The sequence below is a fragment of the Meleagris gallopavo genome, chromosome 6 (genome assembly GCF_905368555.1).
Source record: "Meleagris gallopavo chromosome 6, MGAL_WU_HG_1.1, whole genome shotgun sequence".
NCBI lineage: Eukaryota > Metazoa > Chordata > Aves > Galliformes > Phasianidae > Meleagris > Meleagris gallopavo.
This window is the reverse complement of record NC_139409.1, coordinates 4,819,900-5,108,257: the sequence shown is the minus strand read 5'-3', so window position 1 is coordinate 5,108,257 and position 288,358 is coordinate 4,819,900. Positions and strand designations below refer to the sequence as shown.

General features: G+C 44.7%; 5 protein-coding genes, 1 long non-coding RNA gene and 1 pseudogene across 10 annotated transcripts; 2 read left to right on the top strand and 5 right to left on the bottom strand.

Moving 5' to 3' along the window:
* The first annotated feature begins 104,718 nt into the window (after positions 1-104,718).
* Positions 104,719-126,136, top strand: XIRP1 (xin actin binding repeat containing 1). Of its 3 annotated transcripts, none has more exons than XM_085226957.1 (4): positions 104,719-104,877; positions 114,090-114,250; positions 115,698-115,751; positions 117,503-126,136. In XM_085226957.1, exon 4 carries the CDS (start codon positions 117,503-117,505, stop codon positions 125,174-125,176), a length of 7,674 nt encoding a protein of 2,557 aa, XP_085083083.1. In that variant the 5' UTR covers positions 104,719-104,877; positions 114,090-114,250; positions 115,698-115,751; the 3' UTR covers positions 125,177-126,136. The 3 variants fall into 3 exon arrangements, with proteins under 3 accessions (XP_085083083.1, XP_085083084.1, XP_019471775.2); XM_019616230.3 differs by lacking the exon at positions 104,719-104,877 and adding an exon at positions 110,200-110,329; XM_085226958.1 differs by lacking the exon at positions 114,090-114,250 and having other exon boundaries at positions 104,722-104,877.
* An 11,709-nt stretch (positions 126,137-137,845) lies between these two features.
* Positions 137,846-147,204, top strand: LOC100543156 (solute carrier family 22 member 13-like). Its single transcript, XM_085226960.1, has 11 exons — positions 137,846-138,319; positions 139,210-139,313; positions 140,083-140,237; positions 140,661-140,829; positions 140,979-141,099; positions 141,772-141,866; positions 142,571-142,785; positions 143,792-143,900; positions 144,111-144,320; positions 144,451-146,622; positions 146,711-147,204. Exons 1-10 carry the CDS (start codon positions 137,912-137,914, stop codon positions 144,518-144,520), a joined length of 1,656 nt encoding a protein of 551 aa, XP_085083086.1. The 5' UTR covers positions 137,846-137,911; the 3' UTR covers positions 144,521-146,622; positions 146,711-147,204.
* A 133-nt stretch (positions 147,205-147,337) lies between these two features.
* LOC100543002 (solute carrier family 22 member 13-like) lies at positions 147,338-153,961 on the bottom strand. 3 transcript variants are annotated; one of them, XM_019616229.3, is made up of 11 exons: positions 153,533-153,961; positions 152,892-152,995; positions 152,064-152,218; positions 151,539-151,707; positions 151,122-151,242; positions 150,355-150,449; positions 150,128-150,232; positions 149,830-150,044; positions 149,213-149,321; positions 148,698-148,908; positions 147,338-148,179 (listed from the first exon to the last, which is right to left on the bottom strand). In XM_019616229.3, exons 1-11 carry the CDS (start codon positions 153,902-153,904, stop codon positions 148,084-148,086), a joined length of 1,752 nt encoding a protein of 583 aa, XP_019471774.2. In that variant the 5' UTR covers positions 153,905-153,961; the 3' UTR covers positions 147,338-148,083. The 3 variants fall into 3 exon arrangements, with proteins under 3 accessions (XP_019471774.2, XP_085083085.1, XP_010710633.2); XM_085226959.1 differs by having other exon boundaries at positions 150,170-150,232; XM_010712331.4 differs by lacking the exon at positions 150,128-150,232 and having other exon boundaries at positions 153,533-153,959.
* A 934-nt stretch (positions 153,962-154,895) lies between these two features.
* OXSR1 (oxidative stress responsive kinase 1) lies at positions 154,896-243,949 on the bottom strand. Its single transcript, XM_085226954.1, has 18 exons — positions 243,567-243,949; positions 223,177-223,289; positions 213,119-213,227; positions 200,565-200,706; positions 187,428-187,483; positions 179,105-179,214; positions 175,648-175,749; positions 172,658-172,791; positions 170,686-170,734; positions 168,924-168,989; positions 168,593-168,715; positions 165,130-165,165; positions 163,967-164,122; positions 161,387-161,460; positions 160,401-160,453; positions 159,339-159,407; positions 158,401-158,465; positions 154,896-157,590 (listed from the first exon to the last, which is right to left on the bottom strand). The coding sequence occupies exons 1-18, from the start codon at positions 243,634-243,636 to the stop codon at positions 157,516-157,518; spliced, it is 1,602 nt and encodes a 533-aa protein (XP_085083080.1). The 5' UTR covers positions 243,637-243,949; the 3' UTR covers positions 154,896-157,515.
* On the bottom strand, positions 225,797-240,888 carry LOC116216731 (uncharacterized). The gene is made up of 3 exons (XR_014884103.1): positions 228,241-240,888; positions 227,328-227,487; positions 225,797-226,924 (listed from the first exon to the last, which is right to left on the bottom strand). It is a non-coding gene; the product is annotated as an uncharacterized LOC116216731 (long non-coding RNA).
* Positions 243,950-254,265: 10,316 nt separating the features above from the next.
* On the bottom strand, positions 254,266-267,223 carry MYD88 (MYD88 innate immune signal transduction adaptor). The gene is made up of 5 exons (XM_019616228.2): positions 266,793-267,223; positions 263,054-263,185; positions 261,219-261,399; positions 260,312-260,403; positions 254,266-257,777 (listed from the first exon to the last, which is right to left on the bottom strand). The coding sequence occupies exons 1-5, from the start codon at positions 267,130-267,132 to the stop codon at positions 257,623-257,625; spliced, it is 900 nt and encodes a 299-aa protein (XP_019471773.1). The 5' UTR covers positions 267,133-267,223; the 3' UTR covers positions 254,266-257,622.
* Positions 267,224-268,694: 1,471 nt separating this feature from the next.
* LOC146544061 (cryptochrome DASH-like) lies at positions 268,695-284,268 on the bottom strand (annotated as a pseudogene).
* Positions 284,269-288,358: the final 4,090 nt, after the last annotated feature.

Here is a 288,358-nt window from a genome sequence, read left to right as displayed (position 1 = left end):
GATCCTGTGCAGGGGCCTCCAGCTGTTACTGTGCTACAGTCATAAAACCTGCTTCGTGCACCTGCTTGTATAATCTTGTTCCACAGGGGAAACAGCCTTCCTGACCATCCCCAGAGATCACTTTTGCCCTGACAAATGAAGCTTGCAAGTCCTTGTAATTTTAGCTAATATGGTTAGCATTGGCTGCCTGCTCCTGTAGGTTTGTTAGTATGATTCCTGTACTGAAAGTATAAGTTTTGAGCATTGGAAGCCCTGCAGTGAACATGGACATCTACAGCACAATCAGGTTGTTCAGAGCCCCACTCAACCTTTCAGTGTCTCCAAGGATGGGGAGACTGAACGTAAGGACCTTCCTCTTCCTCTCACTGTCCTCTGGGCATGGTGATGATGGGTGGATGGTTGGACTGGATGATCTTAGTGGTCTTTTCCAACCTTAATGGTTCTATGTGCTCTAGGAACAGACCAGGAGAAACAACACCATTTGCAAAAGCAATAGTGACCTTTCAAGAAAACTTCAGGAAGAACAGTTCTGTAGATGCAAGTGAAGGTCCCTATGAGAGCTGTGATGTCCACAAACATACTGCAGCTCCTCTCAGTGACATTCCTCATCAGAACAAAACCTGATCCCTTGTGAACCACAGCAGATTCAGAATCAGAGGTAGATTTCTGTCCTGCTCTCACCTTTTTATTATTCTTTTCCCCTGAAATCCACTGGAAAGTTTCCACAATGCAGCAGCATAAAAGGGAACATGATACAGTAATTTCCTGTGGAGAGGAAGCTGTAAGTCAATTACCAGCTACCTTTAAGCCAGGAAAAAGTCTCAGAATTTAAGAGGAGAGACACCAATAAAATCCTATAGGGACAGACTAAAAATAAAAGAATGAATATTTTTGCACCGTTTCTTTTGAAACCATAGAAGAGCAGCGCTGGGCAGGAACAGAGTGATTCACTGAAGGCTTCCACAGCTCCAGAGGAGATGTATCCTCCTCTGATAAGTGACAAAGGACCATCTCCCCACTCTTCTCAGTGGCTGCAGCAAAGTCAAAGCAGATGCTGAGACTGCCAGCAAACGAGGGCTGGACCTCGCTGCAGCAACACAGCATGTGGCCAAGGCCTGGCTGCTCCACATCGCATCCCTTCCCATGGCTGTAGGAAGGCTGCTCCTCAGCAGAGCTTTCAGCTGGTCTGTCTGCTACAGGTTCTTTCCCTGCCCCCTCTGCCTGCAGAGGGCTGCCCTAAGTAAAATAATGAGCAACTGCTGTCTGTAGTTGGTTTCTTTTCATCCCCTCCGCAGGCAGAGAGCAGCCTGGCAGGAAGAGCAGCTCCCTTGTGTTGTTCTGCACGACCCTAGGGCAAAAAGGTGCCCCGAGTCACACTCAGCAGTTCCTTTAAGCAGCAAACTGCAAATATTTGGGAAAAAAAGCTTTCTGGATCTCAAACAGGGCCTTTGGGGGTGCAGAGAGACCTGCTGCAGCAAGAGCTTCACTTAACTGTGCATCTTGGCCCCTTCCTAAACCTCCATTAAATAGAGGGATGGGACCTTGCACCAAAGTCCATCCAGGAATGTTCAGTGAATCAGATCGGGTGCAGAGTCCCACAATATCCAAATGTGCAAGCATTATTAACACCTTGTTAATACCTGATGCCATATACTGCTTCATTTTCCTGCCTGTGATGCCAAGTCAAATCCTCACACAAATGAAGAATGACAAAATCTGAAGGTTTTGCAGGAAGAGAAAGACCCTGTGCCTCCCTGTCCCCAAGTGAAACCAAAACAGGCAAAAATATATTGTCCCTTACTGAGAAGAAGACCTGGAGCCTGCTCCGTACCAGAGACAGGTGGACTATCATGCTGTTGTGTTGTATAACAGGACCCGACCTCCTATATCTAGTCTTAGAACCTCAGAATCTATCATTCCTATCAAAATGAGTTAGGAGAGCAGATCCATGTTCATGTAGCCCCCCAATTCAACAGCTAGCTGCAAGCCTCCCAAAGAACATGAGTTATAACTTCTGGTGGACTTGTAGATCTGGTACACTGTACCTTGCCTGGCCTTTGTCTTATTTGTTCCCCTATCCCAGTAGCTTCAAAAGACACCCCTGTAAGTGTTGGCAATGCAGTGAAATGCAGTAAGAGTGCTCCTTGCAATGCAATTCATTTCATTGTTACTGGTGCAAAGAGCATCACTGACTGAAAGAGCTTCAGACTAGCTTAATGATCAAGTAAAGCAGCTGCAATGGATATTAGTACCTGCATCAGTCAGACATATTAAAAGCAAAAGGCATGGCAAAGCACAACAGCACCAGTTTCCAGCTGTGCTGAAGAGAGTAAAACAAATGGGGAACTTTTCCCCCTTGTTTTATTCAATCTCTGTCACAGCTTCATAGAACTAAAGAGTAATTTGGGTTGGCAGGGACTTCTGGAGGTCTGCAGCTCAGTGTTCTGATCAAAGCAAGTCAAGGATCAGGGTTAGTTCTAGTTGCTCAGATCCTTACTCCATTGAGTATTTATTGTCTCCAAGGACTGAAACTTCACCCTCTAGGATCCTCTTGTTGTGCTTCAGCAGTCTCATGAGGGAGAACTTTTTCTTTACATCCAAAAGGTTGGGCCAACTGCCTCCTCTTTTGTTGCACAACTCTTCCCTATAACCCTTATTTGGGTAAATATATCATAAAATGCCTCCCCCTTTTATCTTCTCCAGATGCCCTAAACAACCCCTTTGACCCAGAGTGAAACACTTTGCTTTGTCTTCTACTAAGAAGAGCATGAATGATGAATGCTGAATTTTGGCTTTAGAGGTTGGCGTCACCTCCCCTTCCAACCTCTCCCCACACTACATTTTCCAGCTTAAGCTTTTCGGTAATTTGAGGTTGGATGTGTAAATGTTCTCCTGGGCAACCAAATGTCACATCAAACTGAATATTCGCTAGAAAAATGCACACAGGGAAAAGCACTGGAAATTGGGTGCCTTTGAAAAATCTCACCCGTTCTCAGCATCCTTCCCCTCCACTCTCCTGGGTTTTAAATATTAAAACAAGGAGCTGTTGGCTTTGATACAGAAGTAGCCTAATTCTCTGCCCAAGGTATTTCCCTTCCTGGCTCTCTTCCCTTTCAACTCAGTGATTTTAGTTTTTTTTTAATATATATTTTTTAATTCTGCAGTATTTGCCTATTCCCAGCACCTCCCCCACGTGGCACGATGTCAAATCAGCAGCAAGCAGGCCAGCAGAAAAGCATATTCCCATTACTCTCAGTGCTACAGTGAAAGATTTTAAGACATAGCCAGTAAATCGAGTCTTCTGCAGTGTAGCTGCTAAGCAGAAGTCCTTCTTGCAAGAATATCACCATGTGCTGCGCACAACAAGGAGCCAGCAGGCTACTGCTGTTAGTGCAGATGGTTGGAGGGTCAGTCTCATGGTGCCCAGGCTTCTGGATGGTTTTCCTAGAAAGCAAAGCTACATGTTTGGGGAGAAAATGCAAGACCACAACTAAGGTCTGAGAGCCCCATGATGCACTGTTGAGTGGATTTGCCTCCAACAGGCTCAGTAACTAATCATGAACAGGCACTAATTGTCATGATTCGTCATCCATGTATGTTCCTGTGGGAGTAAGGTCCACAGGCAAGTGTGAAATTTCCCCTTAGAATCTGTTTTTCCTTCACTAATTCCCTCCTGCTAATATTTTTGTCTCATATCAAAGTCTAAAAGGACTTGTCTATTTGAGAAAAGAGATAGAGGTGCACACGAAGCATATGATCCAAGAACCATTTTCCATTCTATTAGCCCACTAAGACACAAACAAATTACTAAGAAAACACTGTAGTTTCCTTTTTCTCCAAAGCAAACTAAATGCTCACCCTGCATGGGCAATCACACAGTCAAATGTGATTGAATTATCACAAGGTGGCCATGGCCAAACTCAAGGAACTGGATAAAATGGTATTTTGGGATATCCACAGATGGTACTTTGGGACACAACTGCTCTTTAAAGATTTGAATTTTAGCTGGTTTCAAGAAGATAAGTACATCTAGGTCTGTGCTTTGCTCCAAGCCCTAGGATTTCATCTTTTCCTGTCTTTACTGACCCAAAAATGAAGGTCTTTCTGTACAGCTCTTAGCACATCAGCACAACAGTTATACTCAGTGAAGAACAATATACATCTTTTTGCTTCAAAACGTTCAAATGCCATATTGATTTTGGGAAAGAAACTGAATATGTGAATATGGCCATGGAAGCCAAGCTCCAGAAAGAAGTATGAGCCCAGGCTTTTGCTGTGGATATCTGGTGCCCTACAACACTTTCACTACTGCTATGAAGTTCTATTTATTTCATCACAGACCATTGCTCTCTCCCTATTCTAGCTGTTGTTAATTAGCAATGTCTGTCTCAGTTGCCACTATCATATTAATCTGGTTTCATGTAGTTTATAGCAGACTGAAATGTTTCCATCTTTATTACTTTTCTCCTGCTCCTTCTGCAAGAAACAAAGATAAATACTGATAAGTCTTACAGATAAATCAAACCCAACTTAGCTGGATTATTTTCATTAAGTAAAATTTATAATGCATTCATTACATATTCCTTATTCTTCGAGAACAAAGTAGCTTTCTTAGATCATAATAAGAAAGTGTATTGCTTGCTAGGACAAACATGAAGCATATTTCTTGCTATAAGGAGTACTGTGGCCTCTGCAAAGCAAAAGTTTATGCCTTTAAAAATCCCTGATGCCGCACATTTTGTAACAAAAACTGACTATACAACCCTGCAGTGCATATTAACCTGTATTTTATTTAAGTCAACTTCACCAGCTTCTAGTTGGTCTGCGATCTTGACCCTTCCTTGCAATCTGATTGAAAGTCAAGCACGTCAAGTCAAGCACCTTTAGAAAAGATGAATATCCCAACTCACCTGGGGATGTCTCATTCCTCAATGCCATCAATAACTCTGTCCACAGTTTGAAAACAAGACTTTTGCATGGAGGTGTCTGAACGTCTGTGTCTACATGTAAGCTAAGTGTCTAGGCTGCCATAATATCAGCAGAGATAAGTGTGGCTCTTCGTGAGGTATCAATCTGACCAATTGATCGCTCAAGATAGCCAAAATATCTGTACATCTCTAGTATGGCAGATGGCAGATGTAATCAAAGACCTTTGGGAGACTCTTCTGTGGCCACAGCTGGAGCTCATACAGGGGAACTTTGGGACATCTCAAAGACACAAAGCACTATGGTGGGAAGGGAGTCTGTAACATACCCAATACAGTCCAATGACTGCAGGGAACAGTTCACACCATCACCTGAAGCGGGTCTACATTAGAGAAAGATGAATTTCTTTGCAGGCTCCACAGGCTGTATTGGCTGAATTTCTACTGTGATGGGAACTCGGATGCCTTAATTCCATTTGAACACCCAACGTTAAATGCCAAAATTTTGTCAGTCTGAACAACCTCTCATATGTACTGAATCAGGTCACATCGCCCTCAAGTGGAGAAAGGCACTATCACAATGAGCTGAGCAAGCCAGTGAGCACCAGGATAGTGTTTTATTTTGAGAATGCTAAAAAAAAAACCCACCAACCATATCTATTCAGTCCTCCAGGACTATGTGTGCCATGAAAAAGCTCAATTGTAAGAACACAAAGGTTGCGAAGCACAGCCCAGAAAAGATACAGTGGAGAAAGCCGTAACTCATACTGCCAAGACACCATCATAATTCAGCCACCTCCAACACTTCCATTATGATAGTATCTCACCCAACTCAACATCAAACAAAAGGCAGCCGCAAAGCCAAGAATACAATTTACCTCTCCATGCTGTGCTGTGCCTTAATCACAAGAGAAAGTATTTTCTTTATGGTCCATTGCATTTTTCCCTAACCAGCATACTGGATGAGGTTAAGGCCCTCTGCTGAAATAGGCAGAATCTTGTAAAAAGAAATCAAAATAGGAGATCAAACTGAACTCATGTGAACGGTCTGATTTCTGGCAGCTTCTAGCACCGGGTGCTTAACTTTGCAACCTTTGGAGTCTTACTATTGTTCTTCATTGGACTTTCTCCAGGTTTGGGGAAAAAAAAAAAAAAAAAGTAATGTGAGAACAAAAGCTCTTTTGCATGGAAATGTACTGACTAGGCTCACCCGGGTCTAGAGAAAAATGCAATCTGTAGTTTAAAAGGCAGATCTTTACAATTTGAGGGAATAACCAATGATAGTAGCAGGGGATTACCCCCCTCTGGAGGCACCACCTGAGGACAGTACATTGTGTGCTCTGTTTACATGCTAGATATGAAAGTTTCTGAATCCTTCACCTGGCTCTGGGAAGGAGTAAAGACAACTAACCATATCCAGGAAACTCAAACCTGGTGTGTCTCCAGATCACCTACCAGGAAGAGACATAACTTGCTCACACGCTGTCCTCTTCCAGCTCTGTTTCTTGCCCCCATAGCAGAAGAGAAAATCCCCTGCAAAAATGATCCTATTGCTTGGATTCTCTCTGTCTTCTCTTTCTCCACACGTGCTCTCCTATTAGATCCCCTTATTTATTCTAGAAAGTTGATGTTTGGGATGTTGGAAAGGTTGAGCACACTACTGAAGAGAAAGGGAATAGGTGAGATATTCCAGGTTTACAACAAACATTTCTGACTGCCTTAGATACATCAGGCAAATGGCTGAGATCAAGAGAAGGGAGTTTCTGGGACAAATCTCATCCTCCCAGATTTACAGCATTTCCACTCCAGGATAGCCTGTGCCCATTCTATTCCCAGACTTCCCTTGTAATCTCATCATGGAGCAACATGTGTGCAGCCCATTTTACAGCACAAGGGCCTAATTACATTTTCCAGCTGTGCAGCAGACTCCCACTAAGCAAAATAAAGCCTACAAATGTACATTTCTTAGCTACCACACGTGGACCTCTCGGAAGAAGTCCATGACCCCAAAGCTGATAAATGATCTGAAGGATGTCTGCACCCTCCCCACTTCCACTTGGAGGGCGTTTTATCTTTTCATGTATCAAATCTTCCCTTTGCAACCAAGTTCACTTCACGTTTCCTCAGATGCCCAACTGCCCCCAGGAAAGCAGCAAAAACCAAAACCATGCTCTATTGCACCAGATTGTCTTTGGCAGCAGCTGATGGTTATTTCCCTCTCCACTGCAAGAAGCCCGACAAGGAGCTTCATGTCTCTGGCAGGTGTGAAGTTACTGCTACCTGCCAATGTGGAGGATCTTGAGGGAAACCCAATTCAGTCTGAACACCAAACCGCCAAACTCAGAACACGAACCCCACCAACATGTCACTGCGACAGCCAAGAAATGATGTGGTGAAGAAGTAAAGGAGGGATTTAAGTAGGAGAGAAAAGAATCGCTCTCCAATAATCTCTTATTCATTAAACAAAACAAAAAAAAAAAAAAAGAAAAAAAAAAAGAAAAACCACAATCTTGATGAGAAATGCAGGCCCCAGGCAGCCACAGGGAGTCTATTAAAAGGAGGCTCGTATTCTATCTTCTACAAAGTTTCATGGAGTACTTCATGGAGCATTAAGGAATTACCTAACTTCATCTCTTCTATCAATAGGCTGTGATCCAGTCCTTTTTCAAGCCTGTTAATATAGATTTGGAAATAGCTCTCCTCTGGAAACAAGGCAACAGTGCTGTGGCTCACAGTAGGAGGCACTGGGGTCCCATAACCTAGGGGTACATCTTGACTACAGATACTGGGATGAATGCTCCCTTGAACAAAACGGTCTCTGGGATGGGGCTATACTTCCAGTTAATCTTGGATCTTTAGGTCAGATCTACAGTCTGACCACTTGGTCAGGAGAAATTAGGTGAAAGTAGACTGGAGCTCCAGGGCAGTCTGAATACAAGCAAGCACAACTATGCTGGGTATCACAGAACTGGCCACACTTTGCATAGCGAACAGAATGGACTGAGAACAAGTTGGACCAGACGTGATCAGCCCAATCTACATGAGAGCTTTGGATACCTCCATTTAAGCCTAAATCTTTTAACACGCCTTGCTATAGCACTTGGCACAATATCATCTAACAAACAGTCCATGATAACCATTGGTGATAATGCAGGATATGAGTTGTTTGATTAGCATATCTGAACTGCTGTGGACAGCCTTAGGAAGCCAAGATGAGTTTGGCTGAGCAGTAGCTAAAGGACCTGAAGCAGAAGCGTTTGTTTTTTTTCTGGGCAAAAGGCTATTAGAAACAGCTTGAATGTCATGGAGCCAATAGACAATTTTTTCTTTATCTGGACTGAGATGAAATGGTGTGACTGTAGCCATCTGCTTCAGCTAGATGAATATATTTTATCTTATTTCTATACAAAATAGAAGAGGGACCTGCACCCCCAATTGCATTCCCGAGCGCAAGTTGGCATCCATAGGATGTCCACTTGCAGATGCCCCAACTTTGCATGAAATTTAGTAACCACATTTATGCCAAATTTCTGGCTTAGAAGACAATTTTAGTATTATCTTTAAACAGCAACAACAGCGGGAAAAACAAAAAAAAAAAAAACAAAAAAACAAAACAACCTTCTATTTGATTGCCAGTATCTGTTTCCTCATTTTATGTGTGGGTTTATTTATATTCTACACCATATTTGCATACCATTGCTATCTGTGTTATATATAACTTTCCCGTTCTATTCTCTCCCTTGTTATATTCTTTGTTTGCCCACTGTATTGACTGATTATAATGTCAAGCAAAATTTTCCTTTATCTGTCACCATGAAAACCTAATCACTTTGGAGAAGGTCCCTTGAACTCTTGTGAACCGTGATCTCATGTCTGGGAACGAACAGTCCACCGTGAGTAGAGGATACTTCTGAGCGTTCAGAGGGTGCTGAGACCATACTGACTCAGGATGTAGTTGGGATGTGGCTGAGTTAGTGTCAATGACACAAGAAAATGCACGGTATATGGACTCACAAGACGAAACTTGCTTTCTGTTACAACAAGGCACATCACCTATGCGTATTTCCTTCTGTTTTTGCAGCCTGCTGTGCCCACCCACAGCCAGGTGCTAACACCTCCTTGGCTTCCAGTGACTGAGGTTTGGGCTTTTGCCATGGGAAGGCTTAGGCTTGAATTCTGCATCTGATCACAGTGGCCACCTTTTCGTTACACAATCCCTCTGCCAGTGACAACAAGAATATCAGTCAAGGCCTTTCCTCCTTTAATTTCCAGTAATCTCCTGAATGAGCCTTCAGGGCCACCCATGCAGTGCTCCCTGGGTTTCTGCAGAAGACACTGAGTTGTGCTTCCACTCACTGTAGGTGTGAGTTCAAAAGCAAATCAGCCTTGCTGACTCACAGGCCCCATTATGGCTCTTTGCCATACTTTGCTGTGCTCCAGATGAGTCACCCCATGGGTGAGTAATACGTTGCATCTGCAGTGCATATTTATGGCAGTTTTGCATTGACCAAGTCAGCAGGGAAATTGTTTGTGTAGAGTAACCAGGGAGAGAAAGGAAACATTGAGGAGGACCTAGAGATTAGGGATGAGGAAAAACCAAGAGGGAAAAACGTATTCCACCCCCACAGCCTCAAAGTGCTCTACCTATGTGGACACTGTGCTTAAAAAGGAAATATTTGTTTATGGCTTTTTTCCCATCTTTTCCATGTTGTCTTCCAACTGGGGAAAGATGAAACACTATGTGAAGAAATAGACTTGTGGTGGTGTCAACTAAGTCTGGAACCCCATAAATCTTACAGGGAAGCATGTTTGCACAGTAGACACAGCTCTACAAGGTTTTTCCCACCTACATTAGCTGACATATGGAAGGTATCAGGTGGGTTTCCCTCACCAGGCCTTTCACCTCACCTCACCTCGTCTCACTGCTTCATCTCATAAATCATGACTAAGTTGCTGCTGAGGGTAGACCCCAAAATCTTGCTGCCTCCCTCTCTATTAAGCTTTTTGAGGGCACAAGAGAAGCAGGCAGTGAAAGAAAGGCTGTGTCATTTGGGTCCTACCGGTCTGTACTTGTAGAACGTTCATGTGTATCTTTTTCTCCCCTCCATCACTGCACTTTGTACCATCCAGACTGACTTTGAAAGGAAAAAGGCAAAAAAATTTCCATCTTACACTTTAATGAGAGGTAAGGTATGTCTTTTTCCAGGAACAGTTCACACGACAGTTGTTTTAATAGCTAGTAAAGGACTACAAAGTTATTGCATGTTTTCATAAATGGGTAATAAGTCAATAGATAGAGCCACCTATAAATGTTCCCACTGATCCAGTTTTAACCGTCTGTTAGAGTTCATACTTGTGTCTACATCACTCTTCTCTGTATCAACATAATGAATTAATCATGAGTATGGTCAGTTCTTCTCTTCTCCTGTATTTCTCCAAGCCAGAAGCATCTTTACACAATGAGTTTTACAGGGCAGCAAGTCTGGCTCACATCTAAATATTATTAATTTTTCTACCAGCCTGGTAGAAACAATGTCTCCCTCTGCACAAGAGGAATGGGGGACCGTGCAATTCTGTAATTGTGTTCACTGTAACACAAACTACATAGTTCTTGGCTTGAGATGAAGCAGAAAATATCCCTGTCCTGTGCAAAGTAGGTTGCACTGCGAATGCTAACAAAAAGTAGAATCAAAGACCCTTCTTTTTTTCACTGCAATACAGACTTCAGCTTCTCATGTCATTTACAGCAAAATTCAGCTGAATACACTCTTTTGACAAAATATTGTATTAGATATATTTTTAAAAATCATTTTGAGTCAAGAGAGCAGCAAAACCAAGTGAACTGATTTGCACGGCAGAAAAAGTTGTACTTTGTACCACTGAGAACTGATATGCATACAATGGTAAATATACAATGAGAACCAGTGAGTTTAATTTACTTTCCAAACAAACTAGACAAGGAAAAGATTATCTCCTCCTTGGAGCTTGCTTTGAGAAATTTGCTGTGGACTTACAATGGCACAACCTTCCCTCCATGGTGTGATTATCTTAGATTACACATAAAAATTAGATACGCTGAGGTAAAAATAGCTATGCTTTATATCAATCTGAAGATAAGGCTATTCTTCTTTGCATTTCTTTTCTGCAAATATATCAGTGCTTTTCAAAGTTCCCTATGCTGGGACCAGTTTCCAGCCAGCCCATCCAGCAGCAGGTTGGTCCCTCCAGCCAGGGAGTGAGATGTGCTGGTGTTCACTGATTGCAGAGGTAAAGCACGCACCCATAGCTGGCAATTCAAGGCAGTCAGCAGCTCCCCAGCTGGGGTGAGTTCTGGTAACCAGCAGGTTCTTTTCATTTCCCATGCAGGAAGAATGATGTTGCTGCTGACTAATGCTGTTTCTTGTCCACAGCTACCTACTGGATGTGCTTAGCAAAGTCTCTATATGGTCAAAACCCACAGGTTAGCAAAAGCTGCCCTGGACAACACTTTTCAGCCTATCATAGAATAACAGAATCATCAAAGTTGGAAAAGATCACAAAGGTCACAACTCAAGGCCACTCCTCCTCCTATCCTGTCAAGGGAGTTGCTCAAATTTGCTTTCATAGGACAAGCACTCTGACACTAGTGGCCAGCAGTTAACTCAAGATACAGAAAAGCCAGCAGAAGCTTCTTCTAAGATCCACAGACAGGAGCATGCTCTGACTGATGAGCACTAAGAAATACAATGATAAACTCATTTTTTTGGCAGAACTGAGTTTAAGCTTGTCTATATGAGGTTGTTATTTCAAACAAACAGAGGATGGGAATTAAAGGCATCATGGCTGTTCCAGAATAGCTCTGTATGGGCACTCATTTTTCTTTTCAAAATCCCTGCTTCCTTCCAGGAGCAATTGGGACAGGATAGCTGTGCCAGGCAGACTGCTGGTGTCAGCAAAGCCTCTGGGACTCACATGTCAAGCACAGGCAATGGCTGACCCTGAACCCTGGGAACATTGCTGGCAGAGGCAAAGTATGACAAAGTTGAGGGCCAAAGGTTGATGGGGAGAGCCAAAACCCATTTTAACACTGGGCCGTGGTTGCCCAGGGTGACTGTCCTGGCTCCAGGAGGAGCTGGGATGTTTTGCCAACATGATGTGAAAGTTAGAACATGGAAATTAACTGATTGTGCACTGGTGTTATTTTTACACTGGGAAAATATAAGTAGTTTTCTCTCTCTCTCTTTTTTTTTTTTTTTTTTTTTGGCCTCTACTTAAGCCTAAACTGAGCTGGAATGCAACAAGATCAAGTGCTGGGTCCTGCACTTTGGCCACAACAACCCCATGCATCGCTGAAGGCTTGGGGAAGAGTGGTTGGAAGGCTGTGCAGAGGCAAAGGACCTCGGGGTGTTAGCTGACAGCCAATTGGACATGAGCCAGCAGTGTGCCCAGGTGGCCAAGAAGACCAGCAGCATCCCAGCTTGTGTTAGAGATAGTGCAAACAGCAGGAGCAGGAGGTGATCGTCTCTCTGTACTGGCACACCTCAAGTCAGGCAGCACCTCGAGTGCTGTGTTCAGCATTGGACCCCTCATTATAAGAAGACACTGAGGCCCTGAGCAGGTCCAGAGATGGGCAACAGAGCTGTGAGGGGTCTGGAGCACAAATGTGATGGGAGCAGCTGAGGGAGCTGGGGTTGTTCAGTGTGGAGAAGAGGCTCAGGGAGACCTCAGTGCTGTTTACAACTGCCTGAGAGGAAACTGTGGTGAGGTGGGGGTCAGCCTCTACTCCCAGGTAACAGCAATAGGACAAGAGGTGATGGCCTTAAGTTGTGTCAGGGGAGGTTCTAGGTGGATATTAGGAAGAATTTCTTTTCAGAAAGAGTAGTTGGGCACTGGCACAGGCTGCCTGAGGAGTGGTGGAGTCACCATAACTGCAGGTATTCCAGAAGTGTGGAGATGTGGTACTCAGGAACATGGTTATATAGAGAGCAATATTGGTGGTACGTAGATGGTTGGACTAGATTATCTTAGTGGACTTTTCTGATCTTAATGACTCCATGATTCTCTGTAGAAATGATAAGACATCTGAGATGCTGCGTGGAGGCACAGCTTCCAGGCCTTTCCCAGGAAGAATCTCAGGTCTCCATCATCCACCTTGTCCAGGGTGAGTTCCTGTTGCTCCAGTATTGGGTGGTCCTTTCATATGTAGCTGTGCATTCTGTTTCCAGCACCAATGCAAGGGATTTTTGGACCAAATGTGGGTGTCTTACTTAAAGAAAGTAACCTTTGGCTCCTCTTAAACGTGGGATCCTGGGGTGCTTTATTCCATCAAAATTAAACATCTATAATAGGACAGAGGAATCCTTACTGCAAGGATGGATTGATTCACACCATCCCACTTCTAAGGCTGAAAGAGTACAGGTTTTCCACCCTCCAGATGGCTAAGAGCAGAGAAAATGAACCTCAGCAAAAGGAGTTTGAGAGATCAGCAGATTCCTGAAAAACAACTATCAAGGCAGAGCTTTCGGCACATTAACTGTGATCGAGATCTATGATATAAATGTCTGTGTTGTGTATTTCAAGTCCAGTTCCAGCTATAAATGTCTGTGTTGTGTATTTCAAGTCCAGTTCCAGCTATCAGCTTCTGAAAATCAGACGGACTGAGGACTGAAAAAGCGGATTTAGGTCAGGACCTGAATTCCTTCATGTGAGTAGTATGTCTTGCCCTGGACTTAATTTCCCATTTCCCTAAAAGTGGATACTGCTGGAGAATAAGAAACACACAAAATCTAGTGAAAGTTTTCTTTGAAGACAAATGCTATTGAGATCTAGCAGGAGAATAAAAGGCAAGTTTTATTTTGTCAACTGTGCACAAACATAGTCATTCTATAAACAAGGAATTGATTCAATTGTTTCCAGAGGTATGAGAGTGAGTGAGCATGCTGAGATTTAGCTATTAAAGACAATCTCAGGAGAGGGAGGGAATTATTCTCCAGTTGAGCCAAATATTTCCCTCTCAAAAAAATAAATGAATCAAAGTCATGCTCAGTCAACCAAATTATCCAGGCAGATGCCAGCACCCCTGGTTTCTGGGCTGTGTGTAATTTCAGGAGAGGGATGCAGAAAGGGGGCATCATGAAGGGGATAGGGACTGTGGTGCTCCCAGGCTGTAGATTTTTAAACAAGGTGAAGCTGGTGCATTTTGGAGCAGCTCCATGCCCCAGAGGAATGGTTTTGATTCACTTGCTGCCAAGCCCTGCTGGGAACTGATTTGTGCCTGCATAGCAACCTGTGCAGGTCTCTTGTTCCTAAAGCTGCTACAGAAGCAGGCTCCCTGCTCTACCTGGTAGCAGCTCTTCATTTGCTATTAGTGGATCTCACCCCTTAGTCTTCACCTTCCACTGATATGCTCTATCCTACTTGCACAAATCAGGCGCAGATGTGCTTAATTATCTCCGGAAAGGGTGTCCCACACATGGTTAGCTAGCCCTTTCCCTATTACCTAACTGCCCCTTGGGTAAGGGCACTGATAGGACTTTGCTCCAAGACTTCAACTCCCAGCTTCACTGAGGGCCTCCAGCTGGTCTCATTCTGAGCCAAGAGCCAAGAGCTGCTTTTCACAGTCATGTTCAGGGAAATGTATAAGCCAGACCCAAGTCACAAGTGGCGTTCCCCAGGGGTCAGTATTGGAGTCCATCCTGTTTAATATCTGTATTGATAGTCTGGATGAGGGAATTGAGTGCAGCCTCAGTAAGTTTGCAGGTGACACCAAGCTGGGGGGAAGTGTTCATCTACCCGAGGGTAGTAAGGCCCTACAGAGGGTTCTGGACCGGCTGGACTGAGGCCAGTTGTATGAGCTTCAGCAAGACAAAGTGTCAAGTCCTATGCTTCAGGACAACCCCATGCATTGGCTGCACACTTGGGGCAGAGTGGCTGGAAGGCTGCACAGAGGCAAAGGAAAGAGTGGTCAGGCACTGAAACAGACTGCTTAAGGAGGTGGTGGTGTCACTGTCTCTGGAGGTGTTAAGGAAACGTGTGTGGCAGTACTCATCGGTGATGTTTAGGGGAACATTACCACACATACCAACCACTTCCATGCATGAGGAAGGCTCTGGCTGCAAACCTCCCCTGGAGCTGCCTCTAGCTGCTCCCTGACTCATGGCCCTAACGCAGTAGTGGGCAGAGAGCTGAGGAGGAGTTGCCTTGAACTCACAAATCACTTTGAGGAGGAATTCCAGCCACACGGGCTCTTCCATTTTAGCAGCCAGAACCCCCCCGTCCTCCTACTACGGGCAAAGCATGCAGTGACTTATCCCAAAGTTTCAGCTCTAGAAACATTTCTATGTGTCCCAGGCAAGGTATGTACCTGCTGCAGGTCAGGTTCTGGTGCGACCATCTGGATCCAGGTCCATGCCTTGATCAGTGTGCAGAAGGCCTGGGTTTGAATTGCAAAGTGAAGAAAGGGGTTTAAAGGGAGGACAACAAAAAAGCAATTTTGTAAAAGGTTGAGGGTATGCTGGAATCCTACTAAAGTTCAAAAGGATAAGATGATCAAACCCAAGGGAGAGAGTTTATGCCAAGACCAATCTTGATCTTGGGTAACAGGGACATGTACTGAAGACCTGAAAATTGGCATGAGACACACACATGTGGACTGACAAATGAAGAAGCTTATAAGCCATGTCATATAAATAGAGCTCTCACAGCTGTCTCAGTGTAGATCTAGCATATGGCCTTGCCACCTGCAAGATCAGGGCTGCAATGAGCCAAGAAGTTTTCTTCTAGCCTGGTGGCTCTTCACCATGGCAAATGGTGCTGCTCAGTCCTTCAGCTGTTTGCAATCAGCCCACTCCATTTGGAAAGCTGGTCCAGAGCTTTTACTGAGAAACCACAATCCTGACACTGACTCTTTGAGAAGTGTTCATGGGCAAAGGGTAGAATTTATTCATCTCATTCCAGGAATGCTGTAAAATGGGAAAAACAGAAAGCCAAACTGAATTTTCTCCTCCCTCTGCTCAGTGCACTGAACATCCCATTTCTGGGCTGTCGACCCAGGAAGCCATGAATCTTGGGCCAAACACAAATAAATAGTTCTGTTAGAGCGGTCCTTGGGTCAAGCAGCACTCTTACAGCTGTGACCACAAGCAGGTGCTTCAGAGGAAAGTGGGAGGATCTATCACAGCCTTTCCCTTCACACTCTCTCTCACATCTGCTCACTGTGTTAATTGCTGTCTCTCAAAATGCATGTGATTTCTCTGCTTTTGGTTCATGTGGTTGATTGAACATAGCCATGTCTCCTGTGTGGGGCTCCTGGGTCAGCTACAGCACTAATGTTGGTGATGCCCACCTAGGGAATAACTTGCCCCCAGCAATCTAAATCCTGTGTAGGAGGCAGAGCAATGAAGAACCATTGCCCATCCATCTCCTCCCAGTCTTGGGATCCTCCAGATGCTCAGCTGCAGAAAATACAGTTGGCTGCAGCTAGCCAACTTATCACCAACAGCCATGACCTGGAGAGCTTTCTTTAGAGCCACCTGTTCTCCCTGCAAAGCTTGCAAACCTCCTTCTATCACGCTGTATCTGACAGCAACTCATAAATCAGCCTACAGTTGCTGGCATCCCCTTTGAGGATAGTAGTCTGCAGCTTTTGTTTGGGAGTAAAGTATGAGCGCAGGTGAGGAGGGCCCTGGGGGAAGCAGCCTGCTACGGATACAGCTGTGGTCTCTGGTAGTAATGACAGGTCCCACGCTCACATACAGAGCTTAAGGCAGACTGGCAGTCACAGAGCAGTGGTTTCACAGTGGTCAGATTCAGGCAGGACCTGGGCACATTGCTGCTCTGCCAACCTTTTCCCGCATTACCCACAGCTGCAGCCACACCAGAGAACATTGCAATTGCTTGTGCCCTCCTTCTTCACAAGGATGGCTTTACCTGATCACCTCAACTATTTTCTCTGGCCTGCATCTTTCCCAACAGACTCACCTCTTTTTTTTAGCAGAGATCCAGTCTGCAATGTTCAGAGATTATTCCTGAAATCAAGATCAGTGCTGCAAAGTAGAGCTCACCACCAATCTGCCCTTCCCAAGTCTGTGTTTGGTAATACAGTTTGATCCAAATCTCTGGATGTTCATATTGTGGGCAGAGACTGTAGTTTAAACTGTCCTGGACAAGATTTTATTTCTTTCCCTGAACAAATTGAAAAGGTTTCCTTCAGAGCCAAAATGACATAAAATAAAATATAGCAGTTAAAAATAAAACTCTGAATCTCACCAATAACAGAGCCCAGCAAGTATTTCCATCTAATAGTAATGCATTACATACGGACTCTGGGCAGTACTCTCCCTTTGAAGATCATGGGAATTTTGCCATTTATTTCTGCATAAAAAATAAAATGCTGAATGCTCAGTATGAGTCTGGTTGGCTGCTGACTGAAACACTTTGTGAAGTGAAATAATTCTAGCTTTCTACCCCACAACAGTCACCTTCACTGAGTCTTACACCAGTAACATGGGTTTGGAAAAGTCCAGTGTGTTGGGAGATGGATGGTTTGAATGCAAGCTGATGGATTTGTTGCATCAACCATGCTGCTGGTGGCATACGTGGCACATTCGTGATGTCAGTAGGGCCATCAGGTGATTTTGTTCCATGTCCCCATTAGATGTGAAAGTGGCTTGAAGCACTGCCTTCTTACTGTGTGTGGGGGAACTGGAGCCAGGAGTGTTAAATGGCAGCTGAAAGAGCCTATGGGAGACAGCAAAACAACATCTGGGTCTACAGATTTCCTAGGTTGAAGTCATCTTGCCCTGGATCCAAGCTGGGTGGGGCTCTGGGCAGCCTAATTTTGTGGTTGGAAACCCTGGGTGCAGGACGGGCGTTGGAACTTGGTGATCTTTAGGTGCCTTCAACCTAAGACATTTTATGGATCAAACTGATTAACCCTCCAAACCCTGAGTGATGATCACCTTCAGATACTAAGGCACAGAGTATGCAACCAGAATTCAAGACATCAAAGAGAAATTGAGACTTCCATAATCCTGGGGCCAGATCCCCATGTTCCCCACCCAGCCAATGGAGAAAAGCAGTTACTGTTGAATAGTGAATTAGAAGACCTCTAAAAGGTGCATACCTCCCTCCTCTGTTTGACGTAAGGGTGCATGCACTAGCAAGCAGTTGAATTGCTCTTTTGAACTGCAGAGCCACTGAAAATATTTTAAATACAGCCTTTAACCTGATATTCTGCCGTATCTTATCTGACCAATAATTTTAACACATAAAGTTTTGCTAAAACCTGAACACATTCCTCTTTCCCTCCAGCTGTCTACAGCTAATGATTAACGTGGATAGAAGCTGTTCTTAATGAGCAAAAAGTCTGTTGCAAAACACATCTCCAGCTCTGAGAATGCCAGTGGTTTTGTTTGAGAATTGCACCAACTTCACTGTCTTTACTCTCTGTGAACACCAAGTCCTTGTGCCAAGGACCAAGAAGTCTGCTTGAAACTTCCCAAAATCAAGTTGTGTTCTTCTGTGTTCAGAAATGATCTATCCTTGATAATCAGTTTGAGTCCAGATTGTGCCATTTAGTCACGTATGTTGATACACAGGGAAAGAAAAGTAACAGTAAATAGCAGATTTCCCATTCCTTCTTTCCTCCCTTTGTAATTTAAGCTGAAACTGAAAATCTTTCAACTTCTTGTTGTCCTTCTCCAAAACAAGAAGGAAAACCGTGTTTTTAAACAGCTCATTTGCAGAAGAGTGTTAAACAGGATGACACGCAATCCTTACTGGAACAGTGGCCAAAAATGTCACATATGCTGTGAAAAAAAGCTTCCATTTCATCGCTCAGCCCTCTTTTGTTGAAGGAACAGTTGGATCAGTTGTTGAATCACTTGAAGACGTAGCTCAAAACTGGCCTTGAGTGACCCTAAGGGATTAGCTCCAGCATACCACCTTTCTGTAAACACCTTTATCTTACACAAGTAAGCTCTGAGTTTAGCTTTAGTAAGTCCATCTTGCTTTGTATCTTGTTTTATGCATTCCTACAGGCTTGAAATTATTCTTCCCTTCAAAAATTCTCTAGAGGCTGCCTGAATAACTCCCTTATTATCATAGACACTTCATTCTCACCAATAGACTAGTCTGGTGTTCCTCGTATTGGCTTAGCTGTCCCTGGAGACATTGAGCTTATATTCCCTGACTGAAAACAAGCAGTGGAAAAAAGTAGGAGGCAATTTAATCTGAGGATTTGGAAGTTCAGAGGAATGAAAAAATTCAATGAGAATGGCTGAATAAAGAGAAATCAGGAAATAGATGGTCCTTAAGGTAGCGTATTTCAATGGCTTATTCGACAAAAAAGGGCAAGAGTTGGAGCAAATGTAGAAGTTAAAATAATAAGAACAACAACAAACCAGTGGCTTGCAAGAAAAGAGAAAGAGGGATCGAATGAGACTGCAGAGGTGAAAAAGACATGAGCAGTAGGTTCTTCAGGGAAGGAAGCAAGCTGGAAAATCACACTGAATTCAGAAAGTGTTGTTTTGAGATAAACTCTCGTATAGGTAGATCACAGCACCACATTCCAATGGCCCACAGACTTTGTGCATATGGGGATGCACAATGGGCAGAAGGGATGCCTGAATCTCATGGGACACTGTGGGAAAGGGGAAAATAGTGAAATCTGAGCAGGAACTGGAACCAAGTGTGATTTTTAGCTTAAATTCTTAAGCTCTGACAGATCCAGCGCATTAGTAACTCACAATATCTTCACCAACACCTCTGTTTATTTGTATATAATTTTGGTTACAAGAAGGGGAGAAAAATAACTCTCCATGAAATAATGAAAGGAAACTACACTGGGACCATCTTTATGGGCTGTAAGATCCATGGAAGTCACAAGCAATTAATCTGCCACAAAAAAATCACCATTAGACAATTTTTTTTTACTCATTCTAGAGAAAAAACACAGCAGGAACTCCACTTTTCATGAAGTTTTCTATGTCAGTCTGAGGGAACCCATTTTCTTCTTTATTGTCCTTATGTTCAGTTTTTAATTATTACCTTTTTCTCCTTGTAAATTTAAATCTGTTCCCATTACACTTAGAGAACAATAATGAAACTCTCCTGTAGCTAATTTAACACCTTTAAATTCCCATGGAAGTTAGCCAAAAATTCTGATGGATAGTGAAATGCCTACTTTATTTAAGGGGAGTAAAGTTCAAATCCTACTCAAGCTATATTTATGAAAATAAGATGTTGGTTAACTCTGTTTTGTTGTCCAACAAGATGATTAAAGAATAATCTTTCTTCATTATGCTAAAATGGCAGTCAAATAGGTATCAACTTGTCCAAAGTATTTCACATCCCCTAAAGATAAGCTAGGAATACCCATAAAGACACAACATCTTCAGACAGACTTGTAGGAGTTACCTGTGCAATCATCAAATTACACAAGAGGAAAAAAAGAAGGTCAGGAGATTGAGCAGGCTAAAGTATCACACTGAAAAAAGTGAAGTTTTTGAAGTCCACTGGAAGGCAGTGGTAAATTTATTGCTGGCTGCACTGGAGGCAGAACAATACGGATTTCCAAAGCAATCTCAGCTTCCTCTCAAAAAGTGATACAAAACCAATAACTACTAGGTGATGAGGAGACATTCAGCAAATACGTCACTCTGTATATCCATGGCCAACCTAGATACATTCTCTTCTCCCATGTCTGCTTGGCTCTGATCTCAAGAGCATTACGCACCCAGCAAAGATAGGGTGGGAGATGCAACACCTGTGGCACATTACAAGTGTCCTGTAATGTAGTTACAAGCATATCTTTGAAGAGATGTTGTTAGCACATCATTAACTATCTAGTTCTGTCACAGAATCACAGAATCATAGAATCAAGAATCACAGAATGGCCAGGGATGGAAGGGACCTCAAGGATCATGAATCTCCAACCCCCAGCCACATGCAGGGCCATCAACCTCCCCATTTAATATCAGACCAAGCTGCCCAGGGCCCCATCCAATCTGGCTTTGAAAACCTCCAGGGACATCCTTCACTGTCATTGTTTTTCCCCTAATTAAAGACATTTAAACCACCTTTACTCCCTGTTCCAATGATGGTTTAGCCTACATGGTCCACAAGAACCCCAAGTCTCATATCCTTCCCAGATCCATAAGCCTGCTCACATTTGCCTTGGATGCACCATGAATTCAGTCCTTAGCCTGATTAAATAGCCCAAAGCATACATTTACACCTGTACAATATTCTATCTCTCCCTGAAGAACTTTGAGAGGAAAATTACCAAGTGCCTCTGCTGCAACTGTTTATACAAAAATAGTTCATATAAGTCCAGGGAAAACCCTGGGTTTTCTGCTTCTTTTTACATCCATCACTAATTATTCTACTCATTTTTTTGGGAGCACAATTAAAAGTAAAGAAGGAATCAGTTGAATAGCCAGAATACAAATGAAAATGGTATCTTTTTAATAAATGGAAAATTTCATGGAGTATATGTATTAATCTGCTTTTATTAAATGAGTTCAAGTAACATAGTATGCAGATGAAAAATGATCAAAGTATCTGTAACTCAAATACTTTTGCTAGAGGCACCAACTGAGGAGGGAATCATCAACAGCAGGCACATAAAGTCCTTGACTTGCTCATCAGTGCCACTCAACTTAGAGATGTGGAAACAATGTTCACATGCCCACTGCACTCCTGCAAGGGAACTTAGCAGAGATATCTTAAACACAGGGATTGAGGTAGTTCAGGAACAGATCCATCCACATTAAACTGTGCATTGCAGTTCCTGAGCTGAGTCCAGGACCCAGGACCACGCTCAAGGGACTCGACTTCTGGGAGTCTCTCAGGTAGCACTGCCAACTTGGACACAGTAGGCTAACTCCTTAAGTTGAGCTCTTGAAGGGCTGTTGATGAGACATTTTCCACATCTAAGGGTTCTGGTCCAGTTTTATGTTTACTTTTTCTTCATCACAGTTGATATATTGAGACGGAAATGAGTTAAAAAATAGTAACACGATGGTTCTGTGTATATCCTGGCAAGTTTTGCAAATGAAGATGGCTTTAGTTTAGGTGTCAATATGTGAACGAGATATCCACATCATGGAGATCTAAAATTCAGTTCAGTGAACTATGGATTTTCAAGGCAAAGAAAACAGGTCCTGCTGCAAGCAGGACAAGGAAGACACCTTGGAGGGGATAACAGTGCAAGGAAAAAAGTAAAATACACATCGAGCAGTCCTTGCGTGACTTTTTTTTTATTTTAAAATTTTCTCTTGGTCAGAAGACATCAGCCCCTAACACACATTCTGTACACGTGAAAAAAAAACAGCTATGAATAACTAAAATCACAGCTGCCTCTGGGCCAGAACAGGCTAGTTGTTTAATACGTCACAAACCACTTCACATAAATGAAAATAACTTCATTTTCATTTAATGTTCATGTGTACCTTTGAGTTGTATGGGTTGTCATTGGGTTGTGGAAAGTGTTTCATGTATATATGTTTCTCAAGAATCACATACTTACGGAGTAAATAAGTTAATCAATGACTTTTTTTTCCTGCTTCTTTCTCAGTTTCTCTTTCATTCTAAGGATTTTGCATATTTAGTTTCTAGGAAAACAAACAAATAGAAATCCTCTACCAAACCATGGGTAACTGCTAGACAAAGATACCTAATACCATTTCACTATTTGGTCATTTACCAGGACCATTCAGTATGAATATTGCCTTTCTTAAGCACTTGTCATTTGTTCGTACTTAGGTGATCATGTGGAAACCTACTTGGATAAATTCCTTTACGAGTTACATCTCTATCTGGGGGGATATATATATATATATATATTATATATAATTATATAGTATAATATATATATATATAATTATGTATTTATAGCATAGACAAATATATTTAAAGCATGGACAAATGAGTGGTGCGTTTACTGAAGATGCAGACAGGGAAGCTGCATGCAGTGGCAAGTGACCACATCTGCATGCAAGATCCCTTATTAGCCCAATCAGCAATGCTGGATGGAACAAAGGAGCTGCTTCACCAACTCTTCTCAGAGTCTGAAAAAGGATTTGCATGCCTGAAAGCTCAGTTGGTGGATTTTTCTAACTATTTTGGTCTAACAAACAATTTTGGCCTCATCAAAACCAACATCTCGCCCTACAAAACTTGCCTCACTTCTTTCCCCCACCACTGGTGGTCCAAAATCACTAATTGAGAAGTGCCAGCTTTCCAGAAGGCAGGTGTAGCTCTGAGTTTTGGGAAGCACTCAATTTGCCAAATTTAGACTGGCTGCAATATGAGGTTTTACCCTACAGATATTACCCCTCATCCTTTGTTCAGATTACCATCATTTCTGATTACTTTTGGTAAGAAATTTTCCATGAATTTGTGTATACGTAAAGCTTAGTGGAAAATCCTTACCAGAAATTGATCTGAAATGAACACTTACAAGAATCCAGGTGATGAGAAGGTGGCTGACAGTGACTTTTATTTGATCGCAACTACAGTGTGTGACTCTTTTCATGACCTTGCACAAATTGTGGTAACGTGCAGATACAACACCAGCTCAATTGCCCATTGCCACGATTTCTGAGACAACGTAAAGAATGAATATAGTGAAAAAGAAAAGAGAAGAAAAATCAGTAGCTTTGCATATGAAAGGGAAAATAGGAGGAGGAGGGTAAAATCACCAGGGTGAAGTACAACATGTTCAGTAGACTCCAGTCCCTTGGCTGCCTGCCCAATGACTTTCCTGAGCAGAGCTCTCCTAGCAACCAGTCCCCAGCCATTTGAATTTTCATGTATCGCTATGTCGGCAATGATGTCATGGTTTCCATAGCTACTATCAGCTGGAGGAACTATGACACTTACGCTGCTAAGTAACTGAGAAAAATTGACCCAACTGAAATATTTCAGGCAACTCTGGGAGACGCGTGCTGTTGAGCTCACAGCTGGGCGCCATGCGGTGCATGCAGCCGTGCCTTTTGCTGATGGAGCCGTTCTTCCCGAGCACCGAGCTGCTTTCAGCTCACTACTGGAGGCAGATATTCATCCAGCTCTAAGTGATTCATTGTAGAAATTAAACACTGTTATTAATTGAACTCCCTATCCCACAGGCTGCCCAGCTCTGGCTTGTTGGAGAACACTTGTGAGAAGAGAACAGGCAATCCATTTGTCAAGAGATGGCAACTTCTGGCATGGGGAATGAAATGTTTCAATAAGAGAAGGCTTTGATCCTTTTCATAACAGAGTATTTAAATAATTGCTAACCAGGCAGAGACTTCGGGCAATATCCCAGGGAGTGTTTATTTATTGCAAAAGGTTAAACTGGGCCTTTGGTGCACAAGCAAAAAAATAGTAGGGCTCAAGAAATTTGGTTAAGGGATTTAGTGTGACAGTTCTGTCACAGTTCTGCTGATTTGAAATAGACTAGAGGACAGGAGATGGTCTGGACACCTTGTCCACTTAAGAATGAGCACAGGACAAACACGTGGCCCAGAGCAAACAGGATAAGCACTTGCAATCTCACAGCTGACTGCTCAGATTGCAACAACTAGGCTTAAGAGCCTCTGAAAATAATTTGAATTTTGCAAGAGAAGCACAAAATGCTGAATATACACTACTGAGACTATATTGCCCTCCACAACATTACCAAGCCATGCTCGCCAGCCAAGGGTTTGTCACACATTTCGTGCTTGGAGGAAGAAATCTTGCTGCTCCAAACATTAATAGCAAAGCTTTGAAAGGCAATCTTTTCTCTCAGCCAAACCGCATCTTCCCCTTTAGGTTCTTCTTAGCACAGTTTACCACGAAGTCCTCAAGAAATAATCCTGAAGTAAACAACTGGAGAATAAATAAACATATGAAATAAAATTTTGGGTAGTGTTGGACACTGCACGTTTTTGTTTTTTTTTTTTTTTTCCATGAGGTTTCATAGAATTATAGTATCATTAAGATTGGAAAAGACTCCTTCATCTAGTCCAATTGCAGATATTGCCCACTAACCCATGTTCCCCAGTGCCACATCTCCATGGTTCTGGAACACCTCCAGAGACAGTGACCCCACCACCTTCCTGGGCAGCCTGTGCCACTGCATTGCCACTCTTTTGGAGAAGAATTTTTTCCTAATGTCCAACCTGAAGGGTGCAAAGACCAGAATGGAGTCTGGGTGTGGAGAACTTATCCTGATCCTGGCTAGGTCTATGATGTCCCTACCAGAGTCCCTATGAAATTATCCATACAGTGCACCTGGAGCTGCCAGCACCAAATATAGCCCTTGAGAGATCCCCTGTGCCCAATTCCTTGTTTGGTATCCACTGGAAAATTTCCCACCCTCCAGAATTTCAGCTTTCAGGCATGCAAATCTATTTCAGACTCTGAGAAGAGTTGGTGAAGCAGCTCCTTTGTTCCATCCAGCATTGCTGATTGGGCTAATAAGGGATCTTGCATACAATTTTTCCCAACATCCAACCTCAACCTCCCCTGACTAAACCTATTTTGAAAGGGGGAAGCAAGTTAAGAACCTTGTCTTTGGTAGTTCGTAACATTTTTGGGGACCTGTCTGCAAGGGTGGGGTGAACTGTTCAGCACATATTGTCCATTTGCCCCAGTGTTAAAATCCATTCCCTCAGGTATTGACCTCCCTTCTTGCAGATATCTTAGAATCATAGAAAGGCTTGGGTTAGAAGGAACTTCAAGGATCATCAAGTTCCAACTCTCTTCCCTTCATGCAGATGTTATAAATTCTGAGCTGATTTCCACTCATGTCATGTGTGATGCTTGACCAGATTCAGTGACCCATGTATGAACAGGCAGTGTCTCTGCACTCCGTTTTCCAAAACATCACAGGTCTGTTGTAAATCCCCACTCCTCTCCTCACCCCCTGGGATTTTCCCTGGGATGATACCATACCCCAAATCTTTCAAAATGGCACAAAGTATTTATTTTTAGGCAACTTCTTTTCACCATTTACTGTAAAACTGCCAAGCTTACATTCCACCTTGCTGATAAATTCAAAGAGCCCACAGTGTGCTGGAATACGTGCTATATAGCTCACATTCACCTCACATTCATTTTAGCAGTGGCCTATGTCCAGCCAGTCTCCTTTCAGCTTCCTTAGAGCTGATCTGCACATAAACTCAGCTGAAATGGGAACTCATGCAAATCTTTGCTTTTTTGCATACATTTATTATACAATGACACATCAGAGTACAAATATCCATAGGTTGAGTAATCATTCACAGGTCATGTTCTCTACTCTGACAGGTACATCTGAACATGAAGGACTGGGTTCACTCACCTAAATGCCACCTCCTGCTGCCTGGCCTGGGGACATAACGATCACCTGATGTTCCTGCTTGAGCCAACAGCCATCCCCAGAAGGTAATGCAAATTTTAGCTGGCCTGATTCTCATTCTGGAAGCTCTGCCTGGCATGCAATTAACCACCGAACTTCTCAAGCACAGTCATGTGCTCAGGTTCACCAGCTGCACTTCCATCTCCAGACACATCCTTGGGGCACCATGTAGTTGTAGTAAGGTCAGTGTATCATAGAACTATAAAATTGTTTGACTTGGAACAGACCCCTAAAAGCCGTCTGGTCCAAATCCCCTGCAATGAACAGGGACACCTACAGCTCCATCAGGTGATCAGGGCTCCATACAGCCTGATCTTGAATGTCTCCAGGAACAGGGCACCCACCACCTCTCTGAGGAAATGTAGGAGCATCCAGGTTCAGAACAGATCAAATTTGGGTCTTCCTGCAGTGGGCATTTGCAGTACTTTGCCACAGGAAGGATTTGATGCTAAAAACAGACATAAGAATCCAGTTCAATCCAACAGACATCAGACAAATTCATGGAAGAGAAATTTCATGGAGGTAAATAAACATGAAGAAATCACAGTCTTCTCAGAGAAATGGATGGCTTTGAAGATCTCTCAGAGAAATACATGTGTTTATCTTGTTTTATACTCTTCTCTAGGCAAACCCCTCGCAGCCACAGTGGGGGAGAGGATATGGGGCATTATCTGACTCAGCATGGATGTTCTTATGTTCTTATTATCAAAAAGCAATATTTTTATCATGTTATTTTTGTGTGCCAGTGAGAATCCCCCGCTGTTGAGCCTTGAGTGAAAGCTCTCACAAGCAGTGATACCGATAAGGCAGCCCAGATATATGGTGTAATGTCTCTTCATCCCTGTTAGTAAGCTGCTGGGCTCTCCCTGACTGTTTCTTGCTCTTACAGCAGATTTTAAAGCAGAAATTGTTCTCTGGGCTTGCACAGAAAGTAAAAAGACTTTTTTTTTGCTGACTCAAGCCTCCTTTCTCTTGGTTGTATTGACCAGCAGAAAGGCTGGATTGCAACATTCACCCAGCCCTTCCCTTTACAGATCTCAGAGAACTTTCAAGAATAGAGACCAAGTCTTTGGTCTTCTATGCAATACTTCCCACCTAGACTTTGCTGTGCCATCTTAATGAAACTCTGGAAGGGTGGTGGATGCACTGTCCCTGGAGACACTCAAGATCAGGCTGGGTGGATCTCTGAGCACCTGATGGAGCCGTGAGTGTCCCTGTTCATTGCAGGGGGGTTGGACCAGATGGACTTCAAGGGTCCCTTCCAACTCAAACGATTCTATGATTCTATGATCCAAGCACCCTCAGATATAAGCTGCTCCAGCCATGTAGCTGACCCAGTTGGGCATCCTTGGGAGATCCCAAATGCCACCCTGCAACCAGCAGAGCTGGGTACCTGGCCTTCCTCTGCCATCTCTATGACAGACAGCTCCAGAGGCAACTCAGAGGAGAAGGAAGATGCAGATTTCACCTGTCAATAATAGCAAAGGTGTTGAAACAACCAGAATCAGCCAGGTGACTGGTATTAGATGAAGACAAACCTAGCCTGGAGTCATTTCATGCTCATAGCACTGTTCCTCTCAAGCAGTGAGCTGGGAAATCAAGAAATGAATTCTTACTGTGTTGCCCTTGCATGCTTTATTTGAGATCCCTTGCAGCCTAAGCCAGCGTTAAGTGGGTGATCTTCACATGATCAGACAACTGAACACTTGGCAAGGGCACTGTGATTTCATGACCTACAGAAATCACAAATCCATGTATTATTCCCCTCGATGCTGGGACAATGCCTACATTCACCCCTGAGCCTTTCACACAGGCTCTGGTGTTTTATTTTCCAGGAGATAATTAGATCTGCTAGAGACCGTGTGTCTGCTTCCAAGTAACGCTGGATGTGCTATTTTCAGGCTTAATTCAGAGTAACCTACAGCAGCAGCTCAGGGTGTTTTTTTGGCAAGTGTTTTGCAACAGCGCTGCGAAGTTTTTAATGTGCCATCGTTTCATTTCAGTTGTTAACACAGATGTCTGTTGAAAGATAATGTTGCACATTAGGATCTCTCAGGCACCAGCACTTTCTCAGAGATGCATGTCCCTGGTAGAATCAGTCCCTGAAAACACACCCTCCAAAAATGTGTGGGAGCATTTCTCCCAGGTCTGAATCCTGCCTCAAAAAGACCAGCCTTGTTATAAGTGTGAGCTCACACATCTGTGCATACACAGGCGATTTGCTCAAAGAATCTCTGTAACTGCACACTTCACACCATTATCTGCACATGGGAACGACTCGTTACATATTCACTTTGGTCATTTGCAGACATCCTTATGAGGAACATATGTAGAACAGTGATTGCTTTTGTGATCTAGGTACGTGACCAGCAAATGCAATCACCAGATAGTCCAATATCTATTCAGGAGGAATTAACCATTGATGGAGAATGTGAATGAAAAAACTCTCTGTGAGTATATGCATCGTCATGCTCTAGTGCATGCAGTTCAGCCTGGATAACAGGGGCAGATGAAAGCCTTCTTCGGGTCTGGTTCTCTGTAGAGGGACCTAATTTGTCTTCTGTCCCTTCTTCTGAAGCCTCTGATATTTTTTTTTTTCCCCAAACACCAGCTCTCTCCACCATGCTGGGTGCAGGAAGAGCAACAGAAAGGGCTGTGAACATCAGAAATATCTGCAGGAAACTCATCTTGAAGGTGATGAGGGCATCAGAGAAGTCACCAAAATTGACTGCAAATGTACTCATGCCCCTGTTGTGGTCTGTCTGCAGATGTCTACCCCACTGGTGATGGCACAGCATATCTGTGAGGCTTCATGCTCAGCTCCCCACCACTGCCCACCCTGTATCTCCATCGCCCTTCACCACAGCTACATTACACTCATGATGTGTGGCTGTTTCCCTGCTCCTGGTCCTCAGTTTCCTCTACCAGCACACAGTGGGTGATCATAACCATTGCTCCTGGATGTACAAAGACTTCTGTTGTGAGTGGTTTTCCCTCCAGGAGAGCACTGCCCCATCACTCAACCCACAGTGAGAGCACCTCTTGGAAAGTAGGACATTTGTTCTAGTGGAGCAGCTGGCCAGGGCCTCTTACCAGCTCTCTCCTGTTGCTCTGGACTGTCCAACCACCTGACCACGTGTTGAGACACAGACTTCCCTTGAGGCCTCCCGAGAGCTTTGGCCTCTGACATCGTGCATATGGGTGCTGGAGCATGCCCATGGGGAGCTGGTACCAGTAGGGCTGCATTGAGTATTTTGGAGCAATTCAGTCCTTCCCTGAATGAAATGCTGTTCATTGCCAGGCTCTGGCTCCTATTGTCACCCAGTGATGAATGGGGCATCAGCGCGCTGTAATACTCTATTTGTTTTAGAGGTCAGTGTCAGACTGAAGGGTATTCTTCATAAACCAAATCAGGGAGTTTGTGCTTACGTGACCAGATTGGTAAGAGTATGTGAAACCCCCAGTAACTCCCATTGTCCTGAATGGGAACAGAGCTCTTTTGAAGATCTTACCCATAAATTATCTGCCAGTTCCCCACTCGTGCTCTAATTCAAATACAAACTTGTGCTGCCTCCAAAGAATTTTTGCTATCTGGGCCCGTGGTTTGGTTCTGCAGGAATCACGCTGTCCAAAACCGACCCCCACTCCTTGCACAAGGACATCACAAGCTGGCTGGTGAAATTCTTTGTTTTCCTTTTCATCCCTTCCTGCTTTTGAGCATCATCTACTCTGATGTGACAGCCCGCAGGGGGATGTGCAGCAGAGGGGGCAGGGAGCAGTGGCTGGGAAGTCAGCGTCAGTCAGAATGGGAGAATATTTCTTCTTGCTTTAAAAATAAGGCTGTTCAGACAGTTCCTTTTTCATTTCTTTTCCTGATGAGTTTGGGACTAATAAAACATACACCCTAGAAGAACATGCATTAGGTCAGTGTTGCCAGCTAGGACACACGGAGCATTCTGCTTAAACCCTCAGCCCTCTTCCTCCATGGGCATAGGGAGCAATGTTGAAGCAATGTCATCAGTCAAAGCACAAGAGTCTGGGTCATTTACCCAATTGGTGTTCGTGGATGAAACAGAGCATCTGGCTGCTCATATCCCCCTTTCTGGCTTGTCTGCAGTCTTGCATATTTTACAAGAATGAGTTGGCCACTGTTTGTTGAGAGTAGCTACATGCCCTCAGCGTTTGCAACTCTTTGCTGGCACCACTGCTACCTGGGGGAAAATGCACTGAATACATGAAACCCTCTTGTCCAGGGTTAGTGTTAAGTTCCAACACAAACCCATGTGAAATCTAAAATCTGCATCAGATCTGCAGCCCAGCAGTGCTCCCTTGAGTCCCTGTGTGACAGACACTCAACACACATGCACATCAGTGTGGATGCATGTCTTTCTGAAGAGGAATATTTTAAACAGTGCAAAGCCACTTCACTCCTTGCTTTCCCAGCAAAGAATGAATTACATTTCACCAATTGAAACACAGCATTTTTTACAATTAAAAAATAAATAATTACAGAGCTCAATACCATTAAGCTTGAGATGCAATGAAATTACATATATTATACATACATACACAAAGAGCAGAACATATTTCAAAACAAATTTCCAGAATTGAATTAAAATTGTCTACTCACCAGAATAAAAATATCCTCAGATAATTTTTCTCCTATCTAATCACATAATGACAAAATACTTGTTTTCCTTCCAATTTAGAAAGACAATGTTTCATAACATCAAAGTACTAAAGAATCTGAGTCCACTGTATCTTGGCTTGGTACTGATCTCCAGCTCAGATGTTACTGCCACTTGAACACAAGGGGATGAAGCCTGTAAATCCTTTATCATTACAGAAGAGTGTCAAAGAGCCTTCAACAGTAAATGCTCTTAAAAAGTACCAGGCATTAAAGAGGATGCTTTACAAGAGATCCTAAGGCCCAATTCTGATCTCATTACTAACTATCCATAAAAGAAGAAAATATTCAGGGCAGGGAGAGCACTTTCATAGAACAGAATCACAGAATCATTAAGGTTGCAAGAGACCTCTAAGATCACCAAGTCCAACCTCAACCCACCGTGTCCACTGACCACATCCCTCAGTGCCATGTGTCCATGGTTCTTGAATACCTCCAGGGACCCCACCACCTCCCTGGGCAGCCTATGCCAAAGCCTCACCATTCTTTCTGAGAAGAATTTTTTTCTTACTACCTAACATGAACATCCTGGCACAACTTATGGCCATTATCTCTTGTCCTGTTCTTCGTGCATTGGAACTGGGTTCTTAGCATACAGGCAGCTTTTCCACAACAGCCTCTGGTTGGTATGGGCACAGCTCCAGCAGATCACACATAACATTTAGAATCCTCCTTGCTTTCCAGGGATGCTGAGAAGAAAAGGATGCTGAGTGGTCCATGGTTGTCCTGCAAATTCCTCACCACCAAAATAAACCAACTCTCAAAAGATATCTAGGCCTGCTCCAAAAGGCAAAGTGGTCAGCATGAAACTCTCTAAAGATTTTTTTTTTCCCTAGATATTTGTGGGTCTTTCCTACATCATGTCCAGATTATTCCCTTTCTCACTAACACCTAATGCTAATGCATCTCTACAGATTGGGTTGCTGTTAACTAGGCCTACATATCCGTCACCTTCTGCCTGACCAGTCCTTAAAGAAATGCTGCTGAAGTGCTCATCCCATGCTCACTTTTCATCTGTATCTGGCTGTTAGAGAAGATACAGAGGATCTCAGAAAGTAGAGGGGACAATATTTTAGAAACAGACCCCACTCTTCTCTCAGCTAGGCCTTCATGTAACAAACCAGCCACACAAAATGGAGGCAGACGTTAATATTTAGTACATTTCTGAGAATGGAGCTAAGGAAAAGAGTTTTGCAGTTGCCAGTGCTGCATTTCTGCTTTTATTTTAGTGTGCTCTCATGTCAACTCTGTTTACAAATGCCCACAATGGCTGGACAGGAATGACTACAGAAGGAGGAGACTCCGTCAGGCCTAAATCAAATTGCAGAATCTATTCCTCTGCACTGACCATACCAGGTACTTGAGATGGCTCTGGAGCATTGAAAGTCACAAGCCCTTGCGGATATCCAGATTGGAGCAGATGGATTTTTCCATGACCCATCCTTGGAAAGAAGACAGCTTTTGTTGCCTCTGGGACATCCATAGTCCTCATTGCGGCCTCCCATTTGAGCAGTATGTTTCTCAGCTTCAGTTGCACGGTAACATTTGTGGCTGTGTTTCTTATTAAGAAGGCAAGAATACGTGACCTTTTGCTGTGCAGAGATCTGGAGATTACTTACCAAAATAAAGAAGTTTATAATCTCCACAACTGTTGCCTGTGCATCGCTGATAGAGGGGAACAGCAGACACCTCTCAGTGGAAACAGTCCAGCCTGATAAGATCTGTGGTTGAGTGTGTGTGTATTGCACAGCAGATTCTCACTACCATCAGAAGAATTTTTTTCTTTTCACTGCATGTCTCTTACCACTTGCTTCACAAGATTCTTTCTGTGAAAACAACCTGGCCCGGTGGAAATGAGATTAGACATTAGGCCCTTTATGAGGCACATGTTTTCACAGGGGGAACAGGTTGTGGGGGGGAAAGGTTTAAATTATTTTTTGCTGGTCACCTCTCTGAGGCTCCCAAGACTAGCAGAAGATGTGGACATATCAAATTCACTAACAATCAAGCCCCTTCTCCTCAGTCTGGCTTTCAGACCTTGTGCAGAAGCAATGCACTGTTTTGAAAGGGGTAAAACTAGTAGAAACTGATCATGGGTTGTTTTTTTTTTCCAATCCAAAAATTAGAGGGTATCAAAAAGAAGATGGAGGCAGGCTCAGAACATGCAGGAGGAAGTTCATACTGTGCAGATCCCCTTGCCACAGGACACTGTGGATGACAGACATTTTACAGGGGAGCAAAGAGGGTGGGCAAGTAAATTTAGAAATTACAAATTCTTAATAGTTGTCACTATGAACCTAGAAACCAGTCCAGCTCAGGAAGGGCTGCATTGGGGGGTTCCTGCGAATCACTCCAGAGAATTGTCAGAGAGGTGTTGGATGCCCCATCCTTGAAGACACTCAAGGTCAGGCTGGATGGGGCTCTGAGCACCTGATGGAGCTGTGGGTGTCCCTGTTCATTGCAGGGGAGTTAGGCTAGATGCCTTTAGGGATCGTTTCCAACTCAAACAATGTTATGATTCTACGATAATCTCTCTATTTTTACCTTCTTTCTTAGAATTGTACCTCTGGCCACCATCAGAGAAATATGGGATGGCATGGATCTGAATGTGCTGACTGTCATTCATGTTTACTTTCAGGCTTTGAAAATACATCATGAATTTATACATCGAACTTTTTTTTTTTTTTCTGCCCAGTGAAAAGTGCAACTGAACCAGAGACATCCACTGCTGTCAGATGAATATTTACCTTCCCTAGCCACACTCAGTCCTGCACTCAATGAACTACCCTGCAGCATCCTGTGACATAAGACTCCCTTGGCTTATGCACTTTGCTGTACAGGGTTCATACAGTACTTCAACTCCAAGGGTTGTGCAAAACAAATGGTATGAAGGAGTCTAGCAAATCTTAGCCTTCCGATATGTCTGTATGTCACCAACCTGACACTGGCCCCTAGCAACACCATGGAAGCAGCAGTGTTCAGAGCACCCAAGGAGGAGGTAAAGATGGCAACACAAATGGCATCAAGGTGTGGGATTAAGAAACATAGATTTATAGAATCATAGAGTTGTTTGAGTTGGAAGAGATCCTTAAAGGTCATCTAGTCCAACTGTCCTGCAATGAACAGGCTGAATCCTGAAATCACGAAGCTGGAAGGCGTAAGTAGCTGTTGATGTAAAATGCTCAGATTCCAGGAGATGAATGGTTTAGTTGCATTTGATAGCAAGCAAGTTCATGCAATCATCATAGTAAACTAGGGAGCTAGATAGTATGATATGTCACAAGAATCTATTTGAATTGGGGAACTGTTACCCCTTGGGTGTACTTCCAGAAAACAGGGCTTGTCCTTTGGTCTATGCTGTTGGTGACCTTTAGCAAGAATGCAAGAAAAAATACTTAAAATCAAATCATTTCCTGTATCATGTGTTGACAACATTAAGTAAATATATGAAAAAGCATAGGGTTACAGAGAGTTATACAGAGCAATGAAGACTGAGCGGCAGACAGTGGTTTACATGATCAATCCAGCTCAGTGCAAGATTGGTATGTGCTACACCAACATATTGGGGATTTTTTTCTGGAAGGGATGTAGGTGATCTCAGCTTCCCCAAATAATGTGCAGGTAGTAAGAACTGCCAGTGCGGTGCAATGCTCAGAAGGCAAGCAGTAACTCTGAGTGTGAAAAAAAGGTGGAAAGAAGCAGTAGGTTGTAGGATAGCGAGCATTGCCCTACCTGCACACTAGCAGGATGGGTCTGGGGATCTCTTCTTTACGGAGGTTTTTTAAATTGGCAAGAGCTCAGAGAAAAGCCACAGTGTTGACAGACTTAGCAAGTTCAGTACCTTAAATTTATTCAAGGCAGTAAAATGTGACCTAATTCTGGGCTGCTGCTTCTATGTGGGGCAGAAACTTCTGATGGCAGTCAATAGAGAAAGAGCTAACAGCAGGAAGCAAGTAGATTGGAGTTAAATGTGTCAAGCAGCATTCATCTAAGTGCAGACAACTGCACCTTGGTTTAGATACTCCAGGCTCCTCTACTGCCAACAGATATCCAGCCAACAGTGAATGGACTGTAAGGTCTAATTCCTCTCATCCTAAGGCAGACAGCTGAAACAAGGCAGGTGGACTCTACCACAAAGTGCCTTTTTCTCTCCTTTGAATCTGAAGGGACTGTCAGGCAATTAAGCTCCTAAATTTAGGTAAGATGAATCCAACCAATTCAGCCTGTAAATGATGTACACATCTTCTGATGGCAAAGGTAATGAACCGCTGCAACAACATATCTATATATACAGTGGATTCTCCATCACCCAAGGGCTTTAAATGAAGACTGAGCATGTTCTGACACAAGAGGCTGTAGTTCAAACAGATGTTACACAGCTGACACAAAGGTTCCTGGGCCAGAGACCTCTGCTCTGTGTTGTATTGGGGTCTGGTAATAACTATCTTTTCCAGCTTTAACAAGATTTTGGATTGATATCCCAAAGGACCATTAAATGTTATGTCAGTTTAAAATCTCTATGATATCATGTTTGGTATTCCAATATCTCTTGCACGAGACCACTCAGAAATTTGTACTTTCAGCCTCTCACAAACCCCTTTTCCTTTTCTAAACCAGAAATAAATATAACTGAAGGCAAGTAAGAGTGATTATTCTGTTAACTATGCATGGGTTTTTACTATAGGTGCAGGTTTTTGTGTCTTGTTGTCAGAGGTGCAGCAAAGAGAGAAGCAGTGCTCTTGGAAGAATCCCCATGAAAATAGCATTTGTTTTTGCCAATGTTTTCCTGTTGTGCTCTGTTTTCAAAGTCATCCCATTTGAAAGAGGGAAGCTGTTTGGCCACAAAACACATCTGTCACCTATCACAGTCTGAAGAATTAGAGCTAAGTATGTCAGTGGGAAGAGGGGAGGAGGAAGGAGAGTATAGTCTTGTAGCAAACAGCCTTCTCTTGAAAAATAAGCTATTTAAACTCTCCTTCAAAACCACAAGGGAATGCGGTGGCCATGTCAACTGAAAACATCTCCATCACACCAGGCAGCATTGTGAATTAGCTACAAACTCTTTATATTTGAAAATAAATTGCAACTCAGTCTTTCAAGGAAGACAAAACAAATGTGTCCCCTGTCTCCGCATAGCTTGTCCTACAGGTGGTCCTTCAGGATCTCCTATTGCATCTGGTGGCTCTAGTGGCTCAGTGCCCACTAGAGACAAAACTGGGATCTGCTACATGCTGTGAGGGAAGAGGAAGAGAATCGGTTATTCTCAGTCCAGTTTTGATAACAAAACTTGTCCTTTCCTCTCAAGTGTATTTGTATTTTTCTGAGGACAAAAAAACCCAGCATGCTCAGACAAAATGAACTCCTAGGACCCTTTACTGTAGCATCAAATCCGGGCTCATGGATGACACGATGAGATGTAAGAAACGTACTTGGCTCACCACATTTGTTGTTGCAAACATAACAACATGATGGTAAGAAGTGACCACAGTGAGATCCAAAGCAGTTATACTGCAGTGTATAGTCCTGGATACAGTTATCTTTTGAGTCACCCTTCCTGTCAATATTTATAGAGAAATAAAAGGCTCTGGCTGGAAGTGAAGAAAGTTATTTTACTGGAACGCTAGGCACATTTTGGCTGCTAAAATCATCCACAAAGCATTTAAAAAAAGGTCACATGCTGTGAATCTATCATTAGATAGGGAGAGGTAGAAACAAGTCCTTAACAGCCTGAAACATTGGAAGATGGACTGAAGGGTTTTTTCCACATTACTGAGTCTTTTTCCCACAGCTCACTCAAGAGAAACAAGTTCTCACTCAGTTTCTTGTCCCATCACTGTTTGTTTGCCCAAGGCACTGGCACAAATTGCCCAGAGGAGCTGTGAATGCCCCATTCCTGGAGGTTCTCAAGGCCCGGGCAACCTGAGCTGGTGGGGGACAACCCTGCCTGTGGCAGATCCAGCACTCAGTGACCTTTAAGTTCAATTCTGACCTAAGCCATTCTGTGATTCTGTTATATCCTTCCACGGGACAGGAATGAAGGTGCCAGAAAGGCTAATGTATCATAGCCTGGAAGCTGTTTAAAAACTTGAATATACTCCTTTCCTTTTCACTCATCTCAAGAGATTCAAGTAGCACCAAAAAAGAAGTGCAAGAAATCAAGGTACCTGGCTGTGACCTTGCATTTTAATCTGTGTTGATTAGCACTTTTGTTGACAAGTTCTTCTAAGGTAAGCTCTCAAAGTCTTCTATTGGGAATATTCCTTTTTGTCTATCTACGTAGACAATTTGTATTCGGGAGCTATACCTGGAACCAAGGATATAAGAAAATGAATATTTTACCACATCACGTGAGAGACACTAAAGAAGTGAACCGGAACATGAATAGCTCCTCCACAGATCCGAAATGGAGGACATGCCTCTCATATTTCCTCTCTCAAGGAAATATAGGGCTCTTGCTATTTCTGGCTACATCTGTGCTAGTGAATTAAGCAGTGTCAGGAGATGTTTCCTGCTAGCAGAGCTCGATGAGCCTTACTTTCAGATCATTAACACGGTCTCTGACTGGTTTAGGTTCATGCCAACAAGCACTATCCCAAACAATTCCTAGAAAAGATCCATTCACAACATGTAGTTCACAACTCCCTTGCTTTTAACAGTGACAGATGTTTTAAAAAGTGAACATGGGCTGTTGCATACTAGTTGACTTCACTAGATACGTTAGTTGTAGTACTATAGATGGCTGCTTGGATCTTTTGGTTTCTTGCCTAAATCCATCCTCTTGTGTCTTGTGGCAGTGAGGGAAACTAAAGATCCCAGTGTTTTGGAGCCTTAAGCACAAAGCATGTACTTCCCATCTCTGGAAAGTATGCCTGCATTATGTCCCCAGCACTATGTAAGAGTAAGGAAGGAATAAAGCAGGACAGAGGATGAGGCACTGGCACAGGTTGCCCACAGAGGTGCTGGATGCCACATCCCTACAGACACTCAAGGTCAGGCTGGATGGGGCTCTGAGCACCTGACAGAGCTGTGGGTGTCCCTGTTCATTGCAGGGGAGTTGGACTAGATGGCCATTCAAGATTTCTTCCAAGTCAAACGAATAAAACCTGGAAGTCATTCAGCCCACCAAACCTGGACCCTTATGGGCTCAATGCAATTGCCCACAAGTAGACATGTAGGGGTACAGCCACCCTAGTGGCTCCAGAGGTGCATGGGGAAGGTCAGTGCAGACTGCCAACAGAGCCAACGCACTGGAAGGCTTTTAGTACTCATCTGTTTGGGAAGATGTATCTGCAAAGGGCAGAGTATGATTTTAGAATCTTCCAGATACTTCAGATACCAACTTAATTCCTCTACTTGTCTCCTCTCACAGGGACTGGGTAAAGCCCATCGTGTTTCTGCACACTGAGAGTGGAATTGGCTGCATCCAGCAATTCTTGAAGCCACCCAAAAGCTTCCCACTATTGCACTGAGCTTTGATATGGTTTTTAAATGAAGAACAAAGCTCTCCACAGAGCAGCAGCAGCTGCAGCTGCAAGCCACCACTGTCTTATCCCTCCTGCTCATTTTTCAGCTGTAGTATGTTTCTTGGCAAAATCAATTCAGCAAATGTCCAGATTTATGGAGTTCAGCCACATGGCAACCTTTTTCAGGGCCACACGAACAGCTATTATTTAAAACCTTTTACTGTGAATGTAGAGAGGAACAAAGTGCACTTTCCCATTAAAGATTTAAAGCCTTTTTTGTGGCAAAGCACATGTCACCCAGAAGGACATCTTGGGTCTTGCATATAGATGCATCTTGTGCAGCTTCTACTGTGGGATCAATGGGCTGATCCTACAGTTTGGTTGCAGGATACAATCTTTCCCATGGGACCATGAAATGCCTCCCACATGGACATCCAAAGACATTTTATTCTATGCAGTGAAAAGCTGAGCAAAAACACTAGAAATATCTCGGGGACAAGAAACACCCATATTAATGCAGTGCTCTTCTCAAGGACTTGAATCTCAGAAGCAAGGTAGATCAAGCAGAGTTACATATTTTGGTGCTCATGTAGCTGGGAGGCAATAAAGTGCTGTTGGCTATAACCCCTGCTGATGGGCACTGAGACCTGGACTGCATCATGTGTGCATCTCTAACAGCATCTCCTGTGTTGGGTGACCACTGCCTGAGTTCATCCCTGCCCAGGAAGGGAGGACAGCTGACTGAGCTCCTCCTGTTTGTTCTGTTGGGTCTAGAACCAGAGCTGTGACAAGTGGAGAAGGGGCAGAAGGTGTTTTGGGGGTCTTATTCCTTGGAAGCAGCTTGATCTCTGGTTAGCCCTGGCCTTTACAGAACAAAGCACTGATGATGTGCTTTGCACAGGCGCTTATTTCCAGCTCTGCTGGGAGAGCACAGTGAGGCAACAGGAGGAGGAAGACAGCAGCATTCTTCTCCAAATCCAGAGCTGGAATGGGAGGCAAAGGGGGGGTTCTCTGGATGCGGACTCCCCACCAGGAAAATGGGCTGCCACCAAAAGAGGCCAATAGGGGGTCTTCAGTGATTTGAATGATGCATGCAGCAAGAGAACAGCTTGATTAATTCATATGAATGGTAACTATGAAGGGCTCCATTCATCTGGAATGATCTGTGCCCTGTCTGTGGCAGAAGTTACAAAAGGTCCCCGGATGGGGCTGCAGGTGATGTATTAATCATCCCCCTCCCCAAGTCAGCCCAGGGCTGAGAGCCACTTTGTTGCTGCATCTGTGTCAGAGCAACGGGGAACAAGGTAAGGACGGGAATCTGAAGCCCCATCGGGTGTCTCCTGAAGGGATGTAGGCTGAGTTAGGTCAGTCTTGGGGCAGGAAGCAGCTGACTCCATCCAGGTTGTTGGGGCTTGGGGGAACACTGCTGTCTTTATTTGAAAAAAAAACAGCCAGTGGCACGTACATAACATCTGAGGATATCTGGGTGAGGCTGAACATCAGGGACTGCTGCTGCTTTGTCATGATGTGGCTTAGGGGGTCACTGGGTTTGTTCTCATTGCACCTGCACCTAATGGTCACACACTCACAGATGCAGGAGGGGACAGTCTGATGATGGATCTGGGGTCACACCTGGGCTGTTTGTCCACAGACCACGTGGCCATTTAGTTAAGTGGAAGGACAGGATGATACAAAGATGATACGGAGATGGGAGGAGTGGTTGACACAACAGAAAGCTGTCCTGCCATTCAGCAAGATCTAGACAGGCTGGAGAGCTGGGTGGAAAGGAACCTGATGAGGTTCAACAAGGGAAAGCGTTCTACACCTGGGATGTAACTATATGCATCAGTACAGATTAGGGTCTGACTTGCTGGAAAGGAGCTCTGTTGAGAAGGACTTGGGTGTCCTGGTGGACAACAGGTTGACCATGAGTCAACAGTGTGCTCTTATGGCCAAGAAAGCCAGTGGGATCCTGGGCTGCGTTACAAAGAACATGGCCAGCAGGTCAAGGGAGGTGATTCTCTCCCTCTACTCTGCCCTGGTGAGGGCACATCTGCAGTACTGCATCTAGTTCTGGGCTCCCCAGTTCAAGAACAATGGGGAACTTCTAGAGAGACCATCAGAGAACTCGTTAAACATGTCTCCAGGCTTGTGAGAGCAGGGCTCAGCTGTCCCACACCGGGCCCATTGCCAGATTGGTGTCACTCACAACCCGTCCCACAGAGAACAATGGTGGCACTGCAGGACATTGGATCGCACTGCCACCATGTGGGCTCTGCAGGCTCCAGAATTGAGGGGAGAGGCACATGGAGTGCCCTGATCTGCATCCTTCCAGTTGGTTCCTGATGGACCCATTGACTCAGGCAAGTCCTGGATGCAAAGCAAACATCTGCTTTCCTGGAAGGATCTTTTTGAGCATCCTTAGGACAGGACATTCAGCAAAGTCTCCCCGCAGGCTGTCAACCCCTGCACAAAAGGGGATGAATCCAAGATGAGGAACCCTTGAATGTCTCTGGAGGGAAAGACGACAGAGGGACGGTTTTAAAAGGCTGCTGAGTCCTGGGCATTTAAATGCCTCTTGGACATATAAGCCAGCAGTGTGGTACTTAAGATAGGACTTTGCCTAATTCACAGCACCTAGAGAGTCAGCTGTAGTGTCTCAGTCATTACAGCAGATATCCAGGAGGAGAAAGAGCTCATCACGACACATCTACCTTCATGCCATGCCCATGGTGGCCTATGAAACATAAGCTGGGCTGCACGGGAGACCCATCTCTCAGTGTTAGATGTCTATATGTCAGCTCTCACTGCTGAGCCCGTCACTCTTTACTCACTTTACAGTCAGTGGAGATGAAGCTCCCACTTGAGAGGATGTGACTCAGCTGCTGCTTTTCAGACGTGTGTTAGGATGAATGAGCCGTGCTCATCGTGGAATGTGCCCCTTTGTAATCAGTGTCACTGACATTTAGCAGTGTTATCTAGCTCCTAGCCCAGCTCTTCTATCACTACTAAAGCTGTGTAAAATCCATGCATGTTCTCAGGTAAAATATAATGCAGCTACTTATAAAAAATTGCTGAAGGTTCTCAAAGAGAAAAAAGAGACTCCACACTGCATACAGTCTGTTGCTTCTCTTATCAGTGGTGATAGTCTGCTGCTTCCCCTATCAATGGCGATAGTTACACTGGGAGAGCATTTTCTGGGCAGGGAAAACTTGTTTGAGGCAGAATGCATCTCTGGCACTCAGGACACTGATCCAGTAAAGAGTAAACTGTAAAGTGCTTTGGAGTTTCCCAGAGTAGGACCAGAGGGTAGAAAAAAGAATGCAACATTCAGAGTCTATAGGAGTGACTATGGGAGGAAACTGAGGCTTGCTGTGGTGTGATCAACTTTGTCATATATTTCCAAATTGCACTGAAGGGTACTCATCTACAGGATTCCTCTTTCATGTCAGTGTAGGCATTCACAGCATGGTAGGTAAAATATGTATCTTCAGAAAAAAATGGTAACAGTGGAAGTGAAACAGGGCAGAAGGAGAATGTTTATTCAGGGATGCCCATAAAGCTGGTTCTGATTGCTTTCAGACTACTGCATCACTCTAAAGAGGAGAAACTGTCCAAAGAGCTCTGGAAGGCACAGATGTCCAACCTGCCCCAGATCTTTCATCCAGGCTCAAATACTACAGGTCCCTTCTTCCAGCAGCCTGTGCAAAAGGGATGGTCACACTGCAAGGAAAACTGTAGAAACACAGTCATAGTATCATTAAGATTGGAAAAAACCTTTAAGATCACCAAGTCCAATTCCAACTCCTCCCCACATGTCCCCAGTGCCACATCTCCATGGTTCTGGAACACCTCCAGGGATGGTGACCCCACCACCTCCCTGGGCAGCTGTGCCACTGCATTACCACTATTTCTGAGAAGAAATTTTTCCTTATTTCCAGCCTGAAGAGTGGAAGGACCAGATGCTGAATGGAGAACTTATACTAATGCTGGCTGGATCGGTGATGTCCAGACCAGAGTCCCTATAAAACTATCCACACAGTGCACCTGGAGCTGCCAGCACCACATATAACACTCAGGGGAGCTCTCCTGTGCCCAATTCCTTGTGGTTTGGCATCCACTGGAAAATTTCCCACCAGGGAACACAGTAGGGTTTTTTTTAAAGCATGAAATAGTATACTGTGATTTCAACAGTCATGCCTTAAGACCTCAGCTCTTTCCCTGTGGGCCCAGTGGCAAGCTGCCCTCATGTCTGCCTCTCTGCCTGCAGAGCTTGGTCGTATTAAGTGAGCTATCCTGAGCAGAGGTGTCCTTGATGCTCTTGCAGCCAATCTAAATGCAGCAGTTGCCAAAGCCCTTGGCATGCACTGCTGGACCCTCTGCTGATGAGCCTGCTCTCCAGCAAGCCCAGCACACTGTCCTGGAAAGCAGCATGAGCAGCCAAAGTGAAGGATGTAGCAGAATCACAGAATCATTAAGATTGGAAAAGACCCCTATGATCAGCAAGTCCAGCCCCAACCCATCCCCACCATGCCCATAGAGTCGCATCCCCAAGTGCAACATCTCCACGTTTCTTGAAGAACCAGCACAGAAGCAAACTGCACCAATCTGTTGGAAATGAGAGGGGACTACTGTTTTATGATACAGTTCTTATTGCACTGATGAGGTCTGCTAATAAAACACTGCAGCTCCAGCACTGTCTGTTCCCTCCTCCCTGATCACAGCATGGGATATTGGGTACCTCTCCCTCTCTGGATGACAGCAGCAAATCCCACAACACCTTCTGCACACTTCCTAGCAATACCTAACAAGTTGTCACTTAACCCTGACAACTTCCACCGTTCTCACTAATTAGCTCTTAGTAATTAGCCACCAGTTTCCACACTGAGCCAAAGATTCCAGCTCCCTGCTTGTCCTGCCTATTTTTCTACTTTGCACCCATCTTACATATTACAGCCAGGAGAATTCACCGCTAGAGGCTTCACATGCTTCTTCTGCAAGAAGAATTCTGCAATTCTTTCCAAGCTACTGCCTTGGTATTGGGTTTACAGTAGAGCACAAAGAGGTTTTAAAGTTTTTTGCAAGCTTCTCCATGACTGGCTCCAGTTGGGGGTCTAATTGAAAATGTAGCTGTAGAGGAATCTTTTCCTCTGTCCTTATCTTCTGGGGGTCTGTTCAACCTCCAAAAGAGCAAGCTCATAAAATTAATAGATCTCAAGTGCTCCCAAAATCTCTGAGTAATGAATCCTTGTGGGAAGAAGATATCCCTTACATGCATTATTCACCAGAGCTGTAAGCAAAACAAGAATTATGAGTGGGTTATGTTATCTTATTCAGTTGTTTGGTAGGAGACATCACCAAAAGACCTGCAGATTTGCCTGTTTCTCCCAACTGTATCAGATGGTGAGAGAAAAATAAATATACCACTTCTATCTCTCAAGCTTGTGTACTTTATTAGGAGCAGACCACTGAGCTTCCCTTATCTTTATCCTTGTGTCATATTCTGAGAGCTAAAACCACTGAGAGATGGTACTTCACAATCCCTAAGGATGCTGCAAACCTTCAAATCCTCAGGAACTCAGCTGGAGAGGAGCAAATGTTCAGCAGCCCTCATTAAAGCTCAGGCTCAGACAGGTGCTGCTATTTGCCAAGGTGAGGAGTGATGCCATGAATAGCGGCGGTCAGGGCTGAGCAGGGTTGAGCCACCCACAGCCTGGCATCTAGACTAGCCCATGAGATATGAAGCCATGCTGCAGCCAGGGGGGTTGCTTTCCTTTAGTGGGAACATCACAAATGTGGTTGTTGCAGGCTCTGAGCTTTACTCTAGCTTTAAGTTCCTTAAAGGGTGGTTGAGGAGTGCTTCGGGTCACACATCGGAGAATTAATGTAGGCTGCTCACTAGCTTTGGCTTGAGAGAATTCTTGCACTTGATTCATATGGGAAAATGGGTATTTGTTCTTTTAATTTCCCATTCTTTTTAGAGAAATGTCCCCTCCGCTTGGTCTATGGAAAAAAAATTCCAGCCATTTAAGTGTGGACAACTCAGCATTCTGGGAACAGAAAAGACAAACAGAAAACTGGTAGAAAAATGGTAGCCAAAATACATGGAAGGAAACAGGTTTTCCTGAGAATCAACAGCAGTTCCCAGGCAGCTACCACAATGCCAAGTAGATGGACACTCATTTGTACACAGCCAGGCTAAGTTAAATGTCATCACTTGGACTTGGGTCCCCCTTCTTCACTTCTCAACCAGCACGAGGGAGCTGAGCATCTTCTGATCCTCTTCAAGGTTGGCACCATGGCCAAAGGTGCTTATGGCTTTGCCCAGAATGGGTGCCTGCTGAAACTGGGATAGATGAACAAACACAAACAGCAGTGACATCTTTCACATGCTGTAATGCAATTTAGAAGAAGACAGCTGTCCCCAGCCTCTTACTGGGCACTTGTCACTAGCACGTGCAGCTCTGGATTTATTGACTGAAATCAAGAGCTCGGTGTGCCCTTGAGAGTCCCTCCTGTGCTAGAGTAACGTTGCTGCTTACTGATAGAAGCAGGAGATTGATGCAAAGGTTAAATGCAGGGGGTGAAAAATGGAAGAACAGAAAAAAAATTACCTTATTCAGAGACATTTTAAAAAAAGTAGTTGTTATAATACAAAGCACTGTGATGGAGTTAACAGTGTAACCTTGCCCAAGCAGGCTGGGCTGCTTTTTGGAAGCCAGGCAGCAGCTGCAGTGACTTTTCTGGCTGTTCACAGCAAGGCTGGAAATCTGCAACAGGAACCATGTGGAGCTGTTGCCTACAGCCCTGATGCCACTGTGTTAGACACAGCAGGGATGGAAAACAAATGGGAAGATCATTTTTTTCTGCGACGACCTCCCAGTGTAAATGCCCAGAGACACAGCAGGGAAGAAATTCCTTGGCTGAGCTGTAACCCTGTATATAGGATCTGGCCACACAAATGCACTCCATGCAGCAGTCTTGCTTATGAAAATGATGGATGTTGCATCTTCTTCTTTACAACACACCAGAAACAGAGATTAGGTGGTTTCCTTGCAGGGAAATCTGTGCTTGCTGCCCCAGCACAGGCTGCACCTGAGCACAGATGGGTTCCCACCAACTCTCCCTGTCAGCAAGGTGAGAAGGAGTGATGTTATGGCTGAAGCGTGTTAGTGAGAGGACACTGCAGTTCATTCCTGAGGACGTCTGCCATGTTTCCATGGGCTCTTCCAGGGTGGGAGGTTATTGTTTCTTGCAGAAGGGCGTTGCACAACTCTAAGTTCCCATACGAACTATATACTTGCTCAATGAGCATCCCAATCCTATGAGGGTGCTGAGCTAGCAGAGGGCAATAGAGGACTATGCAAAATAACAGTTGGACTAGATAATCTTAGTGGTCTTTTCCAGACTCAGTGATTCTATGCTTCTGTGAAAATCCTGGCCTGGTGAGAAGCAGTCTTCATTTTCCCAAGGTAGGCACAGGAATCTTTCCCAGGTGTCCCAACACCAATGTGCACCCAAACCCAAATTTCCAGTGTCTGGGACCTCCAGAGACCTACAACCTTTGCTGTAAGATCCTGGCACTGCCAGCTTTTGTAGGAGGAAAAAGCACTTGGATTTTCACCATCTGGCTTTCAGCTTCTTTAAAACTTGATGGAAATGAGATTTCCAAAGAAGTGCTCATTCTCATATGGTATTACATATTGTTGTCAGTGCCTTTGCAGCACTACCTCTTTTTCACCTGTATTGAAGCTGGTGGTTCTTTTTCTTGTGTTTCTTCTAAATCTGCATTCTCCCACAACAATATCCCTTCACTGAAGAAAGCTGAAGTTACCAGTCAGGCATGGATGTGCATATCTAGCAATCCCCTCTTTAATAAGCATACCCCAGTGCAGCTGCTTGGATCATCACCAGTAACATGTCCCTATTAGGATCACAAGGGAACATGATCTTTCATGTAGGAGATTTACATATGGCATTTTCACTGGAGCTGCTTAACAATACCCTACCCAAAGCCTCAAAGCTTTCAGGAAGTTCAGATACAATTTTTGCAACTTGGGACTATTTTTATTTGGCTTTGTTTTTAAAACATTTTTTATTCTCCCTTTCATGTTTTCCCCTGCTGTTGCAGACAAATGAAAAGCAATCAGAAGCAATATTGCAGAGCTCAAGATTGCTCCCAAGACATTACTCCAGCTGTACACCTTGTCCACACCTGGTCCCATGCTGGGATGAGACGGGAAGCTGCAGTATGTCCTCCAGTCTAGACAACGGTGGTCTACAGCTGCCCTTACTGTGCACTGGGGACACCACAACTGCAAAGGAAAGCAAGGTCTGGAAGAAACCAACTCTGGGAGAAAGACAGGTGGAGATTCAACCCTCCGCTGGGCTTGGCCATTTTCATGTAGTCTGGAGGTTAAGAAAACAGAGTGATCCATGGAGCTGGTGTCCACAAGTATCTCTTCTCAGGTTGTTAAAAATGAGTCTTAGGGCTTTGACAACCACCTGTGAAATCTCATGGCTTCGTACCATTTACAGAATCGTTAGCATGATCACAATAACCAGGGAGGACCAATCTAGATGTCAGCCTGGGTATGTATCTGCACAGCTATAGAGAAAGTGTTGTAAATTGTCATAAATGCACCCAAAATGTGGAATCGCCTTTCCAAATGTATGCACACACACCCACAAAAGAATCCTTCCCTTAATGTTATATCTGAATATCATTAGCTTTTGTCTTACTACATGATACCTATTAACACAATTTCACTTTTAAAGTAAGTTGCCTGACCATCAGGTTTTTGAACAAAATAAAAATGCAATTTGAGGAAATGAGAGGGAGGAGACAAAGTGTTTTTCAAGTGATCACTGTGGTTGATTTTTACCAGCCTTGAAAACGGGTGCTGCTAGGGAGAAACTTTAAGAACACAAGAGAACATTAATGAAGGCTGGAATGATGTCTAGTATCCAACCCAATAATTCTCCTCCCAGTAATTTCTTTAAGCCTTATACTTGAAATTCAGTAGGTCATAAATTTTTCCTGCTCTGAAGCTAACTGGATCCACGAGATGTAAATGCATTACTCATCCACTAGTTAATTTGTATGCTCGTTGCTTTCCACTCTCTCCACAAATTGATTTTTAGATTCGTTATTTAGCCAGGAAGATATTTCTTTGCTCATCCCTCAGAAGGTCACAGAACATCATGATGCCACTGACTGCCACAGGGAAACAGAAAGTCAAGCAGAGGGCTGGAGAGAAAGTTCCCCCTTCTCAAGCTCAGTAAAAAGTCAAGCAAGATGCAAGCTGCTCTTGGCAGATGCCCTTCCAGAGCTATGCTTCAGAAAGTGAAGCAGAACGATGGAGTAAAGGACAGGGAAAGGGGAAAGCTGGGGAGATACAAGTTGGATATTAGGAAAAAGTTCTTAGAAAGAGTGGCTGGGCACTGGAACAGGCCTTCCCAGGAAAGTGGTGGGGTCACCGTCCCTGGAGGTGCTCAAGCAACATGGAGATATGGCAGAGGGACATGTCTTAGTACAATATTGGCGGCAGGTAGACAGTTGGGCTTGGTGATCTTAGTAGTCTTTTCCAACCTTAATAATTCTATGATTCTGTAAGTAGGGCGGCAAAGCATATGAGCAGCATGGGCCTAGGCTATGTGGGCATAAACTCACATCTCCAGGTGGCCTCTTTCTTCTAATGTTCATCTTTTCATATTCTATATGGATTCATCTCCTTCAACCACATAGTCTGGTGGATCTCCATCCAGTTAATAGGATTCTACTGGCTTTTTAACACATTTGAAAGATGCTGTCCAGGGCTGCCAGTGTCCTCAACAGCATCCTACTGTCTCCACAAGTCATCCAAGGCCAATGACTACTCCATGCAGTGAAAAATCTGAAGGTAATTAAGCCATCTCAATTTGAGCCTTTTGTTTGCACTTGACTCAATGTGCTGTCTGGGTGACTCAGAGCTCTCCACATCCATTAGAAAGCTGGCTTGGGATGCTGTTTGATACTGAGGTGTGATGTCTGCACATCTGTAGTTATCTCAGGCCTGGGACCATGGTGTGCCTTGCTCCCGAAGTCCCAGGGCCAGATCCAGGGCTGCCAGCTCACCCTTTTCCTGAAAAGCTTCCAGGACTTCAAACTGTGCAAGTCCACCAACTTGGGTGGTTGTAATGGGGCTGATATTGAGGCTGGAATACGGTTCCATTCCAGGTCTTCCTTCCCCACATCCTAATTGCAATTCAGAAAGATTAACCCTCACCAGCAAGGAGGAGATCTAGGCACGAAGACATCCCAGAGCATCATCAGGATATAAGCTTAGTCAGCTCTGATTTATATCAGACACAGAGCTCAATAGCAGAACCTTTAGAATACTCTCCTGTCTGTCTCTGCATGTCACATCATATGCTTCCGTTACAGAAGTTCCTCACATCCTTGAAGAGGCAATTTTTGCTTTCCCACTGGTCCTCATTATATTCCTCCCTTATCCTTCTTCAGGGTGTTACATTCATAACTGCAAGGCCACGGCTTGGTTGTTGCTCTTGCTTTTTTTCAGCTGACTACATTTTGACAGCGATTTTGCAGCCTTTATGTACTGGCTCCCACTGTTTGTATTCTAGGAAACATTTACTGCCTGTCTGACTTGCCAGCACTTGGATTGCTCACCATCCCTTGGGAACAATGAGGAATGATGTGTCAGAATTTACCCGCTTCCCAGCACTCCCTGTTTACTACAAGGACCCCTTGGGCAAGAGAACAAACAGATTACTACAATTTATATCTCTCTGGGTTATATTCTGCAGTTCTTTATCTTCCCAACTGGGATATTGTTCACTCTGTTGGGCCCCTTTCAGCTTAGGAATTGTGTCATAGTGGCATACACTGTGGTGAAAAATTGCCTGACAGCTACAGTGTTATGGGAAAATCAGGATTTTCAATTTTCCCCTCCTTCTCTAGTCACATGTGCTTATTGTAAAGTGCTGAAAATCAGAGCTAGGCAGGAAAAGGATTCTGAGTCCCATTAAAACTTTTTATGAATTCTAACAGTTCCCCATTCCTCAGTGAGACAAAGCCCAGAGTATACGGAGCTTTTTGTGTAAGATGGAAGAGAGATATCACCTCGGCCATGCAGCGGCACGGTGGCTGTGTTCCATAGGATAAGGGCTCACATCTCTGTCACTGGTGTCTCCAGGCCAAATGGTGGATGGACCGGGTGGTTTTGGCTGTCCCATTGTGCTTCTGCCTCTTAAATTCTCACCCAGAGTCGTCTCACTTTGTATTCAAATGTGCATTTCAAACAGTGACTTTGCCATGGCTTTTCCACAGCTGTAGGTACCAACTGAAACACTTACCTTTTGGGAACTATAACCTAACCAAGAGTGTGTGGGCCTGAGGTTCCTTCTGCTTTTCCCTAAAATGATTTTCAAGACTGGCTCAGTCCCATGAAGTAGTTTGGTGGGGTTTTTTGCACATCAGCACTTTCTGCTGAAAATACGTCTGAAAAAATCCCAATACTAACAATTTCATGCAGAACGGCTGCATGTACAGATTATTAGTGAAAATGTCCCCCAGAGGTTCAGTTTGGATACTAGGAAAAGCTTATTATCCAAAAAGGTGGTTATGCAGTGGCACAGGCTGCTCAGGGAGGTGGAGTCACCATCCTTGGAGGTGTTCAAGAATCATGGAGATGTGGCACTGGGGGACGTGGTCAATGGGCATGGTGGGGTGGGCTGGGGTTGGACTTGTTGATCTTAGTGGTCTTTTGCAATGTTAATGATTCTGTGATTCCGTGATCTTTTACGTACTGTCATCACTTTCCAAAATTACCTTTTAAATAAATCAACCCCATAACAATCAGTATCATGGTCCCCTTCACCATTCAAGACACCTTCAAGGCCTCTCCTCACCCAACTCACCATGTTCTTCCCTGGGCCTCCATGCTGGTGGTCACAGGTGACCTAAGGTGATCTCAGCACTTCACATCTCTGATCCCAGCAGGTTCTCTGGTCATTGCTCTAGGATAACTGGGATTTTAGTGAGGACTTTTGAATTAACACCCAGTGCTCTGCCATCTCAGTTCTCTGCACTGCCAAAGCCAGTAGTTCAAAGGAATTACCAGGAGAGAGGTGGGAGGGAACAGCAGAAACATCTGCTGTTCATCCAATCCCTGAAGTCAATACAGTAATTTTAACAGGTCACTCAGATTTTCATTAGTGCTCAGAGCGTTCTAAGTGAATAGCACCTACCAACATCTGTGTGCTCATCCCTCTCCCAGAAGAACTATCTCTGCTGGCAAGTGTATAGCTTATTCACTTTGTTCAATCAATCTTGATCCCATTCCCAGCCTTATTAGTACTGGCTGGATAAAGTGGGAAGTTTGTGGTCTGAAGATTTTCCCATAGGAACTGGGCCTAGACCACCAACTCTTTCACGCTGACCACCCAGATGGCAACAACCTTTGGCCAGCATTGGCTTCAGACCGAACACTGCATTACTGAATAGATGGGCTGAAGCCATCTGGAGGTGAGGATAGGGAAGAGCGCAGGAGACTGTAAGGAATTGTTTAAGAGAGCTCTGAGAAATATTGGGCGAGTGCTTCATTTAATTATTCACTCTGCTTAATTTGCTCTTGGACAAGATGAATCGCTCATTGACTGCAAAGTCTGGAAGCAAGTCCTTCCTGACTAAACAGACTCAGCATTAAATGGTAAAATAAATGGAGGCCAAGGAGAGAAAATTCCTCTTGTCAGATTGATCACGTCAGGGAAGGATTCTTGTATAGAAGCCAGATCTGATAGAAATATAAACACAAATTCTACTTTTTGCCAGAATAAGTTTCTACAGTTTTCCTTTTATTTCAGTCAATTAAGTGTTTGCAGAAAGTACTGTACTGACAGCACTGCCAGTGTCACTACAGATGGTACAGTTGGAGGTCTGGGCGGCTCAGTAGTACAGAAAAAGTTGGTCTAATATAGCAACTATTGCCCAGGGCATCAGGAGACACAGTGGGATGCTCTACCAGCTTCAAACATCCAGAAGTAGATTTCAGCCTTCACGCTCATCTCCCTTCACTCTCTTCCTAGTCTTGCTTTGCAGAGAAATAAACACCACTACAGCACAACTCATGTACCACATCCATCTCAGCTGCCTGCCAGGGGACAGAGGGCTCACTTTGGGCTCGCCAGCTGCAGCCACCCAGCTGCAAACATGGTCTGATTTTTGGGCGGTTCTGAGTGGAGCCAGGAGTTGGACACGATGATCCTTATGGGTCCCTTCCAACTCGGGATATTCTGTGATTCTATGAAACATCTGGACCAGATAATCCCATTTTGGGCACTGTCCATCCTCTATCAGGACAGAATCTAACTGCTTCCACTCTCTTCTGCCCTGTGCAAGTATGACATGTTTCAGGGCATTAACTAAATACCTGAAGGTATTCATGGGCTATCCAGCCCCGCAGGATCCCCATCTGCATTCAGCTTCAAAGCAATAATTATATAAACAACAGATGGGTGGATTTACACCGGAGTAAAACAGCAACATCTTCAGCTCATGTTTTTTAACCATGGGCTACCAACAAAGACTTTTAGGCAAGCTAGAATTATTCATTTAGGAACCCCAACCCTTGAACTGAATGACTGACAACTGTAACTCCAGTCTGAAATCATTCAACCCCCATTTTCAGTTTTTTAAAATAAATAAAACGGAGCTTCACACAATAAAGATGTGAAAATTCTTCCAACACAAATGTCTGAGCCTAGTGCATGCTACATTAATTTTATTTTCCTTCTTTCATCCTGATTAAACTGTCCACTAGTAATTCTTTGCCTCTGGGCAAATGCAAACACAGCTCTGCCACTAATAAGAATTGAGTACGTCTGCATAAAAATACAATTAAAGTAACAGTACACTTCACATTTCATGCCACTCAAATTCTCTAGTAGGTCTGTTATTACAGGATTTCTCATGCATTGTTAAGATTTTTTCACATTATACTCTAAGCAACTGATTTAGTTCTCTGGTCAATCACCATTAAATGTGATGCCATATATTATTTTGGTCTGAATTAATAATACAAAGATCCTGCCCCAGATGTTTGAGAAGAATTTTTTTCTTTTCTTTAGAGATGTGAAAGGTTTTCCCATTTTCAATATTTGAAGAAACCCAGAAGGAACTCTTTTGTTGCAAAATCCAGAATCATCCAGATGGTTGCAGTGCTGAGGAAACTCTCCTGATGAGTAAAGGCTGATGGCAAAGTCACTGCTCTAAGAAGACAGAGATGTTTGACCCTGGCATCTATAGATGGTGAGGAGGCTGCTTCCAGCACTGATCCATTTATTGAATGCCAGTAAGGGAAAGAGATGACAAGATTTCATCTGCTGTAAATCTTACTCTGCTCCCAAAGATTGCTGGACTCCCACATCCTTCTCCGCAGGGCTGCTCTCAACCAGTTCTTCTCCTAGTCTGTACATACATCTGAGATTGCCCTGGCCCAAGTGCAACACTTTGCACTTGGCCTTGCTGAACTTCTTTATGTTCACATGAGCCCACTTTTCAAGCCTGTCCAGATCCCTCTTGACGGCACTCCTTCCTTCTGTTGTGTCAATCACACCTCCCACCTTGGTATCATCAGCAAACTTGCTGATGGTGCACTCAATCCCACTCCGTATGTTGTTAATGAAGATGCTGAAGAACTAATAAATAAGATTCGGCCAGTTGGACTGGAAACACCCATCCACTCATATTTTGCAGCAGGTACAAGTCAATGTGTTGTGTTTTCTCCCTCTCGTGTCTTACACCAGAAGAAGCTGCATTTATTGAGGTTAGGGAAGGCCTCTTCAAAGAGTCTTTCAGATGGGACACTGAATATGGACAGAGCTGGAAAACCAAAAAGTGCTAGCTAAACTAGTGAAGCTGTATGAAACCTTTGGCTCCCATGTGTCAGGTTAAAGACCAAAACCACCACAAAGTGTACAGTCAACGCAGTGAGGGAAACAAACACTTGTGGAAAGTTGCATGTTGATCTGTACTGGCTGTATAAGAAAATCCCTAGCACAACAACTCATCTCAAGACTCACTCTAAACAACCTCTGAACCTCCTTCTATAGCCAATTAATTCAATCACTTCTTTTATATCTGTTGGAATCCAACTTGAGAAAAAAAAGCTTAGCAACCCTTTTTATCGTCTGCCAACGCTCCAGCAGTCATCAGAGAAGGTTCCAATAGGTCATAATTTAGTCAGTGTTTTACTTTGCAAAACACATGAAAACCCTTTGACATCAAAAGCAGTAGATTTACAGATGCTGGGCATTTACAGATATAGTTGTTGTGCCAAAGAAAGACGTGCTCACTAGTTCAGATTTGTCTTCTATTATTTCCTGAGAATGGAAATTGGCGCTCGTCCATCAGCTCCCCAAATTCAGTTCAATAGCTCCTACAGATTGCAACCATCTTTCCCCTCTGGCTTGCCTTTACCTGGGCTGCAATGGTCAGATACTTGCTAGATCTGTGCATTGCCCACAGCTGTATCTTGCTGATAGCAGCTTTGCAAATATAATTGTCTGTGATTCGTATGTCATAGGGTTATCTGGCAGAAGCTCTAACATTTTAATGTTTAAAAAAAAAAGAAGAAGAAGAAAGGTCTTTCTTCATTAGGGATTCTTTAATTTCTTGGCACTACTCAAGACAATAGCTGGGAAAATCTCAGGAAGGCCACAGCTGCCTGAAGGTACATGGCCATGTTTGCAAAGGAGAAAGACCTTATAGTACACATATATTTCAACTTGTGAATGAGAAAGTCACCAGTGTGCTGGGCCGCTCCAACTGGACAGGATAAACGCCACCTTTCTGCAGCCCAACATGCCTCATGAGCACCACAGAACCCTTAGGATGTCTCTCTAGAGCTTGTCACCACTCTAGCCACATGTGGACACATGGATAGGCCATGCATCTCACAGCACTGAGGCAATGGTGGGGAAGAGGCAGGGGATGAAGAAAATGGAGCTATGTGTATCACCACAACAAGAGCTAACTGTAGACATCCCTAATTCCAGCTCTAGACGTCCCTGATCACTGCAGGAGAGTTGTACTAGATGACCTTTTAACTCAAATGATTCTCTGATTCTGTGGAGGGCTTTTGCTCAGTGCATGTTTCAGAATGACCACAGATAGGGATGGAAGGCACATGGGTGGCCACTCCAGCACACCACTTCAGTTACCACTGGTTTCCATACAGGCATTCAATGGAAGAGGTTTGAATTGACTAGAGTAAAGAGTGGATATAAAGGCTTTTCATTTCCCCTTTTTCATTGATGTTTTCATCCAAGAACCAGGCAGTTTCATTGGCAGATAGGCTTTGCTAAAGATGCAACCATAAGTAAATTGCCCTGCCACAAAACAGGAATACTGGGGGTGGATTTCAATTTGCAGGGCTGCTGTCTTCTGTTTCAAAATCTTCATTAACTCCTGAGCTGACCTTTGGTGCGTCATAAGCTAAAATCCTCTTATCTCACTGAAGGAAATAGGAAGAAACTGCCAGGCTCATTAGACCCTGAAGCCATCTATTTTGCGTTCTGCCTGCAGTATTTCTCTTTCGTTTTTTATTTTTATTACTTCAAATTTAGAATCGTAGAATTATTAACATTGGAAAAGACTACTAAAGATCATCTAGTCCAACCATCAACCCAACATAGGAGAGGAAAGCTTCTGTTGTCCCTCACTCAGCCCTGTGCCTGGGCTTCATTCCTGCAAAATCCACCCTTTCCCTGTCCTTCTCCTCAGTGGTCTCACCAACTGGCTTTATTTGGCAGATGATCTCAGCTGATGCAGCACAGGCAATTGCACCACTTCTCACCCATCCTGGTGCTTAGTGTTGCTCTTTGAGCACATCATTACAGCATGGCAGCAATGCAGGTGAGACCTTCCCCAAAACACCATAAGCCCTCTCAACGTTCCCTTTGGGTACTTGCTCTTGGAACTAAAGAAGAAAGGAAAAATTTTCCCACCTACACACTCAAAAGGTAAAGAAATTCTTGCCCCACCAAACCCAGAAATGCTAAAAGCATTGGATTGGGCATCTTGCAGGTGCCATCCACAAACTCACTCTGCTGTCACAATAGCAAGAGCAGACCTTTCCAGGAACAGGCTGCACCACAGGGTAGAGATTTGCACTTGAAGAAACATTTCCCTTGGCTTTCTCTTGTGTCCAGCTGCTCGCAAAAGCGAGTGTAATAACATATACTGCTGGATTTATTCTGCTCCATGTATATTCTCAAAATCCTTTAGCATCACCAAGTAGGATATCCAGAGCTCAATATGTCTATTTTGTATGTATCATTATTGCACAAATCTCTGCCCACCCCATCCTAACCACCCTAGCCATAACCATAACCATAACCGTAACCATAATCCTAATGCACTTTAACCCTTAAGATAATCCTAGCCTTAACTCTCCATCCCTCAAAAAACTCCAGCTCCTTTAACAAGCAATTCAAAGCACAAACTCTCTTTAAAATCCTCCATGGGAAGATGTCAGGAGCTGTGGGCACAGGCAGCAGAGCAGATGTGCTGCAGAGAGCAGAAGGGGGACAGAGGGGAGGCACCAGGAGGGTGGCAGCTGCAAGACAGACGGCATCGCTGCAGCCCAGCGCAGGGAGTGGGAGCCTCTTCCAGCATGCCCACGCTGCTGCTGCACACACACATCCTCATTAATAACAGCCAGACGAGGTGATGGATAGCACTCAGGGATGAATCATGGCCAAACCGCCCGGCAAAAGCCGTGGTTAGCCAAAAACTGGGCAGGCTTTTCCTCTGTCCTGCCAGGTTTGCAAATGTGAGGGATTTCTGTTTGCTTGCTGAGATGAAGTTGCTCAGGTTGCATCAATGCGGGTTGAGGATGGGCAGCAAAGCGTGAAGCAGAAGGTGCTGCATGTGGTGTGGAGGAAGGTACAGGGAGCAGCCCCTCCCAGGTACTCACACTGCTGATGCTGAAAATGCTTTACATAAATATCGCCTAACTGGGAAAACAAAGGGATTTAAACCAAGATGATATTGCAGTTTCAAGCATCTCTGCTTTGCTTTAGCTGGCTGGGCAGAGAAAAAAACCACCCACACACACACACAAAACCAACCAAAACCACACAAACTGGAATATCATAGAGTTATAGAATCATAGGATGATTTGTGTTGGAAGGGATCTTAAAGAACATGGAGCTCCCACCCCCTGTTGTGGGCAGATGAAGGGGTAAACAGCAAATAAAACCTGTGTTAAAGCCTTAAAGGCTCACTTGGTCTCACCCAGAACTGCCATGCTGTGGCTGAGCAGCAGCCTGGGATGTGTGGTCTAAACAGGGATTTTGGAAGCTCAAAGAGTTTTGTGCAGGAACTGAATGTGACGCCAACATCAAATCAAGTTGAAAAGATCCATTGAAACGCCTTTGTTTCCCTGAAACAACTCTGAGAATACATGGAGTAATTTCTGATGTGAGATTACCCTGGGCTCAAGTAAATATGGTCATGCTGGGAATAAATAAATATATACCAGCCAGTGCATCAAAGCTCCCTTAAAATAGAAATCTGTGCAGGAAACACAACTCCATTGGTGTGAATGAGCCTCTCCTTTCTGCAGTGCTGTGCTGAGCACCTGGCTTTAATTTCATTGCTAAGATGTTTTCTACATCTGAGCAGCAGCAGAGGGGCAAGATCCCCTCCCTCTCCCCACTGGCCACATTTCTTTTGATGCAGCCCAGGATACGGACTGGACTGGATATCTGGACTACAATGGCACATTGCTAGCTCATGTCGAGCTGCCATCCACCAGTATCCCCAGGTCCTTTTCTGCAAGGCTGTGCTCCATCCTTACATCCCCCAGCTTGTGCTGACAGTGGGGGTTGCAGGTGGCCCAGGTGCAAAACCTTGCACTCGGCTTTGTTGAACCTCATGAGGTTCACCTGGGCTCACTGCTCAGCCTGTCTCATCCCTCTGGATGGCATCCCGTCCCTTAACCACACCACACAGCAGGTTCACCCACCAGAAACAGCTTATTTTTTCAAAGTTCCAGCAGTTGTCAGCCACTGCTGGGCACTGCCGTCCCTGCTGAGAGCTGGACCTTGAAGAATCACACAGGGTTCCATTTCATGGGAACGTAGGTTAAAAAACACTGAGATCCGTATTCAATTCCTCCATCTGCATCTGATTTCTGAACCTTCAGAGTCAAGTTTCCAAACTTTTCCCACAGAGAGCAAGGCAATGAATTTTCTTTAAATATACATTGCACAAAGCAAGTAAGTTGATAATCCTCCAAAACTTCAAGACTCCATGAGATGGGGATTACAAAGAAAGAAAAATGCTGCCCTCTCACCAGTGCCTGACAGATCAAACCACACCACCCCATCTGACGAAACAAGGACCCTATGCCATGCAGCTCCCATCCTACCACCCCATCTAGGGGATGGGTATGATGCTGGGCTTGAATGCTCTCCCTAAAACCAAATGCCACCTTCAGGACAGCTTTGTCCCTTTGGATCAGTCCCTTCTTCCTCCAAACTGACAATTTTGTGGACCTTCACATCTAAAGCCACCCCCTCGTTGGCAGCACCCTGCACAGAGAGATCTAAAATTAGCAGGGTGGATTGAACGTCATGCAGTTTCCCTCTGCTTTCGAGTGCTCAGCCTCCTGCTATATTTAAACCAAAGACAATCCGACAGAAATAGGCACTGCAGCTATTTTTATCCTGCAGACTACACAATGCATGTCCAAGTTACAACCGGCAGGAATAAATATATCCCAAAGAGGGTCAAAAGCCACTGTGAGCAGCGAGCAGTAATGAAACCACTCTGCTCTCTGAATGCTATCAAAGCAGCCTTATCTAGTCCTTAATTCCTCCCTTTGAGGCTCATCACACAAAAGACATATAGAAAGCAGATGAACTTGTAGGTTGTGCTTTGCAAATATCCTCCCCCCCTTCCCCAACCCTTCCCCCCTTAGGTTTTGTATTTTAGCTTAAATTAAGTAGTGCACTAGAAATATCAAGGCATCTTGAACACAGACTGAATGCATTCAGCTCTGCCCAGTGCTGCCACACGTGGATGAGATACAAGGCATGAAGCAAAGAGCTTTAACTTTCAAGTGACTTTCAGCCGAAACTCTTAGGCTGAAGAAGAGAGTGATGCTTCTAGCACGTGTAGGCTGGATATTGTGTCTTCTGCTAACCCTGGGGGTGCCTGCATCATGGGACATTGTCATCTGTTGCAGGGATGGACACAGAGACTCCATGAGAGGCTGCAGAGCACCAACTGCCTTCCTTTGCAGCCTGCCCTTTTCAGAATCCGAGCGCCTCTCCTCCCCTTTCTCAGTACTTGCAAGAAGTCAGGGTCATACCAGGATCAGTTTTAACCTCGGCTTTTAGCAGGGCTTAGTGGAGCACTGCAAGTGGGTTGGGCCAGACAGTGCCCTGGGTGGGGGTCTCAGCCAACTCCGCTGCCAATGTGAGTAACTCTTACCATCTCACATTGGTTTGCAGCAAGAGGCCAGGCAGCAAGGCAGTCATCTTCTCTGGATACCAGCTCATCTCCCCTATCACCCCAGCCCTATCCTGTAGATAAGACCAGGGTAGAGCTACTGTGGTTTCCAACCTTGCTACTTTTTTACATCAGGTTATCAGATCAGGCTTTTACCTCCCAGACTATGGAACCTCAAGCCTCCACTTCATTCCTGGGCCTTGCTGCAGGGTCTGGGGACAAACACAGGCAAGTAGGCTTGCATATCTGACCCCCAGGAGTTCAGTCAGATCTTCTCACCTTCAGTGTCTGCTGCCATAGGGATGACCAACAAAACTCACCTGGCCTCTCCTTACTTCTGTGGGTAGGTTTGGATCTGCTTGCAGATATGGTCTGTCTGGGACACCACAAATGCTCAGGGTGTCTGCATGAGGGAAGTCCTTGCTGGGCCTGGAAGCTCGGACAGCTAATACATCCCTTTGTAGACATTTATGTTTGAGTGTCTTCAACTCCAAGCTGAATTCAGGCCTAGGTAATGGGTCAGAAAACAGTGATTTTAAAAAGTTATTGCTTCCGTCTCAGTGTCAAAGAGCTCAGTCCTGCTCATCAGAGCTGCACAAGTTGTTGTCTAGGCCTTTCAACACAACTGAGGGGGAAGAAACTGCACCGGGAATCGTTTATTTTCCTGTCCTGAGAATCCAGTCGCTGGTGGTGATTATGTGAGATGGAGGTCCCAGCAGATCTGAGAGGAGACATGGAGCATAGAAACATAGATTCATTAAGGCTGGAAAAGCCACTAAGATCATCAACCCACCACCATCATACCACTAAATAATACTACGAAGTGCAATATCTACCCTTTTTCCAGGGACAGTGACTCCACCACCTCCCTCAGTGTCCTGTTCCAATGCCTCTCTACTGAGAAACACAATCCTTTGGATTCAGGTCCAGAGGAGAACATCAACTCCCATTGCAAAGCAAGCTGCCTTCACCCACAGTGACAGTTATAGGGGAGATGGCTTGATATGTCCTATAAAATAAAGCTAAAGGGACTGCTGTGGGTCCTGAAAGTTCTCCCAAGTGTAGCAGTCATTAGTTGCAAGACCTGTAGTAGCTCCACACACAGCACCTTGATGCCACACCATTATATCCAGACTGGCCAGAACTGTCCAGCATGGCTTGGACCTACCTTTGGTCTAGGGTCTGCAGAGATCTCTGCCCCTTTCTCAGCCCTGGAGACCAGCCTTGTGCCTGTGCAGACAAGGATGAGGGGACTGGCACATCTGGCAGCAGCTGAGAACAGTGACACACAGCTGGCACATGGAGCACAGCTCCAAGCTTGGGAAAGCAGAGGCCTGGCTTCAGGGAGTAGAGCCTGGCTTCTCCCTTGGCTCTCATTTATTACTTGTACAGGCACAGAGGGACTTTTTTTAATGCAGCAAATCATTAAAGAGAAGGGGGGGGAGAGGGGGAGGAAAGTGCTTTAGTAACATCTGTGAATAAAAAATGAAAGCAGGGAGAGCAGAGAAGAAGGCATGCAATGATCAGAAAGACCAGTGGAATCTGGTTACAAAGCACTGACAACACAGCTGTGAAAGGGCACTGCAGAAAGGGTGAGACATTATAAAAATGGTCTGGTGTGGGGCCAGCTCTGAGCAAGGATGTTCCACTTGCACCAGCACCAGCAATCACAGACACAGGTAAGCATGGCTGCAAGGTCTTCTTCACCCTCCCAGAGACTTAGCAAAGTCACTGCCCTGAGAAGAGCCTGCTGGGCTGGCTTTTAAAGCACCCACCTCAGGGATCAGGGTCCACAACTGCCAGCAATTGTCATTACCCTCTTTCTTCCTCCTTGTGAGCTTTATTTTATATTTTATATTCCTCTGTGTGAAAGCTTCCCTAACTAGTCATTAACCTCAGCCACAGGACACAACCATTAAACATTATTGTGGCTGTAACATGGTACATTACTTGCCTCGCAGTTGAAAGTATTTCCCCCAGCAAGGCAGAAAGAAGAGAACAGCATTAAGGTCAGGATTCTCCTGTTCATCTCTAAATCAGCATCTGGCACCACAGACCTGTTGGAAGGAGCGTGTTTGCACAGGGGGAACACATTACGTGAAGAGTACATTGTTCTTGGTTAAATATACAGGCAGAGAAACCAGAGGGAAGGCACAGAGCTGTCAGGGGAGGGGCAGCTGGGGGTGAGGGTAAGGCTGTGCCGCAAAGGGTGGTGGGCATGGAATGGGCTGCCCAGGTCAGCAGGCACAGCCGTGAGTGCTGGAGCACCGCTCTCAGATAAAGGAGTTGGATTTTGGGTGGTCCTGTGTGGAGCTGGGTGTTGGACATGATGTTCCTTTTTGGTCCTTTCCAACTCAGGATATTCTGATTCTGTCATTCACGCCACACTCTGTGCAAGCTGCTGCAGCAGTCACTTACCTGGGAGATGTGATCCTGTACTATCTGGGGAGCCTTCCTGAGAGGAAGACAAACCTCTCAAGTGCAAGAGATCATTCAGCTCATGACCTGAAATAAAATCTCTGCAGAAGTACCCCCAGGCTGACAGGGTGCTATTGCGATGGGTCATGCCTGTTTCCATCTTTCAGAAGACCTAACAAGACATGACTGATCTAAACAGAGCTGACAAAAGCTGGAGACCACTTCTCCATCTGGGGACATGCCACCAGGCGAGGGGGGAAAGGCTGCGTTTGCACACACTGGGGCCATGTCATCCAGCAGCTCCTTTGTGCCAGCACAGGGGTCCTACAGCTGCAGCACCCAGCTCATAGGCTTGGTACATCTCCCCTTCCACCTCACTGAATCCAAGAGCATGCCCTAAATTGAAAGCGGCACAACATGAATAGTTCCCCCTGAAACCAGACTGGCCTCCCACCGCAGGCTGAGCACATCCTGGCGTTCGTTGTTGTGCGTTGATGTCCGGCTGGGAAGCACAGCCCTGCGGTTGACAGGTTTTAATGAAGACCTTTGATGTTCAAAGGAAGTGATGGCTGTTTGGTAAGGTCGGTTGAGTTAGAAGAAAGGGGCAGGCTGAAGTCAGACAGTCTAAGCCTGTTATGCTAGCAAGGCCCCATCTGGAGCACTTAACTGATGTCTGGTGGGAGCCATGCAGGTGGGAGGTGGATGTCTATTGGGGTTGGTGTCACACCGAACACCCAAGTCACCATCCCCATCACTCACCTAGTGCTGAGCCATCAGCAACAGGGCAAAGCCTGAAGTCTGCACTCAGCCCTGGGGCTCATTTCACAGCATGAAATGGAAATGTTGGCATTTAGTTCATGGAGGCACTTAAATAATAAAACTATTTTGGAAGATAGATGTGAGAAATGCTCCATTCACCATTCTTTCATCCAGGCTCATTCTCATGGTGAGAGATTCACTTGCCATTATACAGCACCAAAATGTGCTTCTGACCACAGGGAAACTGAGGAACACCTCCCAGCCTAGAGGCTGTGCACCTCTGTGAGAGTGACTATGTCAGATATTTCAATCTCTTATGCAAAATGGAGCAGCATGAGAAAGTGGAGACACAACCCTGCTTTTTCCAGGAGTCAAGCAACTTTCCTGGAGATGAGAGAGTAGAGGACAAAATTCCTTAAACAAGAGTGGAGTTGGCCTTTGCTCCTATAGTGCATGGAAAGTAAATCCATTTAGATGTTTGTTGAGAGAACTGTAGAAACAATGAACTGAATAGCTATGGAATTTGTCATTTTCATGTCTACCACAGATATTTGTCAAAAACAAGAAAAGAAAGTCAACAAAATACAAAACAGTATTTTCACTCCAGCTTTGCCATTGACATATTTTAAATTTCTCTCCTGCCACAGTGTGTTTCTGCTTGCAATTGCATCCTCTTATCCCTTCTAAGAGTTGTGTTTTTTTCTTGTGATATAAAAGCAGCTGGTCAAGGCTGTGAGGATTTAAAACCAGCTCAGTTTTAATGGGAAAGCCCAACCTCCAGACACTGCACACCAGCAACAAGGGCTCTTCTCAGACGCAACAATATTTGCAAACATAAAAGATATCTCATCAAAAGCTGAAACAAGTGGTTGAGGGAGCTGGGGCTGTTCAGTGTGGAGAAGAGGAAGCTCAGGGAAGGCCTCATCGCTCTCTCCAACTGCATGAGAGGAGGTTGTGGCGAGATGCTTTCAGGTTACAGTAATAGGATGAGAGGTGATGGCCTCAAGTTGCTCCAGGGGAGGTTCAGGTTGGATATTAGGAAATATTTCTGCTTCAAAAGAGAGGTTGGGCACTGGCACAGGCCGAGGGATGTGGCGGGTTCACCATCCCTGGAGGTGTTCAAGAGCCATGGAGATATGGCACTGAGGGATGTGGTCAGTGGACATGGTGGGAATGGGTTGGGGTTGAACTTGGTGATCTTCATGGTCTTTTCCAGTATTAATGATTTTACAATTCTATATTAAGTTGTGGACATGGGTGGGCAAGGAAAGGGACAAAGCTCCATTTCTTTGCCTGCTCATTGGCCTTCAGAGAATCCTCTCAGGTTAGAGATGCAAATGCTCTGGAGAAGTTTCAGCTGGAGCTGAGACAAGTGATCCTTATTTGCTTGCTCAAGGATGGTGCATTTGGCTTGCAGCACTTTGGGTTTGAGCCCTGCAAACTGGTCCCACAGGATCTGCCCTCCTCCCTGTGCACTGCTTCACACGTGCTGATGGCCAAATGATTCATGTCATGAGAGGGGAAACGCAAGAGCAGAGAATAAATGAATCACCCTCTGCCGCAGGTCATTTAATTCATTCTCCCTTCGGGGGGCAAGCATTTTTGCACAGTCTAATTAGATAGTTCATCCTAATGGCAGCTGTATGATTTTTTTTTCCTCTTCTTCGTATCTTTCAGCAAAATAGCACAAAACCTGATGAATGCATAAAGAGAAGGACCAAAGATGCCGTGCCATAAGCTCTATGTACCACGTTGATGGGACAGAGCAGTCGTAAACCCCACAAAGCATTCACTACATGCATAGTTTGCACTGTAGTGCTCTCTCTGTCCGCTGCCTCCCCTGCCCTAGTTCCCAGACTTTGGGGTGTAATTATAGAATACCAGCAACTGAAGCTCGTTTATAAAAGATGATTTTTTTCCACGGGAAAAAAAAAAAAATCTGATTAAAATAAATAAAGCTTTTTTCTTGGCAATGTGATTTTGTTGTTTTGGGGTTGGTTTTTTTTTTTTTTTTTTGACAAACTGAGAACAGAAAATGTTCCATCTTCCCCTCTTCCTGCCCACCTGCTTTTGGAAGAAAGCAGGGAAGAAAAGGAAGGGAAAAACCCTGTGTTTTTAAGATGGTTTTCAAAAGTGATAAAACATTTCTACCCAAACTGACATTTTCTAAGGAAATTCTCACTTCACCTGTAAAAGTCCCTTTGAGTGTAAAGTCCCTTTAAGTTCAGGGAAGTACAACTACTTGTCAGAACAAAAAGAAAAGGGCTGGAAAGGTTCAGTGTTTATAGTATCAACTACAAGAATGGTGCTGGATAAAGTATCTGGGGAATCTGGGTAAGTCCAGGGTCCTCCTGGCCCCTTGCACATCAGTCTGGGAGGTCACAGAACCAACAGAGTCCATCCAGAATCAGCCATTGCAGATCTGAGTAGCAATGAGGTCTTGATACGCCTTCACAGCAGGTTCAATATAACAAAGGAGGTTGGACTCCTTGGATTCAGGCCTGTTCACTGCCCGTGGATGCAGCCATCCCACTACACACACTGCCCAAAGAAAGCCATGAGCTGCAGCGCTCGGGACTTTCCTGGAGGTCTCCACCCTTCCCTTTCCAGCTGAAGACCAAGGCCTCTCGTTGGTATCATCTTTCATGTAGGTGATCTCAGCACATTGCTGGGCTACATTTACTTTTCCACCAAATCAATGTTGCAATGAAGAATGTAGAGAACTAGAAGCTAAATCTTTTATGCATGAGCCATGCTCTTGCAGGAGAGGACAAAGTCTTCCCCCACAACTTCAGCTGAGACACAGACAACATGACTATGCCTAACCCCCATCACCACCAAACCCTTCTCCTGGGAAGCTTCATTGCCTCCATTCAAAAGCAGACTATAAAGAAAAGTGCTTTGCAGAGAAAACAAGGCTGCTTGCAAATGTTTCACCCAGCAGCTCCCACACTTAGAGCACAATCTCACTTGCAGTGGCCTCATCCATCTGCCTCAAGTCCTACCCTGCTGATGATGGATTATTTTCATTAACATTCCCTGCTGTGGCTACCACTGCGGCTGTTGTGCCAGTGATGCAGTGTGAGTACTAGCACAGGGTTGGATGACAAGTGATGGAAAATCTGTGGCCAGGCCATGTAAAAGTATGTTTGAATCACAGAATTATTAAGGTTGGGAAGACCGCTAAAATCACCTAGTCCAACCATTAACCCATTACCACCATAATGGTGGTTTGGGGCTGAACAGCACTGTCCTGTGTCCCCATTTCTTTGAGCAGGGATATGACTGCCCCAGAGCAGAAGGAAATTATAGTTGTACATCACCTCCAGCCCTGATGGATGTGCAGCCTTCAACATCTTTTCACCCAATCCTCCCAAATTACATTGTTCCTTCAGTGCCCATCTTCCCTTCCCAACAGGAGCAACCTGACAAAAGACAAAACCTCACTTTCCTTGGCTCCATGGAAATTTCTCAACGGCTGCAGTAGCTGTTGTGATTGATGGGTGGAAAACAGCCCTTCACACCACAGGGATGGGTTCGCAAATCCCCTGTGCAAGATTAAGACAGACATGCCTTGTATTTGTGATGTCTTTCATGATGTCCATGGAGTATATGCTACTGTCCATGGGTGACTTGGTGTTTTGCAGTGTTTGCATCATCATTTCATGCCAGTCCAAATTATCTTCTTAGAAAACCCATTATGTCAAAATGTTGTATCAAAATATACATTTTCCTAAAAGGACTGCCAAGGAAAGCTTGAATTTATGCAAGAAAAGTTGTTGGCTAAAACATTTGTTAGTCAAAATAATCCTAACAAGAAAACCCAAGGAAGATAGTTAAGTATTTAGCAGATGAGGCACGATTCCTGAGCCCCACCATCACATCAGAGACTGCATAACCCAAAAGCAGCCTCTTTTACAAAACTTTCTTAAATTACTCAGCACCCCTCTCTGACATTCAACACCTGATCGTCAGCCCTCCAGTTAATGGGAGGTACATGTCTCCTAAAGGACTGATTATCTCAAGTAGATATCAAAGGGCTCTGCTGAGACTGGAGCTTACACCAGACCATAGAATCATTAAGGTCATGAAAGATCTCCAGGATAACCAATTTCAACTCCAAGTCACCCCTCACTGCCACATCTCCATTGTTTATGAACATCTCCAGGCATGGTGACTCCACCACATCCCTGGGCAGCCTGTGCCAGTACTTCAGCACTCTTTCAAAGAAGAAATTTTTCCTAATCTCCAATCTGAACATTCACTTCTTGATAGCCTCAGTACAGGCTCAGCAAGCTCCTCCATGCCAGTATGGGTACATGAGGTGGAAGACACAGTCCCCACAATGATTCTCTCATGGCTTCATCTCTATCTATCCCCAGGCTCCAGAAATCCTAACACAACAGCAGGAATCCCCTAGTTTTAGCAAATCCCATACATGTAGGGGGAAGGTGTAACATCTGTGCAACATCTGTCTGAAGGTGCCTGTTGGAGCTGGATGCAAGGGCAAATATCCCCTGCTGATGCCATTGACTTTGCAGCTTCCCAACAGAGAGCAGTACCAAAACACAAAAGGTTGAAATTATTTCCTGGGAATCTTTGGGTCCCATTTTGTTTGTGAAACTTCAAAATGTGGCATCGGTTCATGTGAAAACCCAGATTTTTTCCATTTCTCTGCTGCAGTGGTGTCTTGACAGTACAGGCAAGAGCCCCTGAATCCCCCTGGAAAAGCAGAAAGGGACAGAGTGGAGCAGAGAAAAGGATAGCAGTAGGACAGGAGGGTCTGATATTTTTCCATGATCCACAAAACTCTCTTTTTCCTTACAACCTTGTTTGGAGGCTGGAAGCTGCTGTTTAGTGAACGCTGTCAGACAGCAGTGCTGGCAGGAGATGGATGAGCTGTGGTGTGGCTCTGCAGAAGGCACTTGGAGGCAGCATGATGTCAAGAGCAGCAGCATGGGAAAAGGCAGCAGAAAGCTGAGGTTGGATCAAAATGCTTCTGAGCACTAGGATGTGAGTAATGGATTGTCCAGCATGCAAGGGAGAAAGCATTGCTCTGGAGTGGCTTTAGACTGGGCTGACAGAGAATGGCTGTGAGTGGCACAGGACTTGCCTTTATTACTTTAGGAGCTTGTTTTCATCTCCTGTGAAGTGTGGATGGGCCATGACTGCAGTCCAAGTCAAACATTTGGGCTGCTCACCAGTCTGAAGAGAAGCCTAACCCCAACTCTAACCCTAATCCTAATCCAGCATTTCCCAGCATGACTCCACCACCTTGCCTGCTGCTTGAACTTTACCCAGACACCAGCACTGCCATGCTACACCCATGCAAGACAAGGATGCTGAAATGTTCACTTTTGTTGGTACATGAATCTGGTTTGCAGCATGAATTATGAACTCGCTTTGAATTTCCCCTCCCTCTTAATGTCAAGGAGCATTTCCCCCTGCACCATCACAGAGGTTGCAGTTCTGCCATGTGCTCCTATGTAAAGCACTGATTGCTTTTTTGCTGCTTATGATCACTCCTCAGAAATATGATTCTGCCACTCTCAGGTCCACAATGACTCTCTTTTCACATCCTCTGTTTCTGCAGGACATCAGTTCAGAGATAACCTAGCCCTGCCATTTTTTGAAACAGCATAGTTTCCTTGTATCTTCTTACTGGCCTCTCCTAAGAGCAGGGCTCCTACCACAGGGTTTGGGATGGTCCTGTGTGAAGCCAGGGGTTGGACTCAATGATCCCTGTGGGTCCCTTTCCAATCAGGATACTTTATTCTATGTTTCTGCGATGCAGGCCTATAAACAAAGCTCTCTCTCCTCCTCTCCAAGCCCTGGTGGCCTTAGTCATGCTGATTGCTGGGACTGGTCCCTGCCCCACACAGCCCTTAAAGAGCCCCCAGACACCATGTGGGAGAGGATAAAGCTATGCCAAGGAGCGTGATGACAACTGAACTGTAAGGACCATTGTGAATGGGTGCAGAGCTGGTGCCTGGGTTACAGTGGTATTATTAATGCAGCCTTGGCAATTTTGGACTTCCTGTTGACAGCTATCCTCTCATTTATGAAGAGGTCTTGAGGCGGGCAAAGCAGAGCCAGAACGAAACATTAAAGTCCCACCTTGTCACCAAGACTTTTCATGGTCACAGCACATGCATTTTGCTGTTGATTTCCAGCTTTTTTCTCCTGGAATTCAGGAGGGCCAGGCATACCCTGGACAGATGTTTCCAGGAAAATCCAGACGGAAGAAATCCAAACACAGACCTGTTGTGTTTTGCAACCCATTTGCATAGCTAGCAATGACACGAGCTACAGTGCAGCAAAGAATGAGGGACCTTGATGTGTCTCTTCGATCAGATGCAGACAGTAGCCTGTCTGGTTACAGTGAGCACTTTCTTTGATTAAAAGCTAATAAATATTCATCCCTCTCCTCCCCTGCCATTCCTTCCAAATCCCCAGAGACAAAACTTAGACAAGCAAAACTGGTTCATTTGTGATGTATTCCGGTGTGTTGCTTCAAAACACTTGGAAACACTCCAGGTAACAATATGGGGCTGTGAGGGTTGTGGATCATCAAGAAAAGAGACAGTACTTTGCATTCACTTAAAACAAGAGTTAGGTCATGAAGGACATGCTCATTATTAATGGTTGGTGTTGGGAAGTAAAGTATAAAGTGTACACAGATTCTTATCCCTAGCTAATTCTTCAATAAATTGGCAAAGATACATCACTGCCTGCAGAGTGGGAGACAGAGAGAAATTAGGTGTGGAGGACAGCTTAGTTTCCCAGGAATACAGATGTACCATCAGTTGATGAAAACTGCAGCAAGGGGCAAAGGAAAGCAGATATATCAGTGGTGAAAGTTGCCTCCTTTTAAGGCAAAGAAAACTAAACTCTCACCAGGAGAGAACAGATTTGAACAGATGGAGAGACCACAGCCAGTGAAACAGCATAGGGATTGCTGAGACCATCCTTGTGAAACATCACTGTCCCCTAGGAGAACATTGGAGTAGTCAAGGACATGTTCTGCAAAGAAATTGTACTGGAGGAAACCAGTCCTAGTGCCTGTGATCTTGGAGAAATATGGAAGAGATGCACTAATGTGATGTCACAACACAAGTTGAAAACTCAGCCCTACAGAGAAAGTCCCTCTGAGGGCGCTAGACCATAGATGATGAAGATCTTCCTGTTTCTGAATGGGAGCCTCTCCCGTATCTCTCTCTACAGCTACCATAACCCTGCATTTTCCCACCTTTTGGCTTTAAATCTGAGTACAATGCAATTATTTATTGCGGAAGAACTGTCTTCATTCTGAACAGGTAGTGGAATCAGAGGTGGTCTCTCCATTCCAACAGCAGCAATAGCAATGGCAATAGCAATACTAACAGTACTGATGAAAAGAATAAGAACAAGAATTAAATTAAGAACATTATGATCATAATTCAGGTTAGATATTATGAAAAAATTCTCCTTTGAAAGAGTGGTGATGCAGTGGCACAGGCTGCCTAGGGAGGTGGTGCAGTCACTGTCCCTGAAGGTGTTAAAAAACAGTGGAGATGTGGCACTGAGGGATGTAGGTAGTGATCATGATGGGGGTGGGTTGGGATTGGACTAGATGATCTCAGTGGTCTTTCCAACCTCAGTGATTGTATGATTCTAATTCAATAATAATACTACTAATAATTTCTTATTATTATTGCAGCCACACCCAAGCATGGTGCTTGGGGCTTGAGACTGGGGCTCTGCTAAGGGCCAGGAGCAGCACTGTCTTATCCATATCCCACATCCCACCACTCCATTGCCCTGTGGAGTCACCACTGACAGGATCAACAGTCCTTAGCATCCAGAGCTGAAATCTTTATCCCGTGATCTCCACTCTGTGTAAGCACAAAGGAGCTTATGTCTGCTGCCTGGCCACATAAAAACCAAGCATTTGTATCTGTCCTTGGATGTCAAAGCCTTAAGTTAGAGGCTGACAGCAGAAACAAGTAGAAGATGAAGCATTGCATTTTTTCAGCTTTTCTAAGCTTTGCAGAGGCTGTTGGGAAAACAAGGAGCAAGCAACCTCATGGCAGCATTTCAGCTGGCAGGAGCACTGTGCAGCCCATGTTGCAGGCCAGACTCTCTACTGAGCTGAGATTTGCTTGGCACGGTGGCACAGCTGGTCCCGAGAGAGCCCGCAGCTACTCTCTGATCCTCCAACAGGGTCCAAGCCAACTCCACTGAGCTGGCAGCTGTCCCATCAGGGGGTGAGCATGGCCGGACAGAGCGTTCCAGCTAAATGAATCAATCTGCCTACCCCACATAAACATACTCCATTCAGGACTCTCCTTGTTGAGGTAGAAGAAAACCTGCAAATAACTTCAAAAAAAGACCCTAAAAAGGGCTGCCAAGATGGTATAATTAAACCTTATGCCTTCATCTTTCGTCTTCAGGATCCTCCAGCCATGGCAGCTCAGCAGGAGATATTGTGGAAAATACTTGAGAAAAAGTAGAGTTTTAGATGTTATATCTTCTGACTAACATCTTCTTTTATGTAGTTTCTACATGTACATCTACAGGTGTGTATGTGTATATATATGTCATGATACATTCCAGTCTGTTGGGTAGGTCTGATTTCTTCACTGATTAATTTGCATGGCTCTCAATAACAGAAAATATTATTCTACAGCAAGGAGGAAAAAATGCAGCTTTTCATGAGGAAAGAATAATCTTGGATCTAGAGACTTTGCTGAAAAATTCCTTAATGCTCCCAGATGAATTTTTGCATTTATTTGTTGTTTTGCAAGAGCCCAGCAATGGTCCTTTTGTACTTTGTGTTCAGAAGGGGTAGGCTTCACAAATAGCATGGTTTAATGCACTGTCTTTAATTAAATTGTTCAGGATTTATACCAGATATCAGAATCCAGCCCACTGCAGCTGTATGCAAATACATTCTTAAAAATAGAGTGTGGAACATGACCTTCTTCCCCTAGTGCCCAAGTAATGAAGAAATGAGGACTTTACTACCAGAAGACCCCCTTGGAGCACAGTTTCAGAGACATTAAGTCAAGGAGTCACTCCATCACGGCCTCCAAAGGGAAGCCTGATCATTAAAAATGACATTTCTGTGCCATGTGATGAATGGTGATTGAGCTGACAGCTCTTATCAAGACTGAGGATTTATCCCACCAGAACACTGATATCGATGGAAGCAATCCCTTTTATTTAGAGTTTGGACCAGCTCTCAAACACAGGCATATAGTGCAAGTGCTTGGTTTCCAGGGAGTCCTAAGCTCTGTCACAATGCCTTCTCAAAATCCTTCCACAAAGTCACATCTTGGATTAACTCCTTTGGGACTCTTTTTACTGCTCCAGGAACAAGTATATTCCAGTCAGTCAGAAATCCCAAAACTCCAACATCATCATCACTTTTACAGCCTGGGAATCATGAATAACATTCCTTTCCACCTGAACCAATCCTCTTCTTGAAGGTGGGTACTGTGGTCAGGACGTCCTTCCCAAAATCTCTACTTGCCTCATCACAGAATCATAGAATATTCCGAGTTGGAACGGACCCATAAAAATAATCAAACTCCTGGCTCCACACAGGACCACCCAAAAAAATCAGACCATATGTGTGAGAGCATTGTCCAGATGCTTCTCAAACTCCAGCAACTCTGTAGAGATGACTGCATCTGGACATCCCGTGATGTCCCATTCTATCACTCTGTTCTATGATTCTGTGATTCTATCCCACCCCATGCCAATAGTGCAAGATCAGGTTCTGAGATCTGGAGGTGCTCGTCCTACTTTGGAAACCTATTTTGGAGCATCACACCCAACAAATTAGCTGGTTCTTCTTGTGTGTCACCATAGACAGGGCCCACCAAGCTTGATTTCATCCCATCAGTCCTTATTTGTCAGCACAGTGCCAGTCAGCATCTGGCTGAAAAACAGCACTGAGCTGCTGCTAGACACTCCAGATTCTAAATCCTCAGATGCTCTTGTCATTTGTCATACACAGAGCTGTCTCATCTACCCAAAGAGGAAAATATGTAAAAGCTTTTATAAGAGTGAAGTGGAAAGCCAGCTGTTATAAATCAGAATTGCCTGCTAAAAAGCCTGAACCTGATGCAACCAGATTATTTTAAAAACTCTTAGCAAGTTATTTGACTTCTGCTTCCTTCCCATCGTGGCCAGAGGTCCCAGATCCCATCACGTTTGATGGCATGCAGAGCAGGTCTGCACTGTCCAAGGAAGTCTCTCTGTAGTCAATAAATTGCAGACCCCCTCGGAGCCTCCTGGGGGCACTTAACTCAGAAAAAGAGAAGTGATGTATTTAAGACTTCTGCATTTTCTAAATTGCAAGGCAGCAGGGAAAAGAAATGCCTATAGCCACCAAGGCTTTTGGTTACTCTGAAAGGGAAAGCTTTCCCCCTTTGCACAATCTCTGAAGTATGGCATGTGGCCTAATTATATAATTACACAATAGATCAGAATTGCTTCAAAGGAACTGTTGTGTTCCATCAGGTACATAATAAGTTTATAGTATCAACTAATTACGCTGTTATATAAGGGCCCAGAATGACTTTTAAAACCAACAGTCAGATCTCCCAGGCTATCAAACAGATATTGTTTTGTTTGGAGATTTTTTTTAATACCTCATTAAGAAGGCAACCTGTGCTTCCCTCAGCCTTTCTAGAGGGGATATAAATGTTAATACTATCTGGATCTAATACTGAGTTGGTCTACATCGTCTCTACTAACCTCAGTGGATTATTGTAAATGTCAGCAAAATCGGAGTAGTCAGTGGCTCAGTCCACATTAACTGAGGCTGTGGGGACACAAAGACATTTGAATGGCCGTACTTTAAGCAGCCACTGCTGACAGCTGTCCACTTCAGGTCTTTCTGGTTTGAGCTCTACATTCAAACTCACTTGTGGGACAGTGCAGAAGCACGTAGTGATGGGAGGTGAGGGAGTCACCATCCTTGGAGGCATACAAGAATCATGGAGATGTGGCACTGAAGGGCATCATTAGTGGGCACGATGGGGGTGGCTTGGGATTGGACTATGTGGTATTGGGCATCTTCTCCAACCTTAGTGATTATATGATTCTATGATTGTAAGGGGACACGTAGTTCATTACAGCAGCTCTGTTATTTCCAGTTGTGCCTTTATCATCTCTATACACAAAAGATACAGAAATAGAGGTGAGTTTTGCCAAGCTGATCCCCTAACCCACAGCATGCACATGCACATGCTTTTTCTATCTATTCAGCCTTCTGATGGTGGCAAGAATTCTCCAGTTGCAATTGAAGGTCCCTGGAGCTACAACTTTGTAAACTTTAAAGGGTTCAGCCCAGCCTTTTAGGAAGACATTTTTAATTTTATCCAGGCCATTCATCCACTCTTAATTTGTAAAGAAAGAAAGAAACTGTTGCAGGGTTATTATTAACTACTGGCCAAGACAGAATGAACTCCAGGTTTTGCTGACTCTCTTCAGTGGAGTGCAAGTGCATGTTGACAGAAGATACATTGCTGTTTTGCTTCCTAACCATTTCTACTTTTCTGAGTAAGGATGTCCGATAGCCAAAGCAGCAGGAGATCCTTTAGTTCACAAGTGTAGCTGCACTTTCCAAGCTCCAGCCAAGCCAACTGTGCTCTGAGTCCTCTGGTCACCTGCCGGAATTAGCTTTGTGCCCTCTCCACCTGCTCAAAACAGCAGAATTTCTCAGTGACAAATCTTTGTTTTGCTAAAATTAATGGCAAAAGTCCTCTTGATCTCAGTCAGGCTTGGAGATGAACACAGCAAGTTGTGCTTTACCATTAAGGGTAGCTGTGGCACTCAATGACATGGTTTAGTGAGCATGCTGGTGATGTGTTAGTTGATTGTTGGACTTGATCTTTGTGGACTTTTCCAACCTTATTGATTCTACAATTCTATGATCAGCTGGTGAAGTTTGCATGTCTCCACTCCTAACACTTCATAATGATTTCTTGCAGCAGAGAGCTGTGATCAAACCATTCCATCAAGCATCTGAGATGACTGTGGGACTTGATACAAGGCCAAGAAAACAATTTGTTAGCCTGGCCCAGCACAGGTTCCCAGGACAGAGATGTGCACACTCTAAAATGGAAACCTACAGCCAGATAGAGAGGCCCTCCAGCCATTCCTTTGCACCCAGCCATGCCATGTCCATCAATCAACCTACCAATGGGGCAAAGAGGTGATTAGTGACAAGTCTTCATCTTTGAGAAGTCTTCTTAATATAACAGGTAAGCAAACAAAAGAAGAAGGAAATGGCAAGAAATATGCTTGCTTAGTGGAGCTGATAACCCAAGGATTCAAAAGACAAGTTACCATTTTGCCTGTCATTTTGCTTCATATTACTTTCCTCTGAATTTAGTTTGGGAAAAACATTGTTGTCAACCCAGCAGATACCTCATTGTTCCACCTGCTTGTGTTTGCATCAAAAGATCCATGTAACTCCAAATAGCCCTTTGTTTAAGACAAAAAAATCAGTCTGCACTCAACATCCAAGCACCTTATCCCGGAATCTCCTACCAATTCCCAGCCAAAAGGGAGGCAAACCAGGTCCCAGAAAAATATTTCCCAGACGAGTGTGTAAAGCTGCAAGGTACAGGGACTTCCATGGTAACTCTTTGTATAAACAGCACCAAACAGCTTGAAGTAGCTGCTTTCCTTGCAAGGCTGATGAACAAAGTATCTCTGTAGCTTGGCCAACACAGCAAGCTCCAGCCAAATGTAAATAGCCCGCAGGGCTTTTTGGCACTTTGCACTCTATTTTGCATACAGCTGGTAATGTTTTAAAGGCCAGACCCAGCCAAGGGTAATGCTTCCAAGAACAGAGCAGGAAACACTTTGTGTACAGAAAAGGGTCTCAGGAGAAATCAGTGAAATCTTAAGACCTTTTGTGTTTCTTTCTCCATCCCCAAGTCAGCATGCTTCATTCTTACACTAAGAATTTCCAGAGAGCCAGGTAGACTGCTGAGATGTCAGCAGTGTGTTTTGGACTCAAAGCACTCGTTAAGAAAGGTATGAACTTGGAACCTGCAAACACATAAACAATTGCTGTGTGTAGGTTAAGTCCTGCTGAGCACATCCATGACGTGTTTCAGTGGAGAATTTGCTGAAGCCATCAAACATGTGTGCAACACGTCAGAGATGACATCAAACAAGGATCACAATTGTATCAAAGCACCTAGTGATGCCGTTTGGATCTTCCACAACTCTTACACCACACAGAGAAACACTGTGATATTTCTGAATGTCAGGATATTGTTCAACCTTTGAGTAGACTTCATGAGGAAGGACATGAGTCTTGTATTGGGTTGTTTTGGGTAGGAGGGAAACAGTCTCTTATCTCAAACACTACTAAACCCAGGCTAAGAGCTTGGTCTTGCTGATGGATTTGATTCTTGATAAGAAAATGAGAGACTGGGAATCCTCTGTTTTCTTCAGTGTAGTGCCTTAGCACTGGCATTTAGGATTAAAAAAAAAAGGCAAAATTTGGCTCTCTAGCATCATCTCCCACTCTCAGCTGGTGGGATAGAAGGCTTGGGAAGGGAAGCCAACAGGCTGAGCATAGCAGAGTCAGATTGAGCACACAAGGCTGAGGCAGGCAGTCACATAGGATTAGCACTGTGGTAGAGACGTTGTTACCTTTTATTATCTTGTTTGTAAAATCACAGTGCACCAGCATGGGCATTTTGCCCACCTGGTCTGCTCCCTTCAACCTCATTGTCTGTATTTGGATGTGTTTGTACGTCAGGGCCATCGTGTCCTCGAGGGAGATTGTCCTTCTGTTATCTGTCCCACTCACTTGATTATTCAGAGCTGAAAGATGGGCTCTGGCTGAGTTAGCAGCAGCCGTTGAAGCTGGTAGGAAAGGGGAATATGTGCCAATAATTCAGAAAAGGGAAGCAAAGATGACGTGGAGAGGAGTTATCACTGCACCATCATGAAGTGAAATAGAACACTCTGCTTATCACAATTTAGTGCCCCCTACTTTGTATCTTGGAAACATCCATCCTTCTGCAAGTAATTCATGTGCAGAATGTGCAAATTCCTGCCCTTCAGACAGGGCTGCAGAGGACTGCTGGGATAGACCAGGGGCTGCACGTTGCTGTCAGATATCACAAAGGGCTGTACTTGCCTGTCTTCGTATTGTTTCTGCATATCGTGGGCCAAAAAGCAGACGTTACATGAGAGAGACGCTATCAGATACCAAGGAACAAAACTGTCTTTGGCCAAGGACATGTGATGATACAGGTTGCAACATAATTTGCTTTACAGGAATGTACTTTTTTTTTTTTTTTTTTCCAAAAAGTCAGCAGCAAGGATCTACAGATATGTATTTAATAGCCTTAAGTTGTACCACAGGAGGTTCAGGTTGGATATTACAAAAAATTTCTTCTCTGAAAGAGTGATAATGCATTGGAACACACTGCCTGGTGAGGTGGTGGAGTCACTGTCCCTCAAGTTCAAGGAAAGGGTGGATGTTGCACTGGAGGACATGTTCTAGAGCAGGCACAGGCATGGGTTGATGGCTGGACTAGATGATCTTAATGGTCCTTCCAGCATTAATTATTCAATGATTCTATGATTCTAAGAAGGGAAAGAAAGTACCTTTTTACCCTAAAAAGCAAAATATCGTTCAGTTCTAGTCCTACCAAGTGATGAGCATACATGCAATTGTATCTGCATATGTTCTTGTACAGAGTAACTCTTGAACCTGTTAGCCAGGCACAGGGGAGGATATTTTGTAGACAGTTATTTTAAGTGAACAAAAACAAAGGAGAAATCAATTTCTTGGAATCCATTTGTCCATAACAACTTTGGAAACCAAAGAAGTTTCTTCCTACAATCAAATATCGTCAGTGGGAAGCTAGAGAATATGAGAAGAAGCATGGTATGGAGAAGGTATGGTCAGGGCAAATGGAAGCTCCTAATATAGGCAATTATAAACACAAAATATAAAATTAAAGAAGAAGTCATGAGATACTAATCCACAAGAAAACCAGGGGTCCATTTTTACCTTCTTGTCATATGTAGTCCCATGTTCAAGTTGACTCAGCAGACAGTGGCATTAGGGCAGGCTTGCACACCCACTCTACGTGAAGAGTTACTCACTGCGTACAAAGCTCCTCCAGCACTGTTCCAGTCATGGCATCAAGATCTTTGTAGTCTGTTCTTTGATCAGGATGTGGCCCGAAATGCTGAGAGAGGTAGGGCTTAACCCCACCAAGAGCCTCCAGTTGGCCTGAACATGGGGGAAGCCAATGGATAGATAGGCTTGGCCCTCAGTGATGCCAAAAAGCACTTTCTTCTAGAAGTCTCCATGGAGATGGAATGAGGTCACTGCTGCCCAGCTGTGATATAAGAATCTATCCTTCCCACTCCAGGGGGAAGGATGCAGGATGGCCTTGCAAGACAAGCGAGCACAAATGGCTAACAAAGCAAGATAAATATGCGACATAAATACGTGATGGTGCAGGAGGCGGTACCATAAACTTATTTTATTGCCACTTGTCTGCAAAGGCCAGCATAACTCACTCCCTTTGCCTCGCTCTGTCATTCATGAATAATGAGATTTCCCAAGCACATGCCAATAAAATCCTCCTCATGCCCTGCATCAGGATGTGTCAGCGCTATCTCGGGTAAGAAAATAAAGAGATGGGGATTTTTAATGGCAATCGAGCTTCTGCTCTCCATACCCTGACTATCTGATGTAGTGTTTACTGATTACCAATACAATCTGATATTTCATGTTAGTTCCTCCAGAGCTGCTCTCTGATTTAGCCCCTGTCCTACACTGTGAGATGAACACAGCTGCCCACAGCTCCTGCAGGCAGAAAGGTAACCCTTACCACCCTCACACCATGCATCAGCTTCTCACGTGCCCCACAAGGCTGTGAATTTGAGTGCTTTTGTTCTCATCCCCTGCCCTGAACAACCACATTTGTGTAATTTGCTCCATCCCATGCAGTGGGTGAAACAGAGATTGTGGTAAAGAGAGCCAGAGTCTTTTGGCAGAGTTTCTTTCTGTAGTCCATGAGGGTACTTTGCTACAGACCCATGCGTAAAGCATCAGTGGGCTGTGGTTGCACACCGGGTGATGCACAGGCAGAGTTGGTCCACAGGACTGGTCCTCTTTCCTCCTGTTTCAGATTAGCACTTCTGTGTCACCGTGGTCACAGGGGAAAAGGAGAGCAGATGGTTCTTGTTGCCTTCCCATTACTGGGTGATACAGCAGTGGTTCCCCAGGTTGTGTAGCCTGTGTCAACCAATACCACTGCAGCACTGCTCCATCTGGACTGAGACCTAGAAGCCATAAATCAAGGTGTCCACTGCAAGTCATAAGGGAATAAAGCATCCGCAGTAAAATTTCTCTGACAGGTAGTCACAGCTGAGATATCACTTGATGGATGGCAGCAGAATCCCCATTGTAAGTTAGTGGTTTCTCTGTAGCTGTGAGCAGGCTGAATTCTGTTGTGATTGTCATGGCATTAGGACCTCTGCTTCTTCATCGGGTACTTGAGAGGATGTACCCAGCCCAAATCCTACACCACTCCTCAGGAGCAGGTCAGTTCACTTCCTTTTCCAGCTGCCTCCAGCTAAGGAGAGCAGACTTAGTCAGGGTCCCCAGTATAGGAAGGACAGAGACCTGTGAAGCAGGTTCAAAGGAGGCCCACAAGGATGCTCAGAGGGCTGAAGCACTTTTCCTATGAAGAAAGGCTGAGGGAGTTGGGAGAAGAGAAGGCTCTGAAGAGGCCTTATAGTGGCATTCCAGTACCTAATGGGGCCTCAGGAAAGATGGGGAGGGACAGGAAAGTTATGGAGTGCAGGGATAGGAAAAGGGGGGATGTTTTTAAATTAAAAGAGGGTGGATGTAGATCAGATACTAGGAAAAAATTCTTCACAGTGAAGGTGGTGAGATACTGGCACTGCTGCCCAGAGAGCTGTGGGTGCCCCATCTCTGGTGATGCGCAAGGCCAGGTTGGATAGGGCCATGGGCAGCCTGAGCTGATGAGAGGCATCAAACTCCCATGGCAGGGGTTGGAATTGGATTGGCTTTGATGTCTGTTCCACCCTAGCCGTTCTATGATTCCATTATTCTATAATTAAGCCACCAAGCACAGAGGCATCAACTTCAGACACTTTGGTCTTCATCAGCTTTCAGCCCACATAGGTATAAAGAGCTAGGTCATTTCCCTCATCTACCTGGGTTGATTTTTCCATGGTAAAATCCCACAGACAGTGTCAACTGAAAAGAGGCCTCAAAGCAGTTTAATCTCTGTGGATTGGTATATAACAAATTACAAGAAGTATTAAAAAGTGGTTATACAGGGATATGCATCTATAGCAGATGCCATGACACAGGGCACTCACCTCATCAGATTACACACCCTAGAACTGGAGCCAACACCAACACTGTGTCACTTCCACATCCCTCAGGACAGGCTGGTTCCCAGGGGTAAGCTCAACAGATACAGTAGAAAACCCATGCCCCAATTAAAACCAAATACTCCATAGGTTATTTTCAGGATGGTGGGAATGTCATCAATCTCCTGGGAAAATCCCCAGCCAAATCAAGATGTACAATCACCCTTTGATAAATATTCATCTCCATTTATGAGATGTTCATAAATGTTGCAGCAGGAGCTGTAACAGATAAAATAGTACCAGATATGGCTTGGGAAAAAATATTCAGGGCACGACTTCCTGAATCTCTTTCTTTTCCTGGAGGTACCAGGAATTTCCTTGAGATATTAGGTACATCTCAAGCAGATCTGGTACTCCACATATCAGTCCTAAGAATTATTAGGGCCATAAGAACTGAGATTCTCATGGGCACTTTCCCAGAACTGAAAAATTGTACCTCGTGTCTTAAACCACTTATAGTATCTCAAAAGAAAAATGTACATGCATAAATACACCAAACTGGAACAGATGCATGGCTGATTTTATTTTTATTTTCTGTTCCCGGCCTTGAAAATTTTCAAATAAAATATAAACTGTGGCTTTAATCAAAGGGAATGGTTGGGATTTTGGCAAAGATTCTTGCTTTTGAGATTCTGCTAGTTCTGTACTGAGTAGGATTTGCTGGTGGTTCCCACTGATGGTTCTCTCTGGCAGAAGGAAATACATCACAGGGACCATTGCTCAAGCCATAGTCTGCTTGGCTATCTCAGCCCACAGAGGGTGAGAAAGAGCAAAAAGTAACCCTTCAAAAACTGCCACAGCTCTGGATATTGTCAGGTTTATGCACCAACAGTGAGACTTGGTGAGTCTTAAAACATGCTTACAGCTATGGTCCATTTCTTCCTCTCCAGCTTCCTTCTCCATTGCTTCCTCTTCTGCCACACACAGCCCAATGTCCTGATCCTTAATTCTCCATCTAGGGGACAGTGGGACCTGGCACTGCCTGAACAGAAAGGTCCCACTAACAGCCTGTTCTCCACTTATGTTCAATACAATCATGTCACAAAGCTGCCCATGTTACTCTTACTGTATGAGACAGAAAAAAAAAAAAAAAAAAAAAAAGAGAAAAAAAAGGCATTTTAAAAATTCTCTAACCTCATTTCTTCTCAGAAAAAAAGTGAGGTGTCGTTTTGTGTTGGGCTTTGGATGATGTATAACTGATGCTAGAAAACCAATCTGTTCTGTACCAATGGAAAATAAATGTGCATTACTATTCAGGGCTTTCCACCCATACCTCCCTTTCTGCAGGGCCCAGCTACAGAACAGAAGAGTGGTGTGATATGCAATACAGCCACACAGCACTTAGAGCTTACACACACAGAGCTTAATGCTCCAGCATTAGACTACACATAGCAGAAGGCTATAATGAACACTACTGCAAGGCAAGCTCATCCATTTCAGTGAGACTCTTCTCATGCAAAGCAAAATAAACCCAGAGATAAGGAAAGAAATATCCAAATTAAGACAACATTTGAATCTGGTTATATTTTAGGTTCTATATTTTAGGTTTTAGCAGGAGTTCCAGGCAGCATTTAGAGTCTCCTGTATGTAGATGCATGGCTTGACACGGCACATGTCCTGAATGCATAGCCACCCAAGTGGGGATGTGTTGAAGTCTCAGCTGCCCATGCTGAAGATTTCATTGTCAGAGAAACAACCAGGTAAGGATATTTTGAAGAGCACAGAAGTGACAGTTTGAGTGCCATGAGCTAATGAGCAATACCTATAAGCCTCAGAATGCAGCAGTAAGTTACCAAGCAGCCATGATAACACCCAGCAGAGTTGAAAATATTCCCTGTTGCAGCTGACTAAGAGTTGTCTCACCAGGAACATGACAGACACTCGGCAGAGGGGACAGAGAGATGGAGCTATTAGCAAGCACCATCAAGGGGCTCCAGCCCCTTGTGTCTTCAAATAGTCCTGGTTGAACATAAGGAGAGGGATCAGCTCAAGTGTTCAGGAGGATTTCAGATGTACTTCGTAGAGGGAGATACTAAATAATTTCTTGGAGACACTGAAGGTCAGGCTGGATGGAGCTCTGAGCAACCTGATTGAGCTACAGGTGTCCTTGTTCACTGTAGAGAGTTGTCCTCTTCCAACTCAAACAGTCCTATGATTTTATGATGATCTATGATTCTATGAATGACATCCTCTTGATACGCATAGAGTTGGATCTGTAATCCAAAAGCTGTCATTGCTGCAGAAAGCTACATAGGGAAAAAAGTAGCATGGGGATTACCCTTCAGCACTTTGGCTTTATCTTCACAATTATGTGCCTTCCTTCTCATACAGATTAGATCAACACTGACAAAGTGGTACATGATGGAGTATAACAGAGTCAGGCAGACAGTGAGCTGATCTGATAATGTTGAAACAACCCAGTCTGATGTTCTGGGGATTTTGTTTTTGTTCTGGTGCAGAAGACAAGGCAAACCTAAGCAAATGGGAATAAGGGAGGTCTGGCCATTCCCAAGCATCTTTACCCATATCTATATTATCTTTTTATTTATGCGTTTCTATGTATTTACAGTCTGCAGTCAAAATGGAAAGTTCTTAAAAAGACCTATTAGCCTTCAGATCCTTACAAATGGCTTTTTTGCCTCCACCATGATCACACTGACAACCAGAGCTCTTGTGTTGGGTAAAAATTAAAATACGGTGAATAGCAAAGAGGAAAGATGGTCTTCCCTTTAAGTGCCCCAGTCTCTTCGGTGGGATCTACATTACACCAAGTCAAACCCTCTTATGAAGCTGAGCAGTTGCTGCTCTCTGTACTGACTGCAGTAACCAGTCTTGAAGACTCAGAGATGGCTGCCTCCAAAATGTCCATTCAGCAGGATTTGTCCAAGCTGGGCTTCCAAAATGCTTCCCTGCTTTCCTTGGATCTTAGTCACTACATTGAAAACCAAGGCCTGCACTACTAAACTGCACTTTCTACTACTTAGATATCTGGCTATGTTTTTAATAATTCTCTATGAAAAATATGGCCCAGATCATATACTAGATTCATTAGGAGCTGCCAGTGGAGGAAGGATTAGAACTGTTCCTGAAAATCCTTGGTTTTAGGTCTCTTTACTGTGACCGTGTCAGGTAGACTTGGTAAACTCACACAACTCATCTTCTGCCCCATCTCATTCATTAGAAAGATTACATGACTCCATCTTTCCAAGACATGTCCTCATTCAATGCTAGGCTTTATTATTGTTGATATTTTTCCTGTGTTGCTGGGTGAAGCACTAAAAGACCCCATCTTGGGGAAAGAAGGGGCAAAGCATGAGGGCCCTGTTCTGCTCGGTTTTATAACCTCTTGCATATTCAACAATATGTGTAATTGAAATAACGAAGGGGGCTGGAGGAGAATTCCAGCCTAATTACATACTACAATGGTGCTGTTCTGCATCTGGGAGAGCAGCCAGCCATCTGGAAAGAGGTTCAACTCCCAGGAGGGGAGAGCTGACAGGACAAAGGAGAGAGGGCTGGGGAGTAAATACAATCAGAGGAGGGTGGCCCAGCTTCAACCAAAACACTGCAAGATTGCCAGTACCAGCCAGCATGGACATGGCAGCCATGTGACCAGACCTGAAGGTAAATCTAAGTGCTTAGGTGCCTTGGGCTGCTCTTTAACCTTGAACCAGAGGCACATATAGCTTGGCTTCTTGCTAGCCATGGGCTATCTGCAAGACTTCTTTAGACAAAGGGTCATCCCAACACAGTGCCTACACGCTCCACTTCCCCTGGGGAACTCTGGAGGCCATTTCAAAGAGTCAACCCAACACTGTGCTTCCTTCTGCATCAATGCAACGGCAAGAACAGGACTTACCTGCAGCTTACACACTACCAAGATGCTGTTAAAATCATCTTCCATCTTCTCCCCACTGAACAGATGACTTCTCCTTCTTGCACAAATTCCAGGGACTGCAGGACCACCTTACCCACATTTTACTCACTTGCATGAGGCTTTCCTGGCTGAAAGCAGCATCTGGGAACAGCTAATAGGGATTGAACTAACATCCCTTGCAGACACGGGATGGTCTTCTCTATCTTGGCACACAAAGGCAGCAGACGAGGGTGCCCTGGCAGCTGCTGTTTGAAAACACTGCTTAAGTGACTGTGAAGAGCCAGATGGACTTCAGCCCTGAAGACTCAAGTGCCCTATTTAGCCAGGAAGCAAGGATGCAGCAGGAGACAGCAGCCTTTGCATGTGTGTTGTCTCACTGTTCTCCAGCCCTGGTTTGGAGGACTCCTTCAAGGCTGGGTCCCCAGACCCATTCAGACTTGCCAACAAACTGCCGGAATCAACTTGGGGAACTGAGCCACCAAAAGCCAATACATTTCACCAGCCTTCAGATGGTAACAATCCATTCCAGCTCATGAGCCTGCAAGCAGGGAGGGAAAAGGCTCCAGATTTCATTCTTAATCCTTCAAGTTATTCATTCTACCCCCATTCCACAGTATTAGGAAGGGTAACGTTTCCTTATATGGTCAAGAAAAAGTGGAGAGTATCTGCAATACATTCTCACATCCGTGCTCGGCTGAGCCAGGCCAGCATGTCCCTGTGAATGCAGAGGTTGTAACTGCCAAGAGCTGTGGAGTAAATGCCTCCACCCTGCTGTGAAAGGCAGGCAAGGGGGATAAACAGATACGGGTGGAAACATTGCAAAATGGATTGCATTAAGTAACGCTACTCATGGGTTTATGGGATCTGATTCGGGATGTTTTCCTGTGCAAGCTTGGAGCACAGTGGTAAATGGCAACTTGAATGCGAAAACAACAGCAAGAAAAATTTTCAAGCCCAAGACCTGGAGAAGTATCTGAAATGGGGCATGTAGACCCCCAAAGGACGCCAAAAAACACCAAAAGGACCTGAAAGATCCTGCTCACTAAGGTAATTAGTGTAGGTTCCCCTGTGAAATTCTCTGGCACCTTGATGCATGGTATTGGAGTCAAGATTGTAAATGGTAGTTCTGTGAGAAAGAAGAAGACTTCAGACAAGTTCTTTTGGGAAAAGAGGATGAAAGCACTGTAATGATCCTTCCAATAGAGAACATGAGGGCAAAGTATTCTGCATCTATGAAGAAGTGGATGTTGCCACATTTCTCTGCTCATAGAGAACTAAATGCTGTTTTGGAGTTTTAAACACCAACACCTGTTTGTGGTGTTGGGTGTATGGGTGCCCCATATGAAAGCTGCCCAGGGAGTTCTTGCCTTCTTCCTGCAATGGATCTGGACACTCCTTTAAACTGTAGCACTTTAAAAAATGCTTTAACTTGTTACTAGTGTTTGGGGAGCATCCTGTTCCAGAGCACAGCTTTGCACATTACAAAAACAATCTGATTTTCAGGCAAGACCTTTCTCCCCATATAGCAGTTTTTCCACGACAGATATCTTAAAGCATCTCAGCTCGAGAGTCTCTTTTAATAATAAGAGGTAGTAATGCGTCAAATATCATCCAGCACTCACAAAAAGAAAAAAACAACCAAGCACTCCCTACATCCTACAGACTGTACAATCCTAGGAAAACCCAAAGCCCTGCTGTTGTGATGGACGGTGCCCAGTATCCTGATTACAGTTGGACTAGATGATCTTAGAGGTCTTTTCCAACCTTAGTGGTTCTATGATTTTCTCCTGAAGGCTGTACAAAGAGATGTTGCTGGCAGCGTGTTCTATCTCTTCTTCGGGTCAATCCTGCTCTTTCAACTAATGTTTTGCTCCTTTTTGCAAGTTCTGTAGCAACAGCATCCCCGACCTCCAAACACACAAGCTTCCCTCACGTTGAAATAGAAGTGATGGGAGCAGGATGCATAAGGAAGGCTGGGCAGTGGCTAAATGAGCTCTATTAATGAACAAGTAATTAGGTGTTGCTGCAATACTTGCTCTCATAGCTACAATAAGAGACAACTATGTTGTACAGATGTCCCTTAACTCTGCTCCCCTGGGGACAGCCTCTCTGGAAACAACCTCACAGGAGGCAGAAAGAAAAGAGTAAACCAAGATCTTATGAGTGAGCCAGCACAGAGAGGAGATATCGAGGCTCCTGCATACCGCCCACCAGAGCAGGGAGTGCCAAACCTGTCCACCTCCATTTTCAGGCTCCCAGCTCTTGCTTTTAAAAGTACTTCTCCTGGATTCAGTAAAGGGAAACAAGTTCCCTTTTCTCCAGACCTTCACCCAACCTTCTCCAGCTGCTGGGGGAAAAGGCGAGAAACGGCTGCAGAGGAGCGCTCCCAAAAATAAGGTGGACGCGCCCTCTAGTGTCCTCGGAGGAGACCGGGTGTCTTTGTTCGCTGGAAATCGGTGGTGCACTCTCTTCTTCCGACCGTTTCCTACAAATCGCTAACACCATCACTACCGGAATGACATTTATCCCGTTTCAATGCAGGGGAGTTGGATAGGTGGCCTTTAAGGTTTCCTTCCTCCTCAAAGTCGATTCCGTGGTTCTATGAAAGGGTGGGAGATGGGAAATGTCCCATATTCAGTGTGAATGCAGTGGGAGATGAGTGTGGCAAGCTTATTTTTGCATGCCATATCCTTTTCACAATGGGACGCAGTTGAAGAACTGGCTTAGGGCATCTTCCAGAAGGGCTTTTACCACCAGAACAAGGCCACTAGGAAAAGTACAACATGCATGTGTGGAAAAGGGCTCTGACCGGGCTGCCCTGCCCCAGGACACACCCTGTGCAAGCAGAACTCTTGAGCTTCCATAGAAGTCTAAGGTTCTATCCCTTTTCACAGAATCACAGAATGGCCAGGGTTGGAAGGGACCTCAAGGATCATGAAGCTCCAACCCCCTGCCACATGCAGGGCCACCAACCTCCACATTTAATACCAGACCAGGCTGCCCAGGGCACCGTCCAATCTGGCTTTGAACACCTTCAGGGATAGGGCATCCACAGCCTCTCTGAGCAGCCTGTTCCAGCACTACTGTCGTAGTAAAGAATTTCTCCCTGACATCCAACCTAAATCTTTCCTACTTCAACTTAAAACCATTTCCCCTTGTCCTGCCCTTGTCTGCCCTTTCAAAGAGTTGATTCCCCTCCTGTTTGTAGGCTCCCTTTAGGCACTGAAAGGCTGCAATGAGGTCACCCCACAGCCTTCTTTTCTCCAGGCTGAACAAACCTGTTCAAGCTTTTTAGCTTTTGTTGGCCCTGAGATGTACAGACAAACTCTCGTAGTGTCAGGAGGTGTCTGTGGCCATTTCACAGCAGAGTGAAGTCACAGGAGCAGTGAGTGCTCCATCCTTCAGGATAAAGGGGCTACAACAACGCAGAGAGAGGAACCACATGTACTACGGAAATCGCATGCAAACAGCTTGACAAATATAGACATGAAGACAAGACAGAGATCGGGGCTGTAAACAAAGAAACTAAGCTCAGAAGCACAAAAGAGGTCACAAACAAAGAGAGAGGGAAACACAGCAGGGCTCTGTGCCCCTGGAGCTGAGGGTTTATTCCCACAGCAGTCCTGAGTGAAGGAAACTGAGTAGAGAGCAGCACCGAACCCCAAAAGCACCACGTGTGAGCTGTGCTCGCTGCCTGCTCTCCATCATCAGCTCCTGCTTGTAGGTCCCAATGGGAATTGCCTTGTCAGATGCACGTGAAGCTCCTGAGGGCACAGAATGCATCCCGCCTGCCGACACGCTTCCAGACATCCCCACGCTGCTGTAGACAGACAGCAGGGATGTCCCCAGAGATGTCCCCGGGGCTCCGCGCATTTGACAGCTGCCAGGGAATGCAGCAGGATCCGCAGCAACGCGGTGCTGTGGGATGCTGCAGGCAGAGTCTGAATCCTCTAATATGCTGTTTGTCATGGATGGAGGTCTGGTTGTGCATTTTGAGCAACCCAGAGAGGCTGTAGGGTCTCCTGCTTGGGGATCTCCAAAAGACACTTGGATGTGGGACCCTGCTCTGGTTGGCTCTGCTGGGTCAGACAGTTGGACCCAGTGGTCTTGCCACCCTCAGTCAGTCCAGGATTCTATGATTCTCTTTACAGGAGAAAAAGGTTATTTTTCCTTTACTTGGATATGCTTAGGAGAGTAGGCTAACGGGCCAAGGAACATCACACTCACTGGATTTTTATGGGTATTGAAAGAGATCTGCCTGTTATTTGCAGGGGGGTAAAATGCATTGGTGCAAGGACATGCCTTTCAAACTGCTTTACTCATAGACACAGAAGGGTCTTCTCTTCATTTAGAACCATAGAATCACTAAAGTTGGAAAAAACCTCTAAGATCATCAAGTCCAGCCATCAACCCACCCCCACCATGCCCACCAACCATGTCCCTCAGTGCCACATCTCCACGGTTGGTTCTTGAGTACCTCCAGGGACTCTACCACCTCCCTGAGCAGCCTGTTTTGTACCAAGTCCCCTTTCCTTTCAGCTGAAACAAGCTCTGCCAGGAGGAGATCTTCCTATTAAATGTGTAAAGGCTCTCCAGCTATTGGTGTGATGAGATGAACAAATAGACTCTGATGGAAGAGATCTTGTATTTTTCCAGACATTGTTTCTTCTCCCTTTCAAAGCCTTGCTGTAGCAATCTCCGGTTAGTAATAACAACAATAATAACCCTGAATAAATCTCACTCAGATCCCCACATCGTTATGCAAATGTTTCCTCCTTATTTGCATCTTTACAGAGGATCATGCAGATAGGAAGTCAGATCTGTTTATTTGCAAGCTGGCAATGCAAAGATTTTCAGAATAAATACCATGGGGCTGAGGAATACATGTCCTCAGTGAGGATTTGTGGGCACTGATGTGTAATAAAATGGATCTCCAGCCAATCCACCTACAGCCAATAAACCATTGCAGTCCACTGCAAAATGGCAAATATCTGCAGCTTCTAACCTACAGCTCATTCCCATGTCTGACCTTGAAAGTCAAACCAAGCTTGGTAAAACATGAATTTGGGGATAGCGAGAGTGAATCTCAATGCAAGCAAGACCAGTGCAATTCTGATGCAGTTCTGATGCACTCCCAGTTCTCCATCCCAAAACTCTGTATGATCCCTGGTCCGTGTTCCAGGAGGGAACTCAGCATGGGAACTCTCAAACAAGCTATAGAACGTATGGAAGGGTGCATTTGTCAGGGAGGAGAGGGCAGAGATGCTGATGGACTGCTGTTGCCTTTTCCCTTCTTTCAGCATACATTAGAGCAGTGCATATTCTCCACTCACAAAAGAAAAAGTGGAAAGCAGAAGCATTTGTCCCATCTGATGGCTGCACCCAGCTCTGATGTATGCCCACAGAGCACAACAGCACAGGCTTTGCTGACTGCAGTTTGCAGTCACACACACTCACAGAGCCCCACGGCAACTTAGAGGCAGCTAAGAAATATTTCCTCCTCACAAGAAATGTACTTTTGCTGGTTTTAATTTTCAGAGCTTCCCAGAGGGGAAAAGAAAAGATAGTTTTCAATGAGGAACTAAAGGCTGAGCAATCTGTGGTTTCTCGTTATGCTGGGGAGGGTGAAAAACATCCACCTCTAAAGACTTCTGTGAAACAGTCCCAGGTAATCATTCTGTTTTGTTGGGAAGAAGCCATGAATGAACCGCATGGCCAGCCCAAAGGGATTCTGCAGTTCCATATGGTGATAATAAGATGGTTTGTACACAAAATATTGAAAAAAGATGGAAAAAGAAAAAGATGAGCCTACATCCTCATCCCCAGATTGGGCATGGGGTCTACACAGCATGGACAGACACATCTCTGGTGTCAGGAGAGGCAGATTCAGTGTGGGCACCAAGTCCATTTGGGAGATGGAGCAAAGCACCATTTTGGGGAATGAGTCACATCCTAAAGCAGGGAGTGCACACACCCAGTGCTTTGAAACAGACCACAAAATAATGTGGGCATTGCAATGAGCCCACAGAGGTGCAGGCTTTGAATCACAGAATCATTAAGGTTGGAAAACACCTCACAGATCATTTAGTCCAACCATCAACCTCACCCCACCATGCCCACTAAGGCATATCTCTCAGTGCCGCATCTCCATGGCTCTGGAACACCTCCAGGGATGGTGACCACCATCTCCCATGGCAGCCTGTGCCAGTGCATCACCACTCTTTCTGAGAGTAATTTTTTCCTAATATCCAACCTTTGGCCATGATGGGGGTAATGGCAGAACATTATTTCCAGGGAGGACTGCAATGCCCAGGGGAAGCCATCACCCACATCATTGTCCAAGGTCTGCTCTGCTCCCTGGGGAGACAGGCAGTAGCTGAGTGCAATGCACACACAGGAAACACAAACCCACTGTGACTTTCTCTGCTGTGTGTCACAAGAATGGCTTGGGTTAGAAAGGACCTCAAAGATCGGCCAGTTCCAGCCCTGCTGCCATGGCCTGGTTACCACCATACAGATCAGGCTGCCCAGGACACCTTAAGCACTTCCAGGGATGAGGCATCTTCAAAATAATGTGGGACCTGAGTCCTCATTCCTCTGTCTGGTATTTACATGATGTTGATCATCTCCATAAACCTGTCAATGGAAGTTCAGGATGTTTTCCACCCATAAATCTCATCAGGCCCTACAGGCTATGCTGGTGCTACTCTCAAAATCAAACCCTAAAACCTTAAAATGATGGCCATTGGAGATCTTCTCTCTTTTGCATATGCTGGCCCCAGTGTTTCATTTTCTAACAGCTCAGGGGGTACTTTACACACCATGCAGAGGTGGATGAGCTTACCTACAGTGACAATGATGTCATAGAGGACCACATCTTCACTAAAATCCAAGATACTGATGACTCAATGCATTCATGGCAAGGCTTGAGGCCAGGGAAGAGGTGAATTTACCCTCAGATGTTCCCACACCCTGAACCCTACAGCTTTACCCATTTCACTTCTCTGCAACCCAACCTCCAGTTAAAGCTGAGACCATGGAATGTGAAAAACTTCAACTTAGGGATTTTTTTCTTTGCTTAAGGAATCCAGAGGACATCCTATCTTTTGAAGTGGAAATTACTAAGTTTTCTTCCATTATATTTCCAACCCCCTCAAAATCCAGCCATTCACTGAGCTCTCCCGAGAGAAAACAATCTCTCAGGCTTTCCAGCCTGATTCCTACATTGAATAAAAGGGAAAAGCAACCTGGTCGTATTTAGGAAGGGGTATTCGAAGGGAGCATGCAGCACTGAGTCTCAGACAAGCCACTCAGGCATTCATTTCCATCTGGGACATGGGAGGAGCCTGGGGCGAGCACACATGAGAGCTCCCACCCCAACACGTGTCAGTGCCATGGAAGATCATTAAAATGGACCAAGCGATGTGCCAGCTGTAAATGCAAAGACAGGTCTTTTCAAATAAGCCCCATTAGTTCCACATGTGCATTTGATAGATAATTTTTTGGTTACTTAACATGAAACCAATAATTATGGAAATGACTTCAAGGATCCAGATACTCTCCATAAGAAACAGATGGAGAAAGGAGAGAAAGCAATGCAGGAGACTTTGCAAGGGCTTTTTCCCTCCTCCAGTGCACCCATCCTCAGTAAACTGCTAGTGCACAGCCCTGCCCAGCAGACCAAAGGGAAGGAATCAGCTCTGCCAGCACCATCTCCCTGCACGGTGCCTTCAGAAATGGGATTAAACACTTGCATTGCAGCCACACTTACAACCCTGCTACAAACAGCTCTCTGTGCCCTCCAAAAATGGGAAGAACACAAAATTTGGCTCTTTCCTCCACTGCTTATAGCCAGTTAAGAATTCTCTGCCAGGGGATCAAGTCCAGAGAAGACACACTGCAACCAATATTCTGCAGGAAACTTTTTATGCATCAATCTGTTTATAACTAATAGCAGATTGTTATTCATAACCCACACTGATTTATTCCTTCTTATGCTCACTCACACCCTGCACCATTCCCACACCCAGGCATGTGACAAACAGGGCACAAATGTGCATGCAGCAAAGCCACACAGCTCAGCTGGAAATGGCTGGGCACATGGAGGCAAAGAAAAGAGAGCATACACGTTTGTAGTGGGAACACAGCTATCACAACAGCATTATACAACTGCAAAAAGAAAAGGAGAAAAAATAAATAGAGGTAATTAGATAAAACACAGGCCCTGTCTGGTCAGCACAAATCTTGTGTGGGCTTAGGTCAATTCATTTGACACAGCTAGAAATAATTGTCTGCGTTAACCATTAATAGTTCCCCGTTCAAAGTTCCCTGCTATCTGCCTCCATCCCCTGTCCATGCCCCCTCCACTTGCTTCTCTGCTGCCTGTCTGCTGCCTGCCCATGCCCATGCCATGCCCATGCCCACACTGTAGAGCTCAGTGGCACCAGTCCACACTTTCAGTCTACATGCCCTGCTCAGCCCCATCCAGCCAAATAGCAAACAAAATCCAAAAGAAAACCTTAGGTGTTTCGCGTTGATTTTGTTTTTTTTAGTGTGGTGCCCAGGAAATAACTTTCTAGGAACCCGATAGAGCCTCATAGTGCTCAGAGTAAAACTACAGGAGAACAAGGGGTCGGTGGCTATGGGGAGACCTTACTGCTCCGAAAAGAGGTTGCAGTGAAGTGGAAGTTGGTCTCTTCTCTCAGGTAACAGCGATAGGATAAGAGATGGTTGTCTCAAGTTATGTCAGGGGAGGTTGAGGTTGGATATTAGGGAAAATTTCTTCTCAGAAACAGTGGTAATGCATTGACACAGGCTGCCCAGGGAGGTGGTAGGGTTATTGTCCCTGGAGGGGTTCCAGAACCATGGAGATGTGACATTGAGAGACATAGGTTAGAGAGCATGTTGGGGATGACTTGGGGTTGGACTTGGTGATCTTGGTGATCTTTTCCAACCTTGATGATTCTGCAATTCTATGATTCTAAGAAGTAGAGTTGCCACCTTGCAGAGTTGCTCAAACTCATGCAAGCATTTGAAGGACTTTCTAGCTCCCTTTTCATTTTCTGTGGATAGATTTTCATTGTTTGTGGGTAAAGTGTGTGATTTAGTTCTCTGTAACAGTAAAAAGAGGAAGGGTGATGTTTCCAGGAGCTGCACTCAATGATCCTTATGAGTTCCTTCCAACTCAGGATATGCGATGATTCTTCCTACTTTCAGCTCCAGCTACTGTGAGTCTAAAAAGGAGAGAGAAATCGGCCCTTTTTTTCCTTCAAGGACAGCTGTCCTGCTTTCAGAAGCTATGGGACCCCCCTTTTACTAGCTCACAAAAGCTCCCCAGCACAAACAATTAATTCCTGCCTTCCCACAGATGCTTGCCAACAGAGCAAACCCAGTGCACAGCTAATGCTGAAGACTAAAATCAATGTGAGCAGAGCAAGGCCTTCAGCAGAGACAGTAGCAGAAGAACCAGCCTTCGGCATTGCGATCCTGGCAAAAACAATTTCAAAATACACTTTATCTAGTGAGTGTGCCTGGGAGCTACGCAGAGAATTGCTTCATGCAGCCTCTTTATGGAGAGAGGAACTGAGTAGTCTCTGAAATAACTCACGCATCTTTTAACAGCCTCTATTACTCACTATTGGATGGACAGCAATGTTCACTGTTTCACGCTGTCAGCCCAATTCTTCTACTCTAAATTAAAGCACTAAAAAGGAAGTTTCACAGCTTCAGATCCTTGCTTTGCCCATTCAACCAAAACCTTTCCCTCCTCCATCAGATCTGTCTCGTGGTAGACCAGCAGCTACTAAAGTCACTGATGTTTTCCCATCAAAGAATCATACAGCATCATTAAGGTTGGAAAAGACCTCTAAGATCACATAGTCCAACCCCAACCCACCTCACCGTGTCCACTGACCACATTGCTCAGTGCCACATCTCCATGGTTCTGGAGCACCTCCCTGGGCAGCCCGTGCCACTTCATCATCACTCTTTCTGAGAAGATTTTTTCCAATAATATCCAACCTGAAATGGTGCAAGGCATCCTGCATAATGCTCCAAGAACTAAATCTCATTCAGGAGGAATAACCAGCAGGTCAGGGAGACCCTGGGGGCACAGGAGAAGAGTGAAGGGTTCAAGCTTTGTACACATCTGAGTGTGTATAGAGCCAAGGCCATGTTCTAGGCTGGTCCTTAGGCACTATTGCACTAGTGCAGTGAACATACCTGAGAGCATAAGGAATCAGACTCACTGTACCCACAGGAGAGAAGATGAAAGTCATTCATGTTTCTCAGTTTTTTTTTTAAGTTCTGGAATAAAAGCTCAGTAAAGAGCTTTCTAGTTGTTTTGGTTAGATTTGAATTGGAACTCATGGAGAATTGCAAGTTATTACTTCATAAAGTAACGACAGGTGGTCAGTGCATATATCCAGAGCTCTGTGTTGCCCTAACTCACTCCTAGTATCAAAGGTTTCTCGCTCAGCTCAGACACTTCTGGGTAAAACATTTTCTAGTTTTGATGGCAAATGCAGCCCTTCTTGTTCATTATAAACCCACACACTATTATCTGTTCTTATTCATACACTGGCTTTGTTGCTTGGTCAATCTGCCAGCATGCACAGAACAAATCCCCATATAACTCCAACTCCATATAAAAAGCCCTCCACTGTGAGGTGCCAAAGTAGTTCTGTCTGTGGTCATGATGCTTTTTGAGACAGGTTAAATTTGCTAAATACTGACTTCAATTAGACTTACATGTTACCCTGGTTGGATTCCCTCAAATAATCCCAGTTTCTTGCCCTGATAGTGATGTGTTTCGATTAGTTTCATCCAAACTCATCCTCTCTGAAGGCCTGGCCACCTTGTTTTTGCCAGGAGGAGCAATGCACACCCAAGAGCTTTTAACAGCGTGGAGAATTGTCCTCTTTTATGACTCAGACAAAACTTCCCCAGCAAAGTCACAAGCACTGGGGACCACAAGAGAAACCTCATTGGTTTGGAGGATGAATGTATGGCCTCTGCCAGAATCATCCATTCAGAAATCCCCAAGTTCATTTCTGCTTCACCTTGGACAAGGATTCCAGTAGGTTTACCCTATTAGAACCTAGTTTTGGATGTAGACTGTTATTTGTGCCCAAGTTGGGCTCTGAACTTACTTGCTGTTTTTATAGGGATGGATGAGACTTTAATAATTGGCAATATGTTAAGTGGAGCAGGGAGAAGACTTCATCTCCTCCACCCTTAAGTGCTAGCTCTCCAATTCACACTGGCCCCAATTGCACATCATCTTTTAATATTTAATTGCAGCTTTGCCAAGGGACTTTGCCTCCTTGTCTTGTAAAGGAGGGGGAGAGGATGGAGTCAGAAGCGTGGTGCTGAAGAGCCCCAAGGAGACTATCAAATGGCAGATCTCGGCTGGAGGAAAGCACTCTAGCATGTAAGTGATTTTACACATAAACTCTCCCAGATAAGAGTAGATGGAATGAATTAATATCAGCAAATATCCTGTAAGCCCTTGGTGATTGGGGGATGCTGTGCTGATTGTGGGAACTGTTCAGGGTGGGCTGAGAAGAGTATTCTCATCTACTGTGCCTACTGTATGAAGGAAAAGAGCATTATAAAGGGGAGAATGGGGAGCACTTTCCTGCTAATGGGTTTATTCTACCACGATGTGAATCTCTCAGGGGCTCTTCACTGGGATTGTTTAACATTAGCCACAACTGCAAGAACAGGAATGATTCCCAGACTGTGGGAAAAGGGTGTCTGTGATCTAACAAAACCATCTCTTTTCTAACATTATGTGAGATGACCCGGATTTATGGACATGGCTTATTTGTGATGGTTGGGATGGGTCAAAGGTTGGAGGAGGTGGTCTCAGAGGTCTTTTGCATCCCTAATGATTTTATGATTTTGTGATTCTGTGGCCACACAGAGATGAGTGGACAAAAGCTCGAGGCACAGCCCAAATTTAAGGCCAGTGCAATAGAAATTATTTATGAAACACATTATACAAGCAACATAGCTTTTAAAGCAAATGCTTTCAAAATCTAAGAACGATTATCTCATAATCCCATAGTTTGGATGTCTGTGTCAGTAATTAAAGAGCAATTACGTATAACTAGTTGGTCCCTAGGGCTCTGTCTAAATTCGGAAAATGAGACCCAGATGACCCAGCGTACTTCCAAGTGTCAGATCAGCAATTGCAAATCCAGTGCCTGAGATTTCTGCTGTGCATTTCTGAAGCCTGGAAAATAAGAACTTTTTTTGACAGAAGAGGGCAAGAGGTTCTTAATTCTCCCGTTACTGCCTGAATTCAGAGCTGGTTCACATCTACGCAACTCTGGGAACATTTAAAAAACTATATGCATTTATGATGCACATGCATAATTTCCATCAAATTATTTTTAAATAAGTTAAAGCAAATCTTTTTCTGATTCCTTCTTCTCTGTCAGAGATACGGACAGGATGATCAAAGAGAATAAGAAAATTGGTAGGCAGTGGTGAAAAAGACCCATTCCCTGCATTAGAAGTAATTTGACTAAAAATGTATCTTCTTTAACCCTATTTTACTATCGTGTGATGAGGTTTGAAGATGTTTCAGTGAAGACAGAATTTTTTCATGGCCAGTTATTGCTGCACTGACCCTTTGAGTGGAGACGGATGCACTGAGTGTTGGCTTGTTTACCACGGGTCTTCACCTCCAGCACAATAACCTTTACACTCTTGTTCCAAAGCCAGCAGACAGAGAACATGGAAAAAGCTGAGAAGATGCGATCAGCTCAGTCCTTTCCTTTTCTGTGTCATTCTCCAAGGAGCAGCTCAGAGCACAGAGCAATTCCTCTGAGGAAGTCTGTGTCCGTCTCTGAACTGGTTGCCAGGTGGGTGCCTGATCTACTACTGCAGGTGACTGTAGACCTGTGGCTTTTCAGGGTGGGCACTCCATCCTCCATCTCCCTAACACATAATTCTCGCTCAGATAAGGAACTTCGCAAGTACAGCATCCCACAGCCTCACATCTCAAGCTAAAGGCAAGTACCTGCCACAAGAGCTATCACAGACTGCAAGGAGTGGTCCTTGAAAGCAGCCCTGCGGAGAAGGACCTGCAGGTCTTGATAGATGAAAAACTTAACATGAGCCAGCAGTGTGCCCTTGCGGCTCGGAAGGCAAATGGGATCCTGGGCTCCGTCAGAAGAGGAGTGGCCAGCAGGGACAGGGAGGTGATTGTCCCCCTCTGCTCTGCTCTTGTGAGGCCCCATCTGCAGTACTGTGTCCAGGTCTGGAGCCCCCAGTACAAAAAAGACAGAGAGCTGTTGGACAGGGTCCAGAGGAGAGCCATGACGATGATCAGGGGACTGGAGCACCTCCCCTATGAGGACAGGCTGAGGGAACTGGGCTTGTTCAGCCTGGAGAAAAGGCTGTGAGGTGACCTCATTGCAGCTTTCCAGGACCTAAAGGGAGCCTACAGAGGGAAGGGAAATCAACTCTTCGAAAGGGTTGACAACTGCAGGACAAGGGGAAATGGTTTTAAGTTGAGGGAGAGGAGATTTAGGTTGGATGTCAGGGAGAAATTCTTTACTACGACAGTGGTGAGGTGCTGGAACAGCTGCCCAGAGAGGCTGTGGATGCCCCATCCATCCCTGGAGGTGTTCAAGGCCAGACTGGATGGGGCCCTGAGCAGCCTGGTCTGGTATTAAATGGGGAGGCTGGTGGACCTGCATGTGGCAGGGGGGTTGGAGCTTCATGATCCTTGAGGTCCCTTCCAACCCTGGCCACTCTGTGATTCTGTGATTCTATTAGCTAATATATATCACTGATGCATGATTTTAGCTTGGAAACCAAGTTTTAAAACCCAGATCCGCTCAACAAAGTTGCCCAAATACAACAATATTGAAGAATTTGCCCTTGACCCCAACAATGGGAATATTACCAGGTGGATAACTGAAGCTTTTAATCTGCATAATCTCTGAGGGAGAGGGAAAACAATGGAAAACAGCAGGAAATGGAGAGAAGAGCTATTGAGGAGAAAAGAGGGGTATGGGTCTCTCATCCCCTCCTGGTTTCTCTTAACTGCTTCTAACCAAAATGCTCCAGGGAGAGTCTCATTTCAACACAAGCCCTTTCAGGGCTGATTTCTTCTGGTTACAACCCATAAATGAGATCAGATCACAGCTCTGCCAAGAATGAGATAAATAAGATTAGCAACAGTACTCACAGTGCATATCCCTCAACATACGAGTGGTAGAGCTGTTGTCAAAACCGTCTCTTGAATTCTCCCTTGAGACAGTTTAGTTCCAAATATCCTGAAGATAGATCTGTTTGGCAAAATCTTTGAAGAAAGCTGGAAGTGTACTCTCCACATGAGGAAGAGAAAGAAAGCAGTTTCTTCTTCATCATCATCTTTTGTCTGCCCTTCAGGTACCAGAGCATCCTGGACTATGAAAGCAGCATGTCCAAGCAAGAACATCCCAAGGTGAGAGACACAGGCTCAGATAAAGTAGAACAGAGCATGGTCCTGAGAAAAGTTGATCCTCATGGACCACAGAAAGCTGGTTTGAATCTCATAAAAAATTGAATTAAAAAAAAAAAACAACAAATAAACAAACAAAAAAAACTAAAAAAAGGCAGAATCTGAAAAATTTTATTTCCAGGAGTTTTCTGATAGAGAGGGAGATGGAGATAAGACAATTTATCTGACACGGAAGACAAACAGTGGTCATATGTTTGCTACTGTAAATCTTTCTTGCATTACCATGGGCACATTAGGAGAATGATCTGGAAACAGGCATGACAGAAACGTCTGTGCTTCAGAAAAAACTGGAGTATGCTTAGCTCATGTCCCTGCCCTTTACTTCAGGGAACATAGAGCAGAAAGTGGCAGAATACTCTTTCACCTCAAAAAGTTAAAAGGTCAACAAATGTGATGGTTGGAGTAGAAGAGTAGGAAGCTAAAAATTCAGTTGATCTATTATTGAAGTAAGTTATGAACCTGCCTTGATCTTTGTTTTAGCTCATGGAGAGAAGATATCCAGCACAGAGTAATGCCAATCCAGTGGGAAAGAAGCATACCTTATCTCAAAGCCATTCCAGTGATGGTGTCTGGAGCAAGTCCATGGAGGATCTTCCTATCCATAAAACCAGTACAACAAGGAATCTCAATGGACACCTGACCAACTTGGACACCCCTAAAGCCACTGCACAGAGTAAGACTTTACCTCTTGCCCCACTCAAGACATCATCTCTCCACAGCATTTTGAGGAATAGAGAGGCTGACACCAGGATCATGACAACAATCCAACCCCTCAGCAGGAACACCAAACCCCATAAAGAGCCCTCCTTCTCCTCATCTCTTCAGAGTACACAGAAGAAAGCACAGTGGAGTCCTAACATCATTACATGGAAGGATTCTGCTGCAAAGGTTTGTAGGTGCTCTTCTTTAAAAGCTCCTCTGAAATTTATTTTCTTTGGCTGACTAGAGCCATCCTTGTGAGTGGTTGGGGTTCATGGTTGTGATTCATCATCCACTGACAGCTGGCAGAACCAGCAAGAGATTCCCAAACACACCTTCCTTAAGAAGGAATATGGAATGCTAATTTTGCATAAGAACCTGTCAGAAATGGTCAGATCCATCTCACCAGAACATATCACACCGTGATTACTGCTCCACAGGAGGCACTGGTCTCTTCCCTATAGGTACAGCAAAGGGCAACACCAATCATTACTGGGCTTGAGAGCCCCATGTTGTGGGGATGAGTAAAGAAAACAGGTGAATAAACTTGACCCCCAAGGGAAAGCAACAGTGTCTTCAAAAATGAGGTTGGGTGGAGAAAACACTGCTTCTTAGCAGAGGGATGCTTTGTCCAAAGAATGGAGAACAATGCTTGGAGGCAGCAGAGTAAGGACAAGCCTGCCTAAGGCCTACAAGAAGAAACCCTATCCACACACATGGATGCAGTGTCAGGCCCACTTTTACCTCTTAAAAGCCTCTGGTGCACTCACTTTCTCTGCACATCAGTTTTGAGCAATTCCTCTCCTCTGCTGATGGGAACTTACCTCTTTACTCACTGTTGCTCCTACACAGGAAGGAAGGATCTCCCATGACAGACAGACAATCATCTCCTCAGTGATAGATACAGCCAATGACTCAGCCATGGGCAGAAGTGGTGAGTTGGATTTATTTCAGTTACCCGTCGTCATCGCTACTCTACTCCCAGCTGTAACTGGGAAGGGAACAACTTGGTCCTTGCGCTGAGTTGTATTTCCCACCCAATCCTGTGGCAGAGACCAGTAGGCTTTGCCAGAACTGGGCATGCAGGAGTACAGACAAGGACAGGGAGCATGGTGCAGAGGGCAGATGGCCCCACAAATGCAACTGTACCCCTTCCAGCCCTGAATGGTCCTATTGCACAGAGCTGGCACATCCCAGCTAGCTGGAACCTGTGCCAGCTATGAGTCCACACAGCCATCCTGACTCCAAGCATTTTAAAATAGCTGGGATTAAACACTGGGGCAGAATTATATCCATGTTTAGTTTGGAATGAGTAATATCTGCCTGCACCTCGGCCTCGAAGAAATGAAAAGAGAGAGGTCGCTTTGTACCCAAGTAAGGAGCCTCGGTCCTGGCAGCAGTGGTGTCATCTTTGGCCAGAGATAGGCTCCATAAGTGATCCCTAATTCTGTGGTATCATCAGGTCTACAACAGGTCAGGGATATTTCAAGGCAAGAGGTACAAGTGAAGAGAGAGAGAAAAAGGGTTGAGTTTTACCAAATTAGCTGCCAGGAAGGTTCTACAGGTTCGGTACAGAGAAATACAGCTGTCTTGCACTGCTTAGTAGTTGGGTTTGAGAAGAGGGGACCACCCTGACTGCTTCGGACCTGGATCAGGAAACCAGGGACCCCATCTCCCATCTACCTAGGGTCTATTCTCTTTCCTTTGCACTTTTTCTTTCACACAAGAGGAAAAGTAAATCATGCACTGCCTGGATATCAGACACTGTATTTAATTACCCAGCTGCATGGGAAAGTAAGTCTCTGATATGAACACACAGACAAACGAAGGAGCTGAACTTTCCACAGTGCTCCCAGGACAATTTTTTTAATATCAAAACATGTGAAGTCACCACACTATCCTGATAAATACAATCACAGAATTAGCTGCAGTGTGCCTTTTACAGCGTGAGGAACATCTCTTGTTCTGGTTGGTGCACGATGATTCATGGTTTATCTTAGAGACTGACACCACTCTCCAGCCTCTGACTCAGAGCCCCACAATAGCAAAGACTTCATGTCCTCTTGGCCACTGCTTCTTTGGAAAGTGTTGGCATAGGATCCTTCTGAGGAGCACTTACAGCCAGTAAAGGAGCTGGGAATATGAGAGCTACCTGTGATGTAGGCATTGGATTTGCTCAGAGACAGAGCTTTGGTTCAGAGATAGTAGTAATGCTTCCTAGCTACGTTTGAGAACCAGCTATCCCATATCTCTCCTGGGATGACTTATCCAGGACTTGGCCACTTTCACAATGGGAAAGATCAGTGTTCCACATGTGCCAGCAGGAACTTCCTCATCATCACCCATGGACAGTCTCACAGCCATTATCTTGGGACTGAGGAATGGGCACCTGACTGATGCAATGACCTGAGATGAGGAAGGCAGTGTCCAATGACTTGAAGCCACACAATGTTTATAAGGTTAAGCAAAGAGCACATTTTGGGGGTTTAGGCCATTGTGGTATGGTGAACAGCAGCTTGGTGGTGTTCAGGACAGCTCTGCTGTCTGGCATTTGGCTTATCAGCAAACTCACGTGCCTGAAACAGTTCCAAAATGAGTGATTACACATGAAGTCAAAGCACAGTTGCTGTACTTCTTCACAAATGCATTTTAGTCACCTCTGAGACACTATGGGAGACCTGAGCATTGCTCAAAGAGCAAAGCTGCCTACATCCATTAGGAAAGCCCATTCCCAAGCAGCTAAGCCAGCTGGACTTCTTCCCCAGCCACACTAATGCTATCAGATGATCAGGAGAAAGCTGCCACGAAGGTTATCACAAGACGCCGGTTAAAGGGGTCCAAAAGGCTGTAATTAGCAGTAGTGAGATTAAACTGAGCAGTGGTCAGCAGAGTCTGTTGGGCTGCAAGGCTTGCTTGCAGAGACAGCGGTGTGCCCGACCCTCGCAGCACTCACACAGCATCCTGCAAGGCGGTGCGGTGCCATCTAGTGACAACAAGACTGTTCCCCTTCGGTCCCAAATGTCCCTGCAAGGACACTGTTGCACAGAGCCTGCCAGACACCGTGTCCTCTGCGGGCTGTCATCTTCGCTGCCTCCACGAACTGGGGTCCTGCAGCCAACACCTCCTATCTGAAGGATGCCAGACAGCGCGTGGGCTTGGAGGATCTGAAAGTATGGGGGGAGAAATGCTGATTTAAGATAAAAAGTTCTGTTTGCATTAGGGATGGCTCTGAGTTCAAGGCAGCTCTAGCCTTTGCCATGATACAGATTCCTGCAGCCCAAATAATCCCTAAAAGCTCAGTCCCCTTTCACCAGCTGTTTTGCATGAGTGTGACAAGAGGGAAATGAACGTCAGTGCTCCTGCAAGCTGACAATCTGTCCAGCTTCAAGCACTTTCCAACTAAGTCAGAAAGAAAACTCGTGTTCAAGTGTGAGCCATCATCTCTCACACCTGGCACAGCTCTGCCCCAGCTCCAGCTACAACAGCAATCAAAACAGATAAAGGAATTCTCTATAGGTGGCTTTCCTGCTAACCACAACCCATGCTTACATAACAGAGACCTCTCACCTGATCTAATCTGCTCAGCCTTTTCGCTGCTGCACTACTGCTGTCCTCTTATCTCAGCTCCCAGAGGAGTCAGCCTCACTTAGAGGTCAGGGCTGCCCCCTGCTCCAAAGCTCTGCGTCCCCTGCTGCTGAGCCCTGCATGTTCCCACGCTCTCAGAAAGGCCCCGTGTCCCTTGGATTTTATTTATTTATTTTTTTCCCCAGGACTTTTCCTGCTTTCCAAACAGGAGAAGAAAAGCATTTCTCGGGCTCATGTGTGTGCACCCCACAGAGACAATAATGGGGAGACACATACAGCACTGGGTCTACCACCTCAGGTTGGGCAGGTAGACACTGAAAGCACGAGCAGCTGGCTCTGTGTGCTCACAGGCCATCAACATAAATGGCAGCGAGATGAAGAGACAGGCAAATATATGCTGTATGTACATGCACTGTGCACTTCTGCCAGGTTCACACTGAGCACAAGATGCATACAGGTGTGTACAGAGCTCCTGCACTGATATCTGCTCTGCCCTTCACCTCCTGCTTTTATATCCCTCCACCCACACAAAATAAATAAGCCTTGCTCTTCCATGCACTCTGTCCCCTGCCTGCTGCTGTATTTGCTGACACCTCTGCCGCATGCTTCATGCTACTGGCTGTGCGTGGAAGCCCCAGCTTTCTCACAGCCTAGCTGGTGATCAAGGACCTGTTACCTTCCTCATAATGTCCTAATGTCCCCTGTTTTCTGGATCAATCACTTGACTCTCCACCTCTTCAACTGCTCAGAATTGCCTCCCTCACCTGCTATGTGGTTCCTTACTCAGAATGCAGCAGTAACAAGTGTGGCTATAATTTTTTATTCCTCCCCTCCTCCCCCCGATAGTCAAATTTCATACCAATTGAGTTCTTTTCGCTGATCCTTATTTATTAAAGGAAGCTGCAAAGAAAATGGACGCTATTTTAGAGAGAAGGGTGGTGTTCACAGAAATGAGGCTTAACAGAGACAGCAGAGGACTGGTAATTTCCAGCCTTGCTGTAAGTTTAGGGTTTGGGCTATGGTAGGGAGGACCAGGGTCCATACAGGAGCCTCTGTGAAAGCCATTGGTCATATAAAGCTGGATGTGATGCGCTCTGTTGTGATATCTGACATATCTGATGTGATATAATGTGATGTGACGTTGGTGGGCAAATCTCTTCCCCTATCTACCTGCAGTCTGGCTGCCTTATAGCATTCTGCCTATGTACCTGTAGACACACATTGGAAGTAAAGGGGCAAGAGCCCCTCCAAACACTCCTGTAAACCTCCCGTAAGTTGTTGAGAGGGAGGGAACCAAAAAAACAGACTCTCAAATTGGAAAACTGGTACTGGAGATCTGCTTGACACATCAGAGCAATGAGCATGGAGTCCACTGGGGACCAAGATCATGCTCTACCAACTCAGCACAACACTGCTGAGATCATAGAATCATAGAATCATTCGGTTGGAATGACCACTAAGATCATCTAGTTCGGTCATCTACCCATCACCACCATACTGTTAAACGTTGTCACTCAATGCAACATCTACCCTTCATGTGATGTTCACGTGGCTAAAGAATGGGAGCATCACTGTGCTATATGCAGTACAAGCACACTACAGAGAGGCAGAAAGAGCTTAGAGAAGTATCCCCACCCTCCGTTCATGTTGAAACTTGGGAAAGCTAAGCCTGTTTCAATGCAGGCAGTTAAAACTGTTATGATATTTGCTCCTTCAGTGCCTGGCTCAGCACAGTTTCACCTCTGCAGCTCTCTGCCCCATCAGTGTAGCCCCATGTGGTCTGGCATTGAGTGTGTGGGGCAGGTGCATGTCCTGGGACCACTGCTCTGGGGAGCCTGTTTCTCTGGGCCAAACAAACCATGGGACCTCAGGCACTCCTCAAACATCTTGCTTTCTCAGCTCTTTGCCAACTTCATAGCCCTCATTTGGACCCCCAAACGCTGCCCAGAGCACCTCCCAGCAGTGCTGCACTACTCACCAAGGAATGATCTGGGAGAAGGGAGTATATCATCCTCCTTTGTATACATGCTTCCTCTCACCTCTCACTTTCCTTTTCATAAAATATTTTCTTTTCTTTCTCAACACTAGAATACTTGAGCCAAGGAAGAAATGAGGAACTAGAAAATGTAATACCTGTTGCCTTCCATTAAAACTCTGGCAGTGGCCCAAAGCAAAGGGGGTCAGGCAGTACAGATCACAGCCTGAGGACATGGCTGTGAATCAGGGAAATGCCTCTTCGCCATGGCACTGCAGTTTGGAAGCATCCCTTGTCCCGTACTGGATTACACCAGGGGTATTTTGAATGAACAAGTTCTGAAAATAAGCCAGGCCCCCAGACTTCCCCACCTCCCCAACTCATGATTGACTCAGCCGGGTGGAAGAGCAGCTTCATCTCCCCTAAAAATAGACCAAGTGGTTCATCCTCTCAACATAGCCCAGTGCTCAGTGATAAAATCAGCTGCCAGAGACCACTGGGAGGCAATGAACAGGACCGAGGTGTGGGGACTGGAGCAGGGCTCCTCTGGGATTCTGTAAGGGCTGCCTGGCGGTGAGTTTCACAGAGGTTTTCCACTGGAACTGTCTGCAGCTTGACACAGCTACTGGGATTACTGAGACCTTCCTGTAAGTAATTTTGGGGTAGATTTGAGAAGAGTGAGTTGTTGCGTGAATATGAAGCTTGGGTTGATAATGAAAATGTAGGGCAAATGATGATGCTCAGGATGTTGTGCTGTGGAAGGGATGGCAGCAGATATGAGATTTTGTTGGCCCAGAGCTCAGTAAATCCCACCATCTGCACCACTAGCGGTGGCTTCAGTCTGATTCTGCATTGCTGTCTTGGGTGCTTGGGTGTGTTTGAAGTGGAAGCAGAGTGTTGTACCTGCTTTTCCCTTTTCCCTAAACATGCAAGTTCCTAGTTTTGAGGCTTAAACTCATGCATCTACTTGCTACTCTTCACTCTCAGTGTCTACAACGTGCCCCCAAAATGCTGTGAGGTACTGGGACTCCATCAGCACGAGAGAGGATACATACAGGATTCTGATCAACCTGTTAGGCACTATAGGGTTGGTTAGAACATATTCCAGGTCAGAATTGTGTTCATAACTAGATGCAATAGAATAGACAGCAAATGTGGACTTCAGAGGAAAATGAGCTTCACTTCAGCTTACATTCCTGGGGAACAGGAGGTAGAAAAGGATTTGTTCAGGAGGAAATTTCTTTCCCTCTCTCTTCTGCTCTCAGCTCCAGGGAGCACTGAGGAATGTGTTTGTGACCGTGGTCCAAACAAAGGGCTTCAGGAGGGGGTCTGGTGGATTAAGAGCATTAATATGGCCTTACCACTCTTATTTGCTCTCAGGCATGGAAAATGACTCCTGCACTTCTTGGTAAGACAGAACTTGTGTGTCTGCCCCCGAGTCTCATACCTGATAAATCATTTGCTAAAGCTATTCAGCTATTGAATGTCTGTGTAGCCAGAAGGAAAAGACTTCACATCCATGTTTCAGTGCTCAGTCATTGTGTGAAGGGCCTGAACCCCACAGCCTGAGTTAAATGCGGTGTTGTTCTACACGTGCTTTTGGCTCTGGTTAGTATTTCCTTCTGGGGTACACATTCTGCTGATTGCTGCCAGAACAGAAATTCCATAGCTTCCTCTACTTCTTCCAACTCTTCAGTTTTCACCCAAATCTTCACTGGAAAATATTCAAAGTAGCTTCAGAACTTTACTAGAAAGAAAAAAAAGGTTGGAGTAAGAGAGACAGGTATCTGTCTTGGATACAGATATCACTTGGTGGGAAGAGACAAAATATGAGAGCCTGTATTCTCGTCCAGGGAAAGAACTAAGTAATCCCACTCATGGCAATAAAAGGATCCAGCATGGGTGGAAAATTGTGGAAATTTCCCATGAAGGCTGTGTTCAGTCTTTGAATAGATGCAGTATTTTGCAGGACACGCCTCTTTTCTGGGGTAAATCAGGCAAGGATGCCCCAACTCTACTGCTGGGAAGAATGGAAATCCTTCTTTACCACCAGCAAAAATCCCAGGTCTGGGTCCAAACACAGCAGCATGAAACTTTATATTCAGTACTCTACAACCTGATCTCTAACTCTTTTGAAGCCAAGCAATTCTCTCCTCCCCCTACTCTCACTGGCAGCTTGCCTCATTCAGAAACAAATGGAAATACTACAAAACTCAATATTGAGAAGTGGGTTAGGATATTCTCTTTAAAGGATACTGGTGGAGATTTTTTTATTATTATTTCTCTTATTTTTTTGCCGTGACAGTTTCTTCCAAAACTGTATTCAGATTTCTCGGCTGTCAGTGATGAAGAGTTGACAGCAGCACGGAAACTCCATGACAAGAATAGAATGCAGAGGCAGGCTCATGCTGCACAGCATCCCTGCAATGCCCCCACATCAACTCCATGGCATAGCCAAAAAAACACTTATGGATGCATGCCACAGCCCCAGTCCCAGAAGGGATGTGTGGGCAGTGATGCTTATGGCAGACATTCCCAAGGTATCGCTTTGTAGTGGCTGGAAAGGGCTTCCCTTAAAAGGGCTGGAATTTGCGGCATGCCAAGAAGCCCTATCCCCAGGCATGGGTTATTTTGGTGGGTAGCTCTGCTTTGCTTTCCATAGGGGATACCTGGGGGGGGAGGAAGCCACTATCTCATGTTGTCATCCTGCATGGAGGTCTGCAGGGAAAGAGATGCTGCTTCATGGGATGTAAAGCATGGCAGAGGGATTAGGGCTGGAAACAGTCTTGGTGTGGATAGGATGCGTGAACACTAAGAGGGGAACAGAAGCAGCTCTTCCTTTTTAGCAAGTGGTGGTGGTTATCACCATCTCATAGAATCTTAGAACCATAAAAGTTGGAAAAGATCTCTGAGATTATGTTGTCCAACCATCAACCCATAGCATCTTAGAATCATTAAGGCTGGAAAAGACCACTAAGATATCTCATCTGACCATTACCCCATGCCTGTGACCACGCTAGACCATGTCACTCAGTGTGACACCTACTCTTTTCTTGAACACCTACAGTGATGGTGATTCTACCACCTCCCTGGGCAGCCTGTGCCAATATCTGATCAAACACCCCAAAAGAGTGGGGGAGCTGAGCCGGGTGAGGTTTAAGACAAGGAACAACGAGCTCCCAGCAGCTGGCCCACTGGGCAAGGCCATGTCCCCAGGCAGCAATGCAACCTGCAGCTGTCTCTGGGCGAAGCTTCTTGGAGTCTTTCAGTGCCAGGAATAGCGTCCTGTACATTCCTGGATTTTTTGCAAGGGCCAGAATTAGCCCCGAGCTGCCTCGGGCAGACACTCAACTCCGCCTGAAGCTAAATTTTCCTGGGAGCTGTTTAGATTATCTGAGGGTTGTGAAGTGCCTCTTGCAAAGGGGATTCCAGCTGACACGGAAGAGCCACAAACGTCTGTAGAAGTGTCTAAAATCAGGGACCTTTGGTGCAGTAGTTGTTTTTTTTTCTTCCCACCTCCCACTTGCAATCACAGATTTATACATATGTACCGTATGCATTGTTTGGTTATAACTTAGTAAATTATTCCTGAAGTAAGAAATACTCCTTTGAATCTTATTTTATCTTCAGCAAAGCTATTCTTTAGTTACATTTGCTCTAGTTAAAAGAAAGAATGGATTATAGTTTTTGATGGGCTTGTTTAGTTTAAAGAAGAGAAGGCTCTGGGGAGACCTCATTGTGGCCTTCCAATACTTGAAGGGAGTGTATAAACAGGAGGGGGAAGAGGAGGGTGGATAGCGATAGGACAAGGGGGAATGGTTTTAAACTGAGACAGGGGAGGTTTAGGTTAGATATTAGAAGGAAATTCTTCACACAGAGGGTGGTGAAGCACTGGAACAGGTTGCCCAAGGAGGTTGTGGATGCCCCATCCCTGCAGGCATTCAAGGCCAGGCTGGATGTGGCTCTGGGCAGCCTGGTCTGGTGGCTGGCGACCCTGCACATAGCAGGGGGTTGAAACTAGATGGTCTTTGAGGCCCTTTCAACCCAGGCCATTCTATGATTCTATGTGCATTAGTTATTGTATTTATTAACTATACCGGACATGCCCCCCACCTCCAAATCAGGTATCTGTATCACTATATGCTGTACCCACCTATTTTAAAGAAAAAGTCAACTTGTGAAAGTTTGGAATCAGGAAAAAAAGTGTTATGAATTCATACAATTTTTGTTAGTTATCTAAATAAGATCAGTGACGTTCTTACCTCTGGTGAGTAAGGGAAAATTTCACTTCTAAAAGTCAATTGCTAGCACATGCAATTATAATATAAACAGGTGACCTGGACTAAAACAACCAAAAATCAGATGACTTTAACAAAAAAAACCACCATGTTTACAATTACTGCTCTTTCACGTAATGAGCCAATTCACAGTAAAACAAAAAGGCTTGAATTTGGAATCCTCGCCGTCCTTTGTAGAACTGAAAATGAGAAAAATCACTGTGGTCTGCAAACAGAGCAAAGCATGATCCAGGAGCCGGGGAGCACCCACGAGGGTAAATAGAACGCTTCAGAGCATCACCAGTCCTCGTTTTTTCTGGAGGCTGCCTAAAATCCCATTAATGCTGCTCACCACAGCTCTGTCCCATGATTTTTCACCTTTCTTTTGGAAAAAGACACACACGGCATTTTGGCACCTTCTGAAGCCTCATAGCAAGTTATAAATCCAATGAGAAATGGCAGTAAGTGCCCTTCTCTCTCCAAACCCTTGGCCTCCCAACATCCCCACAGCACCTGGAGCCACTCACCCATTGGCAGCCTCAAGTTGGGGCAGGGAGGCCACTCTGCTCCCCTCAGTGTGCATCTCCTCCAGCTCAGCATCCCCAGGACCAGGGCCACCAATTCACAGTCTGGGGACAGAGATATAAACACATCTCTGCTGACTGAGCACCACCAATGGGCTGCTGGGCTCCTGGATTAAACAGCAGCACTGGTTTCTCAGACAGCTTTTATGGGTGCTCACCCAGCTGTGCAAATGGCCTCACCAGGATTTAAGAGGCTCTTTTGTCACAGAATAGATTCTCTGAGAGGCAAAGATGGGAAGAGAGTGTGGTGGGTGTGATTTGGCACCTGCAGTTTCCACATGTAGGGATAGAGGTGCTTAGGAATGGGGTTCTCTCCTGCAGGAATGGGCTTCCAGATCCAGGAGGGGACAGGGAACTGCTGAGGTCTCACCAGCATGTGTGTTGGGGACAAGGTGGGAATGGGGCACACATCCAGCACACAAGTAGTGACCATCCAGCTGGGGGTTCCTTAGCAGCAAATGTCATTACCAGCAGACAGTCCATCCCAGCGAACAAGGAAGAGCTAAAACGGCCCCAAATTTGCAGGAAGCAGTCAGCTCAGAGTGCCACAAACCCAGAAGCATTTCTATGTTGGTTCACCTCCATTCTCCTGGAAAATGGAGTCCCTGCTACAGTGTAAGGAACCATTGTTTTCCTGCCCTGCTTTCACAGCACTCAGAAGCTCTGGGACATGGGTCCCTTCGCTGCCATTAACCTCTAAGAGTTGGATTTTGGGTCCTGCACCATGGGCTGCACTGCATCTCATGGTGACCAGGTAGAGGCATGGCAGGGGCATGCAGGCCATATCATGTCCCATGGCATGCAGCATGCCAAGTCTGCGGAGCATAACTAACACAAAGCTAGTTGGCAGAGGTGCAATGAGGATGGGCAAGCAACAAGGGGCCAGGACTGTGTCACAACTTGTACCATCAGCCTTTCCCTCTGCCTCCAGCTCCTTCAAGCTCCCTGCAAGCCGAGCTGAGCTCAGGTCCCATTACACAACCCCATGGGATGTCAGCAGTGGGCCTGCATGGGGTGCACCCGCCTACACAAAGGGCTTTGCTTAGCAGCTGTGTTTGCTCAGGACGGCTGATCTTGGGAGCAAAGCCGATGACATGTGGTTGGCCAGGCAGCCCAGAGGATCAGTGCTGAGTTTGCAGCTTCCTTTTTTAATAGGTGACTCAGGCACTCAGTAGCTCACTGGGGTTGGAGGTGGGAGCCAGGCTACAGGGAGTGCCAGCCGTGGCAGACACAAACAGGTGGGTAGCATGCTTTTTTCTATAGAATAAAGCAGAGTGAGCAGAGCTGCTGTGTTAACAGACAGATGGGGTTTTCTCAGGGGAAGGAGGGATGAAGCACTTTGTTAGGAGTTTGTTTTTCACTTGCTGGGAGCTGGCTGTCAGATTTAACAGAGACATTTTGAAACAAAGAGAGGTGCAATATTATCTTCTTCAGGAGACAGAGCTGTTGGTGACTTATGGGCAATAGCCAAAGAGGAAGTGATTGAATATTTAGATTAAGTTGTGAATCTTTTCCCCCATTCTCTTTCCTTTCCCTTTCTTCCTCTTGTGTCTAGGAAGGTCAGGGAGAAAAAGTGAAGACAAGGAATAGTTTTTCCCCATTGCAGGGCTGAATATCTCTGAACCCTACTGTTTAGGGCTGAATATCTCTGAACACCAGCCTGCTGCCAGGAGGGTCAGACTCTTCCTCCACGCCTTTAGCTGCGAGGAGCTCTTTTTCTCCCCAGAAACCACCTCCATCCCTCTCTGCTCACCCTTGGGCACAGCTGATGGACTAGAGGGAATACTCAAGGTGCCAGTAGAGCCCTTTTGTCCAACAAAACAGGAACCTGGAACCCCACACAGGTCTCACACTGAGTCTCCATGCCCTCGGTCTCCCACACAACAATTCAGACAGTGTCACCCTTACCCTGTTTTCACCACACCCTTTAGCATCCTTTGCTGGGAAGCTCTTGAGATGACAGCCTGGCTCTCTTGTTAGTGGGATTAAGTGTTGTTCTTCCTCTGCTATCTATAGTTAGTACTTTGGAGGGTGGCAGCAGCCTGTTTCATTGGGCAGAGCCCCCTGAAGCAGTGCAGCTAATTATATCCATCATTAAAACAGAAGTCCTGTGGCTTTTCATCCATCTAAGCCAAAGGATGAAGGAAGAAGCAGATCTGAAGCAGTTTTCCACTGTGTATGGTCAGAGTTGTACCCAGCTCCATCACCTGCTCGTGGGCTGGAAGGTACATTGCTGTGCTTTGTGCAGCATTCCCCCTCTCCTCCCCTCCCATGGGCCAACACAAATAATATCAGGTCACCATAACCCTCACAGACTGGCTTGCAGAACATTACCAGTCCAGCTCAGGATATGGATAAACTTTTGCTAAGTTCTCAGCACTAAAATGGTTAAGTATAGGGTCCCAGCCTTGCTGTGAAGAGCTCCCAACTCCTACAAGGAGCCTTTAGGAGCGTTTTCACTATGACTATGGCTTTGCTGAGGGCTCATGCTCATTTTCCCAATCGGAAAGGCTGCAAACCGTGCTTGGTTTTCTTGTTTTCTTTCTGCTTTGAAGCTAGGAAGGCTGTCTCTCACAGCTCTCCCCATTGCTCTTACTGAGAAGCTTCACCAAACCTCATCACCTTGCAAGGAAGAAAGCTTTTGGTTTCCCAGTGGATTCCTTTTGCCTTCAGTAGGAAATTCAGAACTGTGGGAGAAAACAGATTCTCTGGCATGATTTTTCACAGACATATTCATGGCAGCTAATTGCCCCATCCCTGGAGACATTCAAGGTCAGCTTGGATGGGGCTCTGAGCACCCTGATCTAGCTGTAGGCATCCCTATTAATTGCAAGGGAGTTGGATCTTAAAGGTACCTTCCAGTTCAAATGATTCTATGATTCTAATCTCTAATTCAGCACACGTTTCAGTGCTATTCTCAGAGAGCATGGCCATGGCAAGGAAAGACCATGAAATCCCAGGTACCTTTGCTTGCTATTGCTTCATTTTCGCTTTTCACAGAGGGAAATGTGTGCCTCAAATCTCCTAGTGAAGGAGAAAGTCTTCTACAGAAGGTAGAAGGGCAGGTGTTAGAGGTATCAGCACCAGCTCCTCTAAAAGTCGGTGTCACAGTAATGCCTTGACCCTCTTCTCCCCCTTTCCAGAGTGCTGAACATCTTAAAAAGTCAGAGACCCAGTTAAATTCTTGACCAGAGTGGAGAAAAACTGACATAATAAGAGACTAATTCATTTTACAGCCTCACTGCCTATCTGAAGATGCACCAGATTGGGACCAGCTGTGCCACTATCTGCACTGGCTATAGCTGAATAATTCATTTTGATTCACAGTCTGACCCACTGACAATAGAAATCAGGGAAAGAAGTCCCTTGTTGACACTGTGACTTAGTTAGAAAGAAAAAATATAAATTAAGGAAATCTCTTCTGTTTGCTCTCCTCATGCCACTGTGCCCTTTTGGCAGAACTGAGCACCTACACCTGCACTGCTTCCAGCTGCCTCCACATGGATCCAGCTTCAGCTCTGCATCAAAATGCCTTGGCATCTGCAGGAGCAGCTGGAACCAAGGACAGAAGAGACACCTGCAGGTGTCTGAGCATCTCAGTGGAGTCCTTCTGCTCTTATCTCAGTGTTTGTTCAGTGCTAAGGACTGACATGTCTGACCCATAGGAATTAGTGTCTCTTTTGAAGCGCCAACTCCCAGGATCCTGTTAGTGCACAATGTTACGTGTTGTCACCTCAAAATGAAGGCAAAGCAAATGTCCTTCAGTATTTCAGAGAAAAGCTGGAAAATCTGAACTCAAAACCTGGAAAACAAAGAAAGGAGTCATTAAGTCGGTTGTTTACAAAATCTCATGACTTGGGGACTGAGATTTGAGAGCAAAGAATGCTAGAATTGTTGCAGTGTTTTCAGTGTGCACATATTAACAAGTACATCAGCCTTTCCCTGGCTGTGCAAAAGCTGGATTTGTGGAGGGAGAGCCCATTGTTCAAACAGAAAGCATTGCAAATACCACACTAAATCCAAATGCAAGCCTGCAAATAAAGGGAGAACCTTCTGGTGTTTTTGCAGTGGTAACAGAGAAATGACAGCCCCTACTAGCCCAGAGGACTGAGGTGCAGCATATATGTACAGGGGGTAACTCCTGCTGTTTAGGGGATGAAGGCCATGGGAGGGAGTGCATTGGATGGGCTTGGGCTGAGTATCATCCAAGTATGTGTGAGCACAGCAGCAAGCTGTACCCCTGCATACCTCTCAAGTTGTCTGCCTGATAGATCACCTCTTCCCAAAATAGTCAATTCCTCCATGAAGCAGATAGAGACGTTCCCAGCTGGAGTCATCTCCATGGGAGGCATCTGAACAAAAGTAGGGGGAATGCCAGATATCTTGGATATGTCAGGAATGTCATGCTGAGCTCTAGTGGGGCTCTATGGGAGCTAGCTCAGATCGTTACCACTCTAAAATAAGCTCATTCTATGCTATGGCCATGGGGAAATCTTGTAGCCTCATCGTTTCTTGATTTCCTGAAAGGAGAAGGGGTGAAGATGAATGGGTATAGCTGCCTGCGAGGCACGCTGATGGGAGAGTGAAGTGGTCAAGGAGAAAAAAAGTAGAAGTTGATTCAAGTTTAGCATCTGTAGTTTCTTCACATCCTTCACATCACTTCTGTTTTGGTGATGGTCTTGGCTGGGGATGCAGGGATGGGTGCAGGATCTGTGCTGGGGAGCTCCAAGGCAGGACAATGGCACCAGGTTTGTGCCTGGTGGGTTGCTCTCAAGTCTCACCATCCATTTCAGCCATGAGAGGAGGGCAGATGTCCACATTTTCTCCCTAAACCAAAAACAGTATGATGTTAAAATCAGGGAGAGGGACAGTCACCTTGCTGGGGACTCCAAGAAGAAGGGGTGCAGAAATCAGAGCTCACTTAGAAATGTCCTGCCTCACACCATGCCATCACCACTGTTTCACATAGCTCACTATGCCTACCTGTCTCTGTTTCAGATGAGAGGACACGGTCATTTTTAGACATAGCAGACAGCACTAGGCGCTTACTTCAACAAGGACGAGGGAGGTCCTCTTCTCTGTCTGTGAAGGAGCTGTCAGCTCGTTATCTCTCCCAGGCAGCTGCTGCTGCTGCTTCTCAAGGCAGCACCACATCACCGGTAAGAACCATGGCATCCAAATGGTGTCCCATCCCTTCCGGAGGCTCCAGAGGGAGAACACACCTGGGTTCACAATGCTGGAGGAACAGAGCATTTCTTTTCCAAGAATAGCCATAACATAGAATATGCCATCTAAATGTCATATTAATGTACCGTATAAAAATATCACATTATCATGCTGATACTAATTGCATTGCTGATATGCACATGATATTCATGCTGCATGTACACACACACATTATATCTGATAGCTCCTGCATACAGTGTATTCATGAATAAGATATCTAATATCTGCGTGTATAAACACAATTATATCCATTCAGGAAATATTCAGCACACAGCAACATGTACATCCCTCTGCTATACTCATTCTAACATACATAAATGGGTCCCATATTCACCCCATGTAGTAGAAAAAGGAAACATCAGCAGGGGATGCAGTGATTTAATCATCCAGACCTGGCTGATCACTGGGTCATAGGATAATTCATGTTGTACGTGTTATGAGGCACTAAGCTATATTTTTCTCTCCTGCCTGGCTCTGTTGGTCATCCAGGGGTGACAGGAGATGCATTTTCTCTCCTGGACTTCTGCAGGTTCATTCATGCTCCCTTCAACTCCCAGCCATCTGCAGGGTCCTTGACTGAACTGTAGCCTCTTGAACAAGTATAAGGGCTCTGAACTGGAAGAGCCCAGACTGAAGCACTCTCACCTGAAAATAATTAAGTATAGATCATCAGAGGGGAATTACAACTGCAATGAAGCAGGTTCAGAGGTTCAGACTTCTTTAAAGGCTGTTCCATTACCTGCACCCACATTGGACCAGGTTTGTGCAAGAACCACGCATCCTGTCCAGCAGCAAGATGTGATGGTTCATGCAGCTTGATAAGAAATATTTCTTCACCAGAATCTGTACTAATTAAAATTTTCTAAGAAATCTGCATTTCAGGTTGGGAAAGAGAAAGAAAATAATCACAAAATCACACACAACCAGAGAATCCGTAGGAGTTGGGAGGGACCTCTGAGGTCTTTTAGTCCAACCTTCCAGTAATAATTTCAAAACAAATTTTCAATGAATTTTGATTCATAATGCCTTTGCAGTGTAAATTTGTTTTGTCTTAAAAATATTGGCATACCAACAGAACTGTAAGACAAATCAAGTTTTGGAGAAATCAGTGCTTGTTTTGTTTTTCCCCTGACTCTGAACAAATGTGTTTGGGTTTCTTTTGTCGACTGAGGCTTTTGGAAAAACGTCTGTTCAACCTGGGGTAAGATTGATTTTTCCCAGCTGAGAGCTATCAGTGAACCAAAAAAAAACCACAAGAACAAAATGCTATTGGTTTTCAGTTCTCTGTAGTAGACACACACACACACATATATATATATACAGCTGTCGTATGTGTCTGCCTATGCAGTTTGATGTCATTCCTCCCTATGTCTTTTCCAGAGAACTGTGAAGGACAGCTCCACTCAATCTCTCAACAGCCAGAAAACAAGCAAGGTAAGAAATGTTAGAGATAAGCACCCTTATCTAACCAAATATTTGCAGATAGTGGTAGAGTGTGATTGACATACCCATGCCAGGCAGTGAGGAGTGCTTCCACACTGAATATAGCCACCAGCTGCTCAGCCCTTCACTCTGTTTAGAAGCTTATAGATTAAAAAAAAAAAAAAAAGCACCTTATTTTTAAAAGTGCATTTGATGATTCGACATACATTGCATTGTACAAATAATTTGCAATTTACACTTGCTGCCAAATATGCTGGTTTTGGTATTTTGGTTTGTTTGGGTTTGTTTGGTTTGGTTTTTTGTTTTTTTGTTTTTTGTTTGTTTGTTTGGTTCTGTTGTTTGTTTTTTTTTCTTACTAATGTTCAGCACTTATTTTTAGCGAGAACAATCTGTGTGTTAACAGAGCAAAATAACATTGCGCGCCATTGCTTTGAGCAACAACTAATAATATTCCAGGCATAACTCTACAGACGTAACTCCAAAGGCATGCCAAGGATCAGCAGATCTGTTTACTGAAAGGAAAGCCACCAGGATTATGGTTCTTTTTAGATAATGATTATAGGCTTCAAATACATTCCCTTTGGAAAAACGCCAATCCAGTGCAGTCCACAGGTATTCAGTTCAGCTGTTTCAAAATTCCCAAGATAAGGAGAAAAATGCTGAAAGTGAAGCTCAAAGGTAGTCAGAACAACCACTGTCCAGCCTGTCATGACTGCACCTTCTCTTTTTTGCTTTTTCCAGCTGAATTCAGTTTGAGTGAATCTAAATGTAAATTGGGATAATTCATAGGCACAGGCGCCAGAACTCACAAAGAATTACCCCCAGAAGGAAGGCTCATAAGAACGTGAGTTAAAGCCATCGCACTGTGATGTGATGTAGCAGTGATATACTGGCTTCTGGCTCTGTAGCAAGTGAATTGCTCATTTTTACAGAACAACCTAAATGTGAGTGGGTTTGAGGGCTCATGAGTTAGCCTCACTCCTGTACAAGTCTTAAATTTAAAAAAGCTTTATTTAAATCTCTCACTGTGGAACTGTACACTTATTCTTATGCAAGTGATGATGTGGGTACATGTGTGAGTCCAACGGGAAATCAAATGTCCTTTCCAAAGTCCCCAGTCTTGTGCCATGGGCAGCCCATGGCAGTACGGAAAACCCATCATGCTAGCTGCCTACCCAAAATTGGGATGTCCTCACCAGCTCACTTTCACACTTTTATTTGGTTCTCTCTCACTGTTTTTACTCTCAAGATCTCCTCATAAATACCTCTCTGACTTTCTCCTGGAGTATAACCTTTGTTTGCAGACTCTTTTCAAGTTCCCTCACTGTCCCACACTTGGAATTAGGAGGCAGAAATTAAATTTTATCTTGCTACTTGATGATAAGCCTTCTTTATGTCATTCTTGTGGTCAGTCTCTCTTGTTGACAGTCCAAATCAGGCCTCTCTGTTATGCTGTAGATGGATTGACACCTGAGACTATAGACTAACCACCGCACATGCCTGGATAAGAGGCCTTGCTTTAGAGCACGTTGCTGTGGAACCAGAGCTAACACCAAGTCTGGAGTGTGTGCAGTGATATGATGCTTTGGAGTGCTGTGTGCTACTGAACTAAAGGTATGGAGCTCAGTAGGTGCATGGAGTTCCTTGTTGGGCTGTCTTTTCTTTTGGCATTCACACTACTAACAGCCAATGGGCTGGGATGTTAAGAGATGATTCTGACCTTCAAAACTGTTTCCCTAAAGATGGCAGAGCCTCAGAAATCATCTAAAGTTGCTGCCAAGAAAATGGAAGACGACTTACCTCCCCCTCCCATCCCTGGCTCTGTCCAAGTAATCGCTCCGGGGAGCCAGGATCCCAACCCACTCCCTGTGCCTCCTCCTAAGCAAGCTTTCTCCAAGTTCTACCAGCAGCGACAAGTAAATGAGCTGAAGAGGCTCTACAGACACATGCATCCTGAGCTCAGGAAAAACTTGGAAGAAGCTGTGACTGAGGACCTGGCAGAAATGCTTAATACTGAAGATCCCAATGCACAGGCATCTGTGAATCTGGATAAAGTTCTTCCCGGAGAGGTTCAGTCCATGCGCTGGATCTTTGAGAACTGGGCACTTGACTCTATTGGGGACCATCAAGCCACAAAGAAGATGATGGAAGATGAGATAATTCCTGGTGGGGATGTGAAAAGTACTTCTCTGAGGTTTGAAAACCAGTCAGTCAACGGGGACTATCTGTCAACAACAGCAAAGTTATCAGAGACAGACCTTGCCAGAGGGGATGTGCATACTGCCCGGTGGCTCTTTGAAACCCAGCCTTTGGACTCATTAAACAAACTGTACTCAGATGAAACTGAAGTGCAAGAGGCAGTTCTCAAGGAGCCGGTCCAGGGAGGTGATGTGAAAGGTGCCAAAGAACTCTTCGAAGCCCAGTCCTTGGATGCTATAGGACGCTGCTGCTCCGTGGAGGAGAAGAGCATCCTGCAGCTCAAGTCAGAAATCCAGGAGCTAAAAGGTGACGTCAAGAAGACTATCAGGCTCTTCCAAACAGAGCCCCTCTGTGCAATTAGGGACAAAACTGGAAACATCCATGAAATCAAGTCTGTTTGCCGAGAAGAAATTCAGAGCAATGCAGTCAGAACAGCTCGCTGGCTGTTTGAGACTCAGCCACTGGATACCATCAACAAGGACACTTCTAAAGTACAAATAATCCGTGGGATCTCCTTGGAAGAAATAGGAAGGCCAGATGTCAGTGGAGCAAGGTGGATATTTGAAACTCAGCCTCTGGATGCCATCAGAGAGATTACTGTTGAAGAACAGGATTTCAAAGCTTCAACAGATTTTGTCACAGGGGCAGATGTCAGTAAACAGCGATTACTCTTTGAGACCCAGGCCCTTGATTCTTTGAAAGGAGAAGCTTCAGAGAGTGTTGCAGCCAAAGAACAAGTCATTGGAGGTGATGTGAAATCTACACTCTGGCTATTTGAAACTCAACCGATGGAAACCCTGAAAGACAATTTTGAGGTGGGTCATTTGAAAAAAGTAGAGCTTTCAGCAGAGGAGAAGGGAGATGTGAAACAAAGAAAACATGTGTTTGAGACCTGTCCCCTTGGCAGTATCTCCAAGGCATTCGAGGAAGAAGTTTCTGCTGCCAGCACAGAAGAAGTGGTTAAAGGGGATGTGAAATCTTTCAAGACCCTATTTGAGACTCTGCCCCTGGATAGCATCAAGGAGGTTGATGCTGAGCCCGTCACCAAGGAAGAGGAGAAGATTCCACCTGGCAATGTCAAAGCTAATCAAATCCTATTTGAAACTACACCTCTCTATGCCATCAAGGATAGCTTTGGCAATTTTCACGAAGTCACATCTGTAAGCAGAGAGCAAGTCATTAGTGGTGACGTCAAGAAGTACAAATGGATGTTTGAAACCAGGCCACTGGACCAGTTTGATGAAAGCACCAAGAAAGTGGATATAATACGGGGGATCACAAAACAGGAGGTGGTGGCTGGTGATGTCAGAACAGCCAAGTGGCTCTTTGAAACTCAACCTATTGATGTCATTCATCACCAAGCCACGCAAGGTGAGGAATACCCCTCAGTGAAGCGGGAAATCTCCCAGCGGGGGGATGTGAAGACCTGTAGGTGGCTTTTTGAGACCCAGCCCATGAGCACCCTGTATGAGAAGGCTGAAAAGAAGCAAGAAGAGGATGTCAGTGTGCCCCAAGCTGACGTGAAATCATACACGTGGATGTTTGAGACTCAACCCCTGGACTCCCTGAAAGGTCAAGAGGAGCAGTATTTGAGAGTCAGTAAAGCATACAGTCAGGATGAATTACAGGGAGTTGATGTCAAAACTGTCCGGCATCTATTTGAGACTGAACCTTTGGGCAGCAGTGTTTTCAGTGAAGCTGACCAAAAGAAAACCCTGCGGTACTCTAGCCGTGTGGAGATACAGTCTGGAGAGGTGTCCAGAGTGAAGGAATTCTTCGAGGCTAAGCCCTTAGACACAACAACAAAACCACCAGTGGTCATCAAGGATGATGGGACGATCGAAGCTGGATCAGTGCACAAATTCACTTGGCTCTTTGAGAATTACCCCATGGACACCCTGAAGGACAGCTCTGAAGGCATCCAGGAAATCCCTCCAGAGAAGGATATCAAGGGTGGAGATGTGGGAGGCAAAAGGTTCATATTTGAGACCTACTCCCTTGACCAAATCCATGACAAAGTAGATGAGACGGAGCTCCATAAGATCCAGAAAGATACCATGAGCAAAGCAAACGTCAAGTCCTGCACAATGCTCTTTGAAAGCCAACCCTTATATGCTATCCAGGACAAAGAGGGAGGATATCATGAGGTCACTTCAGTGCAGAAAGAAGAAATCATGAAAGGTGACGTGAAAGGTGCACGATGGTTGTTTGAAACTAAGCCCCTGGATCAGATCAAAAAGGAAGAAGAAGTGTTTGTGATTAGGGCTGTTACCCAAGAGGACATCAAGAAAGGTGATGTCCAGGCTGCCCGGTGGAGATTTGAAACAGAGCCTCTTGACTCTTTCCCTGGAGGAAAGATTTCTGTGCCCAGAACAGTAGATGATGTGCAGAAGGGAGATGTTCAGACCAACAAGCAGCTTTTTGAGTCCCAGCAAGTGGGGCAGAAGAAGTATGTAAGGATGGTCAGTGTCAGTGATGTTCAGCGGGGTGATGTGAGGACATCTACATGGCTTTTTGAAAACCAGCCTGTGGACTCCCTTTATGGGGATGCAGACAGAAGCTCATCTATCAGTACGGTGCAGAGAGAGGACAGCCAGAAAGGAGATGTCAAACGCTGCACCTGGTTGTTTGAAACCCAGCCCATGGACACTCTTAAGGACCCAGAGGTGACAGTCAGTACTGGGACCCAGGAACCAATCCCTCGTGCAGATGTGAAAAGCACAACATGGCTCTTTGAGAGCACTCCTTTGGATAAATTCAGTGCTTCTGAATGCAGCAGGGAAACAGAACTGAAAGAAAGAACTATGAAGGAGACTGTAGAGACACTTTGTACTTGCCAGGCTATTCAGCACGATGGGATCCTCATTGAAGCCAATGATATGGAGAGCGTGAAGATGGTGAAATATCAGCTCAGTAGCCCAGGTGCTCCAGAAATCTTGAAAGAAGAGATTGTAAGAGGCCATTTGCAAGGGATCATGCTGCAGCTCCTGCACAGAACCAATGTGGAATCACAGAGTGTGCTGGTAGAGGAGGACAGAGAGGGCAAGATCAAAGTAAGCTCATTGCAGCTTCTGGACCAGAGTGAAGCTATTAAAGGCAAAGAGGACTTGAGTGGAAATGTAACTAAGGCTCTCCAGGGCCTCCTTAGTCAAGATGCTTCCATCAAAAAGGGGATGGTCATACAAGAGACAAAGTCAGAATCAGTGAAGATGACCCTCTACTCCCTCCTGTTCCATTCTGTCCAGCAAAAAGTTGTCAAGGGGGATGTGAAGTCAACGATAGGGAACCTGATGGCTTCTTCTCAGGAGCAGAAGGCTACAGTAACTGTTAAGCGTGAGGACAATGAGAAGGGGAATGTCCAGCTTTTTGCGAGCTGCATTGAGAAGGGAGATCTGGACTATCTGAAGAACCTTCAGCAGGAGTCAGAGATACAGTCCCTCATCTCTGCCCAAGCAGAGCAAGGGACAGCTGAAAGTGCCCTGCGGGTTTTGCAGGGGACTAATACACATGTCTTAGCAAACAACGAACAAGTAGAGAAAGTAATGGCAGAGGCAAAGCCAGGGGCTCTGGAGGGAGCAAAAAAGGTATTTGCATGTGAAAGCACAGGCAAGGAGGGTGCTTTAGAGAGAGCAGTTGTGGGTGCAGTGGGTGTGACAGGCACCACTGTGCAATGTCTTGGGAAGCCCCAGAACCTGCCCACAGGGATGGAGAAGGAAGAGATCATGTCAGGGGGCCTTAAAGTAACTACAAAGTCAATTCAAAGGGTTGCAGATGTCAGCAAGAATACAGAGAAAGAAGAGTCCACTTCTGCGCGTCTGAAGGAACACAAAGCTACGATGCAAGGCATAGCCCAGACCAAAGTGACAGCTGAGAGGAGTGAAGTGGTTGGAGAACAGCAGAGTTTGGTGACTGAGCAAGCCAGCCAGAAGCAGACAGAAGAGAAGGCCCTTGGGAATGATCTTCAGGCTGCAATGCAAAGCCTGAGGCTAGCAACAGCAGAAGCGAGAAACATTCAACACCACGTTCAGAGCAAGCTACAAAGGAACAGGGAGGAAGTCCACACGGCCTGCAGACAGCAGGTAGCTGGTAAGCAGGAGACAAAGACCCTTCATTCAACCGTACATCAACAAGAGTCTGCGTCTACCATGCGGGAGAACACCAGCACAGCCATCAGGACCACCACCACTAGAGTCCAGGAGGCATCCCAGACCCACACAAGTGTGTCTCAGAAGAGTATAGCATCACATAAAAAGGTCAGTGCTTCAGAGGAAGTACAGGGAGGACAACTATTGAGCCAGGAAAACCAAGTTGTGCCTAGTAGAGATGTTAGCATTAAGGATGGCCTTTATACTGCCACACCTGTGAAAACCTATATAAACCCTTTCGTTGAGTCTGATTACAAAGAGCAATCAGTGCAAGAAGAAAGAGATGTTGTTATCAGAGGGGATGTACAGACAGCTATCAGAGCACTGCAAAGTGCCGCCACAGAACAGCGCCTGGTAGAAAAGGAGGACGTTGTCCGTGGTAATTTAAAAGCCACACTTCAGTCGCTGGAAAAGTCTAACGTTAATGTCTCCAAAGGGGATTTTAAAGCTGCTATGATATACAGAAATGCAGGGCAGTCCTATTCTGTGTGTAAAAAGAAAAGTGAGACTCAAGTCAATAATAACCAGACAGCTATAGTGGCTTCAGGGTCACAAGCTGATAATGACTTTCCTCCTCCTCCCCCAGTTGCTGTGATGAAAGCAGAACATTGTCCACCCTCAACCAAAGCAACAAGAGAAGGTGCCCTTCCATTATTAACCAGCAAAGATGAAGCCCCGGGATGTTTTTCACCACTCCAGACCCCTCTTCCTTCCCTCCCTTCTCTGTCCTGCAAACCCAGTGACCAGAATTCTACAGAAAAGCCCAAAATTCCTCCAAAACCAGAAATTACTGCCCCACCGAGAAAAAAGCCTGTCCCCCCACCAAAACCCGAGCACCTCTTACGTGAGGCATATTCTGCTTCTACAAATAACAGCACAAACAGATCTATCCCTCCACCCGTGCCTCCAAAACCTCCAGGCTTCAGAGAGATCAGCAAGACAAAGCCTCCCCCTGCAGAGCTGAAGTTAAGTTGCACAGAAGTATGTGAACAGTCAGACCACAGGGAGAGTCAAGAAAAATACTGCACTGTGGGGTCATCCATGGACAAATCTATCACAGTTCAGGGTTCTGAGAGAAAGCCTAAATATCCTATCAAAACCCCTCTTCAGCTGGCAGAGGAAAGGTACAAGGCAAGCAAAGTAGGACAAGGCAAGTTCGAACTGGATAGAGCTAAACCTTCAAAGCCAATGAAAAATGGAGAGGTTGGTTTTGAAGCCAAGCAAGGAATGTTGAATGGGAAAGCAGCAGCTCCAATAAGCTGCTCCCATGAGGTAGTTCAGAGGCATTCTGAGATGTGTCAACAAGAAGAGAGATTCTCTTCAATATCACATCCAGCCTATCCTGGTAGAGCGCAGACACCTAAAATGCCAGGACAGACTGAGCCAAGCACCTCCTCTGTGGGCCATGCCACTCCTCCAAAGAGAGGAGATGACATTGCAAAAAATGCCTCAACCAAGATGGAAAGGGAATGTGTGTATAATGCCTATTCATCATGGGAAAGTCAGAGAGTCATGCAGCAAGTGAATGAAAGGAAACAAACGAGTCATTCAGTGTCCTTCCATCAGCAGCCAAAGAACGCTTCCAAGGAGGAACAACAGGGAAATAGTGAGCAACCAAAATGTCCTGATGAGGAGGCAGAGGCATCTGCTCAGGAGAAGCCAGCAGTTATTATGAGAGAAAAATCCAAGAAAGAAACAGAAGATGAACGTCGGAAGAGGCTTTCGGTACATAAAGAGGAGATAATGAAAGGCAACGTCAAGGAGGCTATGGAGATCTTTGAAAATCTCAGGAGACAAGAGGAGCTGCAAGAGATCTTGACTAGGGTGAAGGAGTTTGAAGAGGAAACAAGCAAAGTGGATGTGAAATCGCTGAGGAGCCTTTTTGAGAAGGTCCCTGATTGGGTGGTTCGTCAGAAGGCCCTCCAGGCCAAACAACAGGATGGGGCTGAGACACAGGCCAAGGATGACACTGACAGTGTCTCCTCAGTAGAGATGGTTTTTGAGGACCTAGAGAGAGCAAGTGCTGAGATTATCCACCTGAAGGAGCAGACACTTGCCCGACTCTTAGACATTGAGGAGGCTATCAAGAAAGCTCTTTATTCTGTCTCTAGTCTCAAGTCTGAGTCAGATATCGCTGGGCTCTCTGGTCTGTTCAAAGAATCTCTGGGGAGCACCCAGAGCTCTACAAGCAGCAGCAATATCCGCAAAATCAGTATTGTCTCAAGCAAAGCCAGGCAGGAGGAAACCATGGTGGAGACAGGGGAGGCAGCATCTGCGGAAGGTGCAAAGGTGGCAGAAAAGACTGAGGTAACCAAGTCAGAGCTGGAGGTCCCCCGTCAAGTTCATCCTCGTGTCAGCTCTCCCTCCTCACCTTCCTACATCACCATTGAGTCTGCTGCCAGGAAACCAGCAGAGTCACCCAGGACCGCACATTCCCCACGAGACATCCCTTCCCCAGATCGTCCAGACACTCCAGGAAAGAAGGATGCTTTTGCTCAGGAGAGTTCTAACTCCATTAACCATCCATCAGCTGGGTCACCTGGGCATGACACGTCTTCCTTAGAGAAGAGACCGGAGCCCACCCAAACAAATGCTGGGGAGAACTCAGTGAAACAGCACACCCCTGCTAACACCAACAGTCAGGTCAATGAGAAAGAGAGGTGCCCTCCAGATGCCTCCAAAGGCAGCTGCCAGTGTGGGGTAAAAGGAGGCTTTCCAGCCTATTGCTCCCCCAGCCCACAGAACCCCCGGAGGCAGAAAAGCATCTTGGAGCTGAAGACAGGGCCCGATGGGTCCAAGCTCTATGGAGCCACCCGGACTGTCACAGAGCAGTATGAGGAAATGGACCAGTTTGGAAATAAAATCATCACTTCATCTACCACAGTCACCAAGCAATCTGAAACACAAACATCCTCCACGTGTGGTGTGGCTTCGCATCCCCAGTATGAAGTATCTGCATCACCCGTGTTTCCAAGTTACCTGAAGAGCCCAAGTGAAAACATCCACAATGGCATTTTCCAAGAGACAGGAGTGGTCTTTGTCACCTTTGGTAACTCCAGGCTAAAGAAATAGGAGATCCTGAAGAGCAAGAGAGAACTATATAAAAAAGAAAAAGACAGTCTGCAATAAAAAAAAATTCTCCTGGTTTATCTACATTATACACAGGGAATCATCTACACCCTAAAGACTTCTCAGGGTCTTTGTCTTGGTGTTCTTGTACAGACAGGACAAATGCAGTCTGCCTCGACAACAGCCCTCACCTGAACAACCCAGCAGACTTGGTGCTGCACCACAACCCAGAGCCCTGACACTGCCAGAAGCACAAGGGAAACATCCATCTATGCGCATCTTGGGCAGTTTCTTCTCCAACAGTATGATTTGGGGCTTGGGAGGGGCTTCTCTGAACTAATCGCAAGAAAAGATAGATAGAATCAGTTCAAGAAGAGATCAATCTGGTCATTGGCAAACAAACACTTGCTATTATCTTCTGTATTTAATTTCAGTACAGATTTGCCAGGAAGGGCATTGTAAACACACAAATATGTATAAGAACACATACTGACATTGATGGGTGGGTTAGATGGTTTTTTTCTTAGATATTAAATTAAAAAATTCAAATGGCTGAGACTGTTATTGGTGGGGGCGGAATTTAGCAGAGTACATTTCCTAGGACTACTTGATGATGAAAATTGTTACATCAAACCCCACAGCTATTATCAGTGCTGTTTCTCCAAAGAAAGATTCAAAGAAAGATGCTCCAGGTGAGAAAGAATGGTTGTTGCTTTCTTTTATTTTCAGAATTGTTATTTATTATTCAATATATACAAAAAAACCTTATTTTAGATTTTCCATGCTTTCATACCTGTTTACTGTTTAAGTTCATTTTGCAACCTTGTAAAGCAATTTTCTTTGTATTATGACTTTGTTTTGTACATTCACAACTCATGATTTTAGATTTTTTTTTGTGGCTTTTTTTTTTTTTTTTTAACTTTTATTGCTGCATTCTGAAGGTAAACATTACCTCTAAAAATACTTTGGTCTGGTTGGCTTTCTTTTGTTGAGTGCTCGATTCCTTTCAAAGTCCCCTGAAATTTACTACTTAATGAGCCAGTAAGGCCATTCCAAATCACTAAACCTAAATCACAAATCTATGTCTTCTTTACAATGTGGATGGACTATCAGCTCCATGGCAGGCAGTGTCTGTATTCACATCTAAAAACTGAGTTGAGTACAATATAATACACACCACCCCATCCATGATCATAGTCATGTTGACACTGGGTACGATGTACACCCCAAGAAGTGCTTTCTCACACTGATGACTGACAACAGTTTCAGTTGTACCACTTCATATCACTCAGTTCATAGCTATGTTTTTAAGTAGCAGATATTATCTCACTCCATATCTTGCTCAGGGTGTGGTAGACAAGGTAGGTAGATTAAAGCTAAATAATACAGGGCCCCTTCAACCTTCCTGAAAATCATGGAAAATGTCGTGTGAATAAATAATACCTCTCTGTTGATGCTTTGGCATTGGGAACTGAAGGAAATAAGGAAGATCTATCATTGTTCTCATAGAGTCTGGGTCTGAGAGCAATAAACCTTGAATGGAAGTGGCTGATGACATATTCCTAACATGTTCTGGTAGTTTCGTCAGAAAATTCTTGGCCCACAGAAACATTCCTGAGAATAATAATGAAAAAAAGGTGTGATCTGTAGAATTTCTGCTTTCCTCCAAGAATGTAGGCATATACCCAGAGCACTTTGATATGCTTCTAGGACCCCAAGAGCTGGAAAGTAGCGTATGCTGAAAGAAAACTAAGAATGTGGTTTTCAGTTCCACCAAAGAATACAACAAAGCTTGAAGTAAAAGAGCAGATCAACATAAACTGAATGTATCTGGTTTCAGGGAACCAGACCAAATAACTGCTTAGACCTTCCGAATTGTTTTAGTAGGATCCCTAATAGAAATGGCAGAATCAGCAATTCAGAGGTTCTCCTGAATTTTTTCCAATACCACCTTCTTACACTTGCTTGTTTCTAGCCTTAGCTGGTCTCAGGATGCCAGTACCAGGTTTGTTTCGCCTCTTTTTAGAACACTTTTACTGAGTTGCAAACAGGTTCCTTGAGCAAAGAAAATGATTCCACAGGAACTCAAATAAACCCAAATATCCTGCACTACCAGTGCTTAAAAATAGTGATCCTATTGTTTGAACTTCGGGTTTTACATGTTTCTAAATGTCTCAATGAGCCATTTATGAGGCTAAGCTCATTTGGGATGTATTTCTTTCATGGTATTCTCGTTAGCCAGGATATCATGAGGACACAGATGCTGCATTATTTCAGTATCATGCATGGCTTCTTGAACTGCTGAAAGAGTTGGAGAAAAAAACAAATGCAGAGATTTGAAACTCAACTACAAGCTGAAGCTGCAAGCTCCATTCTTCAGGCCTTGCAATAATAAATAAGTAGAGTACATACAAACTTCCAAATCCCAAATGAGTTGTCATAGTTTTCTAGAATCTTTGGATACAAGACATGATATTATTCACCATTCTTTATCCTAGTGAATCACTGCATTTTCACACAGTGTTAGGTAGATATTTTCAAGAGCAAATTGGCTGGGAAAACTACTTGTACCAGCAGACAGGGCACAGATGATCTTGCCTTGACTGTAACTCCTTGAGTGGTCACAGGAGAAATTCAGCTGCATATCCAGTTCTCCTAAAGCAGTAACCACGAAACATGCTACGTTTGAGGTGCCTGCATCAAGTATGACCTGTCCCAAATCTATTTCAGCCACATGTCCCTGTAAAGATGCTTAATCTTAGGTATGAAAGCTTTGAACTCGCTGTCTCCTCCATCCATTGATAACACAATGCACAATACAGCATTTTCAGGCTAATCTTCCCTACCTTAAAGATTTTTATGCATCTAGAAAGTAAACAAGCAAACAGCAGATGATAAGGCATATGCCAGCTGCAACCTTTAGCACAGCAGTAATCAGCAGTGCGCTGAAGGAGCCTTCCAGCAACACTCCATAAAAATTTTCTAAGAAGTCTTAAGATAATTTCCTTGCCCATAGTGTCATTTGATGGCTGCTAATCACCTCTGTGTCTTCCAAAACATTAGCAATGCTTATTCCCGGGACTGGTAAAAATACCTATGAAGACTAAATCTATTTGTCATGCATCATCAGAGTGAGCATTTAAATACACCCTGGTGCTTCCCCTATAAAAGATTGAGCCCGCATCCCCTAGAAAAGATTACCCCACACTTGGAGCTCACTCCAGGAGTACATACATTCATTCCCCCTCAAAAAAGAGTAGAGAGATACTGTTTGTTTGCTAAACAGCTGTTTCCTTCCTCGGTCACAATTAAAAGAAATTGTTTTTCTTATGCAGCAGAATCACATCAGTGGTTTCTTTTCTGTCAAAATAAAAACTTTGTTTTGTCTGAGAGCTCATCACTGTCAAAGAAAATGCCTGCAAGAGTACCAAGAGGTACCATGATCCATACCACAAAATACATCAAAGTAAGTGAATACAAAGTCAATCTAGTGATAGAGATTTCTTAAGGCCAGGATTGGCATTTTGCTCCAGTATCACAAATGATGCTGTGTTTGTGCAGCTGCTCATCACTTTTCACCATTCTTTGCCAAAAAGCCTGCTCATTTCCTCTAGCTAGCCAACATCTATGCCAAAGATGCAGAGCTTCAGTTTTTCTTTGAGAAACACAGCAGCACGGTTCTGCTACCATTTTCCACTTGGAGGATCTAGCTCTTACCTTTGCACAAAAGTGAATCTCAGCTTCAGCTTCACCAGCGCTGCTCTCCCATTGGCATCAGTCCAGTTCTGTAGTCACATTGGTGAAATTCATCTTGCCTAACTGTCTATTCCAGCTACATGGGCCTGGTTTAGGGTAGATGTATCACCTACTTTCCCTTACCTGGACATCCACTGTATAACTGAGAGTTTAGGCAACCATTACATATATATCTACTTACAGGACTATGCTATCCTCTCTGCAGAGGACTTTGAAAAGCAGAACTGTGTTGAGATCACTGAAGACTGCAGGGAAGATGGGGCTTTTGTTTGGATACATCCATCTAGACACAGGGAAGAAAACCAAAGAACATTAAACTCTTCTCAGAAGCATTGTCATAGAGAAACAAATAGGACTTGACATTACTGATATGTTCAGCCAAAAAAAGAAAGGTAATTAAATTATTTGCACAAACACCAGGTGTCTGCTGCAAATTAAAGGTTCCAGTTTCCCTTGTCAACTCATCTTGAGACACACCATATATTTCTGATGCAGAAAGATCTTTCATGCTTCCTCTACTCAAGTCTAAAATCTGGCCATCAGCCCGCACACGTAACAGCCAAAATTAAACTTACTTGTCTATTCTTTGAGCTGACAATGCAGAAACTCAGGATGAGCACACACTGAATGAAAAGTCAAAGGGATAAGAGAACACTAGTAAAATCCTATCAAATCAAACTGTGGCAAAACAGACCCAAGAAAAAGGCAGAGGGAGCCTTGTATGAGGTAATATCTGTACCTGCAGCACTGACCTAATTAGAGTTACAATAAAATCGGAATGCATTTCTGTTTTGCACCACAGCAAAATGCAGCCCATAGAGATAACTACAGTGCTTCCAGCAGCCTCTGGCCATGCAGGAAGCCTGGAGCTATTTTTGCAGATAGGCTGATATCCATGCTTCTTTATTCCCTTTCTCCCTCCATTAATAAAATAGCTGATGTTGTCAGTGCTTTCCAGAGAGATTCCTTGGGCTCTTTACATAAAGTGGTGTTTGAACCGTCAGGTCATGGCAAAATATGTGCACAAGTCAACATACTGGAGTAAACCACATGGTTTATGGAACAGTTGGAGCTTTAACACTGAGACCTGTGATCTTTTTGGGGTCTGGACTATGTTGTTCGTGTGAGCAGCTAGATCTTGATTTCAAGAGCTACCCATCCAGAATTTTAAGTCAGAGCCTCTGACTTAATACTCTGAACAGTATTTATTAGTTCACTCAGTCTTTTAAATGACTCAGTTGAGTGAACCATTTGCTCCAGATCAAATTAATCACTTCTCTCATGAGTGTTCCAAGGACGCTTTGTATTTTTGTCCCAACTGAACTTTAATGCTGACCTATCCAAGATTACTAGTGAATTAGGTCAGCCAGAAGCCTGAACTCTCCCAACAAATCTCTAAAAAACATCAAGAAAATCCAACACAGGCAGCAGATTCTGCAAGTCAGCTTGCGCACGTATTTCCAAGTGGCCACCATTTGTAATTATTTAACTTCAGTTTCTCCTTCTTCAGCCCATGTCGAAAGAGGTGTGTGCCTTATGCCTCCAGCCTGTCTACTCTATGGAGCGTGTTTTCCCGGACAAAGTCTGTTTACACCATTCATGCTTCTGCTGCAAAATCTGTGGGAAGAAACTGAGGTGAGTTGTAGGACCCCAGATACATTTGTTTTTAAGACAGGTCCAAGTAGTTTGCCTCAGAATGGCCCAGTGGTCATTTAAACAGGATAGGCTCAAGGTAACAGGGAAGAGCAGAGGATGTCCCCAATGCAATTTGCTCTTCCATCCCTAGAGTCTGAAGACTGCTTGTAGACACCTGCGGACCAGGAATCTGTATGATGTTAACAGGGATGAGATGAAAAACATGAAATAATTTAAATTTAGAAATGCTGATAAGGATTTTAATTGTCAGAGTAAGTCTGAGTGCCTCACCTGTTCATAGAGTCGGGTAGGTTGGAAGGAAACTTGGAAGCCTTCACCCAGTCCCTTGCAGGTCCAAGGAGGAATGTTGCTCAGGGCCTCATCCAGGAGGGGTGTGTATGGTTCCAAGGTCAGAGATTCCATAGCCTTCCAGTCGGGGCCTCTCTTTCAAGATCTGATCAGCGGCAAAAATGTTCTTTTCCTATATCTAATCATGATACACATGTTTACAGCTTGTTCTTATTGCCTCTTGTTCTCCACACCTCCAAGAACAATCCAAGTCTGTCTTCTCTATAACCTCCCACAAGACAAACACACACAGCAATGAGATCCTGCCCTTAACCTTCTTGTTATAAGGCTTTTCTAAGCCAGTTCTCAGCCTCTGACCCTTCTGGGCCATGCTGTCCATACAAAGGGAAAGATGAAGTCCTGTTTTGAAGCCTGGCACATTAAAGGGATCTCACATAACCTGGCCTACAGCTCCCTGAGGTATTGCAAGGAAATGTATAATTTTTCATGTGTTTTAGATTTTGAAAGAAAAATCAAACATATCCTCAGCAAATAGACAGTGCTTTTGAAAGGTTCCTTTCTTCAGACCACCTCTTTTCCCCAGCAGTTTCCACTGAAAGACAAGTCTGCTGAAAACCTATCCATCATTGCTGTTAATCCTTCCCTCCTGCACAACCTCTAATAGCTATGCCAATGTGTGTTTTCCAGCTTGCACAATTATGCTGCCCTCCACGGGGTGTTCTACTGCCAAATCCACTACAAGCAGATGGCTGGAGCCAAAAGCAGAAGGGAGAGAGAAAAGCTGGAGCAACAACCAGGGGATGATCAGATGCAGCAAGCAGCAGTGGTAGGCAGAGGAGCACAGCCTCTGGACTGGTATAGCGGAGCTGAAAATAAGACCAAAGCAAGAAGGAAACCCACATCCTTCAATGTGCCATGCAGCTTGCAGCTGGCTGAGCAAAGGCAAGAGCTGAACAGCAGGCCTGTGTTCTTAGGGAACAAGCTCAGAAACTGCTGGCCGCCTTCAGAAACAGATGGAAAAGCTGGAAAGGCAACGTGTTCCTGGAAAAAGCCCGTGTTGAGCTGTCAAAGCCACCAGGCTGCAGGCAATGAAGTGGACAGGATGGTTCTCATGGGTCAGGAGAGAAAAACAGCCACAGAGGCAGCTGTGAAGAAGCAACGCTTCCTACCTGGTGTCACCTATCCTGAGAAAAGGGAGCAGGTGGGCTCCTGGCCTAAGCCTAGAGAGCAGAGAGATGGTAAGAAGGCACTGGCAGCTGGGGATGGGGATGTAGGCAATGGAAAGCGAGGGGGCCAGGTGTCCCAGCGAGTCGCTGCGTTCCAGCAGAGCAAGCTCCAGCTGAAGAGAGGGTCAGACTCAGCCTCCTCCCCTGTGCTCCTGGAACCTGCTAAACCTCTGCCTCGTGGTTTGCTCAGTTCCCACCAGGCCGCATCTCAGTGCGCTAAACCCACGAACTGGATGTTCCTAGGGGAAAAAAGGGGCTGTGTCCTGCCCACAGCAGAGCTCCCAGTGAGAGAAAACGAAGTCTATGGGTCCTTCTCACCCAGCACACCCAGTGAAGGAGACACAAGGCCTGCAATGACAGATGACAAACCTGAATGGACCACTGCCATTGCAGGAGACAAGCATCATCTTGGAGAGGGAGTGAACAACTCACAGCCTGCACGTGTGCCAGAAAGTCTTGAAACCAGAAACAACACAAATAACATGGAGCAAAAACACAGAGATGAGGGCATTGATCCCCCTGAACCCAAAGCTAAACACCAAGCACCCAACGTCCCTGATGTGCCAGGGACCCCCAGTGCAGCACCCAGCTCCCCAGAGCCAGGAGGGCTGAGTGCATCACCTGAGATAGCTGAGCTGGTGAGTGAGACATCAAAGATAAATGCTGATGAGCTCCCTAGGAAGCAGACAACAGTCATTCTGGAGGAGAACATGCAGCCATCCAGTGTAAGTCATTTGCCTGGGGAAGAGAGCACAGGGGCAGAATTTGAGAAGACAAACAAAACGAAAGAAGTAAATCTATCAGGATTTCTGGAAGAACCCAGTCCTGATCACACAGCTCAGGAAAACAAACCAGAAAACAACAGAATCTCTACACTTGGTTTGCCAGAGATGACAGATGACCATAATATGTCCCATCTACAAGAAACAGAACCTCAGGCCATATACGGCCAACTCGTAACTAACCCGCATAGCAGTATTTTGGTACATGATGTAAAATCACCCAGCAATGATTTTCCAGTATCAGCAGACATGTCTTTGAAAAGGACCAGTGCCACTCGGCCCTCACATGATGAAGTCAACAACTCCAAATCAAAGGATCCAAGTGAAGATCTTCATGGAAACATCTTTCCCATTTCTGAGCAACCAATCGAGAAATTAGAGTCTTCCAAATCAAGTGTATCCTCAGACAAATATGGAGGCCATCCAGTGGGCAAATTAAAAAAGGATCTGAAACACTCAGAAGGAAGTGTGGAGGATAAATTAAGACCCACTGACAAAGGCAAAGAGACCAGAAGCAGTCAAGCCAGGACAGATGTGCTGGGTAAAGGTTTCACATTTGGGAAAAAACCCTTCACCGCACTTTTTGGTGCTGAAGACAAAGGCAGCACTCACAAGAAGGAAACAACCCAAAGGAAACCCACCAAGCCCCAGTCAGCCCTTGTCACTTTGTTTGGGAACTCCTCAGAGAAGAAGCAGAGTCAACAAAAAAACCCTGCAGGATCCTCAGAACAAACTAATAATGAAGATAAGCAGGAAAAGCTTCAGGACCTCCTCAGCTCCTCCAACCAAGCAAAACAAAAAGCATCCAAGGATGACCAGCCACCACAGCCAGAGAAGACAATGGTCATCCTTGAAGATACACAGGAGAGTGCTGGAGGCTGCTCAGATACCACCGAGGGCAAGGAGACTGATGTCATGTTGTTGGCTCCTGGTACAAGCTTTTCAGGTGATGATAAACATCAGAGAACTGAACTCAATGTCCATGACCAACCAGCTTTTGGCAGGCAGGTTCAGCAGCCGCAGGACAGATGTCCGTTTCTTTTGTCAGCACAGGAAAAACAGAAAGAAGATGCGATTAGCTTTGAAAGTGGAAAAAACCCTTTTTATCCTCCTCCAGAGCTTATGTCTGCAGTTGATTACAGCAAAAAAAATCTCACTGGGGATGAAAATCCACATGTTGGTCATCCACCTGAAAGTCAGAACTTTCTGAGTTTGGATGTCCAGAACACAGTAGTAGAGGATGGGATTTTTTCTTCATCGAGTAATTTAGGGAAGTTACCCAAGAAAGCTGAGATTCAACTAGACAACATGGATTTTCAGGATGACAATAATGTTTTCATATCTGTCGAAAACAAAAGACAAGATTTTCCCAAAACAGTCAATCCAAATTTAGATTTGCAAAATCCACAGACAGAAATTCCATCTTGCTTTGATCCAAATCTCTCCAAGCTGGATCAGGAAATCCTAGCAGAAACAAATGCTCCACTGGTAGTATGGGACACCTCCAGCCTCCTGTTCCTTGCTGGACAGGATGAGATTGTTACTGGAGAAGGGATCCAGAGCTGTGCACCAATGCAGCATTTTGATCCACAGTACCAGGCTCCCAGAGATGCTGAGGGTGCATTTGGATTGGGTCCTAGTGCTGAAGGCCCAACAAACAAATATCTCCCTATGCAGGAACGCAGCATTCCCCCATGGTACCTGTTCACCAGCCATGCTTCTGACAATCAGAATCTCTTTGATCCGTTGAATGATGTTTGAGACCAAACTGGCCAGGATGCTCCTGTACAAATGGAAAGGAGCAGAGAAATATCAGAAGCTGAAGAAGTTCATGAAAATCTCTCCTCTGCAGACCCAAGTGTGTTCAATGATGGCCTTTTAAAACAGGAGTTCTTTATATAGTTGGGGGGAAAAAAAGAAGGGCTTAGAAATTTGCCACCCCTCTGGCACTAGGTGAATTCAGTTGTGCATTGGCTGATTTATTAGCAGCTTAAGGAGCTAAATTTAAGATCTCTATCCTAATCGTAGCGGATCAGTGCTCAGTTCCCAAGAAAAGAACATCATAAAGTCTGGCTTCACTGTGAGAAATCTGCAAGGAGAGGGTCATTTCTGCAGTGGGACCAGCACTTCCATCTACAGCAAGGTTTCCTATGAGGATGATTGCATGGCCATTGTCTACAGCAGTGAGCAATGAGCTCGTCAAGACCCTGAAACTCCCAAGGAAAGAAAGCTATTATCAGGAAGGAACTGAATCCTTGGCCACAAGTGCAAAAAGAAAACACAGTGGGCAAAGGCAGAGCTGAGGAGGGCAGGGTGGATATTTGGCTCCAAATCGGGTCTTTGCAATGGTAGTGCTTCCACATAAATCAGATGTCTAAGCCCTTCCGGAGTTAAAGGAGGGTTAGTAAGTACTGTCAATGTGGTTTGGAGAAAGATTCTGTTCACAATGAATAACTGTGTTCAAAAAGCTTACAGCCCTCAGAACTCCACCGAGTTTATTGATTGATCTCCTCTGATTACAATGCAACCCTAGATATCTATTTCACATAGAGACAACTATATTTAGACGTTTAGAGCTGAATAGATGCCTTATCTACACTCTTTGATAACAATGTCTCACTCCCTCATGATATTTTCCCTTTTTTAGACTGCAAAATTACTCCACGTGGGAGGTTACCATTGTTATACTCATTTTATGATGATAAGTAAAGATAAGCAAAATGACCTTGCCAAGGTCACTCAGTCTGAAGGCAGGGGAGGAGAGGGAACCCAGGTCTCTTGTGGCGTTGTGGCATTGCTGCCTCTGCCGTCCCTATGTGGTTTCATCTCAACCCCCCAGATGTCCTTTACTGCCATGGCATGAATGCTACAGGAATTAGCAATTACACTAATAATAAGCAAGTTCATCAGAAACCGTAGAAAGCAAAAGTAAGAACATACAGATTATGAAAAAGTTCTTGTACATGGTCTATTGTGGTAAGAGGCATGGGTTGACGGCTAGACTGGATGATCTTAGTGGTTTTTCCAATCTTAATGATTCAGTGATTCTGTGATTCTGTGTAGTGCATCACTTCATATTATCTGATGTGTTAATTATGTCTGTTTAAAAAAAAAAAAAGGATAAAGATGTTAAAACATTTCTATATATACTTTTATATATATATATATCCCACCACGACAGTGATGAAATATACACTGGCTCTGTCAGATCTGTTGGTGGAATAAAATTGCTTAATGACTGCATCTACTGCAAAACAGAATATCATTGCTTATGCAGAGAGGCATGAGTATGAATGCAAGGAAAAGGGAGATGTCCCTGAGAGCTGCATGATTCATTAGATGCTGAAATTGGGATGGGCAAGTGCCTTGGGACAAAGTTTGAGGGAGCTGGGAGAAGGATCTAGGAGATCTCATTGCAACTTTCCAGTACTTAAATGGAGCTTATAATCAGGAGGGAGACTGACTCTTTCCATGGTTCAGTAGTGATAGGAGAAGGGAAAATGGATTTAAACAAAAGATTTAGATGAGATTTAGGAGGAAATTTTTCACTCAGAGGGTGGTAAAGGCTGTCCAGAGAGCTGTGGGTGCCCCATTTATGGAGGTGCCCAAGCCCTGGGCAGCCTGACCTGGTGGAGAGTTACCAGCCCATGGCAGGGGATTGGAAATAGATGATCTTTAAGGTCCATCCCAAAACAAGCCTTTGTATGATATGATTCTATGACCCATTCAGCCCCACATCTCCTTGTGAGATGAAGATGGTCATAAGTACAATCTCTTTCTATGAAAAGTATCACCTTAGGGTGACAGAGTGTACAAGAGAGCACTGAAGCTTTCCCAGGTCATTAGCCAAGCCTATCTGGTGACATTATGAAGAACAGCCTCAAGAAGTCATGTCTGCATTAGCACATGAGACAGCAGCCATGTCTGAGTCACTCCCAAGGAGATTTTATAGACAAAATCTGACCTCTTTGCTACAGGGGATGCTGATGGATGAAGAGTGGAAAGGAGGAACATGACCCACTCATGGCAGGGTAAGCTCAGAGACTTCAGCTGCCCATGCAGGATGGGTTTGAAACGCCTCTGCAATGGAAGATCTCCTTGGCCAAGTCATCCCAGAGCATAGCAGTCACAGATTTTGGCTACAAGGAACCTCTGGAGCAGCCAAGAGACCTTTGCCAAATCACACACCACATTACATACTCTGAGGGCAATCCAGGTTTCCAGTTTCCAGAAATAAAGATACAAACCACTCAGAGAGACTGCCTAGAAAATAGTTGAGACACACAGCAGAAATCAGGTCAATCTCCTTTTCAAGTGACATCAGAACCTCAGGCACAGCCAGGCTGCTGTCCCCCCTTATCCCCAAATTCTGTGTGCTATGAATGACTGCGTAATGAGTCCACTGTTTTTCTTAAAGATACTCTCTCAGTCAAATCTGTTTTTGGATTATCTCCAAAATGCTGTAGTTTAGATTTAATGTTATGACTGACCAGGGTTTCTACCTGGGACCAGTGAAAACTGACAGCTTAGGACACAGCTGTCAACATCAAGCCAACATGTTGACCAGCCATATATCATCGTCCAAAGTGAAAGTACGAAGAAAGCTTTTCTGCTTCTCTTTCCTAGCACCAGGATGGGCTATCTAACCATGAAGCCATAAATGAGAGCAGCAAATTCAGTAAATGGCACAAGGTTTGAGATGGGACAGGGAGATCACTCACCAATCACCAAAACAGACTGTGCTGGGAGAATAATATGAATTATTGCTTATTGTAACTAGAGCAATGAGAATTAAAAGCAAACTAAAACCACTTTCCCCTGTGGCTCTGCTCGCCCTGCAGCCCCACCCGCTACCAAAACCTTGACACTTGAACCCAACCCAAATGGCTGGTGACAAAGTGCATCCCAGAGGACTCCAGTATATCATTTTAGTGGGGGAACATGCTGGTTGAAGTGCTTGTTTTATCACATCTGATTAGGTGTTTAGTGCTCATACAGTTTAAACATTAATATTACACTATTTAAGTGACATGCTCCACAGTAGCCTGGCCACAGAGGTAGTCACCATGGTCGAGTTTGGGGATTTGATAAGTGCTGTGGGGAAGTTCGGCCTCTATCAGAAACTGGTGGTGCTGTTGCTCTCCCTCCCACTGCTTCTTAATCCTTTCCAAATGGTTGGCCAAGTGTTCATGGTTGTGGACGTGCCTCATTACTGCAACACGGACTGGATCCGTGCTGTCGGCCCCAACCTGACTGAGGAGGAACAGCTGAACCTCACCCTGCCCCGGGATGCGGATGGGGAGTACGAGCAGTGCTCCATGTACTCGCCTGTGGACTGGGACCTCGACTCCATCATGGCATATGGCCTGAATGCCACGGAGAAGTGCAGCAATGGCTGGGTGTACCCCACAGCACAGCAGCCATCCCTGCTCACCGAGGTCTGTATCTCTATGATGCTTTGGGGACGTGGGATGAAGGGATGGGATGGGATGGGATGGGATGGGATGGGATGGGATGGGATGGGATGGGATGGGATGTGAGCATCCTGTGCTGTAGGTTGATTCAAGGAAAAGCCACAGTACTCACCACACATCTTCTTTTCAGCATCCAGGTAACTTGCAATGTATGCTGTATGGAGAGACCTTTTCAGTCTCCCTGCCAGTTTTTGCTGTCCTTCTGCCTGATTCTCCTTACATCCCCAACCCCATGAAAAACATTTACCTTCCCAGAGCTTTACTTGTAGTTGAGTTTTCTGGGGCCTCCAGAGACTTAAGGGCTTGGGCAAGATGTCCTATGGGCCATGAAGATGAGCAATGGCTCTGCCTATTGATATCCCCAACTTCTCCCTCTCTGAACCTCTGTTCACTCTTCCTCATTTCTCTCTTCCTTTTTTCTCACTCCCAGCTCCAACATTTTCTCACAAGTACCTTCCACTGAGCTCTCTGCTGCTCTCCTGTCTTCCTCCCTTCCTCCTGCCCCAGCCTGTCCTGCCCTTGCAGCCAGGGAAGCAAGGTGCTGAGATGCCTGTCCCAAGGTCCTACTTCAAGCATAACATCCCAGCCAGGAGGTTCCTTTGGAGTGTCTATGCTGGAGGGAGTTCTGCAGGTCCCAATGCTTTGGGCATCATTGAGTTCCCAATGGATCTCTTCCATATTCAACCTGTGCAGTTCACATGGAGATTCATACCTTTAGGAGTGGGATCTCTGCTCCCAGGGGCTACACAAGAGCATGGGCGCATAGTTCCCATGTCTGCCTGGGACCAGAAACACTGCCCAGCCTTAGAAACTTGGACCACTCAAAAGCAAAAGCATCTGTTTCCTTCCTCTAGTTTGACCTTGTGTGTGACAGAAAGGACCTGAGTGACATCTCCCAGTCTGTCTACATGGTGGGGCTTCTCATAGGAGCTGTGATCTTTGGACCACTCAGTGACAGGTGAGGAGATACAAATACCTACCTAGAGTTATTGCCTGGCACCCAAAAACATGCCTCACTGAAATTCATGATGCCCATGCATTCATTAATGAATGATGAATGAAGAAATACCCCCTCCACAGAACTCAATCTCTTGCCTGAGCAAGAGCATCTCAGTTATCCGTAGCTACCTGAGAGGTAACAGAAGATACAGCCTTACGGAGGTGGGGGGGTCAATCAGCAATCATGATTCCACAGAATCACAGAATTGTAGGGGTTGGAAGGGACCTCTAGAGATCATCCCAGTTGACATCTCAGTTACACAGGGATTCCACAGACCTACATTTGGGCACCTTCAGCTGCTAACCAGAGCATATGTGTTTCCTTTTTGTGGCTCTGCTCTGCTTATGGTGACTCTGGCCAAAGTCCTCAGGTCGTGGGAGCCCAAAGCCATACAGGGATTGTGGAAGGGAGAAAGGCACCGTATGTGTACAGAATATTTAGAGTTGAACCAGTAGTACAGCCTGTTTCAGTTTCAGTCTGATCCCCTTTGCACTCAGCAGAGGTGGTGTGGAAGCCTTCCAAGGGCTTGGTACTTTGGAAGTGACTTTAACCTTTGCTGGCACCACATCTGGTCAGAAGTGGCAAGGCTCCTTTTCCTCTCTGCTCCTTCCTGGGTTGGGGAGCTTTGTTCACATGGATCCCAAATCAGTGTGTGTCCCCCTGGGCTCTTCCCCATACCCATGGAGTCCCTCCAGATGCCAATTGTGCCTTCCCTCTACTTCCACAGGATCGGCCGCCGGCCAGTCCTTCTGATCTCCATTCTCGGCCAGAGTTTGTTCGGTTTAGCAATTGCCTTTTTGCCCAATTTCATTGTATACATGGTCTTCAGATGTATCATGGCAACTGCTGTGTCAGGAATTCTGATTACTACCTTGCCCTTAGGTGAGTAGGCTGCCCTTGATGTGAGGCAAATTGATGATGCCCCTCAAAGATGCAATGCAAAAAGGGACGTAAATGATAGTTCTGGACATTTTAAAGGCAACCCTCTTAAAGAAAGGCTCTGTGATAGACCTGGTCCTCCTCCCCCAGGAACATGACCTATGTGAGCCATTCTCTAGGAATGAGGCATGGGGAGGTTCATTACAGGGACTGTGCTGACAACCCAGAAGATGCTGTGAGCCCTTGACAGGGACGTGCAGTGCCTTCATTGTGTGAGGCCATTTCTAACATGTCACTGACAATGTCCTGGAGGTCTGACTGCCAGGCTCCAGACTCCTGTAGAGCTCTTCCCTGGGAGAGACACACTGCTTGAATGAGGAGAAATCATTCACAATGATGACACTGAATCTTCATTATTCTTTCCAGCTACAGAATGGGTTGGTGTATCCTATCGACCAACAGCAGTGCTTATAACTCACTGCTTTTTAGCTGCTGGACAACTGGTCTTGGCTGGCTTGAGTTACGGTATTCGTAACTGGAGGTTGCTGCAAATAGCAGGGTCTGCTCCTATGTTTGCCCTTTTCTTCTACTTCTGGTAAGTGGCAGGTGGGCACTGAGTTCCCTGAAACATGGCAGATGCTGGAGGGGCTTCACACATCATGTCCACTGCTGGTGGCAAGGGGACAAGCTATGAGGAAACTCAGCAGGTCACAGTGCTGTTTTCTGCTCTCACCTCCTTGGCAGGGTGCTACCAGAGTCAGCTCGCTGGCTGGTGACAAGAGGCAAAATAGAAGAAGCTAAGAAGTACCTTAAGAAGGCAGCATCCATCAACAAACGCACCATCCCTCCAGAACTGCTTGACCAGGTACAGCAGTGCATGCCTTGTAGACCCCAGAGACCTGCCTCTGTGCTTGCAGCCCTGGGGCAGCACGATTAAGCCAGTAAATAAAGACCTGGGAAGATGCTGGTGATTCCAATTCAGAAAAGAGTTGTCAAAGATTTTGGGTCATTGGGTAAAGAGCTTTCCATGCATGTGGGGAACCACTTAATGATGGGTGATGGATAACTCTAGCTTAAATTGACGTGAGACGTGGTCAGGGAGGAGGGGCATCTTCTGCTGAGGCTCAGCCCGCAGCATTTCCAGAGTTCACCGTGGGAGAAAGAAAGGAGGAACCAAAATCCTCCCTTTACTTTTCTGCAGTAGAAACCTCACCAGTGTTGAGGTTGAGCATGAATCCTTGCCCTGTGGTTTTCCACGCCTAAATATCCAAAGAGGGGGTTACCCACCTTTCCGATCCGTGCACCGTACACTGGCAAAATGCTTGTCCCAAAGAACCCCTCCAATTAATTCCAAACTCTTGCTCAGGACACCCAGTCCCCAGGCACAAGAGCCCAGCCCCACTGGGCTGCCGTCCTTCCCAATACAGCTTTGGTCACCTCCATGTCCTGCTGGGGTTGTCCTTTGTCTTCTGCTGGAAAAAGAGCTAGCCATGGGTTTCCTTTGTCTGCTCTGACTCTGGCTTTCTGATTGTTGAAGCTGAAGTGTGAGACCCAGACCAAGTCTGGAAGTATTCTGGATCTCCTTCGGAAGAAGCATCTCCTGAAGGTGACTTTAATCATGTCGTGTGCCTGGTAAGTCACCCCCTGGTTCCTTCTTTTCTGACTTCCATGTGAAGAGAAGAAGGCATTGAGGGTTATTCAGAAGTGTAAATTCACAATTTTGGGGGTCGTGTGATCATAGAATCAGTAAGGTAGGAAAGATCATCAAGTCCAACCATCAACCCATGCCTGTGACCACCTGTGAATCGTTATGGAACTACAGAATCGTAGAGTGGCTTATTTGGAAGAGGCCTCAAGGATCATCAGGTTCTAGCCAACCTTCCACAAGCAGGGTTGCCAGATGTTAGATTCAGTACTAGATCAGATATCCCAGAGCCCTATCACATCTATGTATTTGCTATCCTTTCTCTGCAGGCTGGACGAGATACACCTTTTCTGGGCATGGGGAAAAGATGAATATTCTAGATACTGTGGGGGTTGTGGGAAGAGCTGGAGTAATTCCAATTTTGAGGGAATCTCTGGACTTGAAGGCAGTTTTGGGTCCCTACAGAAATTTTGGTTACAGCCTGTATATTGCTGAGCATATTGGTGTCCATAGTGCATTATCTGATTTATGTGTCCTACAAAATTGTCACAGGTGTTGAGCAGAATTAGAATAGAGACTCCTGGAAATTTAAACAAATAACTGGCATGTCTTCTAACTAGCTTATATTTTTAAAGAAAAAAAAATCCATGAAAACTCAACTGATTACCTACTCTATTCCATTGAATTTCAGGTTCATGGATAGTCTAGTCTACTATGGTTTGAGCCTTAACGTGACAGGTTTTGGTCTCGACATCTATCTGACACAACTTGCTTTTGGAGTAGTGGAATTACCAGGTCGTATTTGCTGCATTTACCTGCTACAGTGGTTTGGGAGGAAAAAAGTCCAAGCTGCTCTCCTGCTGTTGGCTGGCTTGATGTGTCTCATCATTGTCAGCATCCCTGAAGGTGAACAACCTCTTCCCAACTCAAGGGAGAGCTCCAGTTCTTTTTAATTTCTTTCAGAACCTGTCCCCCCTCATCTGTTTCTAACTATAGTTTCCCTACACTATGTACCTTTGCCCCGGCTGTTATTCAGGTGATACAAGTAAGGCAGGTTTGTAACATGCCTTCAAGCTATTGAATCATAGATTCATAGAATCATACAGGTTGGAAAGACCACTAAGATCATCTGGTCCAACCATCAACCAATGCCTGTGACTGCCCTACAGCTCAGTACACCTCTACACTGCTCTACCCTCAGTGCCACGTCTCCACGTTTCTTCAACACCTCCCTGGACAGCCTGTTCCAATGCATTACTCTTTCCAAGAAGAAATTTTTCCTAATATCCATGGTGCAACTTGAAGCCATTTCCTCTTGTCTTACTGCTAATTACCATATCTATTATATGTGATATTTTCAAATGAGCATTCCCCAGTGATCTGCAGTGGCTTATTTAGGAAATGTTCAAGGCCTGAGAAGAAATATGGATTTCCTTTGCTAGTTGTCCAGAGGGTATTTTGCTGAAAAGGATACGCTAGAAGTGATATCCAATACCTTAGGTGGCAGATCTGCTTGGAAAGTCCATTAGAATCATACAGTCATAGAACTGTTTCAGTTGGAGGGACCTTTAAAAATCATGAAGTCCAATTCCTCTGTAGTGAACAGGGACAACTACTGCTTGATCAGAGCCCCATCACCTGATCTTGAATGTCTCCAAGGACAGGGCATCCACTGCCTCTTTGAGCAACCTGTGCCAGTGCCTCACTGCCATTATTGTAAAAGACTTCTTCCTTATCACCAGTCTGTATAATCTATATCTATATCTTTTAGTTTGAAAATATTTCTACATGTCCTACCACAAGAGACCCTCCTAAAGAGGGTTGTCTCCAAAAATCCAACTGCAGAGACCCAAGGTCCTGCTTGAACCTTCTCCATGGGCATCACAGCAGCCATCTCTTCTCTTCCCCTCAGACCAGGCTGTGGCAATCACCGTCCTGGCAGTCATCGGCAAGTTTGCTGCATGTGCCTCCTTCTCCACCTCCTATGTCTACTCTGCAGAGCTCTTCCCCACCATCATCAGGTGAGATTCCCCCATACCTTATGGCTTCCCATGATGGTGGGAGGACACAGGGATGCACACTCCAGCCCAGGTGCTGGTGGTGAAGGGGCAGGAAGGAGGCACCACGACATAGCCACCATGGCTGCCCCTCGCACCTCCTCATGGTGTAGTGCTGGTCTTCTGTAGGGCTGAGCCCAGCCTACATCTTTCACTTTCCCCTTCATCCCACAGGCAGAGCGGCGTGGGGCTGTGCTCCATGGCGGCACGGGTGGCAGGGATCATCGCCCCGCTGATCCGCCTCCTGGAGCAGTACCACAGGGCCATCCCCATGGCTGTCTACGGCAGTGCCACCGTGCTGGGGGGGCTGCTCTGCTTCCTGCTGCCCGAGACCCGCGGGGTTGAACTGCCAGATGACACAGTGACAGATAACCCCCAAAAGAAGTGAGTGCTTGGAGCTCTAGATTTAAAGCAAAAAAAAAAACAAACATCCAAATGTGAAAATTTTAGGACAAACAGTTGGAAGCTAGAATGCTTACTGTATGATTTCTTCCTCTCTCCTTCATGTCTCCAGAAGCAAATTGCAGACCCTGTCCAAGACAAATAGTGAAGAGAAAGAAATAAACTCAGAGAAAGATATCTAAAGATGCTCGGAAAGCAAGGGATGAACAGGCAAGCAGATACTAAAGGTCTACTCTAATAGAATATGATTTTAAAGCAGAAAAATGAGGCACTGCTGGAAACTGGTCTTGCAGATGACCAACAAACTCACCACTCACAGTCAGAGGCAGAGGAGATCTGTGTCACTGCGTTTGGAGAAGACGCGCGTGGGACTGTTCTTGAGAGCCAGTCTGTTGTGCCTGGCTGTGCGAGTCCTCCCTGACGTGTTTCCCAATCCCTTGCAAACTGGTACCCGTGGAACCATCCCTGTCGTGATTTACAGCAATAAAGAATTGCCAGCAGGGCGGCATTACTGGGCAAGCGAGCGCCGGGCTGCGTCCCTCCTGCACTGAGCGCTGGGCTCGTCAGCCTCGGCGGCGGTCCGAGCCTCCATGTCTGGTCAGGATGTCACCAAAACCCTGTCACACGTATTTAGGTTTTCTTCCTATGTGGTGTTGAATTTGAATTTCTACAGGAATAACATAAATTATACTTGGAGTTTGATAAGAGACGCTTGTAATGCAATACGTGAAGAATAAATGGTGTTGATCTCTTTTTTTTTTTTTTTTTCCTACAGTTTCACAGTTGGCCTTTGTAACTGCTGTTGGCTCTGGAGTGTTTTCTACACAGCAATTGTAAGCCTGTAATGTAACACACAGATGGAAACGTGTTTGGTTTCCCTCAGCCACCAACAATGCAGAAACAGAGTGTTGAAGCAGAATGAGTGGGTTCAATTAGAGCATTTTTTATTTCTGAGTCTCCTGATGAACAATCTATATTTATATATTTTTCTTGATGAGCAGCTGCGGAACCTTCCTGAGCTGTGCTTGTACACTGTGATTGAATGTGAGTTAAACTGAGTGGACAGATGGACACTTTACCACAGTCATGGTCAGCTGCTAATGAAGACCCCATTTGACTACTGCCAGTGGCAACTGATGTCCCACAAAGAAAGCAGAAGGGTGGCTTTCTGTCTTACTCTGCCTAGTTGCAGTCAGAGATGATCTTTAAGGTCCCTTCCAACCCAAGCCATTCTGTGAGTTCATGCCCTTTCATTAAGCTGTCTCTTCAAGCACAACACTAGCCTTGTTCCCAGGATCTTGTTGGCCACTGAGCAAAATGCATCCTAGCATTTTGTTTCTGAAGGATGAGGTGTTCCAAGTCCAGGCCAAGCATGTTTGGAGGCTCACAAGATCTCCTGAAATTGCACATTAATTGATCCTAGCACACCCTTCAGCCACTCACAGTGTCCCCTGAACAAATGTTCATCATTACCTTCAGCACCTTCCCACAGTTGGCCCTCCCATCATGGTTTCATAAACTCTTCTACCAAGGCCTTGCATCTGCTGCTCCTATTTCAAAGAATCACAGAATCATAGAATGGCCTGGGTTGAAAAGGACCACAATGCTCATCTAGTTCCAACCCCCTGCTGTGTGCAGGGTCACCAACCAGCAGACCAGGCTGCCCAGAGCCACATCCAACCTGGCCTTGAATGTCTGCAGGGATGGGGCATCCACAGCCTCCTTGGGCAACCTGTTCCAGTGTGATTTTTGTCCCTACCTCTCCTAGAGCCTTCCCACTCCCTCCACTTGGATATGGGGTCATCCTTTTTCCCTTACTTATCCCTTTAGATCACCTCAGGCACTTTTTATCTTTTGCCCAGGACCTCACTATGATGGGAGGCCATAACATTCCATTATATGGATGCAAAAGTGTGTTGCATTTACAGAAGCTATTCTAACTTGAGTTTGCTCTATCAGCTCTATTTGTTACTGTGCAGGATAAGACATAGACCAGCTAGCAATGACATTAAACACAGCAATACCATTGGACAACTTCTAAGTCCTGATGAGCTGTGCAAAACATCATCAGTCAAACTGTTCAGGTGCTCCTCAGCCAAGAATGAAACATCCAGTGGTCTTCAGTCTATCCAGGTGCAGTTGTCTGGGGAAAAGGAGACAAAATGGATCTGCAGCTTATGAGAAGGACAAATGAGATGGACACAGAAGTACATCAAGTGTGCCTGGACAGCTTTATTTATGAAGTGAACTGAAACAGACTGTCTCATAGAAGACTTCATAAAAGGTGAAGCCATGATTCACTCCATAATTGTACGCTTTACTCCAAGCTCTTCTCTCAGCTTTCACTTTCATCCCCTTATTTTTCATAACAGCCTGACGGAGGCAGCCGCCAGCCTTTACAAAGGAAAGACTGTTCTCAGTCAAAGGATGGATCACCTCCATATTCAGATCCACTGAACAAGAGCATCTCAGCCACAATTTATCAAATCCCCTGACCAGCAGTGCTGCAGAGAGGTAACACCAGAGCCAGTCTCTCCTGGTGGGTCACTGTTGCATGTCACTGATTTTATCTAGAATGTTGTCTTCAGCAAACCACACATCTGTGGGATACTTTGTTCCAAGGAAAACATGTAGGTATGAGGAGGAAGAAATAATATCTCATCTGACATTTTCTCAGCATTACCAGAAACAAATAAACCTTTCAGCTGTATGCAGTCAAAGCTGTAGCACCACCACTGTATAACTTTCTGGGCTTCATCATTTAAGTATATGTGGATATAGCAAGAGGGAAGGGAAGGGAAGGGAGGGGAAGGGAAGGGAAGGGAAGGGAAGGGAAGGGAAGGGAAGGGAAGGGAAGGGAAGGGAAGGAAGGGAAGGGAAGGGAAGGGAAGGGAAGGGAAGGGAAGGGAAGGGAAGGGAAGGGAAGGGAAGGGAAGGGAAGGGAAGGGAAGGAAGGGAAGGGAAGGGAAGGGAAGGGAAGGGAAGGGAAGGGAAGGGAAGGGAAGGGAAGGGAAGGGAAGGGAAGGGAAGGGAAGGGATCAGACAGTTCTAAGAGACCAAGCGCCACAACATCTCTCAGTTTCTCAGAACATATAAATTAATGTGGTTCCTCTGCCACAGCCCAATCCAACACATTACTACACTTCCATTCAAAATCACCAGCTGCCTTACAGACATCCTTGCTCAATGCTTGCTGTTTCTTCTATCATATCCTCTTTTTTTCCTTAGCTGATTATCTCAAATCTTAAAAAAGAATAAAACTTAAAGGAACATTTTTAAAAGAGGGTGAGAAAACCATGCTAGACAGTCAAGAGAAATCCCTCTAGCAAGCGTGAGATGGTTTTCAGTGCTGCATCTGCGCTGCCTTTCCCCTCACTGAATACAGTACTTCTTTGCTGGTCTATTCAGTGCTCTGGCAGGTGTCTCACTTTACAGTCTCATGTTCTTGGAGATGGGACAGGAAAGGGATAGGGAAAATATCGCATCTATTCTGGCTTCCGATTTCTTTCTTTTTTCCTTAAACTAAAAGCATTTTCTCCAGTGAGAGCACTGTTGAACATGAGACAGCATGCAGTGCCCGGAGAGAAGCAATAGAGGGAGATACAGGAAGGCAAAAAAGACAAAGAATGACAAGAACTGGCAGTCACTGCTTGAGTGGGAGAGGTCCCATAAATGGAGACCTTGCCTGTTCTCAGCAGTGTCAGAGCACCAGGTGGCCTTTAATTACAGCTGCTTGTAGGCCCAGCTATAAGTAAGTGTTCTTTGTGTTCTCATTGACTTGGCCAGCATCTTTTACTTTCACGTGTCCTTTGTCAGAGCTGCTGCTGGCATTTTCATGGACCTAATGGAACAGAAAAAACTTAACAGCATGGCACAGTATGATTCGATGACAGTCTTCTCCAATTAGGCAAATGACATACAGCCTTCAGCAACCTGGCTTCCCATACATCATCCACTCTATGACCACTGGTGGAACCCCTTCCCCTAACAAAAGTACTGGGCTGCAATTCCACACTGCCCAGAGGGAAATGAGGATCTGGGATTGGTTTTTCCTTGGGGAGAGCAGGGAAAGCCAAGGGAAGCACCCACCACTCCTGGAGCCCTTTCACTTCATGGACAGGAATGAAGCGATGACCACTGTGGGTCTGAAATACCCTTCTGGGTTGGGTCGTGGGCAGATCACCACCAGCATCCTACTCATCCACTGTAGTGGGGAACCCCAATTCCCTGTCTTCCAATCACTGTAAGCCCTCAAAGAAGCCATTACTCCCTGCCCACACAATGCCAAAGGGCCGTTCCGTGGTCCCACTTTCACCTTCTGACTAAGAGGAGGCAGCATGGGAGCTGCCAATCACTCACCACTGCTGTGGGCTGGCCTCCCTCTGTGCCATCCGCCAGTTCCACGCCGCGGGTCTCAGGCAGCAGGAAGCAGAGCAGCCCCCCCAGCACGGTGGTACCACCGTAGATGGCCATGGGGATGACCCGGTGGTACTGCTCCAGGAGGAGGATCAGCGGGGCGATGATCCCTGCTACCCGTGCCACCATTGAGCACAGACTCACGCCGCTCTGCCTGTGGGAGTGAGGGAAGGTGGGACGGTGAGAGATACAGGTTGGAACTTGGCTCTCTCTGTACACACTCCTGTGTTTCCTCCTCAGCCGTGTCTGCAATGCCTCAGTGAGGGTACAGAACAAGGGGACGTCCATGGCATCTCCTTTCTGCCCCAGCACAGAGGCCACTCGCGGCTGTAGGCCCAACTGGGTTCTTGTCCCACCATCACCACCATCACTACCCATGGCAGATTGCCACAGCTCGTAGTCTTGCAGTGAGGGCTGGCCCTGCTGGAGGGAAGCCATGAAACATGGTGAAGCCTCACCTGATGATGGTGGGGAAGAGCTCTGCAGTATAGATGTAGGCTGATGAAAATGACGCCGAGGCTGTAAACTTGCCAATGGTGGCCAGGACGGTGATCACCACAGGCTGACCTGAGGAGAGAGGAGAAGAAGGGGAGAAGAAGAGGAGAAAAGGGGAAAAGGGGAGATTGCTACTTCAGGATTAGTGGCTGGCACCCCTTAGGGATGACAGCCAGGGACTCATGGTGACAACCACGTAGCCTAAAGGAAGTCATCACCACTGTGTCAGAATGTGGACTGTGGAGCAGCTCTAGTCTGGGGGCCATCCTCAGCACCCTGCATCCATCTCACCTCCCCACCAATCTGCACAGAGGACAGCACTACCAGTTGAGCCCATTGGGCTCAGCTCTACTTCCTCCTATCACTGTCAGCAGGCAAACCTTTTCTGATCAGAGTGGGCCTTGGGTACATGACCAAATTCTTTGTAGCCATGGTATCGTTCAGCTCAACCCTGACAGATATGTGGAATTGCATCCAGCCTGGTTGGGACAGTGGGACCTGCACTATGAAGAGAAGGGTCAGGGCTTGGTGGCTTCCTGCATCAGAATCTATGCTCTTGAGACAAGAAAAGCTTGTTCACCTTCAGGGATGACAGTGAGTATCAGACACACAAGGCCACTCAGCAGAAGGAGACCACCCTGGGATTTCTTCCTCCCAAACCACTGTAGCATGAAGATACAACCAGCACGGGCTGGGATTTCCACTGCTCCAAATGCAAGCTGTGTCAGGTAGATGTCCAGACCAAAATTAGTCACGTTCAGACTCAAACCATAGTATACAAGGTTGTTAACAAACCTGAAAACCGAGCAGAGTAGCATTAAGCATATAGAACAGCTGTGAGTAAATATAATATTGATCTTCTCTGACAACATTTATACCATGCCCCGGGATTTTCAAGGGACATGAAACCAGACCAGTACCACAGGACTGCTGAAACAGGGCTGTTAAATCTTTTGCACATTCTACATTGCATCTTCAATAGCCTAAAAAAGAAATAACCATCAATTTCATCCCAAAGCCACATGAGGCGAATTTATGAGTAACCCTGAAGGCCTTCTTCTCTTCACATGGAAGTCAGGAAAGAAGGAACCAGGGGGTGACTTACCAGGCACACGACATGATTAAAGTCACCTTCAGGAGGTGCTTCTTCCGAAGGAGATCCAGAATACTCCCAGACTTGGTCTGGGTCTCACACTTCAGCTTCAACAATCAGAAAGCCAGAGTCAGAGCAGACAAAGGAAACCCATGGCTAGCTCTTTTTCCAACAGAAGACAAAGGACAACCCCAGCAGGACATGGAGGTGACCAAAGCTGTATTGGGAAGGACGGCAGCCCAGTGGGGCTGGGCTCTTGTGCCTGGGGACTGGGTGTCCTGAGCAAGAGTTTGGAATTAATTGGAGGGGTTCTTTGGGACAAACATTTTGCCAGTGTACGGTGCACGGATCGGAAAGGTGGGTAACCCCCTCTTTGGATATTTAGGCGTGGAAAACCACAGGGCAAGGATTCATGCTCAACCTCAACACTGGTGAGGTTTCTACTGCAGAAAAGTAAAGGGAGGATTTTGGTTCCTCCTTTCTTTCTCCCACGGTGAACTCTGGAAATGCTGCAGGCTGAGCCTCAGCAGAAGATGCCCCTCCTCCCTGACCACGTCTCACATCAATTTAAGCTAGAGTTATCCATCACCCATCATTAAGTGGTTCCCCACATGCATGGAAAGCTCTTTACCCAATGACCCAAAATCTTTGACAACTCTTTTCTGAATTGGAATCACCAGCATCTTCCCAGGTCTTTATTTACTGGCTTAATCGTGCTGCCCCAGGGCTGCAAGCACAGAGGCAGGTCTCTGGGGTCTACAAGGCATGCACTGCTGTACCTGGTCGAGCAGTTCTGGAGGGATGGTGCGTTTGTTGATGGATGCTGCCTTCTTAAGATACTTCTTAGCTTCTTCTATTTTGCCTCTTGTCACCAGCCAGCGAGCTGACTCTGGTAGCACCCTGCCAAGGAGGTGAGAGCAGAAAACAGCATTGTGACCTGCTCAGCTTCCTCATAGTCCATCTCCCTGCCACCATGTCCAGCCACGTGCATGATGTGTGCTGGAGGAGTATAAACATGGCTTCAGCTCAGGCTTCCCAGCCCTACATCTGGGGCACTGAGGCCACATCTGAGGACCCGAATGAAAGCAGCTGCTGCTCTTGGTGGTGCATGGCTCAGGGAGATGTGCTGAGCTCTGCAGAAGGCCCTCCAGCATCTGTCATGTTTGCAAGGAGCTCACTGCCCACCTGCCACTTACCAGATGAAGAGGAAAAGGATAAATATAGGAGCAGATCCTACAATTTGCAGCAACCTCCAGTTCGGGATGCCATAACTCAAGCCAGCCAAAATCATTTGTCCAGCAGCAAAACAGCAGTGGGAAAGAAGAACTGCCTGTGGTCGATAGGAGACACCAACCCATTCTGTAGCTGGAAAGAACGAAGATACAAAGCCATCAATGTGACTGATTTCCCCTGAAGAAGATCCCTTCAGAAGCTGAGAATAGACTGGCAGTCAGCGTGCTGACATCAGACATACACAAGTCAGCAGAGTTTCATGAGCTGCATCACTTCCCCTTATCCCCATGCTGTCCTGTCAGCCTTGAGGAAGAACAGGGCAAAAAAGAGCAGTCTGGGCTATTGCAAGGGGATGTTTTGAAACATAAGCCATTCATTTGGGAGGGAGTTTTTCAAGATGTGCAGTATGAGTTTTTGTTTCCTTGCAGACCTTTTCCACTGCGTGGGAGGCCACAACTATCTGCTCCAGGGAAGGGCATCCTACTCACCTAGGGCCAGCAAAGTCATCATGATCCCTGACACCGAAGCCCCCACGACACATCTGAAGGCCAAGTATACATAGAAATGAGGCACAAGGGCAATTGCTAAACCAAACAAACCCTCGAGGAGGATGGAGATCAAGAGGACTGGCCGACGGCCAAACCTGTGGAGGAAGAAGATGACAGCTGATATCTTCTCCTGGAAAAGAGAAGGCTTTGGGGAGCCCTGAGAGCAGCCCTTCAGTATCTAAAGGAGGGCTGTAAGAAAGAAGGGGACAGACTCTTTAGCAGGGTGTGTTGTGATAGGATAAGGGGAAACGGTAATAACAAAAAAGTGTTTTACAACGAGGGCAGGGAAGCACTGGCACAGGTTGTCCAGAGAGGCCATGGATGCCCCGTCTCTGCAGACATTCAGGGTCAGACTGGATGGGGCTCTGAGCACCTCTTCTAGTTGTAGTTGTCCCTGTTCATTGCAGAGGAGCTGAACTAAATGGCTTTTAAAGGTCCCTCCAACTAAGAAAATTCTGTGAATCCAGAGAGACACCATAGAGAGCCCAAAGGGATACACAGCAATGTGGGAACCATTCACACATGTCCTCTCTTGAGGGCAGTGAAGTTCAGTGTTGTCCCAGTTCCTACACATCGTGCCCTTCTTTGGACCATCCTGTTGGCCACGACTTCGTAAGATCCGAGGACTTCAGTCAGGGTCACTATAATTTTGTGACAGCTGGTGACAAAATACACAGGGTATTGTGGCCAGCCAGAACTGAAGCACTGTGCTGCCCTACATATTGCTTGTTTGGCATAGAGATTAGGCAGTTGCTTGTGTCTCCTCACCTGTCACTGAGGAGTCCAAAGATCAGGGCTCCCAGGAACATTCCTAGCATATAGATGGACTGTGAGATGTCATTCAAGTTCTTCCTGTCACACACGAGATCAAACTGCAGGAAGGAAACACAGCTGCTTTTGCAACTGGGCAGAACTTCTGATTCCAGAGAGCATGGGCTGGCTGCACAGGCTCTCACCGTAGCCCCTGGGAACAGAGATCCCAATCCTAAGGATATAGTCTCTATTATCTCAATCTATCTCACTGCTGCCCAGAGAGCTACGGATGCCCCATCCCTGGAGGTGCTCAAGGACAGATGATGGGGCCCTGGGCAGCCTGACCTGATGGGGGGGGCAACCAGCACACAGCAGGGGTTGGAAATAGATGGACTTTATGATCCCTTCCAATCCAAGCATTCTATAAGCCCACAACTCCGTGATTCTCTGCCAGTAGCCCCAGTGGCCATAAAGATCACACAACCTCACAAGGACCACAGCTGCAATCCGAGTGATGGAGCCAGGGTTCCCCAGAAAATGCCTGGTGCAAATCTCAGCCCAGCTGCACCACAGCTGGCTTCACCTTCAACCAACCTACAGCACAGGATGCTCCCATCCCTTCCCACGTCCCCAAAGCATCACAGGGAGATACAGACCTCGGTGAGCAGGGATGGCTGCTGTGCTGTGGGGTACACCCAGCCATTGCTGCACTTCTCCGTGGCATTCAGGCCATATGCCATGATGGAGTTGAGGTCCCAGTCCACAGGCGAGTACATGGAGCACTGCTCGTACTCCCCATCCGCATCCCGGGGCAGGGTGAGGTTCAGCTGCTCCTCCTCAGTCAGGTTGGGGCCGACAGCACGGATCCAGTCCGTGTTGCAGTAATGGGGCACGTCCACAACCATAAAAAGCTGGCAGAACTGGTGGAAAGCCAGGCTGAGGCACGGAGGCAAGGAGAACAGCACTAGCCGTTTCTGAAACGGCCCAAATTCACCAGCTGCTTTCAAATTTTCCCCAATGCCCGACATTGTGAGCCGAGTCTGGAAGAGGACAGTGCTGGGACAGACTTTCCCGAGGACTGGAATTAATGTTTAATCTCAAGATAAACTCTGCAGACGTAGGCAGGCACTACAAATATGTAACGTCTCTTCCAGATAGACTTGACACCCAGTGTTTTACCTGTCCTAAGTACACCATGTAATACATTAATCGTCTCTGTGCCACCCACAGACACGGGGTGTCTGTTACCAGGGAAAGCATGGAGAATCCTTGATTTGGAAGACTTGAATCACATCTCTGCCACAGCCAGGATACTGGGACTCTTGTCCACATTAATTGTAGGTGCTGCATCTGCTGACATGCTGAGCAGTTCCCATCAGTTCCATTCAGACAAAGTTCAGAGGCTGAAACACTGTCCTGCAGAGCTGACAGGAGAAAACAGAGCAATGCTAATGGATGGCAGAGCTGGAGATGAGAAAAGGTGCATGGTTGGATGCACACCTAGCTGCTGGAGCCCCATTTCCTTCTACAACTTCCTTCCCCCGTGCTACCAAGAGCAAGGCACACGTGGGACTTTGCCTTCCGGGCCACCTCACAGCCTGGTGTGAGCTGCATGCAGAGCTCTGGGGAAGGCACACATGGTTGGTAGAAATCTGACATACAGAAGTGTTGCTTTAGGCAAGTCTGTCAAACCTCAGCTCAAAATGCATTAAAATGATCACTGTAAACATGAAAGCAGCTCTGTTCGGCCTATCCCCTGAAGCAGGAGCAGCATTTGTCCTCAAGTGAGGCTCTGTGAGAGTCTCTATAGGTGCCCAAAAGCACCCAGAAGCCCAACTCAGGATATTCTAATATTTCCTTATATTTATGATGGATAAAATAATGGGAGAGCCTGGGCTGGGCACTGCATTTACAGGAGGCTGGAGGAGAACCAGACCCCTGCCCCAGAGTAATGCCCAAGGTTGTGCAGTGCCACCCAAACCCCTTCCCCAATGACACATAAACCACACAGCCAACACGTGACAATGGACAATTTGTTCTTTATTGATTAAAAATTAGAGACATGCAGTAAAATACAAAGTCCAAAAAAAGGGGAAAAAAAAGTCTGAATATTTTACATCTTTCATTATAATCTACAATACACCAAAGTCGTGAAGAGGATCCATTTTCATTAACAGAGCATTGTCCTTAAAAGTAGGAACTAACTGAAAATTACCACCTGCTTCCAGGTTCAGATCAGAAATTTCCACAAAAGAAAACAAATTCATGACACTGAAAAACAATTATGAACAGCGTTGGCACTTACTGGAACAACATCAGAAAAGACAGTTGTCTAGCACTGTAAGAGCCCAAGTGAAAATTTTGGATTGCTACCCAAAACGTCTGGAGAACTACAGAGCAAGTGACATCAGTTTCTTCCTTACCTATTTTCTCCAATAAAGAACTAAGGAGCCTCAGGTTAGTGTGAGCTCACGCTCTACATCCTGGCTTTGGGAAGGTGGGGAATAACTTAATAAATAGAGGCTGCATTGTTCCATTCGGGCAGTTCAAGTCTCAGCACCAGGATGCAAACCAACAAGCAGTCCCCCATAGCATGCAGGCAGAAAGGAAAAACAATGCTGCACCAAGACAGCCTCGTCTCCACATCCTAGTGGTTTCCTGTACATTCCTATTTCCCATGGGGTGACACAAACAATCAGAATGCCAGCCTGCTCTTCCCAAGCCAGGAAGCTCGCTGGGGGAAGCCTTTGGGAGTGCTCCATGTCAAGTAACATAAAGAAGTGTAAGAGCTGGCACATGCGTGTGCATGCAGACTTGGCCAAGCCCAGCCATCACCAGCTCCCCAACATCAGCCATCCACTTCCTCAGCTGTTGAGAGCCTCTGCTCAGCACCCCAGGGCATTCTCAACTCTCAGACCCTCCTCCTCCTCTGCATCTCCTTCTCATTCACCAGCAACAGGGCTGCAGACACTTGGCAGCACCTATGGGAACATATCCACTACCCACCTACAGACTAAAAGGGACACGGGCAGTATAAAAAGAACATGCACAACTTAGGAAGGTTCCGCAGCTGCTCATCAAGAAAAATATATAAATATAGATTGTTCATCAGGAGACTCAGAAATAAAAAATGCTCTAATTGAACCCACTCATTCTGCTTCAACACTCTGTTTCTGCATTGTTGGTGGCTGAGGGAAACCAAACACGTTTCCATCTGTGTGTTACATTACAGGCTTACAATTGCTGTGTAGAAAACACTCCAGAGCCAACAGCAGTTACAAAGGCCAACTGTGAAACTGTAGGAAAAAAAAAAAAAAAAAAGAGATCAACACCATTTATTCTTCACGTATTGCATTACAAGCGTCTCTTATCAAACTCCAAGTATAATTTATGTTATTCCTGTAGAAATTCAAATTCAACACCACATAGGAAGAAAACCTAAATACGTGTGACAGGGTTTTGGTGACATCCTGACCAGACATGGAGGCTCGGACCGCCGCCGAGGCTGACGAGCCCAGCGCTCAGTGCAGGAGGGACGCAGCCCGGCGCTCGCTTGCCCAGTAATGCCGCCCTGCTGGCAATTCTTTATTGCTGTAAATCACGACAGGGATGGTTCCACGGGTACCAGTTTGCAAGGGATTGGGAAACACGTCAGGGAGGACTCGCACAGCCAGGCACAACAGACTGGCTCTCAAGAACAGTCCCACGCGCGTCTTCTCCAAACGCAGTGACACAGATCTCCTCTGCCTCTGACTGTGAGTGGTGAGTTTGTTGGTCATCTGCAAGACCAGTTTCCAGACAGCAGAGGCTCGTTGCTCTGCTTTAAGAACAAACTACATTCTAAGGATGTAGAATGAAAGACATGTTTTGAGGAAGGACTGCTTAACGTAAATTAAGAGGTTCAGCCGTCATGCCACGCCTGGCACTCATGTGGAGAGAACCCAAATGATAAAAACTTAAAAAAAAATTAAGGCAGTTTACAAAGGGAAGCTGACTTCTAACACTCTGAAGTCGAGGAACTTCTCAAAAACACAAACACAAGGGAAGAAGGCTCTCCCTCCTGTGGGTTAAGACTTGGCTTGCCTTCTCAGGTGCAAGCATTCAAACCAGCAGTTTAAAAAGACAGCTGAAGAGAAGCAGATTTCTCAGCACTCCAGGTGACACAAGCAACATGTACACTGGTGTTTCAGATGGAAGGAGAAGCAGGTAAAGAACAACAACAACAAAAAAAGATCTGTTCGGTATTAAAACTTGTGCAAAAATAGCAAGTGAAAAAAAATGAAACCACATGTAAGCAAACATTTAGGCGAGATCATCAGAGCAGTGGAACCCCCACTTCGTACTCAGTAGTATTTTTCTTTAAAGTAAGGCAATAATAATATGAACATGCAGGCAATGACGTGTTGGATCTGCATGTTTGAGATGACATACAAAAACATGAGACTTGTTTACAAAAGGTGTAAACGCCATCGGTAATCTCAGGAAGGTTTGTGATCCTATTAAGGAGAATGTTAAAGCTTCTAGGAAGGGGGCTGTAGTTCAATTCTTTGGCAGTAGTGGTTCTTTTTTAGGCTAACAGAAGCATTACAAATATGCACATGTGGGTTCTCTGTTGGGAATCATCTCCTGGGGCCATTGTTTAGCTGATGCTGAGCTGTGCAAATCCTATAAGTTTGCCATCATCGGGGATATCTGAGCCTTCAACACCAGATGCCTGGAACACAAGGAAAAGAGATCCAAATAGCAACACACATGCTCTGCCTTATGACTCACACCATGCTTAGTATCACTATGAGGTACAACAGACATAGTTTAGGGAGGCAGCAGTTACAAGACAGTTTTGCACTGCAGCCAGCATCACCAAAAGTTAGAACTGAGCTTCGTTTTTGGGGATTTCTTGAGCTAAGAAGAGCTGTGACTGAAGTTCTGCCAGTATCTGCTCTGGCTAGGGATACATGCACAAAACAGGGAGAAAAGAACAGCTTATTCACGAGAAGGGTCAAAAGTAACATAATTGATGGCTTCACTGCCAATAAAATGGTTACACCCTTGTTTTATCACTATAGTTATCTATGCATTTCACTATCTACTGTTATCTCTCCTCCTCTAGTCTTTCTTCTCTGCTTTTGGCTTTTCCCCATCCCCCTTCACTTCTTTCTCTGACACCCCTCTACTGTCATTTTAGCCCACTTACCTGCCCTGACATATTTTTGCCATTTCCTGGCCTGTGTAACTTCCAGACCCAGAAAACACCCTTCTGTAATATTTTTGTACGCTTACAGGTCAGGGCAAGGGAAGCTCTGTGCTAGCACATCACCTGACACAGTTATTTAAGCCAGGTCCTGCTCAGAGGACAAGATGGGAGCCTGCATTGCCTAGTATTAAGACAACCAGTAGGAAGCTTTGGAAAGGAGGATTTAGAGTGCATACATTACATGCCCACAGTAGACACCACAGGCATCTATATGCAATGCTTTATCTTTGCAAGTGACAGCTTGTTCAATTAGGGAACAGGAATAAATACCAGTTTGAAAGTGACAGATCTGTTTGCTTGAGGCTCTTCCACAATTTTCTGCAAATTAGCTGCAACTGAAATCACACACAACAAGAAAAATGGGCAAATATTAGATCAGGTCAGAGAAAAACCATCCCAAACTCATAAGGTCCCTTTATATTACTCGAACTTAGAACAGTTTAAAATGATACAAAAAAATTTTGTTAAATTCAGTTTATTTAAATCTAAAGATTTTTGTTACAGTGCTTCTTTTGAAAATGTATTTTTTCCCCTCGAAGTCTGATTAGTAGTAACAAGCTTTCCAAATGTGCCTGAAAATCCATTTACTTTTGCACTAGCAGCCTTTCCAGATATTGCAGGAACAGTTTGCTTTCTGTAGTTGAAATACACGGGTACTGTTAGCAGTTAAAGTCTCACCTGCTGCATAAAGTGGGCATGTTTATTTAGGAAACTGTTCTTGGATGTAGTTATTCATATGCACTTGAGTGCAGCAGCAACACATGCTGTTGCCTTAGCCCAACTGCACTGCCCGCAATAGTGCTTCATAATTCCTTCCACAGCCTGCCTTAAAACAAAAAAGCCTGGCTGATTGCAGTCCCAGATCTCTCTTTGTGCAGAACCTATCAGCAGTACAGGCTTGTGAAGCAACTTGGCAGTGCCTATGTCAGATGAGATTGATTTAGCTAATGCATTGATTAACTTTCATTTCACATTACAGGGAACATTTGCTTTGTAATCTTTCCAACCAGACCCTATTCTTGTGAATCAAAGATTGCCTAAATATATTTAGGCACAGAACAGCCACTGGAATTACCAGCAGTTTTGTAGAGCCACTGGGGTAGAGAATCAAGGCCATGGAGAACTCTCCTAGCACCCACTCATCAGGTCATTTTAAAGATGCAGAAATGACTGAAATGGTTCGAGGAGAAGAAACGATTGATAATTACCTATTACCAGATCTCTGCCATCAACAAGCCCTGCTGAAATTAGTTCTTGAGACACACCATCAGCAGTATCTGTTGGGGAGAAACACAGGAACTGGTTACCACACAAAAGAAACTGTCCAGCTGACACAGGTACCACACAGAAATCTAGAAACTTGTACAAAAAAACCAAATAGCAAAAATGTTGTTTACATGAGACAGTGTATGCAAGCTGCAGACTTTCATTTCAAGTTTAATTTTTCTAATGCTGACCAGAAAGGGCTGTCTGTACTGAGCTGGAGAAGTTCTGTTTTCTGAGCTGGAATGACTGTGCAGTTCTAGGCTTGCTTCTTTTCCCCTATCCTTGTCAGGGCAAATCCTGAGGCTGCTCTGAACTTTGCAGAGTCCTTGGCCTTCACAACGACCTGAGATGTTCCCTTCAAAATCAGTAAAAAAAATAAGTCCACTCACCCAATTCAGGGCACACCTTAAATACACCCTATTGAAGAGGTGTTTTTCAGTGTGTAGTGAGGCAGCCTAAAGGACAACCTGCTGCAAGCCAGACATTTACATAGGCAAGTTCTAGGCTTGCATGTCTACTCCACAATAAAAGGGTGACTTGGTAGGAAGATAGATCTTTCACATGGAAGGGGAAAGCCCAGCAAACTAATATCTGCATTGCTATATTCTCAGGACAATACTTCTTCTAGCTATTCATTTTCAATATGGGATCAAAAGCCACAGAAGGGAAAGGGGAAAACCACACACTTCTATATGTCAACCAGCCTACTGCTTACAGCAGTGCAGTAAGACAGTTCTGAGCTATGCTTCCAGACTCCAAGCTAAAATGCATGGAATGGCTGTCACTCAGTCATATTTGTAACAGTTTGACACGAGAGGCCTCTTAGCTGCAGTGCTCAATTGAGCTAACAGCTCAATCGTAAGTCAAGCCTTGGAATACCTGTGGGAAGGCACTAGAGGCAGACACTCTCATGGCATCTCCATACACACAACTGAGCAATACTAAACACAAAAGGTCCCTTTAACCAAACCACCCTCACGCACCGGAATGTCACACCAGCTCACCTCTCCCTGGTGTAAATTCAAATCGGATATCATTGAGTTCTTTTTTTGAATTCCTGTGGAAAGAAGAAAATGTTGTAAGAAGAGAACATTTCATTGCATTAAGCAATGTTCAAAAGAACACTGTGCTACCACCAAAGAATTGGTCTGTGAAGAAAACTCATGTTCACTATAGTCTTCCTCCTTGAATGGCAGAAACTGTTCACTTGGCTGTGCGTCTGGAAGCCAAGCTCTCAACACTATTCCTGCCAACTTCACAGAGCATGGAATGGGCTGAAGTTTACAGTATGTGAGTGTCAGTTCTCTGGTACAAGGCCACACTGTTCCACTGTCAGTAACTCCTAGCTATGAGCAGCTTTGTCCCTGGAGCACAATGTTCAGAGGAAGCAAGCACTCTCATTCTGTGGATGCACCTGCCCAAGAACAACTCTGATACAATGCTCAGAAGAACCAACCCAGTGCCTGTCTACAACTAAGATGTCCATGGAAGTGAGATGCAGATTCCTTAAATGAGAAATGCCAACATGCATAATGATGGTAGAGTGCACTTATAACCTTTTTTCTGCCTTTTCCAGGGACATGACCCAGAACCCATGTCTTGAATTGGATAAAAGCTCCTCAATCTCAGAACTAGCTGACTGAAGTTGTGTTGTATTATCTGGCTACTGAGGCACATGGCCAGAATCCCTGGATCCCTGACCCTCTTTTGGAGAACCCAGCTTCCTTCCCAGACTATCAGAGTTTAGGGAGATGTATTCAAGTATGAAAACATTCTTCAACCTAGTTCTTGTCAAACTGAAGAAGCAAATGAGCTGAAAACTGCTTTTCTTAGTCCCAGTTTCAGAAGGTGAATAGAATCCAAGCTGACAAACAATAAATGGCCGTGGCTTTTCAACTAGAAGGGCACACAGGATGCACTACAGTGTTCTTCCAGTGTCCCTCTCTACAAAGACTCACTTTGACATAAGAGATCAGTTACGTGTCCTTACCTTAACCTTAATACAAGGCTGATGGGGACTTTTGTATCTTCCTGTACCGGAGCTGCAGCAGGGGCAGGTGGGGCCTGCAATAGGATTATGTTATTTTAAAACAGACTAATGCTTCCTTTCTCTAGCATTAAAACTAGCAATAGACTCAATCAACTATAAATAAAAATAAGCATTTAACTCACGATTGGAGTCCTGACGATACAATGAAAATCAAGACAGAATGAATTGGAAAGCTCTGTGCTTAAATAGTAAATCAGGATGTTCTCTGCAATTGTCTCTAGAAGAGGAAATACTACACAACGTTATGAAATGCCAAATTAGCAGGAAACTTCAGAGTAGATGCTAACTGTAAAGAGAGTGCTTGTTTTGCCTCAAAAAATTAAGGTTTTCAGGCACTCATCCTCATCACGTAGTGCCTGCCACTCATCAGGCACTTCAAGGCCTCCTGTGTTTTAATCTCTGCCCCAAATATCTGATTTACAAACATGATACAATTGTGAAGAGTACATAGGAAAAAAATTAATTGGTAGATTAGGATATACTCCCAATTTCTTTTTAGTGAAACTGGGGACTTTAGGAGTACCTAGCTACTTATTTTTGCTTTTAAATTAGTTCTGAGTAATTACTGGTACCTGCAGTCAAAGCATTCTATATTGCTCAGCAGCAGATTTCCAGTAGGAAAGAACCATCTTCATAGCACTTGTGATACTTCCTACTTGTGAAGGACTAATTGTTAATCAAACTCCAAAAAAAAAAAAAAAAAAGCAACCAAAAAACCCACTCTAACTTAAAAAAAAAAGTCAATTACTCTTCCTCTGTACAAATTATCTGTGCTGCACATGCTGAGCCAGGGATTTTAAATCTGCAGTAACAAGACAGACAATGCCTAGCTGAGAATTTAAGCCTAGAAATCTTGACCATGTTCTTTGTTTCATCCAGATTATTTGCTTTTTCACAAGAGAAAATGATCATCCTTTGTTTCAGAATCAGATTCTACTCCATCTGTTGGTGTTCTTCTGCCACCACTGCAGCTCAGAGCTACTGAGCACAGTCTGGGATCTGCTGAAGTTGTAAGCTTTACCAGTGAAAATAAGCAAAAGATTATAGAAAGCACAGAGGTCTGCATAAAGGGAGTGAACAAACTACAAGAACCAAAGGAAAGCTGTAAGGAAGAACACCAAAACACACAGAGGTATGAAGTTCAACTTAGGACAAGTTACCAATAAATAAGCTATTGGGCCATAGTGGCAGGGAACAGGATACTCTACTAGTGCAAATCAAAACACTTTAATTGAGGCCAACACGGCAACATCAATTTACTGAACTGATAAGTCCTGGCCTTCATTGTTGCTGGTGTTTCAACTGCTGCACAGAATTCAGGGATTAAATACTGGCCTTTTTTTTTTTCTTTCCCTAAGAGATGTGAAAGTTTGATTTAAGCATTAAAGCTATTTCTAACATAGCCAAGAATGTGACAGATCTCATCTCCACTGTTTCTGTTTAATGACTAATGCACTATCTTTAATGGTTTTGTAAACAGGAACATGAGCTGACTGCAGTGAAGCGATGTACGTATCTTTTCACTTTCTCTAAAACAAAAATAATGAAATGTTTCTAGGAAGGAGCAAGTCTAAGTTATTTTTCTGACCAACGCTGCCAAGTTTCTTCCCTCTCTATCTGCCAGTGGATGATGCTACCTTGGATCCATCCAGCAGAGACAGCTTCTGCCCATCAACAAATGTGAACATTAGTGTCTTTTATGAAGAGGTGCCATCACTCAGGAGTTTGGCACACTCTGCAGTGCTTAACCACAAGAAACATTCCAAGTATCTCTGTACTTATTTAGTTTGGCCTTTTTTCTCTTTTTAACGCAAGTTAGAGCTCCTTTCCAATTTGGTATGTCTGCCTATATGAATTAAAACCTACAATTTGTAGTGATGCAGTTAGAAATTAAACGTGGGCTTGTCAAGCTTTTAAATTCCCTATTCTCCCCTCTCAGCTTCAAATGGATGTGCTTGAAAATACCACAAAGATTTAGAGCTCCCCAAAGATAGAGTTTCTCTGCTATTTTTGACAACTATGAAGACAGTTAAAACCTAGGTCCCCTGTCCCTCCTCTGGAGAACCTACATGTTCTAGTTTCTTCCTTTCATTTTTCTCTCCACTCTTATCCCACAGACTGCAATGATGCTGGGGCAAACACAATCAGAACCTGTTTGTGGTGCACCTTAAAAGCTTGTCCTCAAACACCAGGAACAAGCAGCTGCCACTGAAACTACTCTCCTTTCTTACCTTTAACCTTACCTTAAAGCAAACACTGCACTCCCTTAACGGCATAAAAACATAAATCACTGCTCACCCACAGTGAAAGTTTCACCAGAAGAAGAACTAAAAACTTCTGAGCTCACATTAGCTGTCTTCCTTTTACAAGCTGCCAGGCCAGCTGTCACTTCTATGTAAACAGCAGCACTCATGCAACTCCAGACAAGCAACTTTCAAGGCTTTCTTTCATTTCATCATGTCTCAAACTGAATGGTGAAGTGCAAAGCTGAAAGGCAGTACAAAAGGTTACTGGTCTTACCTGAGCTGCTGCTGGGGCTGCTGGAGGAGCCTGACTAGGTGGAGGTACAGCAGCCTGAGGTTGTGCAGGTGCTGGTCCTGCAGCCTGAGGTAGTTGAGTAGGTGCCTGTGCTGGAGCACTGAGTGAAGGAGCTGAAGGCTCAGCCGATGGGAATAGCTGCAGGCAAAAAGGTGTCTGAATAAGAATAACTCAGGAGTTTGGACTTGAGCACTGCTGCTAGTGAGACTAGATGCATGCAAAACATATCCAAGCTTGGAAAGGTGCTGGATAGGATGCTCCCTCAAAATTTGATGCCTATTTGTATTTCCTACTAGCCAGACAGTCAGAATAGAGCAACTCTGCTAGTTGTAAAGCACTTTAGCATCTATCAATAATTTATCTGTTTGTAAAACAAATGTCAGAGTCAGAGCACTTAGCTATTCAAGTGAAAACTGCCTTTCTACTTAGCACCAGTTCTTCAAAGCATATGAAACAAACTCTTTCAGACTGCACTTACTAAAGATAGCCCCTTATCAAGAAAATGTATAAACAATTTAACAGTGGAGAGAGAGAGAGGAGAGCTAAAGAAGTTTAACCTTTTTGTTGTTCTTAGCTCCAGATATTTGAAACAGAGTAATTGGTTTTGGCATGATGGCCAAAGAACTTGAAACTTGATGGCACTTCTGCAGTATGCCCTCCAACTCACTCCACAATTGTAGGAAACATAACTCACCTTGCATGCTTAAAGCCTGGGAATTAGATCTTCAAACCACAATATATATTGAGGGATGTATCACGATGGAGAAATTCATCCCAAATGGATTATGGTTTCATTTTTGATTTCAGAGTTAGCTTAAAATTATAGCACAAGATCTGCAGCCTTTCTTGAGACTTCCCTTCATAATCAATTGTTGAAAGTAGAACAGGTAGGGAGAGGAAAGACAGTGCATGCTCTAGGAAATAAGCAGTCTCTATCATTGAAAGATAAGATATACTAATATTTTTAATGTAAGAAGCACAGGACACAGCTGAATGCAGATTACAAATTGCAATTAAGTTTTGTTTGCAATCAAATACTACTAGAGATTTATTTCACAGTTTTGAGCAGAGATTCCTACTCAGTGTACTTATAACAGAAATAATAAGTTACCATATTTGGGAAGACATTCACATTTAATACTTACCTCTGAATTCTGTACAGGTTCTTTCACTCTGGGAGACTGAAAAAAAAAAACAAGAAAAGGTTGGCATTGCCTTGACAGAAATTAAATGTATAAACTAGGACTTATCAGAGTTGTACTGAATGTATAAAACTTACTGGTTTTTTTAAATTACATATAGATATTAAGATGAATAATGAAATGAAAGTCACAATTTGATGGCAATCTAATCATATTATAGTACCCAGAAACACACAGTCATGTCTCAAGAGCTATAGTTGGCATACAGTGGTACACAATACATAAGCTGCTCTGTTAACCAATAACAAGATCAAGCATTCTTGAAGATAACTCAAGAGTAGCTCAAACTGCTTGTGCAAGATCCTTCTAAGCTACCCAAATCTCACAGAAAAAGATAAGCAAGAAATCTGCTTTATAAAATGCCATTAGGAAACACATCCTTTGCTGATATTTAGGGAACTTTGCAAGCTAACTTGCTGAAACCATACAAAGTCTTGAGAAAAAAAACAACAGCCTTAATTATGCTGCTTTATAGAAAAATCTCCTTCCTGTTTCTCCTTGCCCTTGGACTCTGCATGATGCTAGCTCTCCCTGAGAGAGAGCAGAAAACTGACAGCTATGCACAAGTTCAGCAGTGGAACAAAGATCAGTGTAATGGGAAGGAAAGTGCAGTCAAAGCAATGTGGTCAGTCTTTGTTTATCAGTAAACAAAGACAACAAGCATCAATTATTTCACACGGACAGAAAGGAATTGCCAAGAATTCCTGAAAAGCTCTGCAATTAAGATAGCCTGCATTTTTGGCTTCTAACAGGTCCAATTACTGTACAGAGATTAGATAGGTCCATGCTGGGATTAACAAAATCAATGTTCTTCTACACCTAGTGCCTAAAAGACAGCCTGATATCAGGACGGTCCAACAGAACAAAAGTTATCATGCCACTAAACCAGGGGCAATTTATGCAATAACCAATGCCAATGACTTAACCAGTACAGGTCAGGACAATTTGTAATGTGTGACCCAGAGGCATCTCACTAGAGAAAAAGAAATGCTCTTATTCAGAGAATAGCAATTTGCAAAAAGCCATCTGGACAGAAGGAGAAGGAACAGCTCCTTCACACTGACTGATTGCAGACAGTGTCAGGAAAAAGAAGTCATGCAGCTGGAAAGGTAAATGCTGAAATCCAACCTGGAAGGGTAAAGGCTGAAATCCATCTTGATGTGTTAAGCCTTCACTTGACAGCGACCAGGCAAAGGTGAAAAATATGGCATTGCTCCCAGAGGTAAATAGCAATGCTCCACATCTGCAGGCCACAGCTTTAGTGCTGTTCTTTCAGGCAGAAAGTTCATATCCAAGAGCACCCGGGTGCCTCAAGGAATAACTCAAAGAGAGCTTGTCCAGAAGATCAGTGTGTCAGACATTGTACAGACAAGCATGGGACACAGGCCCTGCCCTGCAGCTAACCAGCCCAGATAAAGGGCAAGCAGAGGTAAACTAAGGAAAAAACACGAACAGGCAGAATGGAAATAAGAGAAACATTAGAATACATTTACTTAAGGTACAAATAGGATGATTGGAGGGGACGTGCTTAAATATACATGCACACAGGCAGAAAACTTTTTTAGTATTAATATTTGTCTGTTTTCATATTTCAGCAACATGTTTGTAAAACACACACTGTATGTATTAAATCCACCTTGGTTTTTTCTGTACAGTGGAACCTGACAGCAAATACAAACTATTTCTGTGAAGCTTTCATAGAGGATAGTAGTAAAGTACTTCAGCAAATAAAGTCAGTCGATAAGCCATCCTTTAAGGCTGACAGCAGTAAAACTCAGGTGCAGCAGGAATAAATAAAGGCTACAGTCTAAACCTACACTACTCACCTATTCAGTTAAACTGTAAAGGGATTACAGGCAGGTGGAATTCATGTGGCATTTGAAATATGGTCAGAACACAGAATTAACACTCCATAACATCACAGTATTTGGAACAAACATTTGCAATTTAGATCCAAGTCTTAAAAGAGGATCAAATGCAACAGGTGCATAGGGGCTCCTACTGTTTTCCCTTTGGGCTGCACAGATGCTCAGGGTCCAAAAGTGAAGGCCAGGAACGTCCCAAATTAAAGAGATGAGAAAAGAATGCAGTATAAGGAAATATGCCAAAGCTCCAAGAAAAGCAAACAAAGTAACTTGAAAAGGAGCTTGTAAACATGTTTTTCTGTGTAAAAGGAATGAAACATCTAAGTACTGTTCAAAACACAGCAAGTGGGATTAGTTGATAGGATTCTGAACTTAGAGACAAGATAGAGCAGGTTCTAATTAACCTCTGAAATAGTGAGGGTCTTTTACAGTATTCCATCCTACAGATTGATTGTATCTTAGCCTATGAGAGAGATTTAGAGGATTTGAGCTTATAAAGAATTTCAGTAATACCCACCAGGTATCAAGAGATCCTCCTTAACTGCACAAAGGAGTGGATACAGTGAGCTCTTAAAAGTCACATAGCTGTTGCCACAAATTATTACATGAAATTGCTATACCAACAGCTATCTGAAAAACCTATGACTTCAAAAGATGCTAAAGGAACAAAATATGGCTTCAAATACTAAATTTCTACATAGATCACACCAACAGAAGGATGAGAAAAGTGGAAGTTGTTAAGGAATAAATGTGTTGTTTTTTTTCCATATTGAAGATCTTCCTCTAGATACCCTTTCCTATCTCAAGAACTCAGTAGAACAATTAAAATGCACTTCAAGCTGCCTACCTCACTGAGAAGGAAACACACAACACAAGAAAGCCACTACAGTAAAAATTCTGCACTGCTGGCTAGAGGGAGGAAGACTATGCATGTCTCATTTGCGTTCCTAGGGGATAGGCTGCATGTGTTGTGGGGACAGGTGTGTATTTGGGGGGGGGGATTTTCAAGTGCTAGACCAACTTCCTCCTTGCAACTTCAGGGATGCAATAGGATTTTCTACTGGGGACTAATAGATCTCAGTGCAACTGTGTGTAAAGAACTAGATTGTGTTTCAGATATCAGCCATAAGAACAGGCCACAGTGATTCCAGTTCCATCTTGGAGAGTGCAGTAGGACAAAACCTCTCCTGACACTTCCAGAAGAAAGCACTTCAAACAGACAGTAGCCTTAAAAACAATGAATATCCAAGCTCAAGTGAATTGACACGCCAAACTGGGAGCATGCTGTCTGAATTCCTGCTCTCAATTACGCTCAACATCCCTGAATTAGACCAGCTGTGCCCCAGAACGGCTACAGAAAAGAGATCAGTAAGAACTTCAACCTTCAGTCTGCTTTCTCTGGTTTGGCTGCAAATTTGAGGGGAGGGATAACAATAACTTACTGTGCATCATACTTAAAACAAATCTTGACCCATGCCAGGGATATTTAAACATACTACAGTTAGAAAACAACGCAAAGCTGCTGGAGTCTGAGGACCCACCCTGAGCTGTGAAATTGCTGCTCTGCCTTCCTCACTTTCTTCATCTAGTTCATCATCACTCCATTCCCAGCCGCCATCCTCAGTCTTATGGAGACGCCCGCTGGATCCTGGGACCCTCCTCACCTGTTCAGCACAATGACAGAGAACAGACAGGTCAAGGAGATTGCTTCTAGAATTGTTGCTTTGTTTGAAAAGGAGAAATGCATCTTCAGTCAGCGTGTTCAAATGTTTAATAGAACATCTAGTTATATCTAGAAAATATGCGCTACAAGAATGCTCATTTAAAATCTAGTACAATTGTAACAGCAAGAGCCCAGCAGCTTTGCAGTACCTTTTTGGATCTTTCAGTAATTGTTGGTGCCCTCTGTAACATCTTTTCTTGTAAAAACTCTTTATTCTGCAAAAGAAAAAAAGGAAAATAACTAAACATTCACACTGCTAGAAAATACCCTTTGATTCCTTTAGGGTATCTGATAGTTAAGCTGTTTAAAATAATTTCTAATAAAATAGTTTGTTCTATGCTTCACCCTCTTTTCCTCTCAAAGAGAGATCAACTCTAAGGACAATTTTACTGCTATCTTCCTTTGTACCACAGCATATGATGTTTTATCCTAAATACCTTATAAGTTAGTAGTTGCATTTTCCTTATGCAGACGATAAGAAACTGACAACTGAGGAGCTGAACAAAACTCTGTCTGATTTACTGGAGAACACAGCTGTACTCACTACATAGCAGCTCTAATATCCTGCTCTTTGAAGGTACTACAGCACCTGGATCTAGCCACACTGCTGTTTCTTACCCCTACATTTATGCCTGTCCTACCAAAGGCACATCTCAGAAGTCAGACAGGCAAACACATGGGAATCCCTACCCACAGGCATAACAGGGCCCAGGTAATGGGGCAGCAGCAGTTTGAGTGGCTGGAAAAGTGTGCAACATGTGATGTGTAGAGAAGCAGCAAAGGCAGCAATCACAGCATGTTAAATACTGGGAAACTGCTGTAATGATCTATGGCACTGCATTTCCTTAAGACACACACTGCCACATTCTGATACATGGCTTTCAGCATTACCAAAACATATTTTGCATTATATAAACTATCTTTACATTTGATTAAAAAGCATCTAGAAGTTGGACTTCCTCATCCTCAGGTTACAGCTGTCAGTTTGGCAGAGGCCAATGGCAGAAGGCAATTTAACACTGAGCACTAACCAGCATGCATTATTCCCTCTGGGTTTAAGCACTGCCTCATTTACAATCATGTTAATTTTCTATCACTGCATATGCAAATATGTGACTCTGTAGCAGCTTAATGAAAGCACGAAGGCAATTTTATACACAATGAAGTACAACATGAACTAAAACTGGCATCAGCCAAGTACAGAAAGGTCAGCAATGTGTAAACCATCTCCCTGTCGCTTTGGACACCAAGTGTGCTCTCAGTAAACAAGTTGCAAGCAACTCAGTTGCCTAAAATCCCATTATGATAACATAAAAACTCTACGTGGCTACTGTACACATCTTAATCTGAGAGCTGAGACTTACTATCATTAATTGCTGACACCCCAATGCTCTATCAGCTACCAGTGGATACATGCTCATGCAGTTTGCTTCATGGCTACAAATGGGAATTTCCTGTTATTTTATATCATGAGATTTTCACTTTCTATCTCTATAGCATGAGGCAACTTTCCATACAGTGGGGGCCTTATTCACTGTTTTGCATACAGACTTATGCAGACAGGTTATAGTTTACTAGAATATAAATATAAGCTCCATTTACTGGCAGACACCTTTATGTCTGGACACACAGCCAGAATGGCACCATTACAAGGGAAGGAAAAATCCTCAAACCCACTGAAAGGCATTTAAACGCTGAAGAATCTCTAAATAATTTATCCTAATAGTGGCAAACACAAGGAAGGATAGAAGAGAGATTTCATTATGTCTGTTCACAATGACCCATTCGACTCATTCAGCTATTCTGGCCTTCTGGAACAGCTCACATTCACATCAGTAAAGGTTTCACCATCCTTCTGACCAGTCCCCTCTACAACCTCTGCACAGATCAGCTTCAGAAGAGTTTCCTTACCTTTGCTTTTGTGAAAAACTTGTGTCTTAGAAGTTCTGCTGCTGTAGGTCTGTCAATAAAAACAGAAGAAATACTATAAATGCTCCATTTCGACTCAAGTCTTACAGGTTGCTGAATCTCATAAGGGTATCACCTCCTGCACAACTGCCCTAGGAGTTGGTCTGTAATCAAACATTCTTTTAAGTGTCAGCATATTCTGAGCAAAGCCTACTGTGAGCTCACCCAGCAGAAAGCCCTGTTCCTATTCTTACAGCCTAGCTGATAGAATCACAGAAGCAACTTGCAGAGAATTGAGATGAAGGATCATCACCTACTGAAGGAGTGCAGCACCTACCATGTGCTAGTGACAGACTTATTCCAGAGATGCCTCATTTTATATGTGTAATGAGCTTTTTTTTAAGTTACGCGTTAGGACAAACACTGAAAAGTAAAAAACAGCCATTCCCCCCCTGAGTTTTCCAAAAACTCAGGCCTCCATGAGAAAGCAGCAGCTCACAACACTTACCCTACTGCAAACTGCCTACATTGTGTGGTTCCTGATTTAAAAAGGGCATTCACTTCAGACTATGCCAGAGAAGTCGCTCATCTTATAGCAGGGGAGCCTTTGTTACAAGTGAGCAAAAATAATGTAAAAGCAATTCAGTAACTCCTCTTTAACAGCCTGTATGCTTGCATAAACATATCTGATTCTGCAGGTTGCTCTTCACGGGCAGACCTCCTGCTCCCACAGTAAAGATGATTACAGTGGCTGTTAGTGGTGCTTGAGAAGAGAGATGGGGGATGCCACGATTGAAAGTAATTATGTTTAATTCTAATCACACGTTCTAACCTGCAGGGATAGGACATGCTTGAAAAATGAAAAAGAAGAATATCAAGCTGAGGGGAAAAATGTATTTTGTGCATTTATCAAGCACTCTACTGGACTCCTTTAGCATTTCAAATGTAAAGACTGTTAGAAGAGAGAGAACCCCCCCCATCCATCTCATGATGTGTGAGAAGCTTTTGTTCCAGAATCCAGCACAGGAAGGAACTGGAAAATATCTCCACGATTTATATTTTATGAAGGGACATTTCCCTTTCCAGAATTAGCTTACTTAGGGAGAAAAAAGAAAATTAAGAAGTATAAATATTAAAAAAAAAAAAAAAAAATGACCTGTGGAAATACTTTTTTTTTTTTTTTTTTGCTTTGCATTTTTAAGGAATGCTATTTTTAATGCAGATCCAACACTCCTTTCACCATCTTCTGAGCTCTCCCATGTGATGGGCTGTGGGTTTTAAACAGCACAAGACAGGAAGACCTTCGTGTGGCTTCAGACAGTGCCATCACACAGTGACACAGTGCTGTCCTGGGAACCAACCACAACATATGCATCACGTCCTGCTTAGTATTTCTACCTCCACTAAGCAGTCAGGCAACAGTTGCAAAGAAGACTGAAAGTGCCATCAGCTGACTTAAGCAATGTGTATTGATGAAAACACGTTAGGTAAAATTTGCCACTGTTTTTTCCTGATATTTTCCCCCCAAAATAAACATGAGTTATAATTAATCAAGTCAAAACTACACTGAGAGCCTTCTTTGCACTGGTAAGTTTTAAGAAGTTTATTTGCAAAGCTTCACAAACAAGCACACATTGCCCAACACGTAATTTCTGGTTTATAAACACAGAGCAGTTCTGAGGAGAAACAAAACATGAACTGCAGTCACCTGTTGGAGGTGGCAAGGGGGAGAAGGGCCCTATGCTAGCAGGGATTGGGATGCACTCATTAACCCAAATGAAAGACGTGTGCCCTGGCGAGGCACAATGCCAGACATTTATCCTTAAAAATAAAGACAGCCAAAAGAATTTGCTACCACACATTGCTGCATTCACAAGGCTAGAGAAGCAGAGAGTGCACCACTTTAAAAAATGAAATAGAATGAATCTTGAGGGTTGTTTCTTCTTAAGTTTACTTTGTTGCTATCAGTTCTCACCTTTTTTCAGGGTCTTTTTGTAGGCACGATGAAATCATCTTCCTGAAAGATTTCCCATACTTCTTCAGCATCTCCTTATCTTGCACACCGGTTTCCAAAGACGGGGGATCATTTTGTAGTGTCAGCATTAAAACCTGGAAGAATTATGTCTATTGGCAATGAGATTTTTCTTGGCCTCTATATAAAGGACACAGCTTTGCATCACAGCATTTTAAACAAGCGTTTTTATCACATATCTGAGTTATCAAGGACTGATCCTTACAGGGAAGACTGAACTCAGACCAATTCTTTTCTTCTTAACAGTTTCAGCAGTGTCCTCCTATTCACCTGACAATGAGAACTTACCTCACTACCTTTTCCTCAAGGCAACTACAGGGTTTCTCCTCTTCTCTCTGCTTCCTACAGTCATTGAGATAACAGTTTACTTCCAAAGCTTTAAACCTCTGCAAATTCTGACTCTCAGCTGAGAGTTTTACAAGTCATCCATCAATACCTAGGGAGCATTACCATCCCTTTAGTTCTCAGGAAGCTAGTCTGATTTATAACCAGCAGCCCACGTCACTGTCTTCTATTGCATCTTCTGGCCCACAGTGCAGCCCATGGGTCAAGCATCCAGGCAAGTTTAGTGTGGTGAAAGGCATAAACACAGCAGAACTTAAAATCACAGCTGGCCTGGGTTGGAAGGGACCTCTAAGATCATCTAGTCCCAGTGTCCCTACTCTTAACAGCCTTCCTCATTTGAGATGAGTAGTTATACAAGACATTGGATTCACAGAATCACTAAGGTCAGAAAAGACCTCTAAGATCATCTAGTCCAACTGCCAACTCACCCGTCCCAAAGTGCCACATCTACATGTTTCATGAAAACCTCATTCAAAGACTGTTTAGATTCCCCTGCAGAATTTGTATCCAGAAATGAGATTTGTGTAAAATCCTGTAATGCTTTTATAAAAGCAGTAGGGCAATATAAAACACCAGGAGTGCTCCCTTCCATGTACCACTGCAATGACAGGTGAAGACATTTCTTACACGCCTACACATTAAGACAAATTGATCAGTTCCTTCACATCACTCATATTTTCTCAAGGAAAGGAAGAAAATGACTAATTTCCATTTCCACTTGTCACTTACATCCAGATGAATTTCTATTTTTAGAAAAGGAAGCAGCAAACAGCACGCTTAAAAAGCTTTCTTTCCACAGCTATATCGCTTAAGGCAGAGAAAGCCCATCAATCCAGCTGAAATTATACAGTCTGCAGAGAAGTCCCTGCTTTTTTCCCTTTCTTTGGAGAGTCACTTAATGCACAGGCCATTTTGCTGTGCAAGAAAATTAATCTGCAGTGAAATACAACTGCATTCCATACATGAAACAGAAATCCTCTTACAGGCAGCATGACTGGAACTCACATCCAATGTAACTGCAGATTAACAACTGCCTACTACATGACAACATGATACTAAATAGGTGATCTTTGTATTCAAACCTGCAAGCCACACACTGAAAACAATAAAGAGAAGTCTTGCAGAAGCTACTGCAAAACACTACTAAATATGAGAGCACAAAGTATCAGTGAAAACAGCTACAGCTAAATCAGCATGACATTTCCCTCAACTCCTCACTGCATTGCCACAATCACTGATACGGTATGAATTTGAATGATATTTCTAAACCACTCAGCCATTCTCACAGCCTTCGCACAGAACTGATGCAAATCTTGAAATTAATGCTGTTCAATATGAATTAAACACCAGTGTGAAGTCCTGCCTGGCATTTAAAGCTGTACATGTTTGCCCCTGCCCTAGTAAGTCAGGAGCTACTGGACTCCAAAAATGCTGGAAATGCCAAAAACATAGAAGTGCAAGAGTATGCACTAAGTTCTAAAGAGATGATGTTCACTTTGCATAGCTCTCCATCAACTCAAGGACTAAAAAGAAGAAAATTTAGTATATGATAGGCTTAAAATTGGGACCAGCCCAACCATAAACTACCTGGCTACTAAAAGGACTCTCCACCCCCTCCTGTTCAATTTGAGCAAGCATGCATACCAAGGGTAGAAACTAAGTGGCCTTCAAGAGGATGGGATCTGTAACCTACTCCAGGGAAACTACTTTAGCACTGAGGTTGGACTGGATGATCTCCAGAGGTCCCTTCCAACTCATACAATTCTGTAAAATGCAGAAAGGGCTGGAAGTTTTGTGATCAAGTGATCAAGACAAAATCCCATCGGGTCTCAGAGGGGCTAAGGATGATCTCAGAGCTCAGACAAAGGGCAAGGTGCTCCAAATATCAACTAATGGAGTCAGCTCTGGTAACTTTACAACACAAATTCCCTGAAAGAGAAGCATGTGAAAAGCTAATTCAAGAAACAGGAAACTGGAGAAAGTCACTCAAACTAAATTTAAGATGTTCAAAGAAATATTCAAGTTGCAACATTTAAGCAAGACAGTTTCCTCCATTTCAACTTCAATAAGACACTGATGTTGCCAATCCCTTCCCATTTCGTAATGATGTGAATTTCTGACACCATTCAGTGATTAACAGGATTGTTTTCATGTTAAACAACACAAGTTGTTTGGGGAACACTGGTAACATGTTTCTGAGAGGTTTCAAGAAGGATCATCAATACAAAAGGAATTAGCTTCCCATCTCAGTGACAGTGGATGCCACGTAACATATTCTGAGTCACTATTTACAGCTTTAACATCTGCTGTCTACAGAGGCTCCAGGATTGAGCCACACAGCACATTCCTCAAGAATGGTGACCCAGGAGAGTCTCAGATCTAAATGAGAACTGTGCACAGCTTTGGACAACGCTGAGTAAATGGCATATTTTTAAAAGCTGACTTCAAACAAGTCTAAGAACACCATGATCCACAGATGCAAATAAAGAGGACGAGCTCTTCAACAAAACAGTCTGGCCAAATTCTTTGGAACGCTCATAGAACATTCAGATCCTTTGTCTAACACAAGTATCCGGAGACCTGCTCACCTTCATCGGGGGGTATTTATGGTAAGGAGCTGCCCCTGTAGCCAGTTCGATAGCAGTGATCCCAAAGCTCCAGATGTCTGCCTTGAAATCGTATCCTCTGACCTGAAAGATATTAGGGAACGTTAGCATCTGTGTCTCCTGCTATTCTATATGATAGTCCCTTTCTTTAGTTATACATCCTTTCACCCTCCACCCTTTTCTTCCTTCCCCTCACTTCTCATCAGCAACTTGGAAGCGCTAATATTATAGTGCTAAACAGATGGAACAGATGGATGCTTTTCCTTTCCCTCTGAAGTCCAATACACCTCTTTGAAGGTATAAGAAGCCACAGTCTGATGGAAGTGACAATCTTGGGCTGAGCAACTGGGGCTGTTTTATCACAGGCTTCTCCACATGTGGAACATAAAGGGGCACTGCATACCCCCATCTTTGACTTCCACGCAAAAAACACAGACATTAAACAGTATCATGAAGCTCTCATAGTTAATAGATGGAGCGTTATCCCCTTGGGACATATGCCTCACTTCACTTTTAGTCAACCACTTCATCAATCTGACTACAAACATGCTCGACCCTACATTTTCAGTGCTGGAAGTATATACCAGTTCAGTTAAATTAGAAAAAAAACAAAAAAAAAAAACAAAAAAAACCTTCACTCCTGCTTGCAGATCAATATTTCCCTCCACTAATTAACAGTAGCTTCTGCACTTGACATTAAACAGAGGCTTGTTCAGGAAAATTTATAGCATTTACTTCCCCTCACACACAGGAAAAAATATTTCATATGCCAAAGCGGTTACTTCCTCATTATCATTAGGTAATATTTTGGCACTTGCTTTCTCCACTGCAGGGGAGAGACATTATGTACTAATTTCAAGAAGAGCCACAAACTCCAAAGTGTTCTGGCTGCTTAGGATGGTTTGTATGTCTTCTTGCTCCAATATGCAAAGATGAATAATGAATCAGAGCAAAGCTAATAGGCTTACTGTATTCAGCGACACTAACAAGCTTTAGAAGGAGCCCATTGTGATGGAGCCAGAACTATTCCCCAAACTACCTTTAAGATCATCTGGAATTGTGAGAATAACAAAACAAAAGATGTACCCCTCCTTCCACTAGTTTTTGTGATATGATAATTGAATTAAAGTTTATTGTAGCAGCAGCAGTTATATCGTGTACTAATTTCTTCAGCTCTGCAGGCATCATTTTCATGAGCTTTACAAACTATGAAAGGCTTCCTGAAGTGAGAGCTTATGGAAGCCATTGTTATGAATGGCTTTCAAATAATTACACTAAACAAGCACACGGATCTTACATAATTCACAGGAACAGCACAAGAGGAAATACACTGCAAGTTTTATAAATTGACATTTCTTCACATCATTTTTAGGTTTTCAGACCAATTTGACACGCTTCTTGGCTTTATCTTTCAGTTAATCTCACAGATTTACACACTGCACTATGCCCCATTTTAACTGACTGGTATTATTCATTATATTATACAACCCTGCTCCCAAATGAAAGCTATGAGGTCCAAACCTGCCTACTGCCATTCATCTTGAAGCCCATCTCATACATAACAGTTATCACCCTGCCAGTAAGTTTCTCTCATTTATTCTTCCTAACAGCTTTTTTTTTTTGTGTCATAAATCCAATAAGTGAATGTATATTAAGAGATAACACCAGGCTATCATATATTAACATGCTAAAGGATCTTACTGATGCAGAAATAAAATGGATGGAATCAAGAAAATCTACAGATCGAAGGCTATCCGACATTCACCCCTTCCTTCTGTTCCCTGCTGGATGTAACAGCTCAGAGTGACACCTGCTGGAAGGCAGCAGGATGATGTCAGTGGGCACAAGGATTTCACATCAGCACACAAAATCTTTCTTCTACCATCCCAGACTTACAACAAGTTGTGCACTTTTCACAAAAGTGCTGGGCTCCTTAAAAAATAAGAACAAAAGAACAAAAAAACAACCACCTGCCTCCTTAGAAAACATCTGCCCCATCAAAATATCCCCTTTCTCACCAAAAGCAGCCCTTTCTAGCATCCTAAGATGCTTTTTTCCCCCTCCCATTCCTAACCACAAGCAGTCTGGAGCAGCACTGACACAAAAGCAGGGACAACTTAGACCTGGTTCTGGAAACACTGCATGTGCTATTCTCATTTCCAGCTGAATTTTCCCCCACCTCTTAAAAATCAATGTACCAAGAAAGCCCAGGAATATGCAACAGCAAAGTGGTTCAGAAGTTCTCCAAGAGTGCTCCTGACTTAGGGGACACATCTTGCAGCCCAAGGCGTTCAATCTGTACACAGGGAGATTGCAGGAGCCCTGCAAAGCCACGATGGGGAGCCACTGAAAAGGCCAAGCAGTGAAGAAGCCTTTCACAAATACTGCATTTAAACCACTCCAAAATGATCTCAATTCCTCCAGAAGTTTTAGGTATAGGAAAAAATGTGTTAAAAACTCTACAGCTGTTTTCACCTCATTTCATTTTAGATTATATATATGTGGAGGTGTTATTCAAATTCTCCTAAAATCTTTTACTACAAAATAGGAAGAAAAAAAAGTACCAAGCTAGGTTTACTTTAATAAAACAGCATTGTTCCAAAACATTTTTGTTTCAAAAACTCTTGGAAAAAAAAAAAGGAAAAATACAGAGTCTACAGTATTTCTGCTTGGTGCACATCCCAAAAACGAAACCAAGTCCAGCTCTCTGTCAAACTGGTTTTAAGACTGTGATGGATAGCTCTCAGAATGTTTATGACACCGAGCATCCTTGCCACAGACACTGCACAATGCTTTGTTGGAACTGGGACATAACTCTGCTGGTCGATTTTGCTGGGAAAAAGGCAGCAGTGCTCTACATTAAACAAAGTCTTCATCAGTGGTCAAGCAGATAAAGTTTACCCCTGTAGTTTAGTCTAGCAGTAGTGAAAGACAAAAAATATGACAGCTATGGGCTATAAGGAAGAGGAGAAAGGAGGAGAGGCATTCCTCAGTAATTACATTCTGGACACTCACAAGCCAAGAGAAAGTAAAAAGCTCAATAAAGTCAACTGTGCATTATTTTATTGTGGTAACTCCCCACCTTGACACGCTGCACCTTACCTAACTATATGTGAACATTTGCCACACACGAAACTATTTATATTCTGCCTCACATTTAGGCATGAGGGAGGGGCAGGTTAATCTCCTTTATGCAATAGCTAAGCTGCCTCATACTTACCTTGGGTACAAGCTTGGAGAGAAGCAACAGGGTGAGAAGCTACTGAATTTTACATAGGAAAGCCTGGCAGCAACAGCAATATGTAAGACAATTCTCTGGTTTTAAGCCTCACAGGATGCAAAATTGTCATCTTAGGTGGGAGTAAATATGGCTGTTCCTGAACACAAAGAGTCCAGGTGCAGATCAGCTAAGAGGACAGTGCTAGGAAAAGCAATTCACCTGTTCCATAACTTCTGGTGCCATCCAGCAAGGTGTGCCTACAAATGTTTTCCTGACTTTATTTCTGGTAATGTCACCACCGGTGGCCAAAAAAGCACTGACGCCAAAGTCTGTAAAAGAAGCAAAACAAACTGCATTAAGATCAAATCCTGAGCAAACTGAAGGGCTGTCCCCATATTTCCAGCCCCTTATTAAGCAGTAGAACATACAGTTACACATGAGGAGTTTCCTAATGAACGAAGAACGATCAACAGTGAAGAATGCTGGTGCATGAATACTCTGTAGTCAACCATTCAATTACTTCAGCGTTCAGTGCTGGCCAGCAGAGAGGAAAATTCCACTTTCCATTACAGCCCAGTGGGCACATTAAGGCATGCCTTGCTGCTGTACAACCCCGCCCTGGGCACTAAGTGCTTTATTTGTGTTTGTATACGTACATAACTAATAGCTGAGCCTCAAGTGGCATCTAATATTTAAAGCAATTAAGACTTTTCTGAACAAAAGGAGTTAAGTGCATACGAAGCTAACAGTTTGCAATATTTGCCATAACTGCACAGCCTGCAGACTGGTAGCAGCCACTGACCCTGGATCTTCTACCATCAGAAAGATCTTTGTTTGGTAACCTTCCATCGCTGAGATGCTCAGAGCTTTACCAGGAGGAGACATGAAGAGACAGGAACTGGGTCTAGGTTTGCTCAGAAGGAAGCATTACAAAAGTTTTAGCAAGCAAATCATTCTTAGAGAAAATAACTCAGTCAGGTGATAAGGAAACTGTAAACCCAAACCAAGTATTTCCTTCCACTTTGCTCTAAACAACACAGCTGATGTCTTGCAGAATTATGGAGTTGCATCTGGTCATTCTCTATCACTGAATTTTATTTCTTCCCCTCCTTTTTATTGTTGTTTTCTAAAAACAGTGCAAACAATCAAAATCTTCAGTCCCATTTTTGAGATTGCTGGCAGGCTCAGAGATCCCTGACCAGGGCCAAGCTCCTCCCTGCATCACAGCAGCAGTACAGCAATGCCTTTCTCACCAACCTCTCAGTATCAAGAAACACTCAAAGCAACACACTGAAAGATTCCAACTTCTGAGATTGCAGCCTTCCAAGGACAGGAATTTAGTACTCACCACAATACTGTACACTGATTATTGAAGGTTCACATTAAAAGCAAGTTTCACTGAAACTGCAGTCAAATGCCTATCATTAGAGTCCAGCTTCTTCCAGATGTGCTATTCTGTTGTCCTCCCCCTTGCTGGAGGCATCTCATACTGCTGCTAGCCTTGAAGTTATAGCATTTAGATGGATAACTATTGCTGTCAGCACCACAATCTATATCCTGATGGAAACCCGTTAGATCTACTTTGAAACAGTGGTTTTGCTTTGAGATCTTCCATACGTGCATCCCACCCCTGCTTCTCAAAGAAAGCAAAAGAACTTCCAAAAAAGCTCAGATTAAAATTACAAGACCTAGTGATGTCAACACAAAAGCAATTAGAAATTACTTGGAATAAGGTAATACTAACAGACACCTGTCCAAGTGCCATCAGCACGCTACTGTGATGTGCTGTATTTGAGCTTATGGACATGATCTTACTTCAACTTTTCATGCAGTCATTTGGAGGGTAAAGGAAATGCCACTCAAAGCAAATCCCAGCAGTGAAAACACAAGCTCTACACAGCATTCACTGCGTTTCACATCAAACACGAGGACAAGTTTATAAACTCCAGTCTGGAATTGTGCCCCTGCATCTGCCATGTGAGGTCTGCAGAAAGTTTAAATGGAATTAAATTGTATTCCATTACACGGTTGATTTATTCAGTGTTTTCCCAATCAATTCCCCTCATTTCCAGAGGGATAAAACAGGCACAACCAGCCTGTGCTACTTTGCTGTAAGGAATGACTTTGAAACAGTTCTCAAATGTCATCTTACTGCCTTTATCCAAGTCCCAGCTATTAAGATAAGGTATTTTCCTGAGAACAAGCACATTCTGTAAAGCCATAAATTAAAATCCTGAGCACATTTAGGGTTCAGCCCTCGCTCCTGAGCCACTGATACGATCTGTGCCTCCTTGTCTCTGCCTAAGTTCCCAGATTTACTGACAACTGCCCCTGCTGAACTTCCTTCACAAAGACTACAACAGAGCTGGAACACTGCAAATGCATTTAACCCTAACAAGAGAAATCACGCAATTGGAAAGACCCAGTCTCAATAGGTTTCCAACACAAGAATGCTGTGACAGAGCAACAGGCACCAGGGCTGCTGTGTGAGTCAGGAAAACACATTCCTACTGTACCAGAAATCAGACTGTTTTATCCAAATTTAGAAGTCACACATTAAAAATTCTCTCTCCTTCGACATCTCATACTGCAACATTTCCTTCATTCTAAGCCAATGTACTTGCTGCTCTATCTAGCTACCGCTAGGGGAAAAAGAAGACTGCACTATAGGAACCAGGAGAGCAAAGCCAACTGAAATCACAAAGTTTACTGGGTTTGCATCAGACCAAAACAGCAATTCCCACAATCACAGAATGGCACAGGTTGGAAGGGACCTCAAGGATCATGAATCTCCAACCCCCTGCCACATGCAGGGCCACCAACCTCCCCATTTAATACCAGACCAGGCTGCCCAGGGTCCCATCCAACCTGGCCTTGAAAACACCTCCAGGGATGGATGGGGCATCCACAGCCTCTCTGGGCAGCTGTTCCAGCACCTCACCACTCGCTCTGTAAAGAACTTCCCCCTGACATCCAACCTAAATCTCCCCTCCCTCAGCTTAAAACCATTTCCCCTTGTCCTGCAGTTATCAACCCTTTCAAAGAGTTGATTCCCCTCCTGTTTGTAGGCTCCCTTTACGTACTGAAAGGCTGCAATGAGGTCACCTCGCAGCCTTCTCTTCTCCAGGCTGAACAAGCCCAGCTCCCTCAGCCTGTCCTCATAGGGGAGGTGCTCCAGTCCCCTGATCATCTTCATGGCCCTCCTCTGGACCCTCTCCAACAGCTCTCTGTCTTTTTTGTACTGGGGGCTCCAGACCTGGACACAGTACTGCAGATGGGGCCTCACAAGAGCAGAGCAGAGGGGGACAATCACCTCCCTGTCCCTGCTGGCCACCCCTCGTCTGATGGAGCCCAGGATCCCATTTGCTTTCCAAGCTGCAAAAGCACACTGCTGACTCACGTTAAGCTTTTCATCTATCAGAACCCCCAGGTCCTTCTCCACAGGGCTGCTCTCAAGGACCGCTCTTTCCAGTCTGTATGGATGCCTGGGATTCCTCCGGCCCAAGTGCAAAACCTCACACTTTGCTGTGTTGAACCTCATCAGGTTCATCTGGACCCACCTTTCAAGTCTGTTGAGGTCTCTCTGAAGAGACCTTCCCTCCACCGTGTCAACAATTCCCAACTTCTATAGGAGTAGAACAACAGCATGAGCAACTCAGAGTTGTTTTTAAACACAGACAGCCAAGATACTGTGCCTCTTCAAGCAAAAGTGAAATTATTTCAGAAGACAGCACTGAACATTTCTTTCACTGATCACCTTCCGTCTTGCTCAGTTGCCCACCATAAAACAACTGCAGTTGTTCTGAGTGCTTTTCTGTGAACTTTATGCTTTGAAAGCTGATGATGAATAAAGCCTGACAAGAGGAAGATGAAGGTCATGGTAAACCAGTGGTAAATGGCAAATTTCTGCTGAGAACGAAGCAGGGTGGTAAGACACCAGAGAGATCAGTGAAGAACAGGAATGTTCCCTTTAAAAGCTATATGGCCATACAGTGGTACTGAATCTGTCAGTACACCCTTACTCTCTCAAATTCTCATCTGGAAAGGTAGAACTGTACAGTCACACCTATTTCTAATAAAATTTCTCATCAGTTCACATGTGGAATGACAGCTGTATTCTTTTAAGCATCACCATAAGTTGAGCCATTCTGCAATACTGTCAGGGCACATGAAAGATGAACGAGATTTCTTTAAGTAAATGCAAAAACTGCTTCTGAAACAGAGCCCCAGATGCAAGTTCATTAAGATATGCTAATGCTAAACAAAGTAACTTCAGGGTGACGAAGCACATGCTGGTGAAGACGTTGCCCTTGGAGAAAGCTCACAAGTGGTTTCAACAACTGAGTAATGCAACATCTCTTCAGGAAATCCTACAGATGACACAAAGAAGAGGTTAACACCATGCTGCTACAGGGCAGGCACCACAACTCCCCATCAGCTCCCAGGAAAATCCTTTTTGCCCTTTTTTGACCAGGAGAAGAGACTCTGAGATGAGCGTCTGAGCCAGCCGTGCATCAGCACTCCTCTTCCCAACAGAGATTTGAGCCTTGCCCCTGCTCAGGCAATTTAATCACCCAAAGTTGCCATTTCCTAAGGCAAAGTAGGGGAATGACACTGACTGTATCATAGCTAGATGTTTATGTACAGCGCTATTTTAGTACAATGAATTAGGAGCAGTCAGGAACACAGCGAACTGGTGACAAGTTGGCATGGATTTGTGGAAAGTTACACAAATTCAGTTACACAAGTTTTGCCTGGCCTTAACTATCCCCATTTTATAAATAGATAAAGTGCAAGGGGTTAGGCAGCTTGCCCAGTATCAATTAGCGAGTCCCAAACGACTTTGTGAGATCTCCATCTACCACCAGGCAACACTGTGTGCACAGGAAATTGCAGGCACACAGTGCCAGAGGGAGGCCTCTGGGAGCAGGTGCTAATCCTGTCTTGTTTTAAAGCCTGTAGGGACAATAGCAGGGCCTCCAATAGGAAAATCCCACACGGTGAGGGATGCGGATGTTTTCCGTAAGAGCACGTCAGCTTCCTTAGACTCTTGTTTCTTCATTCAGTAATGGAGGAGGGTATGACAGAACTATTTAATATCCACTGATTGTAATCAGAAAGGAGGACTTGCTCTGCATGCAGTTGCAATGAGATGGGAACATGGTGCCTTGGCTGAAGCACGGTTCATAGTGAGCAAACCTCCTGTACTGAGCGTGCTCTCCTCTCTGTCCCTTTCCTTTCCCATCCCTCCCCATTTATCAGCAGCTTCACTTCATCTTCCAGTAATTTAATAATTGCACAGTTACATAAACTCAGGAACATCAAGCCTTGCTTGCTGTGAGAGAAAGCCTCCTGATTTCTGCTGAGTGTTAGAGCCAATGCACTTTATGTCGACAAGAAGCGTTTTTACCCATGCAAGCTTTTAGACTCCACGGAGCCAGTAAATGCCAGGGCACAGAGGTTTTATGTTCTGATTAAAAAAAAATACAGTAATTGCCATGGAGAGACTGGGACACAAAAGAACACAGCTATCTCAATTTACATTGCAACCACCACCAGCACGGCCCAGAACAATGGTATCAGGGAAAGAAAGTTCAGCTCTCCCAGAGATAGATTAATTCAGTGTGCAAGAAAATACTCCAAACTGAGAAAGCAATGCTCTCCAGATCATAACAGGCTCCAAAGACTAGGTGCCAAGCCACAAGCCCAAACCAGTGCCCTTGGGAAAAAGAGCAAAAAAAATGAAGATAGAAGCAAACAACTTCAGTTCAGGTTTTGGTGGCATCTGTTAAAGGCAATTTTTATGCCTTGGTTCAGTGGATGCATATTCTGAAAGCAAAAGGAGCACAGATAAAAATAGCCTTGAATAAAAATACCAAGTCCTGGGACCTGGGGAGGAGTTTAAGCCTGGCGTTTGTGAGGGCCATTAGAGACATTTTTAGAATGCCTACTTTCAGTGAACGCCTCTGAACTCAGATTTTTTCCTCTCCGCTGTGTTACCTGCACCAGCCTGAACTCAGTGCATCCCGCATCCCAACTGCAGCCTTCAGCTCAGAACTACGAGAGAAGCTGCACACACCTCATCAAGATGCTTCTTCTGTTCAGTCTTCACACAATTGCACAGTCTGTATTAGGGAAAAAGGTTTCTCTATTTTGAGAGGGCACTAAGGGTTGGAACCGTATAATGCTACAACATGAACTGTACACAGGGAAGGTTTCCCAGGTGCACATTAACAGTACTTGAATTCAATTCACTGATACATTGTGGAGGAATAGCCCAATTATTGGTTACCTCCACTACAGGGCAGGCATGTCTATAAAATTCCCTAAAAGAAGCTGCTTCGTTTCAAAGGATTTGCAGTGTCAGATTTACGTTCCTCAGCTTTGCATTTAAGATTTCCATTTCTTCTGAGACAAGCATGGCCAATGGTGTCAAGAAGCAGCAAGCACCCAGGAACGTGAGGCTGCAAAGGCCAAACATTCAGAGCTTCACATCCAGGGTTTTGCAGGCAGTTTTGATGTAAGGATGACAAAGGGGAAAGAATGCATTATAAAGAACTGAAGTCATCTTTTCCTGCTAAACTGTTAGCATTTTTACATACATCAATACCAGTTCCTTCAAGGGAGGGGCCCCATGTGCTCTAACCTCAGGCTTCATTCCACAGCTGGTCAATTTTTATTTCTCCTCATGGTGTAACTTTCCAGAGAAATAAATACTTTTGTTTCATGGGAACACAGTGAAGTCACCCAGCTGATAATTAAAGCAGTCGATTATCAACCAAATGATTCATAAGACACATAAATATTGTCAGAAGGCAAGCACTTTGATCTCGCTGAAACAAAATTCCCTTTATTTGAATTGATTTGCTTCCAGCAGCTTTTCGCTGCTCAAAAATTTCACAAGGAATTTTGCTATTCCATCCTGGGTCAGGAAGAAAGGAAGCTTAAGTGTCAGAAATTCCCACAGAAACAAACTCTCATGTTTTGTCCAGGCCAACCTCCTCTCTCATATTTGGTCATTCGTTTATTTTTGTTTCTTTCAAGTTATCAGCTGCTTTCACAGAAACAAAAGTATTTCCTGATGCTGTTACGAACTTGCTGCCCTTGGTTGAGTTTAGTTGCTCTACTCTATTGCAAGAAAGATTAGAGTGTTATTCCTTGTGCACCTTCAGAGCAGAAAAAAAGAAAAAAGACAACTGTTAAAGGAAACATTTTGTTGCACAGAATCATAGAATGGCCTGGGGTGAAAAGGACCACAGTGCTCATCCAGTTCCAACCCCCTGCTATGTGCAGGGTTGCCAACCAGCAGACCAGGCTGCCCAAAGCCACATCCAGCCTGGCCTTGAATGCCTGCAAGGATGGGGCATCCACAGCCTCCTTGGGCAACCTGTTCCAGTGTGTCACCACTCTCTGTGTGAAAAACCTCCTCCTAATATCTAACCTAAACCTCCCATCTCAGCTTAAAACCATTCCCCTTTGTCCTATCACGATCCACCCTTGTAAATAGTTGTGCCCCCTCCTGTTTATATGCTCCCTTTGAATATTAGAAGGCCACAATCTTGCAGTGCTGCTTTCGCAGGATGTGCAGAAATGATTTCATCATGTAAGCGTTGCACATATAAGTCCAGGGGAATATCTGCAAGTCACAAGCCAAAGAAACACTTCAAAATTCATAAAAGCTAAGAAAGGGATTTTATGAGAGCATTTAAATTGGCCTTAAAACTACCCATCATCTGTAAGTTATCCAGCAGACAAAAATACACCAACAGGCACCTTAATAAAAGCCTTAATAAAAAAGTCAAGCCTTGGCACCCTGTCGAAGAGAAACACAAGTGACTTTATCCTAGGCTGGCAGAAAAGTAGTGCACTGTCCTAATGCTACAGCTATACACAGCCTCTCCCAGAATATAACCTAACATTCTGTACAATTGCAAATCCAAAATGTCACATCTTGGCTCCATCACAGAAAAAAATAAAGGTATTTTAGTGTAAAGCATTTTGGTGGCCACACCCTGCCTTCCATCAGCTGCCACGTGGGATTAATTATTTACACTTCATTAGAAATATAACAGCAGGCATCAAGAGCATTGGGAGACTTGAAACAAAAAAACAAAGCAGCTTTGGATTTAGGCAGAAACTATGTATTTTAGGTGCAGTGTCTTTCTTTAACAGTGCTATTCTCTCCTACAGAAGGAAAGCAGCTTGTGACAGCAGTGAGCACAGACATCTCCAGACACATCTGTATTAGCTAAAGCAACCACCAAGAATTATTATCTCATTATACCAAGAATTTTTATCTCATCTGTTGATTCCAAGGGATCAAAAGATTTACGCTGATGTTCATTATTACAAAGAATAGTATTTTAAGATATCAAAACGTAACAAACTGATTTTTTATTTTTTTATTTTTTTAATTTTTAGAAAAACAAGTCTTCTTGAAGCTACCATTTCTATGCTGGTTTGTTTTCCTTGCCCATTAAAGAGTCTCTCCAGACACACAGTTATACCCAGAGCTTACTCAAAGCTGCTAGGAAAAAGTTACCTGCGATTTGCACTGAGCCATCTTCTCCAAGAAGAATGTTTCCTGCTTTCACATCCCTGCAGAAAGACAAAGCAACAGTGAGTGGAACTCATTAAAACTTCCCTTCAACCAATTAAAAGTTTGTTACTTTACATTCTGTTGCATCAGAACTTCTTGCTCCTAATCATGCAGAAACAACAGGGATTTAACACCGCCCGTAACTTCAGTAGAAAGAGGTATGTAGACTATAGCTTGCAGCATTTTGAGTGCTACGGATACAAAGAAATTGAATAATTTAACTGAAAAATACCCCTCAGCCCCATGCCTTGCTGCATCCAGCCCCGGTTCACCTGGTTGCCTAAGAAGCTCAGTATACTGGTGGAAATCCAGTCAGAAGAAAAATGTTGTTTGCTGCTGGCTCAAGAAGCTGAGCCACAGTCTGCAGGGCAGGGAGAGCAGATGTGGCACAGCAGCAAGGTGACAAAGGGAAAGCAGAGCTGCTCAGCTCTGCCAGGCAACCCCTGCACTTACGCAGAACTTTTGTTCCACACAAAGTCAAGGGGCACTCAGCACATACTATGAAAGTTCTCGTACTACCCTTTTTTTCTTCATTCGTTTCCATTCCATTCACAGCAGCATTTCTTGAACCTTTCACTCCAAACACGCTTGGAAGTTCTATAGCCTATTTCCCCAGGCTGCTCTCCATGTCACAAAAGAAGTACCTGCACACTTGACAGCTGCACAGCTGTTAACCACACTTTGGCTATAACAGCATGCAGACCCAAGCACTGCATCAAGAAGGGCTGCAAGCAAAGTGCCTGCAGGGCAATGCACGCAGCAATGAAGTAGTGTTGCATGGCGTACCTCATGTAATGGCAGCCAACTGCAGGGAAGAGAACGGATTCAACAGAAAGAACAGATTCTCCCTCCAGACACCTCTGCAAATACCCAACATCCTTTAACAGAAAAAGCCAAAAGCTTTTTTTCTCTCCCCCCTCGTGAGTTGGGAGAGCAAAACTGGTGCAATGGCCTGGCCAGAGCATCCTGCTTGGGCCCTGGAAATCTCCTTCCTGGCTTCTGAAGAGTCTGGGCTGCTGCCAGGATAATTCTGGACACATCTTCTCCAGTACTGCTATGTTCCTCCAACACCCAGTGTAAGGCATTGGCACAGTAAAGCTGCCCCCCAGCTTCAAGTAGAACAGAAGTGAATGAAAACTGTAAGACAGGGCCAGTAATGATGATTTTACCAGCAAATAGCAGACAAAGTCTTTAAAGAAGCATTTCAAGTCCTGTCAAACAAACAGCTCTTGCTAGCAGGAACCATCCCAGAGGCCTCATCCATATCTGAAGCACAAGCATAAGAACAAGCACAGGAAATGCTAAACTTGTTTTAATGATCAAGATGCAGATAGAGATGCATGGAAACACTAAATGATATTCAAAATTAGCCTCGAGAAGCTCATTTAATATGAAAATGGGATTTCAAGCACTAAGAAGATGCGACAGCGGTACTGGAATAACCACAGAAACAGAATTGCTGCTGGCCAGCTCCAGCGCTGCTCATTTCATGCTGGCCAAATACACGAGTGTGCTTTAAGGGGAAAGCCAGCTTTCCTGCCAAGGAGCATTACTCTTCTAAGAGTTGCAGCCTTCATAGACAAGCAGGCATCAGCACTGCAGCACTTAGGGAACTGTTAAGCACACAAAAGTATCTGGAGGGCTTAAATACAACATTAAAGACGCAGCTACACCATCCCTTGTAGCATCCATTGGCCAAATTCAATATAATCTTTGGAGAGTTTATTTCCATTTAATTGAGAGTTACCAACATGACTATCCTCTATACTCCCACAAAGCCATCACAGACTGTAACAGGAAATGGAAAAGATCTCTGCCAGTATCTACAAAAGATGCCTCTGGGACACACAGAAACACAGAACTGAGTTGGAAGGGACCCTTAAAGGCCATCTGGTCCAACTCCCCTGCAATGAACAGAGACACCCACAGCTCCATCAAGTGCTCAGAGGCCCATCCTCTGGCCTTGGGTGTCTCCAGGGATCGGGCTCCCACCACCTCTCTGGGCAACCTGTGCCAGTGCTTTGCTACCCTTGTCATAGAAAACTTTTTCCTACTGCAAGCCAGACAGGTCTGCAGGATAAGGAGCAGTGAATTCAGATTGAATCCAGTCAAAAGCAAAGCCAGGGCACTCTGGCCCCTTACCTCTCTCATGTGCAGAGGCCTGTTTTCTAACTTCAGATTAGATCAATTAAAATTTACATATTTCCTCGTTGGAAACAAAAGTCAGTAAATATGCTGCTTATGAGCTGATTCAAGAAATTAAAACAAGTTGTTGCTATGATAAGAAGTCTGTCAGCCACTGCCAAACATCCAAGTCATACTGAAGAATGAAACCACAGCTTGATGTGGCTTTTCTTCCAGGTGACCAGCCTCTATGAAGGCAGTTGCTTACCCCAGAGTACCAAATCAGAGTGCTGACACTGATTCAGCTTTGAGTCACTGAACCACTGGAACACCTCCCAGCTTTGCCATTCCTCATCCCACTATGAGGGCACCACGCTGCCTACAGCAGCAGGGAGCACAGTGGGCAGCATCACTGCTGGATCAACATGGATTCCCCATCTTTAGCTTCTCCTGGGGTCATAAGCAGCATCTACAAATTCAGCACTTAAAAACCATCCTTAAGACTAACGACATTTAAAAGCAGTGAGGCAGGGGGAGGGGGAATGGTAGTTTCCTGTGTTTATTCTCTTTTTATATACTGATAGACCCAACGAGGTGAATGGCAAGAAGTTTGTTACTCCAGGATATAGCTATTGCCAAGTGTAACAATTTGAAGGTACTCCTATTAACGAGGTAATGTCCATATCCTGGGCTGATACAGTCAGAATAAATGGTCTGCCTCTAATGTAATTACAATATTGAAAACAGGAAGTAGCTTTGGGCTGTAGCATAAGCAGTAATTATATCACATTTTAAATGAAGTTACAGAAGGCTGGAGTAAAAGCTTTCTTGCCAGTAGCTTAACAAATGCCACCATTGCTCTGGGCATTCCTACTTCACTGCTCTGTCCTAAAGCTTCCAAGATCCTTTCTCCAAAAATAAAGGTTCTGTTTTTATTTATCTTGCACTTCACACCAGATGTGGAAGAGGGGTTTGGACTTCCTCCAGTGCAAATCTGGATTCCCCACACCTCAGCAGGGCAGAAATGCCTCATTTGCATCTTGAACTGGTTTAGCTTCCCAGGGCTACCCAGTGCTGTGGTACCAATTGCATCACACTCATGCCTTCACGTTAGGGCTGGTCCATAGGCATTAGATGCTAGAGAAATAAAATTGATCCCTGATCCACCAAAATTAGAGTCAAGCATCCAGATTTAGGAGGCTTGAGAGCATAGGAAGGTAAATGCAGTGTTTCCATGTACCCTCCCATTTCATTTTTTAACAGACAGGGAAAAGTGACACCATGAACAGTACCTTAATGGGATTGTTCTCTCTATGAAAAGCCTAACCAAGTCCTCAAAATCCTGTTTAGTGATCAGGTCTGCCTTCAGCCCTTGGCACTGTCACAGCGTTGTCACTGCAAAGACAACACTAAGGATGTATCAAGACCCACTGCTCCATCAGGGGTGTGATATTACCAATTACCAGCTGTAGGGATACAGTCCTGGCACAAGTAATAAAACTTAAAAGAACTCTGGAATGCCCAGAGCAATGGTGGCATTTGTTAAGCTACCGGCAAGAAAGCTTTTACTCCAGCCTTCTGTAAATTCATTTAAAATGTGATTTAGCATTTGCAAAAAAAAAAAAAAAGGAACGAAGCATGTTAAGTCAATACTTTCTGAAGTATCACTACTTTTTAAAGCCTCAAAATCGTTTGGAATTTGAAAAGAATTCGCTCAGCTTGTGCTCAAAAGTCTACACCAGGAGCAACAACTAGGACATCAATTTATGGCCACTGAAATGGCAATGTCAGCAAAAGACTTGTGCAGCTAGCATCTAGGGAAAAAGAAGAGAAGCCCTGTTTATTGTGCATTCTCTTCTCATCATCTGCTTGTATGTGCCTTTAGGATGCGGTGTTGGCTGTCAGCACAGCCATGAGTCGTCTGCCATTAGATGCAATTTACATCAGCTCTAACCACACACTTCCATGGACTGAACCCTACAGTGCATAATTTGGCATGATAAAGGAGGGGCTGGTCCTGCCAAGTTATATTTACTTATTTATTTTTTAAAGGTACAAGAATTACTATTTTCTGTTAATAGTCATGAATAACTCAATATTGGTTATGAATGCTACCAACTGCTGTAGTCAACATTATTCTGAGTAATTTGCAAAACACTTTCAGGACAATCTCTCTACTTACAGTTAAATGCGAATCAATTTGTAGCATTATGCACCAAATGAGGGCCATTCTCTCCATGATCAAGCATTATTCACTCTTCAGTAATTCGCTGTTACCTGTGTTCCTTTTTTCCCTTATGAGCCAGGATATAAACAGTCAGTTATAGAAACAGCATTAGCATTTGAGACAGTGCTGCAACATGGAAACTGGGCTTGGAGTGTGCAAGCACACAGCAGTATTTTTGTGCCCCCAACACATGAGATGACATTTGAGAGCACGGTATTAGGAGTGCTGTAAGGCAGCACGCTCCCATTCTCGCTCAGAAAAGCCACGTGTACCCATTTTCATGCCAAAGGGGTGAGCCTTATGTACTGAACTTCTGAGTGAGACTTAATTACTGACAGCCACAGCGCTGTACCCAACCCTGCAGAACTGGACGCAGAAGATATCTGACAGAGCTCTTCCAACAGCAGAGCAGCTTCCATGTTCCTCCCTTCAGCCTCCCCACTGATGCTCTATTTGTTCCTGCTTACCCACAGGCATCCCAGCAAGCTCTTGTGGCCATTGGCAAGTGGGGCACACACCAGCAGCCAGGCTGCTACAGAACACAGCAGGGATCAGCCTGACAATGTGTGGCATTGCTTGGGATTGGGGAAGTGCAGTCGCTGCTCCTTTTCACTTCTCTGAACGGTGGGGAAAAAGCAGAGCCTAAAAACAGGAGCAAAACACTGGCTACACAGGGAAACTCATTATTTACTCTGAGTCTCATGCACATTAGCAGGATTTTTAAAGCCTTACAAGTGCATTGATAAGAATGTTCTGGGCTTTTTCTAACCAACTTTAATGGCTGGACGTAATGCAGTCCTAGTCATAGTGACAAGACAAATTAATCTCCTGTAGTGCTTTCCTTTAAGACAGCATAAAATACCCTTCAAAGGATCCATGATGCACTCGGTACACTTCCTCCTTATTTTCTTCTCCAATGCTGCTGTAAGTCCGAAGTTTAGGGTCCAAGAAACCATGACTCAGAAGTCTGATTCACTCCAGATTAAGTCACTATGTCAGCTCAGACAAAGGGCAGCACACAAAGCACGCTGCTGGAGATGTTACCAAAATTCCTGCTGTCATCTCAGCTAGCTGAATAGCTCCGAGGGATGGCAAGATGCTGAGGCAGTACAGAGAGCTGAGCTAACTCATGCAAGTCTGACCAAGTGAGACAGTGCGAGGTGAAGAGTGCCACATCACTCACTGCCTTACTGTGTCAGACATTCACTGTTATCATAGTGTAAGCAACTTTCCTTTATCTCAGCAAATTCTGCCCAGCTTACGCTTCTTGCTCTTCTGCCAACTTCGTTCTTTGATGGTTTTCCTTCTTGTCCCACATGTTTATGAGACTTACAATGGTTGAAACGAGGTGTGGTTCTTGCATGCTTCAGTCTTTACTTTCCATTGCCACACCTGAAGCCCAGCACCAGCACTCAAGTAAGCTTAACTGCAGCAGTTGGGATGGAACTAGATGATCTTTGAGGTCCCTCCCAGCCCAAGTCATTCTATGATCCTATGATTAGAGCTCCAGCTAGGCCTAGCCCTACCACCATGCATCGTGATGGTCAAAGGATGCAAACCTCAGAGCCCTGCTTCCTCCTCCTGTACACAAGAGGTTTAACAAGCTCTCTCAATCCACAGCACTGCTTACAGCAGTGTAATACAAGCATGAGCATGCACTCATCAGCTTATGACAAGGAGGATCAGCCAAGCAGCAAGGACTGCTGACAGGTCTCAGCCTGTCAGCTGTCCGTGGAAGAGAAGTTACATCTCCAGCATCGCACATCACTCCGTAAAGCTTCCCTTCTTCAGCCAGAAATTGTACTTTTTCCCCTCAGTTCCCCAATAGGAATGGATCCTCCCCTGCAGGCTCTAAAACTAAGTTCTCATTTCACTGTACAGCAGCTGTAATTGGTCTGGGGTTTTCTTCCATGAATTCATCTAGTCAGCCCTTCCATTTCCTGATCCTACTTCCTCTGTAAGGACTGCAACAGGGATGAGGCATAAAGCTCCTTAAACAGCTGCTGCATGAAAACCAACATTTTCTGCAGAGTCACAAGGTCTGCCTCCTTCCCCTGAAGGCCTGGATATTTTTGGGAGGCCTTGTCTTAGCCATTGGTAACAGAAAACAACACCCAATTATAACTTGGCCTTATTTGAACATTTCTTGCCCAATCATTCGACGTGCAGGTAGGCAGACACTTCCTGTGGCAACACCAATGAGACACATGTGTTCTAAACCACATTCCTAGTGTGCACAGAAACAGGAACTTCCCCAAAACTGCTGCTCACATAGTCAAAGACTGAAGAAAGCCAATGATTCATACATCTCAGGCTTTTACCACATCATGACAGAGATGCAAGTTCCTTCCAGGAAACGCAATCACCTTGGATCAAATGAAACCCAAGATTTTGATACAACACAGCTTAAATAGGTCTCTGTTCCCACAAGGCAATGGGCAGCCCTGCTCTGGGGAGGCAGCTGTGTATCTGCATACACACATGGCCCAAGCACCGTCCATATCTCCAAAGCCACCCACAGCTCGTGCTCAGTGTTTGCACTGTGATGCAGAAAGGAGACATCTGAGAGAGCCGGGGCTGCTGAGCCACTCACTGGTTTGACTTTCTTCTCCTTAACTTGGAATAAGTTGGTTTTAAGTCAAGCCAGCATGACAAGAGGAAAGCTCGCCCTATTTTATCCAGCTGTTTGTATAAAATGGAGAAAGCAGTTATAAAATTGGGTTAGTTTATATTAAAAGATATCTTTACAATGGAAACAGTCCACTTGGCACCGCCAGTCCAACTTGGTGATGCTTTCCACGCTTCCACAAAGTGATGGATTTCTCTATAGCAATTCCCTGTCTGTTGTCCTAAATGCGTGTGGACTTTGTCTCAGTTTTATTTGAAAGTGTTCTGTTTTACTTTGTAAAGCCTTCCAAGAACTCTGCAAGACAGGATATAATTTGATTTAGTTAACGTGCAGAAATAATTTCTGATGCAGCCTCATCAAATTTTAAAGCATGCTTAATGTTACCATATTCAGTAAATGACTTATTTCTCATGCTTTAGCATAAGGCATGAATGAAAACTCTGCAGTAATCTGAATAAGTGCTTAAGGCATCTCCACATGCACTGGTTTCAGGATCTGTGAAGGCCACAAGTTGCCATATTGCAGCAGGGGATGGTGGTCACAGCCACCTTCTTGAAGCGGGTTACTTACTTGATGCATCACTGCAGGAAGGATGAACACCAGCAACTTCATTAACATACTGCTGGGGAGATGTTACAAGAGCCTATTTCAGGAATCCTGCTCCTAGTAACCTACACTGGTAACAGCAGTGACCTGAGACATCACAAACAAGGATGCTGGAGTAAATGTGTATGGCTAAGTCAGACTGTGATATTCTCTCCTAAGAATGCTGCTGAGACAGAATGAGGATTGTTATCCTGCCAACACATCCAACCCAAATATTCCTGACCACCCAGAACTGCAGGACACCATGGTAGCAAGCAATGTGGGCATGGATCACTGATAGGGAACCACAGAATATGGTTGGAAAGGATCCACAAGGATCACTGCATCCAACTCTCAAACTCTCTTCACATAACTTACCTTCACAATAATAAAGGGGACCAAAAAAACCCAAAACAGCAATGCAACACATACTTCCATGCTTTCATCAGCAATGATACTTACCTAAGGAATTTTAATCGCCAGTTTTTAGGTTTTGGAGCTGCTGGTTTTCCTAGAAATAGATAACAGCAATCTCCACAGGAGCTGCTGATTCTGGGTGTCCGCAGATTTGAGATTTCTATCTGGTTCATGTTTTCTTTTTGAACCACAGGGTCACCTTTTTTACCTCTTTAAAAAAAAAAAAAAAAAAAAGGATTTCTCACTGCCACAGACTGCCCAGAAAAACCATAGATGCCCAACCCTAGAGGTGCTCACAGTCAGGCTGGATGGAGCCCTGGGCAGCCTGACCTGGTGGGGGCAGCTCTGCCCACAGCAGAGGGTTGGAACTGGATGGGCTTTAAGTCCTGTCCAATATAAGCCATTCTATAGTTCCATGAATACTGCAGTAGAAGAAGCTGGTTTGCCAACCAACCACAATATGGCCCAGCCCAATAACAGTGCACACAGACAGGAGACTCAGTGTTCTCTGTACTCTCAATATCACCCAGCAAGGTTTCTACGTGGGGGACAAAAATCTCTGGGTGTAAAGCAGAGCAGCATCTTCTCTGCCTGCCCACACCAATGTGTGAGCACACGAATAACACCACCATTGCTCAGAATACTCAAAGGTTTATAAGTTAAGGCTGTGAAATCTTCATTAACAGATGCCTCTAAAGGGTGTTTCTATACACCCTTTATTTTAAGGAATGAAAGACCTAGGCACACTCCCTTAAGTATAAAATCATCAGAAAGCACCAGTTTGGAGTTAAAATCTTCACCTCCCACCCTGGCCCGGAGGGGTGTTTGCCCAGCACTTCTCCATACCCAGGGACACAATGTTTTTCCCATACTTTGGTGCCAACTTTCTGTATCAGGATACAGTCTACCAGGCTCTGTGACTTGGGGCAATCCACTTCCCATGGCTGAGCAGTCCAATTACTCATGTACCAACTTACAAAATCCAACTGGCAATTAGAGGTGAATGGCTCCACGTCATCACGCCTCGCTCCTTCCCTACAAAATTCCACTTTGAAAATGTGCTCCCTAAAACAAGATTAAAGCCCTAGCTGGAAGGGGGCCATGAAGTTTTCCTACAGCACCGCTACAGAAACAAAGAACTACAGTATTTCAGTTGGCAAAATGCTAAGAGACATACTGAGATCCAGTTTTACCACAGTACCTGCCAGCCCAGATATCAATGCATTAATCAGCCACATGAAAATTAAACTTGAATCCTGTAGGACAGTTGAGGTCTGCCAAAACACATCCATCAGCTCCTTCATTTTATATTCAACTCAATACCAGAAGAGCATTACTGCAAAACCACACAGACAAACACATGTTGGTGATATATATGGGTATAAACTTACATGCACTTTTTGCAGAAATTGTTAATACAGTTAGAAGCAAATAGTGATGTTGTGTTGGAGCACAAGCTGATCTAACCTCGTGTATCAAATGTGCTGCTGCACCTCACTTCCAGCCTACAAGTAGAGCACTAAGCAAGTTTATAGCTGGATCACTGCCATGACAGTACTTCAAGTGTGTGCAACCCCAAAGCACTGCCTATGCTTTTTTGTTTTTACAGAAGGACAAGCAAGTATCATATTCATTGTGCTGCAACAAGAGACTCTAATTATATGCAATCGCTCCAGCAATGTATCATTTCACCTGGATTAACTGAAATATTCAGTTACACAACAGCTAATCACAAACATAAAATAAGCTCAGAGATAAAAATAGGGAGAAAGGCAGAGAGCCCTCGTAATAGTTAATCAGCATGATACAGCTGCCAGATTGCCATAAAGAGTACCACTTGAAAATGCTTGGAGCTTCCCTCCAAAAAAACAAAACAAAACAAAAGCTCATGGGTTGCTTTTGCTTTATTCCCAGGTCCTTCAAACTGCTGGGTAACTGCTAATTCCCAGATCCAGTGTGGAACTGCAGCCCAAACAGAGAGAGGTTCATCATACCCCATGTGTCGCCCTGCTGCAATCACCCGGGCGAGATCAGCCTGAGTGCAGCACAGCACACTGCTCTTGGTCCACTTCCATAAAAGCAGCTGAGCAGGATCCTGCAGGACAGCTCCACAGAAAGAGTTCCAAGTCCATCCTCCCTCAGCAGGAGACTGAGCACTGGGATTTCAGAGTGCTGCTGGGATCACCAGGTGACACAGCAAACCGCAGCGGTGACCACAGCAGCTGGCACAAGGACACGGCAACTCAGGCAGAGCTGCCAGCCCTGAGATAGGGGAGACAGTGCTGGTTTTGGAGGATGATGGGAATTATCTGCAACTGTTAACTGCTTCAAGACGACAAAAACCTATTCTGCTTCCTCCTCTGTTCTTTCCATAAGGCCTCAGCTGCTGTTCAACCCTTGCAAAAGATATAACTTTGGACAATGTGGGAAACCAAAGCATTTGCTGCTGAACAATGGCATCTATTCAAGCCTCAGCCTAGCTCTGCTTGTTAATTAGCAAAGTAAACAAAGAAAAATAGAATTTAAGCCTTCTCTAGATATTTGCCTTTCTGATCTCCTCTAGAGAATGCTGTCAAACCACTCTCCTGTCCCCTTGCTCCCTTGTGAAGCCAGCTCCCCAAACCTTAATTGGAAGCGGCATGAAGTTCAAGACAAGCTTATACACAGTAAGATTCAGCAGCAGCAGAATTACATTAAGGCGGTTTTCCACTTGTTAACTTAATTTACCCATTTAACATGATACATAATTTAGAAGCGCTGAACTCCACCATCAGATATACGTTTGCTCTGCTCTGATTACTTACAGCAGTAACAAGCTGTTCCCACTTCAGGTCAACAGTTGGGTCCACACATTTATCCTTAGGGCTTTGTCAATACCTGCTTGTCCAAGTGCAGGTGTGCTAATTGTATTTCCCCTCCCCTCCCCCACTCAGACCTTGTCCCTAATTTAATGAATTTGTCATTTTCACCAAGGTATGACACACTAAATAATAGCTCAGTTGCATTTGTAACCAGCTGAGCTCCATGCTTTGCTGGATTGCTGCTTGCCTTGGGTTTGTTGTTCAATACCTAAGGTCAGACTTTCAGTTCTGACCCTTCACAGCTGACTGTGTTCTGGTCTGAGGTTCTGCCCTTCATCACAGACACCATGCTCAGCAGCTCAGCCATCACCTGATGCTGCTTCCTCTAGAGCCAGATGCTTTAAGCTGGCCCAGGGGACCAAAGTTTAGTTATTTTAAACACTTCCTCTCAAAGCATCTTTGGCAAGACTTCCATCTGCATTCCCATCAGGCATGGCCACTGCTATGACCCCTTGTGTAAAGCAAAATGTGAAAACCATACAGACATTCACGTGTAGTGCAGATGGGACCTTTCCTCATACAACTTTAAGCTGTGTTTATCCCACACATCTGGATGAAATGCAAGCCAGTATGATGAACTCCATTAAGGAAGCACGTCTCTTCCCTCACAGGCATGTAAAGCTTGCTCCCAGCCACTAGTTACAAACCCATCCATTGCTTCACAGGTAGGAAACCTACACACAACTTCCCTTCCATACCTTAGCTTACCACTTCTCCTGGTTTCTCAGCATAGTGAGGTTTCCCAGATCACTCTGTGCCCCAAAGCATGAATCCAAACACTTCACTGTTGGAGCTGCCCCAGTACACGTATCCACGTAGCTAACGCTCCCCACCACGACTACTAGTTCTGCTGTTCCACTACAGCATGGCACATGGAGAAACATCTCTTTGTAAGAAATCCCTACCTGACATCTTCAGAAAAAAAATGAAATTTAACACACTACATTTAAATTTAATTGGACAAGACCAAAAAATCAACTGGAAGTCACAGATGAACATGGTTGGGTCAATTATTTATGGAAAGGGTGCAAAAATACCCTTGCTCAGCAAGTAAGTTGTTCTATTACATTACCTTCCTAGAGCTGCCTGAAGTCATTTCTAAAAATGAAAGTTAAGTGAACAGCTGTGAATCAGAACTGTCTTCAGCAAAAACAACTATTCTTGTTAAATAGGAATTGTAATGGAGACTGGAAACTGAAATTTGAGATTTCTTTCAGGGAAATGAACCATTCCAAAAGTTGCTTCCAACCTTTTGTTTCTTTTTAACCAGAAACAATCCCACAAAGCCACTCAGTTTGATCAAAACTATGAAATGAATGCTTCTTGGATTTTTTAATTAAAACAACATTTTGGTAGAATGAGTTACCTCTTCTCAAGCAGCAAGAGGACAAGCATTGCTGCTGCTGTGCTGGAGCAAGTTTATAATGGCATTGTACCAGAAGACAACCAAGCTCACAGAACTCCCAAAGAAGAGGACGCTGTTCCCAGCAGCAGCGTGTGGCTGGGATGACGTATATTACCCACAAGCCATATGTTCTATTTTCAGTGCATACTTAAGATTGTACATTTATTTATTTTTAAATGACAGAACGTATTGAATCAGCACCCTCTCTTTCTAAACTACAGCACACCTTGAAACACCAGGGGACAGGAAAACCATGCTTTAAAAACACACCCCAAGTGACAGAAGTCCACGTTTCAGTGATCCATCAAACCACATGCGGCCATTATTAACTAACTGGGTTTTGTCCACAGAACAGTTTTTCAGTTCTAATTTTGTTTCCATCTTTTTTAAATGAAAACACCCAAATTTAAATGTCATGATGTTCACCCTGCAGCATCCTGCCTTAAAAAGAACAAAAAACAACCAGGCTTGAAGGACTCCTTATGAAATTGTCCAACATTTCTTATGCAGTACTTATAGTGAGTGATTTGTAGCTCTGCAAGAAATGAGACCAGCTGAAGCTTTTCCAGCTCTAATAATCACTCGTTGTAGCTGGATCTTGACATTTGGAAAAAGGTTTGCTATACAAGAACTTCAGATATCTCAAGGTTTACCCAAGCTTGTCCTGGTCATATTTTCTATAGAAGCAGTTGCCACATAGAAATCTGAACTCTGAGTTTCAGTAAAGCCCCAATCTTTCCTTTCCATTCTCTGTATCCTAAGAGCACATGCAGTCTGGTCAGCCCAGCTCGACTGCACACTTCAGGACAGTGATGAGAAACATGAAAAATACCTGTGGATCTGTCCGTTTTTATGCAGGTAATCCAGCCCCTCCAGCACCTCCTTGAGGATCGTGGCTATACAGGGCTCATCCAGGACACCGGTCTTGTGTTCTCCTTTGGCCACAATGTGCTTTATAATATCCAAAACAGAGCCTAGAGAAAATAGTTCAACACATTAGCTTAAACTAGAAGAGCTGATTTGTATACTTTAGAAACACTCAGTATAGAAGTTTACTGGGAGGAGAAGCAGGAGGATCTGTCAGTGGCTGGAGACTCTCCTGAAGGGAAAGCAGTGGCAGCAATGCAGGCCTTACACCCATGAGACTGATAGAGAAGGAAAATCCTCATGGTGGGTTGTAAATACCCTGTGATCACAAGGAACTGTCATAGTCTTTCAACAAGCCAAAATGTAAAGTGTACATACACACAGGACTCCTGGAAGGGCATTCAGCAGATACTGATTACAGCTGTTTTAGTACTGGAGAAGCAGGAGAGGGAAATGGAAAAAACAGGGGAGCTGCAGCGACTGGCAAGCATAGGACAACAGGCTTAATAAAAATCAGACTCTGTGCTCTAGCAAACTCAATACAGAGGAAATTAAAATTGAATACTGAACAAATGAGGCTGAATTCTGAACATAAATCATTTCTTTACTGCATACAAAACTAGGATAGCTTAGATCCTCCCCTAGAAGCATTAGGCTTCTTTTCTCTCCCAACCATGGTGTGAATTACATCACCTTGTGTGACAAACCACATTTTATGGAGTAAACCATCTCTTTGAATCACACCCAGAAATAAGTGGAACCACTGACCAATAACACTTTTCTTGTGCAAGTTCTGTTTTCACAATCTATTGGATATCATATTGTGTGTGTGTGCATCTGGATTAAAACAGTCTCCTCAGAGCTAGGTTTTAGTGCTCCCTCTGCCCCAGCATGGGATGCCTAAGCTTGTTTTCCCAGTGTGTGCTTTGCAACCCCTTCAGACATTGGTTGACTTGATTTAATCAGCAGATAATTGACTATTAAGTTTTTTACAGATATCAATCAGGACAAAGTGATGTCAACAGCACTGGGAAGTTCTTAAAGAATGACCAAAGCAGGCATGACTGCAAAGCACCAATTCCAGCACTGATAGCCTTGGAAAAGCAAAGCTACCAGGGAAAGAACATCACAACACTAACACAGCTAATTTAGAAAAGCTGAAAAATCATTCTTCCTAGCTTGAAAAGAGGAGAAACCAAACACTTTTGTATTTCACGAGCAGCAAAAAAAAAAAGAAACTTTGTCACATGAATTTGGTTGATGTGGAGATTACAAATTCCACCTGGCAATTATTGAAGCAAACAAAAATATAAAGAAATTCTTTCCCCCCCCATTCAGTCTTAATGTTCAGGCAAGAAAAAAATATCTATCAGCTTTAATTTTTCTTTTTTAATTAACTATCTTATCTATGTCTCCAAGCCCAAAGAGCCACGTGGATAGGCTTTCACTTAGCTTACTTCTGGATTCTCACAGAAGAACAGAAAGATGATACAGATCTGTGCACAACAAGGGTTTGCTTTGCACAATCAGAACTTCATGGGAAACAAGCAGATGGGTGCACGGTGTCCCTTAGTTGTGCTGAGAAATGCTGTGTGCTGAGTTACCCAACAGCTGGCTGCAGCCAGGGGAGCAACGCCCCGCTCTGCCCAGCCACACACTTTCCATCTTTGTCATTGCAGAGGAGCTGGGCATCACTAAGATAACTGCTAAACAGACTGAAAACTAAGCTGGCAAGAAAAAAAAGGCTGTGTTTGGTTAGCAGTGAGCATAAATAATCTATGGGATGGATGAGTGCCAGAGCCAAGGAAAAAGGAGGGGAAGAACACACTCATGAGCAGAGAAAGGAGCTGATAGCCCTTGTATCAGCTGCAAGCAATAAGACCAGCTGCACTCTTCTCCAGAATGGCACCTCCAGTTTCTTCCTCCCCAAAAAACCTTTATTTGGCTCATGGTATTTGCAAAAGACAAGATGTTAGCACACATTAACAAAATAGAAAAAGATCTGTAGAATCATACAGTGACCTGGGTTGAAAAGGACCATTATGACCATCTAGTTTCAACCCTCCTGCTGCATGCAGGGTTCCCAACCAGTAGACCAGGCTGCCCAGGGCCACATCCAGCCTGGATGCAAATGAAAAAAAAAAAAAGTCTAGTTGCATAACATCTCTCCAACATTTCACACAAGAATACTCTTTTTAGACAAGGTAAAGGAAGGCTGAGTACTGCTAAGCACAGAGGCCCTTGTCTTCAGTTAGCTTTGTCTTGGGGCTTGATTACCCAGCCATAACTCAGGTTGTTCTGCATGCTGGGCTCCCTGCATGGGAGCAGCATTATCTTCACTGAATGGACCTGTGAAACACCAAAAGTCAGAATACAAACCCCTCCACTGAGATCTCAATCTCACCTTTCAGATTCCTCTGGCTGAGATGCTCTCCTGTGTGGCATGAGGACTCACCTGGGATTCAGCCTGTCACCTATTCATACTAATAAGTATGTGCCTGCAAGCCCTGATATTCCTTATTTTGGACAAGAATTTTTTTTTGACACCTATAGGAAAAGACCAAAAATCCTCCACTTTCACTGTTCAGGTTTTTCCTCTGAAATGTGCCTTTATCTGGAGAACAAATTGCCACTTGTTTAGAAGTCCTGTGAAAATATGCAGTTCTTCACATACTCGTTTTGTCCTCTTTCCACCCACAGCTCCGTTAGCAGACCTCGTTCAAAAGTATTTCCTCTCTCCTGCAGAGAGCCCAGGGAACATGGAGGAGGAAGATAAGGTGCTCGAATTCATTTGGTCAGAAATCCTGTGTCAGCCAAGTTTGAGGTTGTACCCAACCCAATAAAAAGGGGAAAAAAATAAAAGACAAGAGGGCATGCACACAACAAGTCTTCTTTGTAAACTGGCAACAGCTGATTCACACTCATGCTGTGCATCTGCTCCCAGTCCAACCTGCCATTTTTAGCACGTTTTCCAAAATCCACTTTCCCAATGAGATGCCCATAGAAATGAAGGAATTTGCCAACTTTCTACAGAAAGGAAAACAGCAACAAGGTGAAATGCTTCGCTCAGGGAACAGCAGAAAAGCAAAAGAGGAGCCACCTTCTTGTTCAGAAGCGTTAGATGGTTCATCCCTATTTTGTTTACACTACTAAAAAACAGCTTTGCTACTGGTAACACAACATGTTGTGTTTTCCCAATGCACAGATCAGTAAATCAGGAGGTACGTGTTGACTTCAGACTCAAAAGCAACCTCATAAAAGCACAGCACAGTATGATATAAAGAACAAAGCCAAGCTGTCTTTCCATACACTGCAGTGTGCAATATTAGAAGTCTCCTAACATTCTGGTTCAGGAAGATTGCTACGGTGTGGCTGAATAACCAGTAGCAGACAAATCTAGCTGTAGATGTCCAGGTTCACTGCAAGGGAATTGGACTAGATGACCTTTAAAGGTCCCTTCCAACTCTATGATTCTAGGAAACATTCTCACTTTCACCAACTGCATTATGCTGTAGGAGGTTAGTAGGTTGGAGCCCTATCCATAGCCTAAGGGAAGAAAAGGACTGCTTTGCATACAGTGGCTTGTTCCCAACACAGCAACACGTTAACTGCTAGAAATTAACCTGGAACATTCAACTGAGCTGGAACCAAGATCAGATCTACACAGAAGCATGTGTTCTACCCATTGATCATCCTGTTTCAGAATACCAGCATAACTCTGAGTACCACCAGTTTCTAAGCCAGGCTCCAAACCACTTTCAAAAAGTAACGGAGGAAGTCTGGAGCACACCTAAACTTTGCTGAATGTCTGCTTAAATGTAATGTCAGTGCGGATTTGTGCTCCACATACAGCAGTAGACTGAGCAATCTGCAAGACAAACAGCTCCCATGATTCTAGCCAGAAGATAAAGTATAAGCACACACCATGCTTAAAGAATAGTTATAGTAGCTTTTTCAAGAACAAAAAGTCACTAAAATGTTTTTAAAAGTAAAATCTGAATCCTCTCTAGAATGTAACTCCTATTTCAGATGATAGAACTGTGCAATACTACAGTACTTATTGTACATGGTATTTTTGAAGTCAGAAAACACAAGAGAAGAAGCTGCACATGCACAGAACAGGGGTTAGGCTTCAGCTGAAAGAAAAAAAAGTAGTTTGGCTGAGGCTGACTGAAATGCTGTTCCAAGCCCAGAAGGAGAAACACGTCAGGAAAACATAAAACAAAACTGAAGGAAGAGCCAAAAGTGGAGCCTAAACATAAATAAAAGTGATAATGCCATTATAAGAGCATTTAAAGAAGTCTAGCAATAAACAATTGATTCTGAAGTCCAGCAGCAGGCAAAAGAAAGAAGACATTTAAAGATTGATGTGGAAAAAAACGTGGCTCTAAACAAATCGCTGCCTATCAAGTATATACTGAGCAGCACACCAACAGGAAGCCCACAAGATATTGAGCAAAGATATTGTGATAGAGCATTTAGCATTGCTTGTCATTCATCATTCAAGTGCCCCAGTACGTGACGCCAATCGCAGGCCGTATTACGTCTGCTTAGTAAAGTGCAGTCCCACAGTGCTAACCATACAGCAATTGAAAGTTAAGTGGTTTTCCATTCAAACTAACAAGCTTCACAGTCTGCTCTGACAGTTCCTAATGCAATAGCTCCTAATGACAGCACGAGCCACCAGGGAACCAGCTGCACACAGGCTTACCCTCACGCAACAAAACCCAGCCTGTAACTACTAAATGTCAAAACAAGCAGGGAGTAACTTGTTCTGGAGTCTTCACTGCTCGCATCAGCCCTGCAGCAGATGGATCAGACATCTGTCCAGTTGCACAAAAGGAATCAATCCCCCCATTTGCTCTCCCTGCTGCCCCCCAAGGACTGAAGAGCAGGAAGCTCTGCAGCTCTCCTTTCTCACTTTGGCACAGCTGGAGAATAGCTGATTAAGTCTGACTTGATCCACAGAAGCCTATTTCCAATTTTCCAGAAGGAAACAGTTAAATTCCACCCATGACAGCTGTATCTAAGCAGCAAAGACAAACCTGTGAACAAAGAACATCCTGAATTTCTAAGAAGGCAATGTTCCTGTAGATTAAGATCTGGCAGACCATTTGCAACCCACCCTGGTGACTGCAGTCCTGCCCTGTACCCCATACACATACCGAGTGGAGCCATCTCCTTCAAAATACACCCTGTACTACATGCTCCCCTATTGTTTTCTTCAGTACAAAATGAGATTTAATGAGTTCCAGCATCACAGCTCACCTCCCCCCTTGTTGTGCCAAGGTACCTCCTTACAAAGCCATACTGTAAATGAGATCACTGCACTAACTGGTAATCCAGTTTTCCAGGCAGGGTGGAGAACCAGCAGCCAGAAACTTCTAAAACCAGCTCTGCTGCTGGAGAAAACTTTTGTGTGATCGCACCCTTGGGGTAAGAAGCCTTATTTGTTCCATTGATTCACTTTCAACAGCAAGCCACCACAAACAACAGTGCTTCCTGCTCCGAGTCCCAAAATGCATTTCTTCAACCTCACCTACAGCCCTGAGCACCGGTAACAGCATTTAGAAAGTCTGCTTCTAATGTTCCTCCTTAGGAGAGGAAGAAAGCAGCCATGTGACAGCAATCAGCCATCCTGCTTGATGTTTCAGCACAAGGAGTGAAGACATTATAGTGGAGGAGGATAGGAAAACTGGAGCAGTGTAGAGGAAGATTACAGATAAATGCAAGAGTATTATAGGGCTGGAATTTTACACACCCCCAGAGGCAAAAGAAACTTGCAGCAGAGCTTGTTGCTGTAGGAACCACATCTCACATATTACCATATAACCTCAAATACAGGAAAAGTTATATGCTAAAAAAGGCCACCACCTCCTTTAAATTTGCCTGGCAATCAACACAAGAAAGTGTAATACTCTAACGTTTCCAGCAGAAATGTAATAGCATCTGTATTAAAGTCAGTTTGCCCTTTAAAAGCCTGCCACAAAAAGGCTGTGAAATGGTGCTGGAGATCACTAGTGTTTCATTAGCCAGTTTGGGGAGAACTGAGATCTGTCTCAGAGTTAAGGGATACAGATGCTGAACATGATGCTGCATCTCCACAACTGGAAGGCTGCAAGATCCCTTGCTACTTAAGGCATTTTGGGAGAAGCCAGTGGTTTTGGTGAGCCTGTCACCAGAGCCAAGGATTAAGCCTGCACCTTGTCAGCCTCTGACAAACCAAGGAATAAAACACTAAAGGAGAACAGCTGCTTGGATTCAGCAGGTCTGGGGTTGAAGTACACAGATGCAGCAGATGAACGCTAAAGCAAAGGAAAGAACAAGTTACATAAAGCAAAGGAAAAGACACCTACGTAGCTCTCTTGAGGTTTCTGCTTTTGGAGTTGTTTCCTAACCCTGGTCAAACCACATCAGCACAGAGGGAGAAAGTTAAGGAAACTTTCATTTCTTGCTCCTTTCTCTCTAGAGTACTTGCATGATGAGTGAGAGAGTCCAGGTTAAGGCAGGAAGCAAGATAATAAAGGAGGTAAGGCAGCCTACTGGTGTTAGGACAGATGTTTAGAGAAAAAAAACCTGAAAAAAAATTAGCTATTTTTTATGCTTTTCTTTTTATGGCTAGGAATGGCAATGCATCTCCAAGCTCCACATCCCATAATCAAATACAGTCCCTACAGCCTCCTGCCTCTGACTTACCCCATCCTTAATCGTTTGAAATTTATTTGTAGAGACACAAATTAAATTAGGAACCCTCCACAGAAGGACTGAAAACAACATAGCTCTCTCTTAACAAAATAATTCAGCATAAACATGAGGATTTCTATGAACTTTGATCTGACCACTCCTAATTCCAGCAGCAAGTTAACTCCAGAGGTTAACATGGCAGGAGTAGAACAAGATGTCCCACCCCCCTGGAAGACACTTGGGCAAGCCAGAGGGAAGGGAGGGCATGGCCAGTGCTAGCCAAGCACTTCATCAAGTAATCAAGAATAAAGGTTGAAGGAAGAGACTGATTATTTAATCCTAAAAACTTCTGGAAAAGGTTTAACTATTTCAACACAACAATCTTCTTAGCAGACTTAGTTACAAGCCTGTAAGAAGGCAGAAGACCTAACAGCCCTATCTGGAAAAAGTTCCAATGTTTAGAATAATTTACAGTTTGGAAATATTTTTGGAGGTTTCATCTGCTGGTAAACAGGGACAATAAAAAATATGCTATGTGATGCAGGAGTGGTCACAGATGGCTGTTCTACACAAGCAGCTGTTTTGTGGAGCTGGCCACAGCTTTGGGTCACCTGTTAAATGAGAGCTCTTGAAACCAGAGAGAATTTAGAGGAGCAAACAGATCACAACCAGAAAAAGCACAGAAGGTCAGCTGCTCCTCTTCCTACTAAAAAGCCACAGGAGCTGGAAAGCAGGACAGGGCATCAGATAGTTTTAGAAGGCACGATTAACACTCATGACACGGGAATGCCAACAAGGCAAAGAGCAGGGCAGCAGTTGGCTAGAAATAGCTATTGAAGTTTAGTCTGGAGTAACATTGGACCAAGAGGCCGGGGCGCCAAGCTGACATTGCTAAGCTTGGATCCCTGAAAAACAGTTTAATCATCAGAAACCCAGAGGAAAGGATCTGCAGTTTCTCCTAAAGGAAAAAAGCAGCAGATACTTCACAAATCTGACTCGGGCCTATATTGTCAGATCTGAAAGAAGGCATCAGAAGAACTGGACACACCAGCACCCCCTTATCGCTGCCAGCTGGATACCATCACAGCCATAGCGCAGGCGATCAGGAACAACTACGCAGCTCTTCTACCTCCGTGTCAAACCAGCCAGTTCTAAGGGCTTTCAGCACCAACTTCCACCAGCCTGACTTGGCCCTGCTGTAGATAGGCAGCTCTCAGCTCTCCCCAACAGCTCACCAGTACATTACCTACTCACTGCTGACGACTTTCAAAGACGGAACGCAGTATCTTCCACCAACACAGTACTTGCAAAGTGGAGATAAAAAGCTCAGTTTCAGGGACAGCGTCACACAGGCAACGGAGCTCCCTTGGAGTGCTCTGACTGCACAGACAAAGCTTCAGAGATTTAGGGTACCATCCCTAAGGGATGTTTCTAGAACATTCACCCATACGACTAGGTGAAGGTTCAACAAATTGACTGCAATCAGAAAATTAAATTAAATTACACTTAGAACAACAGAGACTTGCATTTAAGACTGCATCATAGCAATGGGGTCCATGTAAGTAGGCTAAAATTTAAGTTGCTTTCAGCCTAAAAACACAAGCCAGCATAGGTTGAAACTGAGAGAAGAGAAACAGAAAGATTCTGAACTTTTACCCATACAAAAAAAATTACAGAACAAAACCACAACCAGTGCATCAAAACAGATCTGATGTGCTTACTTGGATGTACCAATCTCAGCCCGTGCTCTGTGGATGGTTAAATGGAATAAAAGAGTTAGGCTGCACCTTGTTATATTCCCCCCCCCTTTCAAATTCATAGAACAGCCAAAGCTCCTTCCTGTTGAGAAATTCAGACCATTATTTTTTTCCATTGGATAACACATGACCACAGAACTAGCCAATCTTTTACTGATAAGCTGAAAGGAATGAAAAGCAGGTTTTAAAGGATCTCCTTATATAAATCACTCAACTTAAAAACAACTGGAAATAGTCTCATTAAAAGTGAATGGAAAAGTTCCTCAGTCAGAAAGCTCTGGCACACAACTTTCTCAACTCACCCTCAGGACTGTCCTGCAAGATCTAAAATCCCATTTCTGAAGTACAGCCATAAAAAAATCATAAGCTGAAAAAGGCTGAAGAATACCTCTCAAGGTATCTTCTTCCTGCATAAAAACCAACAAGTTGCCCTCGAAGTATATTTCAGCAATTCCCCCCAGGCCCCAAATGTTTTGCTTCAAGTGAGAAATCAGTCTGTTTTTTATTGCACATCCCTGCTCTTCAACATGTGCAACAGAGCAAACCAGAGATTTTTGTACCTTAACTACTTTAAAGCAGTTCTCCACTTAAGGTCAGACTTGCAGAGGGGTCAAATACCACTCTGTATAATGCAGAAGCCTATTCAAAGTGAATATTCAAGACAAACAGGTTATGTTTCCCCACTAAGAGAATAGTTCTGAAGTTATGATTATTTTCTAAACTTTTTTCTGTTCATTTATATGGTACTTTTGTGGTCCAAAGAGTGATCTCTTTTTTTTCCTAACTTTGCAAAAAAAAAAAAAAGAAACCAACACACAAAAATGAGAATGAAAGCAACATTTGGAGGTTCAAGAATTAGCCTAATACTGCCAGAAAACTGCAAAAGTGTTAATTTTCCTCCAGGGGGCTGTGTATTCTCCTAAAAAGACCATTAACCTTGACATTGTCCATCCTGTACCCCTAGAACACCACTTCATGTGTTTGTGAGGGTCTCCCATGGACACTTCTTATACAACAAAGTCGTTTGTACTAAACTGGCAAAGAATTCTTTTCTACATACAATCAGAAATCCCATCTTTAATGATCTGACTGTTACACGTCCCTCCAAGAAAATAAGGGGTATTGCTTAATGACACACGAGCACATGGGGCATCATAAATTCTTTAAAAAAGATTCAAGTCAGCATGAAGTTTGATTGGCCCCAAGAGAGCTGCTAAAATAGTAATGATCTTCAAAGACACATACTTATGGTCACTGTCAAGCTTTCAGGGAAGAAGCCAACAAGTTTAGCCAGATTTTTCCACATCTTCTGTCATTTTACAGTCTTCAGTATTGAGCCAAGAGCAGAAAAGCCAGAAAATATCTTTTTTTTTTTTTAATTTTCTTTTTAAAAAGGAAGAGAAGTTTTTCAGCTTCCAATTCCTTTTCTCAAGGGTGCCAGGAACATCAAACCTTCCTTAAGACAGCCTAAGACTTCAGCAACAGTCCTCTTATCACCCTAAACTTAATACCATTCATTGTCTTGATAACAACTTAAGGATTCTGGAAAATACTATGACATCAGCATTGCTGATATGAAGTTTTACAATTTTCTCCCTCAAAGAAGTTGTTTCTACAGCAACTGAGAGAATAAACCCAAGAAGTTTCCCTGGCCCTGTGAACAAGGTGGTAACTTGAAATCACCTCAAGTATTGCAGTCGTTTTGTCACTTAGAAGTGGGAAAGACATCCAGCTGCAAGGAGCAATGCTATACAAATCAAGCAGCTCCTGACTTGGAAGTCTTTGATGAGGAGCAGAATAAAACCCCCATGATTCAGGTGGAAACTCAGGTTAGAGACCCACTAATCCACCTGGACTACCAGGTCTGTGGGGTCAGATGGGATCCACCAAAGGGTGCTGAGGCAGCACTGGTGGAGGTGATAGTCAAACCACTTTCCCTCGTTAATCAGCATTCCTGGTAAACTGGAGAGGTCCCAGAGGACTGGAGGCTTGCCAACATGACTCCTACCTACAAGAAGGGCCGTAAAGAGGATATGGGGAACTACAGGCCTGTCAGTCTGACCTTGGTGCCAGGAAAGGTTATGGAGCAGATCACCTTGAGGGAGATCACATAGCATGAGTGAGACAACCAGAGCGAAAAGGCAGTTTGTGCTTGACCAACCTGATATTCTTCTAGGATCTAGTGGATCCTAGTCTGGTGGATGAAGGAAAGGCTGCTGATGTAATCTACCCAGACTTCAGCAAAGCCTTGGGCACGGTCTCACACAGTATTCCCCTAGAGAAGCTGCAGCCCATGGCTTGGACAGATATACTCTGCTGAGTAAAGAACTGGCTGGATGTCTGGGCCAAGAGAGTGGTGGTGAATGGAGTCACATCCAGTTGGCAACCAGTCACGAGTGGTGCCCCCAAGGGTCAGTATCAGGGTCTGTCCTGTTCAATATCTTTATTGATTACCTGGATGAGGACGTTAAGTGCACCCTCAGTAAGCTTGCAGATGACACCAGATTGGCTGGAAGTGTTGATTTGCCCTGGAGGTAGGAAGGCCTACAGAAGGATCTGGACAGGCTGGATTGCTGGGCTGAGGCCAATAGGATGAAGTTCAACACGACCAAGTACTGGGCCCTGCACTTTGGCCACAACAACTCCAGGTAATGCTTGGGGCAGAGTGGTTAGAAAGCTGTGTAGAGGAAACAGACCTGGGAGTATTGGCTGATGCTTGGGCACACTGCTGGTTCATGCTCTGCCAAGTGGTCAAGGCCAGCAGCATCCTGGCTTGTATCAGAGACAGTGCTGCCAGCAGGAACAGAGAAGTGACCATCCCTCTGCACTCAATATCTCAAGCACTGTGCTTAGTTTCAGGCCTCTCAGTTCAAGAAAGACACTGAGGCCCTGGAGCACATTCAGAGAAGAGCACCAGATCTGTGAGGGGTCTGGAGCACAAGTCCGATGGGGAGTGGCTGATAGAGCTGGGATTGTTCAGTCTGGAGAAGAGGAGGCTCAGGGGAGACTTTACTGCTCTTTGCAGCTGCCTGAAGGGAAGTTGTGGTAAAGTGAGAGTCAGCCTCTTCTCCCCTCTAACTAGCAATAGAGAATGGACTCAAATTGAGCTGGGAAGATTCAGGTTGGACATTAGGAAATACTTCTCCGAGAGAGTGGTCAGCTGCTGGGACAGGCTGCCCAGGGAGGTGGTGGAGTCACCACCCCTGGAGGTGTTCAAGAAGCATTTTGATGTTGTACTGAGGGACATGGTTTAGTGGGGACTATTGGTGATAGGTGGATGGCTGGACCGGATGATCTTAGAGGTCTTTTCTAAACTTAATGATTCTATGATATTGTTCTTCCTTTGTAAAGCAACAGACTGGCATTACAGCAGCCGTTCTGCTTTGAAAAAAGAGGTGATTTAAGTTCCTCACAAGGGCAGCCAATATGTAAGTTAGTTAAAATCAATAGATTGGCTGATTACCAACAACAGCACCATACACAGGTCTCCAACTCAAGTGAGAACAGGGCAGGCAATCAGTCCTGCAAGAGGAGCTGCTAATATCACAGCCCCAACTATAAAGCTACTGGGAATGGTTGGGCTCAGCAGAGGTGGTTGCATTCATCTCTAATTTGGAAGGTTTATCCTAGGATCATGGAAAAGGATTAAGAAACTTTTGTAAACGCAGTATGAGAAACAATCTCAGGTGCAATGGTGTTGTTGTTTCTGTTATTTTGAAGCTTAGGATGGTTTTAACTACTACATCTGTACCCGAGTTCCTTTTTTCAGTATCTTCAGTCACATCCTTCTGTTTTCAAACTCAGCTGAGTCATTCAACAATTAAACACTGACAGTATCTTGTAGAATTATTTTGTATAATTTACAAAACAGGAGTTAAAAAAGACAGTCAGTCATGCAGTTAGGTATTACTACAGACGTACACAAAATAAAAACCTATTTCTGAGCTGAATGAGTTGAAGTTAAGCATTATCATTCAATGTTAATTCAGAAGTGGGAAGGAAACCTGTTATGAAAACAAAAGAAAACACTGGTCAGCTTTTAATGCTGCCTTTCAGGGTATAGAAATGAACCACTCACCTCCACTAAGTAACTTCATCACAAGCCAAAGCTCATCTTTCACCACAAATGATGTGTAGTAAGATACAATGTTGGGGTGGTGGCACTGACTCATTGCTTGAATTTCTTTCTGCAAAGAAAAATAAAATATTAGCAGTTAGTCGCAATGATTATTATTCCAAGTACAAAAATTATCTCCCTCAAAATGCAACATTCAATGAAGGTGAGAGGAAAAAAACAATACTTAGGAGCTAACCACAAAAATAAAAACCTAGAAACTTTTAATACTCAGCCTGCATCATACTAGAACCAAACTTAAAGCTATTCAAGGATGCTCCACCTGTCTATCTCTCTGAGTAACAGAAAACAAAAATGGATTGAAACCCTCTTGGCAAGAGCAATAAAATGATTCTGAACACCTGCTTTCAGAGAACACTCTTGAAAACTCACCAGTGTTACCTAAGCAGCTTATGCACCAATTTCTTTCAGTGATCCATTACACAACAGATGCTTAATCAGTCAAAAACTATCATTTGGATGAGAAAGGGAAATATTTGCCTCTGGGAAAAAAAGAGTCTCTCATCCCTAATGTTTCTTCTCAGCATGAAAGCAGATGGCTCAGCTCAATCAGGTTGAGGGCACAAAGGACAGCTATAGCTGTTGTCATACAGGAAGAATAGGGAAACCAGTTTGAAATTAGAAAGTAGTTGGCTACTACAGATGGAGTACAACAGTAGATATGTTCAGATATGAAACTGAGTTTTGACCATGCTTACTCTTACGTTCATTTATGGGTTAAGGATTGAGGTTTCACAAAGGGGGAACAACATGACAGAAAACACTGAAGAATTTCTCATTATACTAACAACTGGGTTGGACAAAGCCTCACAGTTTCTTGATTGCCCACAGACAAAAACCACCCATTAAGCCAAGCCTGGCACCCTGCACTACCTAGCTGGGCATCAGTGCTGCAGCCAGGCAGGTAATCTCAGCCAAGAGCCCCAGTTTGCCTGACTGTAGCTTCTAGTGAGATCCATGCATTCCCCAGTACCTGGATCTCCTGTCTGTGAGAGCTGACCATAGACACCACTTACACAAGGGGAAGGAGAGCAAGACCACCTCACAGCCATGCCCTGATTCCTTCCTCCCAAAGCACCAAAACACAAGAGGATGCTCTGAGGACTCACCCATGCCAGGAATGCCCCCACAGACACTGCCAGTTCCTCTCCTACCCATGTATAAAGCTCCACTTGTGACTAAATGCAGCATAAGAGCACACTGCTTGCCCACGGTATGCAGCTGAAAGTCACAGCTACACAGAAACAGCGGTACTGATTTATCCAGTTTAATGCTGCTTTCCAGAGTAGGTGTATTTGAGGAATCAAATGCACTTGGTTCCTCTTTCAGCTGCCCCAGTAGAAGCACCAACTTTCCAGGAAGTTCCAATACAAAGATTAAACAAAAATCCTAAACAGGAAGGGATATTTGAAGAGCAGGGGAGTAGACCACTGAAGTCACTGTAGTGTACATGATGACTTAAAAACCACTCTGTGAAAATAAATACAGCCTGAAATAATATCCTCTGCTTATTCTGACTGCTCTAGCTCTCTTCCCTGCAAACACACAGATGCTTGTGTCAAGCAATTTGCAAAAAAGGAAATAAATCAGCACCTTCAGAGTTCACTAATGCTTTTCAATTAGGTTTCTTTACAATGCAGGAAAACCCCTCAACAAAGATGGCAATAAAAAATTGCTTTGCTTCCAGTTTCTGCCAGGGGATGGGTGACAGCTGGGAACCTGGATGAATACGGGTCAGATTCATGACTGCTCTGCGCTCTCTGCCATACTGGTTGCATAAAACCCAGTGGCTTACAAAGCTGTCTGCAAGCACCCACTGCAACTCTATTGATTTGTACCTTACCAAACTCAGCTTATTGAGCTCAGAGTTTTACAGTCACTTGCTTACTCTGGAATCATATTGGACTTGCTCACAGCACTGGACAGCATCCCTCGTTAAGGAATCCATAAACCTTACACAGCCTTTGTACCTGCACCTGGAATTACCATGTGATCTAAGGCTTTAAATTAATTTTAAAACATGCATGCAAACGTTTAACAAGTAGAATAATACATTCACAAATGGTATCGGAGGAAAAAAAAGAGGTGGAAAGAAGCAAGCAGGACGTTGCTCCGCTAGTCCTCGTATCAGCCAGCCCTTCCCCAAAGCCAAGATTCTCAGAAATGATCAAGAGTAGCTGGTTTTAATCTTATCTCAGTAAAACCTCTCAAAATATTTTGAACAGGCTCCCTAGGAGATCAAGAGAGTAGTTAAAAAAATATGCACAAATATTACGTATTTTATAGATATTAGTGTATCCCACTGGAGTTCAGGAGACAGCAAGATAAAGCCTGGACCAAGTTTATTTAACATAGTAGGTCTGGATCAGATCTTTTCCATGCAATTAGTATTACACCATTTCACAGTAATTCTGTGACATTCTGTTACTATTTTATTATTTTCCAAGAACTTCCTCTCTTGCACATTTACCAAACAAATCATGGTAAGCTTGATCTATGTGACAAAACACCATCAGCTAGTGGATGTGCAGTAGCAGATTAAGCCAGTTCTTAAACAGCACAGCGAGGCTCTGAATAACAAACTACATCCCAGCCTCCAGTGCTTTCACACTATTACCAGTAAGGAATAACCACAGAATTGTAGGGGCTGGAAGGGACTTCAAGACACCAGCGAGTCCAACCCCCTGCTAAAACAGTTCCCTACAGCAGGGCATACAGGTAGGTGAACAGACAGGTCTTGAATATCAGCAGAAAAGGAGACCCCACAACCGATCTGCTCAGGCTGTTCCGGTGCTTCATCACTCTGACAGTGAAGTTCTTCCTCGTGTTGGTACAGAAATTCCTGTAGTTTCTGCCTGCTGCCCCTCATTCTACCACTGTATGCCACCAAAAAGTCTGCATACATTGCTTGGAATGAGCGTGGCAAATCACAGTGGGCTTTGTGGTTAAAATGCTTCCTTGAAATATTGAAACCAGTTCTGTCTCTCATACAAGTGTGCTACAGCATTACAAATGCAAGGACTAAAGTGCTGTAGTTAAGGAATCCCAGTCAGGAATCACTGGGGAGCTCTGCTCAGAAATATACTTACAGAAAGAGGAGGAGGGGATGGAATGTAGCAATGGTCCTTCTAGGTGCAGGAAGCACAGCTTCAATCTTGTTGCCAAAGTTTTTCAGAGCTGTCACTGCAGAACTGCTCCTCAAACACCACAAAGTACTATCAGGCAAATGGTTCCTTTTCCCATATTCTGCTAAAATATGTCTCAAATCACACAAAGAAACAGCTGAATTATAGCTGTGTTGCCCTCACTTTTGCTAGCATCTAAACTATGTTGGAAAACTAATAACATTCTCATCAGTTTTTACACATCTGTCATAACGTCAGTGATAAGCACTGCAGTTTATTGGGGCTAATGCACAGAACTTCTGAAATGGAAATGTTTTATTCCTGCTCATCGTTACCAGCTCCTCAAACTAGCTGCAGCTTCCAGCTGCTGGTAGACATCCACCAGTTGCTTTTTTACACACACACACAGTGTTAAATCCCTTCAGTTAAGAGACACAGCCTTACTGCCAATTCCCCATTTCAAGAGCTATAAATTCAACTGCCTTCTGCTCAGCTATGAAGAACAAATTACTGATAAAAACACATCTAGACACAGGCAGTGGTTTGGAGATGGTTACATGTTCACCCTAGGCTAGATATTAAAAATAACTGCACTGCCAAATAGACTGGGGTTAGCCATAAAGGCCCCCACATCTTCCATTAAGGGTTCTAATGAATGTTTTCAGTGCTTCTGCAGACAATAAAAGGAAGCATTTCAAGGCTTCCTAAACGCTAATAAAACTACTCTAAAGTATAATTTAGAATAAGAAACCTATTTATCTCTTCTAAGTCAGACACACTTCTGGAGATCTGCTATTCTGGAAGTACATCTATTTTCCTCCACTGAAGTTTGAGTCAACAAGAGCAGAGACACAAAGCAGGTAAAGCTGTATGCAAGCTGCTGGCTGAGCCTATTTCACTGGTATTTTCTGTTCACATTATCACCTTAATACTTATCTGCCCCTGAGGCACATTTCAAAGACACTTGCTCTCGAATACAAGGCTTGCTTTATTTAGTTTTACTTGCTCTATGGACTCAATAGACACAAGCAATACATGCAATCTGCTTTCACATGGGTACCTGCAGGTTTAGAAGAATCCAGAAAGCTGTTTACCTGGCTATCCTACTTGAAGACAGTCATGACACAAGAGAATAGAGTGGAGATCAAAGCAGGTCAGGTATAATCTCTTCCCTGAGTACATCAGTGCTCCAGCTTTGGATGGTGAAGCACTTCTCACAGCTGAAACTTCAAGGCACAAGGCAATAAATTCTTCTTTGTCCTTCTGAAGCAGGATTAAGAACTCTGGTTCTATCAGCAGACATAACCATCAAGCTTCACTTGAAGTTAAAGTTCTCATGGTTTTGTTTAAAGGCTGCAAAACTGGGAATATGGATTCATTCCCATTTTTAAATATCAGCATAAAAACCATGATGTTCTGTCAAGTTAAGGATCATTATTTGAAAAAGAGGAAGAAGCACAGAGCTAAAAATCTGAGATTCTGATACAAATTCCCTGTCCAGATTATTCAGTTCAACTCCTTACCTCAAGCCACGGAGAGAGATTGGCACAACTAAAGGATTAGATCAGCCCATCCAGAGCAACAGAGGAAACTATTACACACCTAATTTTGAAATGGACAGCAAGTCTTCATAAGGGATTTAATCTTAGGTGATGGGAAACAAACTACTGCTGTGACAAGTTGTCCAAGAAACAGCTTCAACCAGGAGAGTAATTAAGATTTCTGCTGCTGCTGCTCTGATAACTCTACAATCAAGCCAGTACAACAGCTTCCAACCTTCTGTACCACTGCAGTCTCACTGTGCAAGAAACATGCAACAGAGCACAGTGAATAACCATGCAGAGGTCTGACACACTGCACTATCTGGCACTGACACTAAAGGAATTTTCTTCCCTTTGGAGCAAGTGTAAAAGTCCTGAGGACTGAAGTGGAACTACAATGGCCGTTCCCATAAGATGAAAGACACAGATGAAAAGTCTGTATGTCTACAGCACTCTGCTCCTTTGTTCCCATCAACCTTATGGTCTAGTTAATCCACTTGTAGGAACTGCTGTCAGATCAAAGCCAGTTCAATATCCTGTCCAACTCTTCAAAAGAAGGTGTAAAACCCTATAACAAGCAGTTAGAGATTTATCTGCCCAGAGGGGAAGACTTCTAACTAAGCCCAGGCAGTTAACAGTTGGCTGATGCTTTAAACCAGGGGAGTTCATAATCCTTTTTATAAATCCTATCTAATTTAACCTTCTCTACTATAGGTTGATTTATTTAATCTCATGCAATGTTTGATCTCCATATTACTGGCAGCAAGCTCTCCAGGCCAATTCCATGAAATTCAAAAGGACATATATTTCTATTGTAGTTAGATTTGTTACCTTTAGCTTCTTTACCCTCTGACCACAGGAGTAGAAGAAAGTAGCACCCACTTCTCTCCTTTTATGTACAAAACCTGTCATGTCAATCTCTGGACTCTGTCTCCCAAACTTGTCCTCTACTGAATAACTCAGGGAGCTGCAGAGGCAGCAGCGCTCTCTCAATTGAGAAAGATCTGAAACAGCTCTGCAGAACAGGATCTGGAGGTCCTGGTGGACAACAGGTTGACCACAAGCCAGCAGTGTGCCCTTGTGGCCAAGAAGGCCAATGAAATCGTGGGGTGCATTACAAAGAGCACGGCCAGCAGGTCAAGGGAGATGATCCTCCCCCTCTATGCTGCCCTGGCAAGGCCACATTTAGACTACTGCATCCAGCTCTGGGCTTCCCAGCTCAAAAAAAAAAAAAAAAAAAAAGGAAGGAGTTCAGTGGAGGGCCACAAAGATGATTAAGGGCCTGCAGCATCTCCCATATGAGGAAAGGCTGAGTAGCCTGGGTCTGTTCAGCCTGGGGAAAAGACTGGGGAGATGGGGAGGATCTGATAAATGTTTATAAATATCTAAAGGGAGGTGGGAGGCAAAGAGATGAGGCACGTAGCAATAAGACAAGGAGTAATGGCCTAAAACTTGAACATAGGAAGTTCCAAACTAACATGCGGAATTTCTTTACAATAATGGTGATGGAGCACTGAAACAAGTTGCCCAGAAAGGTTGTAGAGATTCCTTCTATGGTGATATTCAAGATCCATCCGAACATCTTCCTATACAACCTATTATAGGGTATCTGCTTTAGCAGGAGGGTTGGACTCTCTCTCTTAACGTCCCTTCCAATCCCTACAATTCTGTCATTTTGTGATATACCCCATAGCTACTCAACACTCCCACCAACTGCTAAACAGAGAGAAATCCTACCATCTGCTTCACCAAAAGCAAGGAAAAATTCATGTGGATGAAAGAAAGCTAACTCTATTTTAATTGTATGAAAACAAAGCTGAGCCTGATGGACAGAGAAGAAATCTAAGGCCTTTAAGATCAGTAACTCTTTACAAGAAGACATCTGTATAAGAACAAAGCTCGAGGCACAGTTATTTTGAGGCAGCTGTTATGGCACTGCACTTCAAGGACAAGCAACTGCAGTACCTACATTCCATATAAGAAAGTAGAGGGAAGAGCAACACAGCAGGAAACAACATTCAGCTGTGAAATACAACACGAGTTGGCTGTTTTCAACAAACTTAAGCGGCACTTCACGTGCATTTATCTACTGTGGGCTGCAAGACAAGTAAGAAGTGGAACTGAAATAACAACTAGAGAAGCCCCAAAGACCAATAGTAGTCTGATGATCACATATTGACAAGTACACACTGCTTCCAGTTACACTGGTGAGCAGCAATCATAATAAGCTATACTGTACTTTCCTTCCAGATGAACTTCATAGGCCTTTTAGGAAAGATCTGTCAACATTTAATGCACAGAAGGAAAGAAAAAAAAAGAAATCAAGTATTAAAATCAATTCCTGACTATTATTACCTGATTTGGTAGCTGGGCTAGAGAGAACCACATCTCTAAATAGCATTATGCCTCTCAGTCTGTGCTCTTTACAGTAATTATCACTCCATCTGAAGACCTCAATGGTCTCAACTTGGTTTGCTCAGTGCAACAAAAATTGCTCCTTCCTAAAATTGCACCTTCCCATACACTGCAGCAGAAGGAAACCAATCCACTGCAGTAACCTAGAATGTTGTGCAGAGTTTGCAAAGCATGCAGCTTACCCCTGACCACCCACACAGCTTGAGTGGATGTGGAGATATCAGGATCAAAATCAATACCTTTAATGAGTCAAGCCCTACTATTAGACCAGCTTAATCACTCTAGGCAAGGCATCTCCACAAGTTAGGAGGTGCTCCTATATTTTCTTGTCTCCAGACACGTCTGAAGCACTGGAGAATTAGAAGGAAAAAAAAAAGAAACGTATTTTAAGTTAGATTTTCCCCTTTCTGATGGCTGGGCACTGCTGTAACATGAGAGCATTGATTTACTGCCTGAGGGACAGAACAAAGTTTTCCATAAGCTGACTATTGTGCCTCGATACCCTCAGTGCAATAGAAAGATAATGGATCTAATAAAAGCCCAACTTCGTGCTTTTAACAGCATTAGGGGAGAAGAGAAAGCAAGGAGGGAGCATAGCATTAGTATGGACTCACCATATTTCTCTTTGCACTCGCTTCTTAGAGCTGTACTCCACAAGGGCTTGCATTTATGGGCTTTGAAGAAAAAAATAATCCTGCAATAGCAAGTGGTTGCTCAGAAAAAGGTAATTAAACAAATCTAGGAAACTGGCACAAAGGAAGACTGCAAGACTGAAATCCTTGAACATATTTACTCTGCAGAAGAGGCAAACGTGGAAGAGCAGGGAGATCAGGAGCTTCAATCTTTTTGACTCTTTCATTGAGAAACAGCATTCAATAAGCTGAAATTCAAAACAAATCCAGGGAAAAGACTCTTTCCCATAAAACACACCTACCTTGGTGACCCCTGCCCCAAAAAGCTACAGCAGCTCAAAAAACATCTTCCTCCTCCCACTATCTCAAGTCACCATAGTTGCATTTTTGATACATTTTCAGAAATAATTAAGAGATCAATTTAAATCTGGATAAATAAGAGCTCAACTGTTACACGTCCGAACAAGAACTTATTTAGCAAGAGATTATCCCAAAATTGTCCAGAGTTCGAATACTGCATTCTCCTCTGAAGCATCAGGCACTAATCACTTACTTGTGTTTCTCAAATCAGGTTTCTAGGAGGGCTACAATCTCTGGCAACACAACTGAAGACATGGCAGAGAGGCTTATTTCAAAGATCAGATTAAGAATTTGTCTTCTGAGGTATGCAGAAAAGAGAACCAGTCAAACTACTGTATCAAAGTGAAAAAGGAGGACCTGACCTTCTGAAGGAGCTGTATGATGCTGTTAGAATAAAGTCATCTGAAGCACACCAAAGAAATGTTACATCTGAGGACAGATTAACTGGTTTTGGTTGGAGGACTATTTACCATCAGGTTCTCCTCACTTTTGCACATCTCTCTATTAAAGAAGTTTTTACAGGCCCTGCCCAAGTTTGTCTGTTGGAGCCACATAACACAAGTGCTGACTACAAAAAGCTACTAGGCAAGTCATGAAGAGTCTGACAGCAGGTATAGAAAGACCTGCCTTCATCCCAGGCATTAACAAACGCTACGTTGAGATGTAAATGTCTGCCTTCACAACAGACCTATAAAAAAGCCTGCAGAAGGACCCACACTCTATTTGGTAACAAAATTGGAAACTGAGACCTGACAAGAGCCTTTCATTGCAGTGCTACCATAACAAGTCAAGTCATTGTGAGCAACAGGTCAACGAGAGATTTAAAATATGCAATTAGACATACTTATCTAAAATTACATGCCAAGTCTCTGCAGCGTATCTTTCTGAACCTAACCCTTTTAGCTGGAACTGGCAATTACTCAAACACTAACAATCTCAATTAGTAGATTGTGACAATTCTGTTTGGCATACTACTGAGGCACAGAAGCAGGGATAAACCACATAAAAGACTTGGAAAGAGTACCAAGGGACAGTACTCAAGACAGAAAAACTGCCTGTGAAAAGGGAAGCAATCTGCAACCCCTATGCTAGCAAGAGCTGATCATTATTTACTATGGAAAGCTTCATCCAAGAGAACTTTCACAGCTTCAATGCTGACACCATGTTCATAGGAATGCCTCTCCCTGTCTGGCTTAAAACCAGAGACTTTCTACATGTGAGATGAACTGTGCTGCACTAGAAACACCAGCTCTCACACACAGTGTAGCAGGAAAATCCCATCAACATACAAGCCTGACAACAGAAAGCAAATTTTAGTTACCATGGCTACATGCCTGAAGTTGTTTTCCATTGAGAAAACCTTCGGAGGCACACATCAGAAGAAAAGTACAGAGGTACAGATCCAGAGGACTCTATCTCCTGTCCTGAACTGAGAATCAGAGAGCATTTCCATACAGCAGTCTGTAATACATCAGTGATCCCCTCAAACAATATCAACACTACCAACAGATTAGGAACAGTTTAGAACCTTATTCAGTTTCTCTCTTTACAGGTGAAGGAGAGAATGTAAAGAACTGCAGGACAGGTAAAGAAGGCAAAACCCCCCCTAAATTGTAAGGTTCCCAGAAGCCTTAGCTTTCATTGCAGAGCTCTTGTACAAGCAGTTGGACTTTACACTTGTACATTTACCCCATTCAAAACAAAGGGATTACACAGAATGCTTAGCTCTAAACAACAGCCTGAAGTTCTCCAACAATTGATCTTTTTAACATTTTCTTATGTGCTCCACAACCAGGGATTGGTCTGCCTCCAGCTAAATCAGTCAGGTCCTCTCACACCACCTCAAGAAAGGTCCTTTAAAGGCACTCAGTAAGCAAACAGATGATGTTAGCTGAAATACAATTCGCCAGACCGTTTTGGTTGCATACCAGGAGTTCATCCATGCTCGTCTGACACTTCTCAAGATTGATCCGTTTAATTGCCACCTTCTCCTTCTTTGGAACACAGAAGGCTGCCTGCACCACAGCTGTCGCTCCGCTCCCTGTGGGTGGGAGAAAGAGATGGTTAACATCATCCTACAGGACTCCTGCAGGAAGGAAGGGAGGTCAGACAACAAAGGGACAAGTGCCCGTTACTAGACGCAGCAGAGCCAGGTGACAACCCAGGGAAGCCCACCCATAGGCACTGACCCCTTGGACAACTCAACAGCTCAGCTGCAGCATGAAAGAGCTGGGCCAACCCTGCACAAACAAGGGAGTCTCCATGAGGAATCATTACAGCTACGCAGGAAAAAACATCCTCCGGTTTACTTGTAACAGAGGGCTGGTCCTTTTAAAAGAAAAGCCACTGATGTCATGCTTTTAACCTGGCGTGTTCACCCAGAGTGCTGAAACAAGCCATACTCTTTGCTACCAGCACTAATGACATTTCTCAAATAGTTTTATGTACTAATTCCCTTTAGAGCTTCCCTCTTGTCTTATGCAACAGCACGAGGCAGGCTTCATCCAAGCCTGTTCAGTTTTTCAGCTGGTGGCACAATACTTTGGTATTTGGGTTGAAAACCTCAACCAAAGAACATTTAAATTCAAACAGGGAGAAAACACTGTCGTTTGAAGCTGTTCAAAGTAGTAAAAGCAGGCACAAAAGTTTTGGATTTAAATTGCTCAGTACTATCATATCCTTTGTTATCAAAAGGACTGTGCAACAGTGAGATTTAAATCACCAAAATGATTATAGACCTTTATTTGTCAGCCCCCAGAAAGAGCTGCAATATTTGCATCTTAGCAATAGGAGACACCTCGTTGCTTTGCTTTCTACCCTGATCTTCATTCATCACATTTGCACATTTCACTGGAAAGGAATCAATTCCAGAGTAAGAAAAGCAGTAGGATAAGTGAGAAAGCTCAGGAATTTCCCATTGCCAATATTCTATGAAACCAGTATTGAAAAAGATATCCATTCTGCATTGTGGCATAAAACACTTGTTTTAGAAGGTTCTCCCATTTTAATACTATACAACCTACCTCAAGATTCTTCCATACAGATCAACCACAACATTTCTGCAAACAATCTTTCCAAGACATTCAGATAAACCAGGGGCAAAAGCTGTCAGTCTCCATGCAAAGGCTACTGAAGCTCTCCACAGCAACCATCTCACAGCAAGACATCAACTCCCAGTCACACTCAAACATTAAGTGCCATGTTGGAGAAAGAACTTGAAACCTGGTCCTAATAGAAAACCTGCTCCATCCAAAGTCGCACACTGGGATAAGTGACAAAGCTCTGAACTTGATCTTCTAATCTTCAACCAGCACCCTCTCACAAGAGTTTCACTTCATGTTGTTGCAAGCAGATTCTGGGCAACAGCTCCAGCTTGTCAATTGATTGGCTGCACTGAGAGCTCCCATTCTAAAGGCAGAAAGCAGCAGCATGAAGAACACAAAATGGCAAGGGTGCTCAAGTTGTACTGTTTCATGAACCAAATGGGGTTTAAAGAAGTTCAAGGCTATTTGTTACTCACAACTATTTTCATTTTCAGGGACTATTCCTAGCAGAGTGCAAAACAAAGTACCAGAGATGCTCAAGGGAGAGAAAAGCACAACAGGGGCAAGAACCCCTGGAACCAGGAACTTTGAAAAGGAGCTTGAGCAAACATGAGGACTTCTGAGCAAAGAGTGGAGATGACAGAAGGCTGAAAATCCAGGAGGAGTTTTTGACTTGGAGTTGGCTAGACTGCCAGCAGCATGGCTGCAATATATACAACATCAAATATGCAGCAACCGTGCCAAAGCAAACTCTGCCTGGCAGGCAGCACACAGAGGGCTCATCGCCACTCACTGAGAGCCCTTGGTGGCACGGACCTACCCCTCTCCATCCCTAATCTGCTCCTGTAAGATTTCTGCTTCTGCTTTGAGGGAGAAAGAAGTGAAAACACAAAGTGACTCAGGATATACACAGCAGAGCATGAAGAAGTGGTGACAAAAGGCAGGAGAAGGGAGTTATGCTTGCATTTCATCATACTGCAAGTCCCCCTGCAGCAACAGACCTTTGGAAGTCAGAACAAAAGAAGTAAACCTTTGTGACTGTTATTCCTTAAGAGTCAGATCCCAGAATTGCTGTTGCTGACACATTCAAAGCATATTATGATTTCTTCCTTTGGATGCCTCAGTGCATCATAAACTGGAGATAAAGTCAAGCTGGATGCTGTATGATTACATCCCAGTAATGCACCTCAGAAGACTGTCCTGTAATACAAACCTTCTCACCCTTCAGTCAGATCTGCACTACAGACTTGGTCCTAGAGCTACCCAGTCATCACCAACACAGCAGTGTCTGACTTGAAGCTCTTCTGGCTGCAGTACTGTGCAATGTGGCACACCAGCATTTCTGTGCTGCTCAAATCCTGCTGGTATCAGCCTGTCCAGCAGGGATGCTACTTCCAATCCATGCATGACACCACTACAGGAGATCCAATCACTGCTACAGATGAAATCTTTCATGAGAGGAGTCTTCAAGTCTTGGGCTTCATAGAAATGACTACACAAAGAGTGGTTTTGTGTTCTCATTTATTTTTAAAGATGTTACTACACAATGAAAATGGAAACAATGGATGCAGAATAATTAGAAACAGGACCACACTACAGCTCTGTCCTACTCTCTCATCCAGGCCTGCTAGAACTTCAGGGCAAACACTGCTTCTCACTGAGTGCTTGGACAATACCCAGCCTCTGAGGCTTCAGTCTCCTATGGACATTATTTGAACAGTAATGAAATCCAAAACTAAATCCTTCTGGGCACATGGCAGGGAAGCTTCTCAACCCAAGGCTCCTCCCCATCAATTCCCTGCTGCTCCCGCTTCTCTTGGTTCGATCACCACCTGCTCTCCCTGCACCCCCCTCTCCTGCTAATTCATCATTTCTTTCAGCTCTACTGTAGCACTTAATTATAGAGAAACAATAAAATCTCAAAAGCGTATCAAGCAAGGATTAAACCAAGCTGCAGCTCGATGTGCCACAAGCAAGCTGTTCTTTGGTAGCTGCAGCGGCGTGCCGTGCTCCTGGGACCGAACAAAGACAGGTTTCCATGCTTCTCTGAAGAGCACAGAAAACATAGCAACACAGCTACTTAATGACTAGAGCCACACAATTTGCTTATTGAGTTCCAGAGTGGAAAGAAAAAGAAAGGAGAGAAGCTGCAGCAAGGATGCCAAACACATTAGTGAAAACAAGCATAGGTGCAGAGAAAGATGACAACAGAAAAAATGATTGGCAAGGAAGTTTTTGAAAGTTTAGGAGCAGGTGACAAATACAGCAGGAAAAATGGGAAAGCAATCCTCCCTGCTGCTAAAAATGAACCTGGATGACACACAGCACAAGGGCAGCGTGCACTGGGGTGGCTCAGCTCTGACAAAGCAACTCTCCCAGCTGCCATCAGAACCAACTGCTCGGCCCCAGGTTAATGTTTCCATGCTCAGGTCACGCTGCCTTCCCCAAGGCACTCTGACCAAGGTCAGTGCCAAGGCTCTTCCCTTCACCACCCCCAAGATGGGCTTTCGGAGAAAATTCACTTCCTAGTTAATCTCTTCCAGCGTGACGGCTTAGAGAAACAATGAAAACTGGGCACAGCCAAATGCTTGCTGCTCTGTTCCTGAAAAGCAGGAGTTCATTCTGGTGATAGCTGCAGAAAAAGGAGAGAAAGGAATGAGACCCTGAGTGGCCATTAGGGCCTGTTTAATAGCCCCCCGCTTTCACCTCTGTAGGATCTCAGCTACAGTTCCAGCCCTTCAGATAACAGTTGCCAAATTCTTCTATAAGAGGGTCATAACCTGCTTTAGGAAACACTGCTTAAAGAAAAAGATAGACCCTTTCAAACCCTTGCTTCTTTCATGTTTCTAATACTAGGTAGTTTTTTCTGAACTAAATCCAATTTCTGAAACAGTTAAGAAGAACCCAAACCTCCCCAGGCACTCCATCACTGATGCTGATCTCTGCGGGTCTCTCCTTTGGATCAACATTCCCCAGATGATCCCTTCAGCACCCAGAGCTCCCACCCCAATTTCCATGGGACCACGCAAACCCACCTCCACCTTCTAAGGCAAGCTGGACGTTATTTCTTCTGCAGTCACTTGCTGTCATTGAACTTATATGAAGCTTTTTCATTTGTTTGGTTTTTTAAATATACATAGTAACTCACACCTTAGACATCTCTGTCAAAGTTGATGGAAACCAATGATTTCAAGGCTGTTTTGAAAAGGGGAAACAAGATTGACTTGCACACAGCTGTTTGCATGTGCTTTGCTTCCAAAGGTAACTGAACTAAAAAGAAAATGTCATCTTTGCAGCCTCATAAGGACATTGCAGCCCTTCCAGGAAGACTGGTATGAATTGCACTGATGCTTCCTCCCAGAGGAGTGAAATTGAAGCCAGAGATCCTTTTGGCAAAGACATCAGCTTAAGCAATGGGAACACTGATGCCAAATGATCACAAGACAAATATCGAATCCTGGCTGTTGAGCAGTATTCCCCCACCATGTGCAATTGGGCTTTAAATTAGCCACACAGAGAACTCTCTAACAGCACTGTCCAATCCATCCCACTATTACAGACTGTATGCCACACTCTAGGAGATGGGAAAATTTCCCTTTAAGGTAAACTCAGCTGCTTACACAGCTGCCTCAACCAGCAGGAGATATCTTCCTTGGAGCATCAATATTCAATCTTAATGTGGTATCAATCCCTTCCCATAGAAGAAACATTCTTCCAGGGTCACGTGAATGATAGTTTTATCACCACAAAATTCCCTTTTCTCATCTCCAGTCAGCCTCCAACACTTCAACCCACAAACAGTACTCAACTACTGGAAAGCTGTGGGAAGGGATCATTGAATCGTTTGATTTGGAAGGGATCTTTAAAGGTCATCTAGTTCAACTTCCCCACAACAAATAGGGACCTCTACAACTAGAACAAGTTGCTCAGAGCCCCTTTCAGCCTGACCTTGTCTCCTGGGATGGGGAATCCACCATTTCTCTCTCCAGGCAAGCAGCTCCTGGAGGTCTCCAGTTTACTGCTCTGCTGGAAACAGAGCTGAACTTCAAGTTAGACCAGGTTCCTCAGCAGCAAATTCAGCCTGGTTCAGAACATCTCCAACAACAGGTACTACACAGTCCCTTTGGCTGTTTCCATCTCTGACCACCCACACCAAAGCTTTTTGTCCTTCTACTTTATCAGACTTTCCAGCTTTGCAACTTGCATCTTGTACATTCACTGGGCACCTCAAGAGTTATCTCCTTTACACCTTCCCACCAGGTAGCAGAAGCCAATAATATTACTCCTTATCTTCTCTTTTAAGCCTCTCCCATTCTACCCACACGTCTTGTTCCCAAGCCTCCTTCTGTATGAAATCAGGCTCAGCTGAACACCTCTGCATAACCCTGCCCTCCCCTTTTGCCATTCCCTGGCATGCATACAAGCTCTCTATTTTTAAGCAAGAGCTGGAATCCATCCTCCGCCAGCTGGAGCGCAGTGCCAGAAAGCTGCTCGTGACACAGGCACTGTTATAATTGTGCCTCCAGGTTTTCCTCTCACGAGCAATGCACCAGAACTCTTTGCTACAAGAGAGCTCTGCACCAACAGCTTTTAGGCTCCAAGGTATCCAGTTTCAGGTAAAACAAGTTAAGTTTCTCCACAAAGTACATCACCAAAAGCCCACTAGCCATTATCAAGCACAGCAGCTCCATTGCAGGCTCCAGGACAGGAAACTGGAACAAAGTTGGAAACTATACACAGAGAGGACAACTCCATATTCACCCTCTTTCTTACATCTGCTTTGTTAAGCACAGCACTTCCAGACCAGATGACAGCACAAACTTTACCTACTACTTCCTTCCTACTCCAGACCAGGGCTCAAGACCACCGTTATGGAATTGCCACAAATTGCTCCTGCTGATAGCTTTCCTGCTCTGCACATCAGAATCCAGGAACCTATTTTTTATGAAGAAAGAGCAAAGGATATATTTACCAGAAGTGCTCTTGCACAGCTTCGACTCAGTGCATTTAACACTATCTTATCACAAGGAAATCACCACTCCTTGTGTCTCGGCGTTCCCAGAATGCCTCCAGTGTGATCAACATGAGCCTACGCTCCTCTTCCCATTTGCAAAAGCACATAAGCAATGCAACTAGCAACATATATTCTGAAAAGCACTTCTGGAAAAGAAGCTTGCATGAGAAATACTGAAAAAAAAAACAAAAAAAAACACACGGATTTATGCTTTTTAGAACAACGAAACATGGACCCTGGTTAAGTGGCTGTGCTGCCAACCTCCAGGCAGCATGACACAAGCTGTGCACACGTGGCTGTAACCCATGTCGCCTCCAGGCCTAAAAATACAGTGCTATCCATCAGGCTGAGCTGGCTTCCTGGTTGGGCAGAGCATGTTTCTCCTACCATCAAGTCTCCTGAGTACCCTATGAGCGATTATCAACTCTTTGAACGGGTAGATAACTGCAGGACAAGGGGAAACGGTTTTAAGTTGAGGGAGGGAAGATTTAGGTTGGATGTGAGGGGGAAGTTCTTTACAGAGAGAGTGATGAGGTGCTGGAACAGCTGCCCAGAGAGGCTGTGGATGCCCCATCCCTGGAGGTGTTCAAGGCCAGGTTGGATGGGGCCCTAGGCAGCCTGGTCTGGTATTAAACGGGGAGGTTGGTGGCTCTGCCTGTGGCGAAGGGGTTGGACATTCATGATCCTTGAAGTCCCTTCCAACCCTGGCCATTCTGTGATTCTACTTCTTGGATGAGCCTTTTCCTCTCAGTGGTTTCTCAGCACAGCAAATCTGTTCACATAGTTTTATTTCTAACAGGATCCTGAAGGAAATCTTCAACCTTTGCCCAAATCTGTAGATCATAGGGACGATAACAAAGCACAGTTCTGCACATTGGCCTTCCCTGAGATCCTGTGGCACTGTTCAAACAGACTTTATTTTTTCCCCCCCTTGATTTCTACCCTTACCAGCCTAATCAGCCAATCCTTGGATTTCAAACTTAATCATTAAAAACTGGATCTGTGCAAATCAACAATGTACTTCATGCCTTCTTATAATTAGCTACAAAAACGGCATAAGAAAATGACAAGTTTACTTCAGTTCATATCTTTTCATGGGACTACACATCTACAACAAGACCATCCAGCCACAGAATGGCATACACACACTAAAAGTCTGCAAGTCTGGCATCAGTGGTCCTCACTCCAGCTCAGGTAGGCTGCCCAAAGCTGAGGATGTTTTAATGCTTTGTAACACTAAGACTGAGGATTCACATCTGTCAGTGCAGGCCCAGGAACAACCACCACATTTTGGGATGTTTCAGCTCTTTCACAGCCTCATGCCAAATCACTGTAGGAGCTGTGCTCTGTGGTTACTCATTCCAAGGACAATACAGCAATAAAACAAGAAGTTGCAAGACTGAGAATGAGATTTCTTAAGCATCCTTCAAGAACACAGGGCAGATACAGAACTCACTAAGCACCAGACTGCAAATTCAGACTGATCATGCATTTTTGGGTCCGTCTGGTGTGAAGACAAAGCTCTGCCTTTTTCCCACCTTACTTGAAATTATTGGTGAGAGAAGAGTTGTCTCTCCAAGAATGACACTCTTCTAAGATGATGGCAATAAAGCCTACTCCCAAATCTGCAGCCAGCTTGGTATGAGGTGGGAATACTCCTTAATCCAAGCAGGACTTTACAAGAGTCCACTGGATGTCAAAGATCTTCCTGGCACAAACACAAGAAGCAATGCTGCACAAATGATCCTTGAAAGGGGCCACAATTCTTCAAGGCACTTCCCCATTAGGCATCAAAACCCTACTAGAAAATGGATGATCTAATTCACACTGGCAATTACAAATAGCATTAATAAAACTAAATGGAGTGCAGAATGGGACACAGACATAATCCTAGCACTGCCACAGAGGGGATGATGAGCTGCACTCACCCACGTCGAGTAGAACATTTGCACAGGAAAGTGTCATCTGCTCAGCCAGTGCTGCAGGAAGAGTGCTGCAAAGTTAGCAATGCCAGAAGTGAAGATAAAGTCCTGAACCAGCAGGGAAGTGGCCCAGATGCCTCTAGAACAGCACAGAGCAAACCCAAATATGAACATCACTAGGAAGGCAGAACTGAGTTGATTTTGTCCCAGCCTACCTGAAAAAGCCCATGGGAAATCTAGAGCAGCAGCACAGCAGACCCTGGCTAGGATGACCCAAAAAAGCTCAAAGTCTCTGGTATGAGCAGAGCTCCCCATCAGTATTTGGGGAGAACAGACTCACCTGTCCCAATAAGTTCCTCATGCTGCACCAGCACAGCCCCACTTGCATCACATCCCACCACGTGCTCCTGGATATTCTGTGGAAGACATTTCCCATACGGAGCAGAATCAGAGCTTTACGTTTCTCTCTCCATCAGCTGAAGGACAGCACAATGGCAATCCCCTATTTAAAATCCTGATGGAAGCACTAAGAGGCCAGGTTTAAGTTGCTGCACCCTTTTTCAACTCTAGTATTTGGCCTACACTAAAGAGAAAAGATACCAAACAAAGAAGGAAAGAAATAGTTAATACACTGAAAGGAAGAAATAAATTATCTATTATAACAAAGAAGTATAAGTCTGTTTCTGGTTTGGTGGTTGTTTTTGTTGTTTGTTTTTTTTTTTTAATTTATTTTGCTGAAGCTGTGAGGATGCCAATGTTAATGCGCATACTGGGAGGACAAACAGCAACCTTCACTGACTGCATGCATCCCTGCACAGCTACCCTCCATATTTCTCAAGAATAAGCTTTAAAAAGAGGTTGAGAAGTTCTTCTTATGAAAAGTGATTCAAAAAGTTTGCATTTCCACGTGGTCAAAAAGTCACAGCTCCCTCCTTCAGCATGGCATAACTCACATCACTGAGCGCAGCACATTTGTTCCTCTTCTGGTCTCACTTCAAACACAGCCAACTGCTGCAAATATTTAGCTAGGTTCAAGTCAAAGGTGACTGCCCAGACATTAAGGCACAGGGCGTGTGCTGGACAACACAAATTGAGAGCAGGTGATAACTGGGAGGCAATGTGTCTGGCTACAGAATTAAGTCTTAAGTACAAATAATTCTATTTTGCACCAGCGTGTCTCACAATTACAGTCTAGACATTTTAATGGAAAAAAAAAACTGGCAAAAGAAATGGGACAAACACAGTTATTACCTGTAAGAAATTGTTTGTTTCATTTAAATTGCATCTTTCATTTAAGGCACATCTCTGTGTAATGACCTCTGGTCATTTTAGCCAGAGCTCAGGTAGTTTGCAATTCTGTGCATGTTGCAAGGCCACTTATTTCAAACAGTACTCACACAGAGATTTCTCTTTAAAACTCAATGAGACGTTCTCCAAAAGAATCTTCCCTTAAATCATCTCATGTTTGTACCTGCAGCTTCCAGATGACTACTGATACTCCAATGCCAGTCCAGCAAGTTCAAAGAACTTCAGAAAATGAGAAGCAGATTTCAAAAGTTCAGCTATAAGAAACACAACCAAAATATCTGAACTGCGTGTGAACTTGCTGACAGTGAGCAATTCAACATCGAGAGCTCTTGCTGTTGACAGTACCACTGGAAAACAAGCACTGTGTTCAGAGCTTTCTGTCCATGTAAGACAATGTCTTTCTGAAGACAACCAATGCTCTGTGTCCCACGGAGGGCAACAGTAACCAGTGAAGACCAGGTTGTGTTGCCAGCATTGTTTAAGCACGCTTCTCCTCCACTGGTCCATCAACACAGGAACACCCAGCACTGCAGCATCAGACGTTGTCCAACAATTTAATTCAGTTCTCAAATTCAAAAGGAAGAATACAAACCTATATCCAATCCCTTGCATTATGTCTGACATCGTATTCAGAAGCATCAGTAACAGGCTGGCAATAGACACAGGTTGCTACATGACCCCACTGAACCCCGCAGTATAAATAAATGAGTCTCAATTCTAAGCCATAGAGAGAGTTTGCTGCTGTTAGTGCACAAGTGGATGTCAAGGGTCCTGCAGAAAGGAAGAGGAGACTTATGGAAATTTCTACCCCACCCCACACAGCATGGTTCTCTAGAAAGTCTTTCGATATCTTAGGTCATGAGCAAAGGATAACGTCTGTGTACTCACTTCTGGCTAACATTCAGGTTGGGAATCCTTACCAAACTAAGGATTGAGGTATACAGGTCTGGGATTAAGGTATACAGGTCTGGGAGGACAGCTGGCCTGTCAGTGCAATGCAGCCCAGGACTGGGATGGAGGATGAGGTACAGGATGGCCAGGATAGCAAAGTAACCAATAAAACTGTCCCTGAGTTGCCTTGCTATCTGATTTCATTGATGCGTTACCTGTACTCCCGACCTCCCACAGCCCCTACGACACCCAAATCACTCTGCATTCACACTAGCACTCACCCTCACCATATCTTTAAGTGAGTAGGCTTTAATCCTAAGTCCATCACCAGAAACAGGCAGAAACACTCCCAACAGTGAGGGGCTGCAGGGCTGGGACCCTACCAGCAAACAGCAGGAGCCCAGGCAACTTGGGGAGCTGCCCTCTGGGACCCCTTCCCTTTGGCAGCAACCACACTGAGTTCTCAGGGCCAGTTAGTTACACAAGTCCTGCATGACCTGCCACATTTACTTAAGATGCTATTAGCACGCCTAAATTAGATCTTCAGTTTGAAACAAATTATATTTATTTGATTTTGTGCCAACAACTCTGGCTAATTTAAAGGGCACTGCAGCTATGCGGTGTTAATTCTACACGATGGAAAGCAGGCTCAAACATCTCATTTCCAAACACAGCAATATTAGTGGAGAAGGTTGATCCTTCCCTTTTAATCACTGTCAGTTGCCTTTATGGTATATGCAGCAATGTAAATATCATGCTGGCTGTCATCAGGTATTAGCACAGCTCCTAGCACAGCAGCGGTACAGTAGCCAAGCCAGCATTTTCCTTTCTTCCCTCCCAACCTTTATCTCTGAACTCTGTCTCAACTCTAATTGTCAACTGCAGAGGATATTTTATTTGGCCAGGATTCCACTAAACAGAACAATCTGTGTGCATACGGTGCAGATGTTTGATAGTAGAGTGGCTATTTTAGGTAAATAAGCTTTTAAGTATCTGATATGTCCTCTCTTGAAGGCTATTATCCTTTCTTTTCAGGGAATCTGATCTAATAAGTCTTCTCTGCTTCTATTAGTACATTCAGTACACAAGATTAGCCCACTGGTTAGAAATTACATTATTTATCCAACAGTAATGAGAATCTCAGGACCTGGACAAGTAGGTATGCTCCAGCTGCTAGCCCATCAGCCTCTCAGCTGTTCAAACAGAGATTTCCATCGATGGCTTGTTCAACAGGAAAGCAGTTCATGCTCAAGACGCTTTTTTCAGAGAAGTAAAGTTTGCTGCAAGTCAATACCAAGGTATTTCTTAGCTGCTAATACCAGGGTATTTATAAGACAGCACTTGGCACCCTCTGTGATAGTCTTTAGTAAAGAAATGGAACTCAGGGCCTTGCTGCATTAACTCCCAAGGTCAGAGGCAGAAAGATTCTTAAAGAAGCAGCCTAGGAGGCAAAGCTCCCTCAGGTGAGGACAAAATACAGCATGTTTCCAAGAGATTAAATTTCCACTGGGAGATTTCAAGGAATCCCAAATCATATGTTTGCAGCTGAGGCACTTGAGGTTTGGAGACAACAGGCTGTGGCTCTCCCATGCTTTTACTGGCAGAGTCCTTGCTGATACAGCCTGACTGTAAATAAAGGGAAAACACCAAGCTATAGCTGCCTGCTATAAAAGACCAGACATTGTTCCTTCCCACTATCGTAGGGAATCCATTCAGCAGCTGTTTCATACAGCACCGACAGGTCACACGGAGATTTGAGTGTTTAATAGAACGTGTGCCCATAATTCCCCCATGCACCATTTCAAACACAAGCATTCATTAATTTGCCATAGGGATTATGCGATTTGGCATCTGCAATAGCAGGGAACTGCACTCTGTGACCCGGGGAGTCCTTTCTAGTTCTGTCTCAGCAAAATAAATGACAGGAGCTTTCTATTTTTGTTTTGAAATTTGACATAATGAAATCCATCCCTGGGGATTTCACAGGAAAGGTGTTTACTCTGCGACAAGAAGCGTCATCTTCAACTTGTGAGTTTTCAGTCACCGAGAAAACCCAGAATTGTGCTGCCTGCCTGGAGCTGGAGGCCACCCGAAATGAAGAAATGAAACTGCCCTGCTTACCTCAACAGGTCTCAGCTGTCAGTACAGCCAGCTCATTTTCTTCAGAAAAAGACTGCAAGTGTTCTCATTCCACAGCCATTAGCTTGATCTCTCACTTTCCAGATGCTATAATTTTCTACTACTCTTTGCACTACTTTCAATGCATCATCTTCAGAGAGCTGGAATTAACCCCAGATCCCAAAAAAACAGATTTACGATCTGCAGAAGACCAAAATTGAGCTAGAAGCTGAGACCAAACCAAATATGAGTGCACAACCTGTCCAGCAATAACTATGGAGCTTCCATAAAGCACTCGAAAAAACTCAATACAAAAAGTATCCTGTATTACCTCAAAGATGCAACGATCTCACATCCTGACCACAAACCTTTCAATAGATTCCATATTCACAACATTTTCCCAGCTGACAATGCTCTCCCCTCTAGCAAATTGCAAAATTTGTCACTTAACTTTGACCTGAGACAGAAGCCTGCCATCCAATGTGCCAGCAGAGCACGCACAGCCCCATGCACTCGCTCACCTCCCACCAGAAGACTGTGATGCACCCACGGTCAGAATTTCACTCCAGTTTTAATCCCTATTCTGTGGATGGATGGAAAGGAAACGAGCATAGCATCCTCCTCCCACACAGCTTTATTAATAGCAAGGTGCTAGCAGTAAAAAGAGGAGAGTTTGTGCTCAAATCACCACTCGTGGCTACAAAGCTGTACAAATTCTAGCAAAACCCAAAGAGAATTTACTACAGTAAGAGATGATCACTGAAGTATTTCAACTTGCACTTCTTTTTACAGCTGTTCAGACCTTTTCTCTCCTGCGTGAATTTGCATCGGCTCATTTCCTGCCTGAAGGAAATATTCATTTGGGAGAACCCTATAAAATCAGTTAAGCACAAACCAGTTTCAGAAGAGAAATAATTTTTCCCCTCTTCTCTTCTCCCTCCTCCCCATCCAACCAACCCAGCAGCTCCTGAGACAAAATGGATGGGGTAGAAAATTAAGTTTGGCAAGAGACTAAAACCTCATTCACAAGAGCTTTCCTGTATTACAGAAAAAAAAGCATTTTAATTTGACCATGTTACAAGATACTCAGTGTGTTGCTGCACGAGCAAGCAGTGCATGCAGCATAAAACTTTAATGGATGTATGGAGGGAAGTTTCAGCTAATTTGATGATCTGGTGAAAAAGTGAATCAGTGCTCTGGATTTACTCTGCATTTCATTCACAGATGGGATTTGTGAAGCCTTGCTGAAGGCAGTCATCCCTGCAGACTTCTGGGTAAGCAGAATTGGTTTAGGAAATCCTTGCAAAGCAAATTAAAGGAGACTCTGGTTTGGTAGAGGACAATAACATAACCAAATTTTTTTTCCAGTCTGGAATTTCTCTTACTTGCAAGAAAAACAAACTGTGTTAAGCAAAAAATGTGTGTGCAGTGAATCACATGCAGGCAAACATTGACTCAGTCAACCTAACAGATCTTCTGTCCAGTTAGCAGGATCCAGTGCTGAGGTTGGTCTCCTCATTTGCACTTGTGCATGAGAGGAAAGTGAAAAACACTGAAGCTACACTATGAACCCATACTACGTAATTTAGCAACAGTTACAGTATTGGGTATACTTACCCAATCCCTCTATCATCATACACTTTACTTGGAACATCAGAGGCATCCCAGAGAATCACAGAGTTGTAGAGGTTGGAAGGTTGGACCTCTGGAAATCCTCCAAGCCCCTGCTACAGCACTTCCCTACAGCAGATCACACAGGAAGGCATCCAGGCAGGTTTGAAATCGCTCCAGAGAAAGAGACCACAATCTCACCAGACAGCCTGTTTCAGGGCTCTGTCATCCCCATAGCAAAGAATTTCTTCCTCGAGTTCAGAATGAACTTCCAGTTTGTGCCCACTACTCCTTGTCCTGTCACTGGGCAGCACCAAGAAGAGCCAGGCCTCATCCTCTTGAATCTCACCTTTTAGATACTTAGAAGCAATGATAAGATCCCCCTCAGCTTTTTCTTCCCCAGGTCTCTCACTCAGCCTATCCTCATAAGGGAGATGCCCCAGGCCTTCACCATCTTTGTGGCACTATGTTGCACCCTCTCCAGCAGCTCCGTCTGTCTTGACCTGCGGAGCCCAGAACTGCACATACTGCTGCAGATGTGGCCTCATCAGAATAGAGCAGAGGGGAAGAACATCCCTCAACCTACTGGTCACACTCTCTGTAATGCGCCCCAGGATCCCATCGGCCTTCATGGCCACAAGGGCACACTGCTGGCTCACGGCCAAACTGTTGTCCACCAGGACACCCAGGACCTCCTCCACAGAGCTCCTTTCAGCAGGTCAGCCCCCAACCTGTTACTGATGCATATATTTATTTCTCCCCAGCTGTAGGACTCTACACTTACCCTTGTTGAACCTCCTGGGGTTCCTCTCCACCCAGCTCTCAGCCAGGCCACGTCTCACTGAACAGCAGCACAGCCTTCCACTGTGTCAGCCACTCCTCCCAGCTTCATAGAATTGCTGAGGGTACATTCCACCCCTCCATCCATGTCAGTGATGAAAATGCTGAAGATGCCTCATGTACCAGGGGAGATGAGATCCTGGTAAAAAGCCTGAAACACTCATCAGCCAGGGATCCAACCCTACTGCCTGCGAGACCACACTGCATGACTGCCAGAAAGAGACACATCACGGCTCAGCTCCCTTAGATGAAGCCATGGGAACCTGCTGCAGCTCTGAGAGCCGAGTTCTTTGGCTCAGCATTTCAGCTGTTTGATTTCAAAGGGAACAAGCACATGGAAATAGGCTAAACTCATCTGGAAAGTCCCAAGATCCTGATATTTCAGAATTTTCTAATGCCAAATTCCAGTCCTCCACAGCTATTCTTCTACACCCACAAAGCTCTCAAGTCTGTCTCTTCCTATTAAGAAAGTTTAGCAACACCCAGTTTATAAGCACTCCATCAGCACGTCCACAGCTAAATGTACTACCACTACAGAGACTTACAATGGATATCATGCATCTTAAGGGAAATCTTCCAAGGAAATCTGACCAAAATGCAGTTTTTAGTAATTTGCTAACACAATTAACAAGAAGAATCAACATTACTGCCCATCACTTTAAATCACTCCAATTTTTAATTAAAGATTGCATCTCAGTGGACAAGCTGCTAATGCTCAATAATAAAATAGATACTGCCAAGCTTAAACAGACCAACATTTGGGAAGAGTCGATTCTCGCCAAGGTTTCAGCAGTTGCAGAAGGAATGAGCCTCTAGGGCAAGCATTTGTCAGCCAGCATATGCAGCTCTTAGGTGTGCTCAGGAGCCCAGCACATGCAAGTTTCCCAGCTCTAGCCAAGATATGAGAGTTAAACTGAAGCCATTTTAATGGCTTTTTTAAGAAATCTAAATGTTAAGCATTAATTGGTCCAGGGTTATTGCAGCACTGGAAGCAACAGAGAAAGCAGCCACGGTTAAGTGTGAACTACTTCCTTCTATGCTTTTTTTTTTTCTTAGCATCTCAGAATAGCTGAAAGCAGCAGGATCTGCCTCTGCCCTCCCCTCAGATCAGCAGGACTGGCTGCCTCAATAATAACGCTGTGCTCTTCCCAGCCAGCCTCTTTCACCACAGCTCGTGCTTGTCTTTTGTGCCCTCAATCTGCTTCCCTGTGCATTTTATTCCTTTTCTACCAGAGAGCAAACAACACAAACACCAAACAAAAGACACACGCACAACTAAACGCCGTTTGTTTTCTCTTCCCGAGAGAATGACTCAATTTAGTCCTGTTCTGGAAGTGATGGCAAAAGTCTTAAAGAAAAGAGACACATTGAGCATCCAAAGGAAAGGCAGTGTGGATGTAGAGCAACCTGGTCGTGGAGTCACTCAGGAACAACCATAAGATACCTGAGAAACTGTGGTATCATTCATGCCGGTGCCCAAACAAGGCCTTCTGACCAACTTGACGTGGAAAAAGTTGATGAAGAGCACACAAAGCAAGCAGCCTCAATACTGGAAATATGCTGGAGGAATCAATTTGGCTGGTTGTGCTCAGAGGGAGGAATGGGAACGAATGAGGAAACGCTGAAATAAAACATATGGCATGAAGACTGAGGTCTAAACGCTCCATTAAGTTCTCAAGCAGTTGTATTTTATAGAGTGTAATGATTTTTCTTGAATGGGTGTAAAACGGGCACGCAAAACTGGCTGCAAGTAGTAAGGAGGGCTCACGAGTGGACATCAACACTGCCTTTAAATAGAAAGGTACAAAGTTATCACTGGACAAGCAGCTCCCTTTGCACTTCGGGCATCCCACACCAAGGCATCAGCCACACCTGGTGAGCTCTTCTTTCAGCAGCTGTGAACATTCAGGATAGGAGAACCAGGCAGGCACAAGATGGGTGACCAGAGATACTCCTATAAAATTTGGGGAAGCAGAAATCTTAGTTCTCAAAAAGTTTCTACACAGCTGTAAAAGAAGGCTGTATACAGCAAACATACATTTGCTCACACTTATAGTTGGGGAAATCCTGGCTAGAAATGCAAACATCAGATTCCAAAAGATCACCGTGCTGCTCACAGACAAAACCCAACACTAAAGCTACACAAACCGCAGTCATTAAAAAACCTAATCATTGAGTAAATCTCCATTTCAATTTTCAATTTAAGCTTGATTTCTGAGGGGAAAAGAAACTCCCACCACATCTGTTCACCCGGCCTGTGCTGTCCTCATAGCTGCGAAGGAATCTGTCAGGGGGAAAAAGGGCACAGGAACAGAGCAAGGGAGAATTCCCACTGCTCATTTATCTTCTGTTTCTGGCACAGGCTGCTCGTGGTAAAGGAGATGCTCCTAAATCAAACGGCCACAGTCAGCACAGCTCTTCTCAGCCCCCAAAAAGTAGCAAAAAGCAAGTGACCCAATTCCAATCAACTTCATTACCGCTACCAGCTTTTCCAACAGGAATAGTGAGATGTGAGGGAACCTGTGTGTGCAGTATCTGAGCAGCAGGGGCTCTCATTTTTTTCAGGCTTCACGCAGAGGGCTGCTGTGATTTGTATGCAGTTGGCATCTGGAAGACCACCTTCACAGCCACCAAGCAGGCTGTGTTTGCTTTTCTGAGATAAAAATCCAGGCATCTTTTGAGGCTGTATTCTCTTGCAAACGTTATCGTTCCTTTGTGGGCACACTGCACGGAAATGCTTTGCAATTTGTCTTCTCTCCCCTCATCTCCATTTTATCCTTTTTGGAAAGGAAAGCTGGGCTCTGATTCTGAGCAAGGTTCCTTCATCCAATGGAATGGAAGTTATTTAAGCCTAGGGGAAGCTACTCAGCAGTTACTAACACTAACCAAGTGTAATAAATGCAGACATTAATCCATACCTTTATATTGGCATGAGTCACCTCCACTGCTGACTAATCCTTTTATTTTTTTATTAGCCAGAATCAGGAGGGCAGTTTTACAGAAGTTCTTTTTGCTGCTGGAAAACGTGCTCTCTCGATTCCTGCACTGAAGCAATACAGAGCCCTGCATGGTAAACGAAAGCCACACGTTACTGTTTTCAGGCAAAGCCAGCACAGGAGTGAGACTACACATGGATTTCCCTTCTTCTGAGGCAGAAAAACAGCTGAGCTGGTAACCTACAGAATGGTGGGCTCTAAATTTAAAGAGCAACATTTTTCATGAAGAAACAATTTAAGTCTTTTCAAAGCACCATCGCACTTTTCACCCCTTTCCATACCAGGTTCTCACTTTGTTCCCTACTAAAAGACTTTTACAGCTCCACAGAAGTAAAGACAGCTCAACCCCCTCCCCCAGAGGCCCACAGGGGACCCAAAGTGGACAGCAAAGCAGTCCAGCTCAGTTAACACAGTGACATTTTGTCCCACAAATCACACACGTGCTAGGAAACTTGCGTCACATCTCCATCCCGGCTGCTGGCAGACACACCAATGTTTGAAGTGAGTAAGGGGGTGGGGATGGTAAAGTTAAAAAGAGAAACCATATGTTTGCAATATACACATTTCAGTGTACACTCCATCCCACTCTGGAATGCCAACACAATCCTTCAACGAGCAGATAACATCCAGAAACTCAGCTCACAGAAGGGCAGGAAAGACACAAAAGTGAAATGCTTCCTTCCCAATTCCTCCCCGTGTTCAGTCAGCGACTGGCAAGGCTACCACACAGCTACATCCTCCTCCTGATATTCTCAGGCCGTAGGATGTTAGTCTCCAGCAGCAGGTTCTCCTAAGAGCAGTATATGCACAGCCCCCATAGCTACAAAGAGGCACTGTCCTGCTCCCAGCATTGGGCACTCCAACCTGACTCCTCAACTCTGTGCTATCAGTGCAACCCTTTGCAGGCACCCATCCCACTCCCTTCCCCACAGGGCATTCTCCTCTCTCCCCCTTCATCTCTCACTCCTTCAAGCGGATGAGCATCATCCTCCCCGGGGTGTATTTTCCAAAGGAGGTTTAAGGGGCTGAGCTGCCAGATTACGCCTTCCTTTATAGGGAGCTTGTCTCCTTTCTAAAGTGCTGCTGTTCTCACTGCACGAAGGGAGAGGACAAAGCCTGATCCCACAGAGCAACAGGGATTTCCAGAAGGATTTCCCCCCCCCCCCCCTTCATAGCTTTAGTTCCTTCCTACTTTTAAACAATGCCAAGAATTTAATCTCTCAAAACAGCGTTTTCCCAAACTTTCCCACCCTTGTTAACAGAAAGTAAGTCTCCCTGTCAAGCATGGATGGAAGACCTAGGCACAACAGTGCTACATCATCTATAAACTTCAAATAAAACCACTCTACAAAGATCACACTAAAAATTAACCTCCTTCCAAAAAGCCTTTGGATAGGAGCCTGTTCTGCCAGCTCCTGCTTTATTTCCTGCCTTAGGAGAGTGACACGAGACTCACTGACCTTACAGTCACCTGCAGCACCACCTCACACGTGCCATATATTCACCCTAAAGCCATGCATCCCTCAAACATGCACCCCAACAAAATGGATGAGACAGCCAACACACCAGTCCAGCACCAGGGAGGCCTCAGGTAACCATACAGTTTGAAGTGGAAGAAAGTGAAAAAATAAAATCATTAAATGGAAAGCAAGGGCTGGGGCCTCAAGCTGAGAGGACAATGAATGAAAATTCACAACAGCAGCAAAGCGTTAGGATAAAAGGCTCAATGGTAGGCCTGAGAAAAATCCCCCTAAACAGATCAAAAATCCCTCACCCCCTAAAGAGACCAAAGTAACACATAGCTATGAGTGCCACAGAGGGAGGAACCATCCCCCAAAATGAATGAGGCTGCTCCAGAGTGGGAGATTTCAGTCTGGTTGTGGAGCTCGTTGTGTGGACACCTTTACACCCACCACATCCCATGTGGGGAGGTGATGGAGAGATAAAGGAGCCTCTGTAGGAAGCTCTACAGCCCCTGTCCCACGCTGCCACTGCTCACCAGGGCATGGGGTTGACCAAACACGCACACCTCCCTCCGGGCACAAGGGAAGCAGAGTTGGCTGCAATTAAAGAAACGAACCCCACCCTCTGCCCCACACTTCTGTGGAAGGAGGGAGCAGCCCCACACACCCAATGCTTTTTCTTTTTGGAGGCGTGCAGATCCCCACACACCCCCCCAACAGAGACAGAGGCAGTGTGCAGACACAGACACACACACAGACACACACACAACTACACAGCCTGGGATGGAGGCACAGCCCCACACACACACACACAGCACAGGGGCAGCCCTCAGAAGAGGGATCTCCAGAAGCACCACAAGGACAAAGGGGGGGGCGGGGGGGGAGGGAGCAGCTCCTCTCACCCTGCTCCCGGTGTGTGTGTGTGGGGGGGAAAGGTGTCACACACTCTGAGGAAAGCAAGGTGACAAACCGCCCTCCGAGAGCAACGGAGAACCCCGCAACCCTTCAGCGGGACGCTCTCACTGCTCCCCGAGGAGGGCCGGGCCCCCCCATCACTTCCCACAGCCCTCACGCACAGCCAAAGCCCCTCTCCGGCTCCCGTCCCGCTCACCGATGACCTCCTGAAGCTCGTAGTCATCCTTGTTGATGGACCAGGGCAGCGCGCTGGGCTCCTCGGCCATGGCCGCGCCGTGTCCGCGGCCCGCCCGCCCTCAGGGGGGGAGGCCCCACACGAACAGAGAAGCGCTGTGCTGTCCCGCGCGGCTCGGCCGCTCTGAATCCGACCCCGAACCAAACGCTGCCGACTGCGGCTTCTTCAGCCCCGCCGCCTCCTCCTCCACCGCCGCCTGCCGCTACCGCCGGCCAAACTTTGCCTGCTCTCTCCACCTGCCCATGCCCAGAGCGCGCTGACGTCACCTGCGCCCGCCGCCACGCGCGCCCGCCCTCAACGCCTGTGGGGCGCCGCCCGGCGCCATCTTGAGCGCGGCACCTCTCCGCCTCCCCCGAAGGTTAGTGAGAGCGTAGGGCGCGTTGCCATCGCTCTCTCACACCATCGCTATTCGAATATGGAGAATTGCGGCGGGCTGCTGAAAGCGGGACGTGGAGAAAGGCTCGGTAAAGAGGAGAAAGGGGAGGGCGGGGATGCCACACACAAGATGGCCGCCGCTAGCGCCTTCCCCTTCTTTAGGAGAGCGGCGGGAGGAGTCAGTTGCTTGAAACCCACTTCGGGCAGCGGTTGGCTAGCGGCTGCCGAACCGCAGCTTCTATTGGCGGAGGGGCTGTCAATCACCTCATGTCCTCCTCCAGGGTCCCTGCGCCCGAGGGGCCTGCGGGTGGCGGGAAGGGCGGCCGGGCGCTGCCGTGAAGGGTTCTCGTCAGGGTGGGGTGTGGGAGGTGCCTTCCAGAACAGAGCCACTGTGTGCCAGAAGTCCCCGGGTAGGCGGAGGACATCGCTTCTTTGTGTTTGGAGGAGGATATCACATCAATGGCAGTTTTTGATAACCTGCGATGTGCTGCATTTCAGTGGTGTATATAATCATAGAAAGGCTTAGGTTGGAAGAGACCTTAAAGATCATCTAGGCCCAACCTCCTGCTCTGGGCAGGGACACCGCCCACCAGATCAGGCTGACCAGTGCCCCATCCAGCCCTTGAGCATCTCCAGGGATGGGACACCCAAAATGGCTGTGGGAAGCAATGCCAGGGCCTCACAGCCCTCTCAGTGAACAAAATTCTTTCCTAAATATTCCCTCTTTTAATTAAAAGCCATACCCCCTTGTCCTATCGCTACCAAATCACATAAAAAGTCAATCCCTCTCCTGTTTCTAACCAGCCTTTAAGTACTGGAAGGGCTCAATGAGGTTTCCCAGAGCTTCTCCAGACTGACCACCCACAGCTCCTCAGCCCTCCTTCACAGCAGAGACACTCCCACCCTCTGAGCATCCCTTCCTTCTGTTGTGTCTGCAGTACCACTCAGCTTGATGCCATCAGCAAATTTGCTGAGGGTGCACTCCATCCCAATATCTTCCTGTTAATAAGCTCCTGCCTATACTGAAGGATAGCAACGGCACGGCCTTGCCTGGATTTGATCTACATTCCTTGATTAAAAATAGGGCCTGGGGTTAGGATGGGTATGAAGGGTTCACAAGATCTGGTTTTCTCCTCTCTGCACTTGAAGATAAGCAATTATAGAGTTTCCCAGCTGCCTGATACTTCCACACACTCCACAGAATGTCAGCATTCAGCGATATGTCCGACATCTTCATCCAGGAGTTGATGGCATGTAAGTCCATAACTGGAGCAGTGTAGATCTGGACACATTCAGAAATAAGAAAGAAAAGGAATGTGAGGCCAACTGGTACCATGGACCCACCTGAGCTGCTGTCTACAGCTGACATAAAATACATAAAATACATAAAATAATAAAAACAATGCATTTCTTGCTATCACCAGAAGTCATCAGGTGAATCTGATAAGATATAGAACTTGTTTAGATTAGATATTAGGAGGAAGTTTTTCATACAAAGGGTGGTGACGCACTGGAACAGGTTGCCAAGGAGGTTGTGGATGCCCCATCCCTGCAGACATTCAAGGCCAGGCTGGATGTGGCTCTGGGCAGCCTGGTCTGCTGGTTGGTGACCCTGCACATAGCAGGGGGTTGGAACTAGATGATCATTGTGGTCTTTTTCACCCCAGGCCATTCTGTGATTCTATGATTCAGTGATTCTTATAGCTTGGTAGCAGACACCGCCGCGAGACAAGGAACATCAGTTATACATATTTTTAGCTGATTGGGACACATTCCTGAGATGCCTCTGGTGAAGTAGGCTTTGTGGAAGGCCACAGCACCCTGCCAAATTCCTGGTGTGACTTCAGTGCTTTCAGTTGTGCTACCTCACACGGGACGCTGTCTCTTTCTCTCTTGTCATTTTTTGTCCTACAGATGCAAGAGTTTCGCGGCCCCATCTTGGTGCAGTTGTGCAGATATTGAACAAAGATGGTCTCTGTCCATAAGGCAGAGCTTTCAGCTTAAAAGCTGTTCATTTTTTCCTGTTCAACTGTGTTAAACATTCCCCAGCCAAGCAATATTTCGTTTTTGCTAAATATGCTTTAATTACTGTTCAGAACGGTCTCTGTGATCTCTTAACTGTGTTATAAAAGCAGTTTTTGAAGCAATTAAAAGTCAGTTTTACCCTGGAGCATGCACTCATGTGGCCAGTGTCGTATTTCTGATAGCAACAGCATGCTAAAAAGGGATCTCAGCCAAGCATCAACCACAAAAAACGACAGAGGCCCTGATCCTGAAAGTATTTAAGCACATGCTTTAAGCCTTTATAACCACAATCATACATATGACTAATTTTACCACAGTGTTAATCTAGAGTCAGAATTGGATATTGAAATCTCTTATTCTGTGCAGAAAATTCTTCCCCAAGGGTGTCACTAAAACTCTTGTTGAATTAGATCAGTGGCAAAGGATTAGGCCCACAATGAACCCTGTTCTTTCTAAATTAACACAGGCGTTGATCAAAACTGGAATCTCAGATGTGTGCTGACAAGACCACCAGTGGCCATAGGAGCATATACAAAACGGTGTGGTTTAATTTCTCAGCTCTGCACTTCCACATTTTTTAACCAAAGTCTCTCATTCACATAGAATGTAGGTGTTGTGTTGGTTTTTAAATGAGCATTTAATGAACTCTCAAATGACCGTTTTGGACTGTTCAAAAGTCGAGGCGTTGCATTCATTCATTCATCCTGCCAGGCTGTTGCAATGTCAGTCTGATGAAAGATGAAAAAAAGGGAGCTGTCTTGTGAAGATCTTAATCCTTTGCTCGCTTTACACCTTCAAGCAGCACCTTCTCCTGTGTCATCATTAGCATTCTGCTCATCCCACTTTTACTGATTTGCTGTATTTTGTCTGTCTCATGTAGGTTGCAAGCTCTTCAGGGCAGAGGAAACATCTCTATTTATAAAACAGCCTGCAAAGTGGTACTGCTGAATCAAGCAGTTGTTAAAATAACAAGAAATTTTAGCAGAAATCTGACGTGGAAAAACAGTTTCCTGTGTATCCACCTCCGCTCTGTACCAGGCTTTGGGAAAGGCTGAAAAGTGAAAAAAATTCCAGGCTTCTTTCAGGTAAGAAGGCTGCAGTCCAAGGGAAGGTCTCAGACCTGGGTTTCCTGTAGTTTTTTCTTTTAAATAAAGCACTACAATGGTTAGACCATGCAGTCCCCACCTCTCATTGATTCCATAGTTGAGGAAAGGCTTTTTTCTGACACCCGCATTGCACTGATGTCCCCAGGGCTCCTGTTCCCCATTGCCTGGCTCAGTGCCTTTGGAGGTGGCCAGAACAGGCAGGCACACACACACACATCCACACAAAAAGCTCTCATTCTCACACGGCACATGATTTCCTGCCTTTGTGGCCAGTTACTTATTGTTTCCATGAAACTTACTGGCACTACCCAGTCCTTTGCCTTTTTTTCCATTCGAGTAATATTGCCTATCGTAAAACTGATGCTTAATGCATAGAATGGTGATTCTAACATTCAGTGCACTGGTTTTAGTACCTGTAAAATGCTTAACCATTGGTAATAAATTTTATCATCATCCTAAGTGTGACCATAAATAAACTTCAATTGCACCTGGATTACAGAAAACTAGTCTAAGTTGCAGTCTGCTCATCGAGGCATTGCATATTTCATCCTACTATTCATGTAGACTCTCAAATTTGTTTCTTGGTACAACTAAACTCGGAATTGCTCTTTCAAAACAGTCATGCAGAGGCATTGAGAGTTACAGCTCTGTCGTGTGTGGGGCCACACCGTTCACTGCCACATTTCTACGTAAAGGTTTTCAAAGGCATCATAAACGGCTGTTTGTGAGTGTGCATTAAGCACCGTGATTCCTACAAACAAAAGCAGTTAATGTGCTTATTGAACAGCTTGGTACGGGCACAGCTACGGGCACTAAAGCAAGAGGGAACTCAACAATGCCTGTTTTATTACGTTCAGAATAGTGCAAGTGTGTGTTGGCAAACAGAATGCCTGGCCGTGGTGCACTACAAAATTTGCCTGCTATTCTTTCTTCATGGAAGTACTTTCAGGTCTATTGAAGGGATCTTACTCTATCAATGGCAGCTGATTATTTAATTAAAAACATGGCAGTTTTCCTTCTAGCTAATAAATACAGGCATACACTTATCTTCAAAGTATTTTTCATGGTTATGGGAACTTCTGAATCATAGCCTGAGCCTCTGATTGACCACCTGAGGCGAGCAATGAAGCAGCCCTGGGAGCACGGGTGAAGGCAATTCTCTTGTGCTACCTGAAGGGGTGGAGCCTGGCTGCATCTCTCCTAGACCCCATTTAAGAGCTGACTACCAATGGGGAAAGATCTTTTTTAGAGATGACTCCTCTTGGAGTTTTCTTAGTAAGCTTGGGGCATAGGTAAGCTTTCTATCCATTCTTCTTTAGCATGATAGCCTGTTTAGCCTAATTTCTTGTATATTTCTTAATTATAACATCTGTATATTCATTGATCACACACGTGGCCTTTTTGCCAAGGGCCATGCAGTGGGATAAGGAGTAGTGGTTTAAAAATCTTCTGTTGGAGCAAGTTTTTATAGCAGTTGTTTTCGAAACATGAGCTAAGTACCAGTCTGAACCACACCAGCAGGTTTCCATAAATGATCCTGTGTTAGAGTAGGGATCTCCGCCCCGTCGTTTGCTGCTGTGTGCTCAGTCACTGCAGACTCACCTTTGAGGTCACTTTGAAGTCAAGTAGCTGAAGGCCTGGTTTTGACAGGTAAATTCTGGTTCTCACACTGTGTGTACTGAAACCACATTTTCCTCTGCAAACATGCTTCTTATCCCATCTGAACTGCCTCTCAGCAGAAAGTGCTGTTCTCTTACTTCCTCCACTGAAAAATAACCCTGAGTTTTAATGTTAATAAACAAGCAAAGAGCTTAGGACCAAGGCAGGCTTTTTTCTTTTTTTTTTTTTTTTTTCAACATTTATGCATTTTATTTTTAGTATATAAGTCAGGAGTCAATTAATCCTCTTGCTAACAAATTATAGCTTTGCTGCCTCCTTTAAGTCTAATGTAAAACTGATTCTAGGCTTAAATAATTACAACAGGATCTTGATTGCCACATACAACAACTTAATAATCAGCTCTTGGTCTGTTCTGGTTTACAATAATGCTTTGTCTTTAAAGAAGCTGATGAAAGATAGCACTTGCCCATTACCTCCTTAAACCCTAGGAATCCAGCTGTCTTGTTGGAACAGCATGTAAGGACAGAATCATTTTCTCGCTGGCCTTTTCTGGGGAGGGTGAATCTCCACCATAAAACGTTTTCTAAACAGTTAAACAGGACAGGGAGATTGAGACCACGTTTCAGAACTTCTGTCCTCTTTGCTGAAGGTGCAAAATAAGCCTGATGTACAAGGAATACACCTGGGCTGACTTCTCTATTGAGATTCATGAAGAGAGGCTGAAGATTAATGGTCCTGTTACATAAATCCTAGTGGGTGTGCCTATATTTAAGACCATTTCAGACATTTTATGATTCAACAAGTCTTCTAGAAAAGTACTCAATGATGCTAGCTCCTCTGCTTGCCACGTGCTGTTGCAGCAAAGAAGCCCTCAACATCCCTAGGTACTTACATCTCCTGAGGCCTGGTTGTGGTAAGGCTGAACAAAGCAATCAGCCCCTGGGAGGAGATGCAGCTGCTTTCAGGTGAACACCTGCATCATACAGTATAGATATGCTGGCAGCTGGGAGTGCTCAGACCCAATCTGCCCCATTTACAGCTGGCAAACTTTGATGAAGTAAAATAGAACATCTTTTGTGACATTGCAGCGAAGCTAGATGTACTGACTTAAAAGGAAGCAAGAAGAGAAACCCTAGAAATAGGAGTACAGGGCGGAATAAGATTTCATTTTTTGCCATCGGGGAATAAGATGTGTGAGGGAATACTGTTCTTATCTTTACAAATGGACAGTATCTTCCTGAATCCAGATACACTGAGGCCAAGCAAGGTTAGTGGTTCGCATTAGCAGATTTTAATGACATGACTTTCCAATAATAGTTTAATAGTTCAGTGTAACAGTGACTCAGAGTTTATTACTATGATGATAGGTATGTAAAGAGATCTCATTTGAAAAAAAAAAAAAAAAAAGTCTATTTGAATAGTTCACATCCTTTCCTCCCTACTCATGAATTCCTATGCCATTGCCTGCAGGCTGCCAAAAATAGGATCACTTTTTGTGTATCTAAAGTCAAGGAGAAACTCCAATCAAAGAATCAGTAGGTGGAGACCACTGTCCTTACATACAGAGCCTTCAGGAAATAATTATAATGAAAGCTCTCTGAGAGTGTAGGAATGTTCTTAAAATATAAGAACAGTATCAGAAGTTATTTTGCAGGAAGAATTAATGAATCATACAAGCTCTCTGTTTTGCTATGTTGCACTGTCGGGACAGGAAGATTCATCTTTCTGTCTGACAGAGGATCAAGCTGAATTTTTGACTTAGAGAAACTGTTCCACTGCTGTAGCAGAAGTCTTAAGGAACAGCCCAAGAGAAGCTGTGTGGGCTGACAATGAGACAGAGAGGAGCCACAAGAAGCACTGAAGTCAGATCTAAAAGCCAAGGCTATTCTGCAGTTGCATGCTCCTGCTGAGGTTTGTAAGGATCTCCAAGAATGTGGGAGCTGATGCCTGAGAATGCTGATGCCCCGGTAATGAGGAAGTAGGAAAGCACTCAAACCTCCCCAGAGAACAGAGAATCAGACAAGGAAGTTCACTGGGAATCCTTCCTTTAGCAGCCACCCGAACCTGCACTAATTTTGTAAGTAGGAAAAGGGGACTGGGAAGGCATATCTGCACATTAAATGTACTACCAGCACCCCTTGAAAAAAAAAAAACCCACATGGCACCTCAGAAACAAACTGCTCAAGTGTGAAATTATGCAGCAGGGGAAGCTGTCACAGACAATCAGAAATTGATTTAATAGAGAAAAATTGACTGCTGCATAATTTGTGCAGATTGCTGGCTGAGAGAGAGAGACTCGCTGCTCCTAAGGGCTTAGCTGTGTGCACCGTCTGGTGAAAGGTGCAGAAAGCAAGGTTTCAGAGCTGGCAGTCCTACGTGTGCTGAATGCTTCATCTTCAATAGGGAACAATTAAAATCGATGACAAGGATGCTAGGTAACAAAAGTAAATGACTGATCAATATGCATGTCTTGGAGCTGAAGAAAAACCCGTCTGCCAAGAGCAGCATGCTGATTAGGCAACATTTCTGAGCGCTTGAAGAGAAAATCTTCAGAGCTTCCATTCCCAACGCTCGATGAAACAATGCAGCTAACCAGATGCCAGACACAGTGCTGAGAGGTTAAGTCACCAAGGAACTGTCAGGAAAAACAGTATAACATTTTTAGAGCAAAAAACTATGATACTTCTTTGCCTTTCTTTCTAAATATCTGAAAAGCCCTTTAAAGATGTTGAAAAACGATGTTCTTTTAATACCCATGTGAGGTTTTAGAGATGCTGAGACGGTGACATTTTAAGGCCAATGACTGTCTTAGACCTCAATTCCAAGCAATTTAAATCTCATTTCCACGTATACTCCAGTTGGAAATATCTGCCAAGTGCTGCCGAAAATCCAATGCTAAATCTGCCCCCATTCAGTGGTTTTGAGTCGATCACACAGATTTCCAAACTCTTAAGAAAACATTGCTCTAACGGACTCCTCGTGGTTCTCCATGGCTTAGGGAGGACAGGGACCAGCATGTGGATTCTCAGAGCATTTACCCAGTTTTCCCCATCCAAATGGTACTTTTGATCTCAGAGGCAGCAGACCACAAGCAGTTAAGCACCTCAGGACTCACGGCTCTTAAATTAGTTCTGCTGACACAAACAGAAGGCGAGCGGAGCTGAAGATTAGAGCCAGAAAAATGCTGCAAAAAGTTTGTGAAAGTTCACTTCATTGTAACGCCCACATTTGCCTGAATGTATTTCCTGTGAGCCCATACTTTCCCTAACTTTTAATTTCCTAAATAGTGGATGGTGGTCCTGTGTGGAGCCAGGAATTGGACTCAGTGATCCTGTGGGTCCTTTCCAACTCAGGTTGTTCTATGATATAGACCCATTTTGTCACCATGTGGGGTTGAATTCATTAACAAACCCAATCAGACTAATATCACGAAGGCAATATATTCTTGCTGGACTTAGAGCAGGAGTCGTTCTCCTTGTGTCCTGCACTGTCTGGCACATCACCTGCCCTGCAGAGCGTTGTAAGCAGCACCCACCATATGAGTCAGCAAAAGCACTGAACCTTTCCCCCACAAACTGGTACTCAGCCTGCTGCATTGCTTTTCTCTTTCTTCACGTGGCTGCGTGAGTAGGGCTGAGAGCAGTACAAAACCTGTCTGCTCTGGGGAGAATCTGGACACTTGGCAGTTGAGGAAACCCTGGCACATTCCTACAGAGAATCTGTGCTAGCAGCCATCTGCCACCTGTGTCCTCCCTCTACAGCTCTGCTAAGAATCGCAGAATCACAGACTTTCATGGGTTAGAAGTGACCCATAGAAATATCCAGCCTCCTTGCTAAAGCAGTTCCCTCCGTAGGTCGCACAGGAAAGCATCCAGGTGGGTCTTGGATATCTCCAGAGAAGGAGAACCCCACCACCTGTCTGGGCAGCCTGTTTCAGGGCTCTGTCACCCCACACAGAGGAGCTTGGAAGTGCAGCATGGAGAAATTCCACCAGCACATCAGGCCCAGCCATCACACATGTCTGTCCCCACTCTGAGGGCAGTGGGAAGCAGGAGCTAAGCAGGAAGAGGAAAAAGTTTCATGTACTTCTGTATGGAGACATCCAACAAGTGTCTGATGGCAAATGCAGACTGTGTTTGTTCTCTATTTCCAGCCCAGCACCACCAAAAACCAACCTGTGGCACAGCAAGACATGGTTGGTGGGTGTGGTGGTGTTGGGTTGATGGTTGGAATTGATGATCTTAAAAGTGTTTTCCAGCCTTAATGATGGAGAAATTCAAAGTCATCTCAACATCCTAGTGAGCATCAGCTGAACTAAAAGTAGTTACAGGAAAGTGTTTGTGCACAGCAAAAGTTTTGTTGTTTAGTAAATCCCCAACAGGTTTGACAGAGGTTTTTAAACTCTATTAGCATGCTTTCCAATAACATGAACTTTGTGTTTTTTTAATTGCCTTATTAAAATATGTTTCCAGCATGATCAAACAATATTTTCCCAGCTGTTTTTTCTGCGTATTTTCTTCCCTATGCTAATTTTCTGCCAGTAGATGTGCCCTTTGGACCAAGCAATGCTTCTATCACGAGTAAGCAACTCTTTTCATGTCCGTGTAACAAAGACCAGAAGTTGCTCAATCGAGGAGCAATGCTCTATCCATCACCCTCTAACCCTGAAGCTTAGAGAACATTTTGCACAGGTTGCTAAATTTCACCAGGTAAATGCTGTCCTCCAGTAAACAGGGAAATGGCACTGACATTTCAACCTAGAATAAGACATTTGAGGATGATATCCATATCGCTGTACATAGCTGGTTTGTAGCAGCCATAGCAAAGGCATTACCTCATAGCCCTTATAGGAAACATTGTCCCGCAGGAGGCCTACCATATAGCCTCTCCTGATGTGAAGTGCAGCTTCTCCTTGACCTCCAGAAATTCCTTCCAACCAACATTTCTCTGATTCAGTGATCCTTCATCTTTCCTTGTGGTGGGGCCCTGGCCCAGCAGCTGCTGTGTTTGTGAGTTATTTCCCTGCCTTGGACTGACTCCAAGCCGCCTGCCTAAGGAAATGAGGCTGGCAGAATCCTCAGTACTGCCACACAGCACCGTGTTCCTTGGTGGGATCCCTAGAAAAGATGAAGAATAGGAGCTCGACACCCAGCAGCCCTGCTTCCATGGGGTAGGAAGCCAAAGCCCTGGCTCCATCACTGTGGTGAGGACCAGAGCTGAAGCACCCCTGGCACAGCGACAACCACACATTGCATTCTGCAGAAGAGGAACCACGCGTGTCTGAAGTACAATTTCTTGGTGATTTTCTTCCTGGTGTGGTTCAATCACACCTCTCCCTGTTCCAGACACTCTCAAAAGCCTCTGCTGGAGAATTGTTTTAGGCAAAACAAGAAAACAAAAAAGAAACAGCTCCCATTATTCCTCACTAACACTTCCTTTTCAGATCTAGCATTTATTCTCTGACGCCCAAGGAAGATATCCAGCCCATGGGGTTTTGCTGCTTTATTTTACAATGTTTTGTTACATTTGTTACATACATACCAAAAGCTTGTTTGAAAGAGAAAACACAGAACTGCTGACTGTTTTCAGAATGGCTATACAAGATTCTTATCAGGATAGAAAGTAATATAAATATATATCTCTCTATATAAAAATAAATGATTTGGTACAAGGACAATTTCAATGAGGGAAAGAAACAAAATGGAAAAAAGAAACCCAACACGTAACATCATGATTTAAGTTCCTTTTTTAAAGGTGTTGAAACATTTGACCTTCCACTAAGTGCCAAAAGGGGAAAGGAGAACCACGACCGCCACTGAAACACGCGTACAGTAACTGGATTTTATCATTCAGAGATGGCACACCTCATAAAGAACTGTGCCAAGACAGATGCAAAAATGTCAGAAGTGCATAAGCTGGATTTTACTCAGACAAGGATATGCACTCAAACCATACATTTCACGTGTCATGGCTGTTAATTCACTTTGCCCCAAAATTATAATTTTAGTCTACAGGACAAGACAAATGTGAACTGTTGTAAGAAGGCAGTAATGGTGATACTTGCATTGCACCTGAGCCAGCCAGGAGTAGTGAGTGCAGTTAGGTGATAATGAAACCCATCCTAAGCACTGACATCTGTGTGAATTCATCTACTGGAAGCCTGAAGATTTAGGAATTCAGCTCTTGGTTTTGACTTCCCTTCCAGAAGCTGCACTTTCCTTGCTCCACAGTCACCAGATCATCTATTACAAAGTTGACTATTATTGCTCTTGCTGCTATTATTTCTCCTAATTTACAGCATCTCAAGTGCCAAATCACGTATCAGGACCCATGCAGGAGTCACTGCACAGGTTGGCTCTGCCAACAGAACTCTCCAACTTTTAGATATACTTTCCTTAGCAGAGGTTGCAAGAAGCAAAGGGAAACAAAAAGGCCTCAGAAAATCCTTATATCAGCAAAACTGGAGGAGGAGAAAGTTCCACACACTCTTTTGTTGAAACATCCAACAAGTGTTTGATGGCCAACATAAGAGTGTATTTCTTCTGTGCCCAGCCCAGCACCACCAAACCCAATCTGTGGGACACAGTCAGTGGGCATGGTGGGGATGGACTGATGGTTGGACTGGATGATCTTTGAAGTCTTTTCCAATCTTTATGATTCTATGACTCAGGCAGAGCTCAGGGTCCATTCCCTCAGTGGGCAGCCAGGTTTCTCCCCTGGCAGCGCAAGCCCTGCAGCTCCAGTGCTGGCAGCACGGCCCACTGCCTCCCTCTAGTGTCCGGAGCAGGGCCTCCTGCTTTTGTTCTCGCCCCTAATGAGACATTGGATGAGTTCTTTCAGCTCTCAATTCAAGAGGGATCTGGTTCAGTCCTGTGAGCAGTGACCCGTATTTAATGTTGATAGACGCTCTGGAGTATGGGAATTCATCGAGCCCCAGGAGTGACTGGGGATCAAGCAGCCTCCAGAAACTCTTATATAATTAACATTTAACGATTATGCAAAAGCCCTAAGGCATGCAGCTGTCTCCTTCCTGCAGGAGGGACCTGAGGGCAAGAGGACATGAAGATGAACTATTCAGAAACTCATCATCAGCTTAACTTCTCTCCTCTGATGTGCACAGGCTTCTCACTGGAGTCAACAAGACAGAATGGTGCAAATATCACCTTGGTACCATGCCAGCAGTTAGAAGGGACTGAAAAACACTGAGTTTGTGAGCCTACCCTAAAACTGTCCCCATGTCAACACACACATTGCTGTGTTCAGATCAAGGACAGGCCTCTCTTGGCCAGGAGGAAGCAGCAACAGACATGGCAGCAACTTCTGGTAAGTAAACATTCATTTACGGGGTGGCTGAAGAAGAGGCAGGTGCACATGTCCCTGTCTGAGGAAGTCAGCCCTGGTAATGCTTTAAAACACATCTTTAAAAAAATCAATCATAATCCAGATACAATCTTAAAGACATAAGCTAGTAAAACCTTAAGCTGTAAAATCAACCCATGTCAGTGGCTGAGGTGAGGAACAAAGTGGTAGAGATCAGGCAACTGCAGATACATAAGCAAGATTCTCCTCTTCCCAGTGTAAATAGTTACTGAAAATCTGTTTAATATCCCAATAGGTCACTGTAAAACACCACTGTGGGCAGAATTCTTGCTCACACATTAACAACTGTGGAGATTAGTTAAAAGATGCTCTTTCCTATTAAGGTAACATTATCTTCTATAATTTAAACAGCCCAATCTATAATTCAGTACACTCTTTATTTGGTATTTACCCCTGTGCCTTTGAGGCATCCTAAAAGCTGATGTGCTTTGGCAGGCTCTTAAAAGTCAAACAATTGGTGAACTGGACCCACTTAGGTGCACAGCTGTGTTCCTTTTCAAGCCAATGAGCAAAAGCATCCTGTACTTTGTGTAGAAAGGACTTTCACAAAAATACAGATTTCAAGACTGAGTTTCTATTAAAGGAAGTCTCTCTTGTAAACATTTAATCAGGCCTGGGAATACAAAACATTGGTATAAGACATGACAATTAATCAAGTGTCACATGAACACAGACATGCTGCAAGAGTGTGTCCTTCCTTATAGTTCTGGCTTCAATGAGGAAAAAAAAAAAATCAGTTATGTCAGATATAAGGGACTACTCAGAAGATGCCAGTAATGAGGGATTTACCCAGGAAAGGAGTATGGAACAGGAATGTTGCAATACAGCTTAAGGATGAAAACATCCACAGGAAATAAACTGAATTCAGTAGTTATTATTACAAGGATAACTGCTCTGACCTTGCAGATGTTGCTAAGAACAAAGGTATAACCATTAGTAGCTTTACAGTGGTTTAACAATTAAAATATGCCTCTGCTCTTTTGGAAAGACTGAAGGAAACTCACAACAAGCATAGGCCAGGGACTGACCACAGCAATTCCTGTGCTGCCCAACCAACAGGGGATTTCACTGACATTTTAAAATGACACGTACCCTAAATATTACTATAGCCATTAAAGAGCTTGTAAAATAGTATGAACCTTTTATTTTAAAGAGCCTGCAGTTTGAGGCTTTCATCATTTCTTGTCTTATACCAGCATTTTATATTCCCATGTCTCATTAAGAACTTTACACCTAGTATCAGTGACTCAGGCTTTAAGTCTGTATTTCCAGTAAAATTTCTTATTTCACCAAGTGCTGGATGCTGTTGCTTGCTGACTTGAATAGGAACACCCACACAGTTATTCTATTTCCCTTTCCAAGTTATGAAAAAGTGCTAGAGGAAATTCTCTGCTCCCAGCTGCAGGCTCCAAGGACTGCAGGCTCCAAGTTCTGCAGTGGGATGCTATAGGAACACCGTGGTCCAAAGGCACAACCAGGACAGATTGAAAAAAGGCTCTCAAAACTTTGCATCATGGCAGCAAGAGAGATTTTGCCAGTCTTGTCCAGAACCATTTTTTGGTGCAAGGATTGGTGTAATCACAAATTGTAATGAACCTCAAGATGCTTGGAAACTCGTTCTTCATGGTCTTGCATTTGACTGGAATCAGCCGCTTGAGACGAGCACCTGAAAGAGAGATCACACAGGCAGAGGATTACACAGAGCCACACTCACATCCTGCTTATACTGTCTCCTCTAAGCAGTACACACACCCCAAGATGCAGGTTCTCACCCTGCAGAGCAAGTTTCTGAACCACAAGCACTCAACCAAGAACATGTCACTCAAGTATCAGCCAGGGCCCTGTGTGCATCTTGCCTGATCCCAGAGAAGAACAGTGAAGGCAGTGAAGAGCAGCAAATAGAAAAGAACAAAGAACAGTTTCTTGTCGAATGCAAACAGGAATATACAGTACATTCCAGTACTTCCAGATGGATTTGACAATCTAAACTTCTTTGAGATCACAGAATCACAGAATGGCCAGGGTTGGAAGGGACCTCAAGGATCATGAACCTCCAACCCCCTGCCACATCCAAGGCCACCAACCTCCCCATTTAATACCAGACCAGGCTGCCCAGGGCCCCATCCAACCTGGCCTTGAACACCTCCAGGGATGGGGCATCCACAGCCTCTCTGGGCAGCTGTTCCAGCACCTCACCACTCTCTCTGTAAAGCACTTTTCCCTGACATCCAGCCTAAATCTCCCCTCCCTCAACTTAAAACCATTTCCCCTTGTCCTGCCATTATCTGCCCTTTCAAAGAGTTGATTCCCCTCCTGTTTGTAGGCTCCCTTTAGGTACTGAAAGGCTGCAATGAGGTTACCCCACAGCCTTCTCTTCTCCAGGCTGAACAAGCCCAGCTCCCTCAGCCTGTCCTCATAGGGGAGGTGCTCCAGTCCCCTGATCATCTTTGTGGCCCTCCTCTGGACCCTCTCCAACAGCTCCCTGTCTTTCTTGTACAGGGGGCTCCAGACCTGGACACAGTACTGCAGATGGGGCCTCACGAGAGCAGAGTAGAGGGGGACAATCACCTCCCTGTCCTTGCTGGCCACCCCTCTTCTGATGGAGCCCAAGATCCCATTTGCTTTTTGAGCTGCAAATTTCAAGATGGTTCTCTCCAGTTTTTCTGTTTCCCACCCTGAAGCAGATACACTGCTGAGCGCACCCACATGGATACAAGGGGCAGCGAGGAATCATTTTAATAACAGGAACGGCTTTTGTTGAGGCATGTGCAAGATCAGACAACTGTCCCTGTGATTACTACAGAAGCAGCAGCTGTTCTAGAGAGGAACCTCTCCCCATCCCATTTTCCATAAGGAAACCTGCTACTAGTTGAAGTCTGCCCAGTGCAATGATGCTGAGGCCTGGATGATGCACGTACAAGATTTCCTAACTGCAGCAGGTGCTTAAGTAACAAGTGGAGCTTGCACAACTTGCCACCAAACCCTTCTGGGTGTGACAGTGTGAGTTACCTTACATGAAAAACTAACTTAGTTCTGCAAGCCTGTACTTACATGCATGGTTTTATTGCTAGAGTTTGTGTCATTACACAGAGATGTGCATTTCTGGTCTAATGAAAAAAAACTGATGTAGAATGAAAAGGTCTTTGCTACCAATTCTTCTGATTAGGGGCTGATGTGGTGTGCTAGGGATGCTCATGGGATTAATGCCAAGATAGGAATTATTTTGTCACGGAAGATGCAGCTCATTCCTTGCTGTACTGGCTGTGTCCTGGCTTCCAGTTTAACCTCTGGCCTATCAATTCTAATGCCCCATCAAATACCTCATCTACAAGAGACTCGATATGCAGGCATTCCTATGGATCTTAACGTGTCCTCTGCACTGTTAAGCTATGCTGCATTTACTCCCTATATACACATACAAATGTAGGGTAACTGCTAGTTAGAGATGCAATCTGAACAGCCTTCAGGAAATAAACTGATGTTTTCTTCAATTCAGGAAGAATATAGAACAGATTTTTCCCATCAAAATTGAAAATTCATTCTATTTTTTGTTTGTCTATCCATGATACTCCAGGATCTCTGCAGAAAGGTGCAGGCTCATTAACTGAAATTGCCCCAGCACTTACTCACACTATATTCACTGCAACACTTTTCCCAACAGCAGAAAATTTCCTGTATGAATCTTAAAGCATTTCAGAAGTTCCCCAATTTGCATGCAGCTGCACCAGCTCTGAAGCAGGCAGTTAACCCACTTGGCAGCTGAAGCACCCAAGCTTCTCACTCACATGCAGGTCAATGGCAGGGCAAGGAACCAAGTCCAGGTCCTTGCCTGCATGACAAAATTTATAAAACCACTGTTAGTTTTGATGGCTGCTTCTAATAGAGATAAATTTCTGTTTACTTACTGAAGGGCATTAGACCCAGGGCTATCCCTGAGCCTAGGTGGACTTTTACACATAGGTCAGTGGAAAGAACACACCTCTGAAAGTGGGTTCTGGTTCAGTAGCCATCTATTACTCATTTTCTCTTTTCTCACAGATTTATCTCATCTGTTTAAATCCATCCCAGACCAGCCCTCATTCTGCATTTGTGCAGTGCCCTATGGTACAGCACTGACCTCAGCCACGGCTTCAGATGTTACTGCAGTACAAGTTATAAAGCTGACAGGCAATTTTAAATAGAATGCTTGTGAGATCTTACCTGGGGAAAGACTGAGAGCAAATTTGGTCTGAAAATCACATTCATCGCTTTCCAGGTAATCATCTGAAATGACAACCACCATCCTCCGACACCTTCAGAAAAAGAGAAAGCAGTCGGGGAGAAAGAAATAAGATGTCAATGGAGGCGCCTCTCATTCTCATCAGTAAAAAAAAAAAGAGGTATTCCTCCAAATTACTCTGATAGAAAAATGAACCCCTTAGTTGTGGTTGAGCAGGAATTAACTACAGGGTAAAGACTACACACAGAAAACACTAAAATATGAAGAGCAAAGATCTCACTGTCCATGGAATCTTTATTTGATGCTCTGTTTGTCTATTACAAAAAATGCCATCTAAATTGTCTGCTCAAACACCTCTTGGGATTTCTCACTGAACCTAATTTGGCAGGACTGTGACAGCAAAAGAGCTGCGTGGGGCAGCAGCTCCCCTCTTCATGCTGTAAAGGACTTTCTCTACATAAGTCTCTATCTAAGATGTCACTTTTATGTGACACACCTGCCCACCATCCTCGAGTCCCACAAAGATTTGAAGGATCCCTAAACACCGGTGCTGTTCCCTGAAATTCTACATAATGAGATGGAGCTAACTCTGAAATACAGTTTGGAGCTGAATTCATTTAAAGATTCCCTCCAAAGATGCAACTGCAGGATGAAAAGGAATCAAGTGTAAGTGGCATCACTATTACAGCATCTTCCCCGTGAGCTATGAAGCTACATGTTTAGGAATGCTTGAGTCTTCATTATTGAACCAAGAGTATAAAACAAACCCCATGAAGACATCCCCATGGATTTCTCCTGCTCCGCTGGCACAATGCTGCAGACATAAAGTTAAAATGAGCACAACATTCCATTACACTGAGCTGATCCAACCAGCCGTGGTTCACTCACCTTCTTTCTATGAGTTCTCCACTGATGGACCACACACACGTTCCTGGCAAGACATCCCGATCAAACACACAGAGCTTCAGTTTGAACTCCGTTTGCTCCAGCTCTCTGATCATCTCCTGGACAAACTGAAGGTCCTTCTGACAGTAGCAGATGAAGGCATCAAACATCTCTGTTCCATGCCCTGAAACCATTAAAAATTCAGCTGTCATCTTCGCCAATGAATGAACTTCCTAGCCTGAACATAGCTCCCCCAGCCCTTGACAGACAAGCTCTATGCCATGCTTGCTAAGGTAACTGAACTCTTTACCAGACCAACTACCCTTCAGCCCAGACTCTTGTCCAGAACAGGACTGGTGGGAAGTAATGCATGTGTGTGCCTTCACCACTTATTTTCACAGTTCAGGGTATTAGAGTAAGCCCAGGTTTGGTGGCAGGGGTTAGAGAAGTGTAGCCAAGATGCAGACAAGCAGAAGCAGTAGCAGCAGGGAGGGAGGGAAGACAAAGCACAGGAGAACTGGAGGGAGCAGAGTACCCTTAAAGATACAACCAGGAGCCTGCTGCTCTGCAATTACACATCTAAAATACCCATCTGACTCTAAGTCTTACTTCTGTAATGCAGGTTACAGCACTATGAGCTTCCTACCCAAAACCTTACAGCAGGACCATCATCCCATAAGGATGATGTGGTGTGGGTTAAGCCTAGAAATTTGGAACTCACCATTGTTATGGCCAAGGTGTTAAACTTGGGTACCCAAGGCCACATCCTAAGTAAATGGCCCTGTTTTCCAAAGATGTTAATGGCTGGCAGCTCTCAGTTATTTAGCACTTGTACCAATAAAATAGTGCTTTATTTTAAAGACACGAACCTCGCAAACAAGCACCTTAATATTGCTGGGTGGCTTTCCACTATGTTATTTTATTTCCCTATCAGTGTCACTACATGTTTTTTAAAGTTTTTATGCCAGCTAAAGCCTACTACTGAAAAACGAGGTCAGGCTCTAAATGTAGCTCTGATGAGAAAAGCAGCAAGCCAGCAGGCAGCTTAAATTCAAGCAGCAGCCAGTCAAGTAGAAGGGAAACTGGCTGCCAGGTTAACCTGGGGCACAACACTTCCCTGAGTCACGTCATGCAAAGATGCTGTACAGGCATCTTTGTGGGCACTTGGCAGGGACACCGATGTCCCCATACACAGCAAAGGCAGCTGCCCAAAGTCAGACCAGCCAAAGGAGCTCCTGGAGAAGTGTGCTGACATCTCCATTCTGCATGGCTGCTGCTCACCCTCGTATGATAGGACATTCACTTCTCCAGCTGTATGTAGCTGTACACGCAGCCCAGTGTGTGTGCACAGAGCTGTGTTTCCTCCTGCTCCTTCACACCCAGCAATACTTCCAACCCTGCTTCCTTTTTATTCAAGATTCTTCAATCTGCTGAAGACTGGGCAACGTAGCCAAGGCAGCCAGCTCTGAGCTCCTTCCCCTTCATGCTGTGCTTTCAGCAGCCTGCAGCTGTTTGTTCTGTGAGCCAAGCCAAGCAGAGGGACAGCAGCTGCTTCTGGAAGTCTCCTTCCACACACGGCCAGCAGGCTCTGTGCCAGGCTGTTTCAGGGTGCAGCGTTCCCCAGGGTTGCTTTTGCTTCTCCTCTATGCCCAAAGGAACAGGCAATGGGAAGAATGAAAACACCTGCAGACTACCAGCTACAGCACTCCAGTCAGGGTTATGAGAAGTCACAACACTGAAAGAGAACGGATTTTCTGTACTTCTCACAGGGATCTGCTGGGCAGCTAAACATGATCACTGCATGAGATGTGCCATAGTGATGCCATCACTGCACTCACCGTACGGATCATCCCTCGTGGTGATGCCCATCAGCTCTGACGTCTTCGGCACACTGCTGTCTACTGCTGGGACCTGCAGTGGCTGCTCAGCCTCCTGCTGCTTCCTTCGTAAGTACTTCTTGCAGTCCTCCTCTGCAAAGACACAACACCAAGCCATAAGTGTGCTTCTATGCTGCAGGGGTCCTTTACAACCTTTACAACAGGAAATTTCTCTATTTTACACATCAGGGATATTAGACAGTAAAACCCTGCTGGGTTTTTTGGTGCCTATCTGTTCACCTGTTAGCCTCGAGTTTACCCAGCACCTTCTTGAACCTCTTGATGCTGCATCCACCATCTCCTCCAGCAGGGACAAGTAAAATTCCAGCATGCCGCTGGAACAGGCTTCCTGTTTTCCAGCAGCTATCAGAAACCTCTTTTAGCTTGGGCTGAGCAGATGCACACATCACTGTGAAATAACTGAGGGTGCTATATTTGCTGCTGTGAATTTTTCATGTGGGACAATGATGTACACTGAGCTACTACAAACAGATTTTGTTTAAAAATGACTGACAAATCTAACAGTAAAGTCTTTGGAGAACTGAAAAGTAATCCCACAGGCTCTGCTACTCTGCAATCCACAATCACAGAAGAATTGAAAGTAAATGGAGATTTGAAACTAGCAAAAGAATGATGAAACTGCTGCCTGTCTGCTACTTTGCTTAAGATTCAAACACATTAAAACAAAAATGAACAAGCACCAACCAGAAAAGCACCAATCAGTCAGAATTAGTCTGAAGCAGCTGCAGAGGTCGCTGGTACAGCAGCACAGAGCAGAGCAAAGCCTGGAAGTGCAGAAGTGGGTGGGGAACTCTCCTGCCACCCAGCCCTGCCCACACCCAGAATGCTGCAGGAAGCCCAGCTCCTGAACCCCGTCTCTGTTTCTGTCTCACATCTCTGTGCCCCACAGCTGGATTACCAGCAGCCTAACCAGGTGTCAGAGCAGAGATTTTCCTGAGGCATACCCAATCTGCCTCTCTTCTCCCTTCTTCCTCAGTTGTTCAGCAGTGAGAAGAACCAGCTGCATTCTTCTCTCTCCCTGTTGCAAAATGCCTGACATGAGTTTTTCTAGCTTGGTCCCCAGACTCATCACCACCCCACTCAAGACTGAAACACACTCACTAAGTTAAGTGCTTGCCTAGTTCATCCAGATCAGCCAACATGCACAGATTTTTGATAGTATCATACCATAATCCCACATCTCACATATTCATATAGGATAAACCTGAGCCCACAGGTCCAGCCTGAAGGAATGACAGACTTCCAGTGCCTAGGTATGGATTAGTCCCCAGCAGGAACTGGTACCTGATAACAACAGTTTAACAACAACGAACAAGAATCAAAAACAACTCTAAAAGCCCATAAAGCAGAAGCCATTTAAGAAGCAAGAAGCTCCTCCACACTGAGTAGTCCCATTCCACGCAGCATCTAACAAGGTAGTGAAGGCCTTATATTGAGCAGTTGAGCAAAAGCCTGAGGTACTGGAGAGAAAGAATAAAACCATGATATTCTCTGACTCTGTGTGCTCTGTGTAGAGAGAGTATACCTTATACCTCAAGCAGGAACTCAGCACTTTTGAAACTGGTCAGGAAAAAAAAAAAATCACTGTTTCAGCAGGAAATAGCATAAACATACCAAAGCAAAGAGTTTTACATACCTAAAGATGACTGTATAACAAAATAAGCTGATGAGAAAAATCAGACTTAAAGCAGATGTGCAAGGATTGAAAAGTTGCATCTTTCAAGCGCCCACACTCCAAAGACTGTAACAGGGGAGCTGTAATGTAAATGTAGCCCTGTGGTACTAATGGCCCTAAGTGACACTACACAAGGCTGCAGGAGACACCATTTTTTTAGCATCATAAACATTTAGCAGGGCCACACCGCAAGAAATGGAGCATGTGATGAAAAAAGAAGGAACTGGTTCTGAAGTAAAAACCACAAACTGAAAGTAGTATCCTTTGGAGCTGCACAGCATCATCAAGTTTGTGTTCAACAGAGACACCTTGAGGCCTTCCAAACAATTTAAGATACCTTTGTGGGGGCCACTGAAATGTGCCCCAGATCTGCACTCCTGTAATGGAAGCACAGACCACAGAAACCTCAATGCTGATGTTTTAATCTCCAAGCCAAAGTCCTAACAGTGGAAACGAAAACGCCTTTGGCAACGGGAAATAACATGCACCAGAGTTTATGCAACCATCCATTTTCTTTCCTCTTATGAGCATAAATATCTCTGAAGTCTGTAAGAGCTTGGAGCACTGGCAAGCTGGAGCTTGTAGGCCCACAATCCTCAGCCAAAAATAACAAGACAGACATGGTTGCACTGGGTCAGGCTGCAAGTCCCTCTAGCATCCTGTCCCACATAGCGGTCAAGAACCAGGGGAGACTGTAAGTATCAAATAAGTATGCATCAATAGTTTCCCCAAATAATTTATCTTCTGAGTATTCTTTACCATTTATTTTTAAAACCTATATTTCAAACCACTTCCAGTTCAGGCATTTCCGGAATCTGAGAGTATTTCAGAGTATTTTCCTTCCAAGAATTTATCTGCCTCCTCTTATCAGCGTGACCCACAACCAGGCTAAACTTGTGACTAGAGATCCAGCTCCTCCTGCTCTGCTCAGTGTCTGAAAGAGCTCATCCACAGCTCTGGGCCAGAAGCAGCTTCGGGGGTGCACAGCATGTTGTGAAGCCCCAGCTCCCTCCCACAGCTGGCAGCTTCTGCTCTCAGTGAGGATCACAAAACACATGAATGTTTACTATTTTTTCCCCAAAAAAGTCTTCAGACATTCTTCATTTGGGAGACCTGCAGGAGTTCCGGCACGTCTTTGGTCCTTGCTCAGGTTCCCTCGAGAGATGCACTCCTATACCTTCATTCCTCGCAGTAACAGGAAATGAGATTGGTTGTTTCTTTACCACAGACCCAGGAAGCTACCTTAGGTAACACATGGCCTCAAAGGCACCTTGTTTTGGAAACGCCTGGGCAAGGAAGTTCCCTTCTTACTGCAGTTCTGAGAGCTGCCTTCCCTCTCAATTCCGGCGACCATGCAGAATACAAAGAGCTTACAAGGAACAAGTTACAAGAACAGCTGTAGGATCTCCACATTTATTGTTTTGTGCTGATTCCATCTCAGCGTGCAAGGAAATTAATTTCTCTCCTGTTATTCACATTCACGAGGCAGCTCCAGATCTCCATGCCAACACCTCTGGATCTTCCTAGAACATCAGTGTGAGCCTTCTCCTGGCCCACCTTCTCAAGAGCATCCTTTGATGTGCAGAAATCCCATTAGTGGGGTTCCAGGCACTCCATAAGATCATTAAGGTTGGAAAAGATCACCGAGTCCAACCCCAACCCATCACTGATATTGCCGACATCCATCCCTCAGTGCCACACATCTCCACGATTCATTAACACCTCCAGGAATGCTGACCGCATCACCTCCCTGGGCAGCCCGTGCCAGTGCGTTCCCACTATTTTCGAGAAGAAATTCTTCCTGATATCCAACCCGAACCTCCCCTGGCACAACTTGACGCCATCGCCTCGCCGTTCCGTGGGAGCAGAGGCCGACCTCACCTCACCACAAGCTCCCCTCAGGAGCTGCAGAGCGGTGCTCTCTCTCCCCCCTCCCCCAGCCTCTCCGCGGTCCCTCCAGGCCCCGAACCCGCACCGCCCGAGCGCGTCGGTGCCGGTGCTCACCCACACTGCTGGCCAGCTCCAGCAGCACGTCGTGCCGGCCCAGCTGCCGCAGGAGCTCCAGCAGTTGACCCACGGTGGCTCCGCCGGGACAGCGGCTCTGCCACTCGTCCAGCAGCGCGGCCGTGGGGTCGGGCAGCGCCTCCAGCCGCCGGATCTCCAGGTAGTCGCAGCCCAGCTCCTCCGCCAGCGCCGTCCAGTCGGCCGCGGTCGCCGCCCGCGGGTTGAGGTAAAGGCCGAGGCGGCGCCGCACGCCGTAGTTGAGGGCCACCATGGGCACGGCGTGCAGATCCGCCAGCTCGGGGCCGGGAGCGGAGCCCGCACCCACGGGTACTGTAGCCATGGCCGCGCCGCTCTCGCTACTTCCCCCGGCGCGGCCCTTTCGCTTCCCGCTTCTCCCCGCCTCCCCGCCGCGTGCCGCCCCGCCTCCCGCTGGGGGCAGCGCCGCGAGCGCCTGGCGGCGGGACGGCCGCGCGGTTTGGGTCGGAAGGAGCCTCGATGCCCGCCCGGCCCCGACCGCGGCCGTGGGCAGGGACGCCTCCCCCATCTCGGGCTGCCCGGGGACCCGTCCAGCCTGGACCTGAGCACCATTGCACATCGTTGAACATCACTGCCCTCTACAACTTCCTGAAGGGAGGTTGTGATGAGGAGGGGTTTGGCCTCTTCTCCCAGGCAACAACCAGGACCCGAGGAAACGGCCACAAGTTGTACCAGAGGAGGTTTAGGTTAGACATGAGGAAAAACTTTTTCTCTCAAAGAGTGGTCAGGCACTAGAATGGCTGCCCAGGGAGGTGGTGGAGTCACCATCCCTGGCAGTGTTCAAGAGGCGCCTGGATGAGGAGCTGCGAGATATGGTTTAGTTTGTGGTAGCAGTGGTAGTGAGAAGACGGTTGGAGTAGATGATCTTACAGGTTGTTTCCAACCTTGTGATTCTATGATTCTATGATCTCCAGGGATGGGGCACCCACAGCTCTCTGGGCAGCAGTGCTGGGGCCTCGCTGTCCTTTCAGTGAAGAGCTTCCTCCTAACATCCAATCTAAACCCACCTTCTTTTAGTTTAAAGCCATTACTTGTGGTCCTATTATTTTCATGTAGTCTCTTTAGGTACTGGAAACATGCTGTAAGGTCTCCTTGGATCAATGATCACATCACATCACTTGTTTTCTTCTCATAAAATCATAAAATCACCAAGGTTAGAAAAGACTTACAAGATCATCCAATCCAACCGTCTGTTGGTTCTTTTTTCAATGCAGTCCTGAACCTATCTACCTACTTCAAGTGTTCATAGATGTAACAGAACTTTGGTGCTATTCTTTACCAAGGAGGTCCAAATGGATCCCTAGCAGTAGTTAATTTCCAATGAGCCCCTTCCAATGAGAGGACTCTACCTCTGTGGCTGAGGAGTTCAGATCTGGGCTCTTTACCTATACTCCATGACAGCACAGCTGTCTCCCTGTTCTCTGACTCTTCAGTTCTGCACGAAACCAAAATGCTTGAAGTGGCTGCAAGACTGTTTTAGACTGGTCGCTGGTGCTGAGCTGAACAGTTTCCTGCTTCCATGCTGGTACCAAAAGCAGCCCAGGTGCTGCAGTGACTCTAGACCACTTTCAAAAAGCATGTTGTTTCTTTAAAGTACTACAGACAACACAGTGCCCTCTGAAGTCTCACTGTACTTCTGGATCTCTGTTGCATCGGTGAAAATGAGGAAGATAAAACACTCTAGTCATAAAAGCCTTCAGACCAATAGCACTTCTGAGGTTGTGCTCAGGCAGCCTAAGAACTCATAGCAGCAGCTTCAGCACCAAAGTGAAAATACAGGATCCAATCAGTGCTCATACACAACCTCCAAATATCTGCTTGCACTTGTGTCTACAGGAACACTGAAAGAGGCAGATCCCTACTTACTTTAGTGTTGCCAAACTTCAAATAGACTGGCTCTTACATTTGCATATCCAATGGCAGATGCTCCCATTGGGCTCTTCTCTGGCCTTCATCATACATCTTTCTTAAGAGAAAAGTAATCTATCCCTCTTTCCTTGTGCTGCACTGGTATGTGTGCAGGTCTTCTCCTGCCCTTGGGGTGAGGACTTCTTCCCTGCTGCAAATGAAAGAGGAACAGTGAGATATTTCCTGATGCTGAAGAGTAAAGGTCTGGTCACAAAGCTGGACACAAATAGCCTTGGCGTGCAGTATTAAAGAAAAAAATGTGCATGTGGCTCATCTACCCCCCAGATAAGAGGCAAAAAGAAGGGGAGACCTGACAGGACCAGTTCTTGTCTTGGACTTGGGAAACCTGGTTTTCCGGTAAGATTGGGTTTGTATTTCCAACCCACGCTCAGTCTTAGGGGATTAAGTGGGGAGGTTCTTCCACAGTGTGGCAATGAAAGGGGTGACTCCTGATTAAATGAGGAACTTCTGGGATTTAAGTTCCATCACTGCCTCAAATATGTTAGATGATCTCTAGAGGTCCCTTCCAGCCCCTACAATTCTGTGATACAAACCAGTGCTTCACTGAGAGGTTCCTTCACAGATTCTTTTCTCTGATTTGTGATGCATTCTTAAACAAAGAAGCTGTAATCCAGGCCCCTCAATAGCATGACTGAAAGCAGAAGTCTTTTCTTCAGCAAAACTTTAGGTTAGTGAGAGGGTCTGGGGAATGGGAGACTTCCCTTTAGTCAGGAAAGAGGACGTGCGTGAGCGCCTAGGCAGTACTAAGGTCCACAAGTCCATGGGACCTGATGGGGTGCATCCACGTGTGCTGAGGGAGCTGGCGGAGGTCATTGCCGAACCGCTCTCCATCATTTTTGAGAGGTCCTGGACAACAGGGGAGGTCCCTGAAGACTGGAGGATAGCCAATGTCACTCCGGTCTTCAAAAAGGGCAAGAAGGAAGACCCGGGTAATTATAGGCCTGTCAGCCTCACCTCCGTCCCTGGAAAGGTGATGGAACAGCTTGTGCTGGATACCATCTCCAGACAACTGGGAGAAAAGGAGGTTATCAGGAGTAGTCAGCATGGGTTCACCAAGGGGAGGTCGTGCTCGACCAACTTGGTGGCCGCCTATGATGCTGTCACATGCTGGGTGGATGGGGGAAGAGCGGTAGATGTAATCTACCTTGATTTTAGAAAGGCGTTTGATACTGTCTCCCACGACATCCTTATAACAAAGCTGAGGAAGTGTGGGATAGACGAGTGGACAGTGAGGTGGGTTGAGAACTGGCTGACTGGCAGAGCGCAGAGGGTCGTCGTTGGTGGTGCAGAGTCTGGCTGGAGACGTGTAACCAGTGGTGTCCCCCAGGGGTCTGTGCTGGGTCCGGTCTTGTTCAACATCTTCATCAATGACCTTGATGAGGGGATAGTGGCCACCCTCAGCAAGTTTGCTGATGATACGAAGTTGGGAGGATTGGCTGACACGCCTGAAGGCTGCGCTGCCATTCAGCGAGACCTGGACAGGCTGGAGAGCTGGGCAGTAAGAAACCGGATGAGGTTCAACACAAGCAAGTGTAGGGTCTTACACCTAGGGAGGAATAATTGCACGCACCAATACAGGCTGGGGGATGAGCTGCTGGAGAGGAGCTCTGCAGAGAGGGACCTGGGCGTCCTGGTGGACGACAGGTTGGCCATGAGCCAGCAGTGTGCCCTCGTGGCCAAAAAGGCCAATGGCATTCTGGGGTGCATTAAGAAGAGCGTGTCCAGCAGGTCGAGGGAGGTGATCCTCCCCCTCTACTCTGCCCTGGTAAGGCCTCATCTGGAGTGCTGTGTCCAGTTCTGGGCTCCCCAGTACAAAAAAGACAGGGATCTCTTGGAAAGAGTCCAGCGGAGGGCCACAAAGATGGTGAAGGGCCTGGAGCATCTCCCCTATGAAGAAAGGCTAAGTGAACTGGGTCTGTTTAGCCTTGAGAAAAGACGACTGAGAGGGGACCTGATCCAGGTTTATAAATATCTGAGGTGTGGCGGCCATAGCGGTGAGGCCAGTCTCTTTTCAGTGGTACGTGGAGACAGGACGAGGGGAAACGGACATAAGCTGCAGCACAGGAAGTTTCGCACGAATGTGCGTAAGAACTTCTTCACGGTGAGGGTGACGGAGCACTGGAACAGGCTGCCCAGGGAGGTTGTGGAGTCTCCTTCTCTGGAGATATTCAAGTCTCGCCTGGACGCCTACCTGTGCGACCTGGTGTAGGGAACCTGCTTTGGCAGGGGGGTTGGTCTCGATGATCTCTAGAGGTCCCTTCCAACCCCTACAATTCTGTGATTCTGTGATTCTGTAATTTTTTTTTTTTTCCACTCGTGTCAAAGGAAGACAGTCTGAGAACTTTGGTACCGCACCTTGAAATTAAAACCTGAAATGGAGATGTTTCATTCTTCACTGAACATTGCCTAACAACTAAATTTGAGCCTCCAGAAAGTACCTTTATTCAGGAGGATGCATAAGGAAGGCAAAAAAAAACCAAACAAACAAACAAAAAAACCAACCCTTAAGTATGCCAGTGATTACATTCATTTCCTTCTCTTCCTCCTGTACTCATAGAGCACTTTCTTTCCTTATCCATCCCCAAGAAAAGCAGCTCAGTCAGCAGATGTAAGTCTGACACGTGCTTGATGTGTCATAAGATCCAGATCTTCATCTGTCCCCATTCTAGAGGGTAGATCCACCTAAAAAGCAAAATCCAAGGACCAGTCCCCGCATTTACTTGGTACCTCCAATGTGGATGCACTCAAGCACAGTAGGAAGTCAGCTGGTTTTACTTCTCATGCACAGACTGGGAACTGAGCACCAGCCCTGGCTTCCTTCTGACCCTCTGAATCAGGTGGTGTTTAGCCCAGCAGAGGCTTTCAGAGATCACCCACGCATGCTGTGGGGTACCAGGGCTGGCAGGGCCTGGAGGGCAGGGAAGGATGCTGTGAAGGACAAGCTCTCTCTGCCCTGACTCGAGGGGGCTGATGGGAGAAAGCAGCATTTAAATATCTATCATTTCCAAGCAGCTGCTATACCTGGTGTTACGTACAACCAGTCTTTTAGCACATGGTACCTTCAAGCTGTGGTTGGACATAGCCATGGGAGTCCAGGCCTTGTTGATCTAGACCCCTTCCAACCCCTCCTAATGTTCCAAGAGCTCACAAGCCTCTGGCTGATGTGTCTCTCCACAGCTGGCTGTGGGTAGGTCTCAACCAGAGTTCCTCCCACTTGGGAGACAGAGGCACTGTTCAGTGCCCAAGGGCTGTGGATATCTGGTCCCTTTATGCCCTGTAGTTCTGGAACCTCAGCTGGATGCAATTGCTCTGCAAAAAGAACCAAAGATACAGGATCCATTCAGCAGTGCTCTGTATGTTCTTCCCAGCAAGGATCTTCCTTAACAGCAAAGAAAGCAGCTCAATTTTCAGATAAAGAAGCTGGTGCATTACAGCCTCACTTACCTCTGTCAATTATCAACCCCTTCTGTTAAACCCTCTACCCAGAATTAGTGCCTGAACGCAGAGACACAAAGGTTGAGGCTTCCCTCCCAAGCTCACTCTGCAGACAGTGGATGAAAACAGGTTCTTTCTGGGTACAGTTCACTTGCCTTGCTTAGGACTAGGCAAGATGAAGCCTACTTTTCTTTCCAGTGACTGATGGAAACTGGGATGACTAGCTTAGCTGCACACCTCTGCACTTGGCTGGATGAACCTTGCTTCCCCAAGGATCTCTCCCATTAACTATATAAAGACAAATCTGCCAAGCAAGGGGACAGTGTGCAAACATGTAGCCCAGTATGGGAACAATGGCTAAGCAGAGGGAGAGGGTATTTATGAGCCCCCACTACTTGCAGAGAGTCAGAGAAGACACAGAGAAGTTTAATCAAGCACATCCTGAGGTGCCAGGTGAGCAGTAGTTTTGGTCTCTTTGGTCACTTCTGAGTTTTTCAAGAAGCTGCTCTGTGCTCAAGGAAACGAGTGTGTGATAGTGATGGGATGTGGCTGTTACCAGGAAGAAATACTGATGAAACACAGAACAGACAGACCAACTGCAGGGAGGGTGCACACAGCACTGACCTCTTTGGGGATTGCAGCAGACTGTGAACATCAGATCTTCATACACAATGATGAAAAACCAGCCTGACTGCTGGCAAAGTGATTAAAGAGCTGTTTTGACAGCAGTGTCCACACAGCAGATTGATCTTGGTCCCTGAAACTCTCTGCTTTGCTGCACTGTTCACTGTAAGACACACAAAGAAAACTTACTGTGCCATCATCATTCGGACCTTCTTTAATCATGTTAAACTTTCTGTTTTCCTTTGGGTGGTTGCCAATATCAGCACTATATAGTCAGATGACTTAATTGTTGGGAACGTTGTAATCCACCTTCAGAACAAACAAAGAAAACAGTCAGATGGGCAGGGCTGGCCCTTGGTGAAGCTTCTCCCCACATCCACCCCTGCCTCAAGGGGGAGAAGTCCTTGCATGGGAAGCAGGGTGGCTTAAATCCAACATCAGCTTTCCAGTTGTAGGGCAATTCAAACCTATCTTGGGAGGGGTGTAGCAGCAATAGCAAACAGGGTGTGAGATCCCTGTGCATTCCTAGGAGAGGTGACTGCAGTGAGAAAGAACAGAGCCGGCAGCAGGAAGTTTGCAGTCACATCATGAAACAGGTTCAGTGCTGTTCTCTCTCTTCACTGCAACAACAATCAAACCTCAAAGCGATGTTTCCAAAATCTCAGCCACCCCTCAAAACAGGGAGCTTGCCACCCTCAGATGGCAGAAGGCTTTTCCAACAGGCAGATGGCATTCCCTCAGGGCCCGACCCCACGAATTAAATCATAGCTGAGATATTCTCTGCTCAGGGCACCAGCAGTATCTGGCCTTCTCCCTGGCTTCGGTGAGTTGTAGAGAGCTTGCTTCAGTGTCCCTGCCTGCCTCGTGTGGATGACAAACACTCTCTTCTTCAAAGGCACATGCAAACACTCTGTGGGCATTTGGTGAAAGTACCAGAAATGGAAAATGCATCGGCTTCTTTTTTAGTTGGCAAGTGAACTCAGTTTAAGTTCTGCGCTCGTCTCCACCATTCTCTATCTGTTCTCCATCAACCAACGTATTCCTTACACTAGCCTGGAGATCCCAACAGGTTAAAGAAAAATCTCTCCAACGACATACGAACATGACACAAACTGAAAGGAAGGGACAGAAGGACATAAGGATCTGTCTGTGCTTCCCAAATACAGTGCTAAATTCTGCTTCCAGCAAGGCTGCTAATGTTCATGCCTGTATAAATAAAGGTAAGGTACCCAGGGAGCATCTTTACAGTGTGAGATCTTCCAGATCTCCTTCATGTGAAGAACAGGACCTACAATCTCCCATGACCCCTTGAATCTGACTACAAATCTCCCATTCAAGGAAGGCAAGGCTGCCTGCCTGTCAGAGCAATGCCTTGGTTGCTGACTCCCAGCTCTTAATCACTGCTAGCTTTAAGTAAGAGGCTTGCCTTGTCAGTGCTCAGGCTGGCCTCACTATGGCATGAAGTCACCTCTGGAACCACAGCTGATAGATGCCATCAAAAGCCAAGCATTATGAACCATTCAAAATGGCCCTAGTGACTCACTCTACACATCTGGCACACACATATATATATGTTTGTGCATCTGTGTGTGCATCTCAGCAGTGCTGCACCTTTCTTCTGGACAGCCAATATGTGTCACACACAAGGCACTCAAGCTAGAGGAGCTGGATCATCAATACTGACACGCAGCACCTGCTGGGCAATTCCTAGCTATGAAGCACAGGGCGTGCAAGGCATCTGAATCTGCAGAATAAATGTTCTAAAGTAAACATTTCCCACCATGGATTTTAGCTAGCATATGAAGGACAGTGCTGCGTGCTGGGTTTTGTTGCTGTTATCTGGAAAACCATTCCTGCATAGACTTACCAGCACTGCTTTCTAAAGGATGCTGGATGAGTGCTGATCACACTGTGTTACTGTGTGAGCCCACCACTGCTCACAGCATGGGTGCAGTGTGTCACAGCAAGGGTAACAACACCCAGGTCTCTGCTGCCAAAGCCATTTCAGAGCCTCGCTCCAAGGAACTCAAAAAAGTTACATTAATAACAAAGGCTCATTTAATTGCACGTAGGATGGCTTTCTTTGTACCTCCAGTTACTCCAGTGAGTGAAAAGTTTCCTGAATACCAGTGGCTTCTTGTACGCAACAGACAAAATCTTTTAATGTAAAGCTTGTAATAGTATTGTGTCTTCTTCAATCTGCACTCCTCAGTCTGGTGAGGAAGATTTGCAGATTCATCTCCTCAGCCCATTTTCACAACTCAGTTTGGTGCTGATGGTATCTCCATCGGCATCAGCAGAGATAATGGCAACCAAGAAAAGAAACCCAGCACTGCTCTCCCACCCATGCCTCTGAACTGGGCACTGTCAGCCTGCGTACACCTTCCTGGAAAGAAGCTTTTGGAGCCAAGACCAAGGGAACAGCCCAGCTATTAACCGAGGCTGTGGCTGCTGATTGGCATACGGGAAACTGGTGCTGCAGTTGGCAGGGAGGGCTGTGACTCACCAGGACACAGGAGGATGCCTCCAGCCGGGGTGGAGCTGCCTGGAAGCTGAGCCAGCTTTTGTCCATGCTAGCCTGTTCTTGATTAGATGACTTCCCCTGTCCAGAGTGATCCATGCAAAGATGTGCCAACACTGGCTTCAGTGGCCAGAACACATTTATTTTTTATGTTCTATTTCTGGGTTCTCCTCCTTCCCAGCCTCTGGGGTGAGCAAATTGGAGCATTATTAACAGAATTTATGCTTGAAAGTTGTCTCAATTATGAGAGATCTTTAAAAAAAGAAAAAATTTATAGGAGAAGGTTTAGAATTATTATTACTGCAAACTTCCCAGCTACATTTTGGTTGTTGGCAGCTTCACTGTGGCAAAACTCCCTTTGGTTACACGAGCTTTGGGAGGTGCATATAACACAAGCACTATATCCATGCACTTATATTAACCTGAAAATCAGATGATAGTCTGTGCCCTTATCAGGCAGAGCTATCATCCCATCCATCACTCAGGGCAGAGAGCAGAAACAACTCCAGGCACACAGCAGGTTCAATCCCACCAGAGATACTTGAACCTCTTAGCTCTCACCCTCCAGTCCAGACCCAGATGAGAAAGACCCAACGTTCAGACCACAGGGCTAAGAACAAAAAGATGGTTGAGAGGTGACTAACAGCTGAGAAGGATGAATTGGACAAATTTCTGAGGGTTTGTGCCTGGAAAGCAAGGATTTTTGTCTGTTGGTAAGGAAAAGATTTATTGTAGCTGTGTGTGAAGGACAGAGGGCATCTAGAAGTGTTGTATGCTTAGGTGTGAGCAGGTAAATCGCGTGGAGAACAGCTTACCCAACACAGATGCTGGCTGTTGCGTTTCCTGACCATATGGAGTAGGTATCTGTTGCTACGCTGAGAGTTCAGGCCCCCATTTCATGTATAGGCACCCACATTTCAGTGAGTCCCACTCTGGTTCCTATGCAGTGTGCAGCAGAAAGAATATCCAGTCTTGGGATTCACTCTGCTGGTTCAGTTCCTGCTCTGTCCCAGACTTTCTAGTGAACTTGGGCAAGCCCTGATGGCTGGATTCTTTTACTTCCCCCATTGCAAGACTGTCCCTTTTCTTGCCAAATACAGTGATTCATACAATGAGAAAATCCTTCTGCCATACTTCAGGGGCACAAATCAAAAGCAATCCCACCATAACAGTTCAAACACAGCCCTAAAACACAAGGCCAGTCAGGTACAGTGACTGATTTAGGGATTTGTTACCATAGCACCCATCAACACTGTAAGGTGTATTTACAATGAGCATTTTCACATAACTTTCCCATCATCCCATTTCTTGCCCTGAGCCTATCTAGCTTGCACATAGATGACTATGTGAGAGCAAACTTTGCATGAATCACTTGCGGAGCTTTTCTTACCTCTAATGCAAGGGCAGTATTTCAGGAAGCCTCTTTCTGATCCCTCCTCACTGGGATATAATTTTACACAGAGCAGGGCGAGGAGGCGAGGACCTGATTCAGCTTCATGCTTCTGTAGGAGCCATCATGTCAGCACATTCCTGGGAGCAGCAACCTCTGCAAGGGACTTCCAGGCACCTTTCAAAAGTGGTCTAACTCATGAGATCAAGTGCTGGTTCTGCAGAAAAGAGACTGTTTTGTATTATATAAAAGTTACTTTTATATAAAAGCCCTTCTTGTACAGCGATGGTACCTTAGCTGCAGAGACCTGCTTCAGCTATCTGGTAAATGGGAAATACTCTGCTCAGCTGGTGTTTCAGCTTACAAGATCTTTCTCAAAATCCTGACTACAAAAGAGGACGCTGCCCCAATGTGATCCCGTGAGACCCTCACTGCAGCCAGCAGTCCTGTGCTTCTCTGTGCAATTGATTCTAGTGCCTGGATCTCGACACCTTATTTTTACAGTCATTTATCACTTTAAAATACTTGGATCACCATGATACCCCACCTGCAGGCAGCAGAAAAAACAAGTGTGTTGTTCTCTCTTGAAACCTCCTTTCCTCTTGATTCATTTTGAAGAAAGAAAAAAAGACAATTGTACACATAAACAGCCAAGAGGTCAATATTCACAGAACGGTTTGGATTGGAAGGGACCTTTAAGATCATGTAGTTCCAACCCCCTGCTATAGGCAGGGACATCTCCCTCTAGACAAGGTTGCCCACAGCCCCATCCAGCCTGGCCTTGAATTCTTCTGAGAGGGACATCCACAGCCTCACTGGGAACCTGTTCAGTGTCTCACCACTCTCACAGTGAAGAATTTTTTCCTGATAGCTAGTCTAAATCTAAAAGCATTAAAAGCATTTCCCCTTGTCCTATAACTGTATTATATATCTAATTTGAATTGTAATTGAAAGTAAGTATTTTGGCCAGAATTATTGGCTATTTTCTGTCTGTTCTTCACCAACCAGTATGCTGTTTGACACATTGCAAGTGTAACAAACAGGTATGAAAACACAGTTCCACATTTACACAGTCTTTCTTTTTTGGGTCTCTTTCCAAAGTCTAGCCATAGGCCAGGCTCTAACATGAAGCCACTTCCCCATAATGGCTCCCTGTTGAAGTCATAGAATCATAGAAAGGCCTGGGTTGAAAAGGACCACAATGATCACCTGGTTCCAACCCCCTGCTATGTGCAGGGTCACCAACCAGCAGACCAGGCTGCCCAAAGCCACATCCAGCCTGGCCTTGAATGCCTGCAGGGATGGGGCATCCACAACCTCCTTGGGCAACCTGTTCCAGTGCCTCACCACCCTCTGGGTGAAAAACTTCCTTCTAATATCTAACCTACACCTCCCCTGTCTCAGTTTGAAACCATTCCCCCTTGTCCTACCACCTGAGTGACCTCTCGGGGTTTTGGCCACATTGCCACAGTGCCAGCTACCTACCTGAGCACATCCTCAGTACCCAGTTCACTGCCATCACTGTAACCTATCCCATCCCAAATTCTGTCCCCCCACCCTGCTACACGAGGGGATTCCTAGATCAGTTCTTTTCCTATGCCAAAGCTCCAGTTCACTGTGTCTGGATGCACGAGCAAGCTGAAGGCCAACCCAGAAGCAGCTTCACAGACCTCAGCTGTCCCCCAGCAGCGCAGAATCCTTCAGCACAGCCTGCAGACTAGCGAGCAGCCAGTAGAGGAGTGAAGAAGAGCAAAGGTCACAAGGCTAATATGCACTCTCTTCCCCTTTTCTATGGTGCTGTGGTCATGGCCAGATAGCTGAGCAAGTGCAGGCCATTTGCAGGACTGCAGCCAGAGGTCCTTATGAGACTGTGATTGGTGTGAGTTGCAATGGCAGCTGAGCCATATCATATGCTCATATCATTGGCATGAGAAACCTTCTGGTTTTTATTTGCAAATCATTCTCCTTCCTTCTCATCTAGCACACTGTAACAATACAGAGAGGGCTGGTGCTGATTTCCAGAGATCAGCCTTACAAATTATGATTCACAATTTCCCTGCAGTAATAATGACAACTAATATTAACAACCTTTACTTATAAAGTGCCCAAAGCCTCTGGATGTCAGAGGCAGACTGATCAGTCTGCAGTGCGCCCCAGAGGAACCAGGCAGCAAGCACAGGAAAAACAAATATTAATTAAGAAGAAAGTTAACAAATCACTCCCTTCTATGTGCAAGATAGCAGTTTCCTTTTCAGAGGAAACAAGCCACAGTGATCACGCAGGGTCATACCAGAATGTGCTCTGATTTGCTGCTCTCTCTTTTATGTATTTCTGTACTTGGCTGAAGATGCATCAAGGTGAAAGGCAGTCGAGCACCATCCTGAAAGCAGAAGGAAGATGTCTGGACTGCAGTGCAGGACTGACAGCATGATGTATCCACAGGGGGAGATGAAGGGCAGTTGTGCTCAGCTTGCAGTTATGCCACTGACTCCCCAAACAGCTTGAATTGAGTTGTATGACATTTTTGCAATTGTGCATGAAAATGAGAGTGAAAATCCTCCCCTTCAGTGTATGACTGTTACAGAAGTCCCAAAGCTACAGAGATAAATCATTTTAGAGAAGTTTGACTACTTTGCCTGACAGACTCAGTTAGATAAGCCTTAGCGCAGCGATGACAAGCCCAGAAACAGATCTCAGATGTGAACCTCTACATTATCTGCCATAGCTGTTCCACAGTGCTCTTTCTACTACCAATCTATTTATTATGTGTCCAGGGCTCTCATTTGAGGAGCCACAGCAGGCAAGTGATGTGCTGAAAATCCCAGACAGGGCAGGAAAACTGGGAATCAAACCCTGTGCTACTATTTGAACTCAGTGGGCTCCTTCCATTAGTTCCATTAGTTCCAAGAACTATTAGCTCTGTGCAAGAGCTTATAGACTTCAGCTGCACAGTGAAAGAAAAAAAAGTGGAGTGTACACTGCCACAGAGCAAGGAACTTTTCTGGAGCTAAGATCCACCAGGTGGAGCCATCCACGCAACCACTGGAGCACAAGGCTGGCTGCCAATAAGAAAACCTGACCTCGAGTAGCCCTGGAAAATTGTTCCACATTGCAGTTCTGTCGGGAAAACGCTCCACGTGTTCTCAGCATTAGGCTGAGTTGGGTTCTGCTGCTGCGGCTGCAGCCTTTGCTTTACTCTGCCCCTTCCAGCACGAGAGACTAAGATCTCTAATTAGAAGGCATTGTGTTTGGGTAGTGATAAGACATGGGGGAATGGTTTTAAACTGAGCCAGAGAAGGTTTAGATGAGATATTAGGAGGAGATTTTTCACCCAGAGGGTGGTGAGGCACTGGAACAGGTTGCCCAAGGAGGCTGTGGATGCCCCATCCCTGCAGGCATTCAAGGCCAGGCTGGATGTGGCTCTGGACAGCCTGGTCTGCTGGTTGGCGACCCTGCAGACAACAGGGTGTTGAAACGAGATGATCATTGTGGTCCTTTTCAACCCAAGCCATCCTATGATTCATGTTTATGCAAATATGAGGGTTTTTTTGCAGTAAGAGTCATCAGATTGAGGGAATCACACCTAGGCCGCTATCCATACTAAATGACTGTTCAGCAGACATCAATAATAACATTGCTATGGGATAACTGCAGAAAGAGAGCTTCAGGGCTCACAGCGAAAGATTTTTACCATGGTGCAAATTTGGTTGAGTTATCTGCACCTGTGAGTCCACTCCAAATCTCCTTGTAAGATGCAAACAAAAGAACAAAAGACATCAATACTTTACATGCAACCTGCTAACGTGTTTTCTTTCATACTGGATTCAGAGTAGTCTGGCAGGGTTGGGCTCCCTCCCATAGCTGACTGCATGGATGATAGAGCTGCCAATCACTGCCTCCAGCACACAGGAATTAATTAGGCCAGCTACTTTCGTTAGAGCTCCAGAAGCATGTCAAAAGCTATGCCCCCCCACTTCAACCTGTAGTACTGTTCTTTCTGTAAGCACTGTGAGAGTAACTGAGCTGCTGCCCATACCCACCTGACTGTGGATCAATAATCCATTGACAAGCAGCAGTTGTGGTCAGGTTGGCCTTTTGCCTTGTCCATGGAGCTGCTGGTTTGAGTTTGACTCAACGTTCAGCTGCAGGAATCCTGATCACTGTCAGCTGTCAGCCAGCCTCATTTACAGCAGGGTACAAATCTTTTTTCTCTGTGCTCCATTGACAACACAGAGGACATCCTAGGGAAACCCAATCTCTCCCTGATCCCCTTCACAGTGCAAATTAGAAGTGCTAGTGGGCTGTTGTAGCTCACTGAGATGCAGGAATTTCTGTAGCACAGCTGGAAGAATTCTATAGTAGCCGTGTTGGTGAGTGCATTGGATACACACATTGCTCACACAGCCTTTTGTCTGTTTGCTGATTTCTGTTGAAAATTAAGGCAGTTTCTAAACCAGGAAGAGGTTCAGGGACAGTCAGGATGCACAGCTGAAGTAAAGTCAGCATCAGCTTCACTCACCAAAGTGAGGGAGCAAGAAGTAGCTGTAATTATTTGACCATCTTACTGTTTGCAGCTGTGGGCAGCAGCTTGGTTCAGTTGTTCCTCACCCCAGCTGCATTTGCAGCTTGTCAGGCTACTTTTCAGTTCTCCAAAATGGAGGAATTTAATTGCTGCTGATGTGGGAAGGGAGAGTAAAAAGGGCAAATCAAGGTAAAGAAGCCAAAAAATGGTCCCAATTCCCTAATGCTGATTGGAAAAAAAAACAAAAACAACAACAACAAAAAACCAAAACCCAACATTTAAGAGGGACAGCCACTAAACTAGATTCCTAAGTGTTTGGTTTACATTTCCAGTTCCTGGATGACTTCTTTTGGATTTAGTTTGTTTCACTGTTTCACAAACTGAAATAATGCTCTCTTTTTTTTTGTAAAGTGCTACACAGGAGCTGAGGAAATATTAAGAAGTGAAATTGCAGCCTCACCCACTTGCAAGCTGTATGTACAAGGGGGAGCATGAAGGCAAGGAAATCTGTGAGTTACCATGTCCCCAAATAAATGCTGTTATCTCACTAAAGCCTAGGAAGGCTGTTTGTGGATCAGTCCCAGGATCTGCCACAGAAGACACCAACAGCTTGTTATTAAAAAAAATTAGCCCATAGAAAACTACTCAAAAGCTTAAAATTGAAGGATGTTCTGCAGTAGTGATGTTTGCTTTGGGGAAATCAAAGATTTTGCCCAAATATTCCTTTGAAAAAAAGGGCCACACCAGGCATATTCAAAATTGCCAATTAAGAGGATGTTTTCTACCCAAGTGTGGGGCTTGCCAACTCAGCTGCACCACACAGGGAATGTACCTTTCCTTCCTGTATGAAGGAACAGGAGCTCAGCCAGACCCCCTGAAGGGCAACCACTGCCTTGGGAATCCTGCATCTTTTGATTCTCAATAGGAAACATTTCAGAGTAGGATTTCATGGCATAAGTTTTCTTACTTTTCTGTCCCAAATCCTTTATTGTAGGGATACATCTTTCTTCCACTCCCAGCCAGAGGCTTCAGCTGATCTGCTCTCTGCAGTGCTGGCCAGACCTTCACCTCAGATTCCACTGCTTTTCATAAATTGGTGTAGACATCAGACTGGATGCCATGCACAGAGCTGGATGGAGTCCACACTCTGTCATAGGCACCTGCATTTAACCAGATGGGGTAATGGAGCAATCCAGCACAAGACCAGTGCCACAAGGCTATGGGCAATGCAGACAGACCTTCACCCATCACTGGTGCTTATGCTAGAATATGGGGGAGGTGGATGCAAGGAAAAGTCAGTCTGAAGAGCCACATCAATAACCAGATGCATTGGAATAGTTTTCACAACCTCAGGGATGCATATAAAGCTGATAAATGAGCCCCAATTCTTCCAGCAAACAGAATAAGATTCAAAAAATATAGCTCAAGGAAAGAAGCTCTTTTGTCATTTCTCATCCTGAGTGCAGTGAAGCTGTGGCATTCTTTGATGTAAGACCTTGTAGATACCATAAGATTGCATTGATTGCGTGGTGACTGGAGAAATATTTGTAAAATAAATCCATTGAGCGTTATAGAATATGAAGACTGAATTTCTGTCGCAGAAGTCTTTGAACCGTGGATTCCTGGAAGCTGGGAAAGTATTCTGGGAAGTGTCTTGCCTGACTTGCTCAGTTTTCTCTGGGCCACTGTCAGGATAAAGGCTATGGAGTTAGATGAGGCCTTTCATCTGAGTCTTTATGGTTGTTCTTACACCAAGGTCTGGTGCTGGATGGAAGAAGGCATAGACTCACAGAATGGTTGGAAAGGACCTTAAAGATAATCTAGTCCAACCCCTGCCATGGGCTAATTGCCCCCCACCAGCTCAGGCTGCCCCTGGTCTTGAGCACCTTCATGAATGGGGCACCCACAGCTCTGTGGGCAGCCTGTCCCAGGGCTTCATATCCCTCTCAATGAAAAATTTTCCCCTATCTAATCTAAATGTTTAAAGCCATTCCCCCTTGTCTTACCACTATGAGACTGAGTAAAAAGCCAGTCTCTCTCCTGTTTAGAAGCTCCCTTTATGTACTGGAAGGCCACAATAAGGTCTCCCCAGACCCTTCTCTTCTCCAAGTTAACCAAGCCCAACTCCCTTCACCTGTCTTCACAGCAGAGGTACTCCAACCCTCTGAGCATCTCTGTGGCCTCCCCTGAACCCACTCCAGCATCTCTACATCCTTCTTGTGCTTGGGCCCCAGGCCTGGACCCAGTACTGCGGATGGGATGTCACAGGGGCAGCGTGATGTGTAGGTGGTCAAGGTTAGGCCTAAAATCAGGGAGCGCAGGTCTGAGTAAGTCCTGTCTTTGATGTTTTCAGACTCTGAATGTGCATTTGTTGTGGATGCGGAGCCCTCCACTTAGCAGCTTTAAACCACTTTTTGAAAATAGGCCAGTGACATGCCAGTCCTGCCAGCAACCAGAGACCGGAGTTCTGCTTCATTCCTCAACCTCCTGATGGGCAACTGACTAGATGTGGGTGCTTTTAGCTCACTGTTGCCCTTTTCCACACACGGTGCAATATGCCTCCTGGCAGCTTGCTCCCTGATCCCCAAGGAGCCAGGAGAGGGCTGGCCACAGACAAGAGTGGCTCTGAACGTACAGGACCCGCATCACCGTTTGGTTGTGGAAGAAACCTTGCTATTTTTATCTTCTAGCAATGTCACTCAATTATTTCCCTTGCCTCTTCGTGGAAAGCCACAACACCAACGCAGCCCAATGAATTACATCATGCACCATGTCTTTCAGCTTCCCCTTCTTCACAACCAGGGTGCTGCAAACACAGAAGTTTGGTCTGAATTTGATTTTACTGTTATGTGTATATATAGGAGCCTGAGTCTTGGCCTACAGGCAGCCATGCACTTGTTCTCTGTGGAGCAGCCTGTGGAGGCAGGCAGGATTTGACCATCCCACATCTTTTTAGGAAACATTAAATACAATTTGCAAGCCACTGAGGCAGAATTTGTGTTGCTCACATTTCTGCCATCCCGGAAGCCTTAGAAGTGACGACCAGGCAGAAAGCCAGGCTGTTACCTAGAAGTCAGTCTGTCAGATCTGTTCAGCCTCACACATACAGGCTGAGATTCTAGAACTGACTCTCTTTCCATCTTTCATAGGCAGTGGTGGTTTGTAGGCAGACCCCGCTTCACTTTCATGTGGGATCGTTCAGAGGAATTCTTTCCTTGTGTTAGTAACAGAGTCAACAAAACTTCTTTCCTACCTTATAGCCCCACAGACTGCCCAGCTGTGTACGCAGGATGACAGACCAAAAGAGTGTCTGTGGTGAGAAGGTTGGCCTGAGGTGAGTGCAGAGCCCTGCAAGAAGCCTGATACATGACTGCCCCTTTCCCTGTCACACACGCACACAAACTACTGTGTAAGCTAACTGAGGTTTGTGCTGGAGAAGTGTAAACCATGACTAAAATCTTTCTTGAAAGTTCCAACCTTAATGATTCTATGATTCCCAACACTGATGGCAGCAATCAAAGTGAAAAGGCTTGCCTCATCCTATAGTTTCCATCATTTTATGTTGGATACCAGTGCTCACACATCCCTTACTCAGTCTGGATTACTCACTGAACTGTCCCTTGGGGTCTTTTTTGCATTCAAGTGCTTGTATAATAAGAGGAAATGTAAAAAGAAATACCCTGCATGGCTCCCTGGCGGAGGTCTCCATCCATATCCTCCCCTTATCTAAGCCTTTCAGGGGTGGGAAGAGGATGAAGAAGGGGCTAACATGATGGTGGGAGATCCAGGTTTATGAGAACAAATTGCTTCATTACATATCTGGATTGCTGGATGAGAGCTTCAAGTGGAGCCACCGTGGCTCTTAAATGCTCACTGGATTGTGATACCCCAACCCCACGCAGTCCTGGGGAGTCCTGGTGTTATTTCTACCTCCTCCAGTCCTGCAGGTCCCCTGCATGCAATATACATTCACTGGCTGTGGGAAATGATGCTGATTTCCCATGTGACCCATATGACACATAATCTCCTGATCCTCTTTCTATGCAATAAGAGCTCCTTTTCCTGGCTCAGCAGACTGCAGGCCTCTATAAGAACTGGTGACTCATCGCTGAGGCCTCATGTTTGGTGAAAGAAAAGTCAAGCCAAAACTTTGGCTTGTACCCAGGGAAAACACTTGTCAGCTCACAATGCATATGCTATAGAGGTAACCATCTCCCCTCATTATATCAGAAACGAAGGGATTTTATGAACCCAGTTTACCAGCCTTCCCTGTTTGCCTTTATTTGGACAAGGACAAGCAGTGCAGTTGGCTGCACTTCTGTTTGCAGTCAGGTTTACCCCACAATATCGTGGCTGACATTAAGCTGGGCCAAGTCTGGCAATAATGACATCCTCTTGTAGCTTACTCATAGCTGTCAGACAGCCACCCACCTGCACTGCAGCTTAGAAGGTCTCATTTAGTGTGCGTGCGAGAAAAGGGGTTCAAAAGGGCTGATTTCCCATTGGCAAAGAAGGCTGTTTTCCACTCTTTCCACTCCCACTGCAGTGGGAATAAATAGAAGAGAAAAAATCTGAAACCCTTGAGATGCCAAAGGAGAAACAAAAGTGGGTTTAACATCAGTGAGTCTCTGCCAGCTTTCTGTCTCTACAAAGGATCCGAGGTGTACAACACTGCAGTAATTCACTCTGCATGAGCAGCAAGAATACCTGTACATTCTGTACATATGGAGCTGCATTGTACAACCCCAGGCAGCAAGACTGGAAGTAAAAGCAGAGACATCAGGGACAAATAGTTCACTCAGAGCCCAAACTCAGATCTTCTTACTCCCTATACTGTACCCCTTCTGTCCCAGTACTGCAGATCACTTTTATTTCCTTTGCACGCATCTTGTTGCACATTCAAATCAGTGCTGATTGCTTTCAGTCTGGAGTTTACCCTTATAATAAAGGCTTATGCTTTTTACTCACAAAATTGCACCTTCGTTATTCTGGATGTTCATCTTCTCAGCCCCTGCTTCTGTGAGACCTGATGAAGTCATGCTCTGAAAATGTGTGTAACGGAGGCGTTTAGGAAAAGCAGCAGTAAGGAGCACTTTGTTCCAAAATTAGAAACCAGGAGGCCTGGCATTGTGAGCTGTGGGCTCTGGAGTCTCCTTGTCTGGATTTTCCATTCAGATGAACACAGTCAATGAGAACAAAAGCTTTATTTATTTTTTTTCCATTGACACCTGTCTCTTTACTCCAAGATGATGTTCCAGCTTTCCATTCTCCCTTTGAGCAGCCCAGAACCTTTGCCAACAGACTGTTGCAATATCACCACTCTTCATGCCAGTATGGAGAACAGGCTTTTCACAGTCATTTTTGTTCTTTTCATTATCTTCCAAGAAACAGTTTCCTTCCTGGAGCCCTGAAGTTGTCAATTAATTCAGGGGATGTGGGAGGAGATCTGTAAACTTTGATGCAGATCTGCAGGGGATTTGCAATAAAAGAATTGCATAGCCAGGGCCTGTCCAGAGCTACAGGGAACCTAGGGAGCAGGCTAGCCACTGGCCAGCTATTGCTTCTTGCAGTGTGAACAGGCATGCAATGCCTTTGTTTCTCAGATGGCCTTGTGGGATACCAGGTCTTGGACAGCCCCCAGCTCCAGGTCTATAATCATTTAGCTGTACTCTTCCCCTTGTTGCTTCGAGTATCCTTTCTCATTCATTAAAGCAGTTTATCAACTCTTGTTTATTCTGGAGGTGAGTGTTATGGGCAGAAATGTCTGTTGTGCCATCTGGGATAACGGAGCTGTGGAATTACACCTCATCATTCCTGCAGTGAGGTCTCCCTTTATGGCTTATGCAAAACAAATCTGTCAGAAAGCCAGTCAGTTTTGTGACAGAGGAGCTGGAGATGAGCCAAGCTTCCTCCTCCTCCTCTCCTCTCCTCTCCTCTCCTCTCCTCTCCTCTCCTCTCCTCTCCTCTCCTCTCCTCTCCTCTCCTCTCCTCTCCTCTCCTCTCCTCTCCTCTCCTCTCCTCTCCTCTCCTCTCCTCTCCTCTCTTCCCAACAACAACATACAAATGCCAACATTTATGCCTTCCTAGACAGAACCAGACTGCAATGAAGCACTGAGACAAGAGAAAGCAGAAGTCTCTTTCAGTAGTGACGGCCTCCTGTTGAACAGAACAGCACTGGAAATAGTGCATACAGCAGTAGCACTTGTAGCTCTGAGTAGCACTGCAAACAGTAACGTGGACATTGACCATCGAACATTGGCTGTGTACTCTTTCAAGAAGTTTTGATTATGTCAAATGCTGATGCTTAATCTTCCTCCAGGGCCAGAAAGCTTTCATCCCCCTGACAAATGCCTTCAGCATTGCTGTGTTATTGCATCACTGATTTCAGTTGCTGACATGTCATCCATTGATGTCCATGTTCATTCATTCATTCATGATGCATAGCACCGTTTTCATTCAGACGGTGTTTCAAGCAGCTACAACAACAAAACGGGTTTGGATAATTTCCTCTCTCATTTTGGAAACAGGTCCCAACTGTTACTTCTTTTAAGTCTCCGTGAGAAGGCTGCTTTTGCATTTAAGTTTGTCACGCATGAAAAGTCTGACATCATTATTTGATGTTTTACTGAGTCTCCACTGAGCCCTTTGCAGGATCCTTAATCATGTCATCATTAGCTGTTTTCATAAAAGCAGAGAAGCTCCGTGATCAACATACAGTGAGGCTCTGCTCAAAGATAGATTGTGGTGACTCTGTTAACCAGGCATATGCTCTGAAGTCTCCTCGGGTATGACAAATATAATCTCATTTTCTTGGATTTCAAATGCATGCTAAATCCTGTCCACAGCATTAAGCACCTTTTTTTTTCTCATGCATATCTGTTATTCCACCTAGATCTACCTTTCAGTTTGTAGAACCTCTGATTAACAGCATCTAGCTGCTCTTAATGCCAATACCTTCCATTGCAGAGGCACTGCTTTGATGTTTTCACTGCAGGAGATCTATCATTCCCATCTTTGATGAAAATAGGAGGATGGAGCCCCTCTCAAGGAGCAGTTCACTGCCACACCTCTTACTGGTGTCACTTGCCATGCCTTTCAGTTTGGGGGGG

Excerpts from the sequence above, each read along its gene's own strand:
- XIRP1 (XM_085226957.1), top strand. The coding sequence starts at position 117,503 with ATGGCAGAGCCTCAGAAATCATCTAAAGTTGCTGCCAAGAAAATGGAA.
- LOC100543156 (XM_085226960.1), top strand. The coding sequence starts at position 137,912 with ATGCTCCACAGTAGCCTGGCCACAGAGGTAGTCACCATGGTCGAGTTT. Across the intron at positions 139,314-140,082 it reads TTTGGACCACTCAGTGACAG|GATCGGCCGCCGGCCAGTCC; the intron begins GTGAGGAGATAC and ends CTACTTCCACAG. Across the intron at positions 140,830-140,978 it reads GCCCTTTTCTTCTACTTCTG|GGTGCTACCAGAGTCAGCTC; the intron begins GTAAGTGGCAGG and ends CCTCCTTGGCAG.
- LOC100543002 (XM_019616229.3), bottom strand. The coding sequence starts at position 153,904 with ATGTCGGGCATTGGGGAAAATTTGAAAGCAGCTGGTGAATTTGGGCCG. Across the intron at positions 150,045-150,127 it reads CTTGAAAATCCCGGGGCATG|GTTTGTTAACAACCTTGTAT; the intron begins GTATAAATGTTG and ends CTCGGTTTTCAG. Across the intron at positions 148,180-148,697 it reads GAGGCCAGCCCACAGCAGTG|GTCCATGAAAATGCCAGCAG; the intron begins GTGAGTGATTGG and ends CTGTTCCATTAG.
- OXSR1 (XM_085226954.1), bottom strand. The coding sequence starts at position 243,636 with ATGGCCGAGGAGCCCAGCGCGCTGCCCTGGTCCATCAACAAGGATGAC. Across the intron at positions 223,290-243,566 it reads CGAGCTTCAGGAGGTCATCG|GGAGCGGAGCGACAGCTGTG; the intron begins GTGAGCGGGACG and ends TCCCACCCACAG. Across the intron at positions 157,591-158,400 it reads GATCTGTCACTTTCAAACTG|GCATCTGGTGTTGAAGGCTC; the intron begins GTATTTATTCCT and ends CTTGTGTTCCAG.
- MYD88 (XM_019616228.2), bottom strand. The coding sequence starts at position 267,132 with ATGGCTACAGTACCCGTGGGTGCGGGCTCCGCTCCCGGCCCCGAGCTG. Across the intron at positions 261,400-263,053 it reads CACGAGGGATGATCCGTACG|GGCATGGAACAGAGATGTTT; the intron begins GTGAGTGCAGTG and ends TAATGGTTTCAG. Across the intron at positions 260,404-261,218 it reads GGAGAACTCATAGAAAGAAG|GTGTCGGAGGATGGTGGTTG; the intron begins GTGAGTGAACCA and ends CTTTTTCTGAAG.